Consider the following 288358-nt stretch of genomic DNA (forward strand, 5'->3'; position numbering starts at 1 on the left):
TTGTGAAAATATTCTGGGCATGTCCAACTGGCAGAAGGCCTTGGGGACGATGCAGAAGGAGGCATGTACTGTATAGCAAGTCCACTGAAAGTCAAATAAGCTGCACATTTGTACAGTCAACTGTAGGAGGGTTTCAATTTCACAGTCATGTGAACGGTTTAACAAATAAAATGACTCCTTTCACCAAAAGCTCTGATTATTCTGACATTAAAACTTTAAATGGCCCCATTTTAGTCAGGCATAGTCATACAAATACCAAAGAAGTCAGATTAACAGCACGCTACCTTTCAAGATTCATATTCAACATTTGACTCAAACATGACAAATCTAACTAGGCCTCTTGTAAAGTATTGAAGGGTCTCTGCTTTCTTCCAAGCACAAAGCTACTGTGCCATCATGTCTGTCCTTGGCTATTAATACATGCTGTATTGTCATGCTGCCCCATCAACACTAAAGCAGTTAAATCCAGTTTATCATAGAGCATTATGCATTATGGACTTCTTTACAGTTAGAATAGCCAGAAATAGCCATCTTGGGTTAATCATTTTTAAAGTTTACTGTTGTAGTTACCAAGACCAAAACCTTATTTAAATCTAGTAACTACAGTGCATGATCCTGTACTTCCTTAATTTAAGATAGCCCTCAGGTATGCATTAATGTCGGCAGAACTGGGTTCAGGTATGAACCTTATTAATGGAATAAACTGTAAACCTGTAAACTGCCCTTGAAGTAGAGTCTTGTGTTCCCCTCTGAGATGTAAAAGCTTTGCTATTTGATGTTTTTTATGATTCTTGGAACTGTTTCTATTAAAGCTGCACTGTGTAGTTTTTGGAGGACAAGAGAAAATCTTCATAGCTGATTTCTTTATGCCTAAACAAACTTAATAAACAAATTATCTTCATTTACATGACTGAATAAGCTGAATGTACAAACTGACCTTAAAGGACTTAAGTCAAAAAGCAGAATGCAAGGAGAGCTGCTCGGTTGTGGAAAAGGCGGTCCCTCTGGTGCTCATCAGTTTAGGGATCTTGTTCTTTCAACACTGTAGATAAAGTCTGAGGTACTCCAGAGGGTAATGAGTTAAAAAGCCTTTAATTAATCATGGCTGTTGAATCACAACAATAGCAAAAACATGCCTTCGTCAGGGCAGTTCAAAATGGCCGCCTTTGGGCTCTTACATTTATAGGTTAGCAGACAGTCACATGATCAGTATAGCCAAGTAAGTAGTAACATGATTGGTCTGGACAGTTAGTCTCATTATCATTGAAGACAGGTGAGTGGTAACATGATTGGTCTAGATAACCACATGACAGACTATGCAGGTTGTCACATGATCAGTACGAGCAGGTTGGTAGTCACATAATTAGGCAGTTAAAATAAAAGTGGAAAAATATCACAAACAGTAAGCAAGATAATAGAAAAATATACAAACAGAAAATCTTCAAACTCCTAAATATTTCAGTACACTCAGAAAAGCATCAGTTATTATTTTTCTCTGGTAAAGCCATGGGGTACTGGGGGGTAACCTGTTCTTATAGCATTTTTATGTTCAGCCAGTCTTACTTTAAGTTTATGCTTTGTTCTCCCAATATAAAAACAACCACATAGACATTTGAGTCTGTAAACCACATATGAGGTATTGCTATTTATAACAGACTTTATGTTGTACTTACAACCTGATGTTATGTCAGTACAGAAGCTGGTATTAGTCATATTATCATAATGATTGCACTTTCCACACTTGTAGTTGCCTGCTCTGCTGCTTAACCAAGTTTTTTTTTTTTGTTGTTGTTGTATAACTTTTGTTTCTACCAAGGAATCTGAGGCCTTAAAAGTATGTAAAAGTTATTTTAGGCATTTGAGAAATGAGTAATTGATGTTTTTCTGAGTGTATTGCAATATTTCTGTTTGAAAATGTTGTTTATGTATATTTTTCTATAACTCATTACGTTCTTGAGACTTTTTCTACAATTTTGAAAGAACATGAGTATAAAAAAAAAGAATAAACATTGTTTAATAAACATGAAAATTGTAAAAATTAATTTAGAAAATACATGACTTGTTGAACCTTTCCCGACAGCTACAAAGCAAAGAAAATAATGAGCTGGCTTTGTAAAATTAAATTCATGTTAAGTCCTCACAGCATCTAAATCTCATCTGGTCAAATAAGGTGAGCCTACTGTTTCAGATAGATAACACATTCTTCTCCTTTATGGGCCCCATTGTGCCTAACGCAGCTTCAAGCAGAGGAGACATAATTTTGGGATGTTTTCCATTTCCTCTGCGGAGCCACAAAATACCGCTCTTACTTAGACTTTTCAAAGACAGCAGTGTGTACTGTGTGCTTAACCTCTGTTGTTGAATACAATAAAGTATGCAGCATTGTGCGGTATTGCGCCTGTGAGAGTGTGATCCATGAAGGAGAGAGCATTATAAAACCATCATAAATGAAAAGAGGCTGCAGATAACAGTCCCTAAACACTGCTGCTGCTCTCCTACGATCCATAATCACTGAAGAAACGGTGCATTACACAGCGTATAAAACACAATACAGCACAAACACTTGGTCATTTAACCTTGACTTAACATCTAATTCCACCTACAGAGGAGAGATATTAGCTGTGTCATCCTGCGAAGACGGAAGCAGAATGTGGAGTTTATGCGACTGTTTGACGCGAGTAAATTGACTTTTTCCCTGAGGAGAAAACTGAATATCCCATTGAACTGATTGCTGTCATTATTCAGTTTGACCTCATGTTTATATTCTGCACTAATTTTTTATTTCTAAATTTGTTTTCCTAATTTTTAATGCTGTAATTTATTCTCTGACAGATATTTTCAGATTATTTGTATATTTTCTTGTGTCAGATTTTGCATTTCCTCTCCCGCACTAAATCGTACTGCTGGTATTTTTAACACCAACATAATGGTGCAATCATTTCTCATGCATTCATATTCTGGGTGAAGCTGCATTAGGCAGCTCATTTGAGCATTTGAGTAATTAGGGCAAATCTACTGGGTCTCAAAGGCCAGATGGAAAGCTTTACTTAATAATTTAGGCTGATGATTGTAATGTCATATAAAAACCACATGAAGTTCAGCTTTCAGTGCTGAGAATGTAAGGTGTGTGTTTGTATTTTTGTATCTGCTCTATACCTATTTCAGATTTATCACAACTTGGAGTTGATTTAATTTTGTATTTATTTACTGCTTCAGCACTGGAATAATTAAAGATTCATCTTATCCAGTTTTTCTTTTTAACCGATTGTTTTACGAGGTGAATTCACACCAGTTCTGCATTGAAAGGTACTACTACTTACACTTTTGCTTTCTCAGCTTTTTATATGTTACCAAACTAACTCCCAGCCATACAAGTGGAAGAATTACAGCCTTAAAAAGTGCTCCAAACTAAATGTTTAGCTTGTTTAGGTGTTGGTTGTTTCAGCAGTCCGGTGCAGTTTATGGTTCAGTACTTCATAATCCATCATCGAAGTTGCGATGTTGTAACTGCGAAAGTGAACACACATTAGACCAATCCATGAGAATCATGAACAAACTTGCAATTTTGTCCAACCATCCTGCAATTAAACCAATCATAACTGTCCCTCGAGCAGCAAACTCATCTTCTTGTCTCTGATTGTGAACATGTAGAAATGACACAAACGTCTCACATTTGCAAAAAAAAACAATGAATACTGAAAACAATGATACTAATATTATGTTCACTATTACCTTTTTCAATGTACAATACTACTTTACTTTTCAATAAAATGTGCAATATCACTTTTAATCATTATGTGTAATACTATTTCTCATTATTATATATGTTTCTTTCTACAGTATATATATAACATATACAATATATTGTTTAATATCATGTGCATTATTATTAAGTTGATTATCAGGTGAAAGATTTTTCAATATCGCTGCCAATGTTCTACCTCATCTTATCTTAGTGGTAATGTTACTGTAGTATACGTCACAGGTGTGCTTGCCTGTTTGTGTGACAAACTTTGTGTGTGTGTGTCTTTGTGTGTGTGGTGTGCGAGCTGTTCGCGATTTTCCCTTGTTCCCAAAATTTCACAGCAAAAAAATGTCTCAAAATATTGCAACATGCATCACATTTTTTTTCTTTTTTCTTTTTTTTAGAAAAGCCTCTGTGAAATCAAGCAGATCACAACAATCCCAAAAAGACCATGAATTCCTGGAAGGACTGACTTCCAATCCATGTACACCACTAGTCTTTACTGGACTAGACTGCTGCTGATATCAGCCTCTGTACATACTTCCAGCCCGGGACACTGCTGACCAGTACATAGAAGAATACCGGAGAGACTGCCGTGGGGCTCGACAGATTTGTTCAAGCAGCTACTAGAGTCAGACTCAGTGCTTGTTAGCCTGTAGATTCTACTCCTGCTGCACACAGACTTTGTCAAGACTTCCTGCTGCAGTTCGGTTGATAGTTCGACACCTTAAAGGTATTTATCTTCTCTTGTTTTGTCCAGGTTATTTCTAATTTCTGCTGCTTTCATGATACAACATACAGGTTGGGAGATTTCCATTTATTTACCGCAATAATTCAAACATAGCATCAACACAACTCTTGGTTTCAAATGTTATCAGATTCATGTAGCCTATTTTAATGTCTTGACCGTGATATACAAAGGCAAAGTAGCACTCAAACTCCCTGGCCCTTTTTTTTAGTCCGATTGATTCAAACAACTGATGGCGAACAACTCTTTTAGCGCAGGTTGCAGCAATGCACACACATTAAGCATCGGATGTGATTGCAGTTGAAGGAGCAAAGATAACAGTGTTTGCTTGTTGCTTGGCTGTAATTGTGTGATTGAGCTGTGGGAGGCTGGCTTTAAAGGTGGCTGCCAGGCCAGCAGTCTGCATGGTGCTGGCCTGGCAGTGCCAGTCCAAGCTGCAGATGAATAACAGATGTTGGCTGACAGGCAGGACCATTTGTCATTTAACTGTCTAAGCAAAACAGGCTGGAGGGTGTCACCATAAGTCAATGTCACAGGCTTGGACAGCGAGGAAGGGATCCAAACATTTCAATACAGTTTAACCCCTCTGCTGCCTCCTGCGCTATCACCACAGGTACAGTGCTCACTCATCGTCTTTGTAGTGATTAGAAGACAGGCTCTTTGAAGTAAGCCGCTGTTATGTTCACCGACCACCTGCAAACTCACTCATGATTAACACTTTGTAATATGTATTTTTAATGCAGAATATTAATTCTTCCTCTCAGTGGGGGTGTGCTTTGAGCTCACAGTCCGTCGCTAAGCAGCGGCTCTCACTCGTTCTTCTGCTGAAGGGATGTGTGCAGATCGGACAAGTGCGTGTGCATGCAGGGTTTGTTTTTTTTAAATGCAGGTAAACCTGCTAAAAATAGGTGTTTGACTCCTTTCCCATTGCCAGGAGAAAGGTTTGCATTTCCTGTGTGTCACGTTCATCAACAGGTAGGCGCCATAAAAACAGAGAACAGTGAAAGGCAGCAGATCATATACCTCATCGGACGATAAAACTTATTTTAAAAGTCTTAATTGATAAAATTCTGAATTAGACACATCATTTTTTTCCCCGAGTTGATGATGAAAGTAGCTAATAGTGGAACATCTGGCTGCTTTACTCATCTTAGAACTGATCAGGCACCTGACATGGCTCAGTTAGTGACACAGAAGCCACTAACAACAGTTACGTTTTAAATATCTCTACCTTCAGTCTCAGCGCTTACTAAACAATGTTTGAGTGATGCTGGAGACGTATGGAAAAGTACTGACAAGCCAGCCTCCTTAACCTCGCGCTGATAGCGCGCCTGAAAAGGGGTAAAAATTAGCGCGTCCACCCGGGTGTGTTTCCATCACGGTTAGGAGCTGGAGCTGATAAACATCTGTGACTACTGCAGAGTCATTTAACATGGGAGTGAACACCGATTGTACACATTCACATTAAAGGTGCAATATGTAAGAATCTTAGTTTGAAACATTCAAAAATGATCAACAGAATGTGAAGAAGAGTTTTGATGTTATGTCGAGACGTCTATGTGTTGTGTTGCAGAGGTTACTACTGAAATTAGCATGCAAACCAGCTAGCCCCTGCCCGTCCTTTTTTCGTAATACCACTTCAAGTCCCCAGTCTGGACCCCTAGCTGCACAGCTAACTGAGCTAACAAGCTAACTGCACCCACCTACAGTCAGTAGCAGGTAATGGTTGTCCTGGTAATATGCTGTCCAAGATTTTGTTTGTTTGGAGTATGAATTCTAGAGGTCTTACATATTGCACGCATGGACTGTACAGAAGCAGGAATTTGAATGCACCAACGATTGCAAATTGAATTTACCTTTAGTTCAAAAAGAATGAGTTGTTTGCGTCTCTAACCTCTAACCTGCTTCAGTGATCCTGATAAATGGCTGATGCCTCATAGATCTGGAGGTATTGTTCAAAACTGAATTGTTGAACTTACAAAGAACTTGCTGATCAATTATTGCTTTTGACAGGAGTTGGTTTAATGTTGTTTTCCTGTTTCATCTGCTGTCCGATCTGTCGTCTGCCTGTTTCCACCCTGAAAAGGACATACAAAGGCAATTCTGACTGCTAAATTGTCTGTTATGCAGTTCACCTTCCTTGCCATCACCACTGTAAACGGTTTTGAACGACATCGCTGTCAGTCTGTTACTTTCTGTCACCACCTGTGGAGAATAAACTAACCTTTCACCATGTTTTCAAGCAGTTGCTCTCACAACAGCAAGATTTACCACAGCCGTTTAGGTAATTGAAACGGAACCATAACTGTAAATCGTGTCATTTTACTAGCATGAAATGCTTATGCAGTTAAATTAAACAGCATTATGTTCAGTTCTTACCCAGTCCCCGCCTCTAATAAACAGCTGCGCTGCCTGGAGGTAGTTCAGAGCTACAGCAAATGCCAAATTGACCATTAATAGTCAACTATAATAAAAGGCTCTGTTGTCTCGTGATGAACTGTATTTCGGTCCTGTCAGTGGCATTGTTTTAATAAATGTCAAAAAGCTAATACCAGAACAAAGCTGTGAAATGCGCACATCTCTGGGTGGTTCATTTCTCGGGGTTGTTGAAGTGCAGGCTCAGTGGCGGCATTGTTTTTGATGTTCTGCAGAGAATGATGGCTTCTTTTATTGCCAGACAACAGCACGACAACATTCCTCATGTTGACAGGACTCCATATTCACCTCAGCGCTCAAGGGGCTCAGCTCGGCCATTTCTTCCAGAGCTCAGCTCAAGGTCATCATCTCCACTCACACGTAAGCTTTCTCCCAGTTGTTTTCTGCGACTGCAGCCAGACGCGCTTAACTACATTTGGATTTTGTCCTCCTCTCCCTCCCCTTCTCCTCACAGCACGGTTGCATGTTATTTCGTTGTCGCTGTCAGAAAGCTGCCCGGGAATAACTGTGACAAAATCCCCAGCGGAAAAAAGCAACAAGACATCACGCCAGAGGAGCCATGATGCAGCCAATTCCCTGCGAGACAGTCCGCCCTGCAGCCGCACAAACCACTGCATCAGTCAAATGCCTCCAACAGCTAAATCTAACCACAACTAGCCCTCTTCTCCATCCCTGTGAAACCTCACCCACCCCAGAAAAATGAAAAATGAACAGTATTATCACTTCACAGACAGCTGCCAAAAGGATATTAATAGAGTTCAATTGCAGAGGTTGGAAACAGATCCTGTTGTGTGCGGTTCACAAGAGGCAGGCTCTGTCCAGTAGGCCAGCTCTAATGCCGTGTTATGAGGGGGAACGTATAGAAGTGGAAGGGAGAAAGACATTCACAGTTTGGGCATTGATCTGACGCTATTATCCAGGGTGACATACAATGAATAAGAGATAGAAAGAATAAGAAAAAGAACTAGACCAAGAGAGAGATGGGATGACAGCACAAATGAAGGTTAAAAAGAACTTTAATGAGAGAGGGAAAATGAGAGGGAGAGACAGATTTCTGCAGCACATCACAGCTGGGAATTGGTTGCTTCCTGAGGCTTTCAGTGTGAGGAAAATCTTTGAACCTGTTTTTTTAAACCTCCCAATTTCCTTTATTAAATTAGTCAAATTTCCATGAGAAAAATGAATTATGGACATTAGAAATTAAGTGTCAAGAGGGTGGATATTGTATTCTCTTTTCAACACAATGTAGCACAAAGGCAGAGATGTCAAGGGTTGGAGAAGCTGATGGCAGTGAACAGCAATTATGTTTCCTCCAAATGATTATATTCTGTTTGTACCATTAGAGGTGAGGTCCCACACATCAAACTGACTCTCTGAGAAGACTCTCATGTGTGTTTGGTTAATATGGTGTCAGGACCAGCAGCGAGCTACGCTAGCATAACACAGAGAAACAGCTTACCTGGCTCTGGCCTAAAGTAACAAAATCAGCCTACCTGAACATCTTGGAGACTCCAGGGAGTAACTGCTCAAGGGCTAATAGGCTGGACACACTGGCTGCCCCCATGGCAGAAGGTCTTGCTTGCTTTCAGGGTCCGTGTTTACAGGAAAATTGCGTCATCGTATTTATTGATGATTATCAAAGGCAATGTAAAAAGATGGAGCTGACAGTATACAAGCAGGCAGTGTGAAGAAATAGTCTGGTACATAGTCCCCAGTAAAACAACAAATTCTTAATTTACACATCAGTTGTTGTATTGATCAGAAAAAGAGATCATAGGTGCTGGTAGGAGGATTTTAGACGTGGCTGCTGCCAGTAGCTCCACATTTATTATGCTGATGTGTTTGTGGTACCAATCTATCTGACAAAATATTTTTACCTACATTATCCCAAATCTTTCCAAAAATATTCAACCCAGATAAATCCACAAGTTCACCCAAGGTAAGGTTGCATTTCATTTGGATGCCTGTTGCTATAGCCCCCCAGGGAGAGTCAGAGTTACCTTGTGAAGAGTCATGCCTAAGTGTTATTAGTTATATTGTCATGGTGGTTGTCTATTGGGGAACAACTAGATTATTCTACCGTTCAAAAGCAGTGAGCAGTGGCACGCGCCAAGCAAATGTGTGTCAGTGTGTTTGAATTCAGGTCAACTCTCACTGAATTCAGCACTCACCAGAGACTCCAGCTCTCTCTTCTTTCCCCCTCTCCTCTCTGTAACGTTAAGCTCGTGAGGTAAAGCAATCGGCAGTCAACATTACAAAACATAAACACCCGACAGTGGAGGTCAGCTCTGCGGATCGCTGCTGCAGTCAGGTTGATAAATGGAAGTGAAGATCCCAAAAGTCCACTCTTGACTTTGACAAGAAGATTAAAGCTAATCACATGTTGTACAGATGATTTACAGACATGCTTAGCATACAGACATGTGAATGGTATCGAGCACTTTACATTACAATTCAATACCACAAACAACGTCATTAAAATGTCCTTTAGTTGGGCTCTAACTGACCACTACAACATTCACAGAGGTAGGAGGTATTGTATTGGACTGCAGTGAATTACAGGGGTGTTCTTGTAATTATGTCCCCCTTGTACATTGATGTGGTTTAATTGTAGGTTGTTGTTCTTGCTTGAATGTGATCACATGTTTGACCATGTTAGCATCTATTAGCACTTTGCCTTTTTTTCTCAGAAAGAACAGATTGATTATTGGTTATTCGTAAAACTGTTACTCTTGATTAAGCAGAAACAGTTCATATAATCCTCTGAGCGCCGTTCTGCATGCTGAATTGCTTCACTCTTCAATTGTTGACTATAATGTTCCTTTGTGGCATAGTGCTCTATTTAATTTAATCAGTGCTCAGCCTGTACATCGGGTTAATTATTATGTGTTGTAGCATTGCCTTTCCCCGTGCTTATCTTTCTCAGTTAGTGCAGGTCACATGGTCTCCTCTATAAAGTTGAACATTTCTCTGCGCGCTGCCTATAGAGCAGTCGGGCACAGCACAGCATCTTTTACTGCAGCAGCCACTCTCTGTTCACCTTGCTTGCACTCATTGACTTTGATGTCGAAAAAGTTGTGGAAGTCTGAGAGATGCAGAGTCGTGTGAACAAGTTCCCCCGGCTGACCAGCCTGCGAGGAGACCAAGCTTGGAGGAAGTCATTACAAGGCAGGGGTCAGAACATGAAACTAAAGCCATCATTATTTTCAGCGCCGGGAAAAAACGGTGTGCAAACTTTAAAGTAGCTCGCTCTTTCTTCGGCTAAATACTAAAAACAACAACCATCGGAAAATCTTAAAAATGAAACAGATTTTGCTGGAGTTGATGAGTTCTTGGTGAGACTTGTGCCTATGTGAGACACACAGGGCCGGGGGGAGCGAGCTGCACTATCAATCATCATGAACATAAAACCAAACACACACCTTCAGGTGAATCCCTGCGGCCCATCAGATCCTGAAAACACTGCAGTCAGAAAACGTATCTTCACCCAGGTCTGAATGTGAGCATGGCAAGGGACTTCTAAACAGAATTTGCATATAAATGAAGCTGGGAATTAGTATCAGTTTGTTCTTGAATGTAGGCATTACCTCTTTGAGTAATTGAATGTTGATGGCATGTCTTCACGGGATTTCAATATTTACGGGTGATGCACACGGTGCTGTGTGTGATATTATACAGTCAATCTGCATTAGGGATATTTTTGTCTTCTTGCTTTGATGCCATTCAGTCATTATTCAATCTGCATTTATTTTATCATTTGCTCATCTCTGGATTTTTATCATTTGCATGTGCATAGATAATCAAGTGGGTCAGGATTTTGATCAAACAGGCCTTCAGTTTCGACAATCAAAATCAAATGCAGTATACACACATGACGTTTGACCCACTCAGAGGGACGCCATGGTGCATTCGAGTGCACCTCATAAAAAATGTACATGACAGATGTCAGGGCATGAATGTCTGATAGCATAGCTGTCTGTGCTGGGAAAAAAAATGTAAAACGAAAATTGAATCGAATTGTGGATTTGGAGAGTCATGACACCCCTAATAGACAGTCAAGTGGGTAACATGAGGCGCTGTGGATGCTGTCTTATAAAGGTATTTGACCATTCTTTAAGTAATGAAATAAAACACCATGTTAGAGAAGCATGCAGGGCAAGTGCTCCCAGAAGTAGAGTTTAGCAGTATACTGCTATAGATACCTACAACCTCCAGATTTTTAGAAATAATAACTTGCAAAGAAAGCACTTTATGATGATGGATCTGCAGCGTTGTCTTCCATGAGCTCACATTTTGGCAACAGTGTGGCTCCTTTAAAACTCAAAGGAAAACTATTTCACTATCTACTGACTAAATAAACCATACATACAGTATATATGCATTTTTAATATATGGTAGGCTGCCACCACTATAAATTGGAAGGTCACACAACAGTAGGAACTTTTTATTTGAAATCTTAAATTATCAAACTGGAATGACCCGTTCGATTCAAGATTTACAGTCTTTAAGCGCAGCAGACCATTTGAGGTAGTTTGCTTGTGGTGCAGCAATGGTTGCTTCTAAAATTCACTATGAGAGTCTCCCATTGCATGCCCAGTCGACCTGTCACACAAACCAAGCTAATAAATAAGAAATGGAGAGCACCAGGGAGCATGGGGGTGGGTTTTTGTGTTCTAACCAAAGTTGAGAACTAACCTGCGACCTTGTGAGAGACAGTGTGTTGAAAATTGTAGGTCAGATTTAACTGATATTCAGACTTTGGAAAGACAAACTGCCTTAAGGCCGGTTTATACTTAAAGCACCATTATGTAGAATTTGTCATTTTGTAGGATATAGCGCCCGCCACAGTTTCTGAGTGCAACACCACTGTTGTAAATACAAATCCCAGGTCTGTAACAACTTGTCAGACGTACTATAGGTGCTAACTCCAAACAAAACTCATAACGTCATAACAACGTTATGTCGTGAAAACTTGTATCTGTTACTGTTTCACGACACTGCACTAAAATGATTTTGAAGCTGTTATTTTAAGGGTGCACTATGTAGTTTTGAAAAGATATTCAAACTAAGAAAGGTAATATTTAAAATATCAATAAGGAAATAATACCAACTCAGAAGTATTTATTCATTTGATATATTTCCATTACTGAATAAACAAGCCATCTTCAGAGAAGAAAAAGTACAGCGTCGCATCCACAACAACTGTGATTGGTCCACTTCCCATTTTCTCCTATGTGTTTCTGCCTTGAACTCCAACATGATGTGCTGACTGTACAGGAAGAACCCAAAACTTTGGCATAGAAACCCCTCCACCAACTAGCATCTTGGGTGTGTAATGGCAGAGTGAGGTAGACGGACCAGCATATAAGTAAATGCTCACAGCAACGTAGGCCACTTGCGAAGGCTACGTCATAGACTCTGTGTAGACTCTACATGCATACGTAGGACTCAACTGCTAGCTTGCCATCCAATCGAAGCACCAAACACCTGACTATAGAATAAATAAATGAAAACAACACTATATGGTAAATTAGGATAAAACTAATGTCAATTTGAAAAGCTAAACATCAATGTTTTTATCTGAGCTATGATTTCAGTCAGTCCTAAAAATATGTTGGATATACAGTATTCACTCATTATACAAGTTGACAGGAGGAATCTAATGTTATTGGATCATATAGTTATAATCTAAAAAAGTCGGTAAATTATGAAAGGTGTCATGGTTTTAGTTTTTGGTTTAGTTGTAAGTTCTCTCCTCATATGTCTGGTTTTGCTTTTCACTTCCTTACTGTGTCCTTTTCCCGCCTTTTTTCTGTAAGAAGTTTCTGTTTATTTAAGTTTCTCTTACTCTTCATCAGTTTGTTTCCCCCGTGTCAGTCCTGCATTCTCTGTCCTCCGGTCCTGTTCTACTTCTTGTCTTCCCAGAACTTAATTAGTTTGTATCTTATTTAGTTTTATTATTTTTTGGTACTTCTTAATTGTTGAATTTGCCCCGGCCTGCTGCCTCTGTTTTTGCTTCCTTTTGAAACTTACATTTTGGATTTTTTGGACTTTGGTTTGTTGCTTGATTTTAATAAAACTCACTTTTTGTTCTTTTCCCTGACTGCCGTTTAGGTCCTCACTATTTTTGCTACACAAAAAAAATCTTAAGAATATAATTCAATAATTGGATAAAAATAAGATAAACTGTACAAACTATGCATTTCCTGACCTAGTTAGACTTCTAGCTGAGTTAAATTAATTCCTACTTGTTTGCTTGATTGTTTCTCAACATTTTCTTGGGTGTAAATATCTCATTATTCACAAAATATAAATGTTTTAAAAACATGTCAGAAGCCACATGTGTGAATCAGTGCAGCCTCTCCTCAGTGTGATCTCATTATGAAATGCTACATGATGATTTCTCAACATGTCCATCAGCTGAGGCAGGAGGATCTGAATGGGATTACACGGCAGTCGACTGTGGCTTCACTGGACAGATCCCAGGTGTGTGTATACAGTAGATGTGGTCCTCATTCAAATTTCACTCTAGAAGCAAAGATAATAATGATTTTAAAAATCCAAGATCAAATCAACTCTCTTCTGTACTGGGTGTGTGGTCCATGAGAGCAGTGATTGATTTTTCCCTCCTACTGCAGGAAACTAATGAAATATGTGATGTCTTACAAATGCTTCCATTATGTGAGACATCACCTTTTTCTCCATTTCCCAGGTGTCAGTAAGTGGTTTACAGGCCTGTGGGAGCCATCCACGGCTCTCATTAGAAACCCAGTTGTGACCCTGTCTTAAACATGTCATCTGGAACCATGCATTACTTAAAGGCCTCATTGATTGCCAGCAGAATCACTAGGCCTCTGACAGCCAGCAGGGCTGATGAATCCAGAGGGCCCTGGACATCCGCCGACTCCACCAGCCTCCTGCTGTTCAATTCCCTCCACATCAGCACACCAGTCAATACCTTTTTCCATCGATAGGGCGCCGTGGAGAGAGGAATGGGTTTTCATCACTTCAACTACCTGCTGGTACTGACGGCTGTCAGGGTCTTCAGAGAAAAAATCAAAATTACAAAATAATAATTGCGGACTTCTTTGTAAACAACAGACATCAGCCCACAAAGACGTCACACAGCCATGCTTCCCAGTACCCTGGGGTGTAGCTACTCTGCTCGCAGCTGATTGGAGAAGGACAGTGATTGAATCAACGATTGATCATCACCGATCGTGAGCAGACTAACAAAAGGAGTGCACCTCTTAACAAGATGAGCAACTGTTTACTCGCCTTCAACTGACTCGATCCATTAGGTTGGACCTTACTGAGCTGTCTTCACCTCCAAACAATCAGCACACAATCTTTTTTTGGAAAAACGTCTCGATTTTTTTTTTTCCCCCCACCTTGGGAAGAGAGGTTGTGCGATTGCAGCCTCGTGCCTCCCTTTGAATCCACCTGGGCTTCTGAGGTGCATCTATTAAATTAAAAAAAACCTTGACTTTGGTATGAGAGGAGCACACTGTGTCTTGGTGTACACACAGAGAGCAACTGATTGAAGGAGAATGCCACTGATGGAAAATGTGCCAACTGCTGAAGGAAGAAAGCAGTAGATAAAATGGGTGAGATGAATATCCCATCAGCCCCAGGCATGGGATTTAATTTTCCTCTATGAGCATTTCTACTTCAGCTTGGGAAATTGATCATTTATATTCCCATACCAGGTGGAAGTGTTGAAGGGCTCGTGTGCACAGCGGTGTGTTTGTGTGTGTGTGTGTGTGTGTGTGAAATCCGATGTGTAATGTGGCTGAGGGAGGGAGGCAGGGAGTGAGAGAGAGGGGAGAGAATGCATGAGAGCATAACTAACCACACCGAGCCCAGAACAGCGATTCACGGCGGCGATACAGTTGTTACTCAGTTAAATGATTCAGCAGTAACAGGATAAAAAGAAAAACAAAACAAATATCAAACTGACAGTCGGCATCGCAGTCGGGGGAAAGAAAACCCAACAGAAACTGACAGGTAGATTAACGCTTTCCCACCGGCTGTTTAGCTCCAAAGAATAACATGATCACATTAATCGTGCCTCCTGATTGATAGCCACTCTTCTGGTTGACGCCTCTATCATGCATCACACGCTGCATGGTATACCCACACGTACAGTCGCTCCAGCCGCAGTGCACGTTCCATCACCGCCTCAGCCAGCTCGCTCTTCACCTGTCCTGCCTTTCTCTGAGACATAATGCAGCTTTTATGTACAATGCTGCTGATACGCACACATCGGCAAGTGTTCAATCATGTCCTTGTCAGCTTGTTACTCATAAACAGACATCAGTCCTTGCCGGGCTCCGTGTACGGAGCGGTTGAAAACAATCTCTTCAGCCACGCACGGTGACACTAAGATCACTTGACAACAACACACAAATACTCCCACGAGGCACGACATGGAAAACATATTTGCATTGACTCGACTTCTCAGCTGTAATACCTTTGAAAGCTTTAGGGCCCTGCTGGGAGGTGGAAGTGCTCAGTGTAGGTTTGAGATAATGACCTTGTTTATACCGCGGTTTAAAACAATCTTACTGCAGCGGTTGGAAAATAATTTCCATTTTGAACCTCGCAAACAAGGTGTTAAAATATTTGTCACCACACTTGAAAAAGTTGTGAAGCGTGTTGCCTTTTGTTCTGATACTAAAGTGGTAGCACAGCAAATATGGACAGGGAGGAAGCAATAGAAGACTGGAACATTGTGTGAAGATGCTAGTGTATTTAATATTTTCTATTTAGGGGGATTTAGGAGCAGAAATTGAATATTATATTCACATTCACATTCACATCAGGTGTGTAATCACCTGAGACTGATGATTGTTCTGTTTGTGTTACTTAAGAGTGAACCTTTTAAATCTACAGAGGCACTGTGTCCACTATAGTGATGCCTTGGTCGACCCATAACCCGCAGGACCCGCCAACTGATCCCTGGGTTGGGCAGGTATGGGTCAGGTTACAAGAAAGTACGGGTGGGCAGTGAGCGACAAAGCAGAGGCACCCGCAGAGTCACTTCTATAGCCCCATTCACACTGCCCTTTCAGGGCGGGAATTGTGCCGATATTCTGCTCGCCATGTGTGTGAAAGTTACAGAGGTGTAACTTGCACACACCTCTGATGTGCCACCGGAGTTAGTGACAGAGCCGCAGCAGAGGCGAGATGACGCCTGTGTCGGTCTGATGGTGTTCACAGTCTGACAGCTAAACAGATCCTTCACTCATCAAATAAAAGGGAAATGTCCCACACTTGAATCCACAAAGCAACGTTACAGGACAGTAACAGTAATCTGGTAGCAGGTTGTGTCTTCAGCATCTTACAGTATATGAGGGAAAAGAATACAACATTTATACGTGGAGAAGTACTGTATCTGTCATCCTGTCCGTCCTACCGACTCTTCGTCACATTTCTGCCCGAAAAGCAAAACATCTGTGCCCGGCAGCAGAACCAGGCGGCTCCCGCAGTTGAATTGGGATGATTATGTAATTCAGAGCAAAAAACTCACCATGTCTTTGTCTCCTTCCACTATTGTGGTTTTGTTTTTACTGTGTCTGGCAACTTGCATAAAAAACTTGAGTGAACTTTCCCCGGAAAGAAACAGCATCTCTCCTCGCGAGTGAGAGTCAGACAGATGATGGCAATCATGTAATTATGTAATTTAGAGCAAAAAATGTTACTTTGTCATTTTCCAGGATGCATGGTGGGTCGGGATCTCAATCACATCACATTATAACTGCATCCATATGATTATAAACAGTTGGAAAAATGTGTAGATTAACAGGTCTTTTGGTTGCGCAGCGCCGGCATGCTGTGTGAAATGACACACTGGAGCGGCTTTGAGCCGGCGCTGCATTGTTCAGTGTGGACAAATAAAGGCGGCGTAAAGGCACGCCTTCGCTGCGGCGATAATGTAGAATCTCTGTGTCAAAAGGTCTTACGTTGGCGAGTGACAGGAGGACGTCCCTGTCTTTAGGAGAGATCACTCTCACACATAGCCTCTCCACACTGGCTCGAGCGGTGCTGTGCATTCCAGCAACAAGCGCATCCAGCGATCATGCTTTCAGCCCAACCGGCTGTGTGCGGGATGCACTTTAAATGGGTTAAACTCTGGAACTGTGGACTCTTTTTCTACACAGTGCAGCCAAACACCAGACTGAAACACTGAGTACACCAACACAGAACTATTTTGTAACAGTTCACCATGATGATGGGAATAATGTGTTGTGCTTTTGTGTGTGAGAAAGGGAAAAAGACAGGCAGATTCAATGTTCAAACTTAATTTCACTGCCATTCAACAATAAATATCACCATTTGAAACACTCATTTTTCAGTTACTTTATTCATTTAGCCTTGTAACCTGGGTACAGGTTGTTGATAGGTGCAGATTTTTACAACTTTGGCAGGATGGGCTGGGCATGTGTGTGTGCCTGATCCACTCATCGCTGGTGTCCACCGCGCTGCACTGCCATGTTTGTAGCCCAGAAACAGACAAACCAAACTCGGCTCTGGAGAGGGCCTTTCATGTGTTTTTTGCATTTCAAGCTGCCACTGTAAGGGAGGGTGAGACGAGGGGTGTTCAGTTGGGTGCAATTTCCATTCCAGCCACAGTGTTTCCCACACGCAGATTTTTGACAGTAGAATAGAATAATGAATAGAACCATCTGCCCTCGCTTTACACCTCTTGTCTATTGACATTTGCTCATGCTCTGCAGAGAGACACACAGAAAGAGAGAGGGAGGCGTTCTCTGGTATTACATCCCATCTGTAAACACACTCACTGTGATGCAACCTTTCCTATTCAATGCAGCGCTTCTTGTGCCGCACAAGCTTGCAAGTGCACCTGGTTGGTGCCATGTCATCTGGTGCCATGCTGGTTTCAACTGTTTTGAAACGCTACGTAATTAACAACATGCTTCGACCATGTGCAGCTCACTTCCTGTTGTGAATCTTGCAAGCGAAGAAATCCCAAACACGACTTAATGAACTAAATGAATAAAGTGCTGCCGATGAAGATGGTCAATAGAGAAGACACATCCTGGAGGAGACAAGCAGAAAGGTGAGGCGAGCCAGTGTGTGTGCATTAAGATGGACGGTTAAAGCAACACTCTGCAGGCAAACTTTTAAAACAAGATGAAAAGGTGAAAAACAAAAATTTGGATGCTCGTTGAAAATACAGTTGAACATTAATATATGCCCTACAAAGGCTTTTAGCACAGGATATTCAATATAATAACATACATATAATAATTAAAGCATCATAGTGTGTGAAAAGGCTGAAATTATACTATTTAGTATGCATATGCAAAAATATGTGTTGAACATGAATATGTGCGCAGATATGCAGACAGTAAAGCACCAGAATGCATATACAGACATACTGCCTGCTCACATAATCAAAAATCTAACTGCTCAGCGTATGGACAAAGTGTACGTGCTGTATGTGTGTATGGACATTACGCTAGCTTTAACTGTTACTGTGGTAATTAAAACATATTACTGGAAGCAGACAGCATTAGTTCAGAGGAAATGTCCCCTTGAACAGCAGTGGGCCAGAGTCGAGGATCACCACTGAAGTGAGTTTGGAGGAAAAAGATTAGAAAACATCTCTTTTTTTTGTAAGAAGCATAATTTGTCTCTGCATCCTCTGATTCCGATTCAAGTGATGCCCTCGGTGGTGGCTCCCATGAGAGAGGCTCCCGGGGAGCCGGGCTAATCAGATCGCTTCGTTCTAAATTAGACCTCAAGGGAATAAAATGCCCAAACAAACTGAAACACTGAGCGCGTTTCTCCCAACAAGGAGGGACGAGGAAGATTCCCCCTAAAGTGCTTCTGCGATTGGACTACCTCATCTCGAGCTCGGCTCTCTTATCTTGTCCTGGAAAATGTTTTTGGTACATGTTTGTCCCCCTGCAACCCACTTCTTTTTTCTTACTCTTTAAAACACAGTCCTGTCTTGTCAGGTACAAACAAAGCCGGCTCCCACAGCTCCGGAGGTCCAGCAACAACAACAGACTCTCCAATCAGCTGTCTGTCATTGTGCTGCCGATACCGACCGAGAAGTCGGCATTCAACACTGCCACTGAGCGCAGAGCGAGCCGGCAGCACTGCTATCTAACCATCCCCGCTCAGGCAAAAAGGTGTAATTAGCTGCTACAAATTGCAAGATCCTGTCTCTAATTATGTATGAATTTTTGCCCCCAAAAAGGGCTTACATATTAAAGAGGAAACTTGCCGTTGTAATGCATATATTAATGATGTCCAAAAGTTACTTGTTAGGATTTATGCAGAACTTTGCTAAGTATCTTTGCTATGCTAATCACAAGGGATTCTGGACAACATGCAATTTGAATGAGATGTACTAATGAGAGTGAGGTGGGCCTGTGCAATGCTAAGGACCTTCAAAGACAGAATAAACTTGCAAGCTCGTGAGCTGCGTTACCTAATATACATCAATTATATATAACCTATGGAGCTGAGCTCAATCTGTTGATTTTGGTAGTTTAATAAAACTGATGTCATTCTTTTGATACATGTGGAAACGACACTGTTAATTATGTGGTGCGGCAGTTTAATCATGTCTGACTGAAGATTTTGCACTTCCATGTAACGGTTCATATACTTCAAACAAAGGGAAAGCAGAGGCTGTAGGCACACTGCAACTTCCAGGTTTTTACGTTTGCATTTCACACATTTCAACCTGCAAGGCTCCTGTCAGGTGAAACAAAACACAGGCAGTATACTGTGTCAAAAGACAAACACAACAGCTTCACATACACATAGGTGATATATTTGATTGAAGTCTTACTTTAAGTCTATAATAGTAATAGTAATAGTGAAATGACAAACACAGCTTGGAACCATCCAACCATTTATTATATACATACAGAAATGTTATTACCTCATATGCATATGCTTTGCAGTAAACTTGGGGAACTCACAAAATGTGAATCACGGCACAGACATCTGGCACAATTTAATACATTTAAAGGTTTAAAATGTTCACATTAGCCACCTGAACTCATACTGTAAACCAGGGGTCGCCAACACGCCCCGAGAGCGCCTGGCTGCTAACAGCGAGCATATGCGTCGCCCACAGGTCACCTGAAACCTAGACTGTCTCCAACACAGTTTCCCACACATATAACAAACAGTTTACTTAACAAACATTTTAACACTGAGTAACATTATAAGATGTCGTTTCATAGCAAACATTGAATGTCAAATTTAATCCTTTTCATTTGCCAAGCGCCGTCTCCAGCGGTGGAAAGCAGTGACGATGATAACTCTTCTTTGCTTCCATTTCTATCACTTCGTTTCTTTAGCAAATGAACATGGTTACTTGCAGGTGGTTGGAATAAGCCCCCTGGACAGCACTACTTCTATATCCTCTCATGTTGGACAATGGGCAGAATGGAGGCTACAGTGACTCACTCAGTAGCCTACAAAGTGGTACTGCTTAACGGGACAGGCTAAGGCTAGCTGTTCAGCATGCTTGCTTCAGTAGATATCAATATATAGATGTCTGACTTAATTTGGCTTAATGTCAGATGTAATGTCTTAATGTTTTTTCTTCACTCTGTTCATGATATCAATTCATTTTTGATGGTTTTAAAGGTGCTCTGTGTAGTTTGGGAGAGAAGAGTAAGATCTTCATTGGATGATTTTTTACGTCCAAACAAACTAAACTGACTGAATAAGCTGAATAAACAAAGTGACATTAAAGGGCAACACAATTTCATACTGTTTTACTTGGCGGACCCTGCCACCTTTTGTAGCTTCAAAACAGCTTGTTTATTCAGTTATGGAAAAAAATAAATATTTCTGAGTTTGTGTTATCACCTCCTGAGTTCTGAGTTTTCATTTCTTCTCCGAAAACAAAAAGTTCCCCTTTAACCCGATGCTCTTATTCAAATGGTAGTCAATCTGGATTTGACTGTGTACTGTCATTTTCCCTAAAATGTGATATTCGAGGGATCTTTGTACTTGTTTTTTTGGTAATGTTTTAAACACTTGGGACCAGCTGAACAAGCAGCAACAGAACACTGACATTATCACCTTATACAGTGGACGTGGCTGATGTGTTGGCAAATATATACCTAAGCAGTAGATATCAAGCAACATTAGCATTCACTTGAACTTGTTTATAGTCCCCTGATTAATGTAAGTTCACTATTCACTCTGAGTCTGTTTTGGTCTACTACCTCCGGTCCCTGAACCTAGTGCTAGGCAGGAAGCATACAGTGGGTTTATCAGAACATCATCAGCGAAAAGACTGAACTCAACCAAACCTTATCCACAAAGGTGACAGCAAACACTCATGTGAGTCATCTCTGGACCGGTCTTCATTTCGTAAGATGAAAGCAAACTGTTTTGTTCTGCAGGTACGAGGACTTGTGCAGGAGAAATCCCAGCAAACCTTGGACAAGACGAGCTGCTACAAGGATCAAAAAGGGCGACGCCCTCTTTAACCGTGAGGTATTCCTGCTGCCACATTGGCACAGGACCTCCTAGTCTCGCAAATCTACAGCCACCAACTGCTGAGTATCCATGTATAACGGAGGTCAGGACAATGCCTCGGAGGTTACAGGCTTAAACATTCGGGAAATTGGCCTTGCTGCTCCATGCATAATTTACATCAGGGCCGGTGTGAGGACAGATATAGTGAGGAAGATGAAAAAGTCCAGCAGCTCTCACATAGCCTGGCTCCCAAAAGAAAAAAAACATAATCTCAAAGCTAACAGTGGTTGTCAGAGACGGCTTGAGCACCTTGATCTTCATAATACTTGCCTTTTTTTCAGAATCAGTGGCTACGATGCTGGTTCCCCCGAGTGTTCGAAGGAAACCAGGTTTGATATGATAATTCTGCAGCTCAGCTCTCCACTCTGCCATATGCCCGACCTCTCTGTGGGGAGAGGAATGCAGCTGGCTCTTCTCACTATTAATCAGCCTGATGGGGGAGGGGGGGTGGGGTGGGGAGGATGGTGGTTGTGGCGGCGGTGGTGGTGTTGGGATGGGGAGGTACTAGCTGCAGCCGGATGCTGGCCAACATTTCATCACACACACACACAACCAACTTCTACATGTGTGAAAACGGCTGCTTCAGCATTCTCCCGTTCTCCTCTCTCACCTTCTTCCCCGCGCCTCCTTTGTTCCTTTCCTCCTTGTCTCCTCACATTCCCACCTCGCTCATCTATCCTCATCTCCTTTCTTTTTCCATTTAAAAGCCTCCAACATCCATCACCCCTCAGCCCAAATACACTCGGCACCGAGAGCAGCGGTGAGGAGGGCCCAGCAGGGCGAATCTTCGGAGTGGACAAAATATGAGGATATCAGGAGCAGCTAGTGTCTCCATCAATCAGGCTGCTCAGGTGAATCCAGGTGAAAGCTCAGATCCCTGATTGATTTACCTGTTAAATCCACTTCAGTCATGAAGGAGAGATGGAGATGAAGGGGACTAGACAGACTGAAGAGAGCGGTATAAACCTTGAGGAAACTGAGGTATGGATCTTGCAGAGATGACTCACACACAGAATCAGGCGATAAAAACAAAGTCAGTAAATATGGAGGAAAGCAAAAATGAGAAACAGAAATGGTATCAAATGGCATAAAGTAAATCAATGTCTTAAAAAAACCCAAAACAACGTCACTTTCATTTATTTATTTGCTCATTTGAAAATGAATCTATTCAAGCAGGGCCGCTGTCTAATAAGAGACGCTATCAAACAACGGTTTACTGATTTTACTTCGAGCAAATACAGCTGCACTGATTAGTGTAGTTAATGGCAGAGTTGTGCTGAAATCTCAATACAACCTAAATCCTAAAGGAGCTCTAAGTTGCTTACAGCCAGTCATGCATGCTGCCCTGCAGTGATATTCACATATTTCTGTTTACACCTCAACTGCACATTAAATAATTGAACAACGTGTTAGCTCCTCCAAAGGTACACTGTTTTTCTTTACTATAGAGATGCATGATGATTAGCTACCACTCTCTCAAGTGGCACAAGGACTTCTGGCAGCCATGCTGGAGATCAACAGCTTATGGCTACAAGCAGCTACTAACGCATTCAAGTCATATTGTTCAGACCATAATTACATAAGCTGAGTGGGAAAAAAATGTCATCCTTGTTGTAATTCTGAGGAGACAGAGGATATTTTCAGAGCCAGACATTTCTGGTGTGAAGAGTAGCTCTGGATATGAAGTAGTGCTCCCTGTTCTCACTGTTTATAGTTACCTGAACTACCTCCATCAGGGCAGGTCCCTTACAGGACAAACCACACGAATTTCCCATGTTTCCCCAGCACCACATGATGCAACATGAGGTAAAATGGAAAGCATGTGATCAACTGTGTCACATACAGCACATGTGGAAGTTTGGGCAACACATGTCACAACATGTGTCACAACATGTGTGGCCACATGAAACCCATGTTATTACTCATTGTATAACCTATACAAATACCCTATTGAAACATATGGGATTACATGTGAAACCAAGGTGAACACCATCTAAAGTCACATGTGAAGCCTCTGATTACATGTGAAACTCGTGTAAATTCACAGTTGAAGCCTATGGGATTAAATGTAAAATGCAAAACATTTAACCTTCTAACGTGACTGCTTGCAGTTCTAGTCTAGATTTGTGTTTGGTTCAAATGTTTTACATAAATGTCAGAGCTAAGACGTACTTGTCTGCACCCACACCCGAAGTGTATTTCTGTATGCAAGATTTGACATTAAATTCACAACATAAAGTTAACAGTTTGCATGGGGTGCACAAGAGTTTTACATGGTATTACAGGTCCTATTTGTAAGAAAAGTAGATTTTTGAGACTCATTCACAACCTGTCAAATACTGACCCACAAAATACTGCACTTCTGATAAATAGCTTCTAGGATATCATTATTAATATCACTTTAAAATATTCATATAACCTGCTTTGTTCTGTTGTATTTAAATCATATGGTGGACCCAACGTTATCTCACTATTAATTTATCATATCATGCAGTAAGATATGTTCAGATGAGTGACAGTGTTATATCAGTATAGTATTACACAGTGTGCAATGGAGACTGTCTGTGCTTCCTATTCAGATGTGTCTGCCAGTCACAGGTGCTGCTGCAGAGTTGGCAAAATATTCATATTCAATATTCACACCCACATCAGGATCACCACACCCTGTCACTGGAGCTTTTTATCCACACTGAAGGCATCAAAGGCAACACAACAGCACCGCCTCAGCACCAAGGAGAGCACGCACTGAATGTATCAATAACACAGTTTTATTGGCCACAAATCCACCCTACTGAGGTAGTTTCTTCATTACTGTAAACTCTCACAGACGCAGAGAAAAATACACAAAAATATATATTTAACTTTCAACGATGGCTGGTTCAACTCCACGATAATGAATTGTTTACTTTACTCCAAACAAATAACTCAATGCAAGCTGTCACCCAGCCTTAGATATCCATCATTCTCTGTTTCATTCTGGCAAACCTGCCAATAACTGCAACAAATTAGAGGAGCACATGACAAGTCTGGCAGAGAAAGCCTTTCTGCTTCAACATTTCTGTGCACCAAATGTTTCTTTCCATTTCTGCAGCACTTGATCCCTTATAGACTGTAGCACAGTGGGACAAACGATCCCTTAGAAAAATAGTGCCAGCTGGCTGTAATTCAAAACGGGACACAGATCTATGTCACGTGCAGTCTACAACTTATATAACTCACTCATTAATGTCGAACTGAATTCATTAGAATATTATGCAGTTTTGAAGAATTTCAAAGACTGCCAGGTCCACCAAAGCAGCAGAGCAAAAGGTCAGCGGGCTGTAGGAGAACTCCAATGCCAGCAGATGCATAGCCCACTGCATTATATTGAATCTGACTGGAAGAGATAAAACCCGCCATTGCCACAAGAGTTTTTTTGCTGGACACATTTCCATCATTGGAAGCCAGAAGATCTCACCAGCAACACACTTTCCTTGAAAAGCTTGGCCCTAAGCTATTGTGGCCACGGCTGGAGGGAAGGAAAGAGGTACAACGACTTCCAAAAACTGATGAATGTTTTACAAGTCTGTCGTTTGTGCAGAAACAGAGATGCTCCAGGTGAGGAAGGGGGCATTCACTCAATGGAGAGCGCTGGTGTTGTGTCAAATTCTGTTTCCCTGCTGATACGTGTTTCCCCCTTACCAACACGACACGAGACAACTCAAACCTGGCATGTTTCCTACTAAATCACTCAATAACAAAACCTGCCTGCTTATTAATACAACTGAGCGTCTTGCTCTGCTGTTTTCATAGCACTGAGATCAGAATTTAGCGGTAGCCATGTAGCTAACACTGTCTATGTGACAGCCGCACAACAGTGATACCACAGGGAGATGTTAGGACGGGGGAATATTCAAAGGTTGTCTGTTTCTGCTTTTATTTCCATTTCTCCTGCATGACTCGCTTCACACAGTGTAGACAGAATGAGAGGAACAGTAAAACTGTCTGCGAACAGCATTATTTTTAGGTTGACTCATTGCTAGCCTTGTAGCCACATCATTTAGATAGCCTGAATTAGCTTGTTCTTGTGTTAAGAGTAGTTTGTTGACAAGAGAAATCAGATACAGCGTAAAGCCCCTTTTAAATGAGTTACATCATGTGAAAAAGTGTTAATATTGGATTGTTTGGATGTTACTGCTGCAGATTGACATTTTTCAGCCATTTTGCTGTTGTTTAATGACATTAAGTTATTTTCACCAACTGCCTTTTGCTTCTGGTGCAAACTCTACAGTATACATCTAGTCTGAGTGCCTTTTCCTCCCTAACTCAGTTGAAATACTTCACTTTATACAGTTGACTTTGAATGTATTGTTAATAGTTTAGTGTGTGTTTTGTTTTGTGTTTTCTAGCCACACGCTAAAGTTATGTTAGCATTTTTGATCATTTCACAGGTGGGAACCAGTTACTCTCTCTGTTCTCTCTGGTTTGTGATTAAAATCCATTATCAAGCAATGATGTAGGAGCTTTACTGCTCACTTTCATTTTCATTTTTTGGCAGCTCTTCCAAGCACCGGATGCTTTCTCAGTCTCCAAGTGCCCCCAGAAATGCTCAGTGGGGTTGAGGTCAGGTCACTGTGGAGGAAAGTCCATGTCAGTCAGGACGCCTTGACCTGCTTTCTTTCTGTTTGCTAGTAGTTTTTGAAAGCTTTGAGGTGTATTTGACCCTACTGGATGTGTTATAATATATGCACTGCACTTCTGATAAATAGCACATTCTAGGTTGTCATTTTTAATATCACTTTAAAATATTCATATAACTTGCCTTGTTCTGTTGTATTTAAATCATATGGTGGACCCAACATTATCTCACTATTACTTTATCATATCATGCAATAAGATATGTTCAGATGAGTGACAGATATTTTTCTTTTATATCAGTACAGCATTATACAGTGTGTAATGGAGACTGTCTGTGCTTCCTATTCAGATTTGTCTGCCAGTCACAGGTGCTGCTGCAGAGTTGGCAGAATATTCATAAAACACCCACATCAGGATCACCACACCCTGTCACTGGAGCTTTTTATCCACAGTGAAGGCATCAAAGGCAACACAACAGCACCGCCTCAGCACCAAGGAGAGCACACACCACGAGTCTGGATGTATCAATAACACAGTTTTATTGGCCACAAATCCACCCTACTGAGGTAGTTTCTTCATTACTGTAAACTCTCACAGACGCAGAGAAAAATACACAAAAATATATATTTAGATAGAGCGCAAAAACGAGCCATAGTGACCCAACGTTAGCATGTGGCTAGCTAATGTGACTAACTGGATGTCGTATGTACCCTGTATTAACGTTAGCCCCATAAGGTATGGATGAGGGCATAGCGACATCTGATCTATGAGTTTATGTCTCTCATGGTCTTTGCAAACTTAGCAGTTGGAAGCTGCTGTAGATTTGTCTACAGAACAGATCCCCAACAAACCAAAGCTGTTGTTTGTGTAAACTCGTAGGACGGCCTTCGATCTGTCCATGGTAGCAGACTTACTGTCTTCTACCCACTTTCTTTCTATTCCTCACTAGGCCAGAGGTGAGAAGCTGTGCAGTAACTTTTCACTTATTTGTTGTTAAACAGATAACCGTGTATGGGAGGGATGCTTTCTGAGCTGTAGATATAATCTGAACATCGGGGGAGACTCGACAGGATTAACATGGCAACGCACTGTGCATACAGTTGTGTCGTTATAAACTGCTTCAACGTAAGTCATCGGTGTCTCTGAGTTTTCTTAATCTCTCCTGAATGGTCAAGTGAGCCGAAATTCCACAACAACGTGTAGAGCTGGCACCGACATGCAAAATCACAACCAGGATGCTGACAGGAAAAGTTCTGTCTGACTCGGGTGATTTGACGTAAATGTGGCTTAAATATCACAAAATAATGCATGAAGAGTCACAAGTGGAACATGGTGCCTTTCTGCCATGTTGTGAATGCTCTTGTAGTTTTCTTATGTGGTACTGGGAAGTGCCCATGTTGACATCTGCTGGTTCATTAGCAACTATCTGTATTTATAGGCTGAGACAGCCATGCTATCGATGTGATTTCTATTTCATGTTGGTCCCATCATGCCATAAACGCTGGTTTAACATGTCGCCAGCCTGATAATGTAATGCACATTAAAGCTAGTCTCACATTCTCAGTGTTGTTGTTTGTCACCAGCTAGTCTTGTTATGTCTGAATCTCTGTACGCAGGCAATACTCCAGAGGCCGCCCGTGAATAGGCAGGGTATCTGTAAAGCAGCTGTGCATCCTCCATATAGATGATAGAGAAATGTAGAACAACAGGGATAGCCTCTTAGCGCAGAGTATGAGGCGCTCGCTTTTCAAAATGATTGAAATTTAACGGAAAATTACATTTCAAGTCGCTCGCTGTTCTTTCTGTTTGGTTTAATTCGTCTCCCTTACAGCCACATGAGGCTCATGGCTCAGTGCTTTGGCCTCAGCCTGCTTCAGTCTTTAGCTGACAGCATCGAAACATCAAAATGGATTCAGCATACTCCTCAGTTCGTATTGTTCAGAGAGTCTGACAGATACAGGACAGAGGGACAGTGCTGTTGGATGCGTTCCACAGGCTTTTAGAAGAGCTCCCCTGTGCTTTACTATTAGAAATATTTGCTTTGGGAAGGTGGCTTTTAACAGGAGGACACAGCGTCAGCCTCGGGGTACAGGATGATGACAAACAGATGGTCTGCTCTGATTTGTGCATTGGTGGTTGGTATCGAGATACCACAGCTTTAATGGCTTGTGATAGGTGTGCTAGATAGAAAGGGATAGCAACACAGTGATAATGTTCGCTGTATGCTGTTATTTGTTCCGTACAAATCTTTTATCATATTTCTTTACGGTGTTGTACTTTAGCCTTTTACATTTATTTAACCGAGCCCTGAAAACACATTCTGTCAGTTATGAATTATGGACATGATCCCGTATGAGGACAAGTAGGAACAGTTTTGGTCATTTCAAATGAGAGTTTTCTGTATTTCTGGTGGAAATGTTAACGTTATAGAGAAATACTTCACATTTGAAGACCCATTTTCAGGGACTTTCATGCAAATGCTGCTCCCACAATCGCCCTACTTCAAATCTCTTTCCATTGGCCTACAAGGGCTTCACTACAGTTCAGCCTGTGCTCCATGTACAGAGGCCGTGTCCTCGCCGCAGCAGCCCAGGGTTCAAATCCGGCCATTCCCCTCTCCCTCACCCTATGTCCTGTCCCTCTTCAGCTGCACAAATGAAGCCATGAAAAGGCTAGTGATTGTCTTAAGGTGTGTTCAGGTAGTTCATGTCTATTTGCCCCAAAGTATTGACTGCGTTAGCTGTAAGCTAGCTAGCAATACTGACCGTGTGTGAAAGAGGATACCTTCGTTTGACAGCTCAGCCTCTGACTGATGTCAGAATTCACCAGGAACCCTCTTCATCTCCTGTCCTCCTTCAGTGTGAACTATGTCTCACCTCCTCAGTTTGGCTGAATATGCATGTGACTGTCCTTACTTGTGTCTTTTCAGTGACTTTGCATGCAGTTGCCATAAACTTTTTATCGTGCTCTGTCTGAACATCTTTACACATTTTCCCTGGCAGGCGGGTGCCTACTGTAGCCTATAAATGTGTACTTTATCCTGGGCTCTGACGATCCAGTGTCGACGCGTTAGTGTTGTTCCTTCAACGTCATAATTGATGTTGCTCCAGGACCATTATCTCAAATTACGAGAAACCATCAAAGGCAATGTTTTGAGCAAGCTGTCGTGGCTTCATTGGTTGTGTAGAAGAAACTTATCCGGGACACTGGGGTCCGTATCCCTTATGGCACATATTAGTATACTGTTCACTTTGTATTATAAGTTACATTATTATAAGTTCAATGACTATTTTCATTTTTTTTCAGTGTTCTGTTGCTGTTTGGTTAGGTTTAGAAACCAAAAATACCTGGCTAGGTTAAATTAGACTCTTCTCCCATGACATTACATTACAAAAACATGATTAGTCAGTTGCAGTGATGGTCCTGGAGCAAAATGAATTACCATGTTCCAGGAACAACACTCACATAATGCCACTGGGCCCTGCTTTGTCTTTCTGTTTTTTTTTGCCTCGGAGTCAAAACATGTCTTACCGTGGCTGTGTTTGCTCTTCCAGCAGATTTTAAACAGCTCACTTGCATTTGAAGCCAAATCACCTCCATGAATGTCATCTCCTAAAGGTGGCACGTGACTGCAAAAGAATCCAAGAGAAGCACATTTCCAGGCATCCGGACATGGTTAGGATTCCTCTCAGGGAATGAGATATGAAATATTAACCTTGTTTTCCGTCCTAATTGGCTGAAGCTTCTAAGAAGGTGAGAGGTGAGGTTGGGAAAGCACTTTGAACACGGCGAGAAAGAAAATAGCGGGCGACATTCCTCGTCAGCTCAGAGGTTGTGCTTAAGGTAGGACGCTCCGTCTGTGAATACGAGAGGTCGCGTTTATGAAATTCTGTTTTTTGTAGCAGTTCCCGCTCTTCATTCATTAGGCGGCTGCAGATATTTCAGGAGCACTTGCTTCCTGTACCTCTTGTGTCTGGGCAGAGGCTTACTAACCTATGGAAATGTACTTCAAGAACACGGCAGTAATGTAAAGGATAATATAGTGGGTAAGGAGATTGTGCACTGGGGGCAGCAGGCTGCACTGTTCAAGTTCTGGCTCCTTTTTTTTACTCTGCTGTGCTTCAGATTAGATCTGGTGTCATTGATATTCATTGAGGATCAAAGTTTTGATTTCCTCTAGACCTTTAGGCTTAAATATTTATTCATAAGTCAAACAGTTCATGAACGCGACCATACCTGTCACTGCTCAGCCTTTTCTATCTTTCTGTGGACACAAACCCACATATACTCAAACTCGGAGAGTAAACACAACGCCCACTTACACTCGCTTCATTTTTTTGTCTTCCTTCCTCCACATCCAGATTTAATTTTTTGCACTGCTCTGACTTAAAATGTGTTTTGGTTTCTTTGGCCCATTCTACCTTTATTTGCCTTCTTCATTTTTATTTCATTCTAGGGAGGCTTATCATCCTCTGAGGGTTTTCTATCTAACTGAGAAGTTTGCATTTCTTCACTTCTTCTCTCCTAAGCTCTTCTGTCAATTGGAAAAAAAAGAAGAAAACGAAGCTAAGACTAAAAAGTTTCCCTTTAAATGAAAAGAAAACAGCACCTTTTTCTACAGTACAGCAAGGACTCTATTGTCTGACAGCAAACACCTTGACTTTTAGAGACAATATAGTTAAAGGAGATGTAAGACTTTAGGTAAATATGGGCTCAGAGCCTTACGTTTAATTGAATCCTTCCTCCTTCTTCAGACAAAATCCGGCACCACGGCAGCACCATTTATTTATTGTCCTTCATCGTGAATTATTACAGGGGGGGGAGAAGGGAGCCATTAATTAGACAGGGATGTAAGATGTCTCAATGCCAACCATTTGTCTTGCAAGTGATTACTTAGAGAAAAGCTTTTTCTTTGATATGTGGCTGAAAGCCACGGTATTCTCTGGGAGTTTTACAGGAATGGAGATAAAGGGAGGGTATCATTCAAAAACACACAGACCCAAGGCCAAGATTGGTTTAGCCACAGTGACCACTGACCTGTCAGCAGGGAAAAATCTGGTACAAAGGACACAAAGTGAGCACATCATTTAGTTGGCGCCAAGTATTTATTCAGATAGTGGAAACACATTTGAGTCACACTTTATGTAACAGCGAGATACATAAAAGCTTCCATAACAGACATTTTAAAACATTATGTACAACTGATGTAGGTCTGAGAGAGCGCAGTCGTCAGTTCTTGTCTTTTACTGAGTCATTATGTTTTTTCTTTTTTTGATACAGGAAATATATATATAACACATATGAGCATCTCATGAGAATCATCAGTAGCTTCATGCATTCACTGGGATTAATCCCTGTTCACTTTTTTTCTTCTAGATGAGTAGATATCACATTTTATAATTCAACTGGAGTGCCTGTATTGTAACACAAGGACAACTAAAAACATTTGAAGGGTTCTTTACTTCGGGCAGTTTGGCATCCGTCTGTAGCTCTGGGATGACTGCCAGGGTGTAGTGTGATTACAAAGAGTCACGCAAAATCAAAAGAACAACAACTAAATGCAACACAGGGATGAGCAATCACAAACGTAGCCATTTTTAAGCAACTATTTTCTGTTAAGAGGGACACAAAAAATCAGTTTAAAGGGGCTCGGTGGAACTTTTGTATTGTGCTGGAAGCCAGTCATTAGTTTATTTAAGTGGACTCCATTTAAACTAACGTTAGCTACTGTTGCTCTCTCTCTCTCTGTCTGTCTGCAGAGAGAGGCGCTGAGACGAGGCCCTCGAGAACGTGCATGAAGTCACGTCCTTTGAGCTGTCACGGAAAATCTGACCAGTCTTTCGCAAAGAAATCCAAAGTCCAGCAGCTTTAAACAACTTCAACAAACCGTCCACAGGCTTGTAGGCAACAGAGAGAGACGAGGAAGGTCTCATTGTTCACATCACGTTACAATCTGCTCACATATGGCCGCTAAAAAAAAAGTGATTAACACAGAGCCCCTTTTAAAAACAAAAGATTTTCAATTAAATGTTAAATCTATCTGACACCAGCCTGTCCTTTGTCCTCTGTAAGACTGAAGTAGAAAAAAAAATGCCGATATGTCAACAATAAAAGGCAATCATAGTATTATTATACTGCAGTTAAATGTAACAAATGGGAGTCAGGTTGATAATTTTGCCGCAGTAAGAAGCTGAAGTCTGCCGCAGATTTAACTGACAGCCAAGTCCAATGTGATGCGTGTAGCTTGACATGTTTGGTGCTGATCACAAAGAAGTCAGTCATTAAATTAGACGTGGAAGACACAAACATTACCTGAGATTGTTGTGGTTGATTTAAGTATTCAAGCGTGCACACACACACACACACATGCACACACTGTGTACGCGTATCCGCGAGCTGTCTACGAGCTGGTTAGAGTTGCTTAATGCAGTCAGTGATGCAGGCGGTCTTACTGCTCTGTTCTGTTACGTTGTGTGCAGATGCCTGCTCCCTTATAAATCAAACGCTCCCTCAGTCCTCCTCCTGATCACGGCTATTTGTAACTTTGATGGCGCTGTCGCTAGCTGACTAGTAAAACAGATCAATCTTCTTCCCAAATGTTTCCTCACTGGTACGCACGTTTCCAACAAGAGCAAATAACCAACGAATGCGATATCTTTGATAACTTAGCAACTATTTTTTATAATTTCCCTGCAGGGCTGTGGAGTCTTTGCTCTCCACCTCAAAATATACCTGAGAGTCAGCAACTAAATCTAGATATTAAGTTTTTATTTCAAATTCTTCACACAAAAACAGCCTCTTTCTCGAAATACGTTGCCGTTGACATTTCTATTGTACGTCTGTGTCTCAGACTTGTGTGCTCATGTGTTAAACCTCTCTGTCTGCCTGAAATTGGCTTTTCAGCAATGATTAGAACACGGGCATGGCTACAGAGCAGGGAGTTATAAAACATGCTAATCCACTCAGAACCACGGGTAAACATGGGTATCGCTTCCTCATACAAGCACGATGGGTGTAGTAGACAATGAGTGGGCTGTATTGTGTGCTAGATATTTAGGATACGAGCCAGTCAGCCAGGTTTCTCCCTGTAAGAAGCCGGACGCCCTTGATTCTTCCACTGGATTTACAGAAAAATAGTCCTTCACTGATAAATTACATTATTATTGCTGCTCCTCGTGTCCCTCTGTCTGTGTCAGAGTCTGTCTCTCTCAGTCTGTCTCTTTCTTCTCTGTCCCCGTCTCCCTCCGTCTCTCTCTTTCTCCCTCTGGTTGCTGTATTGCTATCAGCACCAAGTCAGAAATGTTCCTGTTATTGATGCACACCAATGCACAGCCTCTGACAGGAGCAGACAGCATGAAAAGAGAAGCTGCTGAAATAAATACATATGTAATGAGGGAAAAAGGGCCGCCAAATGGCTTGCCAATTTGTGTTTGTCAAGGGCTGAGCCGGGGTTGCATTGACATATAGATCTATAACGTATATAATGGAGCTTCTTCTTAAGTCATTTAGAGGGGTCTACACAAGGCATCACACCCACCTGCACAGTCTATTCGGAGAGGTACTGGATTAGCGATGGGTCCAGTTCTCTTCATTATAGAAAATTGTTTTTTTCCAAAGGAGACTTCAAGTCATTCAGGCTGTCATCCTGGGGAAAATTACATGCCATATCTGCCACCGGCTGTGCAAGGTAAAAGATACAAGCCAGAGCTGCCAAGTCGAACATTTCAACAGTGATTTCTGTTAAGTGCGGAAAAGTAAAGCAGCTGCACTCACACTAAGTTAGTGAACTCGACTGAGATTTTCAAGAAGATTGCAGTACGCTTAGGCCGTAAATGTCCAGCTATACTGTATACTGTACTTATTTCTTTATCCAACTAGGTGTTGGTCACAGCGGGGATACATCACTCAGAATAAAATGGGCACCTTGCGTATGTACTACATTATTTAAAGTTTCATTCATTTTTTCACACCCTTACAGATCAAAGTATAATGTCCACTCACACGTTAGCTGATCTAGCCAGTCCAAACCTAAAGAAATGGGTGGATTGCCGGTGACTCCCAAAAGTAACGTTGTGTACATTATGTGAGTAACAACTACTTGAAAAGTGGTCTCATTGGTGAAAGTCTTGAGTTTATGTTACCCACCCATCCACAACACATCCTCGTACCTAAAAAAATAAATACATCGATTGCCAGTGACTCCCAAAACGACCCGAACAGGCGAACAACCTACATGTTTGTTTGTACAGTGGTACAAGGTCACTTCCATCAATGTGTCTATGGGACCCAAACGGGGCTACTTCATTACAGTACAACTTTTCATCACACAAATAATTGCACAATAATTATCTGTGTAATTATTTGCAGTAAAAGACAACACCCGCCCCACCCTCAGTCTGTTCAGTGTCAGCATGCAGTATCTGCTCCCATATCACCAGACTACAGAGCACTTTCTTTCCGCAGGCTGTGACACCCAATTCATCTTCCATCATATAAAACTGTTTCTGTCTTTCTTTCTTTGTTTTTCTGTGATGTAGCTAAAAAGGACTCAAACTCAATTTTGTTTTGCAGCCCTGATGTTGTTAAATTATAAAATAACCTTCTAAGTCAGAACACCCAAAGTATACCCACACGTTTTAGTATCCTGACTCAAAGATGTGATGTTATTAAATCAGATTTTTACCTTTGTGTAAAACCTGAGACAAAGTTGTTTGTTGCAGAATATAGTACAGGATCAGCACTGCTCCAGTTCCAGTACAGTACAGTATATGGTGCTCTCCTCTCTGTCAGAGTTATTGGACATTATATTCCCTTTGCTGAAACGTCACTTATATAAGCTGTCAGAAGAGAAACAATCTTGGAGCCGAGCATTTTTCCCTTTGAGTTGCAGTGAAATGTAAACAAATGAGTAAATGGATGCCATTTAATCAAGAGCCAAGCACATATTTGTGCACGCTCGCTGTGTTAACTATTTGAGAGCTTAGCGCTGACGCAAGTGATGACTGCAAACAAACTCCGAGCATCGTTTTTCACATGTTTGTTCCTGCAGTCTGTCAGATATCAACCACAGAGAAACTAGAACGCTTTGAACAGATGTGATGAACAGCTTTTCCATTTTCACATCAGTTGGGAAGCAGGAAACCATATAGCCTCTGTAATAGTAAGGAACAAAAGCAAGAAACTACATTAAAAACAATTCCCTTGTTACCACAGCTACATTAATGGATCTGTCAGCAGAGTTAGTCAGTTCACACTGTGTACTGTACCTGTAGATTGCACTGCATGCCCCCACATGCCATGAAGTACAGGATACTGTGCTGCAGCCCTGCCAGTGCATTAGTTAACAATACCACAGTGCTATATTTTTTTCAGTTCTTTCCATTAGCTAATTCACAGAAGAAAAGACGACTGCACATTTGTTTTAAATGAATGTCTTCTCTACTATTCAGCCTTGGAAGAGCACTGGTATGTATAAATATATATATATATACATATGTGTGTGTGTGTGTGTGTGTATGGTATTTTAGGCGTCACAATTGAAATTTCCACGACAGAACACATCTCTGACATCTGAGTGAAAAGACGCGTCGCTGTTCATGTGAGGAACGCTGCCATCATGTTTACTGCCGAGCGTCATTCAGCTGTGAAAATTGTTGCGTGACTGCTTTCTTCACACAATCACAGGATTCAATTCATTCATTCTGTGCTATTATGGAGCAGCGGCCATGGTCGTCTTCTTTTAAGCCCTTGTGTTGCAGGCACTTTTTCAAAAATATTTCTTGAATTCATCAAAGCTCAGTCATACAATTCACAACTACTTGAGGCGAGAAAAAATAGCTAAACTCTTTTCTTTCGAAGAATTTGTCTTGTGAATGAAAGCAAAGTGTAGCTTCGCAAAAATCAAATTGTGAATATTAAAATTGCCACGTGTGTAAATGATGAGATGCTTATCTCCACTCACTGCCCACTTTTGTTGATGCATGTGTTAGTGTGGACAGCGATACACACATCCAGCCTTGAAACTGAAGAATTCCCATTAGCTTCCTCTGCCACAATAATCACCAACACATTTCACACAGTGTTTTGTTTTTTTCTCCCCTGCATTCATTCAGCGGTGGTGCACTAAGACAGCAAGCAAATTACCAGCACTGCCAGAGGAAATAGGAAATGAACATAAACCTGCAAGTCGGCCCAATATTCCTCTAAAACTAAAATAACTGTAATTGAAATGAAAACTTTTATTATGATGAATTATCCAGAGAAAAGTGATGTTAAGAGTTGTTGCTGGGCCTACTTTGGTAGTCAGATCAGAACTGAGACAAATGTGAAAGCAGAGCTGGAATTACTTTCAAGTGCTCGAGAATATAGTGCTGTTTTTCAAAGCCCTTCAAACACCAGAAAAACACAAGAGCTCAAGGGAAAGGAATGGATTAAAGTGTGATGACTTGCACATAGGCTAGTCTATGCTAGCAAGTATTATTATAGCCAGCTAACTAGCACAACTAGCACATCCAGCTCGGTGTGGGAGCTGGTCCTGGATGCTGAGCTACAAGAGTTCAAGGTCATGTTAGCAGCTCTCTCCGGGTTTTGATTAGATTTGGAGAAGTTTAAACTCCAGCAGGCGGTGAGACCATGTCACGTCCACCAAAAGCCTTTCTCTTGTAATATAAAAAATCATACTGTTTGAAAATAGTGCCGCAGGAAAGTCCTGAAACCAAGAAATACGTTTTTATACTTCTGGTTCCCTTGTCTCAAGGTCAGTGACAGTGTTTTTTTCTGAGATGTCTGAAATGAGGTCTGTGGTTAAGACGAGCTTAAGTGATTTTAATTTTTTATTCTATGACGTAAAATATGCTGTTGTTTTTAAAAAGGCGGTTGCTAACAAGTGGCTAAATGAGACTACAGCGGTTGTCGGGGACATTTCACATCATCTCGCCAAACACGGAGACTCATTTACTCATTTTACAAGACAAGCCAGTTTAAAACAGCAATACGTCAGGAGGCTTTTTCCCACCAACTCTTGGTGCTAACATTAGCTAAATGAACATCTGTTCTGATCAAATCTGGGAGCCATAGTTGTCATTTCAGCTGGCTAAATTGATGGCTGTCAGCTAGAAATAAAAGGCTGCTTCTGTCTACCTCCGTCTGACATCCAGGACGTATTATTTTAAAAAACGTTATATATGAATTATATAATTGCAAACTGGGTATGTGTTGTGCAAGATGGAAGAGCTTGACAGTAACTGAGTGCGGGGGGCTTTGTGAAGGGTCATTTGAAGTCTGAGGGTGAGATGGTCCCAGGTGGCCTTCCTGTTTCATCAGCCCGATGTCTGTGACAAGACCAGCATTTTGTATTTCTTTCTTTATTTTGCAACAGGGACCTGCACATTCTCTCTCAAAGCCTATTTTTGCTCAACTTGTCAATATTCACAGCTGATGGAAAGTGCCTCTCAGAAACGCCTCTCACAGACTTGGTACAAATGAGCTGACGGTGGAGTTGCCAGGACAACAAGCACCACGATCCCTGATTGACGAACCACAATCGCAACTCAAACATCAGGAAGTAGCTGCTGGTGCATACGCACTCAAAACGAATCCGTGCTCCTCCACTAATCTGCCTACAGCTGCCGCGCATCTCGAGCGTTCGAGATTGCTTGTTGTTCTTGGAGCAAATGGTAATTTCTCAGAGTAAATACAGTGAGCGACAGTGTGTATTTTTAGCTCGTAGATAATCAGTGAATCAGAGATACATTATACAGTTTTTACACTGCAGCAGTCCGTCTGGAGATGTGACTGAGCATGGTTTACAAACAGCTTGCACTTTGCTTCAGTGGAGAGCGAATCGGATCCCTGTGGACGGAGAGAAAGAAAAAACATGCACACACCAAGTTCATATTTTAGGCAGTGAAAGAGTGGGCTACCTTACATGATGTTTTTTTCCCTTTCCGCTAGCTGGAAGGCAAGAAAAATAGATCACTACTCCCCCCCTGCTCTCCCTCTCTCTCTCACACACACACACACACACACACTCTCTCTCTCGCTCTGGCTGTCTGATTATCTCACTCTCCCTCTCTTCCTCTTCTCCATCTCTTCTGACATCACAGGAGAGTTGCAGCTTCACCAGAACGCCATACGATAATATTCACCGACTGGATCTCATGCCGGTGCCCTCATCACTCCAAAAGGACCCCTGTCAACACACACACGGGCAACCACACACACTCACTAAGATGTGTACATCACTTCCTCCCTTTTACTCCGGCGTTGTCATGCTATCAATCTTGTACAGGGGCCCACACAGTGCAGTGTGGGGGGTGGGGGGTGGGGGTATTACAGGAGATCTGGGACCAAAGTGTCTTCACTCATTCCCTCAGCCTGGCAGTAAAGCCCCGGATGCCGCTCAGAGTCCCAGCCTTCCTTCCCGCACATCTTCCTCCTCGTCTATCTTTTTCCACCTCCTATATGTCCCTTTCCGGCAAGCCGGTGCATTATGCGAGCGACCTCCTAACTCCGCCGCAACACTAATGGCAGCGGAGGCCTTTATCTGGCAGGGGAACAGGATCTCATCTCCAGAGCTGCCCCCGGCTACAGTACACAGAGACATACATTAAGCCTCACCAATACACTCAAAGAGGAAATAGAATTCAATTTAAAAGTGGCTCAGGCGAGGGGGTTTGTTTGTGCATTTGTTTGTTTTTCTTCCTCCTGCATTGCTATGCAGCACCTTCAATATCAAAATTAATAAGGAAAACATGATTTGCATTATGGCGGTCAGCAAGCGAAAAAAAACAAATAAGTTTGTTGGTGATGAACAGAGACACAGCCCGGCGTCATCATGTTCAACACACAGCAATATGTCACAACTTCCATTCAAATTTAGACGTGCTGGGCTAAAATGATTGGCTCTTTAATTAATTGCATTATCATCAGCAAACACAGTGATTTTCTCCCAGCTGTGAAAGCTCCTGAGAGAAGACAGATATGATGTAGCTGAGGCCACTCCACTCAGCCACTGCAGGAAGGAAGCAACAGGCGCAGGGCTGCCACATAGTCACAGTGCCCCCTACTGGCTCACGCAGTGTCGACACCCAGGGAAAAGAAAGCATCACCCTTGGCACTTCATCCAACGGCAAAAAAGCCAAGGGGTGGGCATTTGTGCACACAGCCATGGGACACTCAGAGAATAGCATCCCTTCAGAATATGAAAAGGATTTTCTGCCAAGTGTTTGGCAGTCCGTGCAGTGCTCATGCATACTCAATTTCAGGGTTGCATTTGATAGAAAACAGCTTTACATGATAGTGGGATGTGAATGTGTACTATTGAGATGGAAAATATTCAGCCTCCCATGTAAAGCATTTGTAGGCTTCCAGGGGAGGGCTCAGAAATAGAGTGAGAGTGTATCCAAGTCTGCACCACAAAGGTTCAGAGGTTTACAATCCATCTTTTTACATGGGTATCAGCATAGTACAAGTGTTTCCCAAAGACTGAATTTACATATTTAAATGTAGGTTTTTCTGCCATCATCCATATGCATATTATTGCCTTTTAGCAACAAAATCCACCCTTAAACAGGATTTAGGTGTGACTGTGGGTGCTTCTGCTGAGCAGCATAGAGACGGACTCTGCTGACAGGTCGTCTGGAGACAAATGCTGAAGCTGATCCATCGACACTGAATAATGGAACAACTGCTGGGACACTGTGTGTTAGCGGCTGTGAGATTATACTGGGACATTTTGTGATTCACAGCTGGAAGCTACTGTCATATGAAACTCAGCTGGGCTGGATGTCTCAAACAAGAACTTGGTGAGGCAACAAGTCTGTCAGGAATTCAGTGTCGATTACAGAATGCTTGTGTCTGTGCTTGTGGATCATGTCTGTTTTAATTCAGATTTAAAGTGATTTTCCTCCTTAACCTCTGCCACGCACGCTCTGCTTCAAATATAACGACTGACCACATTAATACTGCCTGAAACAGGCATGCCAGAGACAGACTTGTTGTGCTAAAGCGATGCAGTTTGTTGGGAAACAGCGGCAGCAGAACTGGCATATGGTTGAACTGGGCAGAGCATATGTCCCCAGTATTCATGCTCGAGTCTATCTCCACAAACACGACAGACCCAGGCCAACATCCCCGGGCAAAGAGTCTGCTCCTTGTGTCTTTCAAACAACTCCCAAGTGTTAAGAGTGTGCGGTGCAGTAACAGCTTACAGACTGAGAATAATGCAGAAGAAATATAAAGCTCGTAGTGAATTACATTACCCTTAAAATGTAACATGGAATGAAAGTCATGAACACTCCACTGTGCGTATGTCCGCCCTACATTACTCACTAGAATAGCTGGTGTTACTGCAGGGCTCTTTTATTCTGCTGACAACATCCTCCTGTGATCTAAATATATAGTCGGCCTGTAGGGAAAATGTTTTGAACTGCCTTTGAATTCCACAGGATACGTTGATCTTTTAAGGGAGAGTTTAAGAGCGATCTTTGGAATGTATCCACTCATGAGGGATGGGCTCGTATCACCCATCTGTTTTCCACTGATGATTAAGAGCATTTATCACCCTGTGAAGATATATTAGAGGGCTGTAGTTACAGTATATTAGCTATATTATGTATTAGTTACATTACGAAGTTGTGCTTGTGTTAATGTCCTCATTACTAAGACTGAAGGAGAAGCTGAGCCGCTGATGGACTTTTTCCTTCTGCATTAACAACTTTTATTCACATGCAAGATTTCTCAATTATGAAAATTATCATTTTGCCATATCAATTATAAAAGACCAAAGGAGCAGTAGTTAGAATTTAAAATTTAAAACAGCTCGATAATTTTGATTTTGAGGAAAGGAAAGAGAGATAGAGAGCTGTAATGTGACGAAAGTTGATTTTAATGAGCTACCACAGGTCATTTGGATGTAGCAGTAGCACTAGTAACAAGATATGCAGCTGAATATCCAAATTAAAGGGGCGATATGTCAGAGTCGTGGCTGGAAACATTCAGAAATCAACTAAAATGATCAACAGACTGTGTATAAATAGCTGTTTTGATATCATGATATCCATGTATTGCGTTGAAGTTGGCATGCTAACCAGCTACCCCCGCTGTCCTGGTCTATCCTGGTCCCTGAACTTCCAGTCCAAGCAGCTAGCTGCATGGCTACAGTAACTGAAGTAACGAGCTATGGGCAGCTACAGTTAGCAGCAGCTAGTGGTTACTCTGGTGATATGCTGCCCTCTATAGGTTTGGGGTATAGATTTGACAGGTGGCCAATTCTTACGTAATGCACCTTTAATACTGTAAACAATTTATATAAGATAATGTAATGTAATACAACTCAAACAGTCCAACTAAATTCTTACTATTGCTTCTAGTACGTACTGTACTAGCAATGGTAACAAGATATACAGTAGAATATCCCAATTAAAGGGGTAATATGTAGAGATTTTAGTGGAAAACATTCAAAAATCAACTAAACTTATCAACAGAATGTGGATAAATAGCTGTTTTGACATTAAGATATCTATGTAATGTGTTGGAGAGATACAGCATCTGCTGAAGTTAGCATGCTGGCCCCGGCCTGTTCTGGTCCAAAGCTCCTGTAGTGTGCAGAGTAAACACTAACAGTCCCTGACCTCCCAGTCTGCAGCAAACGAGCTAAGGGCGGCTACAATTAGCAGCAGTTAGCGGTTACTCTGGTGATATGCTGAACCTTATTTGGAGTATGGAGTTTGGAGTATGAATTTGACAGCTAATTCTTACATATTGCACCTTTAATTCTGCAAAAATTATATTAGATGATGTAATACAATTGTGAGTTGCTAACAAATACAAGTATAACAGACATGCAGTAGTAGGAGATAATATACACTATATATTAATGTAGTTAGCCTCCTCTGAATACAAAGCATATACTCAAGCTCAAACTGTATGAAATAATCATATTAACTGCTGGAGAGTCATAAGTGCATCCTGTGTCCCCATTAAATATATATAGCGTATAGTCTCCTCCATCCACATGTGTGCACTGAAGTAAATGTAAAGTGTGTGTGTGTGTTTGGAAGCACAGACATGCCCTACAGGTTTAGTTCTCTATGTTTTATGTATGGCCGAATACACACTGCATCCACTCTCACTACTGTAATTAATCACTATATTTTCATACTGACTGTAATTTAGAACAACACTAGATGATCTAATGTTGAAAAAGACGCAGCAGTTATCAAAGTTTGATGAAACAAAAGTCACCACTGTTTATGCTCAAAATCATTGTATATTTGAGTGTGTGTGTGTTCTTGTACAATCTTAAAAAAAAAATCTGAATAATGTCCTCGGCTGAGATGTTATCACTCTGTAATCCTTTCGTTCATTTCAGTCAGATACATATTCAGGTATTTTTCTAAAGAGTCTGTTCCTCCTGCACTGAGGAGACTTTGTTCTCATTACCAAGGTGAAAGTGAAGGAATTCTGACTATTCCAACATGGAGAGTCTCTCTTAACGAGGTTCCTGAGACACCTTGACAGTTTACTGTACCTCTTCTTCTTGCTGCTTTCTGCTTTCTGTGGGATCACTCTCTGTCGACCTAATACATCTGAGCAGATGTAATCTCTTCTGATAATATTGTTTTCGCTTCATGCCCTTTTTTAAATTTGACTCATTTTCTTGTTTAATTGGTTATTACAGCAACATTTTGTTCAGCAGCAGTGTTTTGAAGATTAAAAGAAAATCAATAATTAATGCACATCTATAAAAGTGTGTCTTGAGACGAGATTTAAAAATGGATACTGCTCTGGCTACCCTAATTTCTTCAGGCAGTTCGTTGCACAGCTGCAGTCGTTGTCTCCTGAGGATGAGTCGACCCGTAGTCAGTCTGTAGCCCTTTGGACCACAATTATGGCCCTGAGCTGAAGAATGCCAGTATGCTTTATGTGTGAAATCTATTGAGAAACACGTCTGTAGCCTGTCTAACAGTGGCAGAATTGGTGTGACATGTTCCATCATTTAAGTGAGAAATCTGGCTCCAGCCTACAGCTCATGTTTGCCCAGACAGGTGAGCAGTGCATTGCACCGCTGTTCTAAAGATAACCAGGTCTTTTCTGTTTTCCTCAGAGCAGCAACTAACAACAACACAAAATGTCAAATCTAAGTTTATACATTCATTAGTCTCTAATGGAGATGGGAAAGTAGATAGAAATGGTGCCAGGCTGCCAGCCTGGCTGGATCACCAGTCAGCCTTCATTTTCCCCACAGAGTTTGTGCCCGGTGGCAGAAAAATTTGCATAATGAATACAAAGTTTATAGGGAACCAATCTACACTTTTTCTTTAGCCATTACATTGTACAATCAACATTTACATAATGGAAGCAAGAAACTTGTCTATTGCCACTTTGGATTATTATCACCCCAGTCGCCAGGATAAAATGCTGGCTGTTTAGGCGTCTGCAATGAAAACTGAAAATTGGACCAAAAGAAGCGTTTTGCAAAAAACATAAAGAAAGTTGCAACATAAAGAAGTGTAAAGTTTCAACATAGCTGTGTTTCCCACAAACATACATTGCCAACATTTATAAACGAAAGGGTTCTTTTCTAATCTAATCTTCAAAACATACACAGGATTATCTCTATAACTGCAGTGACGTGCTTTGTGAGATTTGTTGTCGTTTTTTGGACAGTTTATGTTTTTGAGAACACTTGGGTCTTGAGCATGTTGTGATGAACTCTCCACAAGTGACTGAACCATTGATTCTGACCTCTGCGTGTTCAATCTCTAAACATTATGCAGCATTCGATGTTTATATTATTTAGATATGAACATTTATATCAGTGTGCTTTATATTGAGAGGAGGAGAAAATACAACTGAGTATCCACAATAATGAAATTGAGAGTTGTGTCATGCGGCAGCATATAGAAAGGAGCAGTGGCTCAAGTGGTGAACCCAGAAGTCAAAGACACCTTTAATGAACCAGAATTAACTACAGAGGAAAAATTCCAATCTGAAGATGAATAATTAAAAGTCATACATGAAAGGATTTTAACCTATTTAAAATGGACCTGGTGAGCACTTTATGCATTAGTTATGCTATAAACTTGCTCCCAGTGCTACTCTGTAAATCTTGATGTCATCCAAGATAGAAAGCCCTTCAAATATTATTGACACATGGCATTCTCTTGGCCTGCTGGCTGCATTACTTAATTAGGTTGTGTTAATATCTCATCCGAGCTGCTTTGACTGTGGCTGTATGGACTAAACTACATTAAAAAAAAATTTGCTTAATTTGAACTCAAAATAAGATGTTAGAGGACTTAAATTATTTTGAAACTGATTACATAAATCATTTTAAGTAGCTTTAATCAAAATCTCTATATACACACACATGTTGAGTAAAGATTCAAAAACACACTAGTGAGGGTCGGCTGTGTCATGTACTGTCAATTACTTATATGAATTGAGATTAAACTTACCTAAACCAAACACCAGGAACATTGTCTGCCATTACTAATATCTAATTATTTCATTTTAAATCAGTGAGGTGTAGGCTCTCTGTGTCTTTAACAATAAATAAAAGCAAAATGCAGAAAAATAAAGCCGGAAGACTTCGCTGCTATTTCTCTGCTCATTGTTCTGCACAATGCTCCTTTAAACTGGAGTTGTTCCCTAACAAGAGCGCTCGTGCCTCGATCTAACACCTTTTTCATCCGACTAAAAGAGGAGAGCTGCCTCTCCTCGGTATGTTCGTTCCAGTCAGCAGGTTCACGTGGACGCCATCCAGCTTCCCTGCAGTCTGCAGGGGAACAGAAGGTCTCTGCAGTAATCTGTTGCCATTTCCTTTACAATCCAGCAATTAACATCACCCAGTGACAAAACAAAGATTTCTCTCAATGTAGTCTAATTAGGAAGTGATTCGTTTTGTTCAAAAACACCCGCACAGGCCCCCATGGGGATTCAAATGATATGTAACTGAAGTTTAATGGGTCCCAGTTGCAATAACAAGCAGCGATGAATATTAATATTTTCTAAAGACAATAGTGCTCTGTATGGGTTTAAAACCCTCAGAGTTGCTACAGTGTAACAAACCAAAGGCTGCAAAAAGGCATCTGCTACCAGCAGTGTGACCTGCTGAGCGGGAGCACGAGCGCACAAGTTTATTCAGAGTCAGTGTCACAGTTCAGCCAGACTGAATGCAAAAACAGATGGTGCACTTAGGAGTGGAGGCGACACAGAGAGACACAGATAAGCCACTGCAGCAGCCGCGCTCTCAGATTCTTGAGAACGGACTGTAATTATTGAGGGAGGGTACGCTGAGATCCATGCTGTTTGTCAGCATTTCCTCACCTGATGCTCATACACTTCCACATATTCATGCTGGTAGGTGTCTAGTACAACCCCAGGCTGCTATTGTCAGCCAGAGAGCAGTCGAAGTGGAAAAACACACTGTCATTTGCCTTGCTCAAGGGCAGGGATCATTACTGAAAGGAGGAAGAGTTTCTCCAAACTAGATGGGATTCACACCAGTTTACATCTCCAGCTCCAATTTCCTAATGAGTGACTCCCAACCGAGTGTACTTACTACTTCTGTAATAAGTCGCCATGGGGTACTTTAGGACTGTAGAGTAGCTCTAATTTGACAAAATAGAAATCACTGAGCTTTTTAGAAATATATTTACATAATAAGTCAACACCTGAACACCTGTTGCGACTGGGAGTGCATTAAAAGTAGTTAGCAAGCAAGCTAATCAGTGGCCTAAAGGAACAAAAGACAAAAAGTAATACATACTGGTTTAAAATAGCTTAAATCAACGCATTAACAGTTCAAATAGTTTTCTTCAAAAATCATGGATAAATGGCCAGAATATAGTTAGCTGAAAGCAATGGATACATTGTTGATATGGATCATGGTGACATGGATGTCTACATGGTTAAAAGAAATGTAAAGGTGGTTAAATTATATAAAAGTTATTGATGATGTATCTAAAGTACTGTGGTTAAATCTCCTGACAATATGTGTTTGAATGCCAGCTGTCCTTAGAAGTGAAGGCTTTTCTACTTGTTCCTTTACTTTCTATATTAAGTGTCTTTTGGCAGTGATGTCAATGAAACTGAGGAACCTGTGCAGTTCTCAGCTGCTCCAACAGTCGTGACAAACTCCAACTTTGGACAAAAAAACAAACTGAATGGGTGATACACAAGCCTTTACTTCATTAAGAGTGCCCCTGTCTAAGAGAATACACTTTACATAGATTCCCCAAGTGTGCAGAGGTCGAGATGTACTGCAGGAGTGGAAAAAGAATATTATAATTATTATTGATTGATTAATATTATTAGAATTATCACTTCAACCCTCTTTGAGTGACCTGGAGGCCTAGTTAGCATTTAGTCGCCAGGCGAAAAATAAAATTACAAATTTTGTGTTTTGTGATTTTTTTACAAATGTAACTGGTCTGTAATGATTAAATGTAGTTATCGTTTATTATGCAAGTTAGCTAATACAGTAACATTATATTACACAGTACTTCATCCACTTGAAATGTGGCAGATAATCATGTTGACTCAAGACCAGGATCACATGAATATTGAACTGTAGCGGACAGGCTGCAGAGAAGTTTCAAAGGGCCTTTTTTTTATAAAGGTATTTTTTCTCTATCCTCACCACCTCCTGCCAGGCAGAACCACCTTCCATGTACTGAACTCAATTACACTCTGCCACTGACCCATTTCCCTAGCAATGAGCTCAGGGAAGTATCTGACAAATGCAAGTTCATGTCTGCCTGTGCCTAGAGGATTGTGGCTTCAAGGAACACTCCAGCTTCAAAACTGCGAGGTAAGGATAATCACATGCAAATTTCTTACTATACAACAAGCTCAAAGAGACAGTGAGGAGCAAACAGGGAGAGGCACACTTTGAGCATTAACATTTCTTTGTTTTTCTATAATATACTACAGTGACTTCAGTCAAAACTGCAGGCTAATCGCTACTGGTTAAATCAAACACTCAGCATGCATACTGATTACCAAGACAATGACACCAATGCAATGTCTCCTTGTAGAGTGAGAGGCAGGCCTCAAAGAGAATCTATTAGCAGATGAAGTGGCAACGATTTCAGGACACAAGTCCATTAAAAGCCATTTTCTTTTAAGAGTCGAAGGGAAAGCTCATGGGTCCATGGAGTCCAGTTCTGCTCTTATCAGCTCCAGTGTGGAAAAACAAGAGCACTGGGCCACTGGGACATTCCTGCGAGCATTATCAGCCCTCCTTAACTATTCTAAACTGACATCAATTGCTGTGCCGGCTCGATCCCAGTGGACCTTGTTAGCTCCATTTAATGGCAAAATGAGCCAACTTTTTAGTCCTGCTCTGGTACTGGGAGCTGTGAGTCCTGGCTGCACTGTTGTATTAGACGGTGAATGTAAAAAGATATCACACTAATTACTGAAGGGACACAGGTTTGGGAAGGCTAAACATTTATACATTTGTCAGCACGTGGAGCCAGTTTGTCTTGGCAGTCACAGAAAGACATTTCCATAAAGACGCTATAGCGAGTGCATTAAAAACATATGAGCGGCGTCTGGCATCATTACAGCAACTACCCAGATTATATCAATGGTGTTTATTATATGGACTGTCTAAATGGCATGACCTCTGACCCCTTAATCAGCTTGTGTTATTAGTAGTAAAGGAACTGAAACAAATTGTCCCTGTGCATCTTTCATACAACATTAGTTTTTATAATAGACTGTAGCAGTCCTATTTCTGCAATTATCCTGCATCCCACCATATTTTAATAATGTTCAAATTAGAGTATGATGAAAAATGACTCATCCCCAACAATTAGCAAGTTTCAAAGCTACTCTTGTGACGGGCAAAAAGGCAGCAAAACCAAAAACCTGACTTTTTGCAAACATTTCTTTGTGATTCTTAAAGAGAGACTATGTAAGTTTTAACAAACAGCAGCAGCTGTGGCCACAAATGGCTACTACAGGAGTGCCCATTACTGATCAGTTCATCGGACTGTACAGTACTTCAGTCTCATTTATATACGTACTTTATTACACCATTAAGAAAAACACATTTAGGTAGCTTAGTTGCCAGTTCTCCCATGCTCCCAAATAATTTCATTGTCGCCTCTCTCACCTGTTTTAAATTGAACACTGTATGGAAGCATATCTCTTAAAATAATTAGCCATGATGTAATCACGCTCAAAAATCTCACTAGAGAAAACATTCTTACAAAAAATGGCATAAAATGTATAAAAAGTTTAAATGGTTGCTTTGAAACCAACCCCACACAAAACTCTTATGAATCTTGCAAAGTTGTTTTCTCATGATAAATTAACTCATTATCTTAATGAATCAGCCTCAAGTTTTTCGAAGATAATGAAATACATTAACCTGTTATCATGAGAGAAACACCTTTGTTTTCCCAATTACTAAATAATTAACTAGTGATCTCGAGATAATGGCATTAGAGGAACTTAACTGTATGAATGACCATTCTCAGTTTCTGTAAATATCAGTTGCAAAGCAAAATCATTCAATCCTAAGTTTGCTAACGTTAGCCATTATAAGCATACAGAGTCATACAGTACAAATATAGTTTTTTTCCAGGGGTTTTCTGGCCTGGCTCTGACAATGATGAGCGACGCACCTTGTGCCAAAAAGCTGGACATATTGTGACTAATATGCATGTCTAAAGGCGTGCCAAGAAAATATGATGTACGTTAAAAGAGATAAATGCACGCTGGGCTCAGTGCCATTGGGAAAACTTTCGCAGGCAATGTGTCTGTTTGGGATTCCATCACTATTCTGAGTATTTACCTGATAAGAGATGACATAATTTAACATAATGTCTGAGTGCGACGCTCCGGGCAGTGTGTCGTTTCTGGACTTATTCCTAAATGTGCAGTAGTGTCAGGTTCATGTGTGATAGTTTTCTGTTTCACAACAGTTTTCAGCACCTTTAGCTCTATAAAGCTATCACTATCCACTCTGCTATTAGATGGAGACATAGTTGGAGATGGGTGAGAATATAATGAAGATCTAAGAAAGAGAACTCATCGCTGCCCTTTGAGAGGCTGGCTGACATTTCCTTCATCTTGCCAATCAGATCACCATAAATGTCTTGGGGGTGGAGGTTCCTGCATTTTTGTCAGCTTTAGTTTGAAGGATGCAACCCCCCTTCTCAACCAGAGGCCTTTCCTAAAGTTTGATCAGGTAGTTTGTCTTCACAAAGTAGGTGTGTGAACTTTACATGGGACTATTTATCCTAAAACTCTTCTATTACAGCTCTTTCGTACAGTTGACATTTAAGGCAATCAAAGTATCACCTTGGCTTATCTCTCTCCTCCTTTAGCAGCGGCTGTTGATGTGTCCTTGAGCAAGAAACGTAGCCGACAGTTGCGCTTGCAGTTGTTTTAACGCTGATTGTACTGGGCAGCTCCTGGTTTTACTGTAAATGTGGGAGAAAGTAGGAAAATGTGGAAGTATATTGGAGAAAAATGGCCATAGAGGCTTACAAGCCACTGAATACTTAATAGTGAAATTTAATGTTTTTTAAAAAACTTTCAGTTCCATTCAGACTTAATTGCCTGTCCTTGTTATCCTGCATGTTCAGGTCTGAATTTCATTTCTTAAATTTGAGTGTCTGAATTTGATTAAGCCAATTTCACAAACCACATTTAAATGTTTTACTTGACTTGAATTTTTAGATCCGAAATGAGCAAACTGATGATTATTGAGCGTATTCACTCTGAGGTTCTGGATTGTTGGACCCCTGCACTTTCTAGCTTTATTGTGAGCCACACACAGGTAATAATTGGCGTATAAGATTCAAATGGCCAGAAATTGCTTCCATTCAAAGATGCCATTGTTTGTCTCCATAGAGAAGAATGAAAAATAATAATGTTCACTGCTGTCTGTGTTTTACTAAAAAGAGAATGTCAGGTTTTATTTCCTGGCTTCTCTGTCTGGTGAAAGCAGCGGAGAGTCGAGGTGACACAGGCGAACGTGTTGATCACAGATCAATAAGCAGCGCTGAGGTCATCAAGACCTCCTTAAAATGAGACAGGCTGAGCGTTACCCTGGCAACAGGCCACCTCAACCAGCAAACAGGAGATCCCCAAACAATCATGTATACATCTTTTATGTTTATATGATTTGATTGTTAGAAAGACGTCCAAAGACGACCTTCCAAAATAAATGAGATAAAAAAATATGGCAAAAAAGGAGAAAAGATAAACTGGGCTGTGACAGTATTTCACCACAACACACTGTGCTTTCAGCTCAACATCGCTTCCTGCTCTTATGAGTCAAAATCCTAAGTGTTCAGGGTCCTTTTTCCTCATCAGGTGCTTGGTTAGGTTTAGGCAAGAACACTGCTTGGTCAGGCACTACTTGGTAAATGAAGTATATCTCAATTGCCAAAACAACATGATAGTTGTAGCATAACACAGATACATAACATAGGCACTAAAACTACTTGGTTAGGTTTAGGTGAGAACATTCCTTGGTTATAGATGAAACCTCTTAAAACTTCCCATTCCTCCTAACTGGTCCGTGAGGGGACCGTGCTCGGACCTGGAAGAGTCTGTGACTGGAATGAGATCCCCTGCGATGACACAGTGAATGTGGGGCTGAATTGTAATGTGTGGAAACCAGGTGAAGAATAACAAGTCCCACGGACAGATCCAGGTAGGCTACTGCATATCTGCAGACTTCATGTGAAGTAACTTCATAGTGTTAAAAATTCCAAAAGCTGAAATGTATGGAAAAAATATGAATGTAATCATTTCCAAAATCCACAACATAATTTTATCTTACAAAATATTTCGCTTCAATATGTGTTTAATCACAAAAACAACAGTGTCACTGTGGCAAATCAAGGTTTGCGCTCAGATTTTCGCATGCACCTGATGGCATGGTCTAACAAAATTCTAACATCATGAGAAATTACATTTATATAAATACAATAACAAGAAGAAAAAAAAACTCTGATACTATAATCATTTGTCCTGTTGTTGTTAAATCATTACTTCTCAGCCATATTACTTTCACTTCCTTGCAGTACTGTTAAAAAACAAAAAGTGAAGCGTAATATTGATGACCTCATGATATGGTAGATAATCTTTGAATATGCTCGGTCCGTGATGATATTTGAAGTACTTGGTTTGAGTAATTCACTGGGTGTGAGTGGTTACAAGACACATGAACTATTACGCTCAGGTGACACATTTTTCAGCAGAAATTGTCATCGTGCTTTATAATTCCTCACGGATGATAAAAGAGATGCAATCAGTTCATAAAAGTGTGTTCACAAGCATCCTCTCCATATCTTGGGAGATGACAGGGGCCAAACACATCATTAGCATTACAGTGCATCTCTCTGTTCTTAGTCAGTGGACATCCCAACAGGTCTCCCAGCCCCCCACACTCATCTGGCGGCTGCAGAGCTGTTGAATCGACTAGAGAATTGTGTCCCGCATTTTGTCAGCGTGCGTCCACAGACACAAAGAGCACAGACAGATCTCGAGAGTGACAGCTGCCGCGCTCTCTCTAAGCTCAGATCAAACTGTCTAAACCTGGCTGTGCTGATAACACATAAAGCAAGAATCTGTCACTACACTGCCTATTCATCCCCTAACGTGCCATAAGGAACATTTTTCGTGTAGTACTTAGCTAAAATACAGAAAGCTCGTGAATGGGGAGTCCCCGCCATTTTGTTTATGTACTATGAAAACGGAGGCTAAAAAATCTGATGAAACCGGGAAAAAATGCAGTGGGTGGAGAAATGTTTCGTTTCTCTTGGCAGAGCGGCTTGGGAGATGACGGAGGGCAGGGTGATGACACGCAGCAAGAGACCACAGGTCAGGCTCAAACCCTGGGCCTCTGCAGGGGGTCTGTATATGGGTCATACACCGACTGAGCTGCTGAGGTGTGTTGGTGAGAAGCATTTTAATCAGAACAGAAAGATCTTTGTTGACTGATTTCTTGTGCTTAAACACTAAATAAAGACACGGTCTGACTGAATAAACTGAATAAACAAAAAGTCCATTTTAGATTAATATGCGTTTAGTATATTCTTGAATTATAACTATTGATGCTGGGTGGCTTAACCTATAATAATATAACCTAGCTACAACTTTAGATTATTGATATAAAATATGAATTAAATAAGTAAAGTAAAGTAACCAGTAGGGCTAACGCTATCTAAACTAACGGAAGCTTTAAAGTAAATGTAGCTGGATACAAGTGTAATATTTGCCACTGAGATGTAATGGGGGAAAAAATATGGTTTAAGTTTAAAGGGTATCTACGCTGTATATGTTTTTTGTGAGAGTAGCGCCATCGCATGGTGACACCCTGCAATTGAATGAATGGGCGTGTCTACAGTGGAGTCCATGCACACCCCCAGGAGGAGGGGGGGACTCCCAGCTGGCAGTCCGATGGAAGGGGATAATCGAGGTGGCCGTAACTGTGTAGCCACTCGAGGTTGCTGCATAACAAACGTAAATATGGGTCGTAATAAGCTACCTTTTCATTTTAATATGAATTCTTCAGCACGATTAGTCATAAAAAAAATGTGCTTTTTAAATTACAAAAACAGGTTTTTTAATGTTACTCTCACCATTTGGCCCGATAGTTTGCCTTTTAGACCTCCAACAGCTAAATCATGAGCAGATTTGTTCTCCCCTTTTTATTAAAAAGTAGAGTGACAGCAACGATGATCAGAGAAAGAAAGGAATTACTTTACATTCTGAGCTGGATGTGAACAGCTATAAGTAATCCACATTAAACCATAGAGCCACCAGGGAAACTGCAATTTAATCGAAACATGCTCATGGTCAATATTAAACTGCGTATAATCCAATGAAAAGTAGCCAAATCAAAGCACCCACTATTAGTGGTAATGGATGTCTGTCCATCATGTACTGTTCTAAAGAGAATCTGTGATTTAATGAGGTCCAATGGCATGTTATATCTTTGAGGAGTTGACTCAGTACGTGCATTTCTTACAGGAGCTGGTGAGGAAACACTGAAGTTCTATTTGCACAAGACTAATGCAGCTTGGACACACAAAGATTTATAATAATTGTGAAGATTAGCGTTGACTTTTTTTCACAATCGTATCTGACACGTCTGTAATTTGTGAAGGGAAAACACCAGCACATATTAACCACCGTAATTTGCACGCAAGCCTTGATAACATAATATATTTCCATATAAATGGAACTCCAACTAATTTCCATTTGCTCTTTGTGCAAGGTCTCATTTTCAAACGGTAGATTTCCTCATCCTGTCATGGAAAAATTAAGACAGCGGTGGGTTTTAGAAAAGAAACTTTAACGAGTATTTTTGAACAAATTTCAAATTATATTGTATCAGTAAGTCTATTTTCTGGTTTCCAATTCTCGATTTTCTGGGTTTATTTATTTCATTATTACACAAATTGAATTTTTGACATGATGACTTCACTGGAGGAAAAGTTGAGAGATCACCAGTTCATCCAGAGGGGGACATGATCTGTACCAAATGTAATCCAGCTAACAGCCAATGAGAGATTTCACTCCAAACCACAAATGTCAACCAGGTCATGGTGATTCTAAGTGCCATACTGTAGGCAACTGGATGCATTTCATTTAACCTCTCATCCAAGAGGCTTCATCACAAATGTCAACCTCATAACGGTGCAACAGGAGAAGCCAGTAGATCACCACAACCAGAAGAAGAACACCCTCTGAGCACCATATCTGTATCAGAAATCATGGTAATCCACCCAGCAGTCTTTGAGATACTTCAGTCTGAGCCATCCTGCTGTGCATTGAGCCACGCAGGCTCAGAGCACAAAACAGTGGTGCAATAAATTAGACGTGCAAGTGAGTTTCTTGAACAAGTTTTCAGCATAATTACAGTCCAATCTGAAGCGTTCTAAGCCTTTTTCAATTGCGAATCCTCGTATTCTGGTGTGTGTGAGCACCTCTCCAGCTTGTTTTTGACTACAGTGTGGTCGGTAAGTGTAGTGGTGGCTTCCTGAACACTACGTGAGCATTAGAAAAGTGTGTGTGTGTGTGTGTGTGTGTGTGTGTGTGTATATGTGTGTGCATTAAGGCAGGGTCATTGAGGAGTAATAGGATTGCTCGGCCCCGCTCCCTCTCCCGACACCCTGGCAAAGACAGGCCTCCTAAATCATCCTCACATCTCTGAGCAAGATGGAGGGCCTGGCATCGTCTCTCCCCGCCCTCCTTCCCCGCTGCAGCCATAAGCGCTCTCCCCGCTGTGGTACAGATACTGCTCACAGCCGTGATTTCCCTCAAAGCTCCAGGAGGAATGGAATAATATCTACTCAGCATTCTGTAAATATCCACTGGGAGAAGGTACTCCAGTTCATTGCGGCTGTGCCACAGTTACTTTATACGGGCTCGGCTGCTCATCCTCAACTAAGGCTCTGTGTTCTTGAACTTTTCATCTTATGACTCTTATAAAAGAAGTGCGAGGTGAAGGAGCCTACTCAGCCTCTATAATTCATTATTCATCATGTTCTGTACACTCTCATTCAGGGTCACGAAGAGGCTGCAGCCACCTGATGTCGACACGTGACGCCCTCGGCAGGTAAAAGTTTGAAACTTTCAGAAAATGAGGATTTTCATTCAAAGTTGTTCAGGATAATAAAGGGAGAAATTCAAACTCAGAATTTTAATATTTACAATATTACTGAGGTAATAATACAAACCCAGAAATATTTATGTTTTCCATAAGTGAACAAACAAGCTGTTCGCAGAAGGAAATAAGGTCCCAGAACACTGTTTGAAGCTAGAAAGGTGGCAGGGTCCGCCACATACAAACAATGTAAAACCGAAATTGTGTTTATTCAGATTATTCAGTTGAAGAGAGTTTATTTAGGCATTAAAAATCAGTCCGTTAACATCTTCTCTTCCCCAGAACCACATACAGTAGTGCTCCTTTAAGTCACACCAGGAGACTGCCTCTGAGCGTTTGCTCACCTTAATATAGATAAAGCACCTGTATGTTTTGTCGGACTGACCTGACCCAATAACAGTAAAAGATACTCTTCGACCGTTTCTCCACCACTTCTTTCACTACTACTACCACTGTGACAAAAATAGAGATAGATTTCCTTTTTCTGTTCTTTTTATTTCAGCAACAAAAAAACCGATGGCGTGTCATAAATCCAGCTCAGTGTGTTTGTAGGTTTTTATATCTGTTGTTCCAAACAGGAGCTGCTGTACGACAGTGTAGTCACAGCCCAGAGCCCAGCCTATCCCCACACCGTGAAAATAATGGTCAGGTTTTTATATGTGGCCTCAGATAAAAAGAAAAAAAAAGTCCCTGGATACCCGAGTTTACAAAGAACAGGATGACAATAGTGGGAGAAGATGAAAGGACACAAAAATTGGGCTACGCTAAAGTGGCACTGAAGGGGACAAGGTGTTACTGACACTGATATATATCACTTTTCTCCAGCACAGACTTGTACACAATGCAGGATTTGACACGTACGTCAAATAATTCCAGTATGCAGGCAAAAACAAACAAACATGCATTTAAATTGATATAAATGTGATGGTGAAAAGTTACTAAATAGATTGACTGAAGTATAATTTTGTACTTCATGGCATTTGATACTTCTCTTTTACCTTTCAGAGGGAAATGTTACTCTGAAACATTTTATTAGATTAAACAAATTCACAAGCTGTATAATACACCACTTTGTTTTACATTAAACGACCCAACAGTATAAAGAAGTTAAATGGGCTCCACTCCAACCAGCTGAAATATTTAAATGCTGCTTAACTATTTAGGCATCAGAAAAAAGTCATATAAATTAATTAAAGGGGCCATTGTGCATTATGTGTGCTTCTAACTCTAAAAGTATAATTAGCTGATAGTTCTTCTGTATTAACATTCAAGGCTGTTATAATAAACCTCTTTATATCTCCTTTTAGCATCTTTAAGCTTGTTGAGTTGATTTTATGGCTGCAGCTATTCCGGTTCAGTCCCAAAATGCTTATCAACAGGGTTTCCAGATGCAGCAGACAGCTGTTTTCAGCAGAAACCCCAGTGCACACAACTTACCCAGCACCAAATGGCAGACACGCGAAGTAAACTTGAGCATTTGCAGTTAAACAGTGAGATATTTCCCTCAGGGGGAGGTGGAGACCAAACACAGAGCTAAAAGGACAGTGAACATTGGACTTTAGTAGTTTGGTTCATTTAGTCTGGAACAAGGGAGGAAAAGTATTGCTGTGTATTAGTTCTGGTCCAGTTCCTGTTCGCACTAACATTAAGTAATACAGACTGACAGGTAACTCACTGATCCAACAGTTCTGCATCATTAACACATCATCAAGACACAGGGAAATCAGACTCCACAGCGGTTTATGCAGCACTTACATCTTTTTGGTGGGCATTTGTGTTCTTTGGTGACACAAAGAAATAACTAATTATTAGCATTATTAGTAATATTAGACTGAAAATGGGCCGCATGTTCTGAGCTCTGACTAACAGGTAGAGACGGGATGAAAAGGAGGCTCCTTGTACAGAAATGATTCAGGGCTGATTACTGTGGGATCGCTGTCACACACGTTCTGATGGACTGTAATGAACTGACAAAGTACACAGGGTAGGACACAGCACAGCAGTTTTTACAGGTTCTGACCCATTAAACAGGGAAAATGCTCATACTGACATACATACACAATACCATTAGAAATGATTTAACTTAAAGGGTGGGAATATGTCAGTGTTGTGTTTACAGCTTGTTTCTGCTGCCTGTGTTGCCAAAAATCAGTTTATGCAGTTCTTCACATTGTGAAACTTCTACTATGAGTCAAGTTAAGGATCCAAGTACATCCTGCTCCGTTGATTTGTTGCTCTTGGATCTGTGAGTAACTACACAGAGAGCAACTTAAAACAGCTGCAAGGCACTTTCATTTTTTCATTGATTGTGGCGCCCCCTGTGGACAGAAAAGTAACAAAGTAAACTGTTGGGTTTTACCAGATTACAGAACAGCCTCTCTTCTCAGGCTTTGACACCCCTCAGTTCATCTTCAGGTTGAGTCAGAACACGACCTGGTGACAGGCACAAGCTGCTCAGAATAGCCCATTTTCTCACTGAGGGTCTCATTCGCTGATGTTGGTCTTATAGAGGCATCAGTATCGTTTTGAGACTGTTTCATAATAAAGTTGCTTGTTGTACGTTTAAACAGTCAAATCAGCCCCTCGTTAGTGGAATGAGGTGCAGAGAGACCACCTCTGAGGAAACAGTGCAGCTTTTGAATAGATAATAAATGACTGTATTATGAAGTGCTTTGATGAAGATGAATGCTCAGTCCCAAGCGTTAAAACCATCAATTAGACAGACTTAGTCAATCATGATATGACAATAATTAGTTCAACAATGTCAAATGTATCTTATCTATAGCAGTTAACTAATCAATCTGACTGTATGAATTCTCATCTGTCGTTATTCATTCAAGCTTCACACATTCATTTGCAAGTGTCTTTTTTCCTTCTTCGAAGATATGATGGGATTTTTAATTTGGAATAATTATATGGTCATGATTTTATTTCCCCTCTGTGTCTCTCAGTCTTCGCTTCGTTTTGCAACAGCGGCCCCGTGTCCCTCGCCGTCCCCATCACCATGATAACCAGAGGCGGATGAGGTTATCTAACTTTCTGCCATCGCGGCCTATCTCGCCAACAAACTCGCTGCTACACCACTTTGATTTGGTGGGAATAATCTAAAAAGAGACAGGATAACTCCTACAGTGTTTTGCTTGGGTAAACAAAATTTAACGCATCAAGCCACTGACTTTCTGTTTGGTCTTATCGGCTGATGTTTTGTCTCCGGGGGTTTATACTTTGTGTTGAATGAGCAGAATGGAGAAATAGTTAGAAAGGGGCTGTAAAGAAATGCACGGTTCAATCAATGAGTTCGAGCCGGGGAGAAATGTGGAGGGATGCGACGGTGATGAACCTGGCGTGACGTTTACAAGATCGTACAGTTAAGGGAAAAAAAAAACTTTGAGAAACCCTCACAGTGGAGGTTTCCAGAGGCAAAACACTGCAGGGTTGAGCAGGCAGAGCGCAGAGCGAGATTAAAGCAGCTGGTTCTTTATTTATCAGGAGGTGGGAACGTCGCTGTGTGCCAGCTCTGCTGTCAATCCATCAAGATCCTTGTCAGCTTTTTCCTCTGGCAGCGCTGCTCAAGCAGCAGTACCACAACTAATGGAAACAGGAAATCAAACCATTAACAGAATTTAGTGTGAGCGGTTGAATTGCCTCTGAAACAAAACAAGTGAATTAATGAGAAAAAGCTGTTTTTATTGTAATAAAGTGGGCAAATAAAAACAGACACAGAAAGGTGTTTCACTGCTGTTGTTAGTTTGAGAAATACAGATTGGAAAAGGAGCACAAAGTAAAATTGTACTATTGCACAGCCGGGATGACAAATGGGCCAAGTGGGCGACTGCCTGGGGGCCCCGGACCCTGAGGGACCAACATAAACTCGAGGGTATTATTAGAGTATTATTGTTCATTATGAGGGCCTTTGCACGAGTCCTGCTTTGTTTCCTGATCTTTTGGTCCCATCTTGACATTTAAAGTTCTCCCTCACATCACTTATAATGTGCTCACGTGGTTAAAAGAAGAAGAAGAAGAAGAAACATTTAACAAATCTGAAACTGATTTGTGGCTGTATTTCACTCCCTCATGATCCAGATGCAACGTGACAGAGCTCGAGCAGTTTTGTCCATATGTGCAAAGCTGATAAACAGCTATCTACACAGAACTGCTGCCAGAGGTGCATCTACTGGATTCTGACATGAATACTAATGCAATAATAAAGTATTTTGTGTTTCTTATTTGTAATAAATTGAGATCACTTTGTAGAGGTCACTCAATTATTTTCATTATCCATCAGACTGCTGATCACTTTCTTAATTCATCGTTTGGTCGATTAGATGAGAGAAAACAGTGAAGGTGATTCGACTAGTAGTTGCAGATTATATGTCAGCAGATATTTCTTCCAAGATACTTTTGACAGGTACTGTAGTTGAATTGTTGTAGTGAATCAGCACACAGCAAACATGGAGCCATGTAATATTCCAGCATAATAATCAACACAATGCACCGTACAGTAGTAGTACTACTGTATACTAAACATTGTTTTAGTATGGGTACCATAACATCTAAATTTAAAATGTTACACATCACCTCTCCTGTCCTGAGGAAGTGTTGTACAACATGTTCACCACGTTTTCGGCCATCTCGCCTTCATCGATTGAGCAACAACTGACCCTTTTCACTGCACATTTTGACCTGTGGAAGCAGGACAGGCACAGGTGTGACCACTGCTGTGTCCCACCCAGTCAGCCAGGTCAGTGAGTGAGCGTGCACAATACCGGGGCCCTGGAACTAGCTCACCTAAATGGAATGCAGCCATCATTGTTAAAAATTCCAGCCGTGCGTTTCCGGCTTTGACGAGTCAAAATGTCTGGCATGTCTGTCTCATTCACAGCCTCTCTTTGTATGGACTGGGCTGGCAGTAGCTCGAGCAAAGGTATAGGTGAAGATGTGTGTAAAACATTAACAGATCAAATAATCAGCAGATATGGTGTGATATGGACAGAAGTACTCATGGAGCCTGTAGTCATTTTGTCAAGAAAGTGAGTACGAGCTAACACCCGTCATAAATATTCATGTATTTCCATTTTTCTTGATGGAGACAACTGATAACAAGAACTTACCAACCAACACTTAAAATGTCCATTATGATTTTTTTTTATTATGAGAGAAATGTGACTTTACATCACCCAGAGGGTGAGAATAAAACATAAATAAAACATTCTTACAAAATGTTGCAATAAATCACCAACAAAACATTTTTTACATTTGATTTGTTTTATACATAAATCATATTTACATTTGTCTTTGCCCTTTTTTACATGGTTGGGAATGAAACAGTTCTGTACCACTTTTATAGTACAAACATTTCCTTCTTTTCATAGTGGAGGTATAAAAGCTCTCCTCTGTCTCCTGAGAAGATGCTGGGTTCTACTCTAGTGCATTTTATCATTAAGATTTAAGGCTACGCAGGGTTCACCTGATGGACACACTCGTCTCGTGGACAGGCCTATCATCATCAGGGAGGGAGTTCATTTTCCTGACTCGCGTCTGCTGATTGTCCCTTACAGAGAGAGGTTTGTGGTTCTGCCCGGTCGCTCCCTCAAACCGCTCGACCGTCTTTTTTCATATTAAAGCTGCTGCTGACTGCTTCCACTGAATAACCAATTACAATCTCTGACAACTTATTTGTTTCTGCAAGTCAATTACAAATGCCGTGGGGAAAATGTCACAGAGTGTGAGAGCCCACGCTCATCACATTATCTCTGTACGGCAATGACCTGCTGAGAAAAATATGTCAATTGCTCACAGCAGGGGGAATATGTATAAAAAAGAAATTAAAAAAACTGTTTCATACTTTCTGGGTGTTTTTGTTTTTGTGTGAGAGGAACTAAATTAGTCATAGGTGCAGTGCTCCCTAGTGGTCAAAACACACCTCAAGCGACAAAAGGGGGGAAAAAAAGCCAGTTCCTGTGTTTCTTTGACAGGATTACACCAAAGCCATAAACAAAAGACATGAAGCAACTAATTGGCTGGCCCTGTAAGCCTCTTAGAAGACACACTATAATAAACCAGCCTGGACATGAAGTCAAATCCTCAATACAGACGGCAAGTTAACAAACAAGCACTTAAAGACGAGACAAAAGAGGCAGCAAGAAAGCAGTTCAGTGGTGATGCTCTGTAATTCACTGGAAAAGGGTTTTTTTGTCGTCTGTTTTTACTTCCTACCTGTCCAGCAGGTAGTTGTGTGGCCCGGTCTGGGCTCAGTGGGCTAAAACACAGGCTTTAAAATTAAGACAGGTCAGACAGGTCACCTTGGAAATATTATATAATAGCTACCCACCCCCCCTTCTATCATTTCAAACACTAATAAAATGGAGCCGCGGCATCTTTTATGCGCTTGAACACATTATCTCGCTTTGGATCATCGTTGCCTTTGATGAGCATCAGTGCCCTCGATTAAAAAGTCCCACAGAATACAAAGCTCGCCTTGATTGATATCTCACACTGATAACAAAATAAATGCATCAACATATCAGAACCAAAGTGCTTAACAACACTGATGAGTGTTGATTAATTTGAAATGATCAGAGACTCAGGCGGTTCCTGCTGAGCAGGTTTAGTCATTAAAACGTCCAAACAGGGACACATAACATCATTTGGTGTTTTTTAATTAATGTCCTCTCTCATTTTGTCTAACTAGCTGCTTTGTACCTAAATTAGCAGCCTCCATTTCCTAAAACCATCATCCGTGTGGATCTACCGAGTCTATTATCACGACTGAAAGAGGGAGGTTGAAAGAGAGAGTTGAACCCTTTAACAGACAGACACCATTAGTATGCTACCTGCAGAGTTACATGCAATTAAAAAACGAAGGAAAAGTCCCGCTCGTCGTCACTCAGATGAAAGATGAGGGCTGAATAAAAGCCCATTGACAGGCAGATAAAGCTGGGATCAAGCTAATATCCATCCAAGGCTCTAAAACACACTAAAGGATATGAATTGAGCCATTAGACACAGGGAGATATGTCTCAATCCTTTCATTAATGTTGAGTCTGGGAAAGCAGACACGCACATCTGAAGAGTTTCACTCCAAAATGGAGATTTCCAGACTTCAAATACATTAAAGCCCAGCCAGGGAACGTGATTGATGGCATAGAGTCATTACGGAGGATTACTGAAGGTAGCGTGCCAATCACATTTTGCTTACAAACTGGAGGCAAAATCAGTGGATGCAATCACATCTGCTTCTCCAACAGTGAGTAAAGGACTGTGAGGCTCCACTTTTCTTTCAATGTGGAATGAAACACTGGAGCAAACACTAAGAAAGACACTGTTTCAGGATTAATTATCAATGAGATGGATAATTAGGAGTGAGGAGCTTCCAGTGCCACATGGAGCTCGTTGACATTCATATCTGTTTCCAAGCTGAATTGGGTATGTCTCCATCCTTGTATGTGTGGGTTCAGTCACATGGAAAAGGCTCCCGGTGAATGAAAGCAACAGCCTGTTGGTGTGGAACTTAATAACAGGACGGACTACTGAACTGGGGGCTGAAAGGCAGCGAAGCCTGTGACATACATGGCAGAGCTTGTTAGGTAATCTACTGTGAAATGTTTTCAATTTGATTCTCTAGCACAAACATGTATCATTCTTCAAAATGAAGGAATTATTCCTATTTCATGAAACCATCTTTGGAAAACGAGGGGTTTTCAATACCCAAAAAATGTACTCTATTTTTATGTACGTCATGTACATACTCATACTTGCACACCAAAACAGAATCCCTAAAATATTTCCAGAAACTAAAAGCAGTGAGATTCGATGTAAAAATACATTTCCTGCCTTGTTCTTGCTGTAATGTTGAACAGCTCTGCACTAAGATGTGGAAAATTATCTTAAATTTTATTGATTTTAAAGGTGCCAACAAGCCTGGTAGTACACTGCAGTGCTACTACTTGGCAGTAACGCACTCCTTTTGATGTCAGAACGGCTGTTATAGTTTGATGATGGTGATGATGAGGACGATGAAGAGCCACTTCTCTCAGCAGAAGAAGATCTCTCCATCCAGAGGGGGATCGGGGCGGTGCTGGGGGTCTGGAGGGAGGAGAAGAAGAGGAGTCAGTGTCAGCTCCACAAGAGAGGATTCTTCCTCTAAGAGGATTTTGCTTGCTGATTTGTTGTAACGTTTATTCTCCGGGGAGAGTTAGCGAGCAGCATCACCCTGCTTCACACTGATCAAACACAGTAAGCACAGTGCACTGAGCCGTCATTGACACCCATTCAGGGGCTGACAGAAGCTGCTTCATGTGCAGTATGTTAGCTCGCTGCTCGTATCACAGCCTCCCTTTCATATCTACAAATGTATTTTTACTTTCATGTGTATCAATGCTTTTCACATCAAATGTATTTTGTATGCATCCCCTACTGTGCGTGTGTTATTGTGTTGAATGTGCGACATTGTTCTTTAAATACAGGGACACTTACACAAACAAAAACAGACGTCTTTTCATGCTCATAAAAACACTCAGGTGGAGTCAGAGGCATCTCCAAACCACATTAAGGCTGTTTAAGCTCCCCCTAAAATCTGAGCTGCATCTAAAATTCATTCTACATACTAAACAGGTTTTGATTATGTAGTGTGCTCAACATAACAACAACAGTACTCCAAACAGCCCTATGCCTGCTGAAAAATTAAATAAGATTTTTGTGCCATGATGTTGATGGACACCCACAATGCAGTGCACACAGTAAATGGAAGAGCTGCAGGGACACCTCTACTACTAATATTACATTTTGTGAAAAACCAAGACTGTTTTGAGGAGCTTTATTTTGTTTCTGTCGAGTTTGAGTGAAGTGCGTTGAGTATGATGAGTTAACGAGGCAATTAAGTTCGTCTTAGGTGTTGTATTTTAGCAAGGTGTTAAGAATATTTCCTTCCACATTTTGCGAGTTTATTTATTGGACTTAATTAGCAAATCCATTGCTTGTATCTCCCAGCTGAAACTGCAGGTCTATAAAATAATTTTGGTTCATTTTTTGAAAGTTACAAACTAAAATCCTGGCCGTATCTTACAAATTGCCCCTTTAAAAGGTGCTTTTAGTAAGAAAATTAGATTTTTGAGTCTCATTCCAAACTCGTCAAATAATGACACCCTGACATGTGGGACGGGTCGGCCGCCAACTTAAAGCGTCAGTTTTTGACGAGTTGGGAATGAGACTCAAAAATCAACTTTTCTTACGAATAGCACCTTAAATGGCAACATAATTGCACTATTGTACAATAACAGCTTCAAAATCGTTTTGTTGATACAGTGTCTTGTAATAGGGTGAATGAAGTCTTTGTCTCAGCCACTCACGCCCCTGTCGCTTGTTTCTGCACTGTGTAACTGAAGGTACACACAGCACCAGTGATTTAGGTGAAATGGGATCATATTTTAAAGGAGAAGATGTTTTCCGGTTTTCTCTCTAAAGTTCTCCGGCTGATCTGCCTCAACTCTGTGATATACAGAGTTTCCTGAGAGCAACCTGTAACTGCGGTGTAGTTTAGCTACAAGTTAGCTCTGTTAGCCTAGCAGACTAATATTAGCTTGCTTGCAAAGTTCTGTCTAGTGTTGTTGCACTGTCTTGGTGTTTGGTTGTGTTAGGGAAGTTGTCTACTTGCTAGCAATAGATGTTTAGCCGTTACGTTAAACATGGCAATTGTGTTTACGACAGCCGAGTTGCGCTCAGAAACGGTGGAGAGCACCAAATCGCAAATCGTCTGTCTGTGCTTGTTTTGTGTCGCTACCTGTTCGTATAAATTGTGTTTATATTTTTATTCTCAATACATGAACAGAATACTTTACAGATTAGCATAGAGTATACACTGTATACAGTTGGTATGTATTTGGGACACAGGGATAGACTCCAGAAACACAGGACATGAAAGTGGCTGGTGCGAGGACCCAGCAGCACTGAAGCACAGAACAATGAGTGACCTGAGGGAAAAACGGGAAAGTACATCATAGTGGACTGTGGCTGCGTTCGCTACAAGATGAAGGAGACATAGAAGATAAAGAGGCTGTGTGATGCAAGCTGAAACTTGCAAAGAAAAATGTCCTTAAAATACATCGGCAGACGGAACATTGATGTCAGGCTTTACAGGCTATGATGAGTACTTATTATCAAAGTCTTAAGAGTCAGTGGCATTCGGTAATAAATGTCGGTCTTACAGACTGCCACTGTGTTTCATGTTGATTTAATACAGGTGGTTTATTGGAAATGTAATACTGATTTTATAGGTTTTGGCATGGGCCATTTAGCTGAAGAAAAAGTCCAAATACATGAAACGTTCTTGGGGTTTCTTGCCCAAAGCTGTATGGATCTGAATTGAGTTCACGTGTGAAACATAAACTGCTTTAATATCAGCTGTCAATCATAATGTAAATGTATAAGTCAGTGTGTATTCTCCGTTTTTATACAAAGACTAGAATTATTTGATATAAACAGTATTATCGCTCTTAAAAAAGGTAATTAAGTACAACTTCCTACTTTGCGCATTTTTATAGGCAATATCTTCATAACACTTTAGGCCTGTTGCCCTCATCAAAGTCACAGCCAAGACCCGTTTTTAGGCTTGTTATTTGAAAAATGTCCCCTGGAAACACTCCTGGTCATAGCTGATCGTATATCCACAGTGGGTTAGACACACACCATGTACTGCAATGTGAAACAAAACGGGAAACCTTGGAATTTTGTGCTCATACATGGGTTAAATTTGTCTTTCTGAAAACACCTGAGGGCTTCGTGTATTAATTCTTCTAATCTTTTTCATCCATTTGCCTGACAATGATGTCCTCCTCCCACACATCTACCGATCACTTCTCCTCTCTCTGATAACTAAATGCCATGTGTCTAATCTGAAGTGTCCTTGACAAAAACACTCAGCTCCGACCTGCTGACTCACTGAATGATTTAACTAAATGTAAATTCGTCCGCTCCCCCTTACCTGCCGTCTGTGCGCTCCCTCCTTTGCCCTTCTTCTTCTTCTTCTCCTTGCCCTCTTTGCTCTTGTTCTTGGCCAGCTGCAGCAGGCTCTTTGAGATCTGGTGGTTGGCTTCACTGCCCTTGAGGTTGGGGTTGGTGGAGGATGAGGTAAAGGGATTTAGGCCTTTCCCTTTGGTCTTAGACCGCTGGGGCTGCAGCCTCGGCAGGGAGGAGGAGAGCTCTAGCGGGTCAAGCTCCAGGGAGTGAGAGCTGCCTGGGAACTGGGTTTCATCCGACGTCGTAGAGGGAGTCCTCTGGAAAAAAGGTAAGAAGGATGTACAGCTGTTATCTACATCTGTGAGTGAATATGTATTCATATTTGAATGTTTTTGCAAGTGAATAAAAGATGAGGATAAATGTTTCCAAAAAGAGCATAATGGTGGGAAATGAAAACTGTTTATCTAAATATACAGGTTTTGGAATAAATGCCTGAAAATATAACTGTTTGGATTATGATGCAGCACTGTTTGCTTATGTTGCCAAGAGCTTTTTGAATTCACTTTCAAGAGGACCCAGGTTCAAGCATCTATAAACACCAAACCTGCTGAGCTCATTCTGTGTTCCCCTGCAGCCAAGGGGCAACAGAGAGTGATTTTCCTGCAGAGAACAACAGATCCCGTTATTGTTACGAGTGTCCCTGCTCACCTCAGCCACACGGACCTCCTCCATCTTTACGAACTGTCGCTGCACAGCCTCCCTGTCCCTCTCCAGCTTCCTCTGAGCGTCTCTCAGCCTCTCCAGGTCTTTCTGGTACTCCTCCTTCTTACTCTGCAGCTCCTGCTTCTCCTCCTCCAGCTCCTTGTGTCGCTTCAGGATCTCCTCCTCCTGCAGTGGTTGGGAGGTGCATCAATGGATTTATTGATATGTTGGCAGTCACTCCATCATTGCGTAAATTGATATTACAAATCTGTAGACCTACGGACTAACGCACCGCTCCTTTATCTGACACTTTATGAATGAAACTATTATCTGAGGTAGAAACTGAATTTCAAAACCCTTTGAATGAAAGTGTTGAACATTATTGTTCCGTCTGAAATGTCTCATGTTAACAGATAAATGAACTAGACATCGGCTTGTCTGTTTTTTGGTTCACTGTAGGCTCGTCAAGATCATTAGTTATTAATGCCAATCCACGCTCACACTGAATCATACGTCGCCACCTCACTAACAAATGTATATTAAGTTCATTTAAAAAGACGTGTCTGTTGTTTAGAAGTAAATAAACGATTCCTGTGCACACATTTCCTCCAGTATGTCAGAAAACACAAACAAAACAAAAGAAAACCTGGCAGTCACCGATGTTGGGTAAATTATTTAGTCTCTGTAACAGACTTGAATTACTGTCAACACTTTGAAAGCAAATAAATTGCTTTTCTTTTTCTTGCCTCTTTCACTTTCTTCTAGTAATACATTATTTTGTGTTTAAAGGTAAGAAAGTCAGTCAGCTTGGCTCTTATCATGAAACTGAAAATTCAGCCAAGGTAAAAGTAAGAACTGCAGTAAGCTTATCCAACATTGGCAGAAAAGCACAAACTGCAGTTCTTTGTAGGAAACTCGTTCACTCACTCGTTTTTAGTTAATTTCAATTCTAAAATGTTTATTTTGACAGTTCAACCTAGAAGACTTCTATACTTGTTTAGCCATTCACAAGTCATCAGCAAAGTGCCTGAGTCAGCTGGCTTAGTACACTAGATTTAAGCTAATCTTTAGTCATTAAGCTAAACCTCTCGGCCTCTACTGTGATGTCTTTGCATCCTCCTCAGTTTTAATATGACCCTGCAGCTTCAGTCTCAGTGAAACTAAACTTTGAGAGACAGCTGTGGAATTTTTCAGACAAAGGGATGTTTTTGAAGGCAGCCTGCCATCACTGCTGGAAACCCCGAATGCCTTGCACATTATTACATTGTACTGTATAAGGTAAAATACTGTACAAGGTGAATGACTGCAGGATAAAACCATCCCGCTGTTAAGAAAATTGGCAGGTGTTGTATTAAGACTTACAGCTGCCTAGAACAGAACTCGTAGAAAATGATGCAAAGTTACCTGTGTGCGGAGCAGCCCCTCCCGTTCAGTCAGCTGCTGTTCCCTCAGCTCCCACTCCCTCTCCCTCCTCCTCTTCTCCTCAGCATGAGCTGCCTGCTGTCTCTGCAGGGATGCCAGCTCCTGCCGCTGCTTCTCCAGGCTGCGCTGCTTCTCCTGTTCAATCAGCGAGCTGGGCCGCGAGGTCTGTCGCGATAAAGACGTGCAGGAGGAGGAGCGCTCACTCAGGGCCTGCCGCTGGTCCTCGATGAAACTGTCCTGCTGAACCACCACCGCCTGGGAGAGACACAGCCAGAGCAGCAGGGCAGATAGATGAGATCAGACACATCACTCTTGGTGTTGTCTTACAGATATTCATTTGTCGGTCTCAATCAGCATCTCAAATCATATTTCTTCACCTCATCGTTTTCCCCCCTAATCTTACCTGCAGAGTGCTGAGCAGGAGATGCAGATTGGACACACTGTTGAGGACCTGCTGTTAGAAAAGAGAGATCACTGAGCATCTTGTAAACTGAAACATCCTGGTGTGTTCTTGTTCTACTGCATGGAAAAAAAACTGTTTGAAATCGTCTTGCTTACTGCTGCACTTGACTTTGCTCGTTAAAATGCACCATGGATGGCAGCAGTGCTTCATTCTAAACATTGACTTTTACTTTCAGTAAGCGCCGGCGGTGGACTGAATGTAATATGAATTTACCAGTGGACTAAGACAGCATTAAACAAACTGGAGTTTACAGTGATGTGACCTTTTCTCTATTCAAACATGGACAAAGAGACAAGGCCACTGAGCTTTCAGCTGTCACTGATGTTTACTAAGGCACACAATGACCCAATTAACTGCTGGAAACAGCATTTTTAAACACACAACATGTTGTATTTTCTGTTAAATAGTCAACTGGAAGCATTCTTGCCCTGTTTAGGTTGAATGACCATCAATGCAAAGATATTTGAGTTAATCTGCCTCACTGCATCTTTTCATAACTTCTCCATACATTCATGCAGACAGTGTTACCAATTGTTTTGTTTTTTTTAGTAATTGTTTTAGTATTTGATACTGAAGATAAGGTTGGTATGACAGCAAAACATCAGCCTCTACATATTTTATTAAACTTGACATTGATCATTTTTAGTCGAAGTATAGAAGCACAGTACGCTTGTTTAACAATGTATATTATGACATTCATCACCTACCCTTATTTTCCAATGTTATCAATTGTTTATTACACCGTATTAAATAATGGAAACCTAATGTAATCGCTAACTAAAAAAGTGAAATATCTTCGCAGTGTTTGGATGGATTGCCATTAAATTTGATACACGTATCCATGGTGCCCAGAGGATGAATTCTGGTGATTAGTTTCATCTTCAGGTTACATTTTAATATGTCCAGCACTTTGGTTTATGACCCATCAGCACCAGCTGTACTTTGTGTTTAGTGCTAATTAGCAAATGTTAGCACGTTAACTTCATCATTAGTTTCAGTCATTGTTCTTAACTGGGGTCTTTGTCAGTGTTACAATCACTGTCTGTAGTGGCTGCTTGTCTCGGTCTGTTTTATTGTTAGTTTTTATGTCTATTTTAGAGAGTTATATTGTGTGTTTAATTCCTCAAAAGCCTAACCAGGGACAAAGACTGCAAATTACACTGCTAAGAAGTCCTATATACATGCGTTGGTTGCATTTGAATTCGGTGTAGTAATGCCTACATGTATTGTCCCTGTCAAATGTACTGATGAATAAAAAAATAAATAACACACTGAAGATAATTATTCTAACTAAGATGAATAGTATGGGAAACATTATAATATGAGCATTACTGTCACCAAGTTAGCTAAATGTTAGTTTAAATAACCCCTGTGTGTAATTATAGCTCGACAGAGCTGCTAACATGGCTGCAGACATTTTGTCTTGTCTTTCTATTCATTTGGTGTTATGGCTGGAGGGTATTTCTTGTGGCATTAATGTGAATTTTAAGCTATATTTTTCTGTCTTGGTTTCTACTATACTTGCACTGCTTGTGGTGCTTACTCTATTCTCATGCATAATTCATTTTCATTTTATTTTTCATTTAAAACTCTTCTGAAAGCTTGCTCCTGTAGAGATGATTTTATGAAATCACTTCTTCCTCTAACGGCCTCCTGTGCTTTAAGCGTTTTAAATAATGCTACTAACATCTAATACAGCTAATACAAACATCTACAGTACAACGACTACTTCTGTTACTACAGTTTGAGCTTGAACATTTATTGCTGCCGATAGCGATGATGGTAACACAGAGTTTTGACAGTTTCCATGTAAACAGCAGCTGTAATTGAGCTTGAGACAGGAAGTCAGAGTTACCTCACTGTTCCTCTTCAGCAGCTGCAGCACGTTGGCGTTTCCTCCCTGCACACACACAAAAACACACACTAAGTATGTGCACACAGACACAGCTTCTAGTGTATTCCAGCTTCTAGCCGTATTTGAAATAACGATGACTTCATAATATATTACATATATAGAATAGAAGAGAATAGAAATTATAATGCTTAAATTACCTATGGATTGTATATTTAATGATCATTCTGACACACTCCCTTCACTTCCTGCTGAACCCCCTCTGAACTCTGGCTCTTTGCCCACTATAAAATGTTAATAAAAATCAAGTACTGCTCTTTTATTCATGTACAATTAACAAGGAATGGCCTGGTGTCGAGTTGGTTCAGAGACTAGAAAAAATGCTTTTGTTAAACGGCTCACTACAGTAGCTCAGTTTCCACTAAAACATTCAAGAAACAATTATGTGCAGTCCAGCTGCAGGATATATGACTACAAAGGCTAGAATCCAGTGCGGAGCTACAATAGCAGCACCATAAGGCAGCCCATTCATTTTCATCCACTGTTCAATTCTTATACAACTGATGGTCGCCATTAGCAACGGGACCTGGCAGGGAGAGTCAAGAGGCTAATTCACTGGAGGGAGAGAAGCAGCTAAATTCATCTTAATGGTATTGTTGTTAATGTTGGAGGACAAATGCACCCCCACATATGGCCTCAGGTTCTCATTGAGGCGCGGGGGCGTCACAGCGTCAGAGTAGAGAATAATTGGCTCCTGAGATGCCGACCTTCTTTAAAACGCTGTCCGACTCCGTCCTGCGCAGATCTCCCGCCGTATCCTCGCACTCATCTCTGTCTCCACCTGACACAAAGGGAAACCACAGGAGACAAGAATGAGGCAGGCAGCAAATAATACACATTCAGGTTCACTGCAAGACCAGACGAGAACAGAGACACGATGTGATATGGAACATTTATCATATCTTAATATTGTCAGATGTTGAAGTTGTCTCTTTAAAATGAGATCGCAGTTAGGTCAGTGAAAGGTCTTTTCTGTTCTCCAGAAATATTCTGGATCATGGTAATCGCCACGACAAAAAAAAAGAACAAGATCAACACATAAAATACATTTTCTGTGAAAATTAGGTTTTTGTTTTTAAGCTTTTTGCCTCATGGTTATGTATGGATTGATGAATCCACAGGAGTATTTATAGGCCTATTGCAGTGCAGTGCATTCTGGTTGTTATAGATTTCTACCTTTTGAGCTTTTGCAAGGGCCATCTTTCAGCCGGTGAAATGCTTCTTTAATTGACTAATCGTTCAGTCTAAAAATGTCCGTCATAATTTCCCATAGCAAATGTAACATCTTTAAACGGCATGTTTGCACAACCAACAGTCCGAAAAACCCTAAATATATTCAGTTTATTATTCTGAAAATAGCTGACGATTAAGTAGTCTCACTAATTAATGAATTAATGAATTGACAAATCATTTCAGGTAGTTGAATGTATATCTCTCTCTCAGTGAACTGATGCAGCATAAAGTCATTTTGTCTTTTCGTATTCAAATTATGCACAGCATGTGTTTGTATTCATTTCATGTTTTTATTAGTTGCATTTTGTTTGCCTTTAAATGTCCTTTCTTCTCTATATGTGCAAATCACATCGCTCCTGCTGAGCCCTCCTTTAACTTTTTAACCGTATCTGACCTACTTACAGTATAGTGTGTGGTTCTGTTCACTCCACACATCTCTAATATTAGATTATAATGCTGTAATTGTTCGACACACTGCCTCTGATGTTAATATTTTTTTTTTTTTTTACAAATTAAAGGGTGAAATACGCTTTTAAAAACACCACAGTGATAAAAAGATTCTGTAGTGCCATTTTTCCTCATCAGTTCTCCAGGTGCGGCTAAGTCTGGACCTCAGCAGAGTCCCTCTGTGAGCTTGCAAGCCGCTAGTTCACAGGTAGCGCCCCAGGCCACGTCCCCCTCAGGAAGCAGCAGCTCTGCTGTCCAAGTCCCCGTCAAAAATGTTTTATCTAACTGCACTGAACAGGGGCATTGTGGGAAGTGCTGGGTGTGTGCCTGCAGTTATGTGACCACTAAAAATCAGTTTAGGGTGAAATAGTGAAATATTTTACTTTTCAGACCTGGGCTGGGCTTCCAGCAGTGTCACCGCACATTTGCAGTCCAGTCACTGACTCGATGTAGTTATCTACACCAGCAGGTCTGGGTTCAGTGCCTTTGACTGTTACAGGCTTCAAACGTGTAGTGTGGCTGACCACTTGGCTGGTGTGCACAATCTCTCCACAGAAAACAAGCATTCAGCAGCAGACTTACTCTTACTGCTGTGCATCTGGTGACTGTCGAAGCCTCCAAAGGTCTCGGCCCGGCGGGGCAAACACACCGGCCCCACGCCTCCTCCCTCCTGGACGCTGGCCATTGCCCCACCCAGGCTGCTGTTCACCAGCGTCTGTAACGTCTCCACTGTCATACACACATACACACAAACCACAGACGCACAGACGCACAGACACACACACACACACACACACAGACACAGAGGCAAACATCAATGTGCAGGTCAGTAAGTGAATTATCCTGGCTAACTGTGTTACTGTTCAGCTCTGCACTCATGAATCCTACCAGGCACTTCTGCTTTCAACCTGCTGCTGGCTCCTGTTGCTAGGCAACTATTGACAACCTGTTTGAACTGCAGAGCTCTTTTACTCAAAGTTTAAACATCTTTACCATCTAAAATGATATGAACTGTGGAGAGATACATACAGTATTGGTATCCACATGTGTATACAGATCACGCAGCACTGTGACCTTTCCGCTAAAAATAAGAGAAACAAAGCTGTTGCTGCTGGACGTAAAACATGATAACCTCAGCAAAGAAATGACATTATTTCTGCCAATTCACATATCAAATAAGGACAATTATTGCTCCAGGCTTTAGAAGGAAGCGGTGAAAAACACATTCTGTAATAGCACAGCCAAACCTTCTCTGCTACATTTAAAAAGCTGAACCACTGCAGATGCTCTCCTTCATACATTTGTTCCTCTATTAGAGCTGAATACAATTCTTAGTTGAATGTCAGTTACACAACCTGTAAACTATACAACACTTCCTGGGATTTTGTGAACAATTACACCTTTTCGTGGAACACTTTGCTGGCAGCAGTACTTAAAATCATTAAGAGTAACCTGCATCTGTGCTGGCTCAGTCCTCCCTACGCAACACCAAAAACAGTGTGTATTATTTAGAATGCAAATACACAGACCACAAGAGCTCTTGGTACATCAAATATACCAAAATTGGTGCTTAATAACTGCACAATGCTGCACTGCAAATGATAACAAATTACAATGCTGTTTAACTGCATCTTTTTTCAGTCAGTGTATATTTTTTCTACATTTTCAAAGCCCAGGAAATGATGAGAATGAAATAAATTGTAACAAATCAAAATTCAGTGGAAAGCAGTGATATAAGATTTTATGATTCAACAAGAGAAATGGCTGGAGAATACTGTTTGATGCACTCAGGCTTGAAATATTTGTCATATGTATATTTTTGGAGCAGTTTCTTCACTCTCTGCTTAGAAATTTCTAGACCCATGTCTTAACGTGCAAAGAATGTGTTGTTCTTCTCCGTCATCCTTCACATTTCATTCTCTCTTTGTCACCATCTACAGAATCTCTCTCAGCCTGTGCTGCTTTCTTCTCATTCACATTTGATGAGTGGAGCTGCTCTAGCAGAGCTGGAATAAAATCTGAAAACACACTTTGACTCCTTTAAAGTCTTACATCGCTCTATTTGAATCATCCCAAAACACAAACACTCTCTCCCACAAGTTCTGCTCTCTCAAGCTCTGTTTAGATCCAACCACAAACCATTGACCTTTCAAGTATCTCAGAGAAAAAGTGCTCATTGGATGGACTTAAAGAGAATAAACATTTTTGATTAACATAAAAATCAGATACATGCAAAAAAAATGGATATGTACTTAAACTCCTGTGTAAAGTCATGTTCAATATCTATTTAGCATGGAGGGGTCGAGGTCACTCAGCCCTCCAGATGGTTGTCCAAATGGAACATTTCCACATAAAAGAAATTCAAAGTGTGATTAATAAATAATAGCTCTCTTCAGTGTGGATGTTCCACTAGCAGGGTCCTGCTACTTGTACATGTGGGCTCACTGACATGGCATTAGGGGACACTCGATATGGAATAGAGCCATCGTTAATGTCATTAGTAAAAACAAGGGAGTGTTTTTCCTACAATGAGTCAAAATGTATCTTGTTTTCTATCTTGGACAGTTAGCTTTAATGCACATGTAGTGGATTATTGAATCATCCTACATAACAAGCATGTTATGAAAACTGCAATAGACAACTGAACAGAAACAGTTATGCTATCAGTGGTACCTATAAATGAATTTGGCTGAAAAACTACAGCCTGGTCCTCAAGTCCCTTGAGAAGTTCCTTCAATCAGTAGCTACTGATTTAAACAAAAGTCTTCCTGTTCCCCCATAAAACCTTTAAAGTTCTGTTCTGAAGGACCATCACCCAACTGGGGGCACAGGTTTTCAAAATGTGTAGGGTGCAAAATTAACTTTTCTGTCCACTGTTTCAAATTTGTTATTGTTTTTTTGGCTTGTGAATGAAGCAAATCTACCAGCCACTTTCAAATTTACCAGGATTTGGTGAGTGCCTGATGCTAATTGTGTTCCCTATGTGCAAACACATATTGAATTGTTGTAGCCCCTATACTTCCTGTTTACTAGGAGGGGGTGGATGGTTCAAGAACAGATGTCTTGATTTTGTCTGACGTGGGTCCCACAGTGTCAGATTTTAAAAACCTCATCTGGTCTATGTTAATGGGGAAAGCAATGGAACAGGAGCTGAGTGTTGTTCAACACACTGCTGGGCGTATTTCATGTTTCCATGCGAGACTGAAAACAAAACTCCATCAGGTAACACACACTTTGGCTACAACTACAACTTGCACTTTATACACAGGGTTATACAATGTGTGAAATGTGTGTGAGCTGACAAAAATGATATTGTGTAGGTGGTACTGTAGGTACTGTCTGCCTCTCTGTCTCTATTCAGTTCCGTCAGTTCTGCTTGATAGTTAAAAATGCTGGATGAACGCACAACACGCACTGTAAACACTCTCTTTCTCTCTCTCACCTTCCTGCAGGGCATCCTTCATGACTGACGCCCCCCTGGGTGGCTCCACGCCGCAGGCTGACCTGAAGAAAGGTTCACCCTGCCGGCAGACCTCCTCGCTAGTACTCAAGCCCTCCCACATCCCCCTGAAGAGCTGCACCTTCTCCTCCAGCAGAGACATGATCTCTGTGTCCTTCTGCTTCAATAGATCTGACCAGCAGAGGCAAGAGAGGGAGAAAGGGAGACAGAGAGTGAGGGAAACATTTTGTGGTGATTTGAAGCAAACTTATCCCGGTTTGCTTTCACACCAGCACTCCAAACGTGTTTCTCTCACCTCTCATCTCCTTGGCTTTAGTCTCCAGCTGTCTCTTGTCATCTTCCGTTTCACTGGGAATCCCTTCATCCTCATCTCTATCCCTGTCCAACCAAGTGAAAGAAAAAAAACAAACACAAAGTATTACAGCTTATAAATTATACACGAATAAACATCTACAAACCAACATTTCAAAAGCTACATCACATACAATATCTATTTCTAAATTCACAAATAGTGACGGGGTATTTAAATTGATTAATCAGTTAGCTGACTGACAGAAATTAACAGCCAAATCACACAAAAATGCCACTGATTCACTATTTTCTGCCTTTTTTTTAGACTAAACAAGTCTTCAAATAAGGATTTCTGCAAATAATGATTAGCTCCAGCCTTATCTACAACCAATCAGTACGTACCAACATCGACACCACAGGACAACACTTTCACTAGACGGGGATTAGACAACCCTGAGAGAATATATATGATGTTTTTCGGTGGAACAGAGGGACAGAACATCAGGAGAAAACTATTTTTGTTTTTATCACCTCTGTTCCTGCCAGTAGCCTGATCTCAATTTTGTATTTTGACAGAAGTCAGACAGAGAAAGAGAGAGAAAGAGGGAGACAGAGTACTAAATCTCTCTCCTTCCCGCTGGCTGCAGTCAAATAATCCTCTGCTTATAGCGAGCTGCCCTTGAAGCCAATCCAGCATTAGACTGTCCCTGAGTACATCCCATCCCCAGGTAGAGTAGTGCTAATCCTCCTGACAGCAAAGTGCTCTGTTGCAGCTTACCGTTTATTACTATCAAGTGAACTGGGCTTGGTCTAACTCCTGGGTAACAACACAGACACACCATAGGTGAACCCTAAGAGGCCAATACTGAATGTACAGCAATTTGAGGACAGAGTTTGTTCTGCAGTAGAGGTTACAGGTTAGGTCACATTTGGGCTTACATGCTGAAGTAAAACTTAGGAGAAAACTGTTCTTCTGGCTACAACAAGCATAAATTCTTTTGAGTATTAACATATTGCCCTAAATATTTTTCAGTAAAAACACCTCAATAAACACATGAATAAATCCCACTTACATGGACTGCATGGCTTCCTGGATGAGATGCATCCAGGTGTTGCGCTCATCCTTCGAGCTGGCCAGGACCTCCATCATCTCTGGAATCGCAATGCCTGCCGTGATGAGGAAGAGGCCGCGCTCTTCGTTAGCGACCTCCCTCACAATCAGCTTCTGAAGGGAGATGACCGTGGAGCGCTGGTCCTTCAGGGAGAAGAGAGTGGGTAAAGGAGGGGAGGGATGGATGGAGGCAACAAGGGAAGAGGATGAGAAAAAAAGATGACAGTGGGAGGGTCAAGGAGGAGAAAGGGGAGGAGGGAAGACAAATGTTGAGGATAGGGAGAGGATGGGAACGGCAGGAAGAAGGGTGGGGTGAAGTCAGAGGGGGAGAAGAAGAAGAGACGGATAATTATAGAGGGAGGGAGGAAGGGGAAAGAAAGAAACAAGTGCAGAAAAGACAGAAGTGTCGAAAGAAGGAAGGTCAGTAAGAAAGAAGAAGGATTATAGGAAGAGTAAGCAGTTGGTGATCGAAAGGGAAAAGGAAAAGAAGAAGAGAAAATTAGATTTTGGTTAACGTTATCATCCACATGAGAGTCAGCTGACTTAGACAGCCTCAGCACACAACAAACCACTGGTTCATATCTGCTCTGAGCATTAAAACTCTGAAATTGTAACCACATCCCCACATTTTTCCTGCAATCTCTTGTCTGAAGTTTGAAGGATAGGTTCAGATTTTTTTAAGTGTTTCTTTCCTCTGTGACTAAGCTGTAAAGGAATGAAAACAAAATTCTGCACAGAAATGCATTTCAAGTTCAAATCAAATAAAATGAGGAGGCTATCTTTTGACAAAGTCTTTTTGTCATGATTCCATCTTTGTTTTACTCTTCTTTCACTGCACCTCAGGCAAAAGAAAAGCAGTCTTTGGAAACAAAAACATGGTATTTGTACTAAAACTCAGACTCACCACATTTAGCATCACAGAAATACTTCCCATCATCTGTCAGGGTGACCCAATTGCTACTGACTGCTTGTACTGTTGGTGATCCTCACAACTGAAGCATTTTCTGCCCAGAACTCATGCTGCTTCACATCGCTGTGATCCAATAGGAACCACATGCTATTCCTCCTTTTTTAAAATCCAACAGCTTCAACTTAAACATGTCAAGCCTTGTTTTAATGATAGATGTGATTATTATGCCACAGGCCTCCCCCTGTTTTTATTCCCCCTACTGAGTGTGTGGTGTGTGAAACTGTGAGCCCTGTAAACATGGGGAAAAAAAACACCTCAAAACTATATGATTTATCACAGTTGGGTTATATGCCGAGGGCCAGAACAGCTTTATTAGGTGCAGCCAGCTAGCTAGAGGCAGGCATTATTACACAATGGGAAAGCTAAGCAGGCCAGCTAATGCTAACAACAACAGTGGGATAGGAAAATATGACAACCACATATCTGGCTGCACTCATAAGATCTTTATTACTGGAGGGATGGAGGGAGAACGGAGGCAACAGCAGACGTAAGGAGGGAGGAGGAGGAGGAGGAGGAGGAGGAGGAGGAAAGATATTTAGAGGCAGAGGGACAGAGAGAGATGACAGCAGGAATTTACCAGCATGGCGTAGACGTATTTCTGGTCTTTCTCTTGGAGGAAGACGATGACGTCTGATAGTAGCAGAGCATGGACGTCTGGAGAACAGACAGGAGAAAAGTAGTTATTTTATTTCAATGGCTTATTATTAAATGATCCATTTATATATTTTCTGTTTTGTAAGTAGTTTAAAAAGACTATAACTATCATTTTGTAGAACAATCCTCTGTTGTTTTATAATAAATAAATAGAATTTTGAAACTTGAATGATTCATCTATTTTTCACATTTCCAAACAATCCTGACATATTTACAGAGACAAAGAAAATGTGTGGTCAGTTAAAGGGCAGTAAAGAGGTCAGTGAGTATTTCCTCACCCTTCAGCCTTCCCTGGCTGTTCTTCAGTTGCAGCACTCCATCGTGGATCAGCCTCCTCCTCAGTAGATCCTCCCTGGCAAAAATCTGACCGCTCTTCATCATCATGATGGACTTGCTGTCCGTGCGGCCGTGAAATTCCTTCAGACGACGTCTTTTCTCGTGCTCGTTCACCTTGCTATCCACCGCTGCTATCACCTCCTTCACCAACCGGACAGAATCCGTAAGGTCTTCGTAGTCTTCCTCGCTTTCTGTTTTCGACATGTGACAAGGGGAAAGGCAACAGCAAAGCAGGCTAGCATTAACAAAAGTCTTAGGTTAGAATCAAGCCACAGCATAAACCACTTGACCCCATTTTGACTTCTGATGGGATAGTATTAAAAGCCCAACAATCTGTTTGTCTATTTGTTTCGCTTGTTTTATGCAGAAAGTTATAATTTTAAAGGTTGTTTTTTGTTTTATCCAGGTGCAGAACCTGGAGAATCTCCAGCGTAGGCTAAAGCCATTATCCTTGTTGCAAACCCATTTGGTGATTTAATGGCTCCCAACTAACACACTTCAACCAGACTGGTAGAGTGGCACAGCTGATGAGGTGTTTGTGCACAGCAGAAGGTGCAGCGAAATTTTGGTACCCATTTTGGCCTTTAACTGCGTTTCCTGCATTTCCATTCCCTGATAAACCCCTGATTGAAATTGTCACTACAGAGAGGACTGAAAGCCTTTCTCTGGTTTTATTTGGTGGAGCTGGATACACAAACCTTCAAAAGTGACCTTAAGTTCTTTCATGTGTGTTGATGATTTGCCTTTTTTATTTTGACATGATTTTTTCTTCTGAGCAGACTTGCACTTGTGGTCCACAACATTTTTAACACTTCTTGAAAAAAAGGGATGGCAGTTCCTTACGTCCTCTCCTTAGCAGGATTATTCCATCACAAAAAAAAATATCCTTTTCTACCTATTTATCTTGTCTGCACGAGTCATTTGTATGCAACGCTGGCCTCGCTGCCTCACCTCTGCTTGTTGGGTTAATTATGGTCGATACTCTGTATAGATTGTTCTTTTCTAAATTGTTAAAAAATAACCTGCCCTTTTTTCCTGAAAGGCTTCATTCAACAAACCTTAATGGGATTTCAGGATGTAGAGAGTAAATATGCAGAAAGATGCACACAGATGATTACCTTTGTTACTGAATTGAAGTTTCTGGCATTTTGGTTGCGAGAGAATAAGATGTCAGAAAACATAAAAGAAAATGGTTGCACAGAACTTCTTACTTGTCAAGCAAACAGTGTGGTCAGTACCGCACTGACCTTTTACTTGTTTACTCAAATGTTGCTTGTGTCTCTAACACTGAATCTGCTTAATCTGGTGTGGTTGTGGTTTTGATCTGAATTTGTTGACAATACTTGTAACAAAAGCAAACAACCACACAACTGTCACTTAAAACTGCGATTGATGCAAAGAAATACACAATATTTGTCAGACTGAGCCCCGCCCACTTCAAATTAGAGGGATGATCACAGAGAAAAAAATAAAGCAAAGACAAATATCTCAAAACTGCTCCGACTTTGGCACATGCTTATGTAGGACCTCAGTTAAGTGTAAGAGGCTGGGAGAAAGGGTTTTTAGGATATTTAGAGAAATCAATTAACATTCTGGAAATGCATTTATTTGCATTCTCGTTGAGTGTTACACGAGAAGATTAATACAGCTCTTGCATCTGTGTGGTAAAACTAAGCTAATAGCAAAGACTGGAAGCAAGGGAAACAGCTCGGCTGTGTCTGTCCATAGGCTGACTAATTAGCATGTTATACTGGGTTTATTCAATCCGTACAAGAACCAAAATGTAAAAATAACACGTTTTCATTCTACAGGGGTCATAGTTGCTGATTCCTCTTACTTCCCGTCTTTGCTCTGAGCTAAACTAACTGGCCTCTGGTTGTAGCTTCGTGTTTAGCCGACGAATAGATCGACATCACTCTAAAATCCAATTTTCTACAATAAAAGAATCAGACGTATTTCCCAAAATGTAGAACGATCCCTTTAGAGTTATGCCACTGTAGTTGTCTGTAGGTGTAGGTGCTCCTCTCTCTGTCTGTTAATCACTTTCACTGCTCATGCTCAACATGTGGCTCATCTGGTTTTCTAAATGAAATGAATTTAAAAGCGTTTATGAGTAGAAGAGTAGAACTGCTAAGAATCCAATCACCAGTAGCCTGTAGGTCTGCACACTGAGAAGAGCCCCAGAGTCAATATGGAGCTGATATGCATCTTGTGTATTTAGAACTTGGCTTTTGGACTGAAACTGCTATGTTTTTCCCTGAAGTGGAATACTTCCCTCCTGTGGTCGTTGCACTACAGTCCTCCTGAGCACCAAAATTATTTCACTAACTTATGTGTGTGCCGTGTTATTTCCACTGAGTATAAATCAGAGTTGGCAGGAGAGAGTCCTCTTAAAGCACCTTGGGGATTAAGTCAGAGTTCCACCGTCCCACATAGAACTATAAACAGGCTTTAGGGAAGGATTAGTGAGAATGTACACAGTATGGGGCCAGCTGACGAGAGCTGCTTTAAATCAGATATAAATATGGTGTGAAATATTTCAGCACCTCAAAGTATGCTTGATCTATTATCCCAAAACACCTGTTCGACATATGTTTCAGGTTTCCTCAGATATTTGAAAACAGGAATAAGAGGAATTGATGAGCTACTATAAGAGATATTTTTGGAATAAATGTGTCTAATCACGGGTCCAAAATGAAGATAAATGAGAAATATAAATGTAGCTCATACGGAAAACTGAACTGCTTGACTGTGTATATTGCATTTAGTTGTGATTTCATTTCATATTGTATATATTTATGGATTTGACACATTTCAGTGCAGCAAAAATATGCATCTCAACAGGTCTTAAAACTTAGCACCTTGCTAAAATATTTCGATGTCGTTTGAATTCCAAGTAAACTTTATTCTCTAATAATCCATAAAAAGCTAAAGCAAGCAACATTTTCTTGATACTAATGAAATGATTGGCCTTATTCTGTCTTGTTTTCTGCGACTCGTTCATGGGCAAATACTTTAGATCCAATTATAAAACAGATCAGACTGGCAGAGAGTTCCAAGCACAATAAGGGAATCTAAGTTATGTAAGAATGAACGATTTTGTTTCACTGCCTAAAATCTATGGCTTTAAAATCACTCTTTTGCTCTGCACTGAGAACTAAAGAAAAAATAATGGGTTCTGAATAGTGAAGGCTTTGTATTGTAAATTCTATGCATGGTGATAGTGTAAAAAGGACAAATAGCGATTGATTAAAGACTTACGTGTCACCAGCAGAGACTACAAAGTAGAAAATAAACTAAATTAAATACATATTTGGGAAATAACAAGTATTCTTCCTTTGTATACGGCATCAGAATATCCTATGATTCTTTCAGTATATTTTACTCTATTACCTTGACCATTTGCTGCTTTGTTCACCTGATAGTTTGTAGCTGACAGGGTTGTCCCAATTAAACAAACATCCTCCCTCCACTTTCCATAACTTACTCTATTATGCACACACATTAATAGCATGGACGAACAAGAAGACATGAATCTAACCTTTGGTGTGCTGCAGCATTCTCTGAATCAGCACCGGGTACTTTGTTATCCTCTGGGTCACCAGCAAGATGCATTCTGGGATGCCGAGCCTCCGCACAATGCTGCTACTCATCTTTTTCTGGAAGAGCAAACGACAAGTGCTGTAGTAAAACGTGCCAACACAACAGGTGGCTCAAAACAGGCAAGGTTTCAAACAACCACAGGGAAACCTTGAAACACGACTGCTGTACAACAATGTATTAATAATACTTGAGAAGGTTTTTGCTGTGAGTATGGAAATGACAGTTACACAGACATAGACAATGCATAGAGGATGAAGCACTAAAGCTTTAAAAAAACAAACAAGCAGTCTGAAGGGTGATGTGGCTTATGCAAAAAGTTTCAAATATATTTATGTAAAAGACTAAGAAACAAAAGAAAGGCAAGATTGTAAATGGCTGTTGACTCAATGAGGAGCACTCTAGAACAATATTTTTGTTAGACATCTATTCAACGAAAAAACAATAATGTCTGGAAAACCAGACAGTGAAATATATTTTGATGAGCTAAAATGTGTCTTACTTTGATAAAGGCCTTGAAGCGTTTGTCTTTGGTCAGGAGGTCCTTGTAAAAGTTTACCGCCTCATTGTGGCGGCTGCAGAATCTTCCGTAAACTTTCTTCATGGTTTCGCCGTTGGAGCCTGAGAACTAGAGCACAGTTTAACAGGCATGAATACACAAAACAAACAGTGACTGCACAGCAAAAAAACCTAGGCTAGAAAGCTACTTCTGTATGAAGTAGGGCTCTGATTTCTATGTCTAACTCAGTTGCTAAGATACAAAACTTTAACAGTAAGTTGAGAGAAATTTGAGGAATTTGTGGAGAGTATTAGGTGCTTTAAACATAACTAATTCAGAAAAAATGTGACTTTGTATTATATATTATATTATATATTACACGGTTACTGTTGAGATATTCAGTCTGGACCAAAGTGTGAACCAACCTACTCACAGACTGACATGGAGTAGGTCATGGAAGTTGTTTTCTAATGCACAAATTTTGTTTTTGATGCTCTCTTTATATAAATGAATGAATATTTGCAGCCTTCAGGCCTTCACACTACCAAGACAAATGAAAAAATGCGATTAATTTGAAGAGTTTAAGGACCTGCACCCTCCTCACACCAGCCCCTCCCTTTTCTAACCTGGTTGACCAGGATGTCTCCTATCCTGTTGATGATAAAGCTTCCCTCCAGGCTCCCCCCCTCAAGCTGGCTCTCCCTTTTCCTCTCCAGGAGGCGGCCGAGGTGCTGCGTGTGGAGCTCCAGGAGTTCATCTAGAGCGGGGAACACCTTCTCCACTGTCTGCTGCTCCAGCTGCACCTCCTTCTGCAGGCCTTTGCTGTAGACCTCTGACATGATGCGCAACGTCCGGATGTGATGCATCTCCGTCTGCATCAGCTCTGAAGGACATACAAGGGGGTGATCCAAAATGTAAATGTGCTTCAGAATAATTTCAATCAAATGTATTTACCACAAGCAGATTCGAATTATAAACTGGAGACTTCTCAAGGACTTTCAAAACAAACAATGAATTTCAGTGCATATTGAAATGAGTTAAATCTGCAGCAATAGATCACTGAGATTTGTAGATGCAACTGAAACCAAAAAGGCATGCTGAGGGAAACAAAACAAAAAAAACTATAACACACTTGGCCAGTTTTAAGTAATTTCCTTTGTTCATTATTAAATAGCTGCAGTAGAGAGTAAAGACCTAGATGAGAGTGTGCATGAGTATCACTGAACATACACTCTTTTAACTTATTAAACCTTTCTTTAATTTGCCATTCAAAAAAAAAGAACAGTTTCAATGCTTATTTCAGTTAATCAAACATACCATAGATGACATCCTGTCTCTTCACCAGCTCCTTGTCCAGCTGCTGCAGGTACTGCTGCTCTACTCCTAAACTCCATGAGTCAGCCTCCAGCTCCTTCGCCTCTCCTTCAAACTCCCCCATCAGCTGCCCGTCCATCATCTCAGTCCCTGGGGGGACACAGCTTGTACTTTCAACTTGAAGCTCATGTTACAGATGCTATAGCATTTAGTTTGTATTACACAGCTTTGAGTTATTTTTAATTGAGGTTACCATTCCTTTTGACAAAGACATTTTAACTTTAAGGGAAAAAAAGTCACAAATTTCACCAATTTGCATCAGAAAGAAAGTTTTTTATTATTATTACTGGAATATTTGTTAAAACTTTGCTTGACATTCACTTGGTTTTCCATTCAAAGGCTCAGGGCTGATTGGCAGCTGTCTTGGGTAGTCAGATTAGTAGTGTGTGTGTGTGCGCGTGTGTTTGTGTATTGACCTTCATCAGTGAGCGATTCCATGGACTCTGTGACCTGGTTGGTTCTGTTGAGGGAGTCAGTGGACTGGGAGAGATACCGCAGGCCTTTAATGGGCATCTCGTCAAACACCGGACTGAATGGAGGGATAATAATTACACAAATTTATGAATCGCATTTTTACAGCCAGTTACAACTGCAAACACCCATTAAGCTGTGGAAAGACAGATGGTGCACTGCAGTGGGCAAATAAAAAGTTAAAAAAGACACAAAATAATTAAACAATGGTGTCAATGCAAATGGAAAATGGCAACAGAAATATGTGCAACTCATGAAACACACTCACTAACACACACAAACACAAAAAAACACACTCACCCAGCGATGTTGCTTATGGAGAGACTCTTGGAGAGGTTGTTGCCATGGAAATTCATGATGCTAGTGTGTCTTCGTCCTGATGGGATCATCAGTGAAGAGTGGTCTTCGGGGGACAAGATGGCCGACCAGGGGCGCTCCCTCGTTCCACCAGCTGGACCACGGACACAAATACTGTACTCATCATTGTGTACTATATGAAAAACAATAAGAGAACTTCACCCTGTCATTATTATAAATAAAGATCTCCTGCAAAAAATGCTCGGTATATCATTTCTCTTCTCATATGTCAAGCCACTGCTCACCAGACCAGTGTAACCCTAGTTACCCCTTGGTTATATGCTGAACTTGGAAAGAAATGCCTTCTACCTCTATGCACCTGAGAAACAGAATGAATTACGAATGATTTAAAACTTGTATGTCTCATCCCAATGGCTGAATTTAAAGCTAAAACTTTTAGTGATTCTGTGATTTGTGTCTCTGATGCTGTGTGTGTTTTTCTTCCTGCTGCTCAGGTCTCTCTTGCAAAAGCACTCTTGATCTTAATGAGAGTCCCGGATTAAATAAAGGTTATTACCGTTAACTGTACTGTAGATACAGTTCACATTGGGAAGCTGGGGTTTGTTTTTACTCCTCAACTGTGATGCATATCTTACTTTATTATCTCATATTCCATTTATTTTAACAATGTTTTTTTTTTCCAAGTAAATTTTATTTTTACATGTTTAACTTCTGTGTACTTCAGATATATTGTGATTTATATTCAGTTCTCTGCTTCCCTACAAGATTTTCATCCACAAAAAATCTTACTAAAACTAGAGATACTAGTGTTTTTACCTAATAGAGACAATGTTTCTCTGTGTATTCTGCACACAGAGATCTTTCCTGCTCACTTTGAATCATGACAAAAGAGCTGGTAGAAACATCCTTTGTATTCCCTCTTCTTCTGAGGAACCCTTAATTTAAGTGGCTGCCTTGATCTTAAAACAACAGTAAACCTTGTGAGAGTGCAAAACACCAAATGAAGTACTGAAACTTAGTTAATATGAGCTACCTTCGGAAAAGTCCAAAGTTAGTAAAATAAAACTTTCAATGTGCCGGTACTGAAGAATTGTTAGAAGTCTGAGTCACTCACATTTGTTCCTCATCGTGACTGTAGTGAAAGAGCTTGAGTCTGGTACTGCATACTGCTGTTTGGGCAGCTGGCCAGAAAAAACACACAATAAAAGCATAAATGAGGAGTTCAAATCAATACTGGCTGCAGGACAACAAAATACTACAGAATCAGAGATGGAGTTACTCTGAGGGAACTTTTACCTTCATCTTCACCTTGGCACAAACAGGCAGGCTGTCCCTGCAGCCCTTATGGACGGAAGCATTACAGTCTGGAAAGAAAAAGCAACAGAGAATACTGTGAGCATGATGGCGTGGAGGGTGTGTGGAAAGGTGGGGGCTAGAAATTCTGACTGGTTTTCATAGCCCGCCAGGAAACTCCACCAGCCCACTAATGAAAGCCAGACTGGAGCAGAGCATGTGATGCAATCGAGGGGTAATACTGCTCGTGGACGAAGGAGAAGGAAAAAAGAAAAAGATAGGCTGAGGACTGACGCACACTCACTCACTCACACACACACACACACACACATAAATACTGAATTGCATGGGAAAATTTCAATTATGTAAACATTCCCAAATCACCATGGAGCAGGGGTCATCATTCAAGATAGCTAAAATAAGATCTATGCTCTGTGATCTGATCCCAGTGAGTCAATCAAAGACTTTCATTCCCCCGTACCATACTTTGAATTTCATGCTGTCAAATCATTTCGCAAGAGTTGACTTTGAAGCAGAAGACCTGTCATGTTTATTGTCCATACTTGTACAAAAAAACAAACAAAAATAACAACCGAAGTGGTGGATCATGAAGTGCCAGCGAGGGGAACAACCATCTCTGGTCATGTCAAAATCTAGTTTTACAAGTTTCCATAACCTTCGTAGAGGCCTGTTTCCAATAGACAAGAGTGTCTTGAACAGACATGTTGCACAAGAGAAACCCACAAGCTCACTATCAGACCATGTCACCATGCATACAACATTTCCGTCCTTAGGATTACATCAACACTCTCAGTCAGAGTGAGAACACAATCATGTAACTCAATAAGTACAGAAAGGCAGCAACACTTTCAGGTTACAGGTTTATTTTTACTTCCACCTATCACCTGAAATGTGTGAACAGTACACTGGTGTAACTGTAAATAAAGATGTGGATAAAAGTATCCGGCGAGTAGATTATGCGATATGTCTAATTATGAAACGCACAATAAAACCAGCTTAAATTCCTGCAGTGTTTTTCTCCTCTTAAATGGTTTTATTGAGCAGTTTACTGCCTTTGGTGGACGTCCCTCTAATTCCAGCTAATCTCAGACAAAGGATCACTGTATTTGTCTGTCGAATGGACATCAGCCAGACATCTGGGAGCACAACCCTCCCGAAAACACCCTCAGAACCTTCTGTGGCTCCGAAAATACGAACCAGACCAGCTGAACACAACAAGGGCTGTTTTTGCCAGTCTGAGGCAGATTGTGACCATCGAGAGGATTGCTGTGATCCATCGGAGAGCTGGTTTCTCCTTTTTAGGCTTTCTTTGGGGTTGTGCCAAAGGCTTGTGCAATAAACTACATCCTCTTTAGAGCTGCTGCTGCTTCAGTGGAAAACAATGCAAAAACTGTGCTGTTGTCTCTACTGAAAGTCTGGCTTGGTAGCACTTTAGACAGTTTCACTACTTCAAACTAATCATGATGTAGCTTCCGCCAAGTACGAGTGATTCTGTTTTGCTGACACTCTTTTTTGACGATACAACACACACTTTTTGATGTTTTAAAACCTATATTCTATATTGTGAGCAGCTGACAAATAAATAAAATAAATAAATACAATTTTGTCTATGATATATATTGTATCATAATCATATGGTTCAAAAGTACACACTTTCCAGACAGTTGATGCGACTTCCGGTATGATTAATGTCTGTTGATGTATGTGCACTGAGGAGATTTCTCACTACTGCTTCCTTTTTCTCATAAATGAAGAATAATTTTAATAACGGATCACAGAACACTTAATTGGTTTGATTAAAGCAACAGGAGACCTGATCAGTGGAGTGAAAAAAACAATGCATGAAAGAAAAAACAGACAGAGGTACTTACGTGAGCAATGGTACGCCTCCTTGTTGTTGAAAGCCTTATTGCACTGGAAGCAGTGGGTTGCCTGGCCTGAGCCCATCGCTGTGAATAGATGACCATTAACCACCTTCTTGTCCTTCTCTTTGCCCTCCTTCTCTTTCTCCTTCTTGTCTCTGTCCTTTTCCTGCACAGGTGGAATTATCATAGTTAAAAACACAAACCATAGAGGGAGAGGAAGGTCACTGAGTTCAGTCATTACTTGAGCTTTTGTACCAGGCAATCAGATTTTACGAAAAAGTGTAAAGTAGAATAACATACGAGACATTGACAAAATGTCTCACCATTTGGCCAGTCACTTGTGTTAAATTCCAATCTGAATCCTGCAGAGCAACATTATTACTCTGATGTAGCACACAGCGGGGGGCTTTGCATATTAAGTGATGCATTATTTATGCTGACAACAAATTGTCTCATTAAGAGGCTATTTTAAATGTGGGACATCTTTGTTTCAGGCAGTTCGTTGCTGGTGTGCTTCATTTAACGACAATAGGATTTTGTGTATAAAACTGATATTTGGTACATTTTTACAAGATTACTGCTAGAGGTTTATAATGCTGGCAGAACATAACAACACTTGGAAACAGCTACCAACTTGACTGACCATTTCTACCAAAGGACAATTAATGATCATTTAACATACTGTCTTGTAGACTACAATGAGGCTCTTTTTCGAACCGTCTTCTGATGGATGAGGACTTCAGTGTTCTGAAACACACTTCTACTGACGGAGACGAGCTGTCTGGGATTCAAATCTTTGACCTTTCCATAACAGGGCGGTCTTTCTGCTGCCTCTGCATTCATGGACAAGGTCATCCTCAGCTGTTGGTCATCTCTGTACACTGAGCTGAATCACAATCCCATAAAGTGATGCAGAGAAGAACAGAGCTCTTATTCTCTTGGATTTACATCACACAGCCTCCACCCAAACCCAGAGGAAATGGGAAAATGGAGTTTCCAGCTCCTTTTAATGGCCGGCCCTGGGCCTCTTGGTTTGAGGGGACCACAAAGCTCTGACATACTCCAGCTCATTTTGTTTAGTTCCTTCAAGATACCATTAGGCTGACTGGACCACGGCAAGCCTGCATGTTTTACAGCCATTACAACATTCAGCATTCATTGTCATTTCCTGCAACAACAAGCTATCTCACCAAAGATGAAACACATTGACAAACGTCTTTCAACTACAGGAATAATGAAATATTCTTCACCACAGTAACCTTTCTAAGAAGCATTTGCAGATACGTTTCCTGTAAATCTAAGAAAAATAATACAAAAACACTTCTTGGAATAACACAGGAAGCAAAGACGATTCTCAGCACATGACTTTTGCCTAAAAGCATTCACAACAGGAGAAGTAATCACTCGTGACATCTAAACCAGAGCTTTAAACAAAAAGACAGTCTAGTGAAACATACTGTAACAGGCGATGACTTCACTGGAAAAAGACATCAGCCCAGAGGGGAACAGCGATCACTTTAAACATGATATTGTGACAGTCCCTTTCAGTACAATTTAAACTGGGAAACCAGAACGTGCTGTTAGCCTACCTCCAGCCAACCTTTCCATCTCAGTGAGAAGCCATGGCTCCCTGTGAATCTCCTGTATAACATCCCTGGCTGTGGCCGGGGAGCTAAAGCTACTGCCTGCACTGAGGGACCATCAGGAAGGCAGCAATGAGGAAGTTACTGACTCGTTACAGGAGGTACTATTACTGCAACGAGCCTTCAGTCTGGTACAGACACTATGTCAAAACTGAACAAACTAGATTCGCTTTCAGATATTTGGATATTGTTTAGAAACTGCGTGTGTACACTGTAGCTAAAACAGATCAGCTGACATAAGTCACACATGAAAAAAAATTTAATCTTTGGATAGTTTTGGGAATTTGTTTCTTGATAGGAAAAATGTGAGCGGGATCCTTCAATCCAGTTGAATTCGATTCAGAAATCAGAAGTTTTAATGTGGTGTGTGACAGGTCTGTGGTTGATCAAATGGCCATTTTGGTTGTCAACGTTAGACATATATCATGGATGCAGTCCAATAACCCTGTGTGAATTTAAACATCACAGCTTTGCTAACTGCCTTAAAACCTGTAAAAATTGATCAATAATTTTGACTTTCGACAGAGAGCAACCAGCTGCAGGATCCTGTCTCTTTAAAAGCAAAGTGAGGGCTGAGGTTAGAGATGAGTTTAGAAAACCACAGCCAACTCCAGCTTCCTGTTTTACTTCCTGTTCACCCCTCGTCTCTTTGCAAGGACTGCACAATTACCGACAGTGAACACAAGTTAACGTAACTATATATAGCCCCTTTTATTCCCAAATATGACAATTCAGCAGTGTAAATTTAAAATCTAAATACTAACAATTGTATTTGCAAATCATATCAATGGACACTGCAGTACAGTTTATCAGTACTGTGATTTTCAAAGCACAATGCCGAATTTCAAAAGTTCAAAGTTTCATTCTTTCATAAAAATTATTTCACCTGACAGATATAATAAGGATTGTCCTCATTCACAATGTAACAACAATGTCATGATGTAAGAAATACCTACTGTATTCTCATTGGAAAGAACACCTTTAGCAGGGGAGTTACCCGACATCGCCCTGTGTAGGATGACTACAACCACATCTTAAACTATAGACCCACGTCTGTGGCTGGAAAATGCTGTGGGCTCAAAACCAAACCTACTAAGGAAATCTGAATAGGGAGGTCACAAGAAACACAGACTTGCCCAAAAGCGAGACATCTAACCCCCCACCTTTTAGACTGGGGGCTGTTCAGAGGCCGACAGAAGTTGTAGCACAGGGCAGCTCCCAGTGTGACTGTGTGTTAATGTGTAAATGTTTAGCAGAGTGGGGGTGAAAAGCAGGTGGGAAGAAATGTTTAAGGAGGAGAAGTCTATGAAAGGAGGTGCGCATGAAGCCGTGCTGTGAGAATCAATAAAATAAATAGTACAAAGTGAAATATAGTAAATATACCTTTATGGTCTTGCCACAGTTTTATTTAGGATGACTAAAAAAAAATGTTCCCTCACCCTGGTCTTCTTGTACATCTTGTTCTTGAGGTAGCTGAAGGTCCGGCTGACTTTTGTCACACTTTTTCCCTCAGTGTCGCTCCGCAGGGGGCCAGGCTCCTCCTCTGATATACTGGTATACACACACACACACACACACACACAGACACACACACATTCATTAAATTTTATCCTCAAACAGCTGCAATCACAAAGCTTACCCGTTCACACATTCTGAAAATGGTTCTTTACAGCACTACAAAGGTTCCATGGAGAAGTTTCAACTGCATACAAGAACGTCTCTTCTCTATAGAACTATAAAGGTCACAGCTGTCATAAACAACAAAGATCTATTTTCAGGGATGTGTATGTACAGAGGTGGACTGACCTGTATGCTAGTGAGCCAGAGGTGCTGGAAAACGACCTCATACCTGGAAAGAAACAAGACAGTAGTTCAAGATTTGGGGACAAGAGGGTTTTTATTCCCAGTGTTTGTCATCTCAGTTTGACAGTCTTCATTTTCCATTAATTCAAGGTTAAGATCTCTGTTTAGGGGTTGACCATACCATCCACCAGGTTGCCCTGCTTTATCTGAATATACAATAAGTGAAGGCCCACACGGCATGTCTACAAAGGATTGTCAGCTTCACTCCTGGCTGTAAGAATCTGGAAGAGAATTGAATAGTAAATGCCCCTCTGGCCTTCAACAGCTACCTTTAATGTCCTTGAGCGAGGTATTTAACGTTTAGCTACTCTCATAGAGGCCAAAAACAAAATGACTCTGGCACTGATGAGGGTGACCAGCACTGAGGCCAAAAGCTGAAGCTGAAGTACTGCCTTTAGATCCAGTGCCAGTAATGGCTGCAGATACTGGCTCCCAAGAAATCTCTGGCTGCGTCAACATCCAACCTCATGAAAAAGGGAATTTTAAAATACAAAGTCAATTTTTTTCCCACAAGACGTTATGGTCTCAATACCTAATCATATTCCATTTATTCTGTGTCTTGACTGTTCACACAAAGCCACGATGGTCGTCGCTAGCTCCACCATGCCTGCTTGATTATTCAAATTTGGATTTCCTGGCTCCATTAACTGCCAAAATATTGGCATTTTTCAATTAATCTCTGACCTGGTTGTATTTTTAATCAGACAGCATATAATATGAATAAATAATAACAATAAAAACATGCAATAATCACCACAGGGTCACTACTTAATTTGGTATCAGCTAAACACTGTCATGCATATTTTAATAGGAGACACATCTGCCTCCATCATTTCTACTCAATATTCTGGTGTACATGCAAATATGCAAAGCATCGCTCGCCTGCTCTGCATCAGAAAGTCAAACCCAAAACAGGATAATGAGGGCAAAGTTTTGGCCTGACTCTGTTGCTAGCAACACAGTCAAGGAGACTGAGGACACTAATGGAAATATCTCACCGATAAGAAAAGGGAAGGCTCTGTGTCTTTAACTAAAGGTGACGGGCTCACATTTATCTGGAGGGAAGAAAGGGCTTCCTCACTTCATCTGCAGTGTTTATAGTTATTCTTTTTCCTCTTTCTCCAGCATTTGTGTTTCATTTTTGCATAGTGACGAAAACAAGGACTAATCTAAGTAAAGGTCAGCTAAATATTGGGCAGGGCCGGGGACAGGAGAAGCTGAGGTCTTTTTAACGTCGTCAACAGGAAACATCAACACTAAGCTTGCTGACTAGGTGAGAGGTGGCTTTCTACACCCATGATTTCACTACAAACTCATTCTAATTGCACATTCACTCTGCAAGCAGCTTAATATCAGCAGTAATTAGTGGTTTCCTTATGACAAGTTTGTTGCAGGTGAACTTTTGGGCTTTGTCACCCTTCAGCATCTAGTTGTGTTCAGGCCATAGCGCAAAACTTTTATGTTACTGCAAAAGCTTAAATACAACAGAGAGCACTCACCCAGTATAAGTATAAACTGTCAAACTGAGAAGTTGTGTATTTTGTGATGGAACCATATAATTAAGTAGCAATATAACTGAGTTGTCTACATCTGATTCCAGAAACGTATTGAGACACATCGAGATTTATTTGATAATTTAAGTTACTATTTACTTTGATCGATTACACATCACAAGTAATAGCCTATCAGCAATAATGAATAATCTGAATCTGCAGTGCTGCGGGCTGTACATTGAGTGAGACCACAGCATGGTGACTACAAACAGAGAGAGAATGCTGCATCAGAGCCGAAGTAGTATATTTTTTTGTCAATTTCTTTAAATCGGCGATTGGACACAAAAAACAGATCAGGAAAATGCTTTGCTCTGCCCCAATAATTGGCCAGGCCAACAATCGGTCTACCTCCATTATTAAGGCCTGGATATGGCCGTGCAGCTCAGCCTCGACTCCAATTTTGCCCAGCGGCCACTTGTAATATTGCTAAAAACAAATTCCCCTGCAGTCCAAGAAGAATTTCTAAAATGTATCACAATGTAAAGTGAATGGGCTGAGAGGGAACTCGTAGTTGGGACCAGTGGGAGAAAGACAACTGGGAATATTCAATGGTGCATACCCCAGAAGTAAACCCTAAATCTAGAAACTTTTTTGGCCTATGTGCCAGGCAAGAAATTCTCATTGGACTGAACAGGCACCATCTTTGGGTCCGGTATCTAGTTCTATTATACATCTATGGGCAGCCCTGCTCATCCCCATAAGAACTGGGCCCTTTTCAGCAAGATGAGCCATCATTTCTGTTATAATCACATAGTGAATAGTAATGACCCTGGGTTACATTCGTCTGGGGGAGATTGAGGACTCTAATAGGAAGAGCTACTGTTCGGATTCTGGCATCTGTGCTATGTTCTACAGCAGCTATGTTTACAGTACATTACTTACTCAAGTTGTCCTCATCATCGCTAGATGAAGAGTCCCCATAAATGAACTGAGACTTAGATTTGGTGATGATGGGGGAAAGGTTGAAAGAGAAGGAAATTCGCCTCTTACGTCTCAGGTGTCCCACTGCTGGGGCAGGCAGGAAGGAAAGAACCACAGCAGGAACTGATCACTTATTAAGATTCAGAAAGTTTGTAATAAACAGTGAGACACTGTAACACCTGACAAGTTTAACTGGTGAAGAAATCTGAGGGTGCAACAAAACTAACCAGAGGGTCAGAAAGACACCAGTCAATCAAGTGTGCCTACACAGGCAAATAAGCATTAGGCAAATAATTGACCTACATAGGACCAGGGGTGTGTAGGGCCTTTTAAGTATTGACAATTCTTTAAAGTGATTCTGAATTACACACTTCTCTTTACACCATCAAATGACTGGGCCATCTGAGCTTAGAAATGGGAGCATGAAAATTGCACTTAGAGTACATTCACCACTTTATTCACCCATTTAGCGTGCTCATCTTGTAATTTTGATAAATTGTGACTTTAAAGCAAGATAGTAGAAAGGAAATCTAAAGATAAAGAGGTCAGGGAGACCGAGCGTTACAATAATCAGGATAGGTAATTGCCTCACAACTTGTCACTCACCATCAATGTCTCTCTGGCTGATGGCGAGCATGGACACAGACTTGGTGAGGGGTAGGGTCATAGGAGGACAGCTGTTTCGCAGAGGTCGATACCGCCTTGATTTCTGGGGTGTGAGACACAAGGTTGAGTTAAACACAGTGTATAACAATGTAAAAAAAAAAAAAAGGACGCTGAACCAGGCGAAGATAAGGCGGAACAAAATGTTACCAGTCACCACACTAGAAACAGGAACGACACAGTCAAAAGGGAAACTACACATATGACTTTTTATGTTGTGTTCACAATTTATTTTAATTTGAGTAGAGAGGAGCCGCCTGAGGAAAGCGATGTTTATTAATTCTTACTAATCCCCAAACTGACAAGTCTCAAAGTTCCCCAGACTGTTTATAAGTCTTGTTTTTGTACAAGCAAATCCATTTTTTAGTCTGATGTAAGCTGAGGATGTATTTGTGCATCGCTCGGGGCCGAATGCGTCACAGTATGAAGATATGACATCTAAAGGACAAATGTGATGATTTATGTGTAGATGTGTGTGAGTGTGTGTTAGCTGACCGGGTCATGTCGTCTGCTGTGCTCGCCCAGCCCTCCCTCCTGCTCCTCGGTCAGAGAAACCATGGAGCCCCTGTCGTCGCTGTCATGCCTGGGCATCCTTGAAGGCTCCAGGATTCGGGGCCCCTTGGTGATGGGGCCCCTTAGCTCTTCTTGGACCCCACTGAGCCCCTCCAGGCTGTAGCTGTAGTGACAAACAGAATCAGAGGTGACCTCAAAGGAGGAGGAATGACTTTACTGTACACATGCGCTTCACTATTCATCACAGCTTTCTGGTTACACACAGCTACTAATGCATCAGACACACACACACACACACATGCACCTGTTGACAGACAGGCACACACACACACACACACACACACACTCACACACACACACACACTCACACACACACACACACACACACACACACACACACACACACACACACACACACACACACACACACACACACACACAGCTGGTCCTGCACAGTGTTTAGCCAGCTGAGTTATCACTAGGCTCCGGAGCAGATTTACAGCTGAAGCGGCGGCAAGTGACTTCCAACATCAGCATCAGCATAGAGCGCTGCAGCTGTGATTTACAAACCCAATTACATCGATCTATGACTGAAAATAAGAGGCCTTGAAAAATCCAATACAATGATTATGGAGAGGAAAACTACAGCTACATTTCAGGATGAGCTATGCTGCGCGGCTGCAGCTCTATCCGCTTCAGGACAGACTGGGTGAAAGTTAAAGCTCCAGCTGTAAATCTCTCTTATCTCCAGCCCTTGGCATTGCATGGCACTCCATTATCCAGCAAATCATCAGTCCAACACATTCAAACATCACTAACCTATACTGGACCGAAAGAATCATGACTTGGTGATTATCAGTGACTCACCTATCCTCAGGGCTGTGAATGTAGATGACTATATCTGTCATATTAAAGCCTGCTTGCCGCCAGTATTATTGCATGCTATCCTACAGAGCCACAAGGTCCTTGGAACTGAAACATAACCACCACACCAGCAGCTGTTGCAGTCCTCTGCTGTAAGGAAGCTACTGACTGACAGACTGACTGGGCAGGGCATTCATACACTCATAAAAACACATGCTCACAGGCATACATGCCCTCAAACAACACAAATGCAAATCAAACAACATGTAAATACGCCCTATTCAAAGTGGGTCAGAAAACAAAACACCACACACACACACACACACACACACACAGTACCTGAGGGAACTAACTACTTCCACACCGTGGCTGTGGGGAGCATCGGGAGGGCACCAGCTGATGCTAACAGAATGTGAGGTGGAGGGGTTAGTCAGTACGGAAGCGTATTGCATTCACTTGAGTAATTTATTTTTTGGTCTGTTTTTCTGAGTAATTTTTTTTTTTTTTGGTCTGTTTTTCTGAGTAATTTTTTTTTGGTCTGTTTTTCTGAGTAATTTTTTTTTGGTTTGTTTCTTTTTCCTGTTTTTCAGAGTAATTTATTTTCTGTTTTTCGTGGTAATTTTTTTCTGTTTTTCGGAGTAATTTTTTTTCCCTGAATTATCGCGATACTTCGAACTCCCGCGAGAACCTCCAAACTGCCATATCTGTCCAACTGATCTGGATGTATATGTCTATACATTTCTAGCAGATCTGAATGGGCTTTCCTTCTGAACAACCGCAAAAGTCCTCATTCAGGGGGGCGACCCCAATTCCGACGGACCGCCATTCCGACCAGGTTATGGTTAAGGTTAGGTTTTCAGGTTCGGAATGGCGATCTTTTTTCAAAAAAGGGCCGGCATTCCGAAACATGAAAGTGAACGTTCGGAATGGCGACTTGTCACCATCCTCAGGTGCCTGTATAAAGTTGACAAACTAATGGTAATACCATCTATATGATTTAAAGACAGGACTATCTCCCAGTGTCTAAAACCCAGACCAAAGTAAAACTTGATTCAATTAAACAAGTCGGTCATGTTTGTCTCCATTATCGAGCTTTCAATAAAGGAATGAATGCGTCTATTGTTTCAAATGCTCTCTAAACTCAGAAAAAAATTACTCTGAAAAACAGAAAAAAAATTACTCTGAAAAACAGAAAAAAAATTACTCCGAAAAACAGACCAAAAAAAAAATTACTCTGAAAAACAGACCAAAAAAAAATTACTCAGAAAAACAGAAATAATTACTCCGAAAAACAAACCAAAAAAAAAAATTACTCAAGTGAATGCAATACGCTTCCGTAAGTCAGGGTAAAAATGGAAATGGAGATAAAGATGAGTGACGGTGAGCAGCGACGTAACAGTGAAGCAGATAGAGGTGTGAAAAAGTTGCGGGGATGTTGGCAGAGGGAGACGTTATTAAGGCATCAGTGCAGCACTGCTCCGAGGACATACATTTGACATTGTCAAACATAAACAATGAAAATGCGTGCAAGTTGATTTCCTGCTGCAGTGTCGCGGTAATGTCAAGAGCAGGCGGGAAATAAACTTGACCCCTAACCCTGATACTGTCAGAAGACCCCCGAGTTCTAAACCAGTGCTGTGGCAGCCACTGCTTTCTTGTCAAGATGCTTAGAGCAGTGGCCTCTGACCATAGTAAGTTCTTAATTAGAGCCTGACAGACGGAGAGGCGGGCTGATGTTGTCGGCCATTATTACCTAATCACATTTATAGCTTTATCAGTATCTATGTCACCTAGAATTTGCAGCAGATAAAGTTTAAAGTTACAGGATGTTTCAGATCATTTAGAGACAGATTGTCCACCAGGGTGAAATGATTTCTTTATCTTTTCTCTGATAAAATTTACCATCTTGATGTAAAATATTTTTTTCACCAAATCCAGGACATCTACAACAATTATGCATAAGACAAGCACCAGTTCCATCCAGCTATCCAGGACTGAATTCAGAACTCCACTGATGCATTCACAGTCCTGAAAAATTCCCAGGACCTTATAACACCAAAAAAAAAAAATAATTAAAAAAATATCTGTTCTCAATCGCTAACCAATACAGCCCTCTGAGCCTCCAGAGCATAAACTCGCCTCTTTCCATGTGGCTATTTGTTATTACCACTGCAATACAAAACACCAGTCAGTCTCAACCATCTATTTGCCACAGTATTTCTTGCGCATTCCGACGGGTGAAAAGAGAGCAGCATTTTTCAGCGCATTTGCCTGCAGGGACGGAGCACAATGCAGCAGCAGTTCAGCAAGCATACATTAAAAAGTGGGAGCTCGACACAGGCTGCAGCCACTGTACATGAATTTGCCATCGCACGTCACCTAGCAACAAGTCAATCTTAACAGTAGATGAACTGATAAATGTGATTCATTAGTACCTTCTCCTGTGAAAGGTCGGCTTCCTCTCACCAGGGCTACGGACGGAACTGGAGGTGATGGATGAAAGAGACAGGAAGTGATTGATGATGGGCGAGATGAGGTGGGTTGCGAGGGGATGACAGGTCAAGAAGAACATAAAGAATGAATGAATGAACTTTATTATTTGCTGATGGGATCATAATCTTTTTAGTAGGTTGGATATCTATGGGGACTATTGTGTGTGTATGAAGCTCTGAGGCACACGCCACCATGTTGGAGGAGTGATTACAGTAGCGTTTGTTCAGAACGAGGATCCTAAAGGAATACTTCCATGTCTCCTGTATACATCCTGATAGTTTCTTGCTAATTGCCTTATGTGGCCTGTCCTCTTCCAGGTCCCCATGGTGGAGCGGGGGTCATATGGCTCGGGCATCACTTGGCGACACCTCGGCCTGCTCAGTTTTCCTCCTGGCTCCACATACTTTACATTATGATATATAATGTACTTGTATCAGTTGTATTTTGTCATTGGAATCTGTATACTGTATGATTTTGACAGTCTGAGGGTTCTTCCATACTTTACTGCCCCCTGCTACAAGAGTTCTTTTAGGGGGGTTTTCCTTATTCGAATTGAGGGTCTAAGAACAGAGGTTGACATTCACTGTACATATTGTAAAAATCACTGAGACAATATGTAACTTTGGGACTTATTTGCATTCTTGCTGGAGCCAGGAGACAGTTAGCTTAGCTTGGCATAACGACTGGAAACAGGGGGTAACAGCTAGCCTGGTTCTGTCCGGTGGCAACAAAATCCACCTATCAGCAAATCAAAAGGTCACTAATTAAAGAAGATAAAAGCGTAAGCTAAGCTAAGGCTGTAGCTTCAAATTTATTGAAGCCATCATCTCATCTAACATTCGTCAAGAAAGCAGGTAATCATAATTCCCCAAATATCAAATTATTCATTTGAAATGTGACTAAACAGTAAAAGGGGGCAAATCAGGCAGAAGTGGTGATGGCATGTGTCTGTCTCGCTAATGAACTCTTAATGACCTTATTTTTCTGCTGCTCGACATGTACAAGATACTTCTACAGTCACAAATATTTCACAGTCCTTGTACTTCACATAACATGCACATTTAGCAGCAAGCATGACTTTTCTCTTAATGTTCTGTCTTAATCACTTTGACATGCATCTTAGGTGCTCCAGGTGCCTCGTGTTTATCTATAAAAAAAGGCACCTCCAGTCAAAAATAATTCTTCCTTTTCCGTCATTAGTTCCACTGTAAAGAAAGACTACAGATGAAAGCTCATGGTGATGGCAGTCTCTGCCCAACCTCAATGTCATAAAAATAGCAACTGATAAAAGTGAAAAGCAGCTAATTTTCTGTTTTCACTCCAACATTGTGACAACAGGACTTTTAGTGCCAGTCAGTCTGTGACAGGCTGCTGTTATAGCACAGACAAAAAAAAAAAATAGATGTCAAGGTAGTGTCCGTTATGTCCTGTATTAATGTGACTGTGAAGTAGGACGTACTGTTAACGTTAACTGTTGACTACTGTACTGTGACTGTGAATGTGTGTGAAACTATGTGTACATGTGTTGAAGCTGAGGAGTGTGTCTCTGAGTCTCTGTGTGTGTACAATGTTGGGAGCTCCCTACCAACACCAGACAAATGGCAACACAGCTGCTCGCAGCAGGAGGAGGAAACACTCAACATGGCGCAGAGGGAGTGACATCAACAAGCTCTAATAATACTGACATCTGCACAAATCAGCTCTGCTGACATCCACCGACTAACACGAAAAAAGGACAGGACAAAAAAGTGACATTCCTATCTCACAATCAACTCCATCCACAATGTCATTAGAAGTTCTTCGTCTCACCTCCTCTGGTTCATCTCTGCGTCTCCTCCGTTGTTCTTCCCAGGACCCCAGCTGTGGCGGCGTAGAGGCGACAGGGAGCGGATGCTGTTCCGGAGGAGACAGGAGCGCCGTGGCACCTCTGTCACTCTGTCTTTGGCCTCTTCTTCAGCTTCTCCCGCTCCTCCTCCTCCACCACTACCACCACCACTGTCCGGTCCTGTAGTGACAGTAGCCCCAGTCTGGACGCCCTCCTCTGGGCTCCAGCTGCATTCAGGGCCCTGGCTGCCCTCGGGACTTGAGCTAGCCGGACCAACACTGGCGGTGTCGTCTGTGGAGGAGCAGGAGACAGAAACCTCGCTGGTGCTGTCTCCTCCTGTCACTGGTTCATCATTCTGCAAACATCCAAGAAATATATATTGTCATTATTATTTGAACGCCTCACAAAAGAAAGCGGCTAAAAGTTAGTTTATCATGAGACACAAGAACAGCTTCATTAACTCAATAATGAGCCAAACTCTAATGAAATGTTGACTGATTTCTTTTTTCAGGGACCAGGCATGTGTAAAAATAGCCCTTTCCACTCTCATCCCATATTTAATCAAGGAGCGCTCTAGTGGAAAGTGAACTCCAGTGTAAGTGCCTTGCTCTGCTCACAGAGCCTCACAGGAAGTGGGACAACCAGCTTCAGTAACAGGGGAACACTTAAAATCCATAAGCCCATGTCACCATTTGATCAGCTGCATAGATGAAGAATATAATGGAATAGAACAGAATAAAACAGAGCAGAACAGATGTCCTTCAGATTATTGTTAATTACCTAGCCTATCACGTTGTATATCCATCAGCATTTCTGCACTGAAGCATGCGATGAATTAGGAGAATGCCGGAGAGCTGTTTAACCCACAGGAATGGGATATAATGAGGACCAAATGGCAAGGCTTAAGGATAATGAGCCAGAGCCACTTTATAGCAACACTGACATTAAAACAAACACCAATAAATGATGGCAACCTTGTGAAAATAAACCTTTCCCAGGAAAATGTTTCTGTTATACACAGTCTTTTAAAGGTTCATTCATCACTGTTACAGGACTGTCTTAGTGACTCAAAACTAAGGCACATGAAAAATATACAGTATATTTATATATACACTCTCTATGTAATGTAAATTCATAAACTAATGTGCATCTTTGCCAACGAGAACATGTTAAAGGGACTCCTTGTATTGTCCTTGACCAGTCTAACCTATCCGACAGCTCTGTAATATAAGCAATGAATGACGCCACAAAAACAAACAGTACTGGTAAATAGTCTTTGGCTTGGGTCTGGTGGGAAAGAGCTCCGGCACAGACACACACACACACACACACACACACACACACACACACACACACACACAGACACACAGACACACACACACACACACACAGGTATGGGAGAGTCCATTTAGAGCTAATTTGTAGGTGTGAGGTTTAACTGGACCTATTGTGCTGCCAGCTGCAGTGTGAGAGCCGAGCATAGAGCTGCTTCTGTTGGAGGGCTGCGAATGAAAGATCTGCTTTATGCTGCAGGCATGACTTCCTCTGGGAGTGAGAGGTTGCATGGGCTTGTGCGTCTATATGCTCAGAGTGCACATGACTGTAGCGTATGTTTGTGACATATTAGCATTAGAGCTAGCAGGATTCAGCTTTATTTTATAATTTTTGCTTTTACATGATGCTTTTAACCTTACCTAATACAATCAGTGAGCACCTAATGTTACAATGTCTTGTTCAAGGGCACATGGATCTGGCATGTTACAAGGATCAATACAATTCTGTGCTTGACAAGATTTAAAAACCTAGAATTGGAAATATAAGATAAATTATCTTGTTTTAAATATGTGGAATAATCTTAAATTCTTCATGAAAAGTTTATGTCTCTGTGCCTCGGGGATCACATTAACTGTAAAACAAGCCTTCATTTTTTCAGTGTGCTAGAATTTAGAATGGAAACAAGTTAATGAAGAATTATTTGCCAATATTCAGTGTATTTCACTCATTACTGTGCTGCACCAAGTCTGCTCTCAAGTAAATCGACCCAAAACCAGCATTTTCCAATTACTTCAATCCTCTGAACACTTACCAGAGCCTACCTATCTCCAGACTGAATCAACTTAATCAGAAAGATTTTTTTGTCAAGTACAATTATCCTCCTGCATGGGCAGATAATTTCACTAGTATTAAGTCCTTTCTCCACAATTTCAGTGTTTATTTCTTGCATTTTACCTTTCCTTTGTTGAAGTGAACGCTTTGACCTCAGAGTTATGAAACACTTTCTCTCCCCATTATTCTACAGCTTGTAGAAAATGTACAGTACCCGATTCTTTGCAAAAGAAAGACAATTTCCCTTCAGAGAGCAGTGAAGACATTAATCCTCTCTTACTGCAGCTGAATTTAGCTGCAGTGGTCTTTGTGTAGAATCAAAGCCAGCGCACGTCATGGCACATTTGGCCCGTCCATGTCTATCTACAGCGTCCTAACCCTCAGCATCGTACTGTCTACTCCCAGGCAGCTGATATTCTCCACGCTGACTCTCTCCATTGTTGTTTACAACAAAAAGGACATTCGGTTCACATTGCCATAACCATGTTTCAGCGGCTCAATGCAGCAGAAACTGAGAGATACAAGTATTTCAACTTTAACCAAAGGGCACCAGGCTTCAAACAGACTTTCAACATCAGCAGAGTGACAGCAGGGACCACTGCTTGCACTTCCCCTGCAGCAGTGTAGAGCTGCCGGCTTAAAAAAGATGCTTAGTAGATGTTTGGCATCTCAGCCTCGGGCTGCTGATAAATAAAACGCCAAGCACAGGCTGACAAAACAGCTACTTCATATATACTGTATAATCCCTATAGGACAAGCTGCAGGGGCAAACACACAGTATACCCTTGCAGTTTGGTGTGAGTGAACTGGATGTTTGTACTGCAGCTTGCAGAGGATTTGGTGAAAGATTTTGAACCCTGAATTCACTGCTAGATCAAAGTTAATAAATTGTTTATAATTTTTACTTTTGTTTATTGATATTTGCTTCAGTTACAATCTGGTTAACACTCATGCGGACACACAGTCGCAAAGATGAGCTGTGTGTTTTTCTTTTCACTTTTTATTATTGATATGTCTGGTAGAGGGACCTGGGTCACCACTCCGCTCACCTCATATAAACACAGTTACAATTCCGGTGTGTGTTTTTCATGAACACCTCAACATTGATTTTCAAAAGGTGGATGTGTGACAAAGAGACAGCAGTGAGTCTGACCTTTCTGAAGACGCTGTCATATCCCGGGTCGACATTCAGGAGGCTTTCTATGTCGCTGCCAGAGTCTCTGTGCACTGTGGAGGGACAGCTGGTGGCACTGCTGGTTCTGCTGGGCAAACTAGGAGACGCTGAAGACTGTGAGGATCCTGAAAAACACAAAAACAGTAACACTGAAATATAACAGACATTTTAATCAGGGTAACATTCTGGTACTATGTGATAAAAGTTAGACTGCAAGTAACGTCCTTTTTTGTCAATGTTTTTACAAGTATTCTGTTTTTAAACTGAGAGGCACCATGTTTCCAAAGTAATATGTTTTCACTTCCTTCTCTGAAACATAAGCAGGTCTGTTAGACATCAGTGAAAAGACGTCTGGGAATCGGAGAAGGTGTGAAAATTCTGGTGGATCAATGGGCGACTGTCCTGACTTGCGCAGTCTGTGCTACACTGAAAAGGCAAACAACTACTGTTGAACCGAAGTGAAGTTAAAATCGCACTCAGAAAAAACAACAACTGAAAATGCAGCTAATGCCCTTCAAAACAGCTTTCATGACAGAGGAGCATCACCATTAGTCACCCCGAGGCCAACTGGACACTGATGTTCACTTACAAACATCAGTATTTCTTTCTGCAGTATTTATTAAGAGGTTTGAAGTCAGAAGTAATTTTCACTTCAGTTGGCAGTTGTTTGATCTGTGGAAGAGATATCGTGCAGCCAGTTTTAAGCCCAGTGTCTGCAACCATGAGCCACATTAATGCATACTTGAGTAAGTCATCACTTCCACACCTGAATCACAGCCAGCGATGAATCACACTAAATATCTTCAAGACACAAAAACAACTTTAAAGCATTGCTCTCACAGTAAACCCTTTGCCTAAGATCTTACTTCAGTATGTCTCATCAAGCACCAGTTCTCTTTAAGCATAGCCGGTATTAAAGAGTAACCCACCAAGAGCCATTATTGGGTTTAAACACACTATTTCAGGTGCTTTATCAGGCCCCCTCGTTGAATAACAAGTAATCCACCCGAAAGTCTGCACAAATTCTACACTTCTTATGCAACAGCACTGTGGCGCTGCAGTGATTTGTACATGTAAGGACATGTACAGATAATATCCCATGCCACACTAAAAGAGGAAGACTGTAACCAACTACAGCACAGATGTAAAACAGTCGGCTTACTTTAGCCAAATGCCAAAAACAACTGGATGAGATCATCTACCGGGTTTGTTATTTTGCATCATTTCTGATGTCTATTTCTGCCCACAAAAGCGGAAGTTATTCTTTATCCCTTAGGAACATTTTCCCTCCGCTCATATGAGCAAGAGGAAGTTCTTTGTGTGCGTTTATGTGCATGTGATCATCCCTGAAAGATCTGGATTCTGTATGAAAATCTCTGCAATGAATAATTAACGACGTTACAGAATAAAGGTTTGCACCGACGACAGACACCAAATGCAGCTGATCTCTGACTACAGCGAGTGGGCACTCCAGGAATGAGTCAGCTGCTCTGAGGGAGGGGGCCATGAGGGGGGTCGAGACATGGGACAAAGGGTTACAGAGGGAGTGGTCGCTGACAGAGCCCTTCATTCTAACATGAATGTGTTACACTGCCATTACAAACGGGCTAATGGGGGACACAGTCACACGGACTTCCTGGATTTGATTGACTGCTTTTCTACTGACCACTCACAAACACATGCTTGCAATTGCATGAAAACATAGGCGGATTGATCCAGCCGGGTCCTCCACAGGCTGACTTACTTAGCCCTGACTGAAAGACTGCTTAGCCCCATGACGTCAGGAAGTAGAAAGATCTTTAGGATCACAATATCCACTCATAAATTCACACAGCATTCACACATGTAATGGACAATTCACCAAAATCAAAAATACATATTTTTTCTCTTAACCATGGTGCTATTTCTCATCATGATTTCTTGAAAGAGACATCGCTGTTGAAATTTGGGTGCCATCTACTAGTTCCATTACATTCAAAAGAAGGCAGACATTTCTGCAGCTGATATTTCAAAAACTCTGCAACTCATATCAAAACAATCTAGATTGATAAATAGCACTACTAGAGGAAAAATGTGTATTTTTGATTTGGGGCTGAAATGTCCCTTTAAGAAAATCTAAATCAGCAGATCTCAAGTATTGATCTTCTGCAGCCAGTGCTGTAAATTTCCATTTTTTTGTTTTTCCAGATATCGAGCCATTACATTTCACTAATTAACATATTCTGATACTGCGCAGATGAACTAATCAGAAATTATTTGATTAAAATGAATACTTGCTTTTTCAGTGTATCACAGATCCTGAGAACTAGTGCCATAAAGTGTCAATCATTTATAAACATATGGCTCTAAAGAGCTAAGTAACTAACTGATATTCAACTCTGAACAACTTCATCAGAGGTGTCAGCTATTTAAATCTTACTTAGGAAATGAATGTCTCCATAAAGCCAACAGGAGCAGAGGGAGGCCACAAAATGACAGGCACAGGATTATTTCTTTATTTCTATATAGACTGTCACCACAACACGTCATCAAAAGCAGGTTTCCTTTACAAGATGGTGGACAAGATAACACTCCAAGCATGAAAACTACACTGACCTTTGACCCCCTGTGCTGCAGCAGAGCTTAACCTCGACCAAGGTGGCTTTGGAAGTTGATGCAAAAACATTTTTCGCCTTTTTTTCTTCATATGTCTACACCGACACCAGCATGAATGGAGAATCCCAAGATGTAAATGTGAAATGTGTGTGAGTATGTGTGTGCGTTTGGGGGAGTGGTAAGTGGTGGTGACAGAAGTGGATGCTGGGAGTTTTTTTTGGACTCCACCCCCTCACACCTGTCCACCAAAACTAGCAGGGGACTGTGAGCTTTGACAGCTGTCTGCCTCCCTCTCTCTCAAACAGACCACCACACACACACACACAAACAGACACACACACACACAACAGGTGTATAGCCCTCTGATGAGTCAGTGGGTGGCTGAGGTTGTTGCTTGAATGTGAATCAGCGCACACACCTGTAGACATTACTTCGCCTATGAAACATGTTTAATCATTAATTTGACTTTCATTTAGAGAGGCTAACACAGAAAAAGCTTATATTATTGGAATATCATCGTTGCAACGGTAAGAAGACAAGCTGCATCACCCAGTGAGAAGCTGGAGGACAGATATATTCTACTGTCAAGCAAAAACACCAAGGCACTTTTCAGTTGCCATGCTAATGCAGTACCAGCTGGGGTCATCAAATACTGCTTGAAATGCAAACAGTTACTGTCTGTTTTTCAATACAGTTAAGACACACTCAATATGTGTCAAAAATCAAAGAGAAAAGAAGCCAGGCTGGAAAAAAAAAAATGTGTAGCTAGATGAATGCGGGAGAAGAAATACAGCAATGTAGATACAATCCAAACAAATCATCCAGTCAGAAATTACTGACAAGATAAAGTAACCATTGGGCCTCCCCGTCTCAAAACACACTTCTCGGCACATTTTCATACTGTTAGTCGAGATAAGTTGCGACTGAGGCTACCTTAAGTGTTTTCCCAAACTACAGATTTTATCAGCACTTACGGATAAGACCGTATTTATTTTTCCTTATACGCTTATATTTTCTTGTCGGCGATTTTCTAAGGACATGACTTGTTAGATTTATACAACTGGGCTGACTTTTAGCAGATAGAAGATTTTTGACTGACAACAACCAGTTAGTATATCTCTAAAGCTCAAAAACCCCTGGTGGATGACCACACCGGATGCACTTCTGAACAACACTAAATGTGCTGCCTGTTGTGCTTTTATGTTGTTGTAGCTAGGTAACTGAATCAGTTCATAACGGGTATTGTATATCTAGACAAATTAAACCTTATCAAAAATGTTCAAATAATTGTAATGCACAAAGGTCTCACACAGTCTATCTATTTTATTCATTGATGTTGATTTGTTCAGGGACAAGTATTTTGCATAAACTGAGGCCACACACCACAGCATTTATAGCCTAAGATAATTTGCAATGCCCATCCCTAGACAGGATTTTGTCAAGAGGCTGCCGACATATAGCCTCTCATTTTGCACTGAAATATAACTTCCTTGCACACATTTTATGGAGTACACTACTTAACCAAGCTGTAATTTAAACCTAATCTACCATATCTTTCTTTTTTTCTTCTCACTGTATTATTTTTGCTTCGAATCCAAGGCACACCCAGCGTCTTCCTCCTATATAAATAAGGGTTACTGAATCAAGTTGAGCTGAGCAGGACGCAGCTTCCCCCATGATAAATGTTATATCATGCAACATTACAAACAACACTTTAAAGCAGCTGCATGCTGCTCAACACAGGCTACCAAACCACAGGCAGCCAGGCAAGCCACCAAACTGTGGCCATTCAAAAACACATTATCCGGCTATATTATGGGATGCAGATCCAGGTCCCTCATGCACCACAGACAATGTGCAGCATGTTCTGTACTCGTGTGAAGAAGCTTGTTTTTTAGTGTTTTTAAACTGAGGGTTTTCCCAATACTTGTAAATTAAGTTCTCATCCCCTTTGAGATTTTTGAATCCAGACTTTGTATAACATATCACTTAATTTTATATGTAGCATTATTTGCTTTTTATATTAACATTTACATTAACATGAAAGAGTGAAATCTATACAATGTGACTGGTACTTGTTACCCTCAATCAGGACATTGACTGGGCTGATTTTGCATTTTTCATATAGCTGTTGAGACATCTAACTATAAAGCCAGGAATCTGTGACCATCCATCTATCCGTCTGTCAGTATGTGGTTTGCATATCTCAAGAACCGTTCATATCATCTACTTCAGACTTGACAGGTTTGTTGCTGAGGACCCAAGTAAGTGTAGTGTCAAATTTGGTGCAATATTCAACATTAAATCGGTTCAATATTAATAAATTTTGAATAAACAGCGAACACTACGGTGCAGCAGCAGAGGCGGGGCTTAGAGCTCAACACGAGTCATTGATTGAGATATACGCACACACAACACACACACACACACGCACACACACGCACACACACACACACACACACACACACAGAACAGACGAGACTAGAGGCAACAGGGGTGGGTCAGAGAAAAGTAATTTCACATGGCACGCTCTAAAAAAATTAGACAGCAAAAACAGAGCTAACAGTAAGCAGTAAGTACCGGAGTAGGGAGCTAAGTGTTACAAGAGTAGCGTGGCTCCTTTCAGACACGGGCAGTACGTGAGGTGTATGTGAACAGTGTGAGCGGTGAGAGTGTGACAGTGTGCACAGCGGAACAGCAGAGAAAAACAAGAAGGCCATTAGCAGCAAGTTTACAATTTTAGCAGTAACAGTTAATGTACAGTGAAGCTATGTTTGTTAGTATATAAAAGCAGCAGCTTCTCAAGACTGAGGGGAAATCTTCCATGTGTTGTTTCACTACTGCTGGTGAAGGTGAAGGGGTTGGCCCTGAAGCAAAAACAAAACACACCTACAGACTACAGTCCAACAGAGCAGCTAACTAAACAAAAGTAATAAATGTGCTGCTATGGACAGGGGCAGCACCTAAAAGAAGCCCCCTCTTCTTATGCTATATCTCACTAGCCTCATTCACACTGCCCTTTTAGTGCGGGATTCATGCACCGATTCTCTGCATCATCGTCTGTGTGAAAGTTTCAAATGCAGAGGGGGGGGTTTTCGCTGGGGCTCTGATGCGCCTCCAGAGGTATTATCAGAGCAGCAGCGGAGGCGGCCAGCCTCAGTGTGAATGGAAAAGCCGGAGGCGTGGATCGGGGGTGTGTCGGTCTGGTGGTGTTCACAGTCAGACAGCTAAACAGATCCTTCACTCATCAAACAAAAGAGAAAATGACCTGCAAAGCAACGTTACAGGACCAAACAACAGTACCGTGGTATCTGGTAGTGTCTTTGGCAACTTATATGAGGAAAGAAAATCTGCAGCTCTGTCATCCCGTCTGTCCTAATGCCTATTCGTCACATTTCTGTCCCTGACAAAAAACTTTAACTAGTGTTTGTCTCCTTCCACTATTGTGTTGATGTAGTTACCGTCTTGAAAAAAATCACTGCGTCAGCCCTCCCAACTGAGACTTCAGTGAACTTTCGCCCAGAAAACAGCATCCCTCTTCGCGAGTGAGAGAGTCAGACAGCGGCCGCTGTTTACTGATGGTGATTATGTAATTATGTCATTTAGAGCAAAAATCGTAACTCTGTCACTTTCCAGGATGCATGGTGGGTCAGGATCTCAATCACATCACATTATAACAGCATCCATATGATTATAAACAGTCAGCGGGTACATGTTTAGAGAGAGAGAATGAGAGGGTTGAGGGAGAGAGATAGGCTGTGTCCGAAATCACTCACTACTCCCTATATAGTGCACTAGATAGTGAGTACACAATTTTGTAGTGATGTCCGAATGACTAGTGGAAATTATTATACCCTATATAGTGTACTCAAAGTATCCCACAATGCATCGCGAAAAGTAGTGTACAACCGATGGTCACTGACTAGGGATGGGGCCGATCAGATCCAGTATCGGTATCGGGTCCGATACCAACGTAATTCATGGATCGCAAATTTCCGATCCAACCTGCGGAGATTTCCAATCCATGAGCCATGTCTGTGCTTTAACGTTGTCTGCTGAAATGACTCCACAAGTGATTCCTGCCAGCTAGTCTGCTAGCTGGCTAGCATTGAGCAGCACTGTGGCTAGCCAACATGTCCGCTGTGTGGAAATATTTTACACTGGAAACACCGCAAAGCAAGACAGCAAAATGCAATGTTTGCAAAGCTGTTATTCAGAGAGGCGGAAGCTCCCTCGCGACGTACAACACCACTAACGCAATTAAACATTTAAAAAAGCACCATGTGAAAGAGCACGAGGAATTTTTAGCCAGGGGAAAGAAAGACGAAAGGAGCTGTCAGGAATCACTTCTGGAGTCATTCCAAAAGCAAGGTAAACTCCCAGCAGACAACGTGAAAGCTAAAGGGATTACTGAGAAGTTGCTCAACTGCATCGTACTCGATGACCAACCGTTATCAGCGGTGGAAAACGCGGGATTTCGCAGCCTGATTGAACACTTATTGTTTTCTTTTGAAGAATAGTTACACAGACTCTGGCGTTAAGCTTAATCCAGGTCACCTTCAGTGCCAAACCTCCTACTGTACTTGATTTGTGCTGTTCAGATGCACACTGTTTTATTGATAGTGTGTGTGTAAGATGTTTACACTTATAGCACTTTTCTTTTATTTCAAATATTTGACATTTGATAACCTTGATTTGTTGATGCTACAAGAGCCAGTGTACTTAATTTGTGCTGATCAGATGAAGCAGCCCTTTGTATTTTAGTAGCGTCTACTTGATTTGTATAAAGTATTTGTATTAAAATGACAGGTATTTTTAGTTTTTTGGAATTTAATAAATATTGACAATCAATTTGAAACCCTGACAGTTGCATATTTGTTTTCAGGATGGGATTATTCCTGTTATCAGGATTTCCTGTTTTCCTGACTTCCTTTTCTGATCTTATACTTACCTCGAGTTGCCTTTTGGGACATACATGCATACATACGTACATATCATACTTGCCTGTAGAGAGGAGTTTATTTCAGCCTCATATAAAATCAACAATAATGATAATAATAATATTAGAGCAAACAGAGCTCTGGTATCGGAATAGTATCGGTAACCAAGCAATATATCGGGATGTACATTAAAATGCTTGTGTTTTGACTCAATATTAATAGTATACTTTTTAAATACTAATTTTAATATATATTTAAGTATTTATTATGGATAGACCACAACCGGCATAGATGTATGATGTTTCTTCTGTGCGACAGCAGTGACATAATTAACGACGCCTGAATAGTGTCCGAAAGGGCTTTTTTCTTTCTGCCGATGAGCTCCCTATACAGTCTACTATGTTGGACTCCCTATGTAGCGACTAGGGAGTAGGGAATGATTTCAGACACACCCATAGGTGTTGTCAACCTAAAAGGAAGTGAAGTCAACTTGTCCAAGCGGCTACAAAGGAAACCCACCCTCACCCGCCCCTAGAGTTTGACACTCCTGTTTTATCTTTCTATATCATTTTCTTTCCATCTCTGGGTTTCTTCATCACATCCATTACAACCCCTTTCTCTCTTTCTCTGTCTGTCATCACAGACATGTCTCATCTCTTTTCACTACAGATAAAAGGCAGTCTGTTCTCAGTCTGATCCAGCTCATCGATCTGTTGGTCTTCTTAATTGAGACTGGTCTCTCAGCAGACAGACTTGTCTTATGAGGGCCAAGGAATACTTCTTTCTATATCTTGTTTCTATATCATCACTATGTATATATCAGTATTTACAGTACTTATGTCAATATGAACAGTTTTTCCAATTAAGATTTATCTTACAATGATTCCCCACATACTGGCTGAAATACATTAACAACTGAAACAGCAACTATCAACTGTTTGCTGCAGTGACGAATAAGCTTATGTCGTTTTTTAGTCACACTAGCAGCGTTGTCTCAGGATGGCAAAAAACTGTTACAAATCAGCACGTTAGCATTTCATTGATAGCATATTAGTATGCTTATATTCGCATCTTACTCAAACCTTCGCTGTAAAGCCTTTAAGAGCTGCCAGCTTGAGTCTTAGTCTTGTTAACCAGCGAAAGGCATTTATGAAAACTAAACCGAAACAAAGAAAAATGAATAAAAACTTGGGTGAAGCCAAGATGTTTGTAAGACATACATAAAAGGCCAAGATAATTCCTTGATATATTTAACTATGAGTAACCTACCATTACTACCCCAGCTTAACTAAAACTACAGCCACGGCTAAGCTAACAGCACAACACACCAGGTTTTTACAGTCCATACTACTGCTTGGCTAAGGCAACACTGGCAATAACTTTAATTAGCTCTGTTACATGTACATGGTCACTTCCTAAAACACTGTGGGGTCAAGTGGAATACAAAAAGAGTCAACTGGAATACCACCAACTGTTACCACCCTGTGCAGTTGGCAGAAATATGGATCACGTCATCTCCATGCTTGTGGCATGCAACCACATCCTTGTGTGCATGCTGTTGTATACAAACTTTTTGATACAAAAGTCCTGGGTCCTGCTCATCAAAACACTGCTCTGCAGCTTCACTAATGGGCAAAAACTTCACACACCACTTTTAACTCATCTTCTCGTACACAAGTATGACAAAGTTGCCAGTATGTTATAGCCAGCTGTCTTCTGTCTTAGAGTAAGGCCTCACTGATACAACATGGAACTTGCCCTAGTCCGGTAGATGTTCTGCTTTATATTTTTAGCAGTGCTCTTAAGCACATCCTCTTTAAACACCATAGACAGTAATCTCTGAGAAACTCCAACAAGTGTAATCACAACTTTTTGAAAATAATCAGTCATGTTCGATTTCTATTATAGCACGTATCACAGGTGACACATTTTATCAGCAAATTTATCACCTCACCCACAACTCTACTCCACCTGTTATTAAAAGACCTCAAAGTGTTAGCTATTTATATCAATTACCTCTCACATTATGTTGACAGTATATGTCTGTTACTCATAATGATGGTTTATGTGCCCTTTTAGAGTGAAATATTGTAAAAATTGAAATCTTTGTTATAAAACTGGCACAATAATCAAAGATATTGAATATCAACACAAACATACTATCTGAAACTGTCAAAGGATTCATTCCAAAAATACCAGTATTTGGCTCATACTAGTCAAAGTCTTTGCACAACAGACCAGCTGCTGTAAATGATGTCTGATGATTTCAATTTCCTCATTTGTGTAGAAAAATGGTATTCAAAAGCTGCGCTCCCAAAATGCTGAGGCTCAAACAATGTAAATGCCTTTGCTTTGTGGCAGTGAAACTTCAACCAGACTGTTTGAAAAGTCACCAGGCCAAATATGAATTTGCTATCACAAAAAGGCTTCATAGGACAAAGAATACAGTGTCTTTCAGCATGAACACCGATGCATAACCCATATCTACACATGATGGAAGAACTTGCTATAAGTGTGGCTTACAGCAATATACATTTATCTTCTTAAAATACAAAATATAGCACACAGACATGCACCACTAAGGTTAGATGATTAGCATTAAAGAGTCACTCTTACCTGAGTGTTGAGTGTTGCAGGGTTGATGGAACGACGCCTCTCTGTCTCGGTGGATCTACAGAGGAACAGGAACACACTGAATCAGCCTCAGCAACATGTGATCATCACCCACAAAGAAATAATGATGCAGACCAGCGTGGCGGTTAGGAAGTGTTGCTCAGTGCACAGGATGGGAGGCGATGATAAGACACTCTTTAGAACAGCAGGCTGAGGAGTATTCATCGGACTTAGCTACAATCCAGCTCCATCTCCTAGAGGAACTGTTTGGAAAGATCTAACTTTGGTCTGTTTTCAGCCTTCAGAACTCACAGTCACACTGATACTCTCACTCTCTCTCTCTCTCTCTCTCTCTCTCTCTGTCTCACACACACACACACACACACACACACACACACACACACACACACACACACACACACACACACACACACACACACACACACACATACACACAGACACTGACAAACACACAGCCTGTCAGAGATCTGTGGTTGGCTGTAAACACACAACGCTGGGGCTCTGCTTCCTCTGTGGTCCGAATGTCTATACAACAGCTGTGTGTGTGTGTGTGTGTGTGTGCGCGCGCGTGTGAGAGAGAGAGAGAGAGAGAGAGACAGAAAGAGAGAGAGACAGACAGACAGAGAGAAAGAGAGAGAGACAGAAAGAGAGAGAGACAGAGAGAGAGACAGACAGACCGAGACAGAGAGAGAGAGAGAGACAGACAGACAGAGAGAAAGAGAGAGAGACAGACAGACAGAGAGAAAGAGAGAGAGACAGAAAGAGAGACAGAAAGAGAGAGAGAGAGACAGGCAGACAGAGCTGGTTTTAGCTACAAAAGCCACAGGCACCCCGTTCTTCGCAGACAACACAAAAGCTTCAACAGTTTGGCCGAAGCTTTGCCGATTTGACTGACAGCTCTGAATGTGAAGCTAACAGAGACTCAGAGAAGCGCATTGTGTTTTAATGAACTCCATCAACGACATGCAGATAAAGATGATGAGCTTTGATTTTGAATGTGTCCCTCATACAAATGGAGATAAGTCAAACAGATGACTAATCTATTGGCAAGACAAAACTCCTCCACGGAGACACTCATTACAAAAGTCTTGTTGGTTGATAACATGGCTTTCTTTAAAAGGTCAACTGATTTATGAACTAAACTGTAATGGAGTACAGATGACACTTCCTTTAAAATGTTTGTGCTCTGCCCTCCTTCAATGGTTTGTTCCTTCCTTTCTTCCTACTGTAACTTGTTTCCTTCCCTCCTTAATTCGTACCATTTAACTCTTAACCCCAGTTAACCCAGGTTAAGCCTGGCGCAGATCAACAGGCATTAGTGTGGCCCTTTAAACTTGACTGTTTTAGACTTGTACAAAGGAATCTCCAGACGTAGTACAAACAGGTTCCTGATCTAAAGGCCACGGCAAAACAAAGATGTTGTTCCACCATGGGCCAACTAGTCAAATCCTGCTAGTCAAGCTGTGTGTTCTTCATCCAGATCCTGTAGCTTTTACAGGATCAATCCTTTGGTTCACTAAAGCAGTCATGCAGAGAATACTTGAATGAAAACAACTACTCCTGTTGTGAAGTGGAGAGTTTGGGGCATAGGTAGATATTTAGTCTTCTTACTGACTGAGAGAGCAGGGGGCCATAATACCTGAGGTAAAACAGCATATGAGTAAGAATACATGGCTGAAACTTAGTATTTAATGTGTATTCACTTTCTTTCAGAGAGACGGATAAGAAGATCAATACAACTCATGTGTCTAACAGATATCCAGCTTCAGTCAGCAGTTGCCTGCCATGGCTTATTATGAAGGCTGAAAAACATTGGTAACAGCTAGCCTTGCTCCATCTACTTATGACAATTCTCAAAAGGAGAATCATTTTATTGACTATCAGACACAAAAAAAAACGGTACTGATAATCGGAATTATGCTAAATATCGGCCAGGCCGATAATCAGTCTATCACTAGTCTTCATATTGAGATAGATATCCTCACATTTGAGAGGTTCAAACCAGCAAATGTTTGGCATTTCAGCATAATCAATAACTGAAAGTTTAAATAAGATTTTTATGAAGTCGAAGCCCACTACAATTCAATTTATGATCCACATTTCTTCAGCAATAGCCTCTCCATGTGTCTATATTCTGATATTTACTCTCTACACACTAGTTTTCATTGTTGGTTGCGAGTCCGCCTTTCCCACACAGGATTTGAAACTGTCAACTTGCGCTCTGTAAGATAATGTCACAAAAACAGAGCGTGCTGCAAATAAAAAGGGGAAAAGAAGTGAAAACTAAACTGGAGCACACACACTGCAGCTACTGAGAAAATGGAGAACAGAGACAGAAACAAAAAAAGGACACAAGTCAGGAGGTTAAAAAGAAATCAAAGACATAATACAGAGGAGGATGATTGAGTCCCACACAACCAGCAAGGTCGACCCTCCCATAATGCTTTGGGGGTGAGGGGGCTGAGCTCAGTTTCTAAACAACTAAGCCTCAACTGTCCCAGAGCAACCTACTGACAAGGCTACTGAGACCCAGAGAAACACTGAGCTCTGTTGTCCAAGCCTGGGAGTGGTGAGTGTGTGTGTGTGTGTGTGTGTGTGTGTGTGAGTGTGAGTCAAAGTACCCACTGTGACCATTCCTACAAACACAGTGACAGGCACTTACATACCAACTGGCACCGTGTACATGAACCTCCATCAGCCAACAGTGTTTCAGGCATGCACACACGTTACAAACAGTTACGCTTCTTTTTTCACTCATCAAGTCTCACATGCGCACACACAGATGCACGCACAGACAGCGCACACAGGCTTTTTCATTTTCTCACAGCTGTGTTCAGATATCAAACAGAGCCCGCTGAGAGAGAACAAACACGCTGACGAGGAAAGATTAGCTGGTCACAGAGGGCGCCAGTGCACACACACACACACAAAGATACACACGCATACACACACACACACACACACACACACACACACACACACACACACACACACACACACACACACACACACACACACACACACACACACACACACACACACACACACACACACACACACACAGATACACATACAGGTTCTGCTCAGAAGTTAAATGATTGCCAGTGTTGCAACAAATTACACAAGGCTACATGGATTGACCTTACAGCAGAGCAGTGACAGCAGAACTTCAAACAGAAACAAAGGATCCAGAATAAAATACAGATTAAGGCCAAAGTAAAGGAAACAGCTGCTTTAAGTGTTTTAATAGACTGTTTACACACCCTGAGTCCCCAGAACTGCTTCAGTGTATTTTGGCACTGATTATACAATGAACCGAGCTCTTAGGAATGACGGGATATGAAGTGGATACCTCTTTTAAGAGTTTAAGAGACATATGTGGAAGTACCTGTTATTCATGCAACTTATGCATCTACTCATATGTTTCTGCAGTGTGTTGTAGCTCACATTATTTAATGTTGACCACTTGACTGATAAATGAAAGAGTACAGCTCAGACTGGACAAAACAGAAGCTTGTCCAATTTCAATCACAGCATCAACTTCCTCTGAGCTTTAAACTCCTCATTCAGTTCAGTGATGCTGGTTGCATAGCAACCCTGAAGCCGCTACAAAAGTCAGTGATTTGCTTAAGGACTTCTGAACTTGTGTCTCTAAACAATCTGTCACCGCTTAGACACTAACAAGAGAAAATATGATTCTTTCCACTTATGTTCTGGTCAATTTTGTGACTGAATCATCCAAAATCTATGGAGATTAACAAAAACCTGACCTTCAGCTTTCTGGTCACAAACATCATCAGACACAAATAAAGTCAATATTCTGTTTTATATCGTGAATAGGCAAAGCTAATTTTTCCTGAATAAACTATTGGTGAACAAGAAAAGTAGGGTTTAACAAGTAGTAAGATCAGTAGGGGTGAGGATGTTTTGGCCAATACAAACCAAGAGGCACAAGATGATGGCCAGTTAGCAAGTGCCAATTTATCCAATCAGTGAGCAGGCCTGCAAACCAGTCAGAGTAAAGAACCAATCCCCCCTCAGAAAGCTGGCAGCTCTGAACAGCCCAGTGCATATTTGTAGCATCGGGGGAATCTAAACTGTACCCAGTAAAAACACATCTGGTTTAAAAATAAAAAGGCAGGCTGGTGTGTGTGTGTGTGTGTGTGTGTGTGTGTGTGTGTGTGTGTGTGTGTGTGTGTGTGTGTGTGTGTGTGTGCCGGGGCAGGCAGGACTTGGACCGCTGCCTTGTTTCTAAATAGGCAGGCAGACAGAGAGGTTCCGCAGCATTGAAGGATGCCATGGCTGACTGAATGACTGTTTCCAGCCAGGTATGTACACACGGCTTGATCCCTGAGGGCGGCCTGCAGCAGACCTGAGGCCAAGGCTATTATCTGTTGTACCTTGGAGGTGCACTGAATTCAACTTAGCAACCACTTAAACAGCATAAAAGCAAACATATCATCTGTCAGACAATGACCCAGCTGCTACACAGGATATGTTTGGGATTTTCAGACCAATAATGAAGCACTACCTTTACTGAAATCATTATACCTTCACAGAGAGGCCATGGTCAACAACAGAATAGTGCGGCTGACAGCAACAGTGTTTTGCAGAAGAATTTCAGCATGGTGGAGGATTGAATCTGGGTCGTCTAGTTGAAGGATTGTCTTTTTAAAAAATGGAGAACAACCAGATTGTTTTATTAGCTCCACCAAGGACTTCGTGTTTTCTGTCAGGTTGTTAAAACTTATGATTTGATTGAAAGTGTTCAAACGGAACCCATTACATTTCAGAGGAAGTACACTGTCATTTATTTTTGTTAGTACTGCGACATAGGCATTTGGCCTTAATGGAATAGATGGCATACATCTCAAAATCCAGTACATCATTATGAAGTGAAATAGTGACAAAAAATTGCCAAAATTAAACTACGATGACTCCATATCACAATCCATATTCACAGGTACCAGTTATCCTCTGGGGTTGCCAACACATGTTGTTGCTCAGACGTCATAGAATAAACACCGAAGCATAACAATGCAAGGTGTGGTTATGGAAACATACATTCACACAAATCATGCAACTAATTAATCTTGCATCCAAATGTGAATCGTCTGCAATAAACAGCACCAGAGACATTGAGGTAAACTTTTAAACTTTACGCTTCAGGAGGGGAAGCAATTATAATGGCTGTGAAGTTTGCACTTCCTCCTTAGCGGAGGTCTGCGCTCTCAGTGCCCTTCTAGAAAAGTAGAAACATCGTCAGATAGTAGATCACCAGCATATAACCAATCAGGACTAGAGTCTGATTGCTGCACTTTGACTACAGTGTAAATAACTATGCCTGTGACCATAAAACGATCAAGTATGTTAGAAATGTGCTAAAGAAGGAAATGAGTATCCTTAAAGGGAAAAGAAGATTTGGGGATTAAAAGGCCTACGTCCCGGCCTGTTGCTTGTGCTTGTATATACTGTAGTACAAACGTTAGTATAAAGGCTTATTCACAGTTACTGTATTCAGTAAGTGCAGTGATGATGTGTTTTGTGACTTCTAGCCAGCAGAGATGCTGGGATGTGAAACGCTGGTTGGAATGAAGTCATTTGGCCAAATGCCTGTTTCCATCTGAGGCCAGAGGAAACCGTTAGCCCGGCGCTGCCTTTTCCCACACCATCATATCTCTCACTTTCTTTCCCTCTCCGGCTCTCTCTTTCACACACACACACACACACACACAAACACACATGCACACACAGGCGATCATCCTTGCTATTTCACCCCTCAGGTGAAAAGAGGAGCTGACATCAGGAACAAGTTTAGAAAGTGACAATAGACTGAAGAGAGGTGTTACATACACCAGCGCAATCCACTTCATAGATTCAGTATTTTCCTCCCTGTCTGCTCTGTGCTGCCTCTGAGTGTCACAAGCAGCAGACAGCATGACAGTCATTATGACGTACTGTAGTTCAGTGTTTAGTTTATGCATGATGACTTCAACTCCAATCGCTGCTTATTAGTTTAGATTATAGTGAATACTCATCAAGCAATAGGAAATAACTCAGTTTTGAGTCACTTGCTTAGTCTGAATTGAATCAGTCCAGGCTTCTTTAGTTGATGGTTATTTACTTATAGTTAAATCTAGATTCTACAAGTTGTATCCCCTTTATAGTAATAAAGAGAATCTATAAAGTCAACACAATTCTATTTATATAGCCTGATATCATAAAACACAAATTTGCCTCAAGGGGACAATGCAAACCCCCCCCCCCCAAAAAAAAGCCTTTACTGGATAAAAGATGGAATAAACTTTAGGAAGAGACGGACAGACAGGAAATAGATGTTTGCACAGAAAAGATCAACATAGAAAAATTATAGAAAGGACAATCAGGATGAGAACAATGTATATGGAAAGATAGAAACATATTAAGAAAATGGATCTTCCATTAGTGTAGTTTTAATTATAGTCAAATGACAATCACTCCTGTTTAGCTCCAGTAACAGTTCTACTTGACTTGCCATGTAGAAAACAAGAGTTTACTGCCATGTTAGCATCTGTCTGTGCTTTGAGCTAAATGCTAATGAAAAGTTAGTAGCTCACCAAAGTTACAACAATTCATCCATAGGGTTCTTGGATGTCTATACCAAACTTTGTGGTAATCCATGCCATTGTTGTTTGTCAGTCTGGCAAACAACAACTTTACTTTATCAGTCCAAAGAGCTGAACAGACCAACCATGCAACTAGCATGGGTAAAAATGTGGAGGCTGGTCATTTGATAAACAGGACAGACAGAGTGAAGCAACAACATGAAGAACAAAGAATAAAATCAGTGTTGCCATCCCTCCTACCTAAATTTATGGGTACATTTATAGATATTTTTCAGGAGGCATATGTTAATCAGAAACATCCGAGTATAAATCTTGGTTGGAGCAGTTTCATCACAACACTTCTACCAACAATCAACAGGATTCACTGCTGTCCTACAGCAAAGAGAAAATCCAAGGCACTGTGGAAAAATGGCTTAAAGGGATTAGTATATGTAGTAGGCATTTAGGCTTTAAATAGCACTTTTGGGTGCTGTTAGGATCCCATTCAGAAAGATTCCATAGTACACCCAGTTCAAACGGTTTGACACAGAACCATTATGGTACGGTGACAAGACCTTAGAGGGAGAGAGAAATGTCCCAACTTTGCTCTTTGACAAGACATTTTAAGAACGTCAGTGGACTTTATATTCTGTTTTACCTTCATAGTTATTCAGACGAGCACCAACTAGTCTGACCAAATAATCCCGGAAAGACCTTAAACTGTCTGAGCCTCATTAATTTTCATACACAGTTATTCCACAGAGAAGGATAGAGTACAGGCATCTGTCTCGGTGTCACACACAGCATACTCATGCAGCGAACATCCAGAAACCGCACTCCACCCCAAAATAATCAGCACTCTGTGTCTGGAGGGCCACTATCAACAACCATGCAATCATCTCCCAGGGTGCAACACAGCGAAACACATCATAACATCTCTGCCGGCCGAATACAGGTTTGGCCAAACATGCTGAAGCACTTTGTGACGGTTATGGTTATGTTTATGTTTATGTTTTACTCGAGAAATAACTTTTTTCTCCAGATCTTTGTGTGATCAGGCCTTTAAAAACGCTCCATCCGAGGAGCTTGAGCTGCTAAATCACTTCACTGAACTCTCTTTATTGGACTTAATTTGATGTAATTATTACGTCCAACCTCCCTTTCATGGTTCACTTTTATGATTTCAGTTCTGCTTTTATATTCCTTACCTTGCTTTTATTGCTTTTGACATAATTTTTTTATCAGTTTCAAGCTCTTAACAACTACGTTTCACTACCTCTGCTCAAATGACTGTTATTACCGTAGCACTAGCAGTATTATCATACCGAGCAACTTTGTTTGAGAGTGTGGAGAGGTGGCCTACCTTTATCAAAACCACGTCTACAGCTCTCTCTCCTTTGGCGCAGAGACTGTACCTCCGCTTGTGTCGTTCGTACATTTTCCTTTAAATATCCAGAGCAGGTTTACTGAGCAGGAGGTTAAAATCCAGCAGGAAACACTGTTGAGGAGAGCTGAAGCTGTGTGCTAAGCTTCACATCTGGCCACAGAAGAAGCCTCCTACCAGACTCCAGCTCAACTCCCGCCCTCCTTCTACTCTTTCCTCCCTCCCTTTCTTCTTCCCTCCCTCCCTTTTCTTTTCCTCTGTTGCCTCTCAACTTCTCTCCTGACTCTGCCTGACTCATGCCTTTGCTCTTTCTCCCTCTCTGTATTTTCTCTCTCTCTCTCGCTCTCTCTCTCTCTCTTTCTCAATGAGGTTGTGAATGTCTCTCTCTCGTCCAGCCAAAGTGGTCCATTGTTAGAGTGTGACAGATGACAGTAGGGCATTGTTACTCCAGTTAATGTTATCCAATCATCAGAATTTATGCTGCTGAGATTCAACACCCCCTGCTGGAGGAGGATTGAGGCCACCTGTGAGGCGCCTTCTGGGGGTGATTGCACCTCTCTAAGATGATGGATCTGGCCGGTGGCCGAGTTGAAAAAAGTTAGGAGTGATGTAATAGCAGCACTGTAAGCAGCAAAAACAAAAATGGTATCAGTTGCGAGACAGAGCTTGAGTTGGCCGGCTACTCTCCTGAGCAGATAATACTTCAGATTTTTTTCCCCACATGTGGTTTATTATGTGTAGGCCTGTGTTATGGTCCATGGCTATGGTTAAAAGTTATATTGCAATATCAATTCTTTCAAAAACCTACATGAATATAAAACAACGAGGCACATGTATGCAAAAATCACACATTAAAAAAAATTAAATGATGGTGGTGATTGCTATGAACGGTGTCCCGCTGTTATGCATTGCATCAGATAAAACTCTTTACACATTTCAAACTAAATTGCAGCAATTGATTTTATCAGTTTTAATTAGTATTTGCTTTGAATGATTTAATTAGGCAACAGAGAGTAAAGCAAGAAGATGATGAGATACTATTTTTGTGACCTCACTAGATGTTTTGATTTGATGAAATTCTGCTGGAGATATTACATTTTTTCTGACTGCATATTCCAAGTTACTGATTAATTTGTTGTCTATCTTTTGAAGTATTTACTCCTGACAGACACCTCAAATTAAATCATCTCAACTCAAAGGCAATTTTGTTTCGACATCTATACAGGGAACACCAGGGGCTCTGATATACTCAAAACAGAACACAGCAGGGTGGACAGCAGACACAAGGGTTTCTGTATATAGCACTCTGGGTGTCTTTGGTAAACACATGCAGTGAAAAACTATATAAATAACTGGGGAGGCTGTTCCATAGAAGCAGGAGAGGTTGCTCCTCCTCTTCTTTTGAGAGGCAAGAGGGATAAATTAGAAATCGACTGAAATAAAACATTACCAAATCTCAGTATCATTTATAAAATATTTTTTCTCGCACTAGTATAAAATAACATGACACGGTGGGTGGGTTTTCCTCCTGTCCTCCCCTATTTTTGAGTCACCAGCCGCCACTGATAAGTAATAATTTTCTACACAGTGTGTCATTATGATAAATTATGGCAAATATTATGATGACAAAGGTCCCCACCAACTCTAAAATCAAACCTGCACTCCTGGGGTTAAGAGACAGCCTGCACACTATGGTCGAGCACCTCCTGCCTGATATTTAAATCCATGTTAATGTGTTGGTAGTCCCTACAGTGTGCAGGTTGTCCCTGGCAGCTCTGACATTAGCTGACCAATAGCACAAAGGCGTGAATCCAGGCAGCCACAAACAAATCTAACTACCCAATTCCAAACTGTGACCTTCACAAACCTACAGGTGTTTCAGTGTTCAGGCAGACACTGCAAACAAAGCCGTTGAACCCGATGGACCACAGTGTTTGCACATAAAATATTTAAATTTGAATATAAACTGCTGTTTGGTGGAATCGCTATATTGCTCTGCTATAGTTCAGAGTGTACAGCAAAAAAGCAAATATAGCACATTAACTTATCAAATAACTTCACAGCTGGAAAACTCTTTACACATTGTGAAGAGGTTAAGCAGACACACACACACACACACACACCACAACAACACAGGACAAGGACAATTGCTGCTCTTTCACATGGCCTTAAAGGTACAATCTGCAAGAACTTAAAATTTAACAGTTTTGATTATGGTTGTCTGTTAGGTATGGTTATGGCAAATACGACTGAATTGTGTTGCAGCGAAAGCTGTTGAAGTTAGCATGCTAATCAGCTAGCTCCTCGCCGTTTGTAGAGGTTAGTTTGATAGTAAATAACACCAATATGCTGATGATGTTCCAAATCCAGGGATAGTCAGCTAACACAAACCCTGGCTGCACGGTTAACTGAGCTTACAAGCCAACGGCAGCTACATGTTTGGGGTTATTTCGAGTATGAATTTGAAAGGTGGTCAATTCTTACATATTGCACCTTTAACCAATGACTTTTCAATACACTAAACAACTTCACGCTCTTCTCTTCATTGCCACTTCTTCCACAACAAGACGGTCAATTATCAACTGCAGTAACAAATAAGACAGGCAGAGTTCTCAGTAACTGATGCTGCTTTAGATTTAACTCTTGACCAGGACTGATATCCTGTTCACTAAATATTTTGCCTTTAATTTTCCGTATTGGCATCTCATCTATCTTCAGTGGGTGGAGCCAAGGAACTCAGTAGTTCAAGTGAGGAAAGAAAGAACACAAATAGAAGAAATTAGATGCATCTTCTAAAGCTAGTGGGACTGTCACATATTCATATAAGTTAAATAAAGTAGAAATGCTCCATTGTCTTTTGGGATTTACATCTGTGTAAACGAAGCAAATGATACCTACAGGTTCTGTCTTCTGTCTGTATAGCAGGTAAATCAAGCATACCCTGTCTAGTAACACACAGGCTTTATTACAGTTTATATTATATTATATATTATATTGTAAGTGCTGCCTTGTCTGGCCCTTGGCTGTGAAGTTCACTCACATTGTTGAGCCATATACCTTTGAAAATGCAATATGGCAGTTGAAATGGTATCTCCAAAGCTACTGCCGCATTCACAGCCTTTTTATAGAACAAAGCTGTGAATGAAAACACCCCTTGCATATATAAAAGCAACACTGGTGGCCAAATGTGTTTAATGAATAGGCTTTGACAGCAGCACATTCAACTTCAGCATTACTTTCTTCTCTTCCAGTAGGTTTGCCAGAGGTGAAGGAAGTATTCAGATCCTATACTTAAGTAAAAGTACTAATAGCAAACTGTAAAAAAATACTCCATTACAAGTCAAAGTCTAGCATTGAAAACATTATTTAAATGTACAAGCAGTAACTTGTAACTGGTTTTGAAAGAGCCTCTTTTTAATACTACATGACCTACATGAGCAAACCGAAACCATCAATGAGGACATTGGCTATTTATATATTATATTTAGAGTTATTCTTAAGGCCTATCACCAGGTCAGATGCGACTTATCCAGGTCAGACAAGTCATAAAATTAAAAATCATTTTTTAAAGCGGAGTACTGAGACTGAATCGAGGAGTCTCACAGTCTGAAAGAGATAAAGAAAGACGCTGCCATGTGGTTTGTTTTGTGTCGCCATTATCATATTACAGTTATTAATTTTCCATTGCCAGAAATAGATTCATCTCCTATTCAACCTGAAAATATGTTGCCCCTTTCTTTTATATGCTGTCATAATAGATGCGCATGCTGGTTAGATCAAGATCTTCAGACACGAGATGGTGGTGCTCATACTGCTTTTGTCTACAGGGGCCACCAGAATCAACAAATAATGAAAGTTCCTTGTTGCAGCTTTAGAATAAAAGTATGTTCAAGAAAATGTATTTAAAGTATTAAAAAAGTACTTGATGCAGAAAAATGTTCCCTGTGACTGTTAGACTATAACATAGTATATCATTAGATTATTTTTACTGATGTATTAATGTGAAACATAATTGTACTGCTGATGGTTTAAGTGAAGCTAGTCATAACGATTTTGCATAGGAATGCAACTAATGGTCATTTCATTTTAATAATGGATTATTCTGCTAAATATTTCCTTCATTTATCGACTGATTGCTTGAATTATAAACATTTTGAAAAATAGACTCCTTCACATTGTCTGTTTTGTCCAACCAGCAACCCAAACCTTAAAATTATTACAAAAAAAATTAAATTATTCAAGCAATTAAAAGGAAAAGGTAGCTAATCCCCACATTTCAGGAGCAGTAACCATGAAACATTTTGCATTAAAAATGACGATTATCATAATAGTCATCAATTTAACTGCTCCAGCTTTATTTGGGCACTTTAAAAATTGTAATATATGCAACAACAAAAAAAAAATTAAAGTAAGTAGTGACTAAACCTGTCAAATAATTTTACTGGAGCTAATTTTTTTTTTTTTTTCCTTTAATTATAGAGAAGTGAGTAGAAACTGATAAAACTGAAAATACTGATTTCAGGTACCTCATATTTGTGTCTTGTGCTTTATATGCATTTGTTTATATGAAAAAAAATTACATAAATACAAAAACATAGCATCCTTGTCTAATTTAGATGTATCTCATGCTCATGTGTTGAGGACAGGGCTAAGAGCTGCTGATAAAAACATTATGAGCACCGAAGTTATGGATCAAAGTGCTACAAGTATGTACAAAAGAGCACAATAATAACAAACAGGAAAGATTTCATACATGCTCAAACAAGCAAGACTAAACTAGCTGCTGTCTAAATAGCTCACATCTTGTCAAAATACTGACACGTGATTTAAATTACCTCGTTTACCTTTAATATCGTTTCATGTAGCAAGTTGTTGTTGCTGTCATTTAGATCCTGTTAACCTGCTTATTTTGTTCTCTAGCTGTTGTCTGTTTTTAATCTCTATAAATACTTTTGTCTTGCTCACTCTTTCACTCTTTTATTTCATTTTACAAATTCGTATTAAGATAGAAATGTAATATAAATCAAGATGTTTAGTGATTACAGCTGTTCCTAGTGATCATTTCTGTTCTTCTTATGAATGTGTTTCACACACTTTCCATCTAAATATTACTGCTGTTCAAGCAGTGTATATTAAAACCTTAAAAATATGTTCAGAAGATGCAACCCCAATATGTGAATATTCTTCACTTCATCTCCTACAGTACTACGGTTTGCTTAACACCAGCATGACTCAAAATTGTCAGTACATCATAGAAATTACAGGAAGACTCAACAGGATCAAATGGCAGGTCATTAAATTCTCTCTCTGGTCAAGAAGAAAAGCTCCACTGATGCCACAGGGGCTACAGTGCCCTCTCCTGGCGCCCCCAGGGTCCTGCAGGCTGCAGTCAGACATCTGGCATTCAGAACAAGCCACTGACTGAGACCGCAACCCAGGAATAAGCAGAGCCACTCCAGTCTATGGCTGCTAAGGAATCTGTCAGTCAGCAACATTTCAGAGTAAAGCTGAAGATCGCATCCATGTGCTCAGTTGAGACAGAAAATGAGCTGCATAACATGACTCCCACAGGATGAGGAAGGGAGATCCTGTTGCATTTTACAGTGAAGTAAATGCCATGGTGATCCTTAGAGACACCCCAACAGGTAATAGATTTCTTGTTGAATGACTGAACTTACCAAAAAAAAGAGACGTATTGAAAGTTTTAATGAGAGGGAAAAATGTTCCAGACAGCTTCATTCCTGAACTCTAGTTGGCACATGAAGCTGCTTGTAAACAAACCCTGCTGTTCTTGCTCCTCCAAAATTTTGCCATTCTTTACTTTTTACTTTACTGGGGAAATTGTGCAACTCATTGCTGCAAAATCATTTTAAAAATTACATTTTAACACAATACTGGATATTTTTCATGTTTAAGCTAGGGAAAACATCTTATAACAATGATCTGTGGATACTCTGGGTACATTTAAAAAAAAAAAAAAAAGTACACATTCCGGAAAGCCAATAACAACAAACTTTCTCCACACCAAAACATTTAGCAGCAATCCTAGGAAAACTAGTAACAAAAGAAGCCTGGATCCAATTCACAGAACACTTTATTGCACTTTATTCCATGAAAATGTCCTATTAAATTCTGTTGTGCAGATGAAGAGTGTAAGCTTAGCTTTGCCCTAAATCTACAGATGCATGATTACAATCTGTGGTGCGACTGGTCATGCTAACGGGAAACAGAGTTATTAAATTATTAACATTTGAAATCAGTCACATCTTTATTATTGGGTCACTGGATTTAACTCATGTCTAAAACTTTTGTTATCAAACAGTTGTATTCAGACTCATGATGCTGAGATCTGTTGTTGAAAGCATGCAGCCCATCTTTGGACCACATTAACAATAGATGGTGATTATGAACTTGTATTACACTTAACATGTACAGTATATTTACTGCACATGTCTGAGGAAACCCACAGTCAATATAAGGCACAGTATTATTCTTATTTATGGCAAAGACTACCATTGGTAGTCACTAGATACAGTTTTTCATGTTTTCATCTTTGATCACTTGCTGGAAAACTTGTTTATCTGTATTTTACCACTATGTATTATCTTTATTTTGTATTATTTATTGATACATGGACATACAGGGCTTGGTGGAGTGGGATGAGAAATCCTAGTTGTTAAAAAGCTAGTAATATTTGATTTCCGGTTGTAATAGATATGTTGATATACTTTTCTTCCAGACATTTTATAAACAAAAGAAGGAAATCTTTCCAGGTTTATTAAGAGTGCACTTGAGAGCAAGATAAGTTATTTTCACTCGGTTTTGTACTGCAAGTTTTGTTTTTGCGCTCTAAAAAAATCTTGCTACATGAGTCCCTGATAGCCTTTCTAACACATTAGCTCTCCTTTTCCTTTGTAGTTCCTCAATGAATCACATTTACAAGCATTTTGACTTGTCATGGCAGGAGCAGCCTAGGTTGAGCTAATGACATTGTTATGCAGCAATTAGTGATATTTTTAGTTCCATCTGTGTTTGACTTGTCAAAATATCTGCTGTTAGAAACTCAACTAACATCCATCCACACCTCATTTTACCCCATGTCGTATTCCAGTAGATGAGCTTGGTTGCTTGTTTGCTCACATCTTCATGCCAAAGGTTATTATGGGTGTTTCAAAGGTTTGGCAAACAATGACTCATCTTAAGACTCATGTTGATCAAACCACCGTCTCCAACAAAGCCGAGCTTGATAGAGATAGATTAAGACTTGGAGCTTACCGTGGAGGAGTGTGTTTCCTCTGTTGGGCCATTTTCTTCCTCCTCTGCACCGATTACAGTTTCTTCAGACATGATGACTTCCACCTCTGGAGAGATACACACAACACGATGCAATCAGCTCAATGGCAAATCCTCCAAATACAGGAATCAATAACAAGTGTTTAAAGTGACAGGAAGTGTCTACCCTCACTGCAGAAACACTGAGAAGTGCGACTGTGTGCTACAGTGATGTAGCAACCTGCATCTTTCGTTTATATGTACTATTAAAGCTTTCCTGAATGGATACATTCCTCATAGGGACAATAACCATTTAAATGTAAACAAATTAATCATTCTTTGATTGTTAAAAACAGGAACCAGACGGTCCATTAATGGTCCTGTATAATTATCTGAGATGCATTACTTCTTGGAAGGCTTATGTAAGCGAACATGACTTGATGAATGATAGACCCGAGTGGAAAAGTCTCTCCACGAAAAACAACTGCTCACCTTCTTGTGATTTTAAACATCCACTAGAATCCAGACTAAATATTCACATCCTTATTGTGAATCCATGAAACAACAGACAGCTTGTCTCTGATCACCTATGATGTTACCTGATGCTCCCTCAGTCAGGCTGTAAATACATCTCCTCGTTCATGACACCCCACTCTCTGTGTGACGCACAGCACCAACCTCGCCCTTGACCTATCTTTATTGGACTTGGGTCCAGCACAATTATTCCTGATGACTGAAAATTGCCACCAGAGGAGTGCTGCAAGTTCACTTAGAGAAGAGAGACTCTCACTTCCTCCTCCATGCTCACATCAGCGAGCTTGTGTATGTTTGTTTTGGAGAACCCAGCCTTCTCGCTGTACATCTGAGACTCAGTCACATGCACTGGTAATGTGACTGTGCCTGCTGACATACAGTATACTGTAAGCCAGAGTGCGGATGTGTGCATGAGATAAAAACTAACACAGAACATATTAATATCGAGGGAAGTGTTGTCAGACTGCACATGGTAGATTTAAGTACCGAAACATTGTTGTCATTAAACTTAATTGCAAGTGAAATGGACAGTGTGCAAGAGTCTTTTTCCTGATTTTGTTCACCTTTGGTCTTCTCCTCCGCACCTGTCGACCTTAAGGTGTGCAAAAACTGTACTCTAGTTTCCTTTCTTAAAAAAAATACTATTACATAACCAATTAATCAGTCATCAAAATAAATGGTGCACAATGTAACTTTTGCAGCCCATCCTCATCAGAAAAACAACCATATATACTGTGAAAGCATTATGATCCATATTGACGTTTGTTGTGTGTGTTGAACTTTTTTTTTTAAGTACCATGTTGGTAAATACAGTAGTTTTATATTCTTTCACTGTGTGACTTCTAGATGGCTTTTCTTCTCACCCTACGATAACTCAACATACAGGTCTGTTTTGCTATAATGTTATAAAAACAGAGGTGTAAACATAAGGCTTTAAAGTAGGCCTACATCTAAAGCTGGAGCTCCTCCAGACTGCTATTCAACGTATCAAGAGCCCTGTCCCTTTTTGTATATACGCCTGTAAAAAAGTTGCATAGTGTACCTTTTATAGTTGACTACCACTCAATTAATCGTTGCACCTCTAAAAGCAGAAAGACTACGCAAAGCATGTCTTCACAACAGGATGTCACACAAAAGCCAAAAACCGCTGAACGCAATTATAGTGAGCTATGCTGCCTTTAGCTTCGTGGAGCTGTTGCCATTAATCACCAGAGGAGGACTGAATCTGATTTAGTATATTTGTTTAGGAACAAGATTTTGACAAACATATTGCCCTGTGATGTATGTGAGTGTGTGGAACTAAAATACACCTGAAATAAATCAGTGCTTGCCCACCTTGTATTGCACTTTGTGGGACTCCATCCACTGCGTCGCTTGAAACTTTATCGTCTAGAGAGGGTGGTTCTACTTCCAAGGTATTGACATCTGCACTGTCTGAAAGTGGAGTGACACCTTGTGATGACGGTGCATCAGTCTGATCCTCTGAGTGACTTACTCCCTCATCAGGTGACCTCTCAACTGCTGTCATCTCTGAATTATCCATTTCGGGTTGCTGTGGCAGCAATTGCACATCTCCAATCTTTTCAGCGTCCACTGCAGATTTATCACTGGTATCTGTTGACGGATAGTCTCCATCAACAATCACTTTACCTTCTTCTGCAAAAGATGCACAGGCTTCAAGTAAAACTCTACTGGTGACCTCTGATGCCAAATGTTCAATCTTTGCATTCAGTTCAGAGTCGTTGGCCTCTCCAGTTTCACTGTCATCGACCTCCACCGTTGGAGCGCACCCGCTCTCTGACAACGCTGGACCTAACGACAGATCCTCTTTGGAAGGTTCTAGGGCGAGTTCCTCTCCTATCCCCTCAGTGTTCAAAGTGTCCATTGTCTGGAGGGTGGGTGACAGTTGTGATTCAGGCTCAGTGCCAGTGCAGTCTGTCACTGGCGGTGCACTGTCAGTGCCCAGCTCGGAGGGGAGCCCTGCGTCCACGGTTAAAGAATGTTCACTTTTTTCACCAGGTTTTGAATCATTTGGATCCTCCATCTTGAATCCTGTTGAGGACTGTTCTTCTTGAAGAAACTCCTTATCCTCCACACTAGCATTGTCCCGAGTGGGATGGAATATTTCCGTTGTGGAGCTTCCAACTGATTGAAAACTGCCATCATCGTCACTGGAGACGCCATGAGTCGCCCCTGAATCAGGATCAGCACTGGAGCTGGGCATTGTTTCCGGTGATGGATCCGTCTGTATACATTCCATGGAGTTACCAGGTTCGTCCAAACCAGGCAAACTGGTACTTTCAATACTGTATCCACAAGGTTCAGCTACGTCTTCACCATCTAGCTCTTTACCACTGGCGGTCCCAGTACAAGTCTCAGAATGACAACCGGTTTCTGAAGCCAAGCCCCACTCCTGCTCTGTAGCGTAATCCCTAACAGCTGTTTCCTGGTTTTGTTCCAGGCTGTTTATGTCTGGCGGAGGTTCCCCCTCATGGAGGCCTTCTATCAAGAGACCTGGAACAGCAGATTCAGGCCCCTCGATTACATCACCACAGTTTATCAGTGATGGGATGGGAGGGTCCCCTGGGGTTGATGGAGGGTTCGTTAACCCTTCACTCTCAGTCCTCTCCTCCTCTAAAGAGAGTCCGTCACAGAGCTCCTGAATAGGATTCATCTCTTCTTTCCCAGCTTCTTCCTTTAAGCACTCCTTCATTTCAGAATCAGAGTTCTCGGATACATCAGAGCCCTCTGACGACGGAGACTGGCCCATAACTGAAGCTTTTGTGTCTTCACTGGGTGTAATGAGATCAGTTGACTCTAAGTTGGTCTCCTCCTCCCTCCTTGTAGCTGTGCTGTCCTCTGCTTCCTGTTCTGATATTTCCTTTCCCTCCGTGGCCTCCTGTCCTTCCCGTATGACAGCCTCTCCTCTATCAGTTTCCTCTCCCTGTTTACCACAGCCTACTGCCGGTCGGATTCCCACAGTGAGGCTCTCCCCTTCTGCCTCACTCTGTGCTCCTTCACTCCTGTCGCACAAACTCAAACTCTGGGTGGAAACAACAGGCTGCTCCGTTCCCTCCTCCTCTGTTTGGCAGTAATCTCGCCCAGTGTTTGAACTGGGAAACACCCTGTCCTCTGGGGGGCCAAGGCCATGCTCCTGGGGCTCTGACGTTGGACCACTCACAGACAAACCACAGTCGTTCTCTGAATTCCCAGTCTCACCATGTCCACAATTAACACTACTGCTGCTTTCCACTGAGCAGTTTTCTACCCAGCTCCCTCCTGTTGTTGTATCCAGGCACTGTGAAGTTAGATCAGGCAGCTGTAGTCGCTCCGGACAGGATATCTCCGTTTCTACACCATCACAACATTCAGCAGCTGTGTGCAGAGAATCAAACTGCAGCTCCAGTTCAGAAACTCCCTGCTGGATACAGAAAAGGAGGAGAATAAACGTTAGCTTTTACCCTCAGAGAAACCAACAGAGGTGCTCTCTAGTTCTTATCAATCGCCAACTCTGTGATTGCATAAGGTGTTCCTCCGGTTATACAAACTGAGCTTGAAGGTTAAAAAAATGAGGGCAGTGAAAAGACAAACAATCCGACAATGTTCGGCAGCGGAACAAGTCTGGGTGAAGCCAACTTGAGTAGAGATAGCGTGCTAAATGGGCAGTGTGGTGTGACTCACCTTGGCATGGAGATGACATATCAAGTGCAGCAGCTGCTCCACACTCCTGTGAAGGGTCGGAGGGTCGTGGCCGGGGTGGACGCTCAGCGTCAGAGTGTGTGTGTTCAGCCTGGGGAAGTGGCAAACTACCCGGGCTTCTGTAGACACCGGCTGGGCAGTCTCAGTCCCTTTGTCCGTCTCTGTGTCCGTCTCAGCCCTGCCGTGAAATAAACACTTAGATCATCCAGAAGTGGCTGTAGCCTGATTGGCTAACACAGTACAGAACGGTTTTCAGGAGAAGGTTTTAACAATGATGTCAGCTGATCCAGACTCCCCCTTTCTTAGAATAATCCACGTGTATCACTGTTTTTGTTTCACCAGAGCTGAAAAGTCCATTAGTCAAATTTTTGTGATTGTTAGTCTATTCTAGCAGTTTAGCATGTAATCAAGCAACCATTGTGATGCCGTCAAGTAATAAAGAAGCCAGTAAATGTTTCAAAGTTCCAGATGCTGTGGCCAGTCAATCAAAAATGTTCCTTTCCTTCCCAGTAGTTAAATGAAGACCACTCCTAGTTGATAAGCTTTCTGAGAAAACGTCACTCCCCCTGCTGCATTCGCTGTAAGTGTTAAAAGGTAAAAGTATGTGCAGTGTTTTGGTTAATAAAGATAGTGCTGTAAAAGGGGAGACACCTCCCAGTCAGGCAGATCTGTTTGCGTAATCCTGGGCGGATTGCTTTAGCTGTGAGGCCCAGTGGCTGATGTCACCAGTCGGGCTGCAAGCGACTTCACTTTTCATGAGGCAAATGTAATTACCAACACATAAAGAGGGGGCTGTAAGTTGTAAAGGAACTTCAGTCCACACTCAGTAATGAGCAAGCTCACTAAGTGGTAGTTGTCTTTCAGCTTGTGGCATCTTCATTTTGAGTTAAATGGAAACTATTCTGCAGCAGATAAGTCGACTGCTTAAGAGACATAAAAAGGGTCCATTTCCACTTTGTGCCGTGTCTCAGTCCATTTACCAAAAAGCGGCTTTTTCCCCCCGCAGTTTAATGTTTCACTATAAAGGGATGCAAAGAATTTGACCTCACTAGTCACTCAGGCATTATTAGGGATAATACCTGACAACTGCAAACAAAGCACATACATCCTCCATTAAACTCTGAAGAGACAATACTGCAGTGTGTGTGTGGATTCAAGTTACACATAGTGAGATATTGTTGAGAGGTACTACAACAGGTCAGTAGACACAGAAGAAGTAACCAAGGCTTTTGTGTTGTGAATAGTTTCTCATCTCTCTGGATTCTTTTGGAACAATACTGGCAGCCCACAACTTTTCAATTTGCCCTCAACTATTTGACTTCAGCTGTAACTGCTCAGCTAGGCAGTGGGCTTTGTGGTGATGTTCTTTGGATACCTCTATTGTTCCATCAAGACAGCAGACAAACAAGGTTGCCCTATTGGGCCTGAAGAAACCACACCATCTGACCTGTGATATATTGACATGAGACTGTTTGTACAGACAGGAGGGCAATGTTCACTGAAACTCAGAGCTAGTATCACTGTCCCACTATATGGACATGTTTTTTATACATTTTCTCTCTATGGTTTATTGTTTTTTAATTATGCTGGAACTAACTTTCCAATTACTTCTTTAGATATAATATGTAAAAGATGTTAATTAAATGTCTAAAAATGACTAAACCTTTGCTATATGCTTTGTTGTGTATTTACATTATCCTGAATGTTCCCAACAATGTTCATACCCAAAGAAATCTGTAATCTATTCAAGGTCACGGTGCATTTCATTTTGTCACTTGTTGTTATAACAGTAAGAGTGAGGAAGGAAGTCCTACAAAACAAAACATAAACAAAACTTTTAAAGTCACCACAGACAGATTTTCCTCAGCAATGGTGACTGTTTAACAATGAAGACCACAACTCCCATGATCCCTTGGTACCTATGTCTCCTCTGGCAGCTGAAATTACATACTGTACATCTAAAACAGACTTTAAATGTCATTAAAACATGTACTTAAAGCTTACTTTGTGAGGAGCTCGTGGACACGTTCATGTCCTCGCAGGGTGGCTAGCACAGATGGGGTGTGGCCTTCTCTGTTGGCCAATTGCAGGGCCTCTTTTGCTCCAGATTGCTGCAGCAAGAAGTGCGTAACCCGAAAAAGACCTCGACGTGCTGAGAAATGCAGCAGAGTCTCCTGGGGATTCAAGTCTGAGGAAGAGAAATACAGAAATAAATACAAGAGTACAGGAAGAATGAAAGAAACAGAGGAAGACACAGGAGTGCAGCTGTTCAGGCAACCAATTTGTGGTGCAGTAGCCGACATACCATCACTCGCTGCAGCTTGGCAACACCACTGTGTCGTCTGATTAAACTAGTACAGGGTCCACAGTCACCCAGTAAACAACAGACCTTTACACATTTACAGACTGATAAAACCCTGCATGTCTCTGGCGGTCTTCAACAATGGATCAACACACATATTTGTGAGCCTGACAGTGACTTTTGGATTAAAGTCAACATGCCAACTGACATTAATTTTAAACCGTCTGAGCAAGGAATCTCAGAATATGTGAAGCTATAATATAGTGCTTTTATTCCAGTAAGTGTGGAAATGCCTCTGAAGCAGCATCTGATATGTGATAATAAAACTATCACAGCAACAACAACAACAATAATGATGCATGTGACTTAATCAAACCACGCCATTTCATTTTAGCAGAGGTGAGCAACACTAAGTGCACCTGACTCCCACTTTTAATTTAAGTCCATTATTGGCCTCATATATCAACCCAACTCCTAATAGCACCATCAAGCACTGAAACCCTCCCCTTTACACGTCCGCAAAGACAATAATGGAGATTCATGGACACACACACACACACACACACACACACACACACACACACACACACACACACACACACACACACACACACACACACAGACACACACACACACACACAGAGAGAGAGACAGATCTCCATCTTGCTGCCAAAGCAACACATATTCAGACAGGCTCAGGCAGGATGAGTGTTGGTTATTCCAGAGATATTCTCATCTCAAGTTGAATCTCTTCAATTTTAACTTTCTCTGCATTCACTGGAAAAGATTATTAAACATATCTTGGTCTACAGGTGCCGAATCTTTTCTGTAATTATTAATATATTTCACTGTCCGGCCACTGGCAAATTTATTTTGAATTCAAAAGGGCATCCTGAGATAAGGGCTTAGCTTGTTTAAAAGGAAGGAAAAGTGAATCCTGGAGTTCAATAAACGGTCATTTTACAATAAAAGCTGGAACATCCAGATGACTGGAGAGGAATAAAAACCTTAATAAGTTAAAGCTGATGACATAAAATGTTAGACGACTGTACGTGTTAGGAGGTTCAATGGTGTGGTGTTAGAAAAATCTCCACTTCAGCACCCAGATGTCTTGTAATGCAGAGTCAGTAAACTGCACACAGAAAACCCGGGTTTATCAAACCAGCTGGTCTGTGGTTATTTATAACAGCTGAAACCACAGGAAAGAGAAAGATAAAATGTCTGCAGTACGTTTGCTGAGTCCAGATTTCTCTGGACAGAGTGTTTCTTCACTGTTATTGGAAAGCTTATGTTTTATTCTTTAGCTTTCATTTGTCACTGCCTGTGAATAGAGGATTTTCTTCATCCAGCGACACAGAACCAGACACTTATTCAAGCAAACCAAGATAATTCATAGTTTTTCAGTTGGACAAAGACGAGCAGTTCTATACTGCAACTTGTCTGACATTTCTTCAGCTTTGCCTTGAGCAGATTTCCATTGCAAAAATAAATTCAGTTGGAAAAGAATAAGAGATAAAAAGAGAAAACGGCAACAGATCAGAGAAAATGGCAGCAAAAAAAAACATTTTACTGTTATCAGCACCACAATAACCATTAAGCAACATTTACAATGTAGGTTGTGTCTGTCGATGAGAGGTTTCAGTCCATTTACCCTGCGCCAGTCTGAACCAGCCTGCCCTGATGAATTTCAGCCTAATTGGTCATATTTAATGCTCCACTTGGCCGAGCTGGGCCGGACTGGAATGTGAGTTGCCAAACAGCAGCAGGAAATGCTTTACTGCTGGGTTTGATTGTGGTTCTTCAAAACTGGCTGCCATTACATCCATGACATTTTTGTACTGTGGCATCTGGGAGGGTCAGCTGGGAAATACACCTAGATAATGCAGCTATTTGCTGCAGTACAGGAAACACCAACATGAAATGGCTGAACAGTTTATTGGGTCACCATGAGCCACCAGAGCCGCTTCACTGATCATTGGCAGACAATCTAGCTATCTGGCTACTAACAAGCTCTACTGGCTATGAAATGGTACAACGATTTTCTTACTTCTTCAAACTTCTAACTACAACAAACTTTGGGCTGCAACAATTGTTTTAATTGTCAGTTAATCTAACTTTGTTTTTTGATCATTAATTAATTTTTGGGCCTCAAAGTGTTGGCAAACAGAAAAACAAAAATCTAACATTTTCTGAGCCCCAAGTGAATTTTTGCTGATTTTGTCCAACAAACAGTGCAAAACCAGAGGATATTCAATTTAAAAATACATTTTTAAAAAAAGAGGATAGCAGAAAATCCTCAAATATGAGATTCTTTAACTGGAAAAATCTATGGATGCTAGGGACGTCGGTTTGTGGGTTGAACAACCAGTCTCTACAAGTCGCCATGAAGTTTGGAGAACATTACCATGGCACCCAGAGGATGAATCCTACCACTTTTGGTGATCCCCTGACTATTGCCACCACGAGGTTGATTCTCTTGTTTTTTTCTGTAATGTCTTTACAGCATTTAGATGAATTGGGACAAAATTTAGTGCTGTGAAGTCAAAGTTTTCATTTGTCTTTGGTTTATGACGAAATAGCTGTGAAAATAAATGACATTCCCATCAGCCTCAGCTGCACTTTAGTGGTTATAAATTAGCAACGATTAGCATGCTGGTGAATATGCTACGCATTAAACCTTTCAGACATCAGCATGTTAACATTGTCATTGTGAGCGTACTAGCATGATGAAATTTGCATATAGCACAAAGCCTCACAGAGCTGCGAAGATGGCTGTACACGCTTTTGCTTTGTTCCAAATAGCATACTTTTTCTTTTTACTCAGTGCATAATGCTGCTGCCATTACAAATTATGTACTGTTGCACGTAGTATGCATACAATTAGGACATAACACTTTATCATAACAGTCTGCCTTAAACTTGTAATGAATGCAAACTATATTCATCACCTTTTGTAGCGCAAAATTTGAAAGTAAAAAGTAAAAGTACACAATTTGCAATTTATGAGCTGGATCCATAAAAATGCATCTGTGCTTACTCTAGTGCTCAGTCGATGTGACGCATCTTCGTGTGCACAGAATATTTTGGGTAAGAATATCCAGAAAAGCATACTGGCCACCATACTGCAAAATCAGCAGAGGACACCCTGGTGTTTTTGGCATACTGCCTGACACACTATGTATTCGGGCATACTGGATCTTTTTCTAGCAGACTAAATAGTATGGTAGTATGTGTTTTGGAACGCAGCCCTAGTCCTGTTGATGAATTGTTGAATGATATTAACCATTAAAATATTTTTAAAAACCACCAATGTATTTAACCAACCAAATGTCTGAAAAATTTTTACATTTTAAATGAGAAGAGCAAATATCAGGGGATTTTACACTTTGTATTTGATAAGGCTGCAGATCACTCAGTCACTTGCTGAAATGGTATTGGCTAGGAAGAATTAGCTACAGATAATTTGACACTGAATGTTGCTAACTGTTAAAACACAGGTAACTTAAATGAGAGTTCTTCCAGGTAAAGTAGATGTCCCCAAGAAGACAAAAAATGGTTGCCTATGGTGAAATCAGTGACTGCTGTGTGTCCACAGCATAAAGGATGACTGAGATAAACCACCGTCACCTCCACCTATAGTCCACTGCTATCCATCATCTGACAGATTTGATAAATGAGGAGCAGAGCTGCAGTTCTCCTCCCTCCCCATAGTTCAACACAGCTGAGTGTCTTGTATTGAAGCAGTGACATATTGTGAAGCAGAGCTTATTAGAGCACCCATCACTCACCGCAGCAGGAAGACGCCTTTAACATCAACAACATGACAACTGACTTCAATGCAAAAGAGCCTGTGTGTGTGGGTGTGTCTGCGGATGTGTGTGTGTGTGTCCATATCTAAAAAGCTGTAGCACTTTTCACCACAGTAACAAGCAGATCTTATCTACCCGACAGGGAAGTCATTATTGAAAATTTGATTTGATGACTTTTTTTTTTAGGCTCCAAACCAATGATGAATAAAACATTGTCCAGAGTGTATGGAAATTCAATCTCCTATATATACCCACTGAGTCTTCATTTTTGTAAGAGATCCTGCTGGTTCTGCTGGTTTGGTGTAATATCCAAGTCTAAGTTAAACCATAAGCTATTATCCTAACAATAGCCAGAGGCAGGGGCCGTGCTCTAACTACTCCCAAAAGTCTTGTTTATGCTGCTTCGCAGAGAGCAATTACCTAACAGGGTTTATCATCCACATCAGCTTGTTTGGCTTCCTTTAACTGATTAAAGTCATCAGAGTCAATGGCTGGAGAAAATTGGCACTTAAATTTTAATAAAAAATGTAGGTTCGTTTGCACTGATATAGCCATTTCTCACAACCCAAACTGCTGTTTGGCCGGGCTGCAGCTCAGAGGGACACAGCTCTGTTTGATCAGACTAATACCAGAGTAAGATGAAAGTCCATATAGGGACATGTTTTCATGTTCATGTCATTCTGTTAATACGAGCTGCCAACTAAAAACCACACTGACATCAGCTTTTTATTTGTAACTGCACCAAGATGTACGTATAAGGCTTCTTTGATTTCAGATGCATCAATGTACTTTATACTGTCAATCACAAGAAAGAAAATCTATCATTCTGTTATTTATTAGATAAAAATGTGATGTTAATTACAGCTTCACAAATGCAATGATATTATTGTATATCTCTGGGGGCCATTTGCTGCTCCAGGGAGCTCAGGCCATTGACATACGTCCTCCACCCCACTCAGTTGAGCCCACTCCTAGACACTTATATCTGAACACTTCTTCTCCTGCTGTACCAGGGGCAACCTCTGTTCTTTGTTCCTTGGGGGCTCCACTGAAGGGCCTGTCAGGTGATTTTAGCAGGGTTTTTTTAGAAGGTATCAAATCCAACTCCACTTTCTCCCCTCAATCATCTTCATGTTCAGAGTAGATAATAGGCTGCCCACAGCAAACTTGACCTCCCCTGACTGTGTCCCATCTTGTTTCTGCAAAACCCAGGACTGAGATGGCAGTGCACCATTTCTTTGGCAATGATGGCAGCCTTACCAGCCTGGAGCATGGTTCAGATGTTTCATGTCCCCACAGGGATGAATTTCTTTGGCGTCAAGAGGTGTGTTGGCTTCCCAGCACACATGTGCGTTTGGCTTGGACATGCCATAGTCCCCCACTGCGGGGGGACCCTCGTCATACAGCTGTGTGATTTGGTTTTCATTCATTAGAGTTTCTTTAACTCATGCTTTTTTTCCCAGGGTGGGGTCAATAACCCTCACGCCCAACCCTCAATCCTCCATTCATTCAGGCATTTACTAGGTAAAAATGTGATGCTGATAACAGCTTCACAACTACGACTAAAGTTTTTGATTTATAGTTTGCACTGGATTTCATCAATAATAAAACCCACCACAACTCTATATGGATGTTTCATACCTGATCCAGCCGTACTGTTTTAATTATTATCCCCACAGCAACTGTTTACATTTTTTTATTCACAGTGTGATATACAGTGGGCTGTGAGCTCTGCATGTACTTCCATAACCGGAGTTACAGTTCAGGTAAGTTTTATTTCACACTGTATCATTACGGATTAGGAGACCACTTCTTTGCAACCGCCTTGTTTACATTCTTTCTTTCTTTCAGGGAGCGGCGATCACATCGCTACTGCAGGGGAGATGGCTTTGCTGTCTTACTATAAAGGAGAATATAACCGAGCCTTTCTACAACTTGCTGATGTTATCTTTAAGTTTCATTTGTGAGGCGACATGCGTCAGCTAAGGCATAGCCTATGGCAGATACAGTGCATGAATAAGATCCATAACTATGCTGTAACCTCACAACATACATACAAATAAAAATTCTCCTTGAGCAAAGAATTTCAAGACATCTCTTTGGCCTCTGGTGGCTTGTCACTAGGGTTTGATTCATCAGTTTATCAAATACATGACTGGCCATTAAATCGTTGTAGAAAACTCAAATTGCCGCCCCAGGGTTATATGCCTCTGTACACCAGTCAAGTTGCAGTTTACCTCCATGTCTGTCTAGTCCTATGTAATAAAGCCTACATAGTAAAGACGTTAAAGGAACTTCATAAAATATATTTTGTATATTTGTTTACAAAATGGAAATCATCACAATATTGACATGATTGATAACAGAGAATAATTTTTACAGACTGATTAGTACAAAGGACCAATGGAGAGCTTCTTAACATGGTGTAACAACAATCATTTAAAGCTTAAAATTGGCCAAACCAAATAGCCTGTGGTGGGCTACAATGCTATAAATATGGATATTGCTGACAAGAAACTACAAATTCTAAAACATGAATGCTTCACAACCTGACAGTACATAAGATCTATAAAGTACCTCAATTTCAAGATTAGTGTAATAAATTCAGCATCCAACCAAATGTGAAATTTGGTCACATTCCACCCTTCTTGTAGAAGATCACAGCGAAGATGATCTTGGCCCACATATTATCCTAATAGACATTTTTGTGAAATTTTGTCATAATAAGCAAGGATCCTGAAGAACTGGTTAAATGTTGAAAATATAGCCATCATTTCATAACTTGAATTTTTTCAATGAAATGTAGTCCAGTTTTTCCAGACAACTAGATGACTTAACTGGGCTGCACCATTATCAGCTGATCCAACTTTCCAACAACAAACCTTGGAGGAAAAGGAAATAAAAGCCACATGTCTCTGCTCCAGGAAATCAGTTTTACATAATATACAAAAAATCCTCAGGATCGATCTAGGGATGTCAGTTTCGGTTCAATTTGCTTTCTTTTTTGCCTGACATCCATTAATCGGTAACTAAAAAAAGCGCAAAATGATGTGAATACAAAGAAGAAAAAATGGAGTTTGATTATAGATGATTTGCTAGCAAGTAATTCCAGCAAGGTTAAGTTAGATAACTTCATCCACACAGCACTTTCACAGCCACGCAATGGATGTTGGATAGAAGCAGTACCTTAAAGGTATGTTTATCCCAAAGCCTGTGTCGTGACCAATTTCAGACGAGTGCTATTAGACTGAGACACTTCCACATTCACACAGACGAGCTTAGTCTGTTGGAAGGCGTGGCTGCCGACCGTGATTAACCCAAACGTCAGTGTAAAATGTGTTCAGTTCCACTCTGCCACCACAGCAGCAACGGTGGTGCTTGAGAGCGTATCACATAAATCAGCTGCCAGATTTGTCTATGGGGGAGTAGTTAAACAGGAGTCATTTCTACTAGTCAGCAGCAGGGCACATTCACTGCAAAGCACACACATACACACAATGCTAAGAGATCTCAGTCTTCCTAGTTTCAATGATATGTGACAACCATTTGGAGAGATATTATATTATAATGTGGTACATAGGCAAACACAGATATAGAGGCGTCATTATGTGCTGTACAACTATAATTTGTCACTTTGTTTCTGCATGAGATACATTTCTATCAAACTCTTGCAAATTCTATTGTGTAAGAAATGTGTAAGCTATGTCTAGTCCACTGCCCTCCAGCCTCACCTGTGCTGTTGGTTTGTTTTCTCCCCAGTAAGCTCCATCCAGGAGGCAGCGCAAGGTGGTGCAGAGCCAACGCCAGGCTCTCATCCAGGCGTTCACACTCCTGCAGGGGAATCTGACACTCATCCAGCAGCAGTGCCCCATCGAGGCCGTCAGGCCGGCCCGCCGTGCTCACCTGTGTGAAGGGTGATTACAAAAGATGAGTCAAGTTTTTACAGAGGACAAGCTGAGGCTTAGTCTACTGGAAGCACTCACTTTAAGATGCTCAGCATAAGAGCATTAACCAAATGCCTGAAACTTAAGATGTAAATGTAGGAAGACACATCCAAGTGCATCTATCAGTACTAAGCTCAATTTGGGGCGTTGCTGTGATGACAAAAACAAATTATATTCAGTTTAAAGAAGTGAAAAAACACTTGAGTGCTTAAGACAGTTGCATTATCTTGTCCTCCTCCTTGGCAAAGCAAATTCTATATCCAATTTCTATGGGGTGATAAACTGTGCTGAACAGAATTCATTAATTGAATACTGAGGACTGTGAGACATCAAGCCTTGTCATGGAAGAAACAATAACATGTTTTGTCTTACTGTCACTTTGTTCACATTGCTGTATCGCTTGTAACCAATGGTAACCATTTTTTCTCCTCCTCTGTGACAAGTCTCAGTTTTTGTGTTTGTTTTCCTCTAACAAATGAAAATGACTTATGCTTACCAAGAACTGGGCCATGTCAAAAGCCAAATCCTGGACAAAGCTGAAACGTTGTTCGGCTAAAGGAGCCACGCGACCCACACAGGGCTTCAGGTCCTCGGGGGCCTCGGCAACACCTTGGCTGACTGAACACAAGGTGACCGACACCACCTCACAACAGTCATGAGCTAAAGACGATACAAGGAGGGACAGAGAGAGAGAGTGTGAAGAGAGTGAACAGAAGAAACATGGGGGGGGGGGGGTGACAGAGGACAGAGTATTTTTTTAATGTACTGTAGGTTTAGGGCTAAATCCCCTATTTGTTTAAAATTTGTACAACTTTTATAAACTATCAAACAGTTTGCAATGCACTTGTGCTGTATAAAGCATTGACAGTTGTTAGCTAGTTGCAGACAGCAAGTTGACACTGCAGTAAAGAGCAACACAAAAAAAAGATGGCAAAATCAATAATGAATAATGAAAATGTTTGGACCTCTGAAAAAATGCTAGCTAACCGCAAGTTAATACCATGCTAGCAGTGCTAAATCTCACAGGAGTAACACCTGCGCTTTTCCTACTATGACAAGTAAAAATGTCTAATTCATGCAATTTGCTTGACTAGAAGACGGGTGGGCTAATTTTCCTTAAAGTAAGATAATTTGGTTACTAAATTTAATTGTACGGCTAACTGTTGTTAAATGTTTTGAGTGCTACTTGTGTCCAATGTTGGATGCAAATTTGCAACAGTAACATGTTCACATTCCTCCCTTCAGGAAAACCTTCACACTCTGCATCAACCACCTGCCCAAGAAAAACTATATTAGTTAAAGAAGTTTATCTATGAGCACTGTGCTGTTAAGAATCATGAATGAACGGTGAGCCTGAGAGACGTTTTGCTTGAATTCACTTCATTCAATTTCAGCCAGGTTTACCAGACAGAGGTAATGAAATCATCACACAGCCACAACACAAAGTGGTGATTAACTAAAGACTACCTACAATTTTTTGTAAATTGACTTCACATAACTGTACAATGAGAACCAATCATTACCAATCATCAGTTACAATACAGTGCACACTTGAACTGCTGCCGACTTAGATGATTTGTACTTAATAGCAAATAATCATTTGATCACATTCATACCTATTCAGCAGTCACAAATCAAATTCGACCAACAAATTACCTAGGATGGCACTCAGTAGAGACTATACCTCCGCCAAGGCCGGACAGTCCCCTTTAATTCAATCAAGCCTAATCCAATAGCAAACTGGATAGGCCTGTATTACTCTAAATTATAAACCACCCGTAAATGCTTGACCATAATTTAAGCACACCAGATCTATGATCAGCATCAAATTGTAGTCACTTATGGATACCAGTCACCTCAATACATCAGATTTTTTTCATCAAGAACCATGTATTATAACCCCTGAGAAATATATATTTTTTAAAAAGATAAGAAATGCCTTATCTCACAATGTTAAAAGAAAGTAAGAAAAAGTTCTGTATTCATTCCTTTAGCCGAGACCCATCCTTAAACTAGGTTTTGTGGTTTCCGTTCAATAGCTTCTGTGCAGTCCTGCTGAGAAGCCAGCCAACCAACCAGCCAACAAACAAAAGGACACGGGTGACACATACACTCCTTGGCAGAGATAATTAAAAAATGTATGCAAATGAGTTTTTATTTGTCATTATAAAAGAAAGAACATAGAGGATAGTAGTCCACATACATGGCCACTACAAAACACAACTAACAGAGAGAAAAGGCTTTGCATGGCTGCCTTGTAAATGCATGCAGTGCTGACATCCCTGTTTCCAATTTACAGGGCATTACACTGCCTGCTGCACCAATTTACTTCCTCCGCAAATGCCAAGTCAGACGCTATGGATGCACGACTCCTTGTCTTCTACTCTCTAATAACAAATCAACTGGAGCTGACCCCTGATAACACCCTCTGCATCTGGAACAAGATACAATATCAGACCCGTTTAGTCAACACACAGTCTTTCATTTCCTCTGTGTGAGTGTTGTTTGTCGCTACAAACATGGTCACTTGGTCACTTGGCAATTCCACTTGAATATTAAGGTTGAAATGCCTTGCTCAAGAACACTTAAATCCGAGCCGTAGTACTGATTCAGTGTCATCTGCAGCCGTCTTGCCAGGTCATTGAAGATTTCTATCCTGCGACCTTCTGCTTGGTCACAGGACCGGTTCTTCGGAGCTCTGCGTGTACTGATTGGAGGGGGCAGTGAAGTGAAGCTAATCTGTTAGTAGAGAGTGACACCTCCTCTGACCCCCTCAGATGGCTGTGATTCAACCAAGCTCTTAACAAGATAACGCAGTTTAACATGTTCTGCCTTCGCTTTTCCTGTCTGGAATACAGACACTTGAGGAAAACAATGAGACACTTCCCAAACATATTGCTACCATCCATGTTTACTACAGGCCGGGAGTGTTCTGTGGCTTTATTTCCTGTCTGCAGTGACCTTGATTTCTGAGCTGGCTCGTGTTACAAGTTCACCTCACAGTACATGTAGCTATGACTTCAGCGCCAGCTAAATACATTCAATTTCACAAATAGAATAAATGGGATGTTCCCCAAAAGGAGTGATGAATGAGCCAGCCGCTAGGAAAAGCAAAATGAGGTGATTTCTCTCTCCCAAATCACAACATTAGTTTAAAAACGAGGACAGTGGTAGTGGATGATTAATCATTTATTATTTTCTTCCACAGCTATAACAACTCCTTACTTCCCCATGCTTTCTGAGTGATGTGAGGGCAGAATAACACCATCCCCTTCTTTAACGAATGAAACAGACTTTGGCATGCTTTAGTGCCACCTCTTAATGTTGATTTGGGCAATAGCACAGAAAATTAATCAATACGTCCAATACTGTTTCATTGTATTTTAATTCTTCACTCTATTCTTCACTGTATTTTGACCAAAAACATAAGTCTGCCATGATTCCACTTTCACAGAACCTTCATTTCAGTTTGTTTTTATATACCAACACTAATCTGGATAATCTGAAGGGTATCCGCAACAAGGACCAGAAGGGTATCTGAAGGGTATCCGCAACAAGGATCAGTTAACGCAGACAAACATGACAGCAGAATTTCATATAGTCTCATCATGTATATAATACTGTAGGTGGAGCTGCCCTCCAACAGGTCCATTAGAATTAAAAAGGGAAGCTGCAAGGCATTGTGGGTGGGTTGGCTTACCGGGACACAGCGCATGCAAGGTGTCATGATTGCTCCTTAGGGTGCTGGTCAGGTGCCTCTGTGTGCTGCCAGCAAACAGCAGGAAGTAGTCCACGCCCTCGTCCTCTGCAGCCAGCTCTTCATCAGTGAGCTGCACCGCGATAACACACCGCCCCTGCACAGAGAGAGAGAAAGAAAGAAGAGGAGGAAGGAAGGAAGATAAAAAAGTAAGAAAGATAGTGTGAGATAAAAGCAAGAAAAAAAAAACATACTAAGAGAACGTTTTTCCATTTTATGCACTTTTCTTTTACACTTTCACTACATTTCAGAGGTCAATATTGTTCTTTCTACTACACTCCATTTATTTGACAGCTTTAGTTACCAGTCACTTTTGAGTTAAAGATTTTACACAATGGATAAAATACAACACAAGACTAAAGCAGTGTCGAACTTCTTTGGCTTCTGACACACAAAAACAGTGTGTCACATTTCAGATGTCTGTTGTAAACAGCTCCACCAAATAGTGATTTTTTACCATCTAAACTTCACACTCTGTTTCATTTCAGTGCATTTAAAAATGATCCAATCCCTCACCAAAAATCAAAGACCAGAGAAAAAGTCAAAAAATAAACTTGTAAATCAGAACTTTGTGTTTCTTCTATCCTCTCCTATTAATGATCCCACAGCCCCCGAGATTCATCTGGTGTCAGTTTAGGCCGTATAAAACTGGATATGTATGTGTATATAAATAGTGAGCAGCTAAAACCGTAACATGCTGGTCACACATTCATGCTTCGGTATTAATAATGGAATGATGTCATATGATGCATTAGTCAGAGGGACCAATCCAGTACTTACTTTAATACTTCAACTACATTAAGCTGTAAACATTTGTGAGCTTTTACTTCAGTGGCATTTTTCATGCAGGACTTTACTTGCAATGGGAGTATTTTTACATTGCTGTGTGGTATTTCAAGTACAGAATCTGAATACTTCTTCCAACATTGGTAAAAATGTGTCTGTTGTGCTGTTGTGTTGCAACATATTTCTTAATAATAGGCATACATTTAATATCACTATTTATTATTTTATTTGCCAATATGCAATACTTTGTAGGTAATCTGATGAGTAGTTGAACCTCTGCAGATACAACACTGTCAATGGAATCATTTCAATTAAAACGGTACCTGGTTATGGAGGAGAAGCACAATTTTCTCTCAATTTTTAACACACATTTCCTGTTCACACTTGGTGCTACAGTGTATGTTGGCTGATTCAAAGCCACGAAGACAACTCCAATAAATATGTCAATGAGAATGAGAATGCCTATTGATTACAGTTATCAAGCCACATTTGAAGCTGGTCAGCGATGCACGTGTCCACGTACAGAAATACTCAAGAACACAAATGCATCTCAAACATAATCTAACACAGCCTGGACAGTGGGTCTATAGTTGGACAAACCCCAAACAACTCTAACAATTGAGGTTTTGAAATTGACTACTGAGGCAAAAAGTGTGAATTCTAATCCAGCTCCCACAGCGGAGTACAAATGTGCATGTCTATCAGTCTCCCACAGATAAAATCAAAGGTGATGAGGAGAGTGAAATCCAATCTCAGTCTGACACTTCAGATGCATTTAAGACAAATGCTGATGCCAGGTGTGAACTACAACCCTCGTTACAAACTGAATATCTGGCCACCAAATCTAAACAGGGCCTCAGTGGAAACTTCTGTGTGGAAGCTACCAGTCTTCTCAGCATCACACTGATGCCTTAAAGTTAATATGGTAACGATTTATTGATGTTGAGATTCCACACATCACATCATTAGCAAACAGGGAGGCATCAGGCGGTGCTGAAATGTGGAGGAGCAGCTTGACTTTCTGCCAAGTAAGTGAGCGAGATCTGTCAGGTTCAGACCGCAGTGGAGGAGGACGACAGAACAGTTTTAAAAAAGGAGGAGGCAACATGATTAACAGCGATGCTTCTGTATTACTGCTTTTGACCAACTAATGTAGTTTACCCTGCGTAGTATTTCTCCACTGTGTGGAAGCCAGTGGGAAGGCAATCAGCTCTACATTTTGTCTGCCAAACATATCATTAAAAAGTCTCGTCATTTGTAATGCATAATGTGAAACATACTGTCAGAAAATCTGAACAAGCTAAACAGTCAGGGTTATGGTAAAATGAAATAAATGATGACTAATTAACTCTGAAGTGTCTTTATTTACATGTATGAATCAACAGCTGATGCCTCAGACATGCAACTTTAGCTTCAGCCTTTAACCCAGTGTTGTAAAACGTACCCAAAGTTATACTTGAGTGAAAGTAAATTTATTTTGTTAATATATTTAATGAAAATGAAAGTGACCCATACAAATAGTACTTGAGTAAAAATCTTCAAGTACCTGATATTAAATGTACTTTAATATCAAAAATCAGGAATCAGTGTTTTGTTTTTTTGTGTTTTTTGTTATTTTGACTGCCAATTAAATTAATTTCAAGATGTGCCATGTTGGCTCTGATGCAGCATGCACCTTGCAAAGTAACTAGTAACTAAAGTCATCAAATAAATGGAGTCAAAAGTTCAATATTTGCCTCCAAAATGTAGTGGTAATGGCAGCATAACATAGAAATACTCAAGTAAAGTATAAGTACCTCAAAATTGTATTTAAGTACAGTACTTGAGTAAATGTACTTAGTTACATTCCTTCGCTGCTTTTACCACATTTTAATGCATGTAGACATCAAGTGCATCTTGAAGATCCCTTATATTGGGTTCTTATTTTAAAACTAGTTAAAAGTCAGCAACAGCTGTCATTTCAGCCAGGAAAACCTATAAATGAGAGGCCACTTTTGTCTGTTAGCCTTGGTCTGAAATCAAGAACAAAATTTCCTAAGAATACTGAGAGGTAAATTTGCCTCCGTTATCAATGCAAACTGTATATTGCTGTGCAAGAACAGTATTGGAATCAGAAACAGGCTTCTCGCCAAGTAGGTTTTCAAGCATGAGGTGTTGGTGTTGTGCACAACATTCAAAATATACAGAGTAAAAGGAAAACTGTGCAGCGATAGCATCAACCATCTTCCTGTTTTGGTCCGGGAGGCGGACACCCTCTCTACCTTTAAGAGTAGACTTAAGACCTTCCTTTTCGATAGAGCTTATAGTTAGGGCTGGCCCAGGCCTGTCTTGGACCAGCTCTTAGTTATGCTGCTATAGGCCCAGTCCGGGGGACAAATGACACACTGAGCTTCTCTCTCCTCCTCTCCTCTCCATCTGTATACATTATGCCTGTATACATGCCCCATCTCTGCATGTCACTGACTTCACTTCTTCCGCGGAGTCCTTGTGCTTTCTAGTCCTACAGGCTCCCATGGATTCTGGTCGCGCCGGGTCGTGGATCGTGGATGCGCCTACTGCCATGGCCCTGCCTGACACCCACCACTACTGTTGCTAATATTAGTCATATCTCTGTTACATACGTTTCACTACTTTTATTGTAATGCATTACTACATACTATCCTTACTGTTAACCACTACTACTGTTATTACTAGTAGTCACATTTCCATTATGTGCATTTCATTATTATTGCTGTAATACCTCTTTATGTACTTTCACTCCTGTCAACCATCCATTATAATTGTATACATTGTGATCTTGTTGATCTGCTCTGTACATGCGACATCTATTGCACGTCTGTCCGTCCTGGGAGAGGGATCCCTCCTCTGTGGCTCTTCCTGAGGTTTCTTCCGCATTTTTTTTCCCTGTTAAAAGGGCCTTTTTTGGGGCAAGTTTTTCCTCACTCGAATCGAGGGTCGAAGGACAGAGGGTGTCGTCTCTGTACAGATTGTAAAGCCCTCTGAGGCAAACTGTGATTTGTGAATTTGGGCTATACAAATAAAATTTGATTTGATTTGATTTGATCAAAGGAGACAGTATTCTATATACAGTATTCTATTATTATTGATTTTAGGAACAAAATCAAACTTTAAATCAATTCATGTTTTGATCTTTTTTATATTATATTGTGCTTACTAGATAATAGCATGTGTCATGCCATTGTGCCAATAATCCAAGGCGAGTATGCCGCATAGTTCATTGTGCAGTCTGGTCTTTTTTTCTAAAGTGACAAATGGCTGTGTTGTGGCTGGAGCGTTGGGGGAAGTGATGTGGTGTCATTCGAGGACAGATTGAGGAGGAGGAGAAGCAGCAAAAAATAGGGATATTGTTCAAAATTAGCTGTTTTCCACTGGGGGACTGCAGCTTGTTGACACCAAGGAGGGATAATGGGACATTTCATCCCACTTAATCTGACCAGTGTTGCAATCGTTTCACCAGCTCTGTCCAACATGAACAGCCTGACGTGGCGGTGTCGAAGAGAGCTTAACAGTCAGGGTTAAAGGTGCTTCCTCCCTCTCTTCTAAAGCATAGCCTCAGGGCCTTGTTTCATACAGGGGGGGATCAGCAGGTTGACAGCAGCAAGGCTAACCAGCAGCCTTGGGACTGGCAAGTCTGTGTTTGGCAAGCCACCGCTGCTGCTGAGCAATGTGAGGGGGAAAAATTTGTTCAAAGGGCCACATAGCCCAGAGGCCACAGGAAGAGAAACAGCCTGCAGTAACCTTCTGAGAGCCGGGACTAAATACATTGACTTGCAGCATGACGGATGCAGGTTTTGCTATGCACAGAGAGTCTCCGCTTTAACAAGCAGAGCAGAGGCACTGGCGTAAATGAGTTGTAGATGGGTGGAAGCCAGCAGGCATGACATTTTCTCCATTAAAAACTCATCTTTTATCCCAAGCCCAGATTGGAAATTAGGGTTTGGTGATACTGAACGGATTGGTACCTCAGTGGATTTGTGAGTTTGCTCTCCACGTAAAAATGAAAAAACGAATTTATGTGAAATAAGTTCAACATCCACACTATGAACAAAAAGGAAGCCAAAGGAGAAACAGTTTTTTCTCTCCTGCTGAAGGCTGAAAGCAAATCATCTCAGTCACAATCATGAACTGATACAATTGGCACATTAGCTGCTCGAATGATTTTTGACAGCGCCGCAGCAGTCTCTTGTTTTGTCAAAATTATTATCCATCCATCATAAATAACAGTATAAGCTACTGATTTACTTAGAATTAGAGTACTAAAGAACTACGTCATAAAATCATATCTACACATTCACTCTTCTCCTTTTAACCTCCTCAGATACGAGTCCTTGGAATCAACCTGCGATGTATGAATTCAAACATATTTGACTAAAAAGAGTGAGAGTCAGGAGCAGGACAGAACAGAACAGAAACTGAATAAGACCATTGTCAGTTCTTTTTTGAGGCAAATGTGTTGGCAGGGGGTGGAGATGTAGAAACAGAGATGTGAAACATCTGTTGGAGACGGCAGGAAGCACAGCTGCACACACAGCCACTTTTGCAAAACATGCAAACAAGCACACATAACAAACTGAAAGTAACGCTACTGACAATGAGTCTAATGATATCAACAACTAATATACAGACCGAAAAAACTAAGGTGTGTCCTGCTTGATTCTTTAAAAAACAAACCAACAGTTTTAAAAGCTGTGTGGCACACACCACCGTATGACTGTGCTCTCTGCTGGTAATAAGTACTTAACAAAGTGACCTGCTGGGGTATTGACCTGCTAATCATGGAGCTTCAACGGGGAACAGGCAGCATCAAAAGAACAGCTGGAGGCTATGAGCACAGCCCCCTCTTTTTAAATATGCATGTGTGAGTGAGGCCTTTTCCTTACATCCTGCAACTGTACCGGATTCAAATGTCCAGGTACAGGGGTGGTTGGTTTCAGGCCTTCACACACACTGTTATGAACTCTCAACAAAGCTGCTTCCTAATGGTGAATTTCAAACTTATTTTGCAGTTTAAATGAATATTCATCCCACTGGCTGGATTTCTGGCTACAGGCAGCACAATGTGGAGATTTACTCCACTTCAGCACCCAAACTAATTGTCAAGACATCCCCTGGTACCTCTGAGATTGTTTCTCATAATTAATCACTGTAAACGTGACAGACCTACCTTTCTACCTTTAACTCAGTCTGGTCGTATGGAAACTGCTATTATAACAATAAATAACAGACTATGGACAACATTTTAACTTGATGTTCTGTAAAAGGCTGACGTGATAAAAAGGTGAAGGTTTATGGCTGCACTTGTTTGACCGTGTGATTCATTCCTGCTGGCATTAACATGCACTGTAAAGGTTTTACTAACAACTGCAGCTTACTCTTCTGTGTTTTACCCAGATATGTTGCAGCTTCTGTTTCCACTAGACAATTTAAGGAAATCTTACTTGCTCGTTGACAAGTTTTGCTGGCTAGAGACACACATCTAAGCAATTCCTGCTCACAACAGAGTTGGGGCCGATCCAATCGAATATCACCATCAGGTGCCAATAAACCGATCCATAAACTGATCCAGATTCTATAGTCGTATTGGTAATTTCTCATTGCACTCTTTGAAATTCTTTCTGTTCAACTCATGTATAGAAATCTACTTACAAACATGGCTGTTTTCTCTCCTACATCTGTTTGTATCTGAAGCCAACCTACAGTTTAAATAAATTCCTTTGGAATACATTAAAATCTAGACAGATTATTGTACATGTTTTGCTGTTTTAATAAGAATTGCTGTGTGGTTTACTACAGACGTAGTAACCTTACAAACAATAGCAACAAGAATAAAGATGATAACAATATTCAAGAAAAAAAGAGCTCTGGTATCAGTATAGGTATGTAGGTATCTGCAGATTCAGGTATGGGAATCGGATCTGAACAAAATGTTTCCCGTTGACACGTGACACTGACATAATCTTCACACATCCTCCAATTTACAAAGACTGTTTCATCCATGTAGCACTGCAGCTGCAGTCCGTCAAATAGCAGAAAGGTCACAGGCTCCATCACCACAACTGCTTCTGTGCCCACAGTCATGTGTCCTGTGTTAAGACACTGAACCCCTACCTGCTCATTTAATTGGCAGCCGCTCTGGAAAACATTGTCTGCTAAATGCCAAGAATGTAAATAACGTGTTTACTCACAGGCAGAACAGCGGAGACGCTCTCTGTCATTGAACGAAGACTCATTTCTTAAAGAGCTTCCACAAGTCATCTTCTGCCCGACAAATCACATAATCCTTCCCACTCCCTCCAATTACTCCTTGAAACAAACTAAATTTTTCTACCCATCGTTTCCTCATTAAAAATCGTTCTTTAGCCAGAATGATATCGCATGAACATCAAGGCCTTGACCTTCACCCTCCTCACTACCAGTTGTTTCTACAATGAATGATCTGCAAATTTAGACTTAGAACTGGGGCTGTCATTTTCAGTCACTTTGGATGGCAGAGCCCACTAAATGGGTATTTTTTTAGAAGTACAATCACAGGCCGACTACTTAACCCCGATGAGCTATCTCGCCGAGAATCGCTCTTTTAAGTGTCTGAAATCTGATGTCTAATGAGGCCTGACTGCCCGCCTGGTTCCACTGAAGAGTCTGACTGTAAATCATGGATAAGGTTGTCTGGGTGGTTAATGTGTGAGCCACTCCAGCCATCAGAGATGCACACACGTCTCTGACTTATCTCATTTCCTGTGTGCCTTCCTCACCTGCTAGTGATAGGGGACCAGTACAACCAGTCAGACACACATTCAGAAATATCTCCCACTCACACACACACACAAACACACACACCTCATTAGATATGTATCAAAAAATGCAGGTGCCATGATGGGAAACTGAAGACATTTAAGGATCATTTTAGGGTCATAATTCCAAAACTAAAAAAATTAGGTTAGGCAAAACAAGACCGTTTGTAATCTAACAGTAATTCAGACTTATAAATGAGCTATACATGTTTTTTTTTTATGGCCATGACGTATTCCTGGGAGAAACAAAAATTGTCTTCCTCTATCCCACTGAGGGCGGAAATCAGACATTTTGTGGCTTCATTTCCATGTCAGGGTTAGGCCTCACTCAGACAAAATCTGGTGTTGGGGCGACTAGCCCACGGTTGTGCGGCGGTGTGGGAGGACAGCACTGGGAGAGTATCATCATTTGGTCTGCGAGGTCTGCCTGGACAGTGCCTGGTTTCGGGCCTCTGGCTTGGGAGGAGAAACTCTAAAAAGGCTCTCTCCATAAACAACAATTTTAAAAAGTATATCTTCTCCCCTGCTGGGGCAGTCCTCTGTTGTTTGAGTTTCTAAGCATAACAGAAACTCTATAGAGTTTAGAGCACCTCTGAATGTTACTATATGCGTCATTCTTCGGCCTATATGGCAGTATCTGTTTCATACCAACACCAAACATGTCACGTCAACCAGCGCTGATAAGAAAAACTTCCAGTATAAGTACAGAGGCATAGGCTATATTTATAGTTTTACTTCAGAACTGTAGTGTGAATGGCTTGGACAGCAATACTGTTGAGCAGACGGCTTACAGTACGTATTTGGCCACCGCAGTGTGATGTTGGGTTGCATTTCTCTAAAAGTTTGTTCTGTTTTAACTTTTTGCCGTAGGGCCGCTGTGGGCTTTTTTTTTTCTTCTTTTGACAAGCCCTGAGGTCCCCACCACCACAGACTGAACGCACTACACACACTTAATGGGAGGACTGGCATCTTCGTAGCAACGCCCGATTTGGTCTAAAGGAGGACTAAGGAGGGATCATGAGATTGATTTGTTGGGCACTGGGTAATAACCTGTGATGTCAACGAGGAATATATGAGCCACAAAAGAGGCTTTCAGTTAACATGTCGACCCTTACCTATAGTAATTAAACCTTGGGTCATGACAAAGAATAAGACGGGAGATTTAAAGTGGTTGAGATAACCTCTGCAGGGAAGTTGCTACATTCCGCATGACACAGAGTGTAATTCAGTAACACCTCCTCCATCTGAACCACAATACCACTGGTATGTAAACCACTCAGGTGCCTCGATCTGAAGGCATTCCTACCACAAGTGACTAAGAGGGTACCCCGAATTATACTGAAGTCATTCTGGAAAAAGATCTATCCCAGCTGACCAGGGAGAGTTTGAGGAACCCCACAAAGCTTTGGGGAAGTTGTCAGGCAAACAAAAACACACTTGCATCCCAAAACATGGATTAATAATTAAATGATAAATGGTACTACAAAACATTTTAATAAATAAAGATTAAAAGTACACCTGACCATAAACATCATAGGATATGTGGTTGAAGCTTGAGACACATCCACAAAGTTTCTCTGGTTGTTCATTTATTCAGGAAGTAAAATTCCCACAAACCCTGTTACCGCATAGTGGACATTAATCTCCTTTGTCCTTTCCATCCTATATCCGTTAGACCAGTAGACCCTGTAACTAGACAAAAACCATCTTTGCAGTGCAGCATGTTCTTATAAACACACACAGTCTGGATAATCAAAACATTTCAGCTCACAGCTAAAAAGAACATCCAGCAATCAAGTGGTCCTCTTTGCATGAGGCGCCAAGCTCTTCGCTGTAATTACCCGCTCAACTATTGATTTGGACAAATGGCATATGTCCAGGTAAACTAGGCCTCAATTTGTCCTTTTCTGTACAATTATTTAAGCTCCAAGGCACCTAAGTGAGGATCAGTACCTGTTCTTTAATCGAACTGTGAGGGTTGTTATTCACGCCATTCAGCCACAATCGGAACCACAATAAAGCCAGTGCAGCTTTGACACAGTAGATGTTCTTTTAGTTCTCTTAGTTTAGTGATTTTGAGGAAGTACAATTTCATGGTTTCATATCAGTAGTCTTGTTTCTGTCTCATGATGGTCATCTCTTAATCAATTTTTTTGGGATCTATTTTTGTAATATCTCCAGTCCATCAAGTGGTTCTAATTTGATTAAACTGGTAACATGCAAAACATGACCACTAAATACATAATAGAGGCCAGTGAGCAGAGTGCAAAACATTAACCAGTTGATTTGCATGCAGTCTAATGTTGTATTCTTTAGTATCTGGCCTTAAACATCCACGCAGTTGCTTTCAGTTATTCCTGTTAATTAGACCTTTTCTTGGGTGGAAGTGAGGCCAAGCTCTTCCAGGAACTACATGAGGTCATTTTACTCCATTTACAACACTATTACGAATAATAAAAGGCGTAAGCAGTCCCGCCCCACAAGGTGCAACAAACTGACCTTCACGCACTGCACACACCTACACAAACCTGAGACGACGTCTACATAGGCAAAATGAAAATACCTGTGTGGGTGGACTAATATTGTGTGTGAGCATTAAGAGACCGACTGTGCACAATGAAGAGAGAGCTTTTATGTAAGTATTAAGTATTAAGAATAATGATACTTACATATAATGGAGCTTGCTGTGGATTGAGTTTCATGTCCCTGGACACTGTCAAGAGAAGAACAAATGGGATGTTAGAGGGTTACAGTACAGAATGTTTTACTGAATATATGCTATGACACGAAACAAGATTATGTGTTAAATTAGTATCAATTTATTTTTTAGCCACTTAAAGCAGTGCAAAAAGCTATAAACAATATTTATATATTAAAACCTTGATGTGTTAACTGCCCATTTAGCAGCTGAAGCATACTAATGGAGCAACATGAGTATTCATTTTAAGTCATGTTTCTGGCCACCTCCAACCACACCTAAATCTAATATTCACTCTTCCTTTAAGCTATATTTTGTTCTCCACCAACTTCTAAAGGGAAATTAATGACCCTTTAGCTGCCGAATTCTCCATTGTGTTCGCCAGTTGGTTGCCAACTTTGTTTACCATTGGCTTGTTGCTTGGCAGGTGGCGTAAAGTGGGTAGGCTATGTCAAAGTATTGTCACTGAAAACAGTTGCCCTGTTGGATTTTTCACCATGAGAGCCCCCTTTCACATTATGGATCCGTTCGTAAGTAGTCACTCAGAGCATAAACTGGACCGAACTTAACTGGAACTGGACAAACTGGAGGAAGGTCAATAACGAAATTTAAAACCCAATTCTAAACATTAGGCTACCCTCCTGCCACTCAATCGTAGCAACATTAAATGTGTGGAGCGGAATTTCTGGGAGATGTTACAACAGTCGTGTAACATGGTTGCCATCTTGGCTCCCTCTCCCAGCTTTGGTGTGACCAAAGATAATAAAAGTAAAAGCATCTGTGTATTTTAATTATGAATCATTAAAAAGTTTTAAAAGCAGCAAGTAGTCACACAGTGAGAAAAAATAAATTGTGTATAGAATTTTTTTTTTTTAATGCATACAGATGCGTTGATCACATCGAAGTCCTCTAAATCAGAATCAAAAGAAGCTTCCTTGTGATCCCTCCACTATGGATGCTTTGGATATTGCTCTTCAATTGCAACTCGTTCACAATTATCATGGACACCGATACAGACCCTTTGATCAGATATTAGAGTTAGGTCACATTTCTAAAAAGTCTGTTGTTCTCCTTGAAATGAGCCACGGAGTGTTTTGCTAGAATAAAACCCTGCAAACAAATTGCTCTAAATAACAGAGTCTTTTTTCAACAAATGAATGTATACCAGCTCTCGCAGCATCAGAACATTGTTGCTGACAAGGTGACAGTTAAGCTTGACCCTGGCAATCGTCCCAACACTCTGTGGGAGGTTAATAGTGCATGAGTGGAGAACAAACACACACTGAATCACACGGGGGAACACACACACACACACACACACACACACAATCCAACCACAGCTGCCAGGTCCCTATTTGTGCTCGTTTATTCAAAGACAGCGGCAATGATGACAAACTTTTTGTTCGCTCCTGCCTCTTCAAATCACCCGTTAGTTCTTCACCAAGCAGAAAGACAAAGGATTTTGAACACCAAAACATATTACTTTGCCTCTTCTTCATGGGTTTATGCTGGGAAGATCAGTTAGCAGGATTTACCGGCTCATGTTCACGTTGGATTCCCTACTCCCAGTCTGGGACGCAGGCCTCAAAGCTGTTTTCTGGGCACAAGGTCAGAAGCAGTGGGTGTGTAATTACATCCAAACAAACATACCGCAGCTATAGACTTAAGGACAAATGGATTGGAAACCTTTCTGTTGAACTTCCTTGAACAGATACTGGCCTGCTTGCATTCATCATTGAGTCAAGGGACTGCTCGGCTTTGAGAGCCTGAGTTCTCCTCAGTTATTTGGAGAGACAATTTTCTTTTGTCTGCTGTTCCCTGGCACTAAAACAAGTCCTTGCTGCTGGCCTCAGTGGTCAGCAGTGCATTAATCACATGAACCCCACAGCGGGGGAGGCGGCAACAAAAGGCCAGGACCTAATGAGTTCAGCAGAAAGCACCAAAAGAGTCAATGTTGGACTCGACAGAGTGCTGAAGCGCGACGAGTCCAATTCACTTTCTATAGCCCAATCCAAACATTTTTCCTCTTTTCTGCTAAATAAATAGTCTCGAGCTAGAATTAGGCGGATCAGGTAAGGGGATAATCAGTAGCTCTAATAATACTCTGGAGTCTAATCCTCTTGCCTTAAGTGCACTGGGCCAGGGACCAGCTTCTTCACCACTAGCACAACTTTGACTGATAAGACTCTCACAAAATGTCCCCAACAGGCTCACTGGTTCTTTTATATTTTGGTATTTTGGACATTTGTCATCTGCTGCTTCTCTCTCCACAGTACATGAACAGATATGGGTTGGGGTCTTGCACAAGGGTGCTTCAATGGGCAGGATCTCTGCTGATCATGCTGATCTCTGACTTCTGCAGGTTCATGTGACATCTTTTTGACCAACAGTGGGCCTAACCCCTTGCACAATAAGAAAATATTTGGTAGGAAGTGGGTGCGTTGCTACATTCACTGTTTCCACTGTTGAGGACAGAGTTGATAACATTTATTCATGCAAGGAAGGTTTCTGTGGCCTTTATCAGCGCCAACCTGCTTTACATTCTCTGCACAGTCACACCTGGCAGCTGAACACGCCAGTGTTAATACCCCGCTTTTCCCAAAGAGTCAGGGTAACTTTTGGGCCTGCATCTGAAACTATATCAAAACGTCTGGCTATGATAAAATGTTGAGAGTATGTGTAAAATTATTACATTTACTGTTTCACAATTTCAGGGGGTTCAACCAGGGGTGTTGCAGGTGTGTCCTCAGATAAAATGTCTATCCATTTGATATCACCATACCTTTCTAGAGATACTCTGACATCCCTTAAAGTAAGGTGGGCAGCAGAGTGACATTTGTTCTGCTGTGCAACTTTATTTCAGAAATGTAAAAAATAAATGCAATAATGAGTCAGTCAAACATATGCTTATACAGAATAAATGGCCTCACAGTTCATCTGGTAAAAGTCTGAGTCAGTAAAACAAACTGGAGGTGCAGGTTTTAATTATTCTTTAACGCTACAGCTTGCAACAGAATGTGCCATTTTTTAACATTTAAACAACTTATATTTTATATTTTAGCTGCCATTTGGTTGATAATGAGATAACGAGAGTGTGCAGGTGGAACTTATCATAGCTCAACACATGAGCTTTCGTGACCTTTAACCTCTGCCTATTTCAAAACAAGCTGCCTACTCTAACCCTCTAACCACTGGGTCACCATGTGGCTATCCACATGATTCCCTTTCGCTTTGGGCCCTTCTGTTTCTGATTTTTTTTTAACTGATATGATGCAGGAAGGGAAGTTACACATAGAGGAAGCTGATTCAGTATACTGCATCATCACAGGATGTAATTGCACCACTAGTTGCTTTGGGTTCTTGGAAAGGCCTGCATCATTACAATGTACTTCAAAAATTTCCACTTTAGTATGATTGTCAAGCTAAGCTAGTTTAGTAGTTTAGTCTAAAGTAGCGAAGATGTCCTCACATCTCAGGAGGAAGGTGAGGGACTGTGTTGGTCCTAGTATGGTCTAAATGTGTTTTCATTGGTATATCAATAAAGAGACAAATATTAATGCTTAGTGGACGATTCACAGAATACTTTATATAAACACAAAGCAATTTATCACACTTTTAAACAAACAATGCAAGTGCAAGTCAGTCTTTTTATAGTAAAATTCAAAAACTGCAGGACCTACTAATGCATTGGTCATGTGCATATGGCTAATTAAACTTTCAATGTAAAGGAACTTTACAGACTGACTGCAAAACAAACGCACATAAACACAGGCCTACTAAGTTATTGTTGCTAATAAAGTAGTTAAGGTTAGCAAATAATTGTTTAGAGTCAGGGTTCTGACCCCCTGACAAATGAACATCCAATAGTCTGGCATCAATGATTTGGTCTCTACAAAGTCCTGAAAAATTATCTGCATATTTATCTTTATTTTTGCTAGATGTTTGTTTTCACCAGCAGCCGCGAGATGTTGGCTCTGTTTTTGCTGTTTTGTGCTTTGATGGGACCCACTGAGAACTGTTTTATTTTGGTGTTAAGAGAGGTGGTATTCAACCAATGGTTAATCAAACCAAACTAAAACAATGAGCTAAAAGAGGCTACATGCTGTGCCACAGAGTTGGGTGTGAAGTCTCTGTGTTCTTCACTACAAGAGACTCTTTCACAAGGCAAGGAGTCCTTTGATGCTATGTTAACATTAAAAATACTCCTCAATACAGGTCTGATATCTGTTCACTAGACTGCCTCGAATCCAATCCAATTTTTCTTACAAAACCAAAATGTAAATAAACTAAACCGAGGACAATATTAAACACACAGTATGAAATTCCTGATGCTAGGGGTCTCTTAATTAAAACAAAAGGATGTTAGTAGAGTGAGTTCATTGGAGTTGATGACTTTATTGTTAAACAACGACCATTGCTGATGAAAATCAATCTACGACTTGATATCTACTAGGGATGCAATGGTAGAGTTTTCCCACAGTTCGGTATGCATCACAGTTTTTGGGCCACGGTAACGGTACAGTTTCGATATCTTAATATAAAATTACTCACACTAGCAAAGGCAATATTGCATGTAAAAATAATTAAAAGCAGTTATAGTCAAACCACAAACCTTATTATAAAAATGTAACACTTATCTTAATTTCCTTCCATAAAAAACATATGCAGTATCCAATCAAGTTAAAAAGCAAACATTATTGTAGTATTGTATTGTACTGTATTGCATTGTATTGTTTGCCTTTGTGTATTGAACGGTTCGATAAAATATTGAATATTGTTGCATCCCTAATATCTACATTATGTTTGGTTATGTTCGCAATATTCCTTCTAAATGAAATGCATTGTAATCTTGAGTAAATTTACTGATTTCTCTGGATTTTAACTTTTAGGGAAAATTTGGGATGATGCAAATTCACAACTCAACAGAATATAAAACATTTTTAAACATTTTAATGCAGAAAATCAACATATTGTATCTTTAAGTTATACGGTATTCTTAGGAAAGGTATGGTCGTAACTGAAACTTACATTTTTAGTAAAACTACTGTCAGTCAGTAACTGACTCAAAATCTGCTCTACATTATGCCATCAAACAACCATTCTGCTTCTTCACACAAGATTGGTAAATAAGAACCACCCATGTCATACAGGAAAAGACCATGTATCTAAACCAAACTAAGTTTCCTTCTTTGGAAACAGAAGAACCTTGAGAAATGACACCCCTTAAGCTCACCCTTCGGCCACCCGACACCTGCTTATAGAGATTACACAACCCATTAACTCCACCTAAAACACTGGGTGCAGCCAGCCTTTAGCTGAGCTCCTTAAGAGTCTCCATTATGGCAGAAACTCCCTTTGAACGGCTGCTAAAAAACAGGATTTTCTTCCTCAGCAGGAGGAAGGCCAGAAAGAAGCAGGGCATCAGCCACGTTCAAGTGCACGGTCGTCACAAATGGACCAATAAATCAAGGGACAAAAACCCCCTCAATGCTGGGGTAGGAGGGGTGATATGCCGAGTCAGGGTTGTGAATGGACCTGTTATGGCTTCCACAGGTCCCCTGGCTATCAGAATAAGCCGTTACAGCCATGTGACTGCAGCATGAATGGGAGGATGAATAGGATTAGTTTCACAACTCATTAATCAGACCGTCTCCTACACCCTTCCCAATCTTCAACCGAGGATTCCCCAACACGACCACATGTACAGGACAAACTATGATTACGGTGTGTTACACAAACCAAAACACTTTCCTTGCAGGACTGTCAGTAAATGTCTTGCTTTTGTCTGTGACAACCAAAGTCTCTTTTGGGGAGAGAGATCCTTGCTGTTGCTGGGACTCTCAGCCTGCAGTCACACATGATTCCATAATCCTCCCTAGATAGAGGTGCACCTGATGAAGGTAAATGTCACAGTCAAGAAAACACCAATATGAGTCCAATAGACAGTAAGCCACAGGAATAGCTTCACGGCACCTTTGTCACAGACCTGACTGTATTCTGACTGAACTTGAAGGGGGCCTGTGGAGTTTTCTTCTTGACAAACAAGTTACATTTACAGTCAGAGTTGCTCACAAAAACGTACTGTGTGAATGATCCTTGTGGTCTAACACGTGTTGAATGCACTTCCTTCAACACCAATTTAAGTATTTCAAATATAGTTTTGTTTACATCTATGTTCACTTGTTTGCGGTCTTCTTCTTCCCTGTCTTTGCAGGCCCATGAACAGCTTAGCATGTTACTGCCCCCTGTAGATCAGTCAAGTAATGCCAAACGATGTAGAAATGTAGAACTGTATCACAGCACTCACACATGTACAAATGGAGACTCATTCATAGTAGAACAGTTCTATAGCACTTTAACATTGTTGTTTGTGTCCCATTCTGGCAGATTTAATGATTGTCAGTACATACAAGTTTACATTGCTCTTCTGAATCAAGACTGTTAAAAAATACATGCGTGTTGAAGCACTCAAGTACAATCCAAATCTTCTACTACTTGGCATTATCCTCTGAAGTCATGAAAATATGATTTCTAATGCAAGTATGAATCTAAACGGACCAGTTATTCACTTTGTGGCATATTATCATCACAAGGCCTTTTCCTAATCCTTCACATCAAAGAGAATTCACTATTAATCCGATCACATTATAACACCCAAGTGAACAATGAATTGGTGGTAGGAACAATAAACAGTAGGTAGATCAGAGACAACTGGAGGCTCGTGATGGCATCAGAGACTTCCTGTAGGAACATCCAAGTCCTCCTGTCCAAAGGCCACATCTCTTTAAACCACTAAGACAAATGCACGTGTTAGGTGCAGGTCAGAGGTCATCAGTTGCTTGTTTGAGTATTTCAAAACCAAAACACTTCAGGCAATAAAAGCAGTTTGGTTTTATGAATGACCCAAAGGTTCTTACCGAACTCCACCCAACAACCATCATCTACGTGCCCACTGACAGCATAGCATTGCCCAATTAGTAATTTAAAGAGTCATTAACACACCTTAGTTCAGTGAATGGTTGTGTGTACTAATCTTATCAACAAAATCATATCTACGTTGGGAGATAACTTTCACACTGACCATAGTCAGCACTGCCTCTCATGATGAACTTGATAAATCCACATGACATTTTGTTTAAATGCTTGAAATTTTATTCCATTTTAATACACTAATTTGTATCTACTTGTATCTCATGGCACGTCCTCTTGCCACTGCTAACTATCACTGCTAATAACTGCAAATAGTTTGTGTGAAATCATTGATCAGATGTCCTTCACAGAACAAGGAACATTTTCAGCAAACCCAGCTATCACGCCTGTCCTGCAAATCAGACTCAGCAGCCTGGAGCTCAGAGGAGCAGCACGAGAGTGAAAACCACCCAATTGTAGATAAGGAAGAAAAAAATGTACGAATAACATTTCAACAACTGGCATTTAACAATGCATATAATATGATTGTACTAACCAGCTCCTGGGTATCGAACTTAACATCTGCTGCAGAAAAAGAGCACAAGGCTCATCAAACCTTCCCTGGATAAAGCCAAAAAAGCAGAAAGTGGAAGTGAGCAGCTGCTCAGATGCACGGTGTGCAGAATCCAATGCAGAGACTTGAGATGAAACAGGTCACATTGTTTGAACTCAATGTACATATGGCAATGTACAACTTTACAGCAGTGTTTTATCACCTCAAAGCTTCATACTGCAGTTTTTCTAGGTCAAAAGTCTCCCATTGGCCATTAATTAACTTGAAGAATGTCAATGCGGATTTGTGTTATGGGGACAACAGTTACCTGGGGCTGCTTCTTCATGAAGCTTTTTGAATTTGACTGTGCATAGAGAGCTGCAGTCAAGGACATGGAGACACCTGTAAAGAGGGACAGAAGCCCAATATAGACCTGAGGTGTCATCCAACACAAGGGCTCCATGATGACAACAGAGACAGGACTTAAGTCTCAGAGAGGGGCAGGACTGAGTATGTACTTCACCTAAGCAGGCGTTCCCCCTGTGGTATAAACTAGACAAGGACAGCCTGGCCTGAATATCTTATGCTTTCTGTCTATTTTGGACTATCTTTTATTTTAGATTCATGCATATGACAAACAATCATAAAACATCCGCTAGAGGCACCTTTTCCTTCATATAAAAATCAACATGGAATTTTGTTGGTTTTCCTACTGTAAGTTCAATGCCCACTTGGGTCACTCTTGCTTTGGATGTAAGGCCTCATGTTAAAGTAAGGAGCTTTGGATATAAACCTCCACCAAATGGCAGATAAGCATGCCAGGGAGAGCTTTCAGGCTGATTTAAGGCCTGGTGAGAGATAGAGTTCATGTCCAACTGTCCAACTGTCTTTTATCCTTTATTATCAACTTGTTTATTCCATGTCTTACACTTTTTTATTGTCTTTATTAGTTTTGGAAGCACTGACGCATTGGATGGATATTTAATCGAATTTCTAAAATGGCTGCAGAAATAAAGCATCAATAAAACCAGACATTTTCTGGCTGAAAGGCTAGTTTGCCTTTTCTGTCCAAATTAAACTTTCATTCCAACGTCTGACTCATAACGCAAGACCTCTAAAATTCCTGAAGACCATGTCAGTCAAATTCTTGAAGAATTCACTGGCTGGTTTCCTTAATGGATACATAACGTTTGCAATCACATCCCTGAAATGTGGAACACTGAGGGAGGATTAAGGGTCTGTGTGGCTCAGCTGGGTTTGATGTTTAACTCAGACGTTTGTTTAACCTCTTGTGCTTTCTCCCCTGGTTAACCACTAGTCACTGGCCTACCACTACAACATGACGTGCACTGACTGCCATCCACTGTAGCACAAAACCTCAGAGGGAGCAAAGTGTGTCTGCTATGTGCTGAACCCTTGTGTGATTCTTTTTACGGTTCACTATCAGCTACGCTCTTCTGGGCCATGGCTAGATTAGTCGGGGCTACGTCATCTCCTCAACAACGCCACCATAGTAACTTGGACACACCATGTTGACTACCATTTAGATAGCCACGGCTGTTTGATTTAATCAAACCTTGCTATTGTGTCTATGGACAGATATGAGGCCATCATGGTGACGTGACCTCACCCTGCCACACAAAAGCTGCCTCTGTGCAGAGACTGCACACAAGCGCTGGCTGACAACACAAGGCTGGGGGATGAAAGGTCTCCTCAGTGTTTGGTGACAGTTATTACCCTCTCCACTGAAACCAAATACCTGTGGGCGCAGATAGCATTATCTTATTGTGAGGCACACTGGGGGCCAGCCTGTAATCAGGGCCTGGGCCTTGATCACCGCTCCTCCCCAGGTTTGATGCCATCCCCTCCCCCTCTGTTTCCACACCATAAAGGCATGAGGTGCTTTTTAGACATTTTTAAAAAGAATAGTTTGAGATTTGGGGAAACCTGCTTATGTGCCCTTTTGCAGAGAGTTAGATAAGAAGATTTATGAAGTCATGACATGCCCTTGTCTCTGATTCATGGTTAAAGACTAAGAGAGTCCCATCATCCTGGGGACGATAGAAAATGTGTTTGGGACGAATGGCTGAATGTATGTTTGTATGCATGTATGTATAGCTATATCGCTTAGCAGTTGACAGATTTAACAGAGCACTGACTATAACAGAGCACATCTTCTTGTGTTATTAATACTATCACTGGCTAGTTACTTGGTGCAAGACCTACGCAAGCATGACAGGTTGACATCCTAAAGGACACAGTAAACATCAATGTGGGATTTACCCTATTTTTTCCTTGATGCTACACTGTGAACAAAAAATCCCTGTTGAAATCGGCAGAAGGAGAGCTAGTTAGCTGTAAGTTGTTAGCAGCCAGTGGGCACTAGAGTCCTGGAGTGTGTTGAGCTAATATCTTACAGCTTACGGAGCTAATAGAGCTAACAGAGCTGACATCCATGGTGGGAAATTAGGTCCCGTCACTGGCCAAATGCGGGTTAGCAATTTGGACAGGAGATTCTAAGACAGAGAGCATTCAACTGAGTTATACAACTGACCTGTCAGGGCAGCAATACGCCTGTGCTGCTGCTAGTCTGCCCAGAGCTTACAGTACTCCAGTGTAGTGCCGGATTTTGGGCATATGACTATTTTAGTAGTATTTTAGAAAAGTTTACATGGGATTTATTTTTGACATGGTTTAATCAATCATATTCAGCATAGTAAAGGGGTAGTTCCACCCACCAATGGTATGAGGCCAACCAACGTGTGCTAGCCAATCAGAGGCAGAGTCGGGCGGGTCTCGCCAAGAAACATGATTGCGGTGTGGTAGCCCCGCAACTCCGCTAAAATGGAAGCAAAGTTTATTAAACCTGGCAAAGTTACAGCCTTACTTGAGAGAGGAGTTAAGAGTGGATAGCGCCGGGCATGGATAGAGGACTATGGTGGAGATCGGAAGCCACTCAGCACTTGGTGCCACAAATTGAGGGAGTCAGTTGCTCGCTTCTGCAGCATGTGTTCGAAGAAGCTACTGTACAGCAGCAGCGGGAGGAAAGGGCTTGCTCATCATGAATTAGGTGCCAGTCACAAAGCTTCAGTCTGTGCACTCTGTCATACGAGTACGTTACCGGGAACGACGGCTACAGCTGCCACTGTGGATTCAATGGCCGACTGTGTTTGCGACCAAAAAATACATGTGTGAAAATTGTTAGCAGAACATTATTTGTCATTCACAATGGCTCAGCCACTGGTCGATCTGTTTAAAAAGCTATCTGAAGACAAAACTGCCATGACAAAGCTGTCTATTTCAAATTAGCATGCCAGCCATTTAAACACACATGGCCTTGCCCCTGTGTTTAGATGACATCTATCTGAAAAGCTAAAGAAAAAATGAAAATTGATGAAGCTACTAATTCTCAACATGGACAAAATTGTGAATGTCCTTGTTCGCTTTTTTGTTGATGACCTGGCCAAAGTAACAACACAACATCTGTAAATAAGTGATAGTGGCCATCTTCAGTTGAGTAGTTCTTTAAGGACATACATTTTACTTCTATAGAGAAATAAACTGTGCAAAGCACATAGTGAGACATTATACCGTGCATTTCTTCATACAGAGAATTAAAAATGGATACCCATAAGCAAGAATTTTAAATAAACACGTTGTATTGTTGATTTTTTTATAACTAAGATAAATGTTGCACAAAAGTACAATTACAAAATGGTGGCTGGTAAAACATTTTTTAGTGGCTGGTACAATTTTGAATCTACCACCCAGAAAAATTTCCAACACTGCTAAGATCTAATGAAGCTAAACACACAGCAGGACTAAGAAAGTTAAGAAAGGACAGTGGTGATAAGAGTTAGTCTGGAGACCTGTTCTGTTGGCTCGTACTTGTTTGCCTTTGTTAGTTGGCATTAGAAATTAAATTTGTTAGGCTTAAAATATCAGGGTATGCCCATCACAGTTAGACTCAGACTGGCCATGCCTTCACCATTCTGGGATAAAAAACAATATATGGCGTATAGTATGAAGGTAGCAGCCAGCTGGCTTAGCTTTGCACAAAGACAACAGGAAGAAAAGCTATCCTAGCTCTGTCCAAAGCACATCTAAATTTTAATAACATGTTGCATCTTCTGGTTAAATTGTGCAAAAACAGCAACATGTAAAAACTTTGTAGTGTTACTTTGGGTTATATGCCAAACTATTTCTAGGCCAGTAAAAAGTACTGGTCCCGGCCAAGAAAACGACTGGTACATAACCCATATAAAACAATGAGATGTTTTACATTTTAGGTTTTGTAGATAAAACAAACAAGATTTAATGTGTTAATCAGTGTGCTTTAGGGGTGCTGGAAGGCAGGTTTTATTGCCTTTGAGCAAACCTTGGCTAGCTCAATTTTAATGCCCAGCTAAACAAAGCAGCCTGACTGCTGACGTAGCTTCATACCTAACATACAGACAGGTGAGTAGCATCAATCTAACTCTTGGCACGAAAGCGAACAGGGAAAATTTCCCAAAATGTCAAACTCTCTTTTAAGCAAATATGAGCAACACTGTTAGCATGGTGACCCTATCAGAAAGAGCAGGCTTGGGCTAATATTTAGTGGGATATTCAAAAGGTTTCATGGCTTCTGATTAATTGTGCTGCACTGAAAAAAATCAATAAGTCCCTGAAACTTGCAGAGGGACATATATGTCATTTACCTTTACCTTGTGTAAATGTTGAACATATTACAAACTCAACAGGGTGATTTCTGCTTCTTAAATTCAGTTGCACTTGGCGAGCCAATATTTCACAGGGTCTGGGGTGCGATAGCTAGGTGAGCTATGGTGATTTCAACTTATTTACTGAAGCAGACACTGCTACAAAATCTCTCAAGATGATCAATATGGTATTTCACTGTCAACTCAATGCACTTACTCATTCAGCCATGGTGTGTGAAATAACAAACTGACATTGAAAAGAAGACAAAATGGGAGCTGAGAAGCAAATAAAACAGAGAGAGTTGTGATTAGACGTCACAGTTTAAGAAAAAGTAAGTGGCTGTTCGTCCCATTGGGGAGGTAAGAGGTTTGGACCAGAGAATCCTGAGTAGCGCAAACCTCAGCCTCGCAGCAGGCCTGATCAGATTAACATCACCCACACCGCAGTAATGGCTGATGTTTATCAATTAATAAACCAACTTTAATTGAACTGTGTCAGTGGGCAATGTAAAAACATATACAATAAAAGTATGTACATCTCCAGAGCAGTGATTGTTACTGGTATTGTTTTTAGTACTATTGTCTCATAGCAGGAAAGTCTCAGGTCTGGTTCATTCCGTGAGAAGCCAAGACATGCAAGTCTGGTCAATCAGAAACTCTAAATTGCCCACAAATATGCATGTGTTTATGTGTTTACTCAGTGATGTACTGGTGACCTCTCTGGGGTCTTTCCATAGTGTTACTCTGCAACCAGATGACTCAAGTCAACCCACTCTGTTTCTTTAGAAATTGTTCAGATTTGAAGAAGAAGTGAGAAACTAAAGCCAGCACAGTGGTTTTGGGAACTGAATTGCCAGTGATTTGCATGAGTCTCCCACTTCCCCCACTGGTTCCCGGTCTACAGAACAGGCATCTCAGCCCACAAGAATGCTCAATTTCTCAAACAGGAAATGGCTAAATGGGTGGACTTCGAAGTGACATTAATACTTGTGATTTAAATATATGCTGAAGTAGTCAACCTCTACAGCTAACTGTTGCTTGTTTAAGAACATCAACGTATCACTTAAGCAACTGGCCACATGCTTCAGCTGTTTCAAAGGGACACTACACCTATTTTATACATAAAGATCAGTTCAGCCATCATAAAGAAGATGTCATCAGAGTCATCTCATCATGGCCTTGAGACTTAACATTCTTAAGTCTGGAGGTATGGCTTATATTACATTATAATATATTATATTATATTATATTATATTATATTATATTATATTATAAGACGTGGGCATTTACCAAGCCACTGAGTTGCATTATGGGAAATCTAATGACTGAAGGTCAGGATATCTTCGTTATATCTTCGTTTTTGACCTTATCTTGATCTTGCCAACTTGGTGATTGTACAATACTTTTTGTCTTAAAAGTACCCCATTCAAAGTAACTACCATGTGGTCCATCACAATGCATCTTTATACAGACTGTGATTGAGGCTACATTCTCACAAAATTAGACAATTTCAGCTCCTACATTCAGGTCCCTGTCTCCATACCCAGCACACCCATTACATGTGACCAATCACAGCTTTTACATGCATAATGCAACCATGTGAGCCAAACTTAGAAAGTTTAAGATGAGAAGTTAACAGTAACACACAGACCACCTTAAAAGAACTGCAAGCAAAGTGGATCGTACTCAATATTACAGAGAATGTTTGTGAATGGGAAAGCTTTGTCAGAAAATAGATCATCTTTTTCAGCATTTGGAGGAACTTTTGTGTTAAAATAAAAAAAAAAAAACAGGTAAATTTACATCGACTACAGTTTAGGCATTAATTCATAGCTTTAACAAACAAGGTTTTGGAGGAAATGTGGATGCAGATATAAAATATAGAATTTCCCATAAGCAGAGCCTAATTATGATTTAATTTAACAGTAGACTCTTTGGTCACACGTTATCAAAGCCATTAAGCTTTATCACAGGAAGCGCACATTGCTAGGCACAGTAGGTTCATCACTGTGAAACTTTGCCCTGGGGAATGCTATCAAAACATAAACAAGGAAGAAAACCTCCGGAATCAAGAATGCTTTTGTCTACAACCTAAAAGCTGCTTGTTGATTGGTTTCATTAACTCTGTCACCTCAAACTTGCGGGACAACTTTTAAAAGGTATTTGTCTCGGCTAACTAAGCAGGACATTGAGGCATCAATGGAAACCTTACCCAGTCTGTTTGAGGACGACGGCTGCTGGCAGGCTCTATCAGGTGCACATTAAATTCATTTTAAATCCATCAGAGAGAGCAGGTGTGTTTATACTAGGCAGGTATCCTCAGTAGCGGGCATGCAAGCTCTCACCACACTGATTACACTGAGCTAAATATGGCTTTGTGCTAACACAGACAGTAGGCAGATCAAAGTCCTGATGTCAGAGGGGAGAGGCGGAGCCTACAGGCCGCAGGTCAGGTGTCTGCTGCGACTGTCCTGCCTCTGCTTTCTAAACAGACCCTTATTCAAAGTGTTGTAGTCTGGAGCATGTGCAGTTACACACTACTCCTATCGCTTTTTTCAAATAATCATACAAAATAATCCTGAGTGTCATGCTAGGACAGTATACAAAGAGGGCAGCTGACAATATTTGGTGTCGATGTAAAAACCATGAAAAAGCACGGTCAACAGCTGCTCAACCTCAGCCACACATTTTTTATCTGTGCATTGATTTATTCACCAAGTCACCAAGTCTTGGTGAACAAAATAAGACCAAGAATATGCTGCTTCTCACATTACAGTACATTTTATCTTTCTGGGGTTTTGACTGGTAGTCAGACAAATCAAGACATCTGAAGAAGTCACCTTGGACTCTATACGATGAGCTCTTTTCAATGTTTCATAGACTAAATGGTTAATCTATTAATGGAGAAAATAATCCACAAATAAATCAATATAAAGTAATTGTTAGTTGCAGCCGTAAATAGCATAATGTACTCATAATATCAAAAGTGAAAGTACTAATTATGAAAAACGGTCCCTGTCAGTACATTTTCATGTAAGCAGTGCTTTGATGTTGCACCTGGGCGGAGCTGGCGCTCATCTTAGCAGCTTTTTATACTAAGTATTTTATTTCCATCTGATTTCATAAGCTGATATATACATTTAGTGTAATAAAACATACAGAACACCCATTTCTCTCATAGATCTAGTGGAGTAGCAGTATAAACAAATACTCAAGGACAGTACAAATGCCTCATAGCTTTACTGAAGTAGAGCAGTCTTAACTTATTAATGTACCTTACTTTTACATCACTCCAACAGACTTCTTTTTTTAATCAGTTGAAGGAATGAGTCACACTTTTTGAAAAAGCCTTAAATTATATTTTTTTGTGGTGCCTCTTTATTTTCGGGGGTTTAGATGCCGACTATAAACCGCAATGTCCCTGGTTCTGATGTGGCTGGGGACATTCGTGGAATATCTCTCTCTACCCTGTTTTCTTCTCTCAAATATTTCTATCTTGTAAAGGTAAACAATTTTTCTAATTTACTGTGTATGGGGCAGAATGCATTATTAAACAACAGCACAGAGGAGACTTGCTGTTTGGGGAATCTGAACATGTTTTCCAGATGAAAGCAAGAATTCTCGAACAACATGCTGGATTTTTCAGATTTTAATTTAAATTTGTCTTTGGGGAAAATATCCCATAGTATGTTTGACTGAAATAAATGCTAAAGTCTTCAAACTACAAAAATCCCCTTTCAGTCATGCCAGGTTGACTCGTCTACACCCTGAGTAACATGGCAGAGATACATCAGAACATGATATTGGTAAGTGGCATACACACAGTATGAGCAGCACATTTGCAGGGCAGACACCTGAGGATATCTCTGCACTACTTTGTGGTCGACAAAAAAAGAACAAACTTGAGCCTTGTCTCGCTGCTCAGCACAGAAAGCCCTGAGTGAGCACACAGAGGCTCGGGGGGCTTCTTTATACCTGGTATTACTTGTACCTTGCATCCACATAGCGCGTGACTGGATTGCATTCACAGGTAAGTAACATCATCTGTATACATAGTGAAATCAGATTTCAGTAGGTATACAGGAGACTTCTTCCAGAGAGCTTTGAGCCCAACAGTAAATAACCCAGCTAGTTTGTACCCCATCCACCCTGACAATCTAGTTTTTGCCAGTATCTATTTGCATCGCTGTATTTGAGCCCCCCTGTGTTCTGTTTGTTTTGCATTTGCTTCCTGGTGGGTCTGCACACAAAGGTTTATTTCTGTCCATATGGAGACTTCTAACATTTACACATTGTTGTTATTGCAATGAAGTCTGACAACTTGGGGAGAACATTTTCATTATTAGACTTCTGAATGATTACACTTTATTACAAGATCCAATTTGATCAATAGAAAGCATGTCATAATCCTAGGGCTCCCATGGATCATTGCTCTCTTCTGTTTTTCAATCTTCTTGCATCTGTACTTCTGTAAAATAAAAATTTGCATACATTCTGATATTTTCTTGTTTATCATCTTGTTTTTCTTGTTAATCATATTGTGGCCTGTCCTTCTCCAGGTCACCACGATGGAGAGGACGTTGCATGGCTCTGGCATCACTTTGCGATACCTCGGCCTGCTCAGTCTTCCTCCTGGATCCACATTCTTCCCTTTTATTTTATACAATCTACTTGTATCCGATAATTTGTCAGTGTAATCTGTATATTCTGTGATTTTGATGTGCTGTGTTGTACAAGCAATTAAAATCTATTGCATGTCAATCATTTTGTACTATGCTCTATCATTTATATCGTTTTGTTTTAAATCAACATTTAAACAAATTAGCTTAAATAAAGTTCTACTATGGTTTAATTTCAGTATTCAGTATCCAAAATTTCACATGACACCCTGCGCTTCCACTGGTAACAGGATAATCTTTCAAACCACCATCCTATCTACCTGCTGCATATTTTCACATGAGAGATTTGTCAAATGTCACGTTCTCTTTTAAGACCAACTTCAGGCTGGCAAAGTTTTGAACATTACTTTGTACAAAGAAGTGGTGGCACCACAGGCACAGTAACAATTAACAACAAAGTCTGCCTGATAAGTCCCAAGAGAAAAGAGAGAGACACTACTCCGGGGCACAACATTTATACAAGCTGCAGAGATGGCTGCTGTTTTGGAACAGCGAGTGTGGCTGCTGTTTGGCGTGCTGAGAGGATTCCAGCAATTCCAGTCTTAACAAAAACTAAGTCAAGGCTTTATTGTGAGTATCAGCAGGGAATTCAGCAGCCGCCCTCCCAGGCATACAAAACCCATGCCTGAGACAGCACTACATGAACTAGTACCTGTAAGACTTCCTCTAATGCTTCCATTCTATACTAAATACAGTGTAATTACAAGGCTGACACTGTGCATATCCTCCATCATCATTAAATTAGGGGGTTTGTGAAGATGAGAAATTGGCTGGGTTCAGCTTGGAGCCAGAAGAATCCTCATGGTAATTTACAGTACTCTAAATGGGAGGCCAACTCCTCTTTCATTTGTCTCTTGTTGGAGCTAAACACATATTTCTGGCTGGGACAGCCTCACAAGTGAGCCTAAAGTTTGCTGGAAGAGACACCCAGAGAGTTTAGACAAATAAGCTTTTGTTTAAAGAAATGGAATTCTTACTTTTGGATTTCGTTGCACAATAAGATCATGATTACAGACTTACATATCCAGTGATACCCTAACAGCATGAAGATCCTGATATTTAAGACTATACTACTTTAAAAGACTGATGCTTGAGTTATAGCACTAAACCTTTTGTCCACTAAATATATAATATTGAACATATTAGCATTGAAATGTTCTCAAAACAGCTAGACCTATAATATAGATTTTGCTGTCTACTTACATTATCCCAAAGGTTACCAACATTGTTCAAATTTTATTCAAGGTCATAATTCATTCCCTTTGGTCGCCTGTTGCTATAACTTTCAGCAGAGTGAGACAGTGAAGAAGTCGGTGAATGTGACTATACTCAACTCAACGACTATAGCCACAGATGCTCTGCGACGGCCCTAACATTGGTGTGTCAGGGCTCTTTGTTTTTATTGTTTTGATTGAGGGACCCCTAGTAGCAGAAAAGACATACTATGCATTTAAATCACCAGGCCATGAAAAGTACATTTTTTTAAAAATTGTGTCAAATTACACAAACATACACGTATATCATGGCAGTAAAGAACAGAGTTGAAATGTGGCAGAGGACTGTCAATGACCTGGTTGGTTAGTAGTTCAAATCTAAGGACTTACTGGACCGGCTCACTCTACAACAGGCCAACGGGCTAATAATCAAGGCACAAAAAGCTAACAGTCTTCAGTAAAGCTGCTCTGTAGCCAGCAGATCATTGCAGCTGTAATGGGAAGTTCCCAGTTTGGAACTGTGTGTTACGGTGAAGCTTAAGCAAAGACATTAAAGTAATAATCTCTAAGATTTTCATGTAAATAAATATTTGTTAAGTCACTATCTATCGCTGAGGTAACACAATGATGATTGAGCCTATGGCCCACTGATGAAAGCGCTTGCATTTGCTGTAATACCAAAGATGTACACTGGGTGTCGGTGGCAGCTTTCCTGGAAATTATCACAAGTGGCGCACAGTTACTGATATGTTCACCCAGCAGTGGTTCATCAGCCAGAGACAGTAGGTAGTTCACATCATAATGTCCAAAACAAGTTAGCCTAATGTTAGAAAATGAATAAGTATGTACATATCATTACTTTTATAGCAACCACCTTTTATTCAGTCAACAGTGAGTGTTATAATTACTGTCTCAGAAGACATCATTCCCTTTTCGCTTTCATGTATTGTTGTTACGGAGGTGTCGCAAAGCCACCAACTGCCAACTGACTGACGTCACACAGGCACCACACGATCTCGGCAATTGCTGCTTCCAGAAATCCTCGAGTTAAAAATTCATTCAAGTAATTGAAGTGTTACTGTTAAACAGACACACCTTTGAAAGCTTGAGGAAGTAGTCATAACAGGTTTATTTCCTTCTTTCACACTGTCACCTCCTCTGCAGAATATAGTAGGAGGATGGTGAATTGCTCCAGTCAAAGGCAGTGGCTCTGATTTACAGGTCACTTGCACAGTGAAAAGTATCTACATGGTCTCACAGAAAAGGAAGATGACTGGACTGCTCGATAGACTCCAGTCAGATGTACTGAGTCAACTATGACTGTAAGAATTATCTGCAATGACAGCGAGAGTAACAGATGCTTCTCACAAAATGAGTCAAAAGCAGTGACTACAAAGGTCCTGCCACTGAGCTGGAGGACTGTTAACAACTGTGTCCAGTCTTCATAATCCACATACTCTGACAGAAAATAAAGGAACATTTCTGTGAGGTAGGAGGTAATAAAAGAGGCTCGAGATACTCAAATCCTTCCAGCTGTTCCTTCACCTTGGGCTTGTTTTCTCAGATTACAGGTTAACACTGTATTGAAGATCAAACATTAGTGTGGGATCCAAGGATCCAATGTTATTGTCGTAGGTGTTAGTGCGGGTGTAAAGCATTCAATCTCTTGTCAGATCAGTGTCAATTGTAGGCAGAAGATCATTTTGAAAGACACTGGATAGCGGCATAATGTTGGATTTTTACAGTCAGAGCACAAGTTTCCCTCAAGTATCTGACTCTCTTCAAGTAATCCATCTTCTGAGCATCTGCACTGGAGGAGTTTAAAGTTCTGCCTGAGTGGGAAACGGTCCAAGTGATCCTGGAAGTGAGGAAGATGTGACTTCTGAGCGAACTTAAGGGTGTGTTACAACGTGGGAAACCAGAGGGCTGCCATGTTTATGCGCCTGGTCCTTTGAACGTGTTTAAGTGGGTGAGGTCAAGCGAGTGTAAATGAATTAGAAGGCCACTGTCTCCCTTAACATGTGTGCAGATCCTCCCACTAGCATAAAATAAAGCTTGTGCAGTTGAATTTCAGTCTTTGCTGCCAATACACAACCTTATCATGATTTTATTATGCTTAAAAAGGTGCACTATGTAGTTTTGGGGAGGAAATGTTAATCATCATTGATGGATTTATCATGCCTAAACAAACTAAATAAACAAACCCTCTTTGATTTCATGACTGAATAAACTGAATAAACAAACTGACCTTAAAGGACAGGACAGTTTCATGCTGTTTTACTTTGTTTTTATGTGGCGGACCCTGCCACCTTTCCAGCTTCGAACAGTGTTCTGGGACCTTTTTTTCCTCTGAGAACAGCTTGTTTATTCAGTTGTGTAAAAAATAAATATTTCTGAGTTTGTATTATTACTTCATTACAAATTGTTAATATTGAAATCCTGAGTTTCTTTTCTTCAAAACTACATAGTGCCCCTTTAATTTAAGGTTTATTTAGACTACTGGCAATGTAATCCATCCAATATGGACAGTTAAAGCTGGGCAGTATATCAGTTTGCCTTTTATCCATCAGCAGAGTTATATAAAGATTGTTTCGATCATGCATGGAGCTGTGCAATTTTTGATTCACTGATTAATCATGTAAAGCTATTAATAAGTCACATTTCTCCTCAAATGACTTCAATTAAAAACTTTCCAGTTTGATTTTATGGCCATGCAGAGTGACTCAACATCACGTGATTTTTCCAAACATGTACAATGATAAAAAATGATCATGTCTCCTGCCTGTAATAGTAATCATGTTTATGTCTTTTAATGGCAATAACTCCATCATGTCGCATTTAATAACGCTGAGCGCTTTTTTAACTAAATATCCATTAATGGCCGTAACGTGATATGCGCTAGCGAGAGAGTTTCTACTAATGTTAGCATACTTCTCCTTTACCTCCTGTAGTTTTAAATGTTGCGTAGCTAATATCTCAGGCCTTCTTTGGCTGCTTTTGTACGGTATCATTTTACATTTCTGCGGGACATTACCGAGCTCTTCGTCGCTGTCGCTGAGTTCACAGAAACGTGAGAAGTTCCCACATCGGCCCTACAGGCTCGGGGAGAGGATGTCATGGCTACCGAGCAACAAGTTAATAAACCCAGTGGCCGGCAGCAGCCATTAAACAACTTCTCCCCGTGTAAAAAACACCACGGAGAGACACGCAGCAAAGCCACGGTGTGTTCATATGAGTCTACAGTTAACAACGGGCCACACTGGAAATGACTCCTCTTACCTCAAGCTCAGTCAGTGTGAAGAAATGGCAGCTTTCGGACGCATAATAATCCTCCTAGTTGATGGGAGTACTGGCAGGGTTCGGAGCTGGGCCCAACTGTCCTCTGGGATGTTGTAAAGTTAGTGCTGTGGAGTAAAATGGATGAGCGGCGGTCTCCCCGTTCACAAACAGGACGACTGAGTGCACTTTCTTACAGTTGTTAGTGTTTCCCAGGACAACTCCGAGGGAGGAGTCTGCACGAGGGCTATTATAAGCCCCTCCATTGCATGTTTAGGAGTTCACTTACACACTAGAAGAAGTGCATTCTCGGAGGTGAAGTATGCCAAACCAACTTTAGTGATTTTTTTACAGTTTTTTTTTTTTTTTAAACTCGGGGTAAAGTTTTATTATTATGAATGTAATGTTCTAAATAAGGAGGAAGCGTCTTGGTGTCTTCAGCGGCAGTGTGAAGCGAGCGACAATGTGTCATCATCCTGTCTGAGTTTTTCACAATAAAAGCAGCAACTGCAAGCACGTTTTTATACACTTCATGGCGCTGACTGATGCAGGAGACTGGGTTCAAGGATGTCCTCGAACAAAGAAAATCAGAGGAAATTATTACAATAAATGTGTTGTTAAACGTTTTGTAAGGACTCATTCAAATGTCTTGTTTTCCGTTTTACTCTGTGTGTTGATTCTGATTCATTTTATAGGTGTATAAAGTAGCGGTCGACCGATATGTTTTCATCAGGGCCAATACCAATTATTATAAAATCAAGAAAAAATGAAAATCGTGTGACATGTTACCAATCAGATAGTGTTGTAGGCAGGACATTGTGTGAGAGGATGTCGCATCAGAGCCACTTTTGATGTACTTGACTTTACTTTAGAATTTCCATTTTCCAATACTTCTTACCTCCACTCCACTAAATTATGATGGTAAACATTGTACTTTTAGTCCACTTTGATATCTTGAGTTACTAGTTACTTTACATATTGCATGCTGCATCAGTAGCGCATTTAAAATACATTTATTTTATCTTGCAATCTGATAAGAAAAAAACATTGATTCTGATCATCAGAAAGATGCTGATTATCGGGCCGATAACACGCTCCCATAGCATAGAGTATAAATGTAAATATAGCCTATGTATAATTTACCTAAGTACATTTATTGCCAGAAAATTACTTTTCATACTGAAGTATACTTAATATCAGATACTTAAAGACTTACTCAAGAACTGTTCACTTGAGTGACTTTCATTCTTGCAAAAGTAATAAGCTATTTTAACAGGATATCCTTGCTTTTACTCAAGTGTGTCTTTTTGGTACTTTTTACAACACAAGGCAGGCCCAGAGTGGCCTAGCTAACAAACTAGACCTCCCCACAAGCTGTAGCCATCAGTTTCATTAAAACTTTGCTTTTATTTTGAAGGCAAAGCTCAAAGCCATGAAACACCTAACTTCCAACTGCTGTTCAATTCACTGAGCTCTTATCATGTTTCTTCAAACTAATAAAGCAGACAGAAGTATAAATAAAGTGCTAGTGCACAGTGTGTTCACTTTCAGCTGTAGTTTTACTGAGCTATAATCACCTTGATGAGCTGTTCAGGCTCATGCTGACATGTAGCCACAGCACCAGCGCTGTAATTTCTCCACCACTGCATCTGCTAACTACTATTCTGAAAGAGCAACTATATATCACATCATGTAGAAATGTTCACTATAGTAAAACTATATCAGAATCAAAATGCATTAACTTGTAAGGTCACTAAATCCACTATTCAGTACAGATACTGAGATTTAATATCATGTGAAATACCACAGTGATTGCATCCAGTATGATAAGGTCACTGATTACAGCAGATATTTGAATCTGTAGGGACAGACTGTCTTTACTTTCTTTCTTTCTTTCTTTCTTTTTCAGGTCAGTAAAGCATCACGTCCATGTGTTGGGCCGGGTCAAACTGTAACCAACTGTCATCATGAAAGTGTGAATCACAGATTCACACTTTCATGAATCTGAACGGATAGTCTGATTGTGCAAACCTCAGGTGTTTGCAACGCTCTCTGGGGAGGTTTCACTGCTGTCTCATCGTGACTGCAAATACAGTGCCTGTCACCTTTTTAGGCACAGGCAAAAACAACTCTTGTGGTTTGAACTGCCCTCTGCTGGTTCACAAGGCCTTCTGCAGAGATCTCTGAAAGCAGGGACACACTGTATAGATCCAGGGATGTTGTTTGAAGTAAAGGCAGCCGAACAAGGCATTTGCAGCATAGATTTGAACTGGTGGCACAGGATATCTGTAACATAGTGCTGAACAGAAAATATCTTTGCTCTAAAAGGCTCTGCTTGTGGATGTTTGCCTTGAAGGAATCCCGTCCTGAAGGCTATAGTTTGCTCTCCTTTCTACTTATCACACAGACTCATAAAATATTGAAAAAGCAGACTCGAGTAGAGAACTGTACCTCACGACAGCAGTGTGTGTGCTTGACTAAAATGTTTTCCTTATATTCAGAAATGATTCCCTACCTGTGATAAGCACTGTTTAGCATTCAAATGCCTCTATTCCTCAGCAGCCGTCGTGTGAAATGTGTTCTGTTCTGCGTCGATGGAAATAAATTGTACAAAGAGTAGACCTTGTGTGTTTGTTGCGCTCACATACACTTATAAAAGATGCAGTGTTTAGAATGACCTTACTTCTCATCAGGTTTTTATGTATAAGGGTATGTGTGAGTTCAAAAGCAGGAAAGATTAATTTGCCAGCTCAATACCTTCCATTATTTCCTTTCAGAAATCAATGAAATTTCATTAGAGCCTGTAAAGACAAACACATATTCAAACGTATAACACACAAGACAGGGATGTGTTTAAAATCCCTGCTTTCCAGAGCGCATATTCATCTGAACGGCTTCTTTTTGAGTGACATGAATTACACAGAGCTTTTATTATGTGGCTATGAGAAATAAAATCATCCAGTGGTTTTCAGCTTAGCGTCACAGGCATGTGAGCCCACAGTTCCCGATGAAATCACTGTTAATAATGTCAGATCGTCTCCTCGGGCTAGAAAGAGGGAGTTTTGTGTGATGACTGCACATCCTAAAAGATTGCAACCGCTGCATTTAGATCCTTTTCTCAGCCAACTAGGAGTCCACACATTGATGGTTGGTCACATGTCAGAGCAGACTGACCTATCAGAGTCAGACAGATATTTCTGAGGAGGTGTGAGTCCGTCTCACTCTGTTCTCAGCATAGCTTATCTGCTGTTTTGGATCATAACTGTGACAAAAGCATTACTGATGAATCACACTAGTGTCTGGCTGGCTCTTCCAAATAAATGCCTGTTGCCAGAGAGAGAAAAGTACAATAAATACCCTGATTTGTGCCGTGGTGTGTCTTCAGCTGCAGCAGACAGAACATAGAGACTTAGATTAAGCCTGATGGATAGAAGAGTATGAGATAAATATTGGATTTTTCTTATTCTAAAATGAAATTTCTGCCCATTTGAGGGACAGTGGTTATTGCTTTTTCGTTTTCCTGCAAACACAAAAATGAAAATGCGGATGAATTTGAAAAGATTAAAATACATATTATGTCATTGGCCGACTAAACTACACATATTGGGACCTTGAGATTGTGCAAATGTTTAACACTGAACCTGTTTTTCCACAAGTGATAACATGACTTTTAGTGAATCTAACATCCAACAGAAACTCAAGATGTACTCTACAGCGAACTGTATTACTGTCTTTAAAGCTCAACTTTCTGCAAAACAAGCTGGTATGTGGTACCTCATCAAACACATGCTCACGGTGTTACAAACACACCAGGTGTATACCTTTTCCATCACCGTATGTGAAATTGAAGCACAGAAAGGTTGTTTCGGAGGCTCAGCGGGCAGCCCGGCCTTCCTCCCATCTCAAGCATCTGAGCTCGGGGCTTTGTGTCTCTCCTCTACCTGTAACCAGCTGAGGGGTTAGATAAATGGCAGGTGGTATTGAAAAGAGTCCCCATTCACCGCCATGCTGAGCTGCACTTAGACACATTATTGCAGTCTGAAGGAGGACTGGAGGGACGTGTGGGGAATGCTGAATCAGGGCGGTCTGCAGACTGCCAGAACATGAGCGAGACGGGGAAACAAGCATGACACAAAGAAGTACATAGCTGCCTTTGTGCAGCGATAAAAGGAGGTTTTGTAAGTTGGAGGACTTGGATGGAAGAGGATGGAAGAGATAGGGCTGAAAAAAACCCAGCCAGAGTAAACACTTGGATAGAGAGACAAAAACACACTAGTTGCAAGAGGGGAGAGGAGGGAGAGAGAGGGACGAGGAGCGAGAGGCATATCATTTGGCTGAAGTGCCTTCAGAGTGCCGCATACGCTGTCTCACAATTCAGTGGAAAGCTTCTTACACTCTGCAGCACTGTCCACATTTCCTCTCACTGTCTGGGCCGCAAGGATTTAGTTGTTTTGCCTCATTCAAAGCTGCACTGGGAAACTTGAAGCCCAAAATGGCAGCAAGTGGCAAATGTTTGAAAGGGTGTGAACCTCAATACCCAAATTATGTAACATTTGTAAGTAAACTGTTCCTAATAAACAACATTCTGGCCAGTCTGCAATCACTGCTTAAAGGTGCAATATGTAGGAACTGGCACAAATAGAGGGCAGCATATCATTAGAGTAACCGCGAACTGCTGCTAACTGTAGCTGCACTTAGCTTGTTAGCTCAGGTAGCCATGCAGCTAGCAGGTTGGACTGGGAGCTCAAGGACCTGTGTAACACAATACACAGATATCATGATATCAAAACAGCTACTTATACACATTCTGTTGATAATATCAGTCAATGTCTTGAACTTTTCTATTGAAATTCTTACATATTGCTCTTTAAAGTTTTGAATGTCAGTTCAGATTATTTCAAATGTCCATACCAAAACACCTGCATAATAGCTGGCAAAATAATCTCACCTCGAGGTCTGTTTCGTAGCTGTTCTGGTGCTTTTGATCATATCACACGAGCTTCATCTGCAGATGGAGTTTGCCCAGTTGCCATTAAAAAGTTGAAATTAAATTTTGACGTTAGCTGACTAAAAATCTCACCCCAGGCTCCAATTCTGATGCTTTTGATCATATTACATGACCTTCATCCAGTGTCTTGAGGTGAGATTGTTTTCCCCATGGCTGTTCCAAAGGTCAAGAATGAACTGTGAATGTCACCAGAATAACAAACCTAGAAACACTGCCAGTCACAATCAGCAATGATGAGACGCTCTCGTTTGCATCTTCAGCGTCTTGGAGCACTCACTTTTTATTTCCAGTATAAAATGACCCATAAACAGCAGCAGATGTCACTTTATTTTCATATGTGAAGTTAATGTCTTACTGTGAAATTAACTGATTATTTTATGATTATTATTATTATCTTGGACTCTCTTGGCCTTCTCACAATTTATGTCCAAGTCCAAACAGAAGATATAAAAAAAGATTTCTTCTGCCTACTCCACTCTGCTGCTTCCAGTTGGCATGGATTGAGACAACACAAAAAGGCTTTAGGTTCTTTTTCTTGTTTTACTTTTTTCCTAGCAGTTTAGTTTTAAGCAGGAATACTTGGATTTTTTGGCCTCTTGGGGGCAGCAGATGAAAAATCTAAATTTCATTAGCACCTTATAAAATTTTTAAGGCAAGCGCAGCCAGCAGACACAGAACAACATCAGCATTCATTTGGAGTCGTGTCAAATATTCACTCTCTGTTTGCTCACCTCTAAATCCTGACAGAAACATCTGACCCTTATAGCTTCTAAATGAATGACTGTGTTCACCAGCAGGCTGCTAACTGTCAGTCTGCCATTGTATCATTACACATAGTCATTTGATCCACTGTTACAATAAATATAACTTTAATAACTGAGTGTGCAGTTTTAAAGATGCAATAGATAAGAACTGGCCAACTTGATTCAATTCATACTCCCAACCAGAGGGGGCATCATATCACCAGAGTAACTGCTAACTGCTGCTGACTGTATTCTGTTTATACATCCATGACTGTAGTTACTGTTAGCTTGTTAGCTCAGTTAGCCGTGCAGCTAGCCGGTCCAAGGACTGTTGGTGTTTACACTGCTAGCACAGGAGAAAGAGGTTTTCAGGCCTGGGGCTAGCTGGTTAGCATTATTACTTGAAGAGATATCTCTTCAACACAATACATAGACGTCTTTGATAACATGTTGTTTCTTCACATCCTGTCGATAATGTTAACTGATGTTTGAATGTTTCAAACTCAAATTCTTACACATTGCCCCTTTAAGTTAACTGAAACTATCTATTCTGTATCTTCCTCTCTTTATGTAAATATTTCTCTTCATCTAAAAAAAAAAAATACAAAACACAACACAAAATTCCCTGACTGTTTTTCTTTGATGTGTCTGATCATTGTTATCTCAGCAAAGTTGGTACATGTTCAGCATAAAAAGTTCCAACACTATAAAGATCAAAAAGATCTCTGAAAGGCTTCCTCTGGGTTGAAGCTGTCTGTTTTCTCGGCAACACAGTTCACTCAACTGCCACCCGCTGTTTGTTTTAGCAGAGTGTTTTACATGCTAACCCTACAGTTACAACAATTCCCAGGCAATTTCATACAAATTCTCCCTAACTGTCAGCTTTGAATTGACTCTAGATGTGTTATTTTTCCAGCAGTTCCTCATTCACTTTTCATCTCGGCTTGTAAAAATGTCCCACAGCATCAAATGCACCTCAGAATTATCTTGATACCGTGGAGTATAATTGCACAGCTATCGGTGCACCAGTCACGCTGCTGTCATTCAGCTGGTTGGATTGGGTAACATCCAACATTGCCATCCCACTGCCAATATGTGCTCTTATAAATGGTGATATTCTGTGATTTTTTTAAAACTGCCAACAAATCCCATGAAACACCAGAACTAACAATGAATTGATCCAACTAACAAGCAGCTCCTGTGCGACCAAAACCTGATATAGCTTATTCTTCTGTGCCATAGAGCTCCATTGCTGTCCAACAACGATTAAAAGTAAGGAACGAGCCAAAGTGTTGGGTAACATGTTCCTTCACTATGAGAAAAACGAACACTTTATTTTAAGACGGTACCCCACACATACCTATGAGAGCACACAAGTGTATTAATCTGCTGCTGAAAATAGTCCCAAAGCAAACACACAGTTTAATCCTGTTTCAGTACCATTTCTAACTTTTGTTTAAATGTCCAGGTGTTTCAGACAATCATTTCATTTTGGCTTTGGTCTTTGGTTTTTAAGGCATTTGTTGACAATAAGAAAAATTTAGAAAAAGGTTCTCCTTAAAGGGTAACTTCAGCAATTTTACACATCAAAGTGTGTTTACAGGTCTTGGGGAGTAGTACTGTATGAGGAAAAAGGTGGTATAAAGCCTTTTGTGGCTCCAGAGGAAGCTGCATGTAGTCTGATAGATTGCCTCCAGTGATGTCACTCAGTGGCTGTTGCATTGTGGGTTAATGTAGGCGCCAGGTTTTCAAAAGGAAGAAGAATGTGTGAAAAAAAGTGATATCTCTGGTGTCCAACAGCGTTATAGGAGTGCAATGCAGACCAGTGGACTGCTTTCAAAACCTGGAGCCTGCATTACCCACAATATAACATAGCCACTGAGCGACTTTACTGAAGGAAGTTTATCAGGTTACATATAGCTTCCTCTGGAGCCACAAAAGGCTTTACACTACTTTTTCCACATATGTAGTTTTACTTCCAAAGACCTGTAAACACATTTTAAATTGTAAAATTGGTGGAGGTACCCTTTAATCTTTAAGGTCCAGTGGGTAAGATTTCATCACGCATCTAGTGATGAGGTTGCAGATTGCAACCAACTGAATAGTCCTCAACTCACTCTCCCCTTCTGAGTGCGGAGGAGAACCAGAGGTTCCCACAAAACAATGAAAACATGAAGTGTTTGGTTTGTCCATTCTAGGCTACTGTAGAAACATGGTGGGGCAAAATGCCAACATATAGATATAAAGGGCTAATTCTAAGGTGACAAATACACAATGATTCTTAGTGTCAGGTGATTACACACTAATATAAAACAAAAATAAGAATATAATATTCTAAACCTGCCAATAGATCACCCTAAATCCTACACACTGGACTTTAAAGAGTGATGTCTGACCTGCTCACGGTATGACCTCTTATTAAATGCATATAACCATAAACTATAAACTATAAACTGGCTGAGCCTTGGAATATAACTGTGATCAAGAAAATGTTTTTGACACTAATGTATTTGCTGGAAACTGTATTATATTAAACATTAAAAAAAACTGACATTTTTTATAATGTTGACAGTTTCACTTAACATAAAGTAAAAACATTTTCCAGCAGGAGAGAGAGAGAGAGAGAGAGAGCAAAAGACCTTTTACTGTCAGCGAAAGGTCACAATTCAGATGTCTGTGAGATAGATCGATAATGTTTGTCTAATTAACAGCATTTATGAATAATTTCAGTCCCTGTCATGTCCACAAGATGTCAGTGTGTGTGGTGCTGCAGGTCAGTAAGTCCACTTGATCCCATCAGCTGGGATTTACTCTGTTTGTAGAGTCTAAACACACCACAATACAAATCACTGTCACACAGACTCTGCGTGGATGTGTGTGTGAGTGTGCGGTCCACAAATCATCCTGAATGGTAAAAGACCATTGCCAGGCCTAAGAATAGAGCATTCGAATGACCTGTGATTGAATTTGGCCTCACACAGCCTGACTTCAGGTCACGGTTAACCAGCCTGTGTCTTCATCTAAGTCTACATGTACTTATCCATGTATGTATCCACGCATGCACTGCTGGATGCACGCCAGAGACCAGGTCAGCTGATTTAAGCCGAGCCGGCGTGTCCAACCAGATGAGAGAGATTTGGGGAGGTCTGGCCCACGCTGCCTCCCACCCACCTCCACATCCTACCTCCATTCACTAAAGCCCAGCAGATTAACTCCCTCAGATCTCTCCTCTTTAATTAGGAGCAAACAGGAGGATTGATGGCAGAGCGACTTCACAGGGAAAACTCAAAAGAAGCACAGTTTGGGGAGTAAACAGACAGGGCCTGACTTATTGTCGCTGGCACGTAATTACCATAATAATTACTACGTCATAAAGTTAATCACTTACTCTAAAAGAATAAAAATTTGGATTGTATTTCACATTTTTAACAACAACACAACAAAACGTCCAGGATGGTTGACTTTCCTTAGCCCAAAGATCCACCATGCTGCTCCAAAAATGTTTATAGAAAACAAATATCCATCGACTCCATTAAGTCAGCAGAAGAAAAATAGTACAAACTGTGTAGTGGTAATTGTACTAGCAGGGTTGTGCTTGCTGTGTCTCTCCTCTGCCTTGTTATCTTAGAGTTATTTTGTGCCCACATACAGAAGATGAGGCAAAAAAGAAAGAAAGAGAACTGAAAGTTGATACAGAAACCCTGAGGGGCTTTTAAACAATATTTCAGATAAATCTGACTTAAGGCAAACAACACTGAGACGTGTCAAGTGGTCATGTTAACAAGAACAGAAAATAAAGTAAATAACCAGAGTCAACACAGCCCACGCTATATCTGATATCTACATGCACTTCACTGGCTCGGTACAGTAAGTTTTAAAACCCTGATCATCATTTAGCAGCTAATTGAATGGATGTCAGGGGTCAGAGGAGACAAACATTCATATGACCTCTGAGTTCACTGGATGAAAACACTAAAGTTAAGCAACACACTGTCATTTCAAGTAAGACCAGTAAGAAATAAGACACAGAGAGTGGGTTTTTATCGCTTTGTCCCAGAATCCTCCCCCTGGATGCTATTAATTTCCTTGATGTTTGCATGAGACGCCTCTGCACCATTGCAGGGATTGTGCAGGGCCAGGCCCCTCCTCCTGAGGCAGGCCTAGCAGGCTCCATCAACTGTAATCCCGATGTGTTCGCCAGAGGACGAAGCTCTGCGCATGAAGGGCAGAGACATCAGGGCGGATAGCATGTTAGCAGCCAAACGCTAACTTTCCCCTTTCAAGATCGCCTACGTCACCACATGTGTGCGATTTCACTCTTTATCACTAATATTGATGTGCAGGATGTGACTGTTGGGCCTGGATGCTGGATTATTCAGATGGAGGGGTTCAAAAATGTCATGATGGTGTAATGATGAGCTGCAGCGCGTGATTGGTGGGCAGTGTGTCTGGATGGATGGGTGAAGGCGGGGCTTGTAGGAGGGGTTAAATGGAGACTGGTGAAGACAGAGTATGGGGGCTAAATTTAGCCAATGGCTCTGCTGGGGTGGAGCTAATCCTCTTTGCACTCGAATTATCTGGCCTTCGGATTAGAGAGCTTTGCCTCTATGCAAGACATCTACTCTCTATAATGATGTCCCATAGCAGGCCATACCATGTCCCCAGGTGGGGGTGGATGAGTTGGCAGACTGGCTGCTGTAATAAATGATGAATTTGTTCAAATGGGCCAAAATCATTCAGTGGGGAGACTTTATGATAACTATCTTTGATAACTGATAAATGCATAGTAAATTAAACTTTAGCTATAAGTTATGCCACTGATTTCAAATGCTTTAATGCTTTATAAACCATTTATTAATTATTTACAAAGTATTATAAACATCAGTTGCAACTTTACAAAAAACAATTGCCAAATGAAATTCAGTTTGTTAACAGTGAAATAACCAGCAACGAAAGTTTAATTCACTTTCAATTTACCATTTATTAATGATGGTTATTATGAAGTGTAACCCCTTCAGTATTTGCTACATAGTGAACTGGTATAAACACCTTTTTATAGTGTTTGTTTATGGTGTCAATTACCATATTTTACTGTATGTATTGGAAGTGTTAAACTTTAACATGTATTAATAAAGAGTCAGTTGGATCTGGTGCTGCTGCATACTGATTCACAAAACAACTTCTATTCATGTGGTTCTGTTTCACATTCGGAGCATGTTGGTCCTGTAGAGTGACGGTTCCCCAACCTGGACCTGCAGGTGATGACTCCTACATGGAATAGCAAGACAAATCTGAAGGGTCACAGATGATAACTAGAATAGATAAGTAGGAAATCCATCAATGCCTCATCAAAGTATGCTTATTTTGTCAGATTTTCCCTTTCCTCCCTTTCTTTTTAATAGCGGCCTTTGAAACCATTATCTTTGACCCACTTTAACTTGTCACAGCTCTGCATTGCAAGAGTTGCTTCACTAAAAGTACAAAAGAATAATTAACAAACTGTACTTAAAATATCAGAAGTAAAAGTATGCATCAGCAGAATAGCCAATGTATATTTATATTATTATACCACTGGGTTACTATAGCTGCTATTCAAGATCATTTATATACACACTGGGCACTATTGAGTGGTTTCATCACAAGTTAAAATAATCAATTGATTAATCAGTTAGTCAGCTGACAATGAAAATAATCCTTTTTTCTGGCAAAAATACAAAACAAACACCCTTTTCAGTTTGTCACCTGTGAGGAATCTCAGTTTTTCTTTGTCTCACGTGATAGTAAATTGAATATCCTTGGAGTTTTTGACTGTTTACAGATAAAACAAGCAATTTGAAAATGGCACTTTGGGTTTCAGAAAATTGTGAAGAGCATTTTTAACCATGTCTTGACATTTTATAGATAGAATGATTTATCATTTTATACTCAAGTAATCTACAAGTGCCGGAGAAAATCAATATTTTACGAATTAATTGTGATTGTTTAATGTAATGGCTGTAGAATAATGACATCATCAACATTCTGATTGGTTCCCGATAAACCTTGCTTTCACTATGCAATATTGTCTGCCACCAAAACCGCCAGGGTAAATGAAGGCTGACTGGGGACGCAGTCAGCCTGGCACCATTTCTTTCTGCTTTCATGTCTCCATGAGAGACTAAATGAATTAATAAACTCGTGTTTTGTTCTAAGTTGTTGGTAATGGCGACTCTGAGAAAAAGAGCAAGCGATCCAGATGTCTTTGCAACAGCGGAGCCAAAAATAATACCACTTGGAAATGCTAGGTCTGTTTCTGCCTTAAGTAAATGTTTTAAAATTACATTTCACCAATGTAATGTCCACGACAACGGCAGCCATTCTGGAGATTCAGTGTCTTGCTCATTTGGACGCACCAAGCCTTTCACTTTCACATTACAACAAGCACAGTGTAAACACCTCCAGTAAAAACAAGCTACATAAAGATGTGTTGGCTGACTGCAGACAGAGGCTGGTAAAGGCCTCTTGAGGCCTCAGTAATACATTTATAATAAAAGCTTTTATTTATTGTATAATACACTATCATCTGTGAAGAGCCTGGAATCAATCCACCATATCATCCAAATGGAACTGCTGCTCTGTGTGTGGTGTCAGCGCTCTCTGCTCTCACACTCTGTATATGTTCTGTATGTAAACCACAGGAATGATATGTGGTGAAGGCGAGCTATGATTATCCATCTCCAGCTGTATATGTACCATTCAGACGCATCCTTAATCACCTCTGTACTCAACTACACCCAAGAAAAAGAGCCGTCGGGCCTTCCTTCCTGCCTCGAGGGAAGAGGAATATTTTAGGCATTTCTCAAGATACGCTTATCTGGAGTGACTTGGGATGGATGAACAGCTACAGCAGCGAGTCGATGTCTCACTCAAGGACACTTTGACAGATATCGCAGAGACACGCTCTTGTGCTTATGGGTGGAAGGGCTCGTACCGGCTGGTGCAACTATAGACGACCGAATATGACTTCACAGTCCACAACTGCGTCAGCGCTGGTAGTTGAAACCACCTGGTGTTGTGCTTTAATCTAAAATGCACACACTCTTGGAGATCTCTTGACAAAAACACAATTTAACATCTGCCCTGCTGAAGTGCCCTTGAGCAAAAAATGCATCGTCTCTCTCCCGCTCCAGGCTGCTGTACTGGCAGCTGAAAATGACCTCTGACCTCTCTGCAGAGAAGCGTTTGTACAGATCAAGAGTATCACAAAAAAATCCTGCAGAGTGTATCCAGAGTTTGCCATCACTACTATCAGTAGAGCCTGTTGCTATTTACACATGATGGACTGTACCATCGGGTCCCGGAGGTGGGGGGGTAAGTTCCGGGGAGTTTCCTGTGGGGATGAGCCCTGGTGAGGGAGGGGTGATGGGGGGGGGATCGTGAGGTTGGATCCTAATCCTTCAGCCCTTGGCTGCAGCACGGCCTTAGGATAAACTGACATGTACGCTTTGGACATATGAAAATGCTACTTTGACTTTAGCTATTTTTTATTTATGTTTGTTCTGTTCAGAAGTCATTTCTATATTAAGGGAATGCCAACTCTGGTAAGACACCATTCATTTTTATTAAATATTTGCTGTGTTGTGCTATTCAACTTGTCGTTTTGTCAGAGACATTTGTGGGGGAGTGAGAAATAATGTAGACTGAAACCAAACCTGTGCTGCCATGGTTTATTTTTCATGTTTTAACTGTTGAAGTGACATCAACATGGAGCGACAGTTCTCGTTCATCCATCAACATCAACATATATTTAACAAAATCCACATATCTGAATACAATGTTATCATTTTGTCAAACTTGAGTTAGGCTACTTGATTAAAGCTGATGTGTAGGGGTGTGGAGGAAGGAGGGAAACTCATGCCAGTTTGAATGTCCTCCATTGCATGTAGGAGGACTCTACTGTCTGTTTTTTAGACTGTTATCAGGATCTATTCAATATAGGCTTTATTGGTGGCACAGGTATTGGCATGGAAATATTATAAGTGACATATTTTATAAGGGCCAGAATGGCAAACAGTGCAAACAGTATTTTACTCAGAAACATATTCTGATGAAATGCATGCGACAGGTTAGCAGACAGGTCGTCTCCAGAAATCAGAGGATTGTCTTCTGACCTCTTGAGGTCACAGAGAGCTGAGATTAAAATGAACCCACTATTTGACAGTTGAGTTATTCAACCAACATATAATTCAGTCTAATATATCTTTTATTTAATTTTATTTCAAAAAGAAATGCATGTTTTTCACTTACTATCTCTGGTCTTGGTGAAAATCAAACTACCCTTTTGCTAAAGTGGAGCCCTGGTGGTGCCAGCTGGTAGACAAGGTCAGCCATTATTGTGAAAATCAGGCTATATAGGTACACTGGTAGCACCAATTGCAATACTGTAATTCTCAAGCAAATACAAACATGTTTCTATCAACCACAAAACTGTTCAGGTGCAAGAATGCCATTATTTACCCATGTACATCAGAACAGCTGTAGTTGTAGTGAGACCTTTTTCTTTCAAGCAGCTCACTTGGTTGGGTTCCAGGTTGAGTACAGACAAAGAGCGCAATCAAAGCAGACTGAGAGACAGAAACAAAAAGCACAAACTGTGCAGGCATGATGGAGTCACCCTGGGGGGCTGAGAAAAGACACATCATCCATAAAAGCAAAAAAGGAAAGAAAGAAAAGGGATCAAGATGACAAAATGCAAAATTCATGTGTAACAATTACTGCATCTGAGTCAAGAAAATTAATTATAACCCTGACCGTGGTGGAAAATTAATAAAAGTCTGTGAAAAGCTGTGGGTTGTGGAGGTCATCAAGGACAGCCTACATCCAAGTCTCTGGATGTGCAAATATGGGTGAAGAAAGTGAAGGAATAAACACAGAAACTAGTGCTTACATCTAATTAAAGGAAGCCAGAGCCACACACTCCCACTGCAGCCAGCGGAAGACTGTAGTTGCACTGAGTATATTCCAGGTGAATTAAAATGAGGCTGGAGGTGGAAAAAGTCTCCAACTGCTGACCCCAGAGAAGCTCAACTGTTGTATCAACTGTGCGCGTGTGTGTGTGCGGTCTGATACAACACATTAATATGTAACTCTACAAGTGTGTGTGGTTCTGTTGCACTCTGTAGAGCGAGCTACAGAAACTGATGAAGTGAAGACGACAGAGTTTGGCTCAGTCGGACTAATAAATGATCTGAGCGGTAAAAGGTCACTTGTGAAATTGAGATAGCTTTTTTGTAAATTACGCTGCGACCTCTCTGCTTCCTGTTAAACCTCAGTCTCACATTGATTTTCATGATTCAGAGGAGCTCTTTGACTTTTCAACAGCGGGGACGCTCTCAGAAGAATGTAGATCATGACCTATTCAAACCCTGCACGGGTATAAATACTGATTTGACATCTGAGTTAGTTTGTGAGTGTGTGTGTGTGTGTGTGTTGAGGTAAGGAGGGTCAAGTCCATACATCGATAAACACAAACACAGATCGATAAGTTAGAAGTGAAGGTAGAGGAAGGGTGGCGGGGGAGGAAAGAGTGAGCACAGGCAGGCTAACTGTTATGTAAGCGCCAGCTGTGTGTGTAAAAGCTGCAGCAGGATGATGAAAGCAACACCGCTTCCCTCAACCAGACTGAGCATCCACCCTCTCACACTCTCTCCTGAGTTGTTCATGTATTATTCACGTTGCTGAAGGAAACAGCGTGAAAAGCTCGGTTGATCGTGATAACATCACAGTACTGAGATTCGGCTCGTTACGCCAGGAAACTGATTAATGCACACTATTTTAACACGACTTTGGGAGTTTTTAACACTACAGTGCCACGTCCAAGAGCAGCAAAAACATTTCAGTGCTTCAATCCAGACTCCATAATCCACCTCCGCTATCAGCCACCTCTATGACTTTTGTGATGAAACAATAATGTGAGGCATCAAGGGCAAAATGAAAAAAATCTGCAGTCTTAATCTGGATTAAATTACAGTGTTCGTCATCGTGGCTCCAAACCAGAACAGACCGACCCAAACCAAACCAACCATCCGCTTGTCGGATGAGGCGACTACGATTTTTTCCAAATGCAACGAGAAAGTGAAACCACAGAATAATCAGATTCTGGGGCAAGAGAAATGTTAAGATTTACAAAGATTCAGTGCTCTGGAACAAAGATAAAACACAGATGAGTTTCAATCGGTCCTTTTTCTTTCCAGTTAATAGTTCTAAGTGCAAAACATGTTTTCAATGTTACTAGTAGGGTAAAAAAATAATTCTCCCATCTGTGTTAAAACTACATTTCCCACACACCCTATTCCAGAGGATGTTGCGTTCTTGTTTTCAAAATATGCTAAACTTGAAGCTAAAAGCTTTAGCTTGTCCTGGAGAGGCAACCCAGTCTTCCTGTATGGTCACAGAAAAAAAGTCTTCATACAGTTTTTGTTGAAATATACATGCAAGTGTTAGACACACCCAATAAGGTGTCAGATTCCTTTATTAAGAACATAAGAGCGAGTGTTTTGAGACTGCAGTAATAATTAGTGGGCCGGAAATGTAACTTTTGAAAGGAGGAGAAAACATTTTTTTTATTTCCCTTAGCTTGAATTGTTAAAGATGCAATATGTAACAAATTTCATTGAAAATATTTTTAAAAAATAACTAATTCACAACAGAATGTGAAAAACTGTTCAGACGTTATGATATATATATCTATGTATTGTGTTGCAAAGATTTATGTTAGCATGCTAACCAGCTAGCCCCAACCCCGCCCATCTTAAAGCTCAAACCAAAGTAGTGTTGGTTCTCCAAACTCCCAGTCTAGAATGCTAGCTGTACAGCTAACTGAGCTAAATAGCTCATGGCAGCTACAATTAGCAGCAGTTAGCGGTTACTCTGGTGATATGCTGCACCTTATTTGTTTTAAGTATGAATTTGACAGGTGGTCAATTCTTACATATTGCACCTTTAAGATAAAACACTGTTAGTTAATAGAATATGCGTATTAATATAATGTAACACATGTTGTTGTCTTGCTGCTGCAGCCTGACTTGGTCGTGTATGACCAATACCCCCATGGTGGCTAATGTTAACAATCTTTCAGATAGATGTTGTAGCATTACCACTATAGTGACATTTCCTCTGTAAACATTATGTTTAAAGGCCATGTAGCTTGCTCAGGATGCCCTTGAGCAAGGCACCGAGGACTGCATTTGTCCTGTGAACCTGCCAGTCAGGATGTAAATCAGTCAGCAGAGAGAAGCAAAAACTAAAAAAGGCATCTCTGAGCACACAGACTGGGCTCGTGAAGGTTACCAGTTTGACAGTGTGGCTCTGAAATTAGTCATCTGGCATTCTGCTCTGCATCTTTGTTGTCTTTCACAAACATTTCTACAATACGTCATCATTTGTTATCTCTGTATTACAGAGGATCCAGCCTCAGGCTAACAGTTGCTTGATTTTGTGAGAATGTGCCTCTGACTTCTCTGTGCAAGTCTTTAAACCGTGTCAGTAATGCATGTGACAGCCAGCTAAATTCCAATAATACAATGTAATGTCTTTATTTCCTCCTATTGGTGCCTCTGGTCTATGAAGGCTGTAGAAATCAAGACAGATCGGAATGTGTCATTGTTGCAGCAGCACTATGTGATGGATCAAAATGGCGTCAGAGCATTTGAGCGGGGAGACGAGATTATCTGGTTCTGTGGAAGGACACGCAGCCTGCGAGAGGGACAGACAGAGGTCCTCGTGTGCTCTTTCCTGCCTCATGACATTTTTAATTTATGACTTGAGTAGGAATTTGAATTTATTTATGACTTGTCCTTCAAAATCTGTAATAAAACACATTTAACAACACAAAGAAATATGTTGCCCTTCTTCTGTACATGACATACTGTAGGAAGATTACACTTTTAGATTGCCTCTCAGTTTTCTAACACTTTGTCCTTGGTTGCAGGTCAAAGGTCATGATGTGCTTTAATGTAGTTATAATATGGATGAAGCTCTCTGAGACTGTAATTATGACTTGACTTGGCAGTTCACAAGTCGTCCCAAGGGGGTCTGTTGCATAGCAATGTCTCTGCTCTACAGGTGCATTATTCCTTGCTGTTATGCTGAGGACAGTATTTCTGATGTGTTGTTTGCATTGTGTTTTAGGTTCAGCATGCAGCACGGTGCAAATCAACGAAGGCAATAGTCTTTCAACGCAGCTGCTGAGGCCTTAAATTTGAGAAGTGAGACTCCTCAGAAGACTACCTGAACTTTCTTTCCTGGAATCCAGGAGCAGCAACACCGAGAGCTCCTCACAGCTCCTCTGGAGGATTATGCCATTATAGCTGACAACTTGAGCTTCTTCAGAGTACGACGGCTACAAGGCAAAGTCAGTCCTGCTCCGCTTACACCCAGCAGGAACCATGGATGACCCCTATCACAACAACGTGAACCAGCAGATGACAGAGGGTGGAGAATACACCTACACCCAGGACGGAGGAGGTCAGGATGGCTACCCTTACCAGTCGGACTACCCTCCACAGGAGGAGGACGCTGCCAGCGATGCCACCGAGGGTGCAGATGATGATGAGCAGATGTATGAAGGGGAGTACCAGGGCGTCCCACACCCTGATGAGATCAAGGAGGCGCGGCGGGCGGCGCGGCTGGAGGCCAGGAGGAAAGCCCGTCTGGCTGGACAGCAGCAGGAAGAGGAGGAGGACAACTTGCCAGAGCAGTACGAGAGCATCATGGAGGACTGCGGCCACGGACGCTTCCAATGGATGCTGTTCTTCGTGCTGGGCCTGGCACTGATGGCTGACGGAGTGGATGGCTTCGTAGTGGGCTTCGTCCTGCCCAGTGCTGAGAAGGACATGTGCATATCCAACTCGGACAAAGGATTGTTGGGTAAGTGACAGCAAAGGGATGGAAGATGAAGTCTCCAGTGAGTGTGTGTGGTGAAAATGTACCTGACTTAAGTGTTTCATTCCAAAATGAAAGATCAGTCTTTAAAAAAAACCATTGAACAACAACAACAACAACAACAACAACACTGAGAAGGGGCAGGCTTGTAATTATAGAAAAATACTTGAAACAAGATTAAGAGTCTAGCAGCTCTAGCAGTGCTTTGAACAAAATGATAACATAAGCATGTCGATGTTAGGCAGGTATGTTTACCATGTTTAGTATCTTATTTTAGTGTGTTAACATCAAGCAGCAACCTAAAGGGCTGCAAAAACTGCAGGTCCTCCCATGGCCTGGTGTCAGAATGCAGAATTTTTAGGATATGAATTTTTCTATATCTCACTTCTTCATGTTGTATTAAGGTTTGAATTATGTGTGATTAAGCTAATGGGTGCTTTGAGTGTCAGCTAGCCGCTAGCTGTCTCCAACAAGATGTCGCTCGGCCCACATCAGCTCCACCAAGTTCCACCTCTTTCCCCATGTTAGGATAAGGGAGTGGAGACTAGTCTGAGTCACCAAATGTAGATTCCTGGAATAATGTTGCACTCCATTGCAAGTGGGAAGTCGATATTTTCGAGTCAGTATTACCATCTTCCAATCTAAAAGCGTCGCAGTGCATCTGGACTCAAGGACACCTGCTGCAAACGGGTGTTTGACTAGCAAGTCTGTGAGCTTCACGAGCAACTACAGCAGCTCTTTTAACAGTTACAGGCACTTTAACTAAAAAAAACTAAAAACTAAAAAAAGAAGACAGGAGGAATAGGCTCGTAAAGCAAACTGTCAAAGACTTCTACTGAGCACAACTCAACTGAAAATGACAATGACAAAGTTGTATTCACTGCACCTTTCACAAAGCAAACACTACAGAAGGTATAAAGTGATGAAGAGGTTAAAAGTAATTGTTTACCATGTGTGCCACCATACTGCTGTGATGCCATTTGTGTTTATGTCAGCATAGTCCGGCTTGGTGGATCCTGCCCGGGTTTCCAACTTCCAACTGTGCAATGACATGCAGCATAAGCCACCCTTGGCCCTTGGTCACCTATTTTTGGCAGCCTTGTCGTTCCTTCAGCTATCTTCGTATAAACATGTTGCCAACACCAACCTCTGAGTTAGCAACCTACATCGCTAAAAATGGCTGGTAACCCTAACCCTAACCTGGTTGCTAACAGTACACTCATAAACAAGCTAGCAGCAGTCTTTTTCTTTCTTTTTGTAGGAATTTTGCCATTAATGCCAGGCTCGCCTTACCATGTGCTAAACATGTTCCCCCTGACACTATTTTACAGGGGCACTGGCGCTACATCGTGGGTTTAGCACCGTGCTAAAGACAATCATGAATGTTGAAAAAATGCAAACAAGCCAGAGCGTTGTTTCCCCTATACCAGAATGAGAATTGGTGCAGCAAAACCTTTCTTGTGTTGTGGTGGTCTAACTTTGCGAGACAAAGCAGAGTAAACCTATGGGTGACATAATGGAGACTATGTCCATGTTTAATACAGTCTACGGTTAGATGCTAATATTTGCTAATCATAACCAAGCACAAAGTGCGCCTGAATGTGATTGGAATGTCATTAGTTATGCAAGTATTAAAGGTGCAATATGTATGAATTTTAATTGAAAACATTAAAAACTTTGACATTATGATGTCTACTTGTAATGTTGCAAAGCACGTTTAGCACGCTAACCAGCTAGCCCTGGGCGTCCCAGGCTAAAGCTATGAGCTCCCAATCAGGACTGCTAGCTGCACCACTAACTGAGCTAACTAGTTAACATCAGCTGCAGTTGGCAGCATTTTATGAATTCAACAGGCGGCCAATTCTTCAAATCAAAATTTTGAGCTGATGATGGCTCCAGAGGAAAAGTAAGGGGATCAGTAGAGTTATTACAATCCCTCCTGAAGGGAACATGAACATCTGTACCGAGTTTTCTGAAAATCAATCCAATAGTTATTGAGGCATTTCACTCAAAGCCACACATTTCAACCTCATGTGAAGGGATCACCAAAGTCAATACAATTTACAGTCCGTGTACCATGTACCTATACAAATTTCCCAGCCATCCATCCAAAAGGCCGACCTATAGACCGACATTGCTATCCACAGAGCCATTCAGCTAGCAGGGATAAAAAGAAATAAAACAAAACAATACAGGCTTTGGAAACCTATAAGACTTAGCTAATTACAATCATCTGCATTGTTTCAAGAAATCAATCTTTACCCAGAGAGGAGGAACTCATCAGTGAAATGATCTTCTGTTGTGCTTGGCTGGAGCAAAATCCTGCATATGTTTGGCTCTTGATGGCACATGGTTGCAGACCACTGCATCAGACAGAAATATCCCCCTGCAGCCGCTGGGACAAATTAGGGGGAAAGGCTTGGATCCTTCTCGGCAGATGCAGAAATTATGAACACAACCAACATTGTGTGTATTAATAGACTATGGGTCCACTGTGAGCTGGCACATTGAGTCACGAGATAGTGAGACTTGGCATCGGTACAACAAATGTTTGGGAGTTAACCCGAGGGACGTATCACCACATGTTAATTGTTTAATTATGTTAGATACCACAGAGAGAAATGAGTGCCTGCCTTCAACATACTTTGAATATGACTGTGAATTAAGGATGCTGTTTTCTGTCTTTTCTTTTTTTTAGCTGCCTGCACGCTTCACAAATATTGTATCACAACAGCAAACATGCCAAAAAAAAAGATACTGCAATTTGTATGCAGCATAGATCCAACTTACTGGGAAATGTACCTTGAAAACGTCTGTTCCTCCCTTTCTGTGCCGGCAACTAAACTGCAAATTAAAGCCCCTCACCTTATTTCCCAGGCCTCGTGTGTAGCCAGGCGATGTGGCAGATTGCACATCGCTCATTTCATCTTAACAACGGGCTCCTGGGATGAGGCATTGCGAGAGATTGATGAGAAACCCGGTGGCGATTGTATTCAGTGTGTGTTCCCAGGCTAATATGGAGCATGTTGCAGCAGTCAGAGAGCCTGGCGGCCTGCAGCGCCCGGTGCAGAGCTGTCAGATACGCTTCAGGCCTCTGACAGCCTGTGGTAGCGGGAGGAAGGCCTGGCGAAAATGAAATCACAGCGTCTGTGCGGCGCGGGAGGGGAGCACTGATCATTGGCTGAGAATATGAAGTAGATCTGCAGAATGATCCCATCTGATTCACACTCATGCTCTGTTCACCAGAATCACGGGAGCAGAAATGTGTTTAATCCTAACCTCATTGTTTTGAAAACTCCCATAGCTTTTGTTAAAGAGAGGAGGATGATTGGTGCACTTACCTTTAATGGTGTTTTTATTGTTTAATCCATAGAGTGAAAATACAACAAGGCTATAGTGGCACGATGCTGGCGACAAAGAAGAGAAAGTTCTGGCAGGTTTTAAACACCAGGCTTGATGTGGATGCAAAGGAAATTGCTTAACCTGCAGCTGATGCATTTCTGGACTTACACTGAAAATGCAAATAATGATAATAATAAGGCCATGGTTATATGATGCTCCCCTAGGGTTATAAAAGGGATCATGCAGAATATCTTCGGTGCTTGGCACTGATTGCTGGTCAGTCGAGCCAGCTATGTCCAGTTCTGTCATGTCCTTTGATCGACTGGTTTCTGATTTTGTCTTTTTGTCTGTTTAGCAGTGACGGCCTCAAAGCTCATGCAAATTATCCAGCTCTTCTGCTTTTGACTCCAATCAAACTGTTGCCGTTGCTTGACATGTGAAATCCCTGTCTCTGAGGTCTAGGTTCAGGCGTGCTCTACAGCCACTGGCTCCACTGCTGACGGAGCCGTGAGCTTCTTTGCTCGCTACAGCCAAGGATAGCTAGCAACAGCTACTGTCTGAGCTACTGAATATCACACAAACATCTGTAACGCTGTCTAATGAAAGGCATACTTCCTGTTAACAGGAAGCACGTGAGTATCCCAAGCTGTAATGTCAACTTCCAAAAATAACAGTGGGTAAGTGGGTGGTATAGGCCTACGATTTTGCGAACGTATCCAACGCCACCCACCATCATGGGTCAGGTTAGAGTTGTTGACCAAAGGCTATCCCATTATTTTACCTCCTTATGAGTCATGTATTAGCATGCTAATGTTAGTTTTGTCAGTTCGCTTGGATAGCTAAGCAACAGTTACATACAGTCTCAGATATCAACAGTAATAGAGTGGTGTGGGGATGACGTATTTTTGTAAAGATGGACTAGTGAGTGGATGAGTCTCCCGTTCGGCAAGCTGACGTCTAATGGCCGTGACAACCTCTGTAGTCTCATTTAGCCGCAGTTTTTAAGACATGTAAGCACTTTAATATTCTATTGTGGGACATCTAATGATGTTTTTTATGTTGCAGAATAAAACGGACCTCACTTCACACTTTTAATCGAAAACCCATTCAAAAAACCCAATCAATTTGAGATGAAGGAACCGGATGTGCAAAAATGCCAACTGATTTCTGGGTTTTAGGACTCATTACTACAGCATTATATTACTCTCTTTGAAAGTTTGTGCGGTGCACCCTGTGATAATTTATTGATGTGTCAAATTAACATGTGACATGTCATATATTATAACGAGTGAGAACAGCTGGAGCAGGAGCACCAGACAGTCAAATGTAACAACTTTCACTCACTGGCTACAAACTCAATCTGTAGTGTTTGGTCAATCTGAGACAGATAAATAGCAGAACTGACGTAACAGGAAAATGGAGCAGATTGTCACTTAAGGGCTTTTCCCTGCTGTTGAAGGATAAGAAAATGAATTCACTATCTAATTGGCTCCATGGCAATGGAAAGTCGGGTGAAGTTTCGTAGTCCACTAAACACATTGCAGAATTCTCCTGAACAAGTGAAGAAGACGGGGACTTGTTTTAAAACGTACAAATAAAATCGATTACTTGTGTAATCCAAGTCTCTGGGAGCCCTGAGAGCCCAAATTGATTTGAAAAGACAAAATTTACACCCTTGACAGGTGGTCAAGGTCATGCACCCACTCCAGCTAGGGTGCATGCTAACGTTTTTAGCCTAGCAGCTACAGTGAAGATTTCAACTATGCAAAGGGTGTGAATAGCTTAATTTCAAATCAGTTTGGGATCTCTTGGCTTCCAGGGACTTGGATTATGCCGAACGAGCTGTATCGATCCATTATAGTTGTCAACTTCTGTCGTTAAGGAGAATATTGTAACGCTGTTTTTCTGTGAAGCTCCAGAAATATTTTGTGGACAATGAAACTTAGCCCGATTTTTCCTTTGGCATAGGGATGAGCAGATAATGACTGAATTTTCATTTTTCTGTGAACTTATCCTTTAAGCCATTTTGGAAAAAACGCTACAGGGTGCCCACTGTTTAGTATTCAGCTCACATGTGCTTGTGTCAGGGAGCTTATTAACTTCTATCTGTAATAAAACAACATTTTCTGTGCATGCTCAAAGGCCTCACATCTGTTTCGTACACAGGGTCAGCACTTCTTTAGACAGTAGATACTGTATGTTTGGAGGATGCATGGTCAACAGTGTTCTTCATCGAGATGTGCTAAATGAACGAATGGTGTTTTCACGTTTAATATTGCAAGAAAAAGGAAAACTCCTCTCTTCCCGTCAGGGATTCAGTGTCTTCACTGTGCTCAAGGACACTTGAACAGACAGATAGAAGCTTGTTGCTGCAGGGGTTGATCCGGGCCTGGGCCTCCGTCTGAAGGACAGGCTTTCTAACCACAAGGCCACCCTGTCAACCTGTCCATGTACATATTCAAGGCATACACATGGCCTTGAGCAACATCTTGGCAATGATATTAGGTGACATGTTGGCCTTGACTCTTTGTCTCCCGGTGCCCTTAGCAGTCTCTTGTTGAATGAGTTGGATGTGCAGGTTGGCGTGTGGAGCGCCTGAGCATTTGGATAGTCTAGTAATCCACAGGGAAGGTGCACACTATGGCTCCACGTGCCGCTAAGCTGCTTAGTCCCACTGTAATTAGGGCTGTGTGTAGTAAAAACACAGAGCAGGCAGGAGGCACAGGTCCGAAGGTTTAAACAACACGGTGAAGAGGATGGCCGATGTTGCAGGTCCTGACGCCGACAGCAGGGGAGAGCATATTACTCTCCCCAGAGACATAAAAAGGAAGCACATAATCATTGTTATCGCCTCGGTGCAGTAATGGGCAGCACAGTTGGTCCCTGTTCAGGGCTGTTGCATTACAAGAAAAAGAAATGGCAGAGTGCACGCTGGGTTTAGGCTCCAGACCGCTGTGACTCAGAGTGAGATTCTGCAGGTAAAATGCTCCCCCCCCCAAAAAAGTTCTCTTCTGATAACAGCAACGAGACCTGGAGCATCAGATGTGGGTGAAACTGAATGCAGATTAAAAATATAGAGGGTGAATGTTGTGGAAGTGAAGCACTCTTAGATGCTTCAAAATGATTATGACATTTACTTCTAAGTCTTTCCTGGAATCAGTCGAGATATATTTCCTGTTATTATGAATATTGGGGAAATGTTGACGCGTCACACTGAATTACAATCGAGAGAGACGATTTCTCTATTCGTCTGTGTTCATACGAGGGTGAAGGGAGCCCCCTTGTGGAGATCAGGACTCTTGGTCTTGTTTCTTCTATTAATTACAGATCTACTTGCTCTTCCCTCCAATGATATGTGAATGTTTATGTATGCAAATAAATGTATCTGTAGAGCTTAGACCGTGTCTTTCAATGAGACCAAGTCTGCATAATGGGGGTAAAACATGTGACTTGTGTAAAGGTCAAATGCCTCCAAATGAGGTTTGTGTTTGTGTGTGTGTTTGCAGGTCTGCTGGTGTATGTGGCCATGATGGTGGGGGCGTTGGTGTGGGGGGGTCTGTGTGACAAGATGGGGAGAAGGAAGTGTCTGATCTACGTCCTCACCATCGACCTGGTCTTCTCCTTCCTGTCCTGCTTCGCCCAGAGCTACGGCTTCTTCCTCTTCTTCAGGTTCTGCTCCGGCTTCGGGTGAGACACCATTTGCATTCACATTTGCCTCCCTTGAGCAATGACAACTCGATGGGCTTTTATAATGACTGACCTTTTCAATAAATAATCCTTTTAGCGGAAGCAAGCACGTCCATAACATTTAGGGGGGGGAAAAAAAGCACATCCCTGTTTTTGTATTGGAAGATATTTGTTCCAAAATAAAAAAAACCTGACATTTAAGCAAGATAAGTAGCACTTCCATTAAAACAAACTGTGGACCTTTAGGAACAGCCTGAGGTACAGAGAGGACATTATAATTCAAGAACACCAGTCCACTCACTTGTTAGTTAAGAATTCCTCATTAATACAACACATTTATATTGCATGCTGCACACAAGGAGATCTCTGCTTATTTACTTCAACAGAGCATTTCTTTATTATACCAATTAAAACAAGCGAACAATGTTCTTTGCTGGATACTAATTTGAGTTTTATTGCTGACTTCCTGCTGTCGTCAGCACCTTGGTGCTGTGCACAGATTGATTCTGCAGCTTTCAAAGACACATTTCTTTTGATAATGATTGCAGCCTGAGTGTACCCAGACCTGCAATATTGATGTCTGAGCTTTTTGCAAAGCAAAAAAAATAAATAAAAAATACAAGGTCACCAAAATAAAATGTTCAGCTGTTGCTGATTCACCGTGATAATGAGCCCCATGTTAGTCATTAACACTCACTTCTGCAGGATATGGGGCCCATTTTTGCTGTTTTAAAAAAAAACAACAAAAAAAACATAAAGAGCAGGCAGACAGCACACCCCCGTACAGGAAGATTTCTCATCATAATAAAAAACATATAAACCTTCTAGTAGTTGCTGTCTTTCATGTAATGTGTACATGGTTATATGTTTCACCGTTTTTTGTCTGTTCGAACCCGTTTAAAGAGTTCAAACTAAGTATTTGATTTTATTTTGTTGTCGTCCAGCAGCTATCGGAATATTATCTCGCCATGATCACGATCTGAGTGTGCTTTAGTCCCTGACCAACACTTCCCCTGCCATCAGCAGCCTCTAGCCATCAAACATTCCGTCGATCTTTGGCCCTGATTTGAAGCATATTCTAGTCTGATCAGTCCTGCCCTCAGAAGAAACTGACCACCAAAAACAATCCACAAAGTATTCAGTTGCTGCTAGCAATTCTTCAATATCTCACAAAATGCATTAAAAATGCATTCTATCATAAGTATTCAGAACTGGCTGTTCACAATCTGGGTATGCACTTGAAGGTTTTGGTTGCTGGATGAACTGAGGCTGAGAACATTCACAACATAAAATGTTATTGTGAGCATTTATACCTAAGTCATAAACCTTTATGCTTAGTTGTTTATCCGCATTTAAAGCAACATTATGTAACTGTTTTACATCAGAGTAACAGCTTCAAAATCATGTTGATGCTACAGTGTCTTGTAATAGAGTGAATAGTGTCTCTGTCTCAGCCACTCCACCCCCCATCACTTGTTTTTCCACTGTGTATCCTCAGTGAGAGGGTGGGGTCACAGTGCTAGATACATGTTCACCTCAACACACAAGTTTTCAACACATAGCATTGTTAAGACATAATGAGTTTGTTTGTAGTTAGCATTTACAAGTTGTTACAGACCTGGGATTTGTATGTACGACAGTGGTGTTGCACTCAGAAAACTGTGGGAGGCGCCAAATCCCACAAAATGCCAGTTTCTACATAATGTTGCTTTAAAGAGTCAGTTTAACCAAATTACACAATAAAACTGTCCACAGTTTTCAGAGGAACTATTTCTTCAGTCGTAAGAACATTTTTCACAACAAGGTCTGTCAGGTATCCATATTATCTACTGTAGGAGAGTGTGAATGTTTATGCAGCAGGGGTGGAAGTTACCAATTACAACTACTCAAATTACTGTAATGTAACTGCAAGTCAGAGTATTTTTTTCAAGTCAAATTTTACTCCTCGTCCTCGTAAATATGCATTACACCATCTAATCTTCTTAGTTAGTTTTAAAATCATTCGCAATTTTGGATTAATTTATTAATCTTTCATCTGCATTTCTGTAGCCAATAAAGCAATCTGTTCACAAACGGTCCAATGAAAACCCTGACATGCAGACAGAATACAAAACAGTGCAGCGGGTGCAGGTTTGGAGAGGTGGCCATGACCACTGAGCAGAACAGAACAGAGCAGGAGTTAGGAGTAATTCAGACTGAAGAGTTGGAGAAACAGAAACTTCTTTCATTGAATGCCTGCTATTGATAACACATTAAACATCAACGGTTAATAAATAACTAATATTCTGAAGAGCACTCTTTCACGTAAGCATATTTGAATACCAGTAGTTTTGCTTGTAACTGAGTAATATTTCTAATATCTAACATGTCAAGATACTAAAGCAAATGATCCTGTAAATCCTCAGAGGGTGATGGACAGAAGAAAAGTGTTTCGTGAGGAAAAATCAAACTTTTATTTTTTGAGGACTGACATGTTTTTCATCCCCCAGAATTGGCGGCTCCATCCCAATAGTTTACACCTACTTCACCGAGTTCCTGCAGATGGACAAACGTGGAGAACATCTGAGCTGGCTCTGCATGTTCTGGATGCTGGGAGGCCTGTATGCCTCCTTCACTGCCTGGGGAATCATCCCTCACTATGGTAACACACACACACATACATGCTGACGTGCACAATCAAACACACACATTACAGTGTGAAGGCACACAAACAAACTGTTTATTTCACTTTTATTGGAGGAGCGTTTGATCGATTGGCATGTGGGACTTTTGTCCTCTGGCTAAATTCATTTCTTACATCCTCTTTGTGCTTGTTAATGTGCCTCATCTCGAGACATTTTCTCAGCTACATCCTCCTGAATATGAATAATTCACATTGGCATATGATCAAATTTTGCCACCATCAGCAAAATCATTCTAAGTCTAAAATGAGCCCACAGTTGCCTGTCTGTAATTGACTTTAACGTCTGAATCCATTAAATGTTTGAAGGGCGAATGCTCATGCAAAAATATGTACATTGGTGCATATCATACATTTTTTATATACTAAAGACGACAACAAAGATGGGTTTTGTTGCACTATGAATTTTAAGGGATTTGGACATCAAGATATGCCAGAAAGATAGTTTCTTGAAATAATAACTTGCTTTTTACTGGATGGTCTTCCAGGCTGGGGCTTCTCCATCGGTACAGAGTTCCAGATGCACAGCTGGAGGTTATTTATTCTCGTGTGTCTCTTCCCTGCTCTGGCTGCGCTGGTCGGAATCATCTTCATGCCGGAGAGTCCTCGTTTCCTGCTTGAGGTCAGGTCAAGTGTCTCCAGATTAAAACATGCAAGAATAAACACATTTATCTGTCCTGCTTCTATTGATTAAGAATGACTGCAGGAATACTGACACTTAAGCTCCCTATCTTTATATCATTATGTCAGTGTACAGTTTTAAACATTAAGCTGTGATTGGCTAAAAATGTTGAGTCATCAGCCACCGCAGCAACATCCCACTGCTGTGCAAAGGTAGCGAAAGGCTGCTAAGGCGCCACCAGGACAGCACCCACCCCTGTTTCTCATCCAGGACATTGTCAGACCTGTAACCACATGTGGTATTGTATTTGTGTGTTACAGCAGGGCTGCTCCAACATGTTCGTATCACACACCCCCAAATTATCACACGTTCCCCCCATCTGATAAGAGGCAGGCCTCATGGGAACATTGTTACTCAGCCACATCTGGCTACAGAGCGTGTGGGAATCATAAACCCTGAGAGGATTCACAGTGAAATATTGGTTATGTAGACGTTTATAGATACGTTTGTGTGTTGTTTTCAGAACGCCCGACATGATGAGGCGTGGATGATCCTGCGACAAGTTCACGACACCAACTGGAAGGCCAAGGGGGAGCCGGAGAGAGTCTTCACTGTAAGCAGTCCGGTGACAAAATGAATGGAAGCAGAGGCTGTTACATCTGATCCTCAGCCGTCATAAATAACAGAAATGATTGCCGTGTTCAACGGGGTTTGGCACGTCCTAGCAGGAGCAGCGCGGGTGTAATTAATATCAGTAACGATGGCTCAGTGCATTTAGGTGTTTGGGTCCTGCTGTTGTACATGCTGGCTTACTGGGGCACTTTAAATCGAATCATTAATGTTATTGGTTACAGCCGTGCTTCTCCTACTGCGACAAGTCAATATGTCTGCTGAGAAAAAAAGAAATTGGAAAAAACAGAAATTGGCAGCGACAAAAGATTGTTACTGCAATTATAATCTGTGCTGTTGGTGAAAAGCTGCAGCGTACGTCAACTTCTCGTGTCAGAAGTGTCACAAATAGCACATTTGGAAGCTATTTCACTGGACTTACATATTAAACTGGTGGAATTCATCAAGTCAGACAAGCACAGGTGTACGGTGAATACTAAAATGAACAATGGTTTAATTCCATTTAGCTGCTTCAGACCAGGGACCACCTGTGAGGTTTTAGAGGGACACTTAGAGGGAACGTAGCCATTGTTAATGTTATTAGTGTCAGCTGTTCCTCCTGCGTGTCACATGAAAGCTCAACATGTTTGAATGCCACATTCATGAAACCCTGTTTAACCTCTTCGATGTGTCCTGAATATCTGTTCAAATGAAAATGAAATTCTGTTTTTTCTTCGTTCAGGTGACCAACATTAAGACTCCACAAACTCAGGAGGACGAGTTCATAGAGATCCAGAGCGACACTGGGACTGCCTTCCAGCGCTGGACCGTCAGACACATGACCATGCTGCAACAGGTCTGCAAATCAATCCTGAATACAGAATACATAGAATAGAGAGGACTAAATTACTATCACTATGTGTATCTTAAACCTTGGAGAGCTGGTCCCATGTATTAGGTTGCTCACAAGATTGACGAACTCTCCTTTTGCACAAGTGCTGCTATCTATATTTTTATATAAATATTGTGATTTTCACCTTTTTAAGGCTTTTTCTGTGCCGAGGTGACGGCCATGTTGGTGCTGGTGACATATGTTGAGCGAGACGATGTAGTTCACTCAGCTTTTTTACACAAAACTAAATGGTATTTTTCTTTCTTTACAACAAACTGTGACTTTCTTGACTTGGAAAATGTATTATGTTTAAAATAAACAAATATGATATGTGTGATTAATGGCACAATTAAACAGGATCAAACAATTATTTGTCTCTCCCCAATGACTAGTGTACCGGATGGGAAGCGTGACGTCACCTCTCTATAAAGACTTTACTTTGCATTTATCTGACATAAACTGAAGTGTTTTCATCTGCTTTTTCCCGCATACCTTACACATTTATTTAAACTGTCTGTCTCGTCTGTCTGTCTGTGCCATTTTCAGGTGATGGCTAACATAATGTCACTATCAGCTCCAGAGCTCAGACTACAAGGCCTCTTCCTGGTTATTGTCTGGTTCTGCTTGGCATTCAGGTAACAACTTTTTTAAAGACAGTGCTTTCAAAATGTGCCCCTGTTATTCTATCTAGCAATACAGGTCATTTTATGTTACTGTGCTGAGATTTGAATGTTTCCCTGTGCATCAGTTACCACGGGCTGGGAGTGTGGTTCCCCGACATGATCAAATACATGCAGTATGAGGAGTACGAGTCCAAGGTCCGAGTGTTTCACCGAGAAAAGGTCGAACGTTTCCACTTCAACTTCTCTCTGGTCAACCAGATCCACCGCGAAGGAGAGTACATCCATGACAAGTACGTTCCCTCAACACCTCCAACACACAGGAATAGAAAACGTTATATTTGAGTCATTTAAAGGCCCAATTCACAGTTTGTTTGTACTGCTGCTTCATGAGATTTATTTACGTTCCTTTAGGTTTGCAAACATCGAGATTAAATCCGTGAAGTTTGAGGATTCTCTGTTTGAAAACTGCTACTTTGAGGATGTCAAGTCAACCAACACCTTCTTCGAGAATTGCACCATCAAAAACACGGTCTTCTATAACACAGGTATGCAGAATAAGTGATAATATAATTAGTGAATAAAATGTTTATAGCACTTTCATGCTGCTGGCTCTAAGGTTTTGGGATCAATAAACTCAGCCAATTAGTGGTGTATAACATTAAAGCTGCCCCAAAACAGTCATCTTCGTCAAAGCATGAACACTTATAACACTGTTTACGGCGTTGTGTAACATTTAAAGCAGTAACTGTGAGCATAGCCTCCTCTTACATCCCTCTGTTCTCTGCAGACCTCTGGCAGGAAAAGTTCAAAGACTGTCGGATGGAGAACACCACCTTCCTCCACCCAAAGAAAGGCTGTCACCTGAACTTCCAGGAGGAGAACGACATTGTCATCTACATGGTCAGCTTCCTGGGCAGTTTGGCTGTGTTGCCTGGCAACATCCTCTCAGCATTGTTCATGGACAAGATAGGACGAATCAGAATAATAGGTGAGATCTCCGAGTACAATAACCCTGCACAGACTGGTTCCTGTGTGCACATTTTGCCAAATCTGTGTCTGTATGTCATCATCCATCTTCCTCTCCAGGTGGCTCTATGCTGGCGTCGTCTGCCTGCACGTTCCTGTTGCTGCTAAGTTTCAGTCAAGGAGCTGTTATATGTTGGCAGTGTCTCTTCTATGGAGCCAGCGTGGCGGCCTGGAACGGACTAGAGGTCATTTCTGTGGAACTCTACCCCTCCTCCAAAAGGTAAAGTCCAACTCTGTACCACTGGTAAAAGGTCAAATCATAAATTAGCAACTGTGAATGAGCATGGCAGGCCCATTAAGCTCTTTTTAGCCACGAGTAAAACATAAATTAACAAAAGTCAGGTGGGGACGCAGTCTTAATCTAACCTTCCTCTTTCTTTTTAATTCTGCAGGGGGACAGCGTTCGGTATCCTGAATGGGATCTGCAAATTTGCGGCCATTATCGCCAGCTTCATCTTTGCAGCCTTCATCGGCATCACCAAGATCATTCCCATCTTCCTGGCCTTCGCCGCCCTCGTCTGCGGAGGTCTGGTAGCTCTAAAGCTGCCCGAAACCCGGGAGAAAATCCTGTCTTGAAAAGCCAAACTCCTGCAGCCTCCAGGCCCCAACCACAGCACAGCTACGGGGGGAAGCTTTTTGGGGAAAGTGTCAGCTTAAACTGAATGGAGGGACAAGGAAGAAAGGCCATGCTGTGCTAGCTATGTTTATGAGTCTGCCATGGTGATACAATTAAAAAATCTTGAAAACCTGTCTGGTTGCCTATGTGAACCTGTGGTTGCTTTCTATTCCCTCTGTAAGCTCCTCAGGCTGCCCAGCATTTCTGTCACATCGTATAGAACCAGTGTTTGTCATTTCCTTTTTGTCATTTACTGCCCATCCTCTATTCACACACACACACACACACACACACACACATACACATACACACACACACATACACACGTTGTAGCAACATTTGTTTTGTGTGAGGTTTGTGTAAAAGAAAGATTAATATGAGATGAAACGTGTCTGTACTTGAGAGGTGATGTAGTTCATGTTACCATGTTGTGCTTTGAGTTCATTCCCTGTTGGAAAAGAAGGAAAGAGAGAGGACTTAACGTCATAACTTGAATTGGATTTGAATCCTGTTGTATTCACTGCCAAGGCTCAGCAGCGATATTACTGCTGGTGTTGTTATTCAGACAAAACACTCCTTTCGTTCACCCAGTCTTTATTTATTCTCCACCGTCCTGTGGTGTGTGTAGTCTCTTTAGTTCACATGTTGTTGCTTGGTTTTGTTCTCTCTAGACATAAACCTGGATTGACCATTTTATTAAATGTAGAAAGTTTTTTTTTTTTTTTATTGAATCCACTGCTGTTCATTTCTCCCAGCTGATCCAAATCTAACCTGAACAGCCGACTGGATTTTCCTCCTGTTTATTGTCTTGTCCTCGACTGAGACGTCGTGTCTGTTCTAAATTATAGAGCTGTGTTCTGTAGGTGATGATGACGTAGAACCAGAGTCTTACCTTTCACATCTTGCCATGACAAAGTGTGAGGAATTGTTCTGTTTGTCTATTGATTTTTTTTTTTTTTCTAAAAGAAGAGAATGATTCTAAACTGTGAGATTAGATGTTTTGATATGATGCTCTTATTTTAACGTTCTGATGACGAACAGTTTACAGAACCTGCTGCATTTCTGACAACATGTGTCAAGATTCCTAAGGAGCATGTTACTTTTTTGGCATGACTGAGCTGTGTGTGTGCATGTGTGTGTGGTTGTTATCCACATGTCTGTGAATTTACTGAAACACAACAGTCTGACTACCAATACTATATTTGTTGTTGTACATACTGTAGACCTGTGTATATTAGTTGTAAAATAGCTCCGTCATGACTTGAATAAAGCTGAGGGCTTCTGATCCGGTTTCCTGCTTAATGATGTCTGCGAGATGTGCAAAACATATGAAACAAGTTATAGACTTTGGATGTTACAGAGTTCAGATTTGACTTTAAGACATACTTTTATTTTTTTTAATAAGATACTGTGTGTTTTATAGAGCTAGAACAGCGGATGGTTAGCTTAGCTTAGCATAAAGACTGGGGAAAAAAGGGAAACAGGTAAGCTAGCTCTGTCCAAAAGTAGTTTGCGAACTAAAACACACACAAGTAGGCTAGCTTACAGCTAACTGCTGCTTGGGTTAAAAAAAAAAAAAAAAAGTATAAAAAGTCCAGCAGTTAAATTTAAGTTTTAAAAATCTTAATCTTGTCAATTTTATACTCCAATGTATACTCTGTCTTGGCCTCAGATTGCTTTATAAAATAATGTCAAAACACATCACAGATGCATGTTATGTATCAGGCATGATTAGCAGTGAATGGGAGATGAACATGACTGTTCCCATGTCGGTGGCAGCTGTGTATCAGGGGGTTAGTGAGGTGGGCTTGTAAAAACACAGCAGCACACAAGTGTGAGCAAGTGCCAGTAGTTGGAGGATGTGTTTACTCTGGCAGAGGTGTGAAAGACTCTCTGCTGATCTGTCCACCAGGTTTATCTGGATGTCACACTAGAGGGCAGCGAGCAGAAGACACACATTGTCTCTGGAAGTGATGCTTTAATATGATATAGCTTGACTTGAACAAGAATTGGCCGATCAGTGTAATTTAAATTAATTATGGATATATTTTTACCATTTGAGGGTTTTTTTTTTTTTAATAATGATCATTTTCTGATTCCTACTTCCTTTTTCAACAATTTAATTGAATTCACTTTATTCTGCTAAATTGTGTTGCTTTGTTCTGTGAATGTCACTCTCTTACAATTAGAGGAAATTTACTGTCCACCTCTGGCTGACCCCTCCAGTTCCAGCTATGTTTCACACCTAGGGTGCAGAATCTATCCCCTTCACCTGCCACCTCACTCACTCACACACACACACACACACACACACACACACACACACACACACACAGTCATGTTTCCATCACTTTTGGGGACATTACATATACTTACATTAATTTCCTGGAGACTCACCCTAACCTTAAAGGATAAGTACCGTTTTTTACAACCTGGACCTTATTTCTGGCAAAAGATATGGTCATTTACTCACCCAGATAACTTTGGTGTCATTCGGCGTCGTTCGGACGAAATTAGATCCAGTGTAGCGGCGATATATCCATATAATGGGAGAGACGGGGCAGCGACACACAGCCTCTATATAACACATTATCTGCCACGAAACTAGTTAATTTCATCAATATTTTGTTATGAAATGCTAGCGCTATTAGCCTCTGAGTCCGGGCTCGTCCGTTATCAACATCCGGGGTCAAACTAGCAGCAGCAGCTACAGGTAAACAAGGCGCGCTGTCGCGGGTGCGCGCGCAGCTCAGAGACGACATCTTCCAGGTCAGAGGTAGTAGATCAGCCTACAGACCCCGGATGTTGACAATAGACGAGCCCGGACTCAGAGGCTAATAGCGCTAGCATTTCATAACAAAATATTGATGAAATGAACTAGTTTCGTGGCAGATAATGTGTTATATAGAGGCTGTGTGTCGATGCCCCGTTACTCCCATTATATGGATATATCGCCGCTACACTGGATCTAATTTCGTCCGAACGACGCCGAATGACACCAAAGTTATCTGGGTGAGTAAATGACCATATCTTTTGCCAGAAATAAGGTCCAGGTTGTAAAAAACGGTACTTATCCTTTAATCTTACCTTACCCCAAAACCTCGAACCAAGTCTTCCCCCTAAAATGTAATGTTGTAGATTGTGGGAACTTTGTCCCTGTAAGGAAGGCGGGTCCCCACAATGTGATTATGTAAACAGATTTATGTCCCCACAACATGAGTTATACATATCCACTCACATGCAAATACACTAAAGCTTTCACCATACCTAATATTACCACACATATCACAAATTGTATTATCTATAATGTTTGTATTTGTAATCAAATGTGACAGTGGTCCTCTTAAAGGCACCACCTCTTGAAGGTGTTATTGATAACATTCAGCTGCTACATGTGGCATTCCATCTCATTACATTCACGTTAGCATCTCCCCCCTTGAGTGTTTTCCAGATTGTGCACTAGCTAACTTTGCTAACCCTAGCTAACATTGCTAATAGTACAGTATGCTGGGCACATACTGTAGAAATTACATTTTTTCCACAATCTGGCAACTACCAAGGCTGTTGACCGCTGACGGGACACAGATATCACGTGATACCAACGTGTTATACTGTTGGCTCACAGATCTTGGTAGACGCTGGTACCAACTGTCAGAAATCTTACACAGACATAAACAAAACAATAATTTTGGACCTGACAAACATTTTAAAATGAATGATTCACAATCATAATAATGTTATGTCAAAAAAATGATTTGCCTACATAAAAACGTTATCAGTACCACCGTAAAGTAAGTCAGTCTTGACCATCTACATCAGTTTTGTCCTTCTATTACTATAATATATAATATCTGAATTATTATAGAAACCACAGAGCTCTAACTTTTGCGATTGTTTATACAGGGAACTGTGATGGAAATGGAAATATAAAATGCTCAGTGACCATGCACCACCAGAGCACATTCAAATGCTCCTTGGCAAAGTTTTAACAATGTTGAACTGAGCAGAAGAGATGAAACACCAGTCTTGCAAAATATTTTCCCTCATTTGTTGTGTAATGGTGGCGGTGGAAAGCAATATGTGACGAGCTGGGTTGATATCTGGTCGCATCATTTTCATACAGATCAAATTATTCAGGGAGCCTTTGCATCCATCGATTCACTGCTTTGTTCATTTTCCCCCTCTAACCAGCTTGCTTATAAAAACTGGATCCGTTGTCTGGTCTGATGTTAACAGCTCGTTTCTCTGTACTGTGGTTATGAGCAAATGCTCCAGTCTAGATGAAGCAGCGACCATGAAGGCTTTCCATTCTGCGCGGGTCAGAAGTCATGGTGATTTTTGATAAAACAATGTTCTCTGTCAGAGCTCCAAGTACGCTCCGCAGACATTAACTCTCACTGGAGGAGTTGCAGAAACTATTTCGATAAGCAATTAGTGATTTCACTTTGAATGAAAAACAAAAGCAGAGCTGCCCCAGAGAGGACTAAATTATTTTCTCTTTCTTGCCTGCATTTAACTAAACCACTCATGAAATGTATAACAGTAGTGGACTGCAGAGCTTGTTAAAGTTTTCCAGACGGACCACGCTGAGGTTCAAACAACAGCTTGTTTTTTTTCTGCTGAAAATGGTTCCCAGTAGAAGATCTAAAAAGGCAAAGCCAGAAATAAAGTCTAATTTAATTGTTACAATTTCATCGTTCCTCAATTTTCCTTATACTGCTCTTCCTCTCTGCTTCTTTCCTCTGATCTTCTTTCTTTGTTATATCACTATGTATCATGGCGCCAGCCCAACGTCCCCACAGGAGTCACTGAAACTGTTTAATTTGATATTATTCCAAGCAGAGGGAGCACACTGGAGGTCGCGGTGGGGTTGATGGACTCAGGAGGCCCAGACAGGTGGCAGGCAGCCCAGCCTCAGAGCCTGCTGTGGGTGTGCGTCCACCCAGAGGTGCCAAACTCCCAGCCAGGCTCCCACAGCCTCACCTTGGTCAGGGTGAGCAGCGGGGTCGCGCCGCGGGTTCAACCCCAGTTCACCCTGCCCTCAGCCTGACACAGCAAATATATTATGATTAGATTATTTACGTTTTATCTTTGGATGATTCATACATACACCTGGCCACTTCTCACTATTCAACACACTCTTCATTATTTATGGACCTTGGAGTTGGCCGGGCTTTAGTGTTCTGGTTAAAGAAAGAAGACCCTCTGTAAACACCAGACAAAGACTATTATCTGATTCTTTCAGAGTATTTTTGTAGATATGTGGATTGATGCAAGGCCGTTCTCCACCAGGGACGATGAAACCTTGATACAGAGCCAACCACAAAGTGCTAATGCTTCATGGAAACTGAGCTGAGACAAATCAGAACTATTAATTGCGTTGAACAGGGATGGGATTTATGACTGGTTTGCTGTTCAGATGATTTAATAAACAACAGAGACGCCAAGAAAAACAAAACCTGATAAATAACAGATCAGAGAAATGGTCTCATAGCTCAAAAAAGAGGCTTCATGCAATCAGACTGAGGGCAAAAAAAGCTCCGATCTCCAATAAACAGTGGAGGGATTTTAGAGAAAAATATCAATTTATTACTTTAATTTGATTGATTTTCTATAAAACCAACAAAACATTTAAAAACTGCTGATGTCAAAGTATCACAATGTGCTCTGGTACTGTGCTCAACGCAACAAAAGGTGCAATCGCTGATAATTACGTCACTATTTCTGTATCAAAATGCATAATTCTGGTGTTGAAATAAAACCTTTTCTGTTGTTCTACACAAGGAGAAAGAGAAGGCTGAGAAAAACCTGGAGACACTCAGGGAAAAGAGGGGAGAGAAGGGGACACAGGGAGGTTAGCAGTGACTGTATTTTTCTGCCTGCCTGGTTCTCACAGCTGAGGTGTGAATCGACGCCTCCAGACTCATCAGTTCTCATCAGTGTGAAACCATCACACCTCTGCTTTAACTGGATAATGCAGGTCATTATGCTTCATTAAATGTATTTACATTCACTACATTTACATTTTTGCCATGTAGGACACGTAGGCTCTCATCCAGAAGCACGCAGGACAGGAGCAGCAGCGGCGTAACTTCCAAGATCAATGAAAAGAAAACGAAGGATCAAAGATCGCAGCTCGTGCCTGACTTGCTGTGACTATAAAATGATCACGCTGGTGAGAAGTGGGATATAAAGCGGAGGAGATCAAGAGGAGGGCAGAGCACACTGATGTCAGGTTCAAGGTTGGGGTGAGGTGAGGAGGAAGAAGTAAGAGAAGGGAGGTTCACCCCACAGCGAGGACGGGATCATCTCTTAATGCCTCTGTTAATAACGAGAAGACATCTCCTGTCCTTCTTGACATTAACATTGTGATAAAAAAAAGGTTTAACTACAAAACCGTCAGCTTTGCCTGTTTAAACACGTAATAATGGTTCTCAAGCCAAATGACACAGTCTGCTGGCTCCATTTATGTTTGATAAAAAGTTCTGCACTGGGCCCAGAATTCAGTGGAATCATAACACAGAGACACTGACACTAAACCCGAAGTCTAAACTCAAACTTTTCAAAAGTAAATTGTAACTACAGCTGTCAGATTAATGTAGTCACTTAGTGTTTCAACCATGAACATATCAAGAATTCCTCCTTAATGATTTTCATGTTCATTTTCCTTCATTTAAAGTCATAACTGTGAATATAGATGATTATTTGGACATTATTGGTGTTGTGCTTTTGTTTGTGCATCTATGCAGACATTTATATTTGGTCACAAGTTGGAAACAAAATGAAAACATCATGTGCTTCATAATGTTGATCATCTTCTTGTGCCAGCATCTTCTTCCATTCGTCTATTTATAAGACAATAGGTCATTTCATTTTTGCAGTGTGTGGCTTTCTCCCACTTTCCTTTTATATTGTCCTTTTCTCTGACCGGTGTCTTTGGCGAGAAAAACGGGATCATTGAAAACAAACCCTGTCCCCTACACATGTGCAGAATGCATCTGGGTTGCTGAAGGGACAAAAAACCCAGAAAGCAAAAACTGTTTATTGTTTTGAGCAGGAGTCAAAATTCACACCTCCACTCTTGTAGCTGAACTTTCCCAGACACAGAGGAGGAGAGGGAGAGCTACTGAGACCAGGTCCCTGTCAGTGTGTGTGTGTGTGTGTGTGTGTGTGTGTGTGTGTGTGTCTGTTCAGGGGCCTCTGCTTTAGACAGTGATGGTTTGTGAGAATCTGCAGAGGTGTCACTTCACACCTCTGTGGCCTGGCCCCGGACTTATAAACCAGTGCAACAGAGCTGAGCAGCACTCACAGCTTCCCAGTCTCTCCAGTCGGACCACTGAGTACCTCTACACAACATGGATACCTCCTCTGTGCCTCTGCTCAACTACAGCCTGCAGTACCAGTGGTGCTCCGACTCGGACCTCTCTAGCATCTCCTCTCCAGAAACCCTCTCCCCTGTCACCTCTATGGACTCCAGCCTCTCTCCTTCCTACCAGCGGCTGCCACAGTCCACTCCTAAGGCAGCTAAGACTGGATTTTCCCAGAAGTCTTCATCCTGCTCCCGGTCTGAACGTGGCAGGAAGCCAGGCCGAGGAAACCGGATTCGCAGCAAGCAGAGGGAGAGCGCCAGCGAGAAGGAGAAGCTGAGGATGAGGGATCTGACCAAGGCTATGCATCACCTCAGGTCTTACCTGCCGCCCTCAGTGGCCCCCGCCGGACAGACTCTGACAAAAATAGAGACCCTCCGCCTCACCATCCGGTACATCTCCTACCTGTCGGCGCAGCTGGGCCTCAGCGAGGAGGCGCTGTTTCAGAGGAGGGAACAAGGAGACACCTCGGCCAGCGACACCTCCTCACCCGACATCCTCAGCTACTTCCAGCACAGCTCCATGGGAGGGCAGGAGGCCCAGCTGCAGAACCAGAGCCTGAACCAGGGCCTGTACCCAGCCCAGTTTCACAGCCAGAACACCATGCTGCATTCTGGGAGCTGTGGTTTTGGAATGGATCAGTACATTGGAGCTCCTCAGGGAGACATGAGCATGGATGTCATCCTGCAGTCGCCTCCAGCAACACAGCCCTCCTGTCAGGTATGTCACCATTTACACATGAACATCATTTTAAAACTCTCTATAGAAAAATTACACATTTTTTGAAATAAATGTACCAAATCCTAATCAAATTCCCTTTTGATTTGTTTTTAATACAGATGTGTGCCGAGGACTTCTGCATGCCGTTGGTTCCCAGAGAGTATTGGGGTTAAACGCCCCAACACTGCACCGTCATCATCCAACAACAGACACAGACTACTGCTCTGTTTGTACTGCCTCACTGTGAAACTAGTAATTTATTCGAAATATATATGCTATTCTACATGTTATTTATTTGTACTGTGAAATGTACCATGTAAATATTAATATGTCTAACTATTTTTATATTTCTTTATACCACTATTTATAATAAAATATTGAAATGTCTCTTGTTTCGTCATCATTCGAAGTATTGCTCCTGTGACACAGTTGTAGGTAAAGGGTAGCTCACCACATTTGTAACATATTCCTGAGCGTGACACATTACCTCACCGTTTACCTTACAGACCATGAGGCAGGATGGGGCTGATGCTCAGGGAAAAATGCTAAGAGTGCCCTCTGCTGGCCATAAAGGCACACAGGCACCCTACAAGATCAACAGTGGCCTATTATCGAGAGGAAAGGTTACCTTGTAATTGATGGTTGCCAGTGTTAATCCTAAAAATACACACTTAGCCCACCATACATGTTGTAGCCACTTACAAAGTAAAAAAAAAAGAAGCTCATACACTGTGACAATGTTAGAGTGGCCACTCGCTGATGAACCTACAAAACATTTTAGCTGAATGTGCTGCTCACCTCTGCTCAGTGGAGCTTCACAGTCAGTTGCAACTCATCGTTCAGCTGTCCATCCCATGACTTTACTGTTTTGGTTCACTTTCATTGCTCTCGTGTCGTTGTCTTTGCCCTGGGAGATAGCTGTTTTCAGAGAAAAAGCTCTAAAAGCCCACCATACATGTATTGCTCAGACAGAGTCAGCAACTAATTTGCGGAGCGGATCATTTATCAGCTGAATAGCCAGATATTTCCCTCAGTAGTTGGTAGAGATTAAAAACAGAGAACATCCACTTCAGATGAATGAATGATGATACAATAACTGCTGGATGTGAAACAAAGCCAGCGTTTGCTCACAAATTCATCAAGTCAACTTAAATGGTGATATATCAAAGTTTTGCTCAAACAATCATTATCGTAAAGAGTCTTCAAATTAATATCTACTGTCGTGGGAACAATCACAAAGCAGTTAAGAATATTTCTGTCTGTTAGTGATAAGATTTTGTAATCGCAATAGTGTCACAACCGTGCCAGATGCAGTCCTGAAACTTTACAGGTATGTAGTTGAGATCAAAAATAAGGTGAAGATGGGTTTTCTCTCATGTAATAATGTAGTAATCACTACTGAGTATTCGTGTTGACGGGCATCACAGCTGGTGTGATCCCACTGCACGGTGGTGGATTCTTAGAATGAGTGTTCATTTGTAGTTTGTCTCCTTCTGAGCAAATAACTTGTCACAAAAGCTATGAGATAGAGAGTGAAACCCTTTAACAAACAACCTTTTTTTCCCACCCACCCACTTGTTTTGCCTTAAGGGGACACTATGTAGTTTTGGAGAAGAAATTCAAACTCAGTATTTCAACTATTTACAATATTAATGAGGTAATAATACAAACTCAGAAATATTTATTTTTTCCATCACTGAATAAACAAGCTGTTCTCAGAGGAAAATAAGGTCCACAGAACACTGTTTGAAGCTAGAAAGGTGGCAGGGTCCGCCACATATAAACAAAGTAAATCAGTTTGAAATTGTTTTGTCCTTTAAGGTCAGTTTGTTTATTCAGTTAATTCAGTCGTGAAAACAAAGAGGGTTTGTCGACTTAGATTGTTCAGGCATAAAAAGAGTTGATGTAGATCTTTCTCTCTTCTTCCCCAAACTACATATTGCACGTCTAAATAGCTTCAAGATTGTTAAAATATATGTTAAAGGTTTGGTTATAAGTTATTTTGTCAGGTGTCCAGGTCGTGTTTGTTTGCTCACTGCTAATGTTCATACTGGCGATGCAGAGATCCCCTCTCACTACTAAGTGATGGGGGCAAAATCCACAGTGCACATTTTATGCAAAAATGCATTCCAGAGTTTGTCTTAAGGAAATGTGACGCTTCATACGTCTGGATTAGTCAAATAAAGTGTGTCATCGTCCAAAGTCTTCTTTACTTCCAGTACAGCTAAACAAGGAAACACAAAGAGGGAATTTCAAACCAAATCACAACAGTTGACATTTTCCTGGTCTTGCTCCAGCAGCGGAAAAACAGGTGTTACTAATAATATTACTGATGGCTCCATGGCTCAAAGTTTGGAAAGACTTTAAACTTAAACTTTTCGATTTTAGAAAAGAAAATCCATATAAGATCATTTGCACAAGGCAAGCTTATGTATATTGCACTATTCAGACACAAGGCCGTTCAAAGTGCTTTACAAGAGCTTAGAGCTTAGAAGCAAAAAGTACATGGTTAGAGATAAAGGAAATAAAGAAACTGCATCTAAAAGACAATCAAAACAAAGAGTTACAGATTTAAAAAGAGAGTCACAGTAAATATGAATGTTTTAAGCCCTGATTTAAATAGAAATATACTCGTATTATAATATAATATTACGCAAAACTGTCTGTGGAATGTTTCTGTTTACTTATTATTAATATGCTCCCATATCCACAAGGAGAGCACAACTCATTCTTACTTGCTCTTATTAAAACTGCATTTACTCTGCAGCTTCCTATGTGAATATTATGTACCATAAACACCCTAAACATGGGATCAAGTAGTAACATAACCAATTAACACAGAGCACATGCCTTTCCAGAAACATTAGTAACTTTTTCTCCCATGGTCTTACGATTGTGAGGAATATTAGTCTCAGGCTTGTTCACAGCAGAGCAGAGATCAGCCTCTGACACAAGTTAGCTAGTTTATTTAGTGTATCTTTGTTAATGGGGCTCTGCAAACACAGAGAGGTCCTTGGCACCGCTAAGTCTAGACTAAGACATAAGAGCCTCCTGACTCAATCCCCCCTTTCTCTCACCTGCAGCCCTAATTACCTGCCAGAGCCAACAGTGAGGCCTTTAATATTCATGGAAGAGAGTGGATCTGCATAGCAGGCAGGAGAATTAGGCCCCGGTGTTTAGTTTGCCACATACATGCAGTTCATTTGAAATGCAAGCAGCAAGCCTAACACAAAGCCTAATACACTCACTTAGGTCTTTTATCACAGAAGAGCTAATAAACCCTGTGGGCTAAAAGGGCTCGGGATGAAAGGGTTAGCACTGCAGTGCTGATTATTCACTCATTACATGTGAGTAAACACCGTCAGAGCTAATGTGGATTAAGAGAAGGCAGATCCTCTCTATCATCAGCCCGGGAGGCAGAGAAGAAAGTTGACAGCTGGGGATGTTGTGAGGAAGTTAGAAGTCAGTTAAAGTTTATTATTTGAAACAGAATAATGAAAGAGGTTATTTCTCCAGTATATACTGAAACAGGATCATTATTTTCAGGAAAACTGATATTCCTCAGTTTTTTCAGTGTGTAATTGGAAGGATACCATCTCTAAAAGTTTTCAAATTAAATCAACCAACACTAAAGTGCTAATTTAAGTTGTAATAAGTGATATCAGTCGTTTTATATGAGTGTCAGTCTCTACCACATGATAGGTACCTCATTAAAGAGTGCTTGTATTGAAAAAGTTACCTTTACATTAGAGAGCAACAGGTCATTTGTGTGTGTAACAATGACAGATTAATACTGGGAATGTTAAGTGACTCATGTAATGTCCTGTCACATAATCATGCAGGTCACTGTAGGGACTAGTCCTTGGGTCAGCTGTCAGGTCTGCTGTCACCTCACACACTTTACAACTCAAGACAAATAAAAAAAAACTAAACCAGTCCCACCACAATCAGTTAAAACAGCATTTCAAACTAAAGTTCTTCCAATGTTTTTATGTCCCGAGAAGATTCCCATCCTTGCATGATTCTCATTTCAGATGTCTGTTTTTCTTGCATAACTGAGGTGATGGGGAGCTGTGTGAGGCCAGTTCACACGTCCCACTCATGGGTTGCACCTCTGCTGCGGAGCAGGAGTCAAATGTGACGCGGCGGTTTGTGGGAACGCTGCTCGAGACTCAGATCCACGGCCAACACCTGACCATCAAATCCACAGAAATATCAGAGAAGATCCACTGATACCTTCAAAAATAACAACCCTGCTCTCATAGATTAAAGGAATTGTGTGAATGAATAGAAAACACACCTTTGGGTTCAATATTGTCATTTTCAGTTCAGGTCAGATCTTCTAAAATTCTTTTTGTAGCATAAAATATACATCATGACACAGATTGTCAGATACTTGAGGATTCTTGTTTCAAAGAGCCAGAGCTTTCTACAGTTTCTCATAGCAACGAATCACTGATTCTATAATATATCTGTAAAATAACGCAATCAACTTCCTGTCAACATTTAAAACACCAACACACAAAAAATAGCATGTTAGGCAAGTTATTGCTTTAAATTCACTTTCTGTTGTATCAAATGAAACAGTGATTAAAGAAGTGATACGGTAATAATATTTACTACAATAAAATGGTATGAAAAGGAAAAAATGTTGAGGAAAGAATGAAAAGATTTCTTAAGAGACACAAAGCTGCAAAGTAGATCAATTGAGATAAATTGAGTTGAATAACTGACAACATGATAAATCATGATCATCATCGACATGATCAGAATCAATCTTCATAAATCCTCTATAATATGCTCTTATCAGAATCCCTCCAACCTGAGCTCTTATTGCGAAATATATGAAACACTTTTCTCCAACATCCTAATTCCTCAATCACAGGGACATTAACTGGGTGGTTCTTAATGTTAGCGATCTAAAAACTGAAGATTATTTCTATTAAACATTTATCTGACCAGGTAAGAGGTCGGAAACTTCCTTTGCAAAGGAGACTTGAACTTCCTATGTGTTTTTTTTTTGTTTTTGTTTTTTTTATATATCATTAATGCTCATAAAACACAGTTCGGTCCAGTTCCTCAAATAAGTGTGTGTAGTTATTGGTGCTGCACACTCTTTCTGTGTGGATCAGGGTTCCCAGGCCAGTGGGGTCTACTGCTGTCCAAACAGGACGAGGTGTAAACTCCTCACACCTCACAGCTGCCCCGGCACACTTCCCCGACCTGACCTCCTGATGGATACCAGGGCAGAGAGGAAGAGATGCAGAACTGTCATATTAACCTTAGTGTCTCAATGAACTTTTACCAGATATGGATGATGATGGGACATAAAGTTGACTTCTGTGACTGACTGATCATGAGACCCATACAGTTACATTTTAATCAGCCATTAATAAAAATATAGTGTATATTTTAACAGATCATTTAGCTTCTTCCAGTCACAGCCAATGACACTCGTCACTCCCCCTCACAACCCCTGTCATGTTCCCGGCTGCAGCAGTGTGTAGTGTGAATTTGTCTACTTTATGATCCCCGCGCAAGCCACCAGCTCACACCTTGTTCTGGAGCTGACTTGTTTCCCATGGGACCCACTGGCCTACGTGTCAGCCCTGCTCCCAGAGCTTCTCAGGACCAGAGGTGGCTGCCGGAGGTGCAACCTCACACCTCCCACCACATATATGGAGCAGCCTCTCTGGTCCTCCTCACTATCCTCTGCCTGCCTCACCAGCAACACACCGACAGCTCAGGGAAGAGCTCACAGCCACAGCACCAACTTAAACTTCAACTACAACAGCAGCTATGGAGATGTCCTACTGCTCTTCTCTCCAGCTCCAGGACAATTCTTTCCTGTTTGACTGCGAGTCCCTGCTGGACAAGTCTTATGATCCTCTGGCCTATGATCCAGCTTCAGACACTGGTTACTTCAGCGCTGGGAGCAGCCTGTCTCCTACCTCTTCTGTGGACTCCTTCTGCTTCTCCCCCACCTCCCTCCAGACTGCCGGAAACAAACAGAACCCTTTGGACTGTTTCATCTTCAACAGCCCGGCAGCACCTCATCCGACCCACGAGACACAGAGTCTGCCCTGCTCCAGTTCTGCCACAACCGAACCTGCCACAAAGAAATCCAGGTCCAGGTATCCAGGAAAGAAGCGGGAGACAGCCAGCGAGAGGGAGAAGCTGAGGATGAGGGATCTGACCAAGGCCATGCAGCACCTCAGGACATACCTGCCGCCCTCAGTGGCACCAGCTGGACAGACCCTGACCAAGATCGACACACTGCGCCTCACCATCCGCTACATCTCCTACCTGTCAGATCAGCTGGGCATCAGCGAGGAGGCGCTGGAGCAGAGGAGATCGTCAGGCTTTGTGAAGCAGCCCCAGACCTTGAGCCAGTTCCTGGGTCAGCCGACAGCCAGCTGCAGCCCACAAGAACCAAACTGCAACATCATGAGCACAGCCTCCCTGCAGCCCTCATATCAGGTATGTTCAGATCATGGTCAAAAAATTCATTTCACTAGATATTAAAGAGAATTTTTCTTTTTGACGGCCTTGTTTGTTAAGAATCTGTTTATTTTCGACAGTTAAAGTTGAGTTTGTAACCAAAATCTATCTTCTGTCTTCAGGTCTCGAGTGGAGTTTGTTTCACCAGCGAGCAGTACTGGATGCCACAGCAGCAGCAGCAGCAGCTACACAATGATGCCTTCTCTTCACAGTGCTGAGAGATACAGCCATCGATCCACTGAACTATTTTCATTGCAGCAATGACCTCGAACAACATTTATGGACAAAACTTCTCATTTTTGTTATTTTGAACAGAAAGTGCGATTTCTCTTTGTATATAGAACTGTGTATTTATTGATTTTTTTTTTTTACAATGTGACCAGAATAAATATTATTTATCAAAATAGTTCTTGACTTTGCTGCATTTGTCCAACTGGGTTTGTTGTTTGTTCTCTATTTCTGGGATCATTGGTTCTACCTAAACAAATGAAATCAGACAGACTTAGAGCTCGGCCTCCACTTCCTTACACAAACACTGCAGCTGTCAGCAGGACAATGAGGTGCTAAACAGGGAGCACATCCCCTCTAAAGTCCTTAAGGAAAGACCCCCACTGAGAGAAGTGGCAGCTGAACCAGGACCAGTTAATTGGCACCTTTTCTGTCCTGTGTAAACACGGCTGGTGGTTGAGGCCCTGAAACTTGGCCAGTAATGCTGTTGAGTTAGTTGAGTTTCTTCTGTTGGAAGATTGGCCCGTATATGACCCAGAACTTAATATGGGTGAAGACAAGTTAGTGTATTATGTTTCAGCCATTAAAGCCGAATTTGTGAATTGATATCAACACTGTTATCTTTGTCAGTGGCCCAGATGAGAAGCTGCCCTACCTACAATAACTGAAGTGTTGTGGACAATTATTTTCAGTCAGGCGCTTCACATTCGATAAAGGTTGTTTTTTTCCCTGCAGTCTTGAAACACAAAATGTTGAGGCACAAAATGTCACAATGTCATATTGCTTTTATTTCAAATACTGGCATCCACAGATGCAAAAATATACAGTGATACAGAACATCACACACTTGTGTTGTGACATTACTATAAAAATCTCTCAAATATTGACAGTACATACATCATAAAAAATTTCCTTATATAAAACCTGATTTTGGTATCAAGTAGTCACAAAAAAGGCTTCAATCAAAACTTTACAAGCTCTGTCACATTCATAACATTTATAATAATAAATCTGGTAGAGTTAAAGTCAGTAGAGCAATCTGTTAAACTGGAGAAGACGTTTCACTTTTGAACCATTCCAACACGTGTTCCTTGTTCATCGCCACCCAGTTCATGTTGGCCTTGGTTCTCTCCAGTGACTGCTCAAGTGCTGCGCTGCTTGGGCCCAGCTGCCCTGCATTGTCTTCTTTGAACTGCAGCAACTAGAGAGGAAGGAGGGGAGAGGGGAGAGTGGTTACTGCCGTTCACTTCTGCATGTAGAGTACGATACTACAAAAAATATGTCAGTGTAAACAATGTAAATATAATGCAGAAATAAAACCCCTTGGTCCTATCTTAAATTAAATTTCAAAGATAAGAAAAATCCTGTCTTCCTATTACAAAACCATTTCATAAACTCATGGCTGTGTCTAAGCCTATCCAGGCCTCATATCTTATTTTGAGTTAAGGTAAAGAAACTTTGTAACTAGAGCTTCTTCAACATGGAAAAGCAAATCAGCGCGGCTCGGTTTGACTCAGCGCAGTGGAAACAACTTTAAATTGTAACAGACTTGGGAAGTTTTATAATGAGGCCTCTGGAGCATAAATAGGCTACAGGATTAGGATGTAATACTACTTGAATAGAGAGTGTGTGCTTGTACTGTACCTGATGTAATGTTTGTGCAAACATTAGCATAATTATTCATGTCAATTTATTTATTTATGTCATAAATTGTCAATATGAAATGAAAACAATGGGTCATTCAGCCAGTCAGAAAACAGAAAACAACAGCAAATACCTGCTTGTACTCAAATTCGGAGGAGAATCGCTTGGACACTCCGTTAATTAGTCCTCCAAAGGAGAATCCACCATAGCTGAGGAAAAGGCAAAAACAAGTCAGGCTCTGGTCATTTTGCAAACAACTCTGAGCTGTTTGGTTAGACACTTTGAGAGTCTACAGCCACGATAACAGGTCTGTGAGGCTGCACTCCCAGCTTTACTGTAACAGCACCAACTGATCGCATGTATATGTGTGCATCAGTGAAAACTCACTCATTGACAATATGGTCCCAGTTGGCTCTGACAAAGTCCCATGCCAGAGGCTGACCGATGGGGTTACTAGCAATATAAATAACGGTGGAGGTGGCATCCTGCTTGCGGATCTTCTTTGGGTCCAGACAGTACTCCAGATACCTGTAACACACTCACAGTGAGGACAAAAGCCCAACTCGCCAAATTTACTGTTTGCTGTGTTTGATGCTGGAAATCAAAACACTGCAGTGACCATTCTCTCTCAGCACATGTGACTCACAATAGTTAAGTCTGAATTTTAAGTATTTTAGTTTTTAGCAGTGCAAAGTGACCTTAAGGAAAATCTACTGACCTGTTAAGCAGCCAGGGCTGTTTGGTGCATGACAGAGCATACATGAGCTTATCAGCTTCTGAAGCGATGGTGGCATTCTTATACATGGACCAGGCAAAGTCCCACTCGTCCACTCCTCCTGCTGCAATCGCACTGCAGTACACTGTGGACTTCAAGTTAGGACTAATCCTGGAACGATTGACACAGGTGACAAAGTGTTAAAGCCAATGACAACAGTGGCAAGGGAAGGAATCAAGTGGGAAACAGATGTGAGAACATACTTGTTGTTAGCTGGGTTGCTCATCCACTCTCTGAACCAGCCTGTGGTCAGCTCCCTGCAGCCTTCCACTCCAGTGCTGCAGCCCAAGGAGATGGCATTCACCTGGTTGTACCTGGACAGGGACATGACATGACATGATATGATATGACATGATATGACATGAAATGATATGATATGACATGATATGACATGAAATGATATGATATGATATGATATGATATGATATGATATGATATGATACAAGGCTCAGAAGAATGAATGATTGAAAATGGTCTGACTGTGAATCTCATATCTGGTGACCCCAAGTCTGCGAGCCAATGAGAAGAGAGATGGATCCCTGTGTGTGAGATGGGTCACTTCCTATGACAGTGTTGTTTTGTTTTATTTCTGATTTTGAAAAGGGCATGTTTCTCTGCTGAAGACATTAAATAGTGTTAACGTATATAACTTGGTTGTGTAACATAAAGTGTATAATAGTGTTGTTTGTGTCAGAATTAGATTTTTTTTAATTGTGTGTGCCTAAACTCATTCAACCTTTTAAACATATATATTAAAAAAATAGTTTCCAGTAATATTTGCTCCTTCACGCTAAAGATAAAAAAAATAAACAAAAAATGTTTAATTTTTACCCTAATCATGCTGATGTTAAAATAAAAGTTGATGCTAATGACTGATGGTGCAATATGAAACATTTTTTGGAATTAACTAAAATTATCAACAGAATATGAAGAAATAACAGAAGTTAGCATGCTATCCAGCTAGCCCCGGGCCTGAAAAACATCTTTCTCCCAGCGGTCCAAAGCTCACATGCTAGCGGTGTAAACACCAACACTAGACTAGGTGAGCTACAGCAACAAGCTAACAGTAGCTGAAGTCCAGGACGTATAAACAGAATACAGTTAGCACCAGTGAGCAGGTACTCTGGTGATAGCTGCCCCTATTTGTTGGGAGAATTAATTTGACAGGTGGCCAGTTCTTACGTATTGCTCCTTTAAGCTCTTGTGGCAGCAAAGGAAGTGACATGTGTCATGTACACTACTCATTTCCATTGGCTGACAGTCCTGGGGTCACCAGTCGAGTTGTGTGCAGTTGGACCTTCTTGGAGTCCATTGAAACTCTTCATTGTTAACTACATTAAGGTGAACAACGTCATTCATATTCATTTGACATCAAGTAAAAGCCACACCTGAAAATGCAGGTTTTCAATAGCACTGTTGTGTAGGGTTTGCAGGAGTGAGAATGTAAGTAAAAAAGTAAATATAACCTCAGGAGATGGAATATATTTCTATCAAGATAAGAGTAAATTGGAGCGAACACATTTAAGAGATACTAGAGACGGGGATAAAGTGCTGAAAAGGTTATGTGTGGGGAAGATTTTTGTGAGAGAAGATGGGTAAACATTGGAAAATATCTAGATTTCTTATGGGGATTATTAAAGTTTCACCTAATCTACACTGAATGTCAAAAACGAGGTGGATTTTAAATTGACTCTTGGGAATTTGTAAGACAAAATCACTCTAGTCATGATACTATCATTGTTCACCATAACAATAATCCTACAGTATAATGTAGTTTCGATACGGGTACAATGTCTGCACTTCTACTCATCATTTTATCATCCAAACACACACACTGGTGTTTGATCTTCAAGTTGGCTCGCACTTCAGAACACAGGTGATCAAAAGAGAGAAAGAGAAATGGTTTAAAACAGACAAGCATGTAAACATCCTTACTGGTCGGTGTGATTTTCTGGGATCTCTGTCCAGTTGGCAGTGAGCTCTTTGAAGTGGTTGAACAGAGGAGTGACCTGTTTCTTTATGTAAGCCTGAGAGAAGATGGACACATTTAGTTAACCTGTATTTCTGTTTGAAAAGATAAATGTGTATTCCAGAAAGAAGGCTGTTTTTCTGGGACCAGCACTGGAACCAATTTACTGATTGCCCATTCACCACAAACCTGCATGGGTCCGTACACTTCGCTGCGATCAAACATGAGGAAGAAGTAGTTCAAGTTGCGACTGGCTGTCTCCCAGGGCATGTATTCCACTTCTTTATCCAGGAACTTGGTAGTCCTCAGAGCCAGGGTTGTGTTCACCATCTCTGCCCTGAAAATGGCACATACAAGGACTCAGCTCTCTCTTTCAAGATTGGACAACACTCAACAAAAAATATTTACTCACCTAGCGAGGTTAAAAGCATCATCGATGATTTGAGCTCGGTTGATCACTGGAATGTCCTGGAAATTGGCAGAAGAAATCGAGGTTTGGCGGGTAAGTCATTTGGAAACACAGCAGACATAACGCAGCATCATTTTCAGCTAGAGGTGTTGTACCTGATGCTTGGTGCTCAGCTTGGTGAGGAGACGTTCCCAGTTTCCTGAGTCATAGTTGACTCTGTAGAAACCCTTCATGTTTATGTTGGCCACCAACCAGTCATTAGCACCAAGCGTCATTTCTGCGTTTGTAGCTGTTTGGATGGAGATTTAAAAATAGACATTGTTTCCACTGTGTCCATCATCATTGCAATGCTCTGAGCATTCACCTGAAATAAGTCTTACCTTCTTTGTCAAGAAGCCAGTACTGCTGTTCAGCTCCACCAGTCTTAATCCACGTAACGGGGACAAACCACTCGTACCTTGAGCCGCAACCATACAGAGTATACAGTGAGGGCAGGTGAGTTTTGTATGACCACACACAGTATATTCAGCATATTCACATGAAACATAAAACATGTTTCCTACTTGAATTCTGAGGGTGTTTCCACTACAGAGTCTGGGTCCAACAAGAAGTGTTTCTGGGTGATATGTCCAGTCGTGGTGTCGATGGTGACCACTGGGAAACCCATCTGTAGGATCCAGCGGTTCATGATAACCTCCACAGAGTGGGGCAGCTTTATGCCAGCTTTATCCACCGCCTGGTGACAGGAATATTCAAATATTACGACTCTTCCACTTTGTGAAAAACCCCTCAGAGGGCAGCTGCACACAACCACAATGCATGTTATCACACTTTTTTTTCCTTAATATTCTTTCAAGATGCCATGACTTTTAATTTTACCGTATCTCAGAATTTACTTATTTAACTGTTGACTATTGGCAATTGAATTACAATGAATAACCTCTAGATGTTCAGTCTGAGCCTCCATGTTTTTGTTCAGCTAGTTCAGACAGTTTCAACTGATTTCACCATTTACACCAAATGTATTAAAGAACATAGTATATTTGACGGTAACCATCTGAAATGTTTACAAATGTTCTTAACAGTAAACAATATAGGCTACTTCTTTGGAGAAAGCAGAAAGTGGGGAAAATCACCAGATTCCCTTAAAAAAACTCTCAATTTTGAGACTTGTTGCGTTCGGAGAAACTGTATGAACTTTGTGAAATGCTGTATACAACACATTATTAACTATTTGGACCTACTTCTTCATTCGGCAAACGTTATACATGAAGATATTCCTTTCTTTGTATAATAAACGTATCAGTTTCTTCCGCTCATGTAGGTGTATATTTGCATATAGAGCGGGGAAGTGGGGTCAGATCTAAAGTGGTCACAAGACGCGTTTTAGGTCAGATGTGAATTGACGGAATTGACTTATGATCTGATCACACGGGAGGGACTGTTAAATCTAATGCGAACAGTCTCGCTCTCCCAGGACGAGCCTGTTTGGCTATTAGCCTGTTTATCTATCTCCGCCCTAATCGTTAGTTAGGGTTAGGGTCAGTTCATTGAGAGACCCCCACAGAGGTCAGCTCATAACTTGAACCCTGACTGTATACATACTGCCCCAAAAGAATATTTAATACATTTCTGTATGAAACTTAATAAATATTCATCCTTTGGCAGAGAAGGCTGACCTGACACTTAAAACAGCACATTAAGTGTAGTTGGAGAACTTCAAAAAAGTACTAGAGCTAAGTGGTGTTAAATGGGATTCACGGGTCACACCAGTCAAGTTTTGTGAATTCGAACATGACCACTGGATGTGTTATACGTTTTGCATAATCTATGAGAATATCAGACAGAAGGTTTAGGCACATTTTGCTGTTTAACCCTATTTTAAAAGGAAATATCTCACTGTTTTTGCAGTAACTTAATAATTTGATTTTCTTTTTTAAGGCGGCTGTTTTGTGGAAAGTAAGCAATAATGATGATGGTCATATCTTACCATTTGCAGGTGCCTCCAGAGGTCTGTGTAGACTGTGTTCTTGTACTTGAACTCCTCTAAGTATGTCTGCAGACAGATAATAACCTATTGGTCATCTTTTTATCAAGTTGTGCTGTTGCAGTGAACAAAACAAGTTAACTGCAGGTCAATAAAACAGAGATATTACAATAATAACTCATACAGATTAGATAGTCATCAGTTTAATCAGCTGTACTCACATGGAGTCCTTGGGAAAAGACTTCCTCACTGATAAACTCTGAGAGCATCCTGAGGACTGCGGCTCCCTGTAATGAAAAAGGAGCATATCAGTGTTTGTGGGCGACATATCAGATAGAACTGCAGCAATCTGTTAATGAGCATCAGTGATTCATTAGTGATTTAATTCTACAGATCCCAAAGAGAGTGTTGAAAGTGAATTCATTCTTTTGTGTTCAGTAGAGGTCAACATCTTGTCTGGTGAGAACAACACATCGTTACCCCCAATTATACTGCACCTTGCTGTATGTGATGGAGTCAAACAGTTGACTGATGTCCTCTGGCCTCTGGACGTCCTCCTCTTTGGATGAGAGGGGATGGGAGGAGGCCAAGGCATCCACACCCATCACACCAGTGATCTCATTCAGAACTATTAAATCTTTCTGGAAAATACAAAGAGAAATGTTTGTGTTTAGCATTGAGCATGACTGGACTCATATTCCAATAAAGGTGATTTCACACTGGGGCGACTCACAAAGAGGGCCATTCAGTATATTCAGCAGGTAAATCTGCAACTTGGATATATTTCTGCAAGAGGACACAGCTCACCATATTCCACGTTGGTTCAGCGTAGTGGGCTCCGAGATAAGAGACGTAGGTGGCGAAGCCCTCGTTGAGCCACAGGTCGTTCCACCACCTTGTGGTCACCAAGTTCCCAAACCACTGAGAGGACAGAGCTTCATTTTATTGGCAGGTTTTTAAACACAACAAGACACAATTTTTATTGAATTAGGTTTTGGAAGGCAGTATCAAAACTATTGAATGTTCTTAAGTGTGGTACCATATGAGCAAGCTCATGCGAGATGACTGTTGCCACCCACTCCTTATCTCCGTTGGACGACACAAGAGGATTATATAAGAGGGCAGTTTCTCTGTAGGTGATCAGGCCCCAGTTCTCCATGGCTCCAGCGCTGAAGTCGGGAAGAGCAATCTGGTCTAAAACGATAACAGAGGTCATTTTGACAGCTGGCTGCCCATGTCAAGTAGTTATCAGTAGTTCTAATACAGTGGCATAAACATATTTACTTTCTTTGTGTTGGTCTGTGTGTGTGTGTGTATGTGTGTTTGTGGCTCCTACCTGACTTGTTCAGGGGGTATTTAGAGTTGTAGTAGTCCTCAAAGAATGCCAGTATGGGTCCAGTCTTCTGCAGTGCATAGTCTCCCTGGCCCTCCTCTATAGCCTTCTTGCGAGCCCAGATTCTGACCTGGACACAAACAGAAAGAATGGTAGACTGGAGACCTGAGCTGAGGTTTGAGTCCAGCAGAGGGCAGCATAGAAACACTCACAGACGTAAATCTGCTGTATGTATTGGTACAGCAGTTTTAGTCAAAGTCGTTGCAGTTGATGGTGGGAGCAGTTGTAGCAGGGGTTTATAAAAATGCATCAATAATATGATAAGATAATTATGCCAGCAAATTCACTTCCATCAATCGATACAGTTAATCAACACAAACTGCTAAATCTGAAGAAAATCCTCCGGTAGGTGGAAGAGCACCTAGGTCAAATAAATCAGTCCCTGAAGTCCTGACATGTTCATGCTCCCACTTCAGACAAGGTGCATGCTAACATTTTTAGCTTAGCAGCTGCAGTAACGATTTTGGCTTCAAAAGGGTGAATATAACTTCTTTTCATATCGAATTGAATGACGGAGACTTGGATTACGCTGGACGAGTAGTATGGAGCCATTTTATGCTGTTTTTCCATTTCTTTTTTTATGTTTCAAAACAAGTCCCCATATATACATTATGTTGTTTAGGAGAATGCTGCAACGCTGTTTTGCTGTGAAGCCCCAGAAAAGTTTTGTGGACTATGAAACTTCACCTGACTTTCCATCGGCATGGGGGCGAGTAGATAATAACCACATTTAAATTTTTAGGTGAACTTATCTCTTAATGTTATAGTTATATGATATTAATTGATCCATGTTCAACCCTGCAGGAAGGTTAAGGTCTGAGTCGGTTTCAGAACAGCAGCTCACAATGCTACATTGGTAAATAACTATAAAAAAAAGAAAAAGAAATACAAATTGCATATAAAGTAACTGGGAAACACATTATGCAAAATGATTGTAATACCAGATGTATTCCCAGACCTACAAATGTAAATTATGTAGACATATTACTCCCCTCCCATTTGTATGGTTCTGACTGTAAGTTGAATAAATAATTACCAAAACTTCTGCACCCGGATCTGTTCCAATGAATCCAAAATCACACACAACAAAAGCCAGCAAGTAGGTTGACATAATCTCTGTGGGTTCAAAGCTTGTCTGGAGTAAATTGTGGCCCTCCATAGTGACGTTAACGGGGTCTGTGTGAGGAGAAAGACAGCACCAGATTTATTACAAATGAAGATATGAGGAGGACTCAGCTCATTGACAGTTACAGTGCAGTACGGCTGAGAATTGTATGTCTGCAGCTGCTGTTGATTGGTGGTTAAACAGATTTTTGTAAATAATAACCCTGAGGAGGTCAGGTTAACAATGAGATTCTGCCTCCTGTCAAAATGTAATTGACGTATAGTACATTATTCTTATGGTTGAGTTACAATGAAACATTACACATGGACAGTTCACATGTGAAATGCTGCACTGGACACAAGAACTTGCCGTGGTTCATGCCGTTGGACAGAGCCACAGTGTCATGGGGGTGAATGAGGGTCATGTGGAAGACAGCTTTCATGGCCGGCTCATCGAAGCAGGGGAAGGCTTTCCTGGCGTCCGTTGGCTGCATTTGAGTCGTGGCCACAATTCTGACAAGAGCAGATAACAGATATTAAAACTCAATCACACCTGCATCAAATGTTAAAGGAACCCTCCACACTTCCACACTAATCGAATACTTAGATATAATCTGAGCCCAAACCAAACCTGTCATTTTCTTTTGTTTTTTTAATGAACTAAAATGATCAAGCAGCCGTGTAGCAGTTGGAAACAGGCACTGGGACAGGGATCATAGACCAAACAGTAGAAGATTAATTAAATGATTATATTATGAAGCTTAATATCATCATCAGCAGTAACTGTACATGCATTGGTGTCTACCAATGTGCCTTTTTCTCAATGACCACTAGGAGTCACCCAAGTGACAATATTTTTTCATTTCACTTTACTAACTTTACTTGATTTTTTTACATCCTGGACTTAATCTAAAATCAACGAATACCTCTTTCTTCTTAACAATAATTTTATCTACTGAACAGGTAAAGAAACAGAGCTAAAGGTTCATTGTTATTAATAGCCTGCCTTTAAACACAATATGCACTGGAAATGAAATTGATTTTAAGCCCATATAGACTTAACAGTTCTTCTGTTCAATGTCATGTCTGTAGCCAGCTAGTTTAGTTTAGCAATAAGAAACTGGAAACAGGTTTTGTCATTCGCACATCTTTTTTGTACAGATTGAACAAACAAGATAATGATGTTAATTTTGTGACTTACCTTTAGACAGTCAGGCTAGCTGTTTGCCCCTGTTTACAGTCTTTTGCTAACTAAGCTAACTGGCTGTTGGCTGTAGCTTCATATTAGACAGATGGACATTTTCTCATCTAACTCATCACAAGAGTGATTAGGCCTATTTCTCAAAGCGTTTAACCATGTCTTTAAAGTGAAGTCTGGTTTAGGTGAATAGTTTGCGATGCATGTAAAGTTTTCAAGGTGTTTTAAAACCCTAAATTACTACGTTAGTATTGAGATTTTGTATAAATCCTCAAAGAAATATCTAAAACAAATTCAATTTAATTTAAAAATAATAAGATCATACTTTTTCACCCCATCTTCCATGTATTCGCTCCTGTAGAATCCTCCCAGGTCGTCAGCCAGCTCTCCGACAAAATCGGTGAAGAGCTCGTACTTGCTGCCAGCCTGCAGCGGGCTGTCCAGCTGGATCACCAGGTACTCAGTGGGAACCTCCAGCCAGGTCTGTTTCAAGCCGGGCGCAGCGGCTCCGTCGAGGCCTTTAAGTTGGGCTAGGTGTCCCCCCTCGAAGGCGGTGAGGTTCAGCTTGTTGGAGTGGATGAGGATGACGTCGGTCTCCTTCACACATTGGAAGACCACCGTGGAGTGTCCAGTAAATATGTACAAGCCGTGTGTATTGGGCTCTAACCGGGGCCACAGGGTCACATTGTAGGTGAGAGGAGCGAGGGTGTCTGGGAGTCTGTAGTGGTCCCAGAGCTCCTTTGGCCCTGGAGGCGTTGTGGGTGGGAGGGTAGTGGTACTGGGGCCACTAGTGGATGGAAGCTCTTCATTCTTTGACTTCTCCTGAGCATAAACCACAGACAGAGCTATGATGGTGGCCACAGCACCAATGGCTGCGACCACACAGACTACTGCCAACGCTTTGCTGATGAAGAAGCCTTTCCCCATGTCTCCACCAGAGAAGAAGAAGACAGAAGAGGAACAGTGATTGCTATTTATGCTCTGCCTTCTTAGATTCAGCCCCAAAGTTAATGGTTGATATCCTGGGCGGGGAAAGCAGCTGAAATTACAAAACATTGAGTTGTAAAAACATCTTTGAGATAACAGAGAAACCTTCCCTCAGCTGTGAACTTTATACCTACACAATATCTCTGAAAAGAGGCCCTTTTTAGGAGCTGGCCTGTGTTGTCTGTATTTATTCAGTGTGGTAGTGGGAATACAGTAGAATACTATACTGCATATGTGCGTATGTATAATTTGCTAATTTCAGCTGTATACAGATCTGTCTATCTGATGGTAAGCAAGCCAGAGTTGTATAATGAAATGGGCCAAATGGAGGTTTTTATAAAACTGCATAAACTTTTATTTAGCCCTAAAATGTTGTGCAACTCTAAATTAGCTTTGGTTGACCGAAAAAGTTGTGGCTTTAACAAATGGAGGCATTCCAATGGTTAGACTGAAACACATATTTTGTGTCTTGGGCGGCACAGCAATGTCAGAAATCCTAAGACATTTGGATTTTGGTCTGCAAACAGTGTAAGGAAACATTATACAAAATGATTAAGTAGATTCTACAGGTAATTAACTCTGAACTAAAACAGAAACATCAGCATTGAACTGAGCACGGTGAAGGATGAGGATTCTGACAGTCAGACACTTCTTATTGCCAGAAACACATGAGTGTGAAATCATCTTTCTGTCCAAAGGAATGACAGAAAATGACAGCTTTGGTGAACCAGGCACAGTAATGCTGTGTGGTCGGACACTTTTTGGCAGCACTGAGGGCTCAGACATCTGGAGAAAACTTCCTGGTGTAACTTTTGCTGCAGAGCAATGCACCCTGATCGACCAGTTTGACCAATCAAATATTATTTCTTGGTTGATTTTGTTAGTGTGATAATTCTAGCATCTATCTTGCAGATTGTCAAGCAAGAGGATAAAGTCATGTACTGTATAACACTATCAGGAATCACTCAAACTGGCTTTACTGGTTCTCTGCAGCAACACCACCCCACCGTAACAGGCCACTCTGTTTCTTTGAATGCAGGTCAGTTTCTTTGGTCTGAAAACTTAAAAAATAGTCCCCACAACTCTCCACAGACCAAAAGCCACATCACATCACATGCAGGCGGACTAACAAACACCAAATTACAGTATGATGCAATGACAGAAAACCATTTTCCCTTCCACAATACAGCCACTTACCTTGTATTTAGTTTTGTCTCAGCGGACTCAGCGCCTTCACCTGTCAATTGTGGAATCAGAGTTTAAGGCAGTGCTGTCTGCCACGCTGCACTCACTTTTAGCCTGTCCGCTGCTCCTCCACGTGCGCCAAGAAATGCGCCAGATCTCTCATTTGAAAATATGTCCTAAAGAGCTTCAGTTTTCTGTTAAAGGGAAATAATATTTATACCACATCTGGAAAAATCCACAACAGATCCAGGGCTGTCACAATGATGCAGCAGGATATTACACAATCTTCAAACACAATATATGTAATCAATGCCATCAGGTGCCGGTCTTGAACGTGTTGTGTCTTGACTCAGAGGTTAATCTAGTTTGAGTCTATCCAATACAGGTTTTTTCCTGAAATCAGATTACAAGTGTGTCCCAGTAGCATTGTGCAATGTCGTGTGAGGTGAAACCAAGTTCTCCCACTATGCTTGTCTTTATATTTACACTGTTCAGTTGCGTGCTCAGATGTGATGCCAGACAATTATGAAAATTATGAAGGCACGGTACAATGCAAATTACAATGGTAACAAACTCTCCTGAACACTGGACCCTACACTTCACAGAAATTATAGCATCTATTGTTACACTGACTCTGGTTAAACTTGCTAATCTTTCATACAGCATGCCCAGTTCCTGTTTAAAGTTCTTCAAGCTCAAGCATTGATGCCCGGGTGATGACATCAGACATTACACAACTGTTTCCACAGGTATGCTAACTTTGACATTTAAAATCAATGGCAAACACCTTTAACCTTTGTATTATTTTCAACTTTATACAGGTTATAAAACATCAGTAAAACCTCTTATCAGCTCGTGTCACTTTGAACTGTCAGTGTCAGAAGTTTCTCCACCGTACTCCTCCACCATTCTACAATAACAGTGCTTCAATGTAGAGTGAGTGTAAAATGTACAGTGAATGTATGCCTTTGCATAGAATTGGCAGACAATTAGTACATCATATAGTGCAAAGATTCATGATCTAAACATCATTTTGTTTTGTTTTAAAAAAAGAAAAGAAAAGACAAACAACAAGAAGCCTAATAAAAACCAAATCAGGCCAATTTATTCAGTAAGATCACTTTGTCTTGTAACGATGAAGGGCAAGTTGATTCTCAATGTAAAGATATCCAGTGCTGAGAACACAGAACAACAACAACAACACGGAAATGAAAGAAGATGTCTCTTAATTCACCAAAGTTGTTAAAAAACGCTGTGAGCATTGCAAAGCAGTCACATATTTGAAGGGAAAAATACAGAAGAGGATTAGGGCCAATTGAAAATTTGTGGTGGATTTTGCCTTTTTTTCCACAACTCAGATTTCTGACTTTTATCTGAGAATCGTGACTTCAGCCTCACAATTATGACATTAAACTCCAAATGTCTGACTTTTTTCTCAGAATTCTGACTTTTAACTCCAAATTCTGACTTTCCTAAGAATTCTGACTTTTTTTCCCCCCAGAAGTCTGACTTTTAATATCCCACAAGGTCACTACTGACAGTCACAGTTGTCAGTCAGTTGTAGGATCAATGACAGTGAACACTGAATCTGCTCTGGTGTTTTACAAGTGGTTAAATGCCTCATGTTTGTGGTTTAAATGCATTGCATACGTCATAGTAAGCAGCAATATACTGTCTAATGTGAAGTATGAAGAAAAGAAAAAGATATAAATGAATGCATTCTGAATCTGAAAATAAATGTTATGCTAGCAAAGTAGTAGTCATTACTGCTACACCACTGATATATAGTGATGGACACACAGTCTGCTGTTCATCATGCTGGTCCTTTGCTCTGGAGTTGAAGTCCAGTGATGAATTGGGTCACATCAGTTTTCTTTCCGCAACTGTTACCATGAAACAGTTTGTTACTCCTGATGATTATAGTGATTGTCATTCATTACGTATCCCTGACTATACAGAAAAAGGGAGTGAGTCATTTTGACTGTCTGAGTGTTCTCATGTGGACTCCTCAGTAAACCATTTGAGCACATGGACTTTGTTCTCCGTCACCCATTTAATGTTGGCTGTGGTCTTCTCTATTGCCTGTTCCAGGGCCAGTGTGGCCGAGCCAAAACCAACATGAAGGTTGTCTTCTTTGAATTTCTTCAGCTGGAGAGACACAGAAAACAAAACAAAAACTGAAATTGTGCATTGCTTGTCTTTCTTTGATTCTAAACACCCTCAGGGAGACACAGTGTGCATGTCAGTGTGGTTGTGGCTGTGTGGCCAGCATACCTCTTGCAACTCAAACTCTGAAGAGAATCTCCTCGTAATTCCATGGATGAGACTAGAGAAGGAAAATGATGATTTCCCATACCTAAAAACAAAGAAATACTGTTGTAACACCTGATGTAATGACATAATGATGGTGAAATTGCGCAGATATTGTTGTTGACGTCAATGAAAATGTCTCTGGGAAGACATTTGCTAAATGTCCCCCAAATAAAGTCTGTTGGTGTTGGACATGAGTGAGGGCTCAAAAACAGTTGCAACATAATCAGCTCTTATTACTGTAGATGCTTATTCCTGCCTCATTGCCAAAGACTTGACTACCTTTTCATAAAACTCGAGCAGGCTTGAGGAAATGCTTGCATACTCAGCACCCTTGGTGAGTAAATGAAGGAAAAACAGCACCATGTGCATTTGGAAAAGTTGCTGTGGATTCTGTGTTTTTAATATTCTTCCACCCTTAATTACTCCCATAAGGACTGATCTCTTACTGCTGGAAAATGTAGCTCCATTTCGCTCTGACGAAGTTCCAGGCCAGCGGCATTCCCACAACGTTCCGGGCAATGTACTGGATGGTAGAGGTGGCGTCTTGCTTGCGTATCTTAGTTGGGTCGAGTGTGTAGTCCAGATACCTGGCTCAAAGGAAACCTTTTATTACAAAGATATCATTTTCAAAACATTAGCTTAATACATTTGTTTCTTAAGAACAATTTGCTGAACATCATTAAATATTTCTAACATCTGGAGCGTGTAAAAAGGGGCAGACATGTCTTTCCCAAAATAGTAAAGTCGGTTGAGGTCTAAAGGATGCAAATATGCTCCAGGTGGCACAAATTAAGATAAAGATCAGTCCGTGCGAGTTAAAAAAATATTTTAAGCGGTGCGCTGTCACACAAACACACAGCTGGTATGTACTGTATGTTGCTAGCTATAGCTAATGCTAACATCTGTACACCAAGCTTGGAGCAAAAGTAACACACTGCAAAAACTGTCCAGCTGCTAAGTTAGTGTAAATAAATGCAGGGCACTGAAAGCAAGACTGTGTAGCTTCTGAACAACCTAATTGCACATCATCCCTATAAAAACACAGTTGTTCTATTACACTCAGGAGGTTGGCTGCTACAGCCTTTTTCGGTGTGATGTAACTGTTAGCTTATTTTGGCTAACGTTAGGGGGACTGCCCGTTGTTCCAACAGCTCATCATTCTGAAACCTCAAAAAAACAAAACATTTCCCATTGGACCAACCGCCCTTTGTTCAACAGCTCGATATCTCGACAAAAGCCCACTGCTCCAAAGGCCCGTTATTCTGAAAAATACACATTGTCCCCAGAGTTTTTTTCCCTTAATAAATTATTGTATTTGGACAAACAGGAAAGAACAAAGTGACGTTGACTCAGCACTTAACTCTCGTAAGGAATTTAACCTGAAGAACACTCACTTACCAACATTGCGCCACTCCGAGACCACAACATTTCGCCATCAGTGACAAATAAAGTTCAAGCTCAGTTGATTTTATCATCATGGTAACAACAATAAACGCTCTACCAGCTGAGCTACCGAGGCACCCCAAGCTGAGTCTGTTCTTCTTTGCCATGGTTAGCTCTACATTTGATGCGAAGAGCATGTTACAGATTCAAATTTCAATGGTGTGTCTTTGTCCTGTAAGTGTTACTTGTGGCTATAGTGGATGTGCTTCAGTGAAAAAATGAACTGTGCCAGTCTAGATCTACCTTTGAAAGTAGAGAAAACAAGTGAAACAACTTGTCTACAGGACAGTTTAAAAAACCCCAGTAACTCTGACAGTGTTGTATATTGGAATTGGTCTCATTCACAGAAAACCTGAATAGGGATACTCCCACAAATCTGGATGTTTCACATACCTGTTCAGGAGCCAGGGAGCTTTGGTGCAGGCCATGGCCGACCTCAGCTTGGAAGCTTCAGATGCAAGAGTGGCATTCTTGAACATTCTCCAGGCAAAGTCCCACTCCTCCACACCGCCAAAGGCTATGGCACTGCAGTAAACTGTGCTTTTCAAGTTGGGATGGATTCTGTGTAGGATTGAAGTTAAAATACAGTCGATCAGAAAATGAATGTGTGTGTGCATAGCTAGCTACATTTGTACATTGTTTCACTGACTGTTTGGGGCAAATACTTTAAGACATCTTAAAATCCTGAAAGAACGGGCTTTCACTGCTGTGTACTCACGGGTTGCGATGTGGATTTTCCATCCACTGTCTGTACCAGCCTTTAATCAGCTCCCTGCACCCCTCCACACCCATACTGCAGGCCATCCCAATAGCATTGATCTGATTATACCTGAGAAGGGAGATGTTTGAGAAAATAGGAGACAAATGGCAAAATAGCATGAAAATATCCAGTATGTGTGAGGCATATGGAAAGGTAACAAACCAAATTAACTATTGCAATGAATGAAATTGTCACCAAACAGTAAGTCACTTGCTTTTTCCTTTAAAAAAAACATCTTCTGGTAAAAGCATGAGCCTACGTACTGGTCAGTGTGTCCTGTAGGCACTCTGGTCCAGTCAGCTGTAAGCGTCTTGAAGTACTCAAAAAGTGGTTGTATTTGTTTCTTGAGGTATGCCTCGAATAAAAACATACTGCCAATCAATTTTATATCCAGTCGCTTTACACTTTCCTTTCATACACTTACATACTCCTGTTAGTGTCAGAATGAGTAGTGTGAGTATCCGTAGTGAAGAAGTATTCACCTGTAAGGCTCCATAGACCTCGGTGCGGTCAAACATGAGGATGTAGTAGTCGAGGTTTCTCAGAGCTGACTCCCAGGGGATGTAGTCTCTTTCGTTGGACAAGTATTTGGTTGTTCTCAGGGCCAATGTCGTATTGATTATTTTGGCTCTACACAAACGGAACACATTCTTCACATGCTTTGCAGACATACAAAGTGTGATGCTTTCAGTATTTTAAATACATATTTCGCTTTACCTTGCTAGGTTGAACGTATCATCTATGATCTGAGCTCTGTTGATGATCGATAAAGCCTGAAACAAGTGACACACACAAACACATCTTCAAATCCACATGACCAGCGAGGTGAAGCAAGCAAAACAGCTGCTCCTTCTGCAAAAAGTCATGACTATTTTGATTAATTCTGTCATTACACATTTCTTGTGTCCGCAGTTTGAGAAACCACATTAAATACTGAAATGCTGGAATTAAAATTGATGACCGACGGAAAATGCAACTCAAGCATGAAATCTGCCAAAACCAGCACATTTCTGATTAAACACAACTAATCAGAAACTCGCAGGAAACATGGAATCAAATTTATAGTTAAAGTAAATAAAATCCACATGTGTTTCATGAAGCAGTTTTATTTAATCCAGGCTTTGGCTTCTGAGAGTCTCTGCTCTAAATGTCCATTCTCCTGTGTAGAAAGATGAATTACAATGTATTTTTACTTAGAATGAGAGATAAACTTGAAAGGAACTTCAACTTGAACTTGATTTGACAGTTTGTGCTGCTTTTCTGTATTTACTATAAATTGGACATACAGCAAAACAAAACTTTGGACAGGTGCATGTGCATGTGACTCACCTCATGGTTGGTGTTGAGCAGCAAGAGGAGACGATCCCAGTTGTCCAGGTCATAGTTCACCCTAAAGTACCCAGATACATTGATGTTCGCCAGCACCCAGTCCGCTCCTGACACGCTCATCAGACTGTGGACGTCTGGTCAAAATATAAAAGAAAGAAAGCCAAAATATACAGTTAACGCCCTGACCAGTGGTTCCACTGATTTGGTAGAAAGTCTTTTCGTCTCTAATATGTTGATCTGATCAAGAAGCATCAGATGTTCCTATAACAATACCTGTCTTTTGAAGGAGCCAGTACTGTTGCTGCTCCACACCTGTCTTCATCCATTTAATTGGGACAAACCAAGTGTAGCTGGACACAAACAGACATAAAGACAATGGGTGACAAAGTGGAACAATGTAGGGTTTTAGCCATGCTAGTGGCATACTGTAGCTCTAGGGATGGCAATGTCAGGCTTTTGGTCTGTCCTTCTTTTGGACTATTGGATGGATTGCTAATATGATTCGGTGGCCCTCTGACTTTTCTTGTAGCACCATCAGGTTCACATTTGTGGATTGAGTGAAATGTTCCAACAGCCATTGAATGGATTGGCTAAAAATTGGGTACAAACATTCATGTTGCCATCAGGTCAAAATTTGACACTCCCATCAGCCTCAGCTGTGCATTTTGTTATGTGTTAAGTAGCAAATTGAAGCATGCTAACACGCTGAACCGAGATGGCGAACATGAGAAACACCTGCTAAACTTCAGCATGTTAGCATTGTCATTTTGAGCATGTTAGCATGCCAACGTTAGCATTTGGCTTGAAGCATTTGTTGAGAAAATATTTAAAATACTATGATTCAAAGACATATAGATTAGTTATTTGTGCTTTAGCCAGTAAGAATTGATTTATTAAGGTAGAGATTTATTTATTTATGACAGATATACAACCCAGATTCCAAACTTGTAAAAACAAGCTTATTCTGCACTTGGTGCCAGCTACACATGTCAAACAAGTTGAGACAGGAGCAACAGAAACACCTGTATGGAACATTCCACAGGTACACAGGTTATTTGGTAACAGGTGATAGTGTCATGCAGGGTATCAACTTTTTGGGAAGTCAGGGTTGTGCATTAAGGAATCAATGTCTTCATTTATTGCCTACATGGAACTTACAAGATAAGGTAAAACAGATTCCTACTTGAACTGAGAAGGCCTCTCCACTACAGACTCTGGATCCAACAGGAAATGTTGCTGGGTGATACTTCCTGTTTTGGTGTCAATAGTGACCACTGGGAAGCCCATCTGGAGAGTCCAGTGGTTCATGATGTTGTGGACTGTGTCAGGAAGATGCATGCCAGGTGTGTTTTCAACTGCCTGACAACAAACATAAGGTGGCAGGAATTTAAGAAGTAACGCACACACCCAAAGGGACACATTGCAAGGTGAAATCATTCACAACAAATTTGCGACTGTGAGGTCTTTGAATTGTACTGACCTGTTGGAGGTGGTCCCACAAGTCTGTATACACTGTGTTGCTGAAGGCAAAAGTGTTCAGGTAAGACTGAGAAGAGAAGCCAGTTACGAAAAGTATCAGTAACTTTCAATGCATTGAAAGCAAAACATAAAAGTTGCATCAGGCAACATGTGGAGACAAGTTGTGTTATCAGTTAGAGTCCTGGGTAAAAAAAGAACAAGTCACACAGGAAGCAATGACTCCAAATGAGTAACCTTGTGGTTAACTCACACACACTAATTAGGCAGACAGTAAGGTGAACTTGTTTTGAGCCGTCATACTTACTGTCACACACACTCACGCACGCACACAGTGGAAGTGGTAATTCAGTGATGAGGCCTTTTAAAATAATTATTATTACTCACACTTAGTCCTTTGGCAAACACAGGCTCAGTGAGGAACTCTGACAGCATCCTTAGCACCGCTGCTCCCTGAAAACAACAAACACGGTAACCACCTGTATTTTGCTGGAATTGAATTGGAAGTTGACAGGATTTTGCAACCCAAAAACAATTTTAGGCTGACAGTGATTCAAAACTCATACTGACTCATACATAAGTCATACAGGATATAATCAAGCCTGCCTTGGGATTGTGCAAAATAAATGTTCCAGTGAATTAAAAAGGAGAAATGAGAAGAAAGCATAGATAAGAAAAGACTGGCTAGAAGTGGACAATATAAAATAAAACCTAGGTTGAAATTATACCCATATCATAAGATATTGCCTCACTTTTCATTTATACGGGCTTCTCTCTTTCCAGAGGAATGAGAAAAGGGCAACATTTGAATGAGATCCTGGATAAGATACTGTATAAAAATGCATAAAGCAGAGCAGACCTTGCTGTAGGAGATGGTGTTGAACATCTCACTGATCTGAGCGGGGTCATTGACCTCGTCTTCTCGGCGGGACAGCGGGTGCGAGGAGGCCAGGGCATCGACGGCAAACACCTTGTGCACGTCATACAGTAGGATCTGGTCTTTCTGCAGCCAAGCAGAGAGATGAGGTAGGATTGGCAGACGTGGTGACCCACATCTGTGAGAGGTCACTGCTCTGTGAAATCTGCTTTTGTACTTGTGAAGGCTCTTACAATGTTCCAGGTGGGCTCAGCATAGTCCGCTCCGAGGTACTCTACGTATGATGCAAATCCCTCGTTCAGCCACAGGTCATTCCACCACTGCAGAGTCACCAGGTTGCCAAACCACTAAAAAACACATAACACATAAAGTGTAAACAGATAGAGTTTTGCCTCAGTGAGTTATTTATTACTGTAGCTCAATTCCAAGAAATATAAAAAAACAAGCTGGAAAATTCCCAGCCACAGTGACACAGAATTTCACATCACTTATAATGTTAGATGTTTTTGAAACATCTAATGGGGAGCAGAGTTAATTTGTCCCAAGACGCTAATCTGTCATCTGTTATTGCAAAGGGAGGTTGAGTAGTCTGGCTAAATTTATGTTTACAACATTTGTCACAAGAGTGGAGCAAAACACAGCTGAGATTGAGTTTGCACCTAATAAATGTCCTTATTATTTTCATTTTCTCCCGATTATTTAAACTGATGTGAAGACAGCACTTTGGGAGAAATATTATGGCCTACCATGTGCGCGAGTTCATGGGAGATTACAGTTGTAACTCTCTCTTTGTTTCCAGTGGAGGACATGACGGGGTCGAAGAGCAGGGCCGTCTCCCTGTATGTGACCAGACCCCAGTTCTCCATTGCCCCGGCATTGAAGTCAGGCAGAGCGATCTGATCTGTGGAGGACAAGGACATCAGAAATTCACCAGGAATGTCTTTAAAAATGGATCACCAAAACTAGAACAGTGTGCATGTGCTCTTGGAGGGAATGTCACACCAAGCAACAAAAAACAGTCAGAATTTTTAGTGATACTTTGCATACACGTGTAAATTTAGCATTTAGTTGATCCACCAATCATTGCTTGTCTCACTAAAAGTTCAGTTGTTTGTCAACTATCCACACAATATATATGACAGAAGAAGAAAAAAACTGCAATTTTGTGGATAATGACTTATTTGATGGACCTATTGAGGGCACCGAGACATTGTCTGTGAGGCACGCTTTATTTGATGTTAACCAAGGGTTTTAAATGGAGCTTAGCACAGTGTAGACAATATGGCATATTCAGGATAACAATTATGTTGTGCTGTCTGGTTTCATTTGGGCGATTTAACCATGTAACCACACATGTGGTTCAAGGAATCGCAATGTCGATCTGTCAGTCAGTTGATTTTACTCTCGTGCCATCACCAGGTCAAAGTTTTCACATATTTCCTGAAATACCTCAGTATCTACATGGTTTGGGACCCAATTTGTGCAAAACAGTCAGGGTCCCAGAGGTTGTATCCCAATGACCCTGGTGATCCCCTGATGTCTCCTCTAGCACCACCCTGAGGTTGACATTTGTGGTTTTGAGCAGCATGTTTTACTGAGCTAACTGGCTAATGTCAGCTACAGTTAGCAGCAGTACATACATACGTATTGCAGCTTTAACTTTCTGTGCAGTGCATCTGAATCATCATCAGGCAAATCTTTTACTTTGGTTTACCACCAACTAATTGCAAAACTAAGGACATTTCCATCAGCCTCAGTTATACTTTGTGTGTACTGCTACATAGCAAATGGTAAAAAAAAAAAAAAGGTAATCTTAAAGTAAAAATAATAAGTGAACAGTGTGATAATATGTTACAAAGGGGATACAAACCCAACTCAATAAACCACAATAACTTTGTTAAGTTGGGGACCTTGTTGCTGTTTCGTACGTTGTAATGATGTTCCTGGATTTATTATGAAGTTCTAAAAAAAAAGACTAACACAGAGCACGGCTGTAGTCCCTTAGCCTTGTTGACTGGTTGTCCTTGGTTATTGATCTACTAATTCTGCCTCCCTTTATACAGTTTAAAATGTCCAACAGCCGATGTGTAAAGGTTGCGCAAAAAACTAAACGTCTTTCTCCCCAACTGCTAAGACTGAATGCTGGGCTGGGTGAAGAAATGAGATTAATATTTCTTTCACCACAGGATAATGTTTGCCCATGCATGTTGCTGCAGAGTTGGCCTACCTGACTTGGAGAGCGGATATGATGCATTGTAGTAGCGCTCATAGAACTGAAGGATCGGCCCGGTCACGTTGAGAGCATAGTCACCCTGTCTGTCATCGATGGCTTTTCTTCTAGCCCAGATTCGAACCTGCAAAGAACTTGCTCATAAATAATCCTCATCCTAAGACTTTTATTGAATTGTAAGGTCACATAGGAACAGGAATGATTCAAGCTTTTGGTCTATGATCCAAATGAATTAGGAGCTATGCTGATCAAACAGATAGAGGGAACAAAGATTTCTTACCAACAGATTGTTATTTTGTGTTGATTGAATGTTAACAAAGTCGGTGACAATAAATGCCAGCAGATATGTGGACATTCTCTCTGTGGGCTCAAATGTCGTCACTTTGACAGGCACGCCATCAATGACAGAGTCTGTTGTGCCTGTTCAAGGAGGGGAAGCGTTAGACACTCTGTTAGTATGAATAACATCTAGTTGCTGATTACCCCATAACATTTAAGTTATTAATGATTTACAATGAAACTAGCACATGAAACACATGTTTGCGTTGCTCTGAACATCAACATCAACAAATGATAAAAAACATTTTTGTTCTGTGTTGTACTTTTAAAATATATATATATGTAATTCCATTCTTATGTGATTTTACAATTAAACTTTGTATTGCCCCAGTTTCCACAAAAAATTTTGCGCAACAACAATTTTAAACTACTGAATTTATGTGTTTTAAAACGAACCAGTGTCCCTGCCGTTGGACAGAGCCACAGTGGCTCTGTTGTGGATGATGGTGATATTGAAGACAGCTTTCATGGCTGGCTCATCAAAACAAGGGAAGGCTTTCCTGGCATACGTTGCTTGCATCTGCGAAGTGGCAACAACTCTGCAAAATGTTCCAATGAAACATTAACAGAAAATCAACTTCCACCAAGTAAAATACTCCAAAGTCCCACCAAGAGGAACATTGGAAACCATGAACATTATTTATTTACTGCTATGACTTTACTTACCTCTTCACACCGTCGTCAGTGTATTCACTCCTGTAGAGTCCTTCCAGGTCATCTGCCAGCTCCCCCAAGAACTCAGTGTGAAGTACATATGATGTTCCAACAGCTAGTCTGCTGCGTAGCTGAAGAACCAGAAACTCCGTCTTCACAATAAGAAAAGACTTTTGTATAGTGGGCACGGTGGCTCCACCCAGGCCACTCAGCTTAGCATGGTGCCCATTGTAGGTGGTGAGGTTGAGCTTGTTGGAGTGGATGATGATGAGGTCCGTTTCCTTCACACATCTGAAGACCACCGCTGAATGTCCAGTGAAGATGTACAAGCCGTCTGCGTTGGGCTCCAGCCGGGGCCACAGGGTCACATTGTAAGAGACAGGAACAAGGGAGGCTGGGAGTCTGTAGTGGTCCCAGGGCTCCTTCGGGATGAAGGGGGTCGTAGGGGGAGAAGGCATGCCGGTGCTGTCTGATGCTCCATCTTCAGGCTTGCCTCGATTCTTGGCCCTTTCTTTGTCGTAAGCAATGGACAGAGCTATAATGGTAGCCAGGGCAGTGGCCGCCAATACAAGCAACCCGAGGCCCACATTTTTACTGACGTAGTAGACTTTCCCCATGTCCGATCCGGGAGATCAGAGATTCAGAGAGGAGAACTCGGAGAGGTCTCAGTCTGTTTTTGTCCAGCACAGCAGGGCTCTTCCCCCCTCAGTTAATGGTTGAGCTATTAACATGGCAAAAAATACATTTTCATAGCCTAAGGGAAAATGGAAAAGATGGGAACATCTTAGTTATTTCGCCTGCAACTCAGCAACTTCTAGATTTATATATGTCAAGAAATTATGCACATTTAAAGGGTAACTCCACACATTTCACACATTAAAGTGTGTTTACAGGTCTTGAGGGGTATATGTGGAAAAAAAGTAGTACAAAGACTCCAGAGAAAGCTGCATGTATCCTGATAAATTGCCTTCAGTCATGTCACTCAGTGGCTGAGTTGCATTGTGAGTGATGTAGGCGCTAGGTTTAAAAAAAGGGAGAAGAATACGTGTGTCTTACACATGCCTCCATGCAGGGAAGCTCAAACGTTCTGTGATTAGTGGCGTAAAGCAGGGCATTCCAACATAAACAGGGCAACGTGGGAGCAAAAAGATAACTTAGTATCAGACGTCAATCATGTGATGCAAGAGAAAACATGACTGCATCCAATGTCAGCGATCAGAATGTGTGAAAGTGATTAAGATCAATTCTAATGGCAGCGAGTCAATAAAGATCAACAGAACCAGCCTGTGAGAATAAGGCTTTAACTGTCTTACCTCTGATTGAACTGAACTGAGCAGAACAGGCTACATGATGTTGTTTATTCATTGTTTCACCTTTCATCTTTTAATTAAAATATTTCTACTCCCCAAAATTATGTGATGCTTTGAAGGTATAGCTTTAAAATATACAGTATATCATTCATTATGGGCTATTTCTTGGCTCTGACACTTTGTGGATTATCTGCTGATGGCCCAACCTTGCAGTGACGACGAGATTTAAAGGTGCTGTGAGGCTTTTTACTTTTCGACAGAGCCAGACTAGCTGTTCCCTGCAGTTTCCAGAGTTACTTGCTAAACTAAGCTAACCGGCTGCTGGCTGAGATTGGTATCAATCTTCTCATTTGACGCTAAACAAGAAAGCGAATAATCTATCTGTTATGTGAGTAACTGAATGCAAAGAGCTCCAGTAACATGTCACGATGAGCAGAAGACTAGAGATGTGCTCCATTTTTGTAAAAAAAACTAATTCTGCTTATTAAATTTGCTGCTCTGTCTACAAAAGAGGACAGGAGCATTACCTGTTGTATACTGAGGGATCTAAGATGGATCTAGAATTTGAAGTCAAGAGCTCAAGTCCCTTCTGTTATTGCTTTTTCTTCTCTAATGCTTGGGGTTATTATTACAGGTATTATGGATTGGTTTCCATGTGACATCAACTGTGTGGAGAAGCAGAGCATTGTACTGCTGAACAGCACTGACAGCAAGATGTATTTTAGCCACCTAAAAGAAAATATATCTGTTAAGGTGTAATCTATATTTTGCACAGCTGTGCTTGTGCATTGGAATACAGACATTGACATTGTTGAGGGAATGTAGTCCCAAACGAGAGGGCTGTCTGACGGCAATGTAAACTGTCAAAAATGTTCAAAATATAGCGTACACTAATACGTATATAATGGGTGGGCCTTCTTTTAGGTGGCTAAAATACATCTTGCTGTCGGTACCGTTTACCAGTACTTGCCTCGTCGAGGCTACGCGCTGCTTCTCCACACAGGGGCAGAGCTGACGGTCATCTACTGCAGGTAACACACTGACTAGGGATAAGTACCTCATACAACCCCACATCTAAAGACCCGAGCTCTCACTTAAACGACAAGAAGTCTTCTTGAAAGATTCTGTGTGGCTGATCAATACCTCCTTAAACGCTGTCTGACAGTTTGTGAGGAGTGACGCTTTGCCTGTTCACACTGCAGTCGGCTCTAGTATGAGTTTTTGCATTAATGTAACACATCTGGCAAGTATCTGTGTCTGGTGTCAGGATTTGTATATATGTTAATGTTATAAATATGATCATCATGACGAGTGTGTCAGTGCTGTTAACGTTCTCACTGTATGCCTAATATGTGTCGTGTAAGCTACAGTTGACTGATGGATTAAACAGAAATGCGGCAAATTCACTTTTAAAGGAATACTATGTCGTTTTTGAGAGGAAATTCTAAATTTTTATATTTACAGTAATTATGAGGTAACAATAGAAACTCTGAACTATTTATCTTTTCCATAACTGAATAAACAAGCTGTTCTCAGAGGAAAATAAGGTCCCAGAACACTGTTTGAAGCTAGAAAGGTGGCAGGGTCCGCCACATATTAACGAAGTAAAACAGTATGAAACTGTGTTGTCCTTTAAGGTCAGTTTGTTTATTCAGTCATGAAAACAGAGAGAGTTTGTTTATTTAGTTTGTTTAGGTATAAAAAATCAGTCAATGATTAAGATGTCTTCCCCAAACTACGTGTGCACCTTTGAACAGTCATTTTAATGGTTTCAAATAAGCAGCTACTGTTTAGCCTGACATTGTGGCATCCTTTAAAAGGAAACTCATCTATTGATATGATTCATCTGTTTTTTCCTTTTAATTACTGGCCTGTCTTTCTCGTCTGTGATAATTGTATGTCTTGGCGTATCTGGTAGGCCTCGCAGTATTTTCCATCTCACTTTGTCACTCTTTCGTGTGAGGAAACAGACCATGTTACTCATCACTTCTGTACATGCATGAACAATTTGATAAGGACAAAGAACACAGTGTGACATAATAAAACAGACTCTGGTTAATTTTATTAGCGATAAGCAGCATTTACAACTGATATCTTGCACTGACACTCTGATATTCCTGGCAGTATGAAGTCTTACATCAAACACTACAGACCATAAATGTACATGATCTAAGGAAGGTAAAAGAAAATATAATAAATTATATTTATTAACAGTGAGAGATCAGCAGTTTCCTCCTGTATGTTGAAATCACTTTACAGCGATCAGCTGTTTTAATATCTGCTGGTACGGAGCATACTGACACACGGCAGAAGATAACACTAACTCAAAGCATACTTTGTCACTTCTACCATTTGAAGTATAAAACCTTGAGTGTGCCTTTTTTCTTCCCTCCTTTCCTTCCTCTCTGATGGAATGTGCAGATGTTTCCTCTACATCATCGTCTAATCATCATTCTGCACTCGTGGGTGTACGAGACATCCAGAATAGTCATTTACCACAGAAACATCAGCAGATCTGTTCGCTGTTCGTGTGAAGGTGTGTTGGTTTGGTCAAGAAAATGTGTTTTCTCCCCACGCTTATTTTATCTGTCATCATTTTTAGCACTAACAAAATAGGAGTCAAAATAAATGAAACAGTTTGATAAGATTATTCTTTTCGTGTACTGAAATACCTATTAAAAATGTACCCTCACTTTAGAACAGAGCATACTAAATAGAAGGAGTATAAGTGGAAACTTAATGCCAAAGATCATTCTTGAACTTGGACCTTGAATGAAGTTACGTACTCTTTATGGGCTGACAGCTGAGCCATCTCTGTGACACTGAGCAGACTTTATCAGCTGATGGAGACTAAGAGTTGAAGTTAAAGTCCGCAACTCACGTTCCTATTAATGATTCAGTTACATTTACAGCTGCAGACCGAATGTTTGAAACCCATGACCTTTTCACCATTTCCAGTTTTTTTCTTCTAATTAGCTATTGGATTTGTAGTCAGTGATTAATAAAGGGTCATTGGCTTCTGACTCTCATTTTCTTATATTAGGGTAACAGGGTTTCTTGCTCTGAAGAGTGAAAGACAGCGGATGGTAGGCTGGAGGAATGTTATACACCTGTTAAATTTACTCAGTCTTTCCTTTAGCTACAATTCTTAAATCCGTAACAAGATATGCCTTATTTAAAAGTGGTACTTGTTTATTGGTAAACGGCTTATACAGGTAGGTCTTCCCTTCACACACCTATTTAAGGCTAACTAAATCAATAGTTAATCTACAACTCATGGTGCATTGTAACAGTCTATCTTTAACACCTTTATGATAGTGAGGCTACAGTTTCCTTTTTTTACAGGCGATCTATTTGCAAACGAGTTCACCTCAGCTGACCGAAGCTACGCCTTGTCAAGTCTTCATTGGATAATAATAATAGTAACAGATATTCATTATGATAAAGGCAAAAAGCCCTCAATCAAATAGATTTAGTTATGGAAATTTCTATTAATTCGGTCCGTCTTGGTACCTATTGTTTTCTGTTGATAATGCATCAATGAATGATGATTACATAACAAAATCTGGCAACTTGTTTAATAGACGAAGAGAGGTGCAGCAGCGATAAGGCACACTATCAGGGTTTTATATTATTCTATTGAGAAAGACACCGAGCCTGAAAAGATCAATGAGTCTTTCTGAAGCACACAAAGAAGAAAAAGACTACTAAGTAATCTGGGTGCTAACTACAAACGAAACTCAGAACATCATAACAGTGTTATGCGTTGAAGACTTGTATCTTGAGGTAAACATGTATGTAACGCTGTGATCCTACCATATTACAAGACACTGTACCATCAACATGATTTGGGAGCTGTTATCGTAAGGTAAAGGAGTTACATAATGTTGCTTTAATGTTTAATCTGCAAGTCATGGTGCATTGTAACAGTCTTTCTGTGACACATTTATGATTGTGAAAGTCTACTTCTGAAGATATGATTTCCTTTGAACTGAAGCTACATCCAGTCTACAACAATCTTGTATGAAGGCAAATGTTTTTAGACTTTATTTGCATGTGATCCAATGACCCATTGGATTACTATGATGGTAACACCACAGTCACGGCTATGTCAAGGTCCAGAACATCTGGATATGATGTTCTGTTCCTGTTTTGTTCCTTTGTTAGGTCACTCTATAATATGAAACATGCTCTCAGGTATGAGTGTCACACCCTTGGCCATTTCCCAGTTTTTTACCTTGTGTTGTGTTTCCCTCCCCACTGTCTAATGTGCTCCTCTGTCTTTGTGTGGGTGTGGCAATCCCTTGCTGACCCTCCTGGATCCCTAATAACTCAACCACCTGCTGTCCATCAGCTCATCAGCTTGGCAATATTTGTATACCGCGGCTCTCCCCCCGTTCCTTTCCAGATGGTTCTCTCGACTACTGCGACAGATACAAGCTTCAGGCTCTTTGTGTCGTTATCCCGAGAACTTTTCTTGTGTTTATTCCGAGTTTGTACTGTCTTTTTTCCATGTGTCTCAGGATCACCTCACATCTGCCTGCTATCCCTGCACCTCTGCAGCCAGACACGCTCACACCCTTACCCTTGTGCCTGCCAAGTCATGCTCCGCCAACTCCCACTGCCGATTGGTCCTTGCCCCCTGCCAGCCATCATCTCCTTTCCACTTCACCTTCATTCCCCAGTACCAAGCAAAACACCTTTATAACTTCACCTCACGTGGCCGTTTCCTGCACTTGGGTCCACCTTGCAACACCACAACAACCTGTGCCTGACTGAAAGACGAACACGTCTACAGCTTGTTGTTTGGCAGAGGCAATGCTGTCGTAATGCCATGTGTAAAGATTCCATGTTGGTGAAACCAACAGGAAGGCGTTAATGTTCAGCCTTTTTAGGCTGATCATTAAACCCAAAAAGCCATAAAGCATTAAAATGTGGCCCAGACATTCCTGCCCATTCTGCTTTTGAATAATCCTCAGAGAATGCAAAGGGGACATTCAGAAAGCAATCTTTCAGCTTTTTTTGTCTATTTTAAATAGATTGTCAAAGGTAAATCTATAAACGTGATTGTTTAGGCCACGTACAGTCAAGAGCTTATGGCAATTACATTTTTGCTCTGTTTATAGCTTATAAATATTTATACAAAACTCAAAATGAGTTAGGGATATTTTAGTATTTCACTTGACCGTTTATTCTGTGACATATCTGAATTTATTTTGTGTTTTGTGAATATTTTGGGTCAACAGAAAATAATGCGACTTTTACTGCATATCCATGAACATGCATATGTGCACCCATATCCCAATATAGTGTTTTGATCACTAATATAAGTAATTAGCAATTTAGAACTGTAACCTATTTGTGGTTTAAAGTTAGCTTAACAACATCAAATCACATGACATTCATTGGTAGCTGAGAATGTTCAGTTTGTATTATCCGGTTGAATGTTAAGATATTAAATGTGTGTTTGTGTGTGTGTGTGTGTGTGTGTGTGTGTGTGTGTGTGTGTGTGTGTGTGTGTGTGTGTGTGTGTGTGTGTGTGTGTGCGCGTGCGTGCGTGTGTGTGTGTGGGCCGAGGGTCTGCATTTCACCCGAAATACACACTCAAAACACTCAAAACAAGTGACTAAGAGTTACAGCACAGGAACAGAAGCAGCAGCTGCGTGCAGGACCTGTGCCAACAAACTATTAACCTGTACTCATTTAAATCACATGTCCGGACTTTGCGCACAGAATCAGTCTGGAGTTTCCGCTCTCATATTTTCAGTGGCAACATGGTGACTAAAGTTACAGTGAACAGCAGCAGCTTTGGATAAACAATCAGCCTACCTGCTGCAGTCACACTGTCTGTCATCATCATCTCCAAAAGTGTCCAAAAGTGGGTCACAGTAATACATTTCGAAGCCCATTTCTGCAAATTAAAAAAACGGGATGAAAACTAAGCTTGATGAAAGAATATCATTTCTCTTATCAAGACTAAGTTTTCATCATTTTTTTGTCTTTAACTTGTGGAAATTGGCTTTCATAGGAAGTATCATCAGGGCAGTGAATAAGTCATGTCTGCATGAGAAAGAAGTCAGCCTCTCCTGGGTCTTTGATTTAATTCCTTTTTAATGCTGCTCCTTCTAGTCGCCCTATGCATGACCTCAGTATTTATGAAGGCTTGACTACAACCCTGCATGCTCCAACCTAAAACATGCCAGTAGTCATTGTGAATTAATTGTCTTAGGTTTTCCCCCAGTACTTAAACAAATAGCACTGCAGCCCTGGCCACTGTCTAATTTTGTTACATTACGTGGAATAACAAAGTGAATTACTGAAATGTCCGTTCATTAAATGTATATTTATGATACAGATTTGATTTTGAACAGAGTGCAACGATGAGTCCTAGGAAGAAAAACCTGGTGCCTACATTACCCACAATGTAACTTTGCCACTGAGTGACATCACTGGAGGTAATTAATCAGACTACGTGCAGCTTCCTCTGGAGCCACAAAAGGCTTATATTACTATCTTCACGTATGTCGTAGTACTCCCCAAGACCTGTAAACACACTTTAATGTGTAAAATTGGTGGACTTACCCTTTAAATAACAATCCAGAGGCATTATGTTCCAGGTGCAGTTTTTCTAAAAGTCAGTTTCTCAGGGTGATGCACGAGTAATCAGTGAAATCAGTTAGTGGGGGCTAACAGGAAAAAAGTGGAAATTAATCAGAGGACTTGTTAGATCAATTCTTCTAATGTCACAAATGTCCCGTCAGGCCAAGTTAGTAAGTAATATAAGCACGACAAATCCGGGCACTTTCCCAGCAGTGAGCAGGATAATCTTGTGAGTGGGAATGTTTATCTTGGGCCACAAAATCACATTTTTTCATGGAGAAAAAACGACAACAAAAGACTCACATGACCACCTCTGTGTCCTGGTGTGATTTTAACAGTCTCCTCCTCGACTCCCTGCAAGTGCTGTGTATTCTTACTGGTCAGAGCCTGTGCGAGGACCTGTTTGTTATCATGTGATTAGAACCAATTAAATACTCTACAATGTTACCTGTGCATGTGATTACTGGGAAGGACCCAAATAAGACATCAGCCCTCTTACTGGAAATCTTTGTTTAGTTAATGTAGAGATGCATCGGGGGCATTACACAAACTAATTTTGTTTGCATAATTTATCTCTTCTCTTCCACTTTGTCCTTCGACCAGATTTCCCGTTGGGGATCAATAAGTTTATTCTGAGTTCATCTTATCTCAGGAACGTGAACAACAAATACCTTTTATCAGCCACACATCCACACACACCCGCCTCTGCATTATCATTCTTCCTGCACATGAACCTGTGACCTACACTATCAGCTCTGTGGGGTCTCAGCTCCACACTGTACAGATTAGCTTCAGCCAGCTGTGGGAGCTGCAGAGTTTACATTTAGTGCAGCCCATGCAGGATGTTGACAGACAACCAATAAATCCGCACCGAGAGCCAAGAAGTCAAACTGGGACTTGAAGTACTTGATGAATTATCTACTCGTGAAAGCAGCAAGCATTTTACAACAGCACGTGACAAGTTATATACTGTAGAAAGAGTGGGTCAGAGCCTTGTGATATAGCTGAAATCAAAACAAGAGAGAAAGGGACGCAACGAAGGCTCAACTGGCTGCTTTCAGCTCACTTTAAGCTGCATTCATGCACTATTTGAGAAAAGTCATGGATGGACCATTTGTTGCAGACCAATTCTAAGAAACCTCCTTCATTGTAAAACAAGCAGCGCAGCTTTGCTCCAGATGCCAAAAGCTGTAAAGCTAATACTGAGGCTGTTACAGAACCTTTCCTGTGAGGAAAACACAACAAAAGGAGTAACTTGGCATGCACCATGTTGGATAAATTAACATGTCAAACACGGGGAAAGCGGTACGTACCAAACCCTGTGTACGCTGGATGTCCACTGCAAGCCCTGATTTAAGTCTGCATGAGACGCAGAAGTTGAGCTGGAATGATCCCGGCTGATGTGAAACACTAGCAGTCTGCATCTGCGAGGGTGGAGGTGGGAGGTGGTGAGAGCTGCCACAGGTTTTTCCTGGGGATGTAGGGAGGGAACTACTCCCGCAATTTTCCCAAAAGAAAAAATCCCTAAATTGGGGAAGGGGGGCTAAAAGAATGCGGCTGTATCAACAAGACTGCGGACTCATTGTGGTTGAACCGCGAGGTACAGAGTGTTCTGACCGCTCTGATGCAAGCTTCACATGATGCTGCTTGATCAGCTTACCTGCTGATACGTAAGAAAAACCTCAAAGTTGCTGTGAATGAGTTGTTGCACAAGAAAAGCCACTGAATTGCATTTTCATTTTCATTTATTTAATTTACCTTGGCAAGGAATGTCTTTGACATGGGCACATTTGCCTGCCACGACAGTTTGACAGGATATGATGGTTAAACTCAAGTATGGCGCAAATGAATCTGGTTGTATTTGACCACTGGAGACAGCCTGTAACACACACACACACACGATTAAAGATCCAAAAAAGGTCAAAGTAAGCCTGTTGCCTCTCTTAACAGATGTTGGCAGGATACTATCACAGCACATTAAAACTTGGCTGGATCTAAACAGCCTTTACATCTGCAGCACTGAGCACATGCTGCACCCATGGGAACAATATTATTATTCACAAATCACAAGCATGTCAGAGACACAATATATTACAGAAGAGGAAAAAATAAACTGTGAACGGAGCCAAGCAGAGGAGTTTAATCCCAGTGTGTGTGAACACACACTTGGAACAGGAGATAAAGATGTGTTTGAGTAATTACAGCCCAACACAGAAGCCAAAGGATCTTATTACAGTCAACTGTGTCGAGTCCAAAAGCTCACGCTAGACAGGGAGCGTTTTCAAACCTGTGACGGGACTATTTAGAAGAGTAGGAAATACACGCCGGGCCAACACAGTTTGGAAGGAATAGGAAATCAACTGGAGAAATAAACATAAAAAAACAGAAAGGATAGCAGAAGATACATACATATTAATATTACTCTGAATTAAACTTTACATTATTGTGCAAATCCTTCAACTAGAGTCATTTGTATACAGCAGAACTCAAAAATAATCAGCAGCTTATCTCCCGTTCAAGAATGGAGGGGAGAATGAGCTGCTGTGGTTCCATAATACACATATAAAACAGTGTTCTCCGTATAGACGACAGAGCTGGGCGGAGGGGAACTGCATCAGTAGTACATCAGCCCTGCGGAGCTCAGCTGGACCGCCGCTCAGAACGGGGAGAGGCTCGGCACTTTGATATTGATGTCTCCGATGTTGATGTTGCGGGGGATTTCGGGCAGGTTCATATTCTTCACAGCAGAGACGGCGCGAGCAGGGGCCGCTGATAAACCTCCCTACCAAAATAAAACAACAGGGAGAACACCTTTAAAGCGACAGTGTGTGGAATATTCAGCAGGTTTAGCAGGTTTTGTCTATGGGGAAAACAACTTTTTATAAAGCTTGCTATTAGATTAAGCTTCACTCATATTCAACTCAGTTTAGTCAGAGGACACGAAGACAACGCTTCCTTTTCAGTGCTTAAGAGTCAAATCAGACATGTTCAGGTTGACCTCAAGCCTTTTGGGGAAATTTTTGCTCTTTTACTGTAATCAAGACTCTACCAGAACCCACGTGTGTTGTTTTTATACTTCAGTGTAAATGTATGGAGTAAACAACGTGACAGGTGTTAATGAATGAGCTTTAGAGGAGCTGGTAGGAGGATTTTATTATGTTTGGTCAGAGGAAGGGTAACCGTTCCCTCCTGTTTGCAGTCCTTATGATAAGCTAAGATAGTTTCAGTGCTTTATTGATGCAAGATAAGCTAAGCTCACCGTCTCCTGGATGTAACTTCAGATTTATTGCGCAGATATGAGAGTAGTATAAACCTTCTAGTCCAACTCTCACGATAAAGAAAATAAGGGTATTTCTCAACTTCAACTCTTGACAACATTCATGCCACACGTTTGTTCGTTTTCATTTTCATTTCATTCATTTTCTTGAGCTTCATTTTCCGTCAAATTACAGTAGTTAATGAATGTGAAGCTTTTTTGCAGCTTCTTCACAAAGTTCAGGTACAGCTTTCACAAGCACTTAAGTGCATGAAAATTGCATTTGGAAATAAAGCGACAGTGAGTCAGACGGATAATCTGATTGAATAGCCATTTTATATTTTCAGTCAGTCTGCGTTCATGTGTAGGGGCCTTAATTTGTTTAGCCCAGACCAATCAGAAGTGAGTGACATGTCCAACTCGCAGTCGACATCTTCAGTTGACTCAGCGGCTGCAGTGGTAATGATCGAAGAAATAAGGACGAAGAGTGTTTGGAATAAAAAAGGCAATACTCTTGGTTCTACTACAATAATTTGTCTTTAATTTTCTCATGTTATTTTGAATGACTTTAGCTAGCTGGCTGATATCCCCACTCTTAGCTACTAAGCTTACTGACCTGTGATTGGTCAGTTGTCTTTAACCACAGGGAACAGGTGTCGATGGGCAATACAACAGACCAGTGTAAATCGCTGAACATATCCGAGATGTGGGCAGAACGAGGCTAATGACGACTGATGTTTAAGGTGAATGAGGACCTCTAAAACAACCATTTAAGTTTTAAGACTGCTTTTACCAGCCAAGTCAACAGGAGGAGGAGCATAAGAAACACATTCATCTATCTAAAAATGTGCAGTGTGAATTAAAAACACTGGCTATCGGACCACACTGACCTCTGACTTCTCCATGCGGTTCTGCACATCGACCTGGGCCGTAATCTCATTCATGTTGGTCTCCAGCACCATGCCTCCCATCACCACCTCCTGCAAGATATAATGAACCTGCAGACAAACACAACAGGGCAGTTAATACACAGCGATAGCCTGCACACCGCTGTACACGTCAGTTCAGTCTTAGAAACAGGTCTCTTTTCAGTCATGTAACATTAAGCATACACTACAAAATGCTACAGAAAATTGAGTAATAAGCCACGACGAAGCAAGACGCGGTCGTTTGAAGCGATGTGAACTTCACCATTTTACGATCCCGTCTTGTCTGGCAACTCAGCTCATCTGTGTTTCTTTATACCAAATTATACAGACGAGATGAGGGAGGAACAAAGTATGCTGCTGGAGAGAAAAGTTCTCTCTGGAACCTCGCTGACACTCGGTGCTCACAAGACGACAGTTTCAATTTATCTTTCAAGTTTAGATTTGTGAATTCCTGTGGGCAGAAAATATTCAGGGAACTTGAGACTCTCTTCTGTTGCAGGCCTAAGAATGATTAACTGGGGGGGAAAAATCATGCCTGGAACAGCTCTGAGATAGGTATAGTTTTCCATAGAGGTGTTTTCCTTAAATTTCTTTATTTTTTCATGGTTTAACAGCCTAAATCTGTAATTTATGAGTCTGCATATGTCCACAACAGACTAGTAATGTCTGTTTTAAAAGTCTCCGTATATGTATTAAAACTGCAATTTCACACTGATATGCAGGTCAGTCTCGTCCAGGTAGAGGAACCCTCTGGGAACAAAGGGTTTTCTGTATAGCAGAAATATTTCAAAGTTTCATCTTGGAACATTCCTCAGGCCAAGCCCCACAGCGCCACATGACATCAATTTCCTGCTGGGAAAATTCAATCAAGATGGCCGTAGACGTCTCTGATTAGTTTCCAGCAGCACTTCCAGCTCAGCTCCCGGTAGAGAAAAGGAGGCCTTTTTAGCCCAGTCAAAAAGGAGCCTACCCAGTTTTAAAACCATCACCTGCAACAGAATCTTTACTAGAAGAAACTGTGACCACTGATGGGGTTTTTTTTCCATCATTCCTGGCAAAAATTCCCAATTTTGAAACAGAATGCGACCCTAAGGTACTGAATAGTTCAATGCTCAGGTGAAAATGTCCAGGCAGAATTTCAGAGCTGCAGGATGTCTCCTTACATCATACATCATACATCCTACAGCTCAGGGACCCAGTTTGACGTACATTAATCGTTAAACACTCTGGCCCACACACACCAAAAAGAACTGGAACAATTACAAGAATGAAGTCGTTCCTGAAAAGCAGCTGGCTGTATGAAAAAGACACACACACTGGACCACACTGCACATCACCTCAGGGTCATGTCTCTCTACAGCTCATTCACAAATACGAAAATCCCCTCATCTGGACTTTTTATTGAATATGAACACTTCTGACAAACTGCGGATTTGGACTTGGCACACGAGCAGTAAACATAATGGAATAAACATGAGGTTGTTTTCAAGATCTTTAGATGAAAATAACAGACTTGGTGTCCAAAGGCCTCAGAGTTCCCATAGTCCTACAGATGCTGGTTACCTCAGGCTTCATGTTTCAAGTTACAACATCATGCCAAGTGGGAATTCGGCCTTCTGAGAACCATAAACACATGTATACATATGACAGGGAGAATAAAACAATGTGCTTTTAATGGATTTTCGCCTAATTTCCTTGGATAGAATGTATCCAAAACTACTGGCAAAGAAATCGTTAAAATTGTGATGTGACCAACTATTGGCCTTAAGTAACCTCTTTTCCTTCAGCTGACTGAGTCACCGCTGACTGCAGCTGCAGAAAAAAAAAAATACTGGAACTTGGAAAACTTCTAAAAGGTGCACTGTAGTTTTGTGTAGTGATTTGTTGCGCCTTAACAAACTTGATAAACAAACTCTGTTCATTTTCATGACTGAATAAACTGAATGGAACAACAAAATTTCATAATTTTTTAATTTGTTTATATGTGGCGGACCCTGCCATAACACTGAGGTTCAAATTCTATCCTACTCTATTCATTCTGTTTAAACTTGATACTTCTGCGCAGCTGCAGAGAAAGATTAGGCTACACTAATATCACTAGTATTTTACTATTTTGTCGAATTAGATTCCAGCGGTGGCTACATAGGATTGTATCTGACTCATGTGAACCAAACATTTCCCGTTCTATCCATATTTGTTGGTGCTACGCCTTTCAAACACCTTTTCACTGCGGTCAAAACCAGCCTGGTCGCCAGGATAAGAATTGCGTTTCAACATTAGTACGCGTCAACCATTGGATATCTTTAAGGAGACCTCGAGACAATTTTCAGCTGCGTTTGTCGCGACGAAAAGCAGATTTTATGACAAAAAACTGGAGATCTCCAGCTGCGTCTGTTGTGATCAAAACTGGTATTTTAAGCCAAAACATTTTCCTGACCCAAACTTGTAAAGGGGTTTTTGTGCCTAAACCTAACCAGATCATAAGCACAGCATTGTTACAACATAAAACGCTAAAAAAAAAAAAAAAAACTCTAACGCTGTTAGAGTAAATTACTGAGGTCTCTACAAGAGATGATCATATGTATCTGCATTTGGGGAGATGAGATCATAAAATATGAAAACAAACTTAATTCAAAAACCTCAATAGAGGCTTCAAATGTAATCGGTAAAGCTCCACTATACTGACAGTAGATTAACGACACATATACGAGCTGCTGTCCGTCAGGTTAAAAACAACACTGCAGGCAGGTCTGACACTGGAAAGGGGCAAAATTCAGCAGGTCAGACTGTGCTGCTAATCCACGACTAAGTCAAAGCTACTGGTAAGCTCCTGAGCTCGACAACTGTGGCGCAAACAGCAGCCATGTGCAGAAGAAACACCTGAAGAAGACCAATATAGAAAAGGCTCCTCCGGTTCACACTCACCTTATCCATGTGGAAAATGAGGTCCAGTTCACAGACGTTCTCAAAGCATTTATCCAGCGTTTCCACAAACACCTGCAATTCAATATTTTGAAGATTAGTGTTTGATATTAGGGTTATATTCGCAGGCATGACAAATGCTGGAGCCACTCATGGATTTGGTATTACTGGTAATTAACACAATTCTTTTAGGTTAGCTGGATAAGTAAGTAAAGATGACCATGGTCCAAACATACCGCTTCGGGCTTCTTAAATATAAGCATTTTCTGCTTTTCTTTGTCGTTTATGATAGTAAATGAAGAGTCTTTGGGTTCTGGACTGTTGGTCCCACAAAAGAAACAACACAGAGATGTCATTTTGGGCTCTGGGAAATTGTGACAAGCATTTTTTTTACAACTTTAGACTAAAGATCATTTGAATAATCATAAAAATAATTGGCAGATTAATCGATAATGAAAATAATCATGAGCTTGAGCCCTAATCAGTGGTTGATTCAATGACTCATGCCTCATTCTTAACATTTAAAAATGTTTAAAGTATTCTTACATTTATATCATGTGTTGGTTTGGCTGGTGTATTACTGACAAACAAGGGTTTAGAGGAGAGATTAAACGAACAGACCAGAGTAACTACGATCGTTTGTCCACACGCCTCTATTTTATTGATGATAAGGGGTTATAACTATTGTGATGTCAGTGATCGGTGGAAGGACTGAGCGTGCTGACTCGCTTTCTCCAGGTCCCGAATGTGACGGTAAAATCTGAGGGCACTAAGTGTTTTATAATAATGACGAGTTGTCTGTTGCGTGCCGTGTTGCCACATGTGCAAGTACATCGAGACGTGGGGGCAGATTTCAGCTCTGATAAAAAAAAAAAACAAGTTTATCAGCACACAAGTTCACAAGTTGAGCTGTCTGTACAGTCTGTTTCTGTGGCATCAGCGTTTCCTCATTTAGATGTTTGTAATCACATGACTGTCTTCCATTGAGTTCCACAGAAGAGTAAGCTTCATTTCTTAGATCGAATGAAATGGCACAATGATTCATGTTTGCCAAAATTAAACAAGCATTGTGTAATGGAAAGGAGTGTTTAAAGTAGAACAAGGGAGAGACAGAATATCTGCTTTTCAAAGTTGGAGCACTCTATGGGCAAACAAGAGGGCGATGTGGAGAAAAGAAAGAGAGTTTCTGTATGCAATATATTTTGGAAACGGGAAAGAGAATACTTAAAAAACCAGGCACTCTAAATATAAGAAAAATTATCAAAACGAGGGCGGAAATATTAAAAAGCCTTTATTATAGTGGCTAAATCATTAAAATGCCAATCATTGAAAAAGCCTACATGTTTCCCTGCTGAAGACCTAGCAGTCGAAACATGTTGGCTTTTTTAACGATTTAACCACTAAATTAAAGGCTTTTTCCTATTTTAACTCTGTTTGATGCATTTCATTATATCTCAAGTGGCCGGGTTGCCTCTGGATTTTGAAGATGTCCATAAAGCAACAGAATAAAGTAAGAAGCTGACCTGGATCAGGTCCAGAATGCCGAGCTCACTCTCAGAAGAGTCCACACAGAAGACAAAGTAGAGGGTTGCGTAGTGCCGGTAAATCAGCTTGTAGTCAGAACCACCGATGAGACTGGAAGGAGATAAAAACAAAATACAAATAAATGTATGCTAAACAACTCAAAGCCGGGTTCATCTCTGTATGTGAGTGAGTTGATCGGAGAAATGAAAGGACTAACTGGGACCAGGTCCACTTTTGTGGGTTTGGCTCCATCTACTGGTTAAAGTCTTGCTATTGCACCTACAGTCAGCTGCTGCAACAACGTCAAACCAAACTGAGAAAACCCAGAACAGTGGCTCACTGTTTGCAATCGTTACTCTTTAGTGTCTGGTTAAAATGTCACAGCACATCATAATTCATAGCACAGATCTGCCTGTTGGACTCTGCCAACATAAACTTCAAAGTTTCTAAACGTATTTAATCTCATCATGTCAGTCTTTCCATTCAAAGAAAATCACAACATGACCAAATCAAGCTCCTTTGCGGCAGTAGTGAATCGCTCACTGCCAACAAACACATGAGTCTTTTCAGATGTACGTGTACTATAAACACATGCCTCTTCACTTGACAAAATGGGATTGTAATACAGAATCATGGCAAACAGCAACACTCACCTCCCACCCTCCAAGAAGTTGCAGACGTTGTCGTCTCTCTTGGACACCAGATGGAAAGTCTCCCGTATGATCTGCTGCTGCATGTCCTCCGCCTGCAAGACAACATGTTACAGTCTTATAACAGATAACCATTGTAAAAATGCAGTCTGTGTTTGGTTAATAGACTCACTCCACAGGTAGTCGACCATTATTTAAAGTCATATTTTATTTTTAACATTGAGCTGGCCGATTTGTACAGAGATGTGGACTCGAGTCGACTCAAGTTACTGTTTTGATGACTTGCAACTTGACTTGACAGAAAATAAATGACTTGTGACTTGACTTGAGGCACAGTGACTCGAATGACTTGTCTGTGTTCATTTTATGTTTGGGTATTCGGTTTATTTCCATGGATGGTTATTGAGATAGTGGGCAGTAACAATCAATCTGTAAACATATGATGCTTAAGAGTCTAAATCTGTACATAGCTGAGATTTTCTGCAAACAGGCAGACAGATGGAGGTACTAATACCTTGATTTTAACAGAAATTCCCACTCACAGATCACAGTACATCATAGAAAAAGGCTGATGTTTAACAAGAGAGCCTTAAAGATCACTTGTGAATAGGCTGAACTTACTTTATGTTCAATAATAAAAAAAACCAAAAGCTTTGAAAAGACTCCTCTCCCAACACATAATTTCTGTCATATAATAACGTATAGGGACCCAGCTGCACTTAATGCATTTAACCAGCTACACTGCCTGGCCCAAAAAACAGTCACACACTCAAATATTTCATTGGACCGCCTTTAGCTTTCATTACGCCACACATTCGCCATGGCATCGTTTTGATAAGCTTTTGCAATGTCACAACATTTATTTCCGTCCAGAGTTGCACTCTTTTTGTTCGTCAATATCTCGTATTGATGATGGGAGAGTCGAGCTGCTGTCTTCTCCAACATATCCCAAAGATTCTCAATGGGGTTAAGGTCTGGACTCTGGGGTGGCCGATACATGTGTGAAAATGATGTCTCATGCTCCCTGAACTACTCTTTCCCAGATTAATCGTGGAGTTGTCATCTTGGAATCCGTTGATGGAAAAACCTGGTCATTCAGCATATTCAGGGAGTCAGCTGACCTCATTTTTTGGGCACATAACGTTGCCGAACCTAGACCTGACCAACTGAAGCAACCCCAGATCATAACACTGCCCCCACAGGCTTGTACAGTGGGCACTAGGCATGATGGGTGCATCACTTCATCTGCCTCTCTTCTTGCCCTGATGCACCCATCACTCTGGAGCAGGGTAAGTCTGGACTCATCAGACCACATGACCTTTTCCCCATCGCTCCAGAGTACAATCTTTATGCTCCCTAGCAAACTGAAGCCTGTTTCCTGGTTAGCCTCACTGATAAGTGGTTTCCTTCAGGCTACACAGCTGTTTAGTCTCAATCCCTTGAGTTCTCTTTGCATTGTTTGTGTGGAAATGCTCTTATTTTCACTATTAAACATAGCCGTGAGTTCTACTGTTTTTCTTTTATGATTTTATTTCACCAAATGTTTACGTGATCTCCGATCAAGATCAGTCAAGATTTTTTTCCGAACACATTTCTTCCTCGAAGATGATGGTTCACCACTATCCTTCCTTCCTTAATAATGTGTTGGACAGTTCTTAACTCAATTTTAGTAGTTTCAGTAACCTCCTTAGTTGTTTTCTTTGCTTGATGCAGGCCAATAATCTGACCCTTCTGAAACAGAGTAGCATCTATTCCACGACCACAGGATATGTCTTCTGACATGGTTGTTTAAGAAAAGAGGAGCTACTCACTGCATCAGTTAGGATTAAATCACTTGTTGCCAGCTGAAACATATTAATCACTGCAGTAATAATCCAATGGAAGGCTCTTACCTATTTGCTTAGTTAAATCCGGGCAGTGCCTTTATTTTTGGCCAGGCAGTGTACTCTAACTGTGGCCACTGAACCCTTTCATTACGTAACCTGAACAATCACAACAAACTACTGTACTGTAGCAGTATCTACCTCACCAAAGGTACAGGAGACGAGTTAATATCATTGTTCACATTGGCATCAGTAGTGACCTACGATGTACAGGTCATCAATGATCCAAAGCCAGCGTTTGCAAGCTAACTGGGCCAATAAGCCAGTAATTACAACGTATTTGTACAAAACATGAACGTTATGTGTGGTTAAGTAGGTGAACATGGTTAAACTCTGTTATAGAGAGAGATGTTTGCCTGAGCAGGAGGGAAGTGAAACTCTATAGTGGCTCGCTCCTGCAAGCTAGCATCGGCTAACTTTATTTAAAACTTACATAAACACAACATTTTAGACAATACCGACCGAGGTGTTGGTAAGAGTAGTGGTGGGGATGATTATCCACACGCTGACTAGAGTTAATCCACCACTTAGCCACTGCTAGCCAAATGACAGTGAGGACAGCAAAAGGTAAATGCTAATGTTTTGAGCAGAAACCCCAGAAATACTTACAAAATACTGGTAGAATCTGATCAGCCGCGGCTTCCCGTGGTTGTTAAATATCAAGATGGCTTTAATCATGTCTGTTCCGTTGTTGTATCAAGTCACGATATGAACTAGTTATTAAAATAAAACGATTTTTGACTGTTTGTATAACGTTAGCTTGACTGCTTCTCGGCCTCTCAGCTGCCGGATGACTGCTTCGGTTACATCCGGCAGCTGAGAGGCCGTGTGTCCCCACATTAAGCAGCCGACTCTAAACAAACACATGCGATCTTTCTTTCCGGGTGGGTCATTGAGTTCGTTTACATGTCATGCGCACTAGTATCCTGGTTATGATCAGTATCCCAGTTATGTGTTTGGCTGTAAACATCCTAGTTTGAGGATAGGCTGCCTGGACCACAGGGTACTGTGGCGTGAAGGCTAAACACCTTATCCAGGTTTCTGAACATTCAAGACACAGACACACACAGATGATCTGAAACCTGCAGAGTCATTCTTATGGTGCATGTAACCATTATATCTCAAATAAGATTCAAACAAGGGTCAGGCTCTTGGCTATAAGGCCTAATGCCCATGTAAACATGTTTTAGTGTTTAAAACATTATTCTATTTATTATATTAAGATATTTTCACTGTGCGATAAACATCTCAGAAAATATCACGGCTTCACAGTTTCACAGTATAAAGGGAATAAAATAGGGACTTTTATCGTTATTCTTTATCATAATTTCACAAAATATTGTGTCCTGACATGAAACTATATATCAACTTGATTGACCTGTAAGAAACAAACAAAAACACACACACACATGGTAAAACATCAATACCATAGATAAGCAAATGTGCAAGGTTGATTACTGTCAGATTTTATATCACGGTATACCATGCAACCGGTTTATCACTGCAACCCCAATCAATTTAGACATAATGCATGAATAAAATGTGTCTAGATAAATGTGAAGACTGAATTTAGAGCAGAAGTTGCAGCTTAAATTGGACCGAACACATACAATACATTTTATTGTAGTGTATTTCCAGTTCTTGTGTCGACATTGATGAGTGCTTACACTGTTTCTCTTTTCCTGTTTCCCATGTGTCATCAGAGGGTTCTGCGACTTTTCCCCGCTACATTGCATAATGTTGTAGTCTTTGAGACTAATGCACCAGCAACTGAGGCACCACATAATTACTGGACCCTTTGTACCTTTGTCGGCTGCTTCACGCTGCCTTGAAATCTCCAAGCAGTGATGTCACACCAGCTGGACCTTTTCTTTCTTGTGAACCGCAGTAGAATCTGATCAAAAGCAAAATTATATAATGTAGCCGCAAAAGGTTTGTGTGGAAAACACAGGAAAAATTTATTAGACAAGTAGACCCTCTCCAACACCCTTGAAAGATTTTTTTCCCTTAACTACCTCACAGGCTGCGACATTGTTGAGCTGAATTACACCTCTGACAGTGTCCACAAAAACATTATGACATTATGAGCTTCTTTGACAAACTGGGCAGCCTATGTTTTGGCTTTTGGCCTCTATTTGATAGGACAGCTTAGAAAGTGACAGGAAACTAGGGGAGCGCAGGGGAAGAGATGCAGAAAAAGGGCCACAGACTGGAATAGAACCCGGGCCGCTGCTGAAGTCTCAGCCTCAGAACATGGGCTGCCCGCTGTACCGGGTGAGCTATCAGGGTGGTCCAGCACCACTGATACCATCAGTGAAAGGCTGAATTAAAATATGGCTCATCTCTAACAAACACATCAAGTATCATGTCAAAGATAATGTAATATGATAGTTGATAATACTATAGTGAATTAAAGAGTGTATTCATCTTCCATACTGTATCAGGGTCATGAGGTTCATGTCGGCAGGAAAATCACAGGTGTCAATGATAAGTTTAAAGGTGCATTATGTAAGAATTAGCCACCTGTCGGATTCATACTAAACAAATACTCAACAAATAGGGGGCAGGGTATGACCAGAGTAACCGCTAACTGCTGCTAACTGTCACTACCAGTTAGCAGTCTGGCTTGTGGTCCAGATTGTGAACCAGGGGAGTGTTGGTGTTTACAGTGCTAGCAAGGGAGCTTGGGAGCTAGCTGGTGAGCATGCTAACTTCAGTTGATATCTCTGCAGCACAATACAGACGTCATGATGTGAAAACTCTCATTTCTTCACATAATGTTCATAATTTTAGTTCATTTTTTGAAAATGTTTTCAACTAAAATTGTTTAATGATGCCTAATTCATATAGTTGGAAAGTAAGAAACTATAAGTACGCAGAATACATTTTAGCCAAAGAAATAAAAGTTCACAGTTATTTCATAGTTATTGTTATTATTATTATAGTTATTGCAATTATTGTAAAATGTATTTTACTGTTTGTTCATGGTTGTGCAGAGTGCATGCTGAATGCTGTAGTGGTGGTTCCCCAAGTTCATCATACATGTGTGTGCTATTTGCCAGCAGTAAAAATCAACTGGTAAAAGCAGATTATGTCTTAACACAATAAGATTTTGCTTTATTAAAACATGATTTTTGCACACATTTGAATAAGAGGGGGGAAATGTAGACGAGTATCTGACTCTATTATAAATTGCCGGTCAGATCAGACAAAACACCCTGCTCTTGCTGCTCTGTGGTCTAATGTCAGTCTATCTGGCGATCCTGGAGCCACAACCCCACCACTACACGACTTTCAAACCAGGCCAGCCGACACTTTGTATTGTGATCCGACCCAGCAACATCACAATGTCGGACCACATTTCCTGCTCTGATTTCATATCCATTAATTCTCTGTCGTACGTTTTTCATCATTAGTGCTGCGGACCCACCCAGGCTGTTGTCTGCATATCATCTATTATTTCCCCTCTAAATTCCCTTCCTCCTGCATGAGCACAGTGGAAAACAAACAGACGCTCATTAGCATGTGTGACCCGTTGGTGGTAAACAGGCTTATTTCCACATGAGTGCAGTGCGAGAATGGATTCCACCGGGACAGTCGAGGTAGGTGGGCCTGCCGGCTGCCTTCATGGGGACTTTAATAGGGACTTAACAAATGCAAGTGGACAGGCACAACATTCTCTGGCACAGGGAGGTCATGTTGGTACAGTGAGCACTTGTTAGAGGGTGACTCACTGTATTTGGACTCTTGGGTGGCCACTGATATTCACTTCATTTTTAATGTGCATTTTTCCCCCCTCTCGGTGCTAATTGTTGGATTGTGACGGATGCCGAGTGTTGTCTGCCAGGGCTGAGGTAATGTGCAGCGTTCAAATAATGCCTCTGTGCTCTGCTCTGTGAAGTGATGAAAGCGGCCTGTAATTACAGGGATAATCAAAACTGTCAGGGGCTCTTCTGTGGACCGTTTTGTTTACTGTCTGCTTCTCTCACAGCATCACAAGCTGCTGGCCCCCCACTTCCTCTGCCTGGGCCTCAGAGCTCAAAAGATCATTGCAACTGTACCTGTCTGTCTCAAACAAAGTAAAAGTCAGTGTCATGAGATGAGCTGTTTGAAAATCCCTGCACAACTCTAACTATTCTGTTTCTCTATAAATTCAGTCTATAAGGCTACAGTATGACTTTATGTTCTGCATTAGTTTTGTGGCTTTTTTGAGTCTTAACAGGTCACATGAGGCCAACGTTAACAACAATCCCTCTTTAGCTCTATAGACAGGACAGCGACTTTCAGGATCAGTAGGTCTATATCCACTGCGACCTCCCATGATAACAGCATGCAAAGAGAAAAAAAACATATTTCAAATCATGTCTTTAGAAGAACCACATTAATGTTTCTATAGTTTTCTGTGGCATATTAGTAGTTTAAATTTCCCCCTGTCTCTTGCCTTTTATTTTACTGTACATTAGCAGTTTGCAGTTTGCTCAAATCCCCTCAAGATGGCAGCATTTCGGTGGCTTTTCACAGGAAACGCCAGTGCCCAATGTTGTTGTATGAGCTGCTGCCAGGCTCCACAAAACATGGCTACATGATGAGATGTATTTTAAGTGGCTGATGTCCCAAAATGTTTGACGCTTATTCTGTATGAATCATACATATATTCCATAATTCAAAGTGGTTTACTTTTAGTAAACATTTTTGAATGCTATTTTTATGATATATTACAAGGTTTGTTATTATTGATTTGTTGAAATATTATGTGAATTCCATTACAGTATATACGCATCATATGATATTAGGCCACATATTACTATTATAACAATAAGACAGACATAACACAGAAACTTGTAGGTCAATTAATATAAGCATCGACATAGAGGCGTAAAGACACAAGTGATTATTGTACATGTATAACTCACAGGCCTAAAACACTATACACCATGTATAAACACACCTGTGACTGCTTGGACTGATCAAGAGTGTAATTACAGGTGGTGCAGACAGACACGATCTTTGTATAGGCGGCCCTCCGCTGTGTATTCGTGAGAAGCAAAACAACCCTGATCCTGGATCAGCATCCCAGATTTCCTTAAAACCGCGTCGTAGTCGGAGTCGCTACGGCGGTGATCAGAGAGGAGAAAGAGACACAGAGGTCTCACTCTGTCTAGATTTTTGTGCCGTTATGGCGATGGTGTTTACATTTTTGCAGAAGTGCGCAAATGATTTCTTTCATCAAATTGGAATGTACTTTTGTTTGTGGGCGACTGGTAGTTTAATGACGGTCCACTCTATAAGACCTGTTAAGCGTCTGGTGTGAATGTAGAAGGGAAGGTGGCGTGGTGAAATTGCAATCTTTTGCAGATGGTAATAATTAAAAGATGAGATGTGGGGTAAACATCACATATTGCAGTTTAATCTGTCAACGATACTGTTAACAACACAGAGAGATAAGACTGACCTTCTTGTGATGAGTTGACTACCAGACCAGTCACTATGGTAACTGCTCTCCTGTGGTGGCTAAACTGCAGTAAGAGCGACGCCCGCTTTCACAGACTGGAAGGCGGGGCAGAAGCCCGAGTGATTCATCTTTTGAAACAGAGACGATCTCTGCGCACGGCGCCGTGTTTATAGTGAACACGGCAGACTGCAGACTGATCGAAGGAGACTGTGTATGTACCTGTACATTAATCTGCCTACCTACGCTACCCGTTCAGCTATCTATCGACGGACGGCTTTAGATAACCAATTGACTTGACCTAAACTGGGCAACTAAGGTCAAATACTCAGTTTTCCGTTGCTATGAAGGTGAATTACAGCTACCACAACAACGCGGTGTGTGTGTGCATGATGAGCGGCTGAGGAGGAGGAGGAGAAGGAGGCTGCGGTCTGAAACCAGATTTTATCCTGGATATTTCGAAACCAACGTCGTATCGTTCACACAAGGGGACTGTGTATCGATTTAATATGTTGCTGTATGCCCCAAACCGCCTGTTTTCATCCTAATTTTGTGGGGGTTTGAGTCGTTTTCTGCCTCCTGAGGATCCTCCAGCAGCGGGACGTTGAACGTTTTTCCTCCAGATATGGAGTGTGAAGATGCGGATTACAGAGGAATCCCCACCGCTAGTTTAGCCGCATTGGTTTCATTACACACATCAGTGCGGCGTTGTTTTCGGCAGGAATAAACAGTGAAACTATGAATACGTGTTTTCTGGCTAGAGGAACAAATCGGTGATTTCGGAGCACGGTTGGACTCCCCCATTAGGAAACGTGAGAAAGCTACCCTGCTAGCCTGTATGTAGTAGCTATTAGCTCCATTAGCCGGCTAACAGCTAAAAGGTGCTGGCTGGAGATTAAAAAGCTTTTTAATAATTCTGAACGGGTTTTGCCCACGTTTGCTCCCCTCAACATATTTATTCACAGGATTTGGGAGGATTTACTCATCCAGGAATGAGGTCTCGAAAGGAAAGGAGCCGCTTGACCTTGTTTTGGGGTCTGATGCTGGGTCTGTCGTCCTGCCTCCGGCCCGCCACCACAGAGAGTAAGTAATGCTACTCCACACTACTACACACACGGGGAAACATTGTGTTTTCCATGCCCCAATACAGCACGTTTACAGTGAAAACGCCATGTTTTAGTTACTATACATTGTATATGTAGTCCAATAGAGATGATAATGTTTCTTGGCTGTTTACATTTCACATTTCTGCATGTATTTCGAAAATATCTGAAAGATAAGTGTATTGTTTATATAGAAGAATGAGTATGCTAGCTTATATCACAGTGTGGTTATTTAGCTACAGGATAATAGAAGATATGAGTTACATTAAGCCCACTGTATGGAAACTGTATTACACGGTGCAATATTATATGTACTGTAGGAAATATAATTGTATCTCAGTGGGGAAAAGCATTACATGTGTGAAGTGTAGTTTACTTAATGTTGGTTGATATATATATCATATAGATTATAGAAGGTCTAGTTGTAATATTGTAATTGTGGTTTTAAAACACATCACAGAAATGAGTCACTTAAAGTGTGTTGGTAAATACATTATCATGACTCAGCCAATAGAGAGAGAGAGTCCAGCTATATATACACACCACATTGTCAACTCTGAGTCACAATGTGGCGAATGTAGAATCAACAAAAATCTGTGATCTGAACAGAAAACCGCTAAACAGAAATAGGATTTGTGAAATGAAAAGCCAGGTCATTGAGTTTAGCTGGGTTCGTCCATCTCTACAGCCAAAAAATGTGATGTGTTATTTCATAATGAATGGAGAAAAAGTGCAGCAAACTGTGTGAAAACACAACTCGGTTGTCATGAAGATCCTGGACAAATCTGCTCTGTATATGCTGGGATATGATTAAATGTTGAAACACAAAGTAAAGAGGCAATTTGGGAATGTTGTAGGTCACAGAGAGCATTTTTTAGTGAAGATGTCATGGTTTTACAGCCGGGTCTTGTCCATTTGGTATCAGATGTTCAAAGTAAAAAACATAAACACCACATAAAGAGAGCAGTATCAGTATGGGTCTATCTATAGGTTTAGATTAAATTCAAAACTATTGAAAAGTTTCCTATTTTCTTCTTATCTTTCTAATATTTCCAAGTGAGCTAAACACAACCTCAACTATCGCTTTTGGGCGTTCTTCGTGTGCAGGTGATCTTTACGAAAGTAAAGTCTCTTGTGAGATTGACTGAAACCACAGCTTTGAACACTATTTGTATAAAGGTGTCAGCGTGGTTTTTCTTTGGCAGTGCAAAGTCATTTATTTTCCTTTGCAAAACAAACCTGGGCACACCTTGACCTTGGAAATATTTTCACAAGTACTATGATGCAGCAGTTGATCAGGCACAGTAACATACTCCCATCAAGCACAAGGGCCGAGGTTATAGATTGTATTTCTGTGATAATCCATTGAAGTAAATTATACTCCTTTGAAGGGTTTCAACTAATGATTATTTTCATTATCAATTTATCTGCTGCTTAATTTTCCTTAAAAAGCCCAAATTGATGTCTTCAGATTGCTTCTTTTGTTCAATCAACAAGTAAGAACCCCCAAACTCTTTACTTACTGTCCTAAATGACAAAGAATAGCTGCAAATTCTCACATTTAAGTGACTAGAGCCAGTAAATATTTGACATTTCTGCTTGAAAAAAGACTGAAATTATTAATCGTTTACCAGTTTAATAACAATTTTATAACCGTTTAATGTTCTTTCAGTCGACTAATCGATTATTATACCAATCGTTGCAGCTAGACTGCTTTGAGATTTTGACAGAACTTCAAGATGCACCAATAGGTACCACACAGATGGTTTAGTGCAGGGAAGGGGACTTTCTAGTGACTGACTACTGCATGGCAGCATATTGAAGCTCACGGCTTCTGTCAACTGGTAAACCTTCAAATTTAATGAATGTAAAGCTTCCATATTTATCCAGAATTTCTTTTAAAGTGTTGCCATCTGAAAAATTTCCATGTCTCCAGCTATACTGTAAACTAGGCTTCCTGATTCATCCCATTCATCGTGACATGTTGGGGAGGGGTTGGTTGGGGGCTTGAACCAGGGTCTGGGTTTTAAAATAGAACAAGCCAAAGTACATTCGCAAGCAAAACAGACTAAGTTCTGTTGATTGGAAAGAGTGAGGAGCTTGTGAACTGTGTGTCGTGGGGTTTACTGTTAGCCCCAGTGGTCACAGGACAAACCTGGGAGCAGCAGAGAGGTTCTCCCATCGAAATCCTACATTTATTCTCACTCCGGTGTGGAGGCCGTCTAAAGGTGCCTTGTGTGGCTAAACTCTGAGCATTCCTGCTGGTTTACTGTATCAGTTGGGACTAAAGGGCAGCTGGTGGGTTCGGGTTTACCAGGTTCAGCTCTGTTGCTGCAGAAACAGCCTTTCAGGTGAACCAAACAAGTTTAATCTGTCAGGAATGATCTTTTGCTAAAGCTTCCCAGCGCATTTGTTCTCACCTTGCCTCTCATGTGGAAAAGTATTTATGAATACATTCCCCCCTCGGGCAGTCTGTCACTAACAGGATGGAAATGAGGAGTAAACAGACTTGCTGCAGTATGGTGGCAGTGTATGAAGCACCAGCTTAGAGGACGCATTGCTTCCTATTTCTTGTCTTATGGGGCTTCTAGTGGATTTCCTCTGATTGTCTGCGGATAGTCTGGGTGCTGCAGCCAGCTGGGAAAAGGTTATCAAAAGTAAATATGTGATCTGGAGACTCATCAAAGCGGCAGAGATAGGCTTGTGTACTCAGCTGTTTAAAATGTGTCAATGCGGGAAGAGAGGGAGGGGGACTTATTAAGCTGCTACACCTGCTATCGGTATTTTCACTCCGCTGGTGCACAAGATGTACATTTTGATCATAAACTTTTGTTTAGTGTCTCCACAAAGCGAGGTCAGGAGCAGTTCCCATGAAAGATGGCCATGCTGGCGTTGCAGTGAGGCCACAGAGGGTGAAGCGTCAAGGCTGTGGTGATGTAACATCACTAGGCAGTGTGTCTTTTTACAGGCTCGGGTGTTGGGATTGTATTAACAGGTATGCAGCTCGCTGAGGGCTGCTGACAGTGTGCACTGACAAGTAGATTACAGAGAAAGACATAACCGCCATACCAGCACACTGCGTGCCTTAAATCACACCAAAGGCATTTTTTAATGGCTCACCAAAGCCTCTAGAGAGGACTTAAGCTCTCAGCAGTCTTGGTAAAAAAAGCCTACAGTTTCTAAACCTCTGTTTTATGTGAGAACCAAATTATTTTCCAATTAAAATGACAAATCCAAAGTAAGGCAACTTAAAGGGTAACTCCACCAATTTTCCACATTAAAGTGTGTTTACAGGTCTTAGGAAGGTAGTACTGCATATGTTAAAAAGTAGTATAAAGCCTTTTGTGGCTCCAGAGGAAGCTGCATGTAATCTGAAAAATTGCTTTCAGTGATGTCACTTAGTGGTCATGTTGCATTCTGGGTAACGTACGTGCCAGGTCTTAAAAATGAATAAGAATATGTGAAATTGAAAAAGGCTATCTTTGGTACAGCTTTATGTTTTTAAACTGTCTGTAGAGAGTAAAACAGTGTCATAGGAGTGCAGTGCTAGACCAGTGGACTGCTTGTCAAAACCTGGCACCTACATTACCCACAATGCAACTTATTCGCGGATGACATTGTTGGAGTCAATTTTATCAGATCACATGCAGCTTCCTCTGGAGCCACCAAAGGCTTTATACTACTTTTTTCACATACACAGTAGTACACACCAAGACCTATAAACACACTTAACTGTGTATGATTAGTGGAGTTACCCTTTAAACACATTTTTTAACAGCGTGTTGCTACATTACGAGTAACAGCGCCAGTGTGCTTTGAAACTTATATCACATGCAGGGTTGAAAGAGGCCAACCATGGGAAAGTTTTACCTTGGATATATTTGTTGTCTGTTAACTGTGGTAAAGCAGAATTAAAGTACAACTTGTTTTAGCCAGTTTGCTAACTCAATTTGCACCATTAAGCTCCACTTTCTTTGGTGTTTTTCAGTGGAGAGATGTTTTTATTTCTGACCTTTATTGTTGGTGCCTGTTGACACTTTGTATAGAAATTTAAAAATGTCCCTGGAAAAGGAACAATGAGCGTACATGTTGGAGAAAAGTGGTAGATATGTGAGGTGCCATTGAACTGAATAATATTTATAATACAATGTAGAGACAGCGCTTTATTAATGATGTGATTACACTTCTTGTTCAGAATTTCCTAAGCACATTTATAGGTCTGAAATGTAACATTGACTGTAAGGAGTGATGACTCTTGAAGGTGCTTACATCCACATTAGATTAACACTGTATGTATTTTTATGCACAGTTCACCAATTTGATTAATCATTAACTCAGTTGAAATCCACAAAATATTTGGTTGTTGAGTCATTTGCGGCCATTAGTTGAAGACTTTGAAGTTCATAGATATCAGCAGACACTTGTTGTCTTTCCTCTTAAAATGACGTGTCAGGCCTGTAGGGCAGCCACCTTCACTTGTTGCTTCATGTTGTGTGCAAACCAAGATAATCTTTATTCAAACATCCCTTAATCACACTTACAGTTGAAAGGTGATGATAGGGAGTGTGTCATCCCTTTCTCTGTGCTGCACTGTAGGACTGCTTTTTGATACCCATTTGATACAGGAGATGCTGGTTTATGTCACTGTGTCGGTGAGAAATGGGTGTTGGAAAATTACTGCCTTTCATGAACTTGCCCACACGTGAGCTGAGTTTTAACGCTTGTATGTTTTTCATGGTGGAGTGTTGGCCACAGCACGTTGATTTCTTCAAGTAAAACATATTTCTGAACAATAGCTGGAAACAAACATGTTTTCTTACATCTGGAGATGATGGTTTGAGAGCTGGGACATCTCCGCAGCACCACAGAACTTCATTATAATGTTGTATTTTCACATATTTTATCTTTATCCAAAAATTGCAGCTTCTGTAATTTGGATATTGCACTTGGCCATGTTGTGTTTTTCGATAATATTTCAAGTAATTGTGATGCCCCATTCCCAAAAAAAGAAAAGAACACACAACATTTTTGTAAGTCACATAGGAATATAACCTCATCGACAAATGACTGACCATTATTGAGTGGATATGCTCTCACATACTTGTGTGTTGTACTGAGTGTAACTGACTCCAGAGCTGCTGTTCAGTGGTTTAGTTTAGAGCCATTGGGCTGCATGACTAAAAGATTCTGATTTGTCAGATTATTTAAATCTTGTTTATTTGTCGATAAACACTAGTTTGTTAGACATTTTGACATGGGAAATGTTTGACTGCAGCAGAAATGTAACATTAAAAAAAAAAAACTTGAATGTTCTGATCCCACAGTAAATAATTACTGTCTGGTAAATTGGGAACATGGTGTTTTTTGAGAATATAAACAGTGATGACTGTGTGTAGCTAATGAGTTTTAGACCTTTTCCAATAGTATGATGTGTCTGTTTGTGCTTAGCTGTTAAAATGTGGTGAGGTTTGGGGACATTTTCATTCCCAGCACAGTGTTCATGGTGTTCTTTTTGAAACTCAACTTTGTTCCACCTCAGCAGCAGTGTGGTGTCTAAAGAAACGGCACACGTATCTTGGGGAACTACAGATTTTAGTACTAGTTGTACAATCTTTAACGGATTTCACTTTTCTGCATTGAGATTTTTACTGGTCTTATATTCACATTCAACTTCAGTAACCATGAAGCATACTTCATAACCTTATTGTACCGTCATATGTAAAAAAAAATATATATATATAGAAATTAAAAACAAAACATGCACTTATTATGACAAGTTTATTACCTATTATAACTTAATTTCTTAGATTATACAGTGAGGTGTACAGCCCTGGGGCGTGTCATCTATTGTGGGAATATGTAAAGCTGGTGGCACATTGCTCTAGCTCCACGTTTTGAACTAAGAGCAATCCCCTAAAAGATGAAATGACATTTATTTTCATTAATTAAGCCTTCAACACCAGCTCTAATGTTAAATTATAAAATGCTGTAATTAAGAAATCAATTGTTTGCTGGGTGTGCATTGTCTTTCCCAAACCTCTCTGCGTCACAAACATTCAGTAAAACCTTAAAGAACCAGCATTAAAGAAGTGGTGTGACAACCTGTTAGCTGGTCGGTGTGAGTTTTCCATGACTCACTGCCCTCCAGCTTTTGAAGTCTAAATCCTCCTCACAGTGATGTGTGATAATGGCCTCCATGTTTCTGTGGGTGCTGCTGGGGCTTCAGGCTAAGTATTGTTCAGAGCAGAGCACACAGGTGGGAGTAAAAGTTGGAAAGGCAAACACTCCACCCATCATCACCGATCATCGCCATCGTGATTTACCAAAAGTTTCCTGATGCGAGTTTGGATTATTCAGAGACCACTCAGGATTCAGAGGAGTGCCTTTTTTTCATACTTTTCTTTGAAGTTGTTTCAGCTCAATGTATTTCTTTGTCCAAATAGAAACAGAGTCTGTGACTGTAAAAAACAAAGAATGACTCAAGAAGTTTAAAAAACAAAACAAATGTAAACAAATCTGTTCTACGCTCAACTTAAAACTACATAAATACATGTTTTTGCAATTTGCTCGCATAAAAGGGTGGACACGTGTTCTTTGTTGTCTCGCCTTTGATCATAGGCCCAGACGTTTCCACCTCCGCTGAAGAAAATTCTTCAATTCACTAGATCACAGTGCATGTAAAGACTCTAACAGGTTGATACTTTTGTTGCTGGGGACACCTCCGTTCAAAGTGCTGTTTTTATCCCTTTTACCAGCAAGGCTATAGAAATGGCAATGTCAGTCTGTCTGCCAAGACAATTTACACCAGCATTCATGGTCCCCAGAGGATAGGGCGGGGCAATATATTCAATGTATTTAGCTATAAGTTGTCCTAGATTTTGAATCGTTATATCATGATATTTGGATTTCTTTTCCTGGCGTTAAATGCTACAGTACAGTAAAGTGCTGTCATTTTCTTAACTCACCAGACTGTTCTACTTGTTCTAATACCTGCCTTTACCCAATTAGTGATACAATCCACATTACTGATTATTAGTTTTCATAAATCCCATTGTGTTTATATTTTGTGAAAGTACCAATAGTCATCCCTACAATATTGTAGCAATATTGAGATCAAGGTATGTGGTCAAAAATGGATGATATTTGATATTATTGCCCTGTCCTAGCATTTATGAAGTGCTTTTGAGGAGATTTCAATATATATTTTGGATCGTGATATAGCCGCAAAATATTACAATATTATTTTAAGGCCAGCCCCACCAGGGGATGATTCCTGTTGACTTGAGCTGCATTTCCACCCAAAGTATCTTGAACCTTCAGTCACTGGAAACTACTTTTCAAGGAACTAAAAGGTCCCTTCAGCCCATTGTTATCTCAGTTTCCATGGTGGTCTAAAGACCTGAGATGATTAGCCAAATTAGTCTGCTGACTAAGGAGTTTATCTTACTGACTTTGGTGAACCAACTCATTTTTTCCCCCTACCGCTACCATGAGGCTGAGACTTGAGGTTGTTTGAATGAAATGTCTTCACAAATATTTGATAAATTGTCATGAATAAAGTTCAGAAATTCACAGATGAATTGTAATAACTGGGGATTTCTTACCTTTCTCATATAGCTCCATCATGAGGTCAAATTTAAAACCAGTACTTTGGTTTCTGACTAAAAACATGCTGAAAAGCTAAAATAACTGTTAGTATTGTCATTGTGAGCATTTTAGCATGGTGACATTACAGAGCTGCTAGCTTGAGTAACATGAAGAATGATGTCGCCACAGTACTTGTGAAACTCCTCCATGAATCATTTGTCACTGCATTTGATCAAATGTCAGTGTGTACATTTGTTATGGGTGCTGCCTTAAGTTCAATAGGGTTTTTTTTGTTTTCTTTGCCTTTGATGTCATTGTACAATGAAAGCTTAATAAAAGCAGACATTGAAACCAAAAACCTGGGGTCATAATAGGTGGACACAAGAGCAACAATAGCCTCAAGGCAGAGCAATATAAACTTTATTGCACTGTTAACATAGGCTTAAATGGAACATGACTCAAGTATTTACTTTGTCGCACCATCTTAAGTTGGCCTTGAAAATGGCAAATATCTTCTGTCAACAACAGCACTGCTCAAGTGTACAGTCAATATTTAAAATATGTATTGGATAAACATCTCCTTAAAAATACCACTAGAGAATATTGTTCTGTATATTGTTGCAAAAGCTATTTATTACACAGTGTGTAAATAAATGAGGAAATTAAAGGTCATTTGTATAAGCACGTTCTCATGTAACTTTTATGCTGTTTGATTTTAAAGAGAACCGGCAGATATGTTTGATTTAGCCAAGACCTCTCATAGTGATGATAATACTGTTGGAGAGCATCAAATAAAAGGATACCGCAAAGAAATAAGAAGAGATAGCCAATGAGGTGTTGGATATTTAAGTTAGTGCTAAATTAAATGTACTACAGTCCCTCACTATCGCCCTCTGTTTCCTCCCTGCAGTCTGTGGTCCGAGCATCGACATCGGCAATGACATCAGTGAATTCAAGCGTCTCGAGAACTGCACGGTGGTGGAGGGCTACCTGCAGATCCTCCTCATCGGTGACAAAAACAACAACAACATCAACCAGGAAGTTTTCCGCTCCCTGAGTTTCCCCAAACTGACCATGATCACAGATTACTTGCTGCTATTCCGGGTATCTGGCCTGGACAGTCTGAGCGCGCTCTTTCCCAACCTCACCGTCATACGCGGACGAAACCTCTTCTACAACTACGCCCTTGTGATCTTTGAGATGACCAGCTTGAAGGACATCGGCCTGTACAACCTGAGGAACATCACCCGTGGTGCCATCCGTATTGAGAAGAACCCTGAGCTCTGCTACCTGGACTCCATAGATTGGTCCCTCATCATGGACGCCGAGTTCAACAATTACATCGCTGGGAACAAGCAGTCCAAAGAGTGCAGTGACGTTTGCCCAGGCATCATGGAGAACAACCCTCAGTGCAGAAAGACCATGTTCAACAACAACTACAACTACCGCTGCTGGAACTCCAATCACTGCCAGAAAGGTAAGATGTCTGTCACACATGATAGCTCATCAGGGATTTGAATTGCAAATCGATCGTGCACACAGTCTAGCCTTTGGCGTGATTTGCGTAGATGTGAATTTGAGAGTGTAATGAACGGCTCTGTGCCTACAGCTGTGGCCTGCTACCTGTCACTTTAACTGCTTTAGCTGTTGTGTTTTGGCTGCGGGGAAAGAGGAAAGCAGAGGGGGATGTTGTTATGCATGACTGACTTGTCTCCAGATCTTTGCTGTAATATATCTCAGGTGTTTATCCAAGTAATGGAAACATGAAGGAAGAGCCTAGAGAGAGGTATCAATTAAGACTTTAATTTTACCTCAGCCCATGTCGTTGTTGAGCAAGGTTTTCTAAATGTACGCAACAACTACCTCTCAAATGTCAGCCTCTGTTTAGTTGACTACAAAAAAAGGTACCTGTTGTATCACAGTCTACTGTGAGCCTCTCAAAAGAGGCAGTAGCTCACATATTCATGTCTCGTGGTGCATATTTGATACCATGAAAGTTCAATTCAAATGCTCTCATCTGCCTAAACAAAGTGAATTAAAGGAGTAAATGCTCCAGAGTTTAATTAAACTACTCAAAGCACGGTGAGTGTGAACTCTCCCTTTAATTTTGTGTTTACGACTGCAGTGTTTTCGATGACTTGTTTTGCTGGTGCATTTCAGACGATGTGTTTTGGCTGACTGAGTGTGCGTCTGGCTGAATTGTTTCCCTGGTGACTGGCGCCTTGCTGCAGACTCAGCATGTTGATGTTTTCAGTCTTGTGACATGAAACTGTCACAGGACTGGCCTGGACTGAATGCATGTCCATACACACACGACAAGAAGCTTCATCACACGTGCGAAGTGCAGACAGATGCAGACACGCAGAGATGCAAATATGTCAGACATACACACATAAGCCTGGCCTGCTTTGTTGGTTGTTGGAGTGGCAGAGTGTGGGCATGCTGGAAAAGATTAGGAGGTGGAATATGTTGGAGGAAGACATGGATGGATGGATGGAGGGGGTGTCAGGTGGAGGGGCAGAACTCTGTGCTGTTTATCATCTCCCTCGTCAGCGAGAAAACAATAGTCTGTTTGTGCTAATGGGCTATAGACTCTTGTAGGTTTGTCATCCAATAAGACACAATGTCAGTCCAGATCATTTAACCTGTCATCATATGGATGGACTTATGTTGTTTTTCCATTACATCTGCCGGCCTGGCTCTACTCGGCGCGGCAGCCTGATGCGGCCAGGGTTTTGCATTTCCATGACAACTGGGCTACCTGCTTGAAGGTGTGTCTTAAACCAATGACGCGCTTGTTTCAATCCCTGCAGTACTATCAAAGAATCACCGCCAACAAAGTGTCACCACTAATACACACTAAACACTTTTGATTTACTATAACTTCTTCACAATAAAAGCCCCCCGTTACTTAGACATTTAAAGGTCCATTGCAGGTGTTGCTTGGCTCAACTCGATGCAGTAGCACTGGTGATGGAAAAGCAAATCAGCGCTGCGCTGTTTGACGCAACGGGGCCAAAAGTGCTAGTGGAAAAACTGCACTTGTGAATCCACAGCAAGCTCCATCTACAGTTATGTCTTCACTAGTGAGAAGGTCACCCATCTTCCTTCCTGGTGCAGTGTAAACTCAACAACAGGCAGTTGTGCGGCTTTGAGAAAGGACTCCACACTGTAATAGGACATTACACTCAAATTTTGGTGTTTAACATAGAGTTTCTGAGTGGTATGATAATATTGTTGAAAATGATCTAATATTGACATTGAGGCATTTTGACTGTACGAAGGCGTTAAGTGTAACAGTGCTGATAAAAGGCCATCTCTCGACGATGAGACTAGACGAGACAAGACTAAAATATGTTGTTTTTTTCAGGGCTGGGGCTGTGAAGGACAGGAAATAGATTTGGAAATAACTTTAAAACAGCCAACAACCAATACTAAATGCCTTGGCTAGTAGAACTTCTATTGCCCGTGCTAATGTGACAACGTTGCTACTACTGCTTCTCTTACTACTACCCCAACTGCTAAACCAGTGCTGTTATTACTAGTACTTCTTCTTCCACTAACACAGCAAAACTTTATATTGATTAGGGATGTTTTGAATGATTAATTTCCCTGACATTTAGACAGAAGTTAAAACTTATACTAGAAATAAGACAACACTCAGAAAATAGTATAAATTGAGTACAGTTCGACCTCTATTGGGTTCCAAAAGATATTGTGTATAAGTGATGTTTGCAACAATTAATCATCAATAACAAAACATTTTTGGTAGGGGGAGTTGGAATAACACACTTAATGGTTGAATGTTATCAATAACACCTTTAACATTAGTAATTGACATTTTTTTTTTTCAAAGAGCAACATTTGCCTAGGATGATATGACATTTCAGGTCAAATTATGTCAATATGTGATTTAACTATGTGCATTAATAAAATAATACTAATAAGTTTAACCGATTAGTGTTTCTGGTGCCGACTAATGAAGCTACCAACGTTAAATTGATTGGCCAACTAATAAAGCACATCCCTACTATTGACTATGCTTGGTCTACCAACTGCTGCAGCCTAAACCACTGTTAACACCACTGCAAGTAGTGCTGAGGCCACATTCCTCTTGTTTGCAGCTGCGTGATGTCACAGCCCAGCAGACACATGTACACACACACAGACCCTGCTTCACTATATTGTTGACTACCTGGTGCCAGAACAGTTTAAGTAGTGTCTGGGTTTTCTTTTAACTTAAAAATTGTAGTCTTTAATTAGACAACAAGGAACAGGAGGGAAAACTCGGAACTCTCAAGAGAATAAATCAATGTAGACTTCTCTATCCTAAGCCTCCTGGTTGCAGTTTGTCCCCAGCCAAATCTCAGAAACAGACTTAATGGACAGATGAGACACTAGCCCCATTCACACTACCCTTTCAGTGCAGGAATCATGCGCCAATTCTCTGCATCGCCGTCTGTGTGAAAGTTACAGATGCGGAGAGGGGGGACAGTTTTGCTTGCGGCTCTGATGCGGAGGCGTGGATCAGGGGTGCGTTGGTCTGATGGTGTTCACAGTCTGACAGCTAAACAGATCCTTCACTCATCAAATAAAAGGGAAATGTCCCACACTTCAACCCACAAAGCAACGTTACAGGACCAAACAACACTAATG

The 288358-nt window shown here is 41.0% G+C and overlaps 8 protein-coding genes and 1 long non-coding RNA gene across 24 annotated transcripts in view; 4 read left to right on the forward strand and 5 right to left on the reverse strand.

Moving 5' to 3' along the window:
• The window catches only part of LOC311263282, a 10339-nt gene extending 9204 nt beyond the window's left edge, over window positions 1-1135 (reverse strand). For both annotated transcript variants that reach the window (XR_014623332.1, XR_014623333.1), the window contains exon 1: window positions 938-1135. This is a non-coding gene — a long non-coding RNA (uncharacterized lncRNA). The remainder of the gene's footprint in view (window positions 1-937) is intronic.
• A 58732-nt stretch (window positions 1136-59867) lies between these two features.
• On the reverse strand, window positions 59868-179099 carry akap13 (A-kinase anchoring protein 13). 12 transcript variants are annotated; one of them, XM_084380850.1, is made up of 40 exons: window positions 178836-179099; window positions 157473-157516; window positions 147149-147302; window positions 143945-144108; window positions 143236-143407; window positions 135398-135581; window positions 133376-133571; window positions 131030-133112; window positions 129164-129249; window positions 113903-113957; window positions 103731-103876; window positions 100456-100826; window positions 98589-98636; window positions 96493-96555; window positions 95272-95452; window positions 94720-94822; window positions 91583-91625; window positions 91216-91327; window positions 88140-88299; window positions 86251-86318; window positions 86069-86135; window positions 84937-85126; window positions 84582-84694; window positions 84109-84255; window positions 83418-83674; window positions 82795-82920; window positions 82234-82351; window positions 78635-78883; window positions 78280-78356; window positions 76695-76876; window positions 75626-75708; window positions 75313-75501; window positions 72453-72599; window positions 70898-70971; window positions 70134-70178; window positions 68219-68269; window positions 67798-68070; window positions 66400-66582; window positions 65717-66008; window positions 59868-62823 (listed from the first exon to the last, which is right to left on the reverse strand). In XM_084380850.1, the coding sequence occupies exons 2-40, from the start codon at window positions 157503-157505 to the stop codon at window positions 62771-62773; spliced, it is 7338 nt and encodes a 2445-aa protein (XP_084236976.1). In that variant the 5' UTR covers window positions 157506-157516; window positions 178836-179099; the 3' UTR covers window positions 59868-62770. The 12 variants fall into 12 exon arrangements, with proteins under 12 accessions (XP_084236976.1, XP_084236977.1, XP_084236971.1 ...); XM_084380851.1 differs by having other exon boundaries at window positions 68219-68266; window positions 131030-133115; XM_084380845.1 differs by having other exon boundaries at window positions 131030-133115.
• Window positions 179100-197008: 17909 nt separating this feature from the next.
• Window positions 197009-211840, forward strand: sv2ba (synaptic vesicle glycoprotein 2Ba; the record flags this gene model as incomplete). Its single annotated transcript, XM_084374485.1, has 12 exons — window positions 197009-197489; window positions 204353-204533; window positions 207023-207174; window positions 207702-207835; window positions 208359-208448; window positions 209187-209300; window positions 209883-209971; window positions 210085-210249; window positions 210371-210504; window positions 210747-210947; window positions 211046-211205; window positions 211378-211840. The coding sequence occupies 12 exons, from the start codon at window positions 197009-197011 to the stop codon at window positions 211559-211561; spliced, it is 2085 nt and encodes a 694-aa protein (XP_084230611.1). The 3' UTR covers window positions 211562-211840.
• A 7116-nt stretch (window positions 211841-218956) lies between these two features.
• LOC311267920 (uncharacterized protein) lies at window positions 218957-219754 on the forward strand (the record flags this gene model as incomplete). Its single annotated transcript, XM_084371192.1, has 1 exon — window positions 218957-219754. The coding sequence occupies one exon, from the start codon at window positions 218957-218959 to the stop codon at window positions 219752-219754; it is 798 nt and encodes a 265-aa protein (XP_084227318.1).
• Window positions 219755-225493: 5739 nt separating this feature from the next.
• mespaa (mesoderm posterior aa) lies at window positions 225494-226407 on the forward strand (the record flags this gene model as incomplete). Its single annotated transcript, XM_084371322.1, has 2 exons — window positions 225494-226168; window positions 226312-226407. 2 exons carry the CDS (start codon window positions 225494-225496, stop codon window positions 226405-226407), a joined length of 771 nt encoding a protein of 256 aa, XP_084227448.1.
• Window positions 226408-227190: 783 nt separating this feature from the next.
• LOC311255174 (aminopeptidase Ey-like) lies at window positions 227191-237823 on the reverse strand (the record flags this gene model as incomplete). The annotated part of the gene is made up of 20 exons (XM_084349433.1): window positions 227191-227618; window positions 228195-228270; window positions 228449-228589; window positions 228780-228947; window positions 229040-229150; window positions 230772-230863; window positions 230995-231142; window positions 231218-231273; window positions 231370-231503; window positions 231595-231671; window positions 231778-231950; window positions 233205-233270; window positions 233423-233488; window positions 233699-233842; window positions 234009-234122; window positions 234241-234395; window positions 234538-234664; window positions 235631-235770; window positions 236069-236211; window positions 237222-237823. 20 exons carry the CDS (start codon window positions 237821-237823, stop codon window positions 227460-227462), a joined length of 2892 nt encoding a protein of 963 aa, XP_084205559.1. The 3' UTR covers window positions 227191-227459.
• A 2323-nt stretch (window positions 237824-240146) lies between these two features.
• LOC311258246 (aminopeptidase N-like) lies at window positions 240147-259933 on the reverse strand. Of its 3 annotated transcripts, none has more exons than XM_084354387.1 (22): window positions 259713-259933; window positions 258703-258786; window positions 250502-251243; window positions 250232-250374; window positions 249777-249916; window positions 249494-249620; window positions 248013-248167; window positions 247500-247613; window positions 247249-247392; window positions 246777-246842; window positions 246394-246459; window positions 246097-246272; window positions 245187-245263; window positions 244914-245047; window positions 244302-244357; window positions 244067-244214; window positions 243848-243939; window positions 243543-243653; window positions 243218-243385; window positions 241828-241968; window positions 241343-241424; window positions 240147-241216 (listed from the first exon to the last, which is right to left on the reverse strand). In XM_084354387.1, the coding sequence occupies exons 3-22, from the start codon at window positions 251104-251106 to the stop codon at window positions 241064-241066; spliced, it is 2898 nt and encodes a 965-aa protein (XP_084210513.1). In that variant the 5' UTR covers window positions 251107-251243; window positions 258703-258786; window positions 259713-259933; the 3' UTR covers window positions 240147-241063. The 3 variants fall into 3 exon arrangements, with proteins under 3 accessions (XP_084210513.1, XP_084210512.1, XP_084210511.1); XM_084354386.1 differs by having other exon boundaries at window positions 258703-258798; XM_084354385.1 differs by lacking the exon at window positions 258703-258786.
• A 164-nt stretch (window positions 259934-260097) lies between these two features.
• Window positions 260098-270393, reverse strand: ap3s2 (adaptor related protein complex 3 subunit sigma 2). Its single transcript, XM_084352216.1, has 6 exons — window positions 270173-270393; window positions 267684-267775; window positions 267030-267141; window positions 265510-265581; window positions 262546-262653; window positions 260098-261181 (listed from the first exon to the last, which is right to left on the reverse strand). Exons 1-6 carry the CDS (start codon window positions 270239-270241, stop codon window positions 261056-261058), a joined length of 579 nt encoding a protein of 192 aa, XP_084208342.1. The 5' UTR covers window positions 270242-270393; the 3' UTR covers window positions 260098-261055.
• A 4725-nt stretch (window positions 270394-275118) lies between these two features.
• LOC311260438 (insulin-like growth factor 1 receptor) overlaps window positions 275119-288358 on the forward strand; it is a 49102-nt gene continuing 35862 nt past the window's right edge. The window contains exons 1-3 of one of the 2 annotated variants that reach the window (XM_084358239.1): window positions 275119-275226; window positions 275978-276095; window positions 284613-285179. In XM_084358239.1, coding sequence (XP_084214365.1) covers window positions 276005-276095; window positions 284613-285179 — 658 coding nt within the window. In that variant the 5' untranslated portion in view covers window positions 275119-275226; window positions 275978-276004. Of the gene's footprint in view, window positions 275825-275977; window positions 276096-284612; window positions 285180-288358 lie in introns of both variants that reach the window. The other variant, XM_084358238.1, reaches the window with a different exon arrangement.

Source organism: Pagrus pagrus, assembly GCF_965226575.1.
Source record: "Pagrus pagrus genome assembly, chromosome: 1".
Lineage (NCBI taxonomy): Eukaryota > Metazoa > Chordata > Actinopteri > Spariformes > Sparidae > Pagrus > Pagrus pagrus.

Coding starts and splice junctions, on each gene's coding strand:
- LOC311258246 (XM_084354385.1), bottom strand. CDS start 251,106: ATGGGGAAAGTCTACTACGTCAGTAAAAATGTGGGCCTCGGGTTGCTT. Junction 245,264..246,096: donor GAGAGGCCTTCTCAGTTCAA/GTAGGAATCTGT, acceptor GTTTGTGTCCAG/CTACACTTGGTTTGTCCCAA. Junction 241,425..241,827: donor TGGAGCTACATTTTCCAGCA/GTAAGAGATCAG, acceptor CTTTGTTTTTAG/GTATGGGAAATCATCATTTT.
- ap3s2 (XM_084352216.1), bottom strand. CDS start 270,241: ATGATTAAAGCCATCTTGATATTTAACAACCACGGGAAGCCGCGGCTG. Junction 267,142..267,683: donor AACTTCTTGGAGGGTGGGAG/GTGAGTGTTGCT, acceptor ATCTCCTTCCAG/TCTCATCGGTGGTTCTGACT. Junction 261,182..262,545: donor ACCGCATGGAGAAGTCAGAG/GTCAGTGTGGTC, acceptor TTATTTTGGTAG/GGAGGTTTATCAGCGGCCCC.
- akap13 (XM_084380845.1), bottom strand. CDS start 157,505: ATGAAACTCAATCCACAGCAAGCTCCATTATAT. Junction 100,827..103,730: donor ATGACAGCGTCTTCAGAAAG/GTCAGACTCACT, acceptor GGATGTTTGCAG/AATGATGAACCAGTGACAGG. Junction 78,884..82,233: donor AATGCTGCAGCACACCAAAG/GTTAGATTCATG, acceptor TGTCGAAAACAG/AAAGCGAGGAAGACTACGAA.